The sequence below is a fragment of the Polypterus senegalus genome, chromosome 16 (genome assembly GCF_016835505.1).
Source record: "Polypterus senegalus isolate Bchr_013 chromosome 16, ASM1683550v1, whole genome shotgun sequence".
NCBI lineage: Eukaryota > Metazoa > Chordata > Cladistia > Polypteriformes > Polypteridae > Polypterus > Polypterus senegalus.
In genome coordinates this window covers 17,925,236-18,213,593 of record NC_053169.1, presented here as the reverse complement: position 1 = coordinate 18,213,593, position 288,358 = coordinate 17,925,236, and the positions used below count along the sequence as shown (strand labels likewise).

Sequence of the window (288,358 nt, the reverse complement as noted above, 5' to 3'; positions counted from 1 at the left end):
ACATTAAAACGATATATATATATATATATATATATATATATATATATATATATATATATATATATATATATATATATATATATATATTGAATATGCTTTATACATAAAATATATGTTGTTGTACCTTGCATAACTGAATAACCTTTATGGCACAATAAAAATTCAATACATTTTTGAATGTATTTGGATTTAATAATCTTCATGTGAGAAAAGGCTAACTCACATAAATAAGTAGAGCCGAATAATGCAGTCAAGGAGCTTTTGAATTCAGACGAGTGAAAAATGACGGCTGTCCGATTAACTGCGATTTTAGCTCCCTCTCCTTTCTCTTTCTCAGATCGCTTTTCGGAAGGAAGTCAGTTTTGCAGTTTTTATGAACAGTTCGAAAGTGCCTTTCTACATTTTCCTTCTTTGGAATAGCAATGATTGATTGACAGATCAGATAAACGCACTTCGATTGTGACATTATGAGAAAAAAAATCCTCTTCCAATTCCACATGCAGCCCATACCCTCCATAAACATTTTTTTTTTAAATCCCTTCTTTAGTCGAAATATAAATTGGAAGGCTAACTAGATCACTTAGATAGACAGAGTTTTGCAGTAGCTTGTGTGTTTGATCGTGCTTGTGGGATGACCAGTGTGTTAGAAGAAAAGAGATCTCAGACTGGCCGCCCTGTATGCCAATCAAGTGACAAATGGCATATGGAGGATATATGATAGACTAATGTTTAAAAAAAATTTTTTTTGAATGCAACGCGATCTACCTGCACTAACTTTGCAATCTACCGGTCAATCGCGATCGATGCATTGGGCACCCCTGTAGTATATGATGACAGACTCTATGGTGCACCTGTCGACGTTAACCAGCAGCTGTTGTGGAACTTGTATTTTCTTCTGACTCCTCAGAAAGTGAAGCCTCTTAAGACCTTTTTTGTCTATTGCTGTTGTGTTTGAAGTCTATAACAGATCCTGGCTGATGTGGACTACCAAGAATCTGAAACTCTGGACTGTCTCCAACCTCTTGACGTTAATGCTTATGGGATGGTGACCATTGGAGTTCAGTCTCCTGAAGCCCAGAATCAGTTCCTTTTTTTTTCTTCGAATTGAGTGCAAAGTTGTTGTTCTGAGTCCAACTCTCCAGATTCTTGACCTCTTCTCTATCGGCCGCTCCATCATTATTGGAGATCAGGCCTATCACTGTGGTGTCATCTGCAAACTTTATTATGATGTTAGTACCATGAGTAGGTTTGCAGTCATTTGTGAAGAGGGATTAAAGGAGAGGGCTCAGTGCACAGCCCTGCGGTACCCCAGTGCTCTCTGTTACTGATGAAGAGAAGTGCTTACCCATGCACACAGCTTTGTAGTCTGTTAGTGAGAATATCTAAAATCCAGTTACACAGGTGTGAATTGAGACCTAAGTTGTTTAGTTTGATAGCCAGTTTGTTGGGGGTGGTAGTGTTGAAGGCACAGCTGTAGTCAATGAACAACATCTGCACATAGCTGTCCCTCTTCTCCAGGTATGATAGGGCAATGTGAAGGGCAAGTGAGACAGCGTCCTCAGTTGATCTGTTTTCCCTGTAAGCAAACTGGTATTGGTCCAGGAAGCTGGGGATGTGGTTAATGTGTCTGAGGACAAGTCATTCAAAACACTTCATAACAATAGGGGTCAGGGCCACAGGGTGATAATTTCTTTGGGACCTCACCTTTGGGCCTGTTCTAAAGAGATATTAAACTGGTTGGTGAACACTGCTGTCAGTTGGAGCTGTGAGTTTATATTTCTAACCACCTTGTCACTGTGCCACCCTAACAGGTTACACATTATCAATTCACTGAATTTACTGGATTATACATTTCCAGTTCAGGTCATGTGACTGTCAGTCTAGGACATCAAGCCACACCTGTTTTCTAAAAGTCCTTTGCAAGTAAAACAAAAACAAATCATAAGGGGTTGGGGCACCAGAAAATGATGCTCGTACACTTTTTGGTAAAAAATCACAAAAGCGATTTAAGAAGGAGAAGCAAAAACAACTTTCTAGACACGAGTCCAAAGTCTGACTGTTCAAAGATGATGGTAGAGCCAGGTATGAGGTAGGCAAGGAAGAAAAACTGGGCTCAGGCGAATGGAAACCAGAAGCAATGTTAGTCATAATCTGGCTGTAGATTCTTGTATCTGCAGACAGAATATGAGGAGAGGCATTAGGTGACAGCACCAACTCTTGATTCAGGGTGGAATTACCATTTGACAAGCCCTGAAGTTGCTGTTTGTCTGTTGGAGGTCATTGTAGTATACATGATATTTTTTGTGTTTTTCCATGACATCATTTTGTTTTTTATAGGCAATGTAATTTTGAGGACAGTTTTGCTTACAGCTGCTAAGCATGGACAGCCAGAAGTGGGCATCATATGATGACACCTTGGCCAGTATCATGTACTTTCTGGTTGACCAAGTTTACGGATGAATTCAAACTTCATGCACAATCTCCAGCAATTTAGTGTTTCTGGTTTCTGTACTTTGCTTCTGATATTCCGACTATGATTTAGTTTTGTTCTTTTGGTTCTGATGTCTACAATTATGAATTTCCTGGTATGAACATTTATTTGACCACATTTGTTAAATTAAATAAATTAGCTATACTTTATTAACCCTCAAAGGGAAATTGAAATGTTTACCACAGCAAAAACATAGAATACACAGATAATGATTCAAAGTACAACATAAGACAGTGGAATAAAAACATAATAAAATAAATATGCTAAAATAATTGTAGTGGGTACAGTCTGTACTGTCTTCCTACAGCATCTGGCTGGAGTGAAGGATGGGATATTGGGAGGAAGCTTTGAACTGCCTAATAGCAGCAAGCAGATAAGATCCCCAGAGATGTTTCTTATCACACCATACAGGTATGAGCCTGTGCTTAGAATGAGCCACCTGGAGGCTGTTCAGGATGGTATCTAATTTTGTCACCATCCTCTTTTCTGCACCTGCTAAATGTCCAGGGATAGTCCTGTGATGGAGATGGCTTTACTGATAGGTTTATTCAAACATTTTGCTTTACCTGAAGTGAAGTTGCTTCCACAGGAGACAATTCCTTAACAATTCGGAAGTCCAGTCCATACCCCCACAGCTCTTTTGCCTGGTTGATGTTGAGCTGTAGGTTTTTCTTCCTACACCACAAGACAAAGGGCCCCACTGGACTCCTACACTCCAACTCATCTCCATTATCAATGAAACCTATGACAGAGGAGTCATCTGAGAACTTCTGTAGAAGGTAAGAGCTGGTATTATACTGGAAGTCCACTGTGTAGAGAGTAAACAAGAAAGGAGACAGGAGGTGGTGTGTAAGACAGGTACCCCAGTATTGCACATCATCATCTCTGACACAGAGCCCTTGAGCCTTACAGGATAGTTTAACTCTTTGAGGGCTGAATATGTTTTTCCAAAAAACAATGGTTTCACTCAGAAAGCAACATAAAATGTCTGTTGCTGCATGCTGTGGCTGTCAGTTTGACAAGAATGTGCGGCTTGCTTGCTGCCAGGCTGTCTTCGCTTGGCTGGGACAGCAGCAGTGGTCACGGTCGCAGTGCATTACAATCTGGTTTCTAACTCATTGTTAAGTGGCAGTCCTCCCTTGCGGACATTGTCAGTACCACGACTAGCTGGGGACCGATCAGCTGAAGCTGGAACCTCACATTCGTTTTCGATCAATTGTATCAAAAAATGAGGCCGACAAGTCATAGTCCAGTTCAGAGATAATAGGCAAAACGTAGTCCACGGAGTATTTTGCTTTACGCATTCGCTTTGATCTCTCGCCAAATGTCAGTGCCATTTTTGCCATAGTGTGCGCCTTGCTACTCAGGAGAGGGCAGGGATTCTTGGTCAAACCAATGAATCTAGCTTTCCTTCTAGCAATGAGAGTCCAACTAAAACATAATTGGTTTTGTCACAGTTTACAGTTGATTACCATCGTCAACTCCTCCTTTTGACAAAAGTCGACATCAGCCCTAAAAGAGTTAAGGGAAATCCAACTAAGTCATGATAGACATGATGAAGAAGTGCATCCAGTACTGAAAACAGGAACTAATATTTTATCAGGCAAACTGTTACAAAATTACAAGAGAATCTATGTCAAGTCAAATAACTCAAGAAGATATCCTGAGTTACTTTAAGAATCATCCGGATGAGATACTAGGAGAAGTTAGCCATCTGTATTTGCCCATGGGATTAATAAAGTTAGCTAATCTAATCTAATTAGCCGGCTAAATGAGCTTCAATTAATGAACAACCATTTCTTGATTACAAAATTGTTTAATATACTGCAGTAGAATGACATTAATTCCAAGAGTCTGCTCAGGCTTTTCCTCCACATAAGGAAAATACTCCTGAGACAGAGTGGCTTCAACTACTCTTCACATCCAAACAAAAGTGAAAAAGCAGGTTAGAAGACAACCTTATAGTGCAGCTATTACAACATATAATGAAAGACTGAATTTTTTTCTCATTGTGACACATGGGAAAACATAGACAAAAAGTACCAGACTCAGTCTGAAGGGTATGAATTATTAGAAGAGATTAAAGACAATGAAACCTTTGAGAGTAAGCGATCAGAGAATAAAAGAAGCCCTGATAGCCATATTCATTACAAGGGGATTAAATAAACTTGATGACAGCTACTTCTTTTAGATGGGGCCTTCAATGACAAGATTGTGGGCATAGCGAAAAGCTGGTTTAGACTGGATTTTACACAGGTGTTTAAATAAAAAAAAAAAAAATCAGCACAATAGAGAGTGCATAAGGGGAACCAGTCACCTAGTGTTTTCATATAAAGTAAAATTTAGGCAAGGGATGTGGGTGCAGTACAGTTACATTAGTTTATTTAGCAATCCCTTTTATCTAAAGTGACATAAAAATACTAAGAAATTCACATTTTATATATACTTAATAAATGCTAACTAAACCATAATATTACATATGGGTAAGAGCAGGTTAGGTGCACATACTTCTAACACAGGTTTACAAAGACCTGGTGCATATCTGGGCAGTACTGTGGAAACCAACCATTACTGAGGCACTGGCCAATTTCAGGACATATTCAAACATGGGCCATATGGCCGACTCACCTCAGCTAGGTCCAAAAGATCTATTTAGTACTAATATTTTATAAACTCATTGACAGAATGATAGTTCATAAACAAATCCATTTTGGCACTTGTCCAAAGATATTTTTTGGAATGAATTCCACAGTTGGGATTAGCCCAAGGGTTTCCAAACACAACAGTTACAATGCAAATATTTCTACGTTTTCCCAGATCCATAGCACCAGGAGTGCTCTCCTTTAGTGTAGTAAATCATGTTAAAACTCTTATCAATATACAATGGCAGAAAAGCACTTCAATGGCATAGTCACACCCAAAATTAATTGTGACAAAGCACAGAAGCCTAATTAATAGCTTTGCAAGGACAAAATCACAAAAAGGCCTTTTTAAAAAACAGTTTTAATAAATTCTCTGGTGTTACTTGTATATAAAATTATGTAATCGTTAGTTTTTGTCTGTATTACAGATATATATATATATGTCACAAATGGTGTTGTGTAATGCTTTAGCTCCTTAGGTTGAACTGTCCTGTCTCCCTCCAGCAGCACTTACCTTCTACAGAGATTGTCAGATGACTCATCCATCATAGGCTGCATTAATATCAGAGATGAGTCAGAGTGCAAGAAAGCTATGGAGGACTTTGCCTTGTGGTTCAGGGACAACAACCCGCAACTCAACATAAGCAAGACAAAAGAGCTGGTGGTGGACTTCTAGCATGACAAGAGATTCAGGTCTTTGGATGTGCTCAGCAAGCTTCTGGAAATGTTCTACCATTCCATAGTAGCCAGTGTGTTGTTCAACACTGCAGTCTCCTGGGGAAGCAAACTTGAGCTTAAAAGAAGCACAATGTCTGAACAAACTTATCAGAAAGGCCTATTCCATCACAGGGCTAACCCTGGATACACTGGAAGCTGATGATAGTAAAATTGGATGACATCATGAAAAATCCTCTCCATCCCGTCCAGGAGACGCTTTATGGAGCACTTTTAGCCACAGGTTCAGTACACCACGGTGGGCTCAAGAAGTGCCTCTGGGGGTCTTTCTGCCCACTCCATTCAGGAAATTCAATGCTTCCACCTGATGTACTTCTCAAGTTTATTTTTGCTTTGTGCCCTCCCCCCACCATAACCTATCATCTATGGTGGTGGAGTAAAAGCTTTAGATTTGTCAAAAATTTCGATCTCTGGTTTTCAACAGATCTCAGCGTTTTAGGATCCACTGATACCGAAAACACTGATATCTCGATGAAGGGTGTGTGTCAGTGTGTGTGTGTCTGTGTGTCACAGTTTCTTGAGGACGATCTAGAGCTAAAATGGCTGGACGGAAAAACACTAGACTCGAAACTTAAGCCTGTTATGAGATGACAATGTGCTGATTAGTTTTTGAGCCAAGTCGTGCAAGAGAAAGAGGTACTCTAGAAGAACCCTCAAATACTGTAATTCTGCTATTAATTATGTATTCCTATTATGAGACCTATTTTATGATCAGAAACATCAGCATCAGAGCTTTAAATAATTATTGAAATGTTAGAGAATAGTTTGGATAACTTGGTTCCTAGAGCACAAAGCCTACTGACGCTCACGTTCAAATTTTTATTGATTGACTAGCGACTGGAAGCCCGATCGAATTGGGCTACAAATTCTACGTTTGTGAAATCCATACTTTCTCTGCAAAGAATTATTTGTTTTTTTAAGTCTTTGAAATGATTTTGTTATCATGGCACTGATTTGTGCTTAAAATAGACCTTTTCGGCCAATGTAATGAAGAGCTTCCTGTTTAAACGGGGCTGCAACGTATATGCGACGTGAACTCGGCTCTTCTGTGCACCTCATTTGATTTTTTCCAGCAAACAAATTTTCAAAACAAACCGTACTTTACAACTCTAATCAGAGTCGGAGTAATAATTATGTTGGCGTGGTCATTTTAGATCTGAGATCGGCTAAAATTTAAACAATGACCGTTGTTAATACCCAGCCGTCATTACTCAGTTTGCCAATAGATGTCAGAAGGACGGATGACAAAATTGAACTGCCCAAAGATAGATTTCCACGTACCAAGCAAATGGAGATACGTTCTAAATTACTTACGGTTCCGGAGCTGTCAAAGGGTTTAAGTCAGTCGATGATGTTAGTTTTGGAAAGTACGCCCCACCAAACTAACATTCCAAAAACCAACCGAACTTACTGTTATCTGCTCGAACCAACACCGACTTACTATACTCGGCCTTCCAGCAGCGTCACTGAAGCATTCGAACATTCTTAGCCAATCTTGCAATACTGCATCCGCGTTTGCCACATTATGTTCTAACTACAGAGGCAGAGTTCCATTGCATGGTTCTAACTTGTTTTGAGTCGCAGTATTGGCGCAAACACCATACATACGGGGTACTGACGTGAACACCATACATACGGATAGTTTCAAATTATATATAAGGATTGGCAGTATTATTTGTCCTGTGAGTCGGTACCCTTGCTTTTTATGTTTCTGCTGCTGAATGCATCTGAATTTCCCCAAGGGATTAGTTAAGTTTATCTAATCAAATCTAATTTCAATATAGAAGTTTGTGACTTTTAAAGTTATAGGTTATTTATTAATCTCTATATATAATCTTCATTTGGATCTTGATCTTTGTTTGTCCGTGAATGAAGAAGAAGAAGCACTAGATGGCAGAAGAGAGACAGCTACGACATAGGTATTGCATTAAGAATCTCCTCCAGGCTTATACTACTGAAGACTGTAGTACTCCAGTCACACCTCAAAACACAGACATTCAAACTAAACAAATTGTTGTGCTTTAAATTAACTAAAGAGATCTTCATTTAGATCTTGATCTTTGTTTGTCCGCGAATTTCACATATGTGTAGACCACCTTCCAGTTTAGTACGTTGTTGTTACTCAATGTCAACAATGTGCCGGAATAACGAAAGGGGTGATGGACAGTGTTACACTGGTTAGCTCCTGAGGCCTGGTTAGAGAACGAGATTGCCGAAGATAAAAGGAACGTGCCTACGTAACATATGAATAAAAGAAAGACAGTGGGTAAAATGAATGACAATGTAACAGCACATTCCGGAAATTATTATTGTTACTTTGTAGCCGGCAAGTGCTGCGCGTCTCACAGTTGTACCTTGGCTTGCTCACATGTCACTGAAGTGATCCCTATTGATGCTTTAAAGAGCCTGGATACCTATGGGTCCCCTTTTTATAACCATTGCTCCGTGTATATTGCCTTACTCTTTGGATTGCCACAAAGCAACCTGCGAGATTGGAGAAAGGTTGAGAAGACATCATGAGAGGAAACAATAGCGTCGTGAAAATGAGACGGACTGTGAACGGACAGGAGCAGAAATGACCCTACACCACCACATAATTACGATTCGGACAGTTATTCCGAGTAGGCTGTTCCTATCGAATTAATATCCAAGGGTTTTCTTTTGTAATTTTGTTTCCCTTATAAAAAATCATATTGCTGTGCATCGAAGGGCCCAGTTCACGACTGGCAGCTACGTTTAAACAAGGAGCCCTTCACAGACAACTTTAACACACGCAACGTAGTTGAGCGCACATGGCTAGTAATATATATATATATATATATATATATATATATATATATATATATATATATGTAAAGCTAAGTGTGATTGTTTTTGTGTTTTTGTTTTTTGTATAATTCCAAACCCTTGGTCCAAAAGATGTTGTTAGCAGATGGAACATTTTTGCTTTTTACATAAGCGTTTTTGTCTGGAAGAAACCATAGACTCCTTTGGGACCCAAAATTTTGACTCTGGGGGAGTACTTGGGGAGGGGGTGTACCTTTTTACTACAGTGACTTTTAAGGACATTGCCTTTTGACCACTGAAAGGAACTGTCCTGTATTTGAGCAAAGTGATTACCACACACCAGCCACAGCACCTGTCGAAGACAGGTAATAGAATAATTCAAACAAATTTGCTCTCTCTTGCTCTATGTGTACCTTCAGTGCTTTTCATCCGTATTCACATGTGTCTGAACATCTCTTCTCATTGTGTTTCTGTAGAGCCTGCTTCTGTGATGTTTAGCTATGTATGGAGGCTGCCTGTGTTATGTTCCATGTGTTCCACAACTCTCTTGGCATGCCCCCTACACCTTTACTCTCCCTCGTGCATCTCCCTCACTTGTCGCACTTCCTTTTTCAATCGCGTCAAAAACGTCAAAATGACCAATCACACCAAAGCCAAACTGACCAATCACATTGCTGTGAGAGACTGGACACACAGGCCGTAGAGTTATTATATAGTAGATAATTACAGTCTGAGAAAGAAATATTTCCTTTTGAATTTTATCAGTACTTATTTGTGTGTTTTTTTTTCTTTCTCAAAACTTTACCTCCTAAGAAAAGGAATGCAATTTGCAAAGTATCTTCTGCTGCCAAATAGAAGTGAGATAGTTCTAACTTAAAATGACTTACCTGGGCATTACAATGTGCTGCTGCTAGTATACAAATAAGTCAAACTAGATTGCCTAAAGGAAAACAAAAAAAAATTGCATTCCACAAACCTTTTGCATAAATATCGGGAGCGCCACATACCCCTTTCCAGCAATCTCATGACTGAAGACTGGACTCCTTTGGTACTGTGTCTCTCTGGAAAATCCTTGGGTGCCGTTGGTTTGACTTTGTGTCGAATGAGTGGTTGCTCATGGAGTCCCGAATGAGGCACATACCTGCATTGTGAGGGAGCGTCAGTTACAGCACTATGGCCATGTGGCGCATTTCCCCAAGGGTGATCCAGCTCGTAAGATCCTCATTGTTGGGGACCTGAATGGCTGGACCAGGCTAAGGGGTTGCCCACGTAACACCTGGCTGCAGCAGATAGAGGGTAATTTCCGGAGGGTGGGACTGGACTGCGTGTCTGCCAACCGGGATTCCAGGTTGTTTCGTTGTGTAGTGGGTGTGGCAACACACTGTACCAGTGCATGCTCCCCAACTTGACTTAACTCCACAAACAAAACATATTTCTACATGAAATTCATAATATTATTTTTTATATTCCTCTTCCTAAAAGAACTCTTCCCTAACTACATATACTGTAAGTGCTTATGGTGTGTCTCTTGGAATTGAGGATTTTTACACAAAGTGTTGACTTAATGGAGTTCAGTTATTTATTGACATCTGTAATCTGGAGCTTCTCTATAATATATAAGGATATATAATAAATAGTCTGCAACAGTTTAGTAATGCCCATAGAAAGTATGTGTCTAGTTGTGTACTGCTCCTTTGCTGCCAAACAATGACTTTGTTCCTACTTCTTGAGGAGTTTGTGAAACTGATCCTAGATCTTTTAGTACTGGATGTCACTACTCAACCACTATATGAGAAAAGTCCAGACAGTAATTCAGATTATAACTTGAGATAAGCCAACAACAAGGCCTTCCTGTCTGGAATTTATAGTGTGAAACTGTTCAATAGTAGCACAGGGTCATTCACTCCCTCTGGGCTAGAAGGCTAGTACTTGGGTTTTAAAAAAGATGTGCTCTGTAACTAGGAGCCAGAGGAAGGAGATCAGGAGGAGTGTAACATGTGACTGTAATGGAATGTTGTACAACAGACAGGCTTCTGCAGCCTGGATATGCTGAGGGAAACTAACACACAAACAAAATGGCATTAAAATATTGAAGTAGAGATTCCTGAGTATTAAAACTTGTGCTAAAACTGCATCTATCTGAGCTTTAATCCATACCAGCAGCATCAGGCACAAGGCAGGCAATAGCCTTGGTCTTGGTGCTTCATAACCCTCTCCCTAGCATTCTACCTGTTTATTTGCCCATCACTTTTACAGAATAAAAACATTTCATTTTTTTTTTTCTGTGTAGATCCTGCCCTTAGCACTGTCTATGTAAAGTCTGAATGCTCTACCTATACCCACAGGGGTTTTCTTTCACATTTCATGGAGGAGACTGCATTCACTGGCAACCCTAGTTTGGCCTGGAGTTAAAGAGTGATGATATAAATCCCTCTGGTTTTTCCCATAATGGGTGGGCATCCTATCCCAGGTTGGTTCCTGCTTTGCCCCTGATAGTGCTTGAATGGACTGGAAATGGATTAGATGGATTTTTGCAGCAAATTTTAATACTGCCATGCCAGGCTCCAGCTGAACCATCAATGACCATGAATTGGAGTATTATTATTATTACTATAATTATTTATTTAGCACAGATCTTATCAAAGGAAACATACAAAGCAAGTTATAAAATCTACAAGAAAGTATAACGGGGCAAATATCAGAAACAACAGAGAGCAAGGTAAAAAACTGAGCAAGAGGGAGTGCTACTACCACTATATAATTATACCTGCAAATAGACTAGGATTCAAATCAGTACCCTAAACGTTTTGTCAGTACAACAGCAGGTATCCTCCCGAAGAGACACTCAGCAGGTCCAAAACAGCCCCAGATCAGTAGCCCTCCTTCATCATATGTTACAGCAGGCAATATGCAGTTCAGAAGGCAGAGTTCACATGGCTTTGGCTAAACCTAGATTAATCCATCTGATTATGAAGTGCGATTCATCACTCCACAGAACATGTTTTTCACTGTTTCAGATTCCAATGGTGGTGTGCTTTACACAACTCAGGCAGATGCTTGGCATTATGCATAGTGATGTTAGGCTTGTGTTCAGCTTCTCAACCCATGGAAGCCCATTTCATGAAGCTCCTGACTCACAGTGCTTGTGCTGATGCTGTTTCCAGAGGCAATTTGGAACTCTGTTGTGACTTATCTAACACAGGTTGGACAACTTTTACATGCTATGTGCTTCAGTGCTTGGCAGCACCGTTCAGCGAATTTGCATGATCTACCAGTTTGTGTCAGAGCTGTTGTTACTCCTTCTACATCATAATAATAGGACTTACTTGACTGGGGCAGATCTAGCAGAGCAGAAATACTGACATGTGGCCATATTTAAAGTCATCAATCTCTTCAGTATGACCCATCCTTCTGCCAATTTGTGTCAAATGGCTCCAGATGGCTATCTGCTTGACTTTATACACCTGTCACTAATGGGTGTGGCTGAAACACCAGAACTCAATAATTCACAGGGGTGTCCACATATCTTTGCCCATATAGTGCAACTTCCTAATGCCAGAAAATAGCCCTGTCTCGGTTTGAATGCCATGCTTGCACTGCCTTTATGGAATTTGGACATTCTCCCTGAGCCTGCATTAGCTTTTCTCTGGGTATATTGATTATTCACCTGCATTCCATCGATATGCATTTTAGGTTAATTGTTGACCCTAAATAGACCTTGTATGATTGTATAAGTCTGTGCATGAATATATCCTGCTATGTACTTGAAGCCCAACCCAGGTTTAAGTACTGTTGTGACCCTGAATTGTTTTAAACACATCTGAGAATATTATACGTTAGGGTATGGCAACAAGTAACAATGCCTGATGCAAAGTTAATTTTTTGTTTCTTTTCACACCCAAGTCTCAATACGACTTGTCTGAGTTTCATTAATAGAGTTAGTCTCTTGATAATCACTGGTTAACCACTGATACCAGCATCCATATTTGTATTCTGTGAACTAAGTCATGAAATCTGGATATAGCGCAGGAGTACTAACTCAGTCCTATGCTACACTGTGCCTTTCCATTTTCAATTAATCTTGCAGCTTCTTTCTAATGATAGACTCACACACTTTGACATCAACATCGGCAAGAGCAACCTGGAGGTCTCATGATGAAATTCTGGGGTTCTTATGAACGTTTTGAAATCACTTATGTTTTTATTGCCTTGTGCCGCCTGACTCACTCCTAATAGGATAGAAGGGTTTTGGAAGTTTTCACAAAACTTCGAAAATATGGGATTGATAATATATAGGCATGAGTGTTGGTTGATGCTATTTTGAGGTTGCTGATCACAAACTCGATAATATTTTTGATATTTGGAATCATCAGATGGAAACATTTTCTCATTAGATTGGAGAGCCCTGCATAGATTTCACTTCGGAATAGCCAGGAGGAGGGCAGCTAGTTGGCCAAGGTATCCTAGGCTGTGACTGAGTCTGACTTTCTGTCTTAATAATAATTCTTTGCATGTATATAGCACTTTTCTCACTACTCAAAGCACTCAGCAATTGCAGGTTAAGGGCCTTGCTCAAGGGCCCAACAGAGCTGAGTCCCTATTGGCATTTATGGGATTCAAACCGGCAATCTTCCGATTGCCAGTGCAGATTCCTAGCCTCAGAGCCACCTGTCTTACAATGTTCATCACCCCTGTAGTCAACAGGCCATAATTCAGCAATTCGTTAGCGGACAGATATTGTTGGTTTCCATTTATGTTAATCGTATTCTACTTGTTTTCATTATATGTGCTACTTTTGTATTTAGTAATTAGTAAGCATTTCATCTGACAATTTGTCACAGCGCTCACTGCACCTGCACTCTGCGAAGAAGACCGCTATAAAAAAAACAGACTGTATTATATTGTACTAGTGGTCCTAGCCCTCTAACAGCCATTCCCTAATGGTAAATTAGCATAGTTATTGATTATTTCAAGGTCAGTGATTACTAATATGATGTTATTTTGATCCTTTACTTGAGATCTAGCCTGTCGAGGATCAAAAATTACAAACTTCCGTTACAATCGAGAATATTTAGATACTAAACATTTAAACCGAAGCACTGACGTTAACATTTCAAATATTTGACGCACCTATTCTTGTTTATTATGTACTTCTACCTTACGAAGTAAATCACCACATTGCTTACAAACAGCGTAAATTGGCGGCTTACGTTAATTGATTTCTTTTGTTTCTAAATTTTGATTTTGCGTCTGCAAGGTTTTCGAGGATAACCGCAGTGCATGTGTCTATTCCAAAAACCATGTCGTGTAGTTACTTGACACATACCTTGGGCGCAGTTTTAAAGTTAGGATGCAGTTGAGCGAAGTCTAAAACTGTTAAATCTGTACTTAGAGAACAACGGCACAAACTTGGGTAAACTTTTCGACTCTTTTCTTCATCTGCCGTCTCTTTTTGTTAGCTTTAGCTTTAAATAGTAATATTAACTGGCTAATGACGATCACAACGCACGTCATAGACAGGTTTAAACTCGGAGATATTAATAACAAAAAAAAATAATAAGTTCGATGACGTCTGGGCCAACAACGGCAATCACTGCCTGCCAGTCGACGTTTCGCCTCGAGTCGCCGCGCGCAGCTCGTACTGCGTGGGGATTCCTAAGGATTACCCGGCATACCCCGCGGGGAGAGATGGCGGCGGCAGCGGACAAGGAATGAGATAAACTTTATCCCGGAGAGCAGCCACCGGAACGGGGAAAGCCGCGCGACCTGCTGACGGCTGGGAGACTTGTTTGCTCCGTCGCTTGCCGGCGTGAGAGTGTGCGCACTGCGCTCGTGCGTTGTCAGGCATTTCGGCGTTGCAGCGCGGCTTTTTGGAGCTGTGGGCTCGGGAGAGGCTTTGCAACAGGGTCCGAGGAAAGAAGAAAAAGAAGAAGAAGCGGCGAAAGTTTGTGACCCGGAGACGCAGGCGGAGTGCCAGGAGCGATAGCGACCGGTGAGTAGACTTTGAAAACAAAGCAGTTCGGCTGGGTGAAAGACAAGAGGAAAAGGAGGTATTGAAGCGGGGGTTGATTGGGTGGAGGGGTTACCTCGAGAGATTGACTGTGGTGGGGAGACAGCAGGATTGTGGGGGCCATGTCCAGGCATGGTGGCGTACGCAAGTGCTGCTCTCATCTCGGTATTCAACAGCCGTGAAGTCGGCTTTTTCTGATTCATTTTACGTGGCGGTTACTTTCGTTCTTTTGACGTAGAAATCACTGCAGTACATTGTACAGTTCAACGTTTATTATGACGGCTTATTCTCTATTGCCGAGATCATTTATTGTTCCTTTAGAAAATAGCGTTTTGAATTTTACCGCACCCATTTTGAATACAATTTGGTCTGTATTTGTGTATCCGTGTATGTATTTGGGTGGTTAAAATTTTTCAACACGTTTAGTTGTACACTACGTGCAACTTTGATTAAAATTTCAGTGAACGATAAAAAGTTTTGTTAGATTCAAATCGTATCACATATTTGTGTGTGTGTATGTATATACGATGTATAATACAGTATATATAATGTGCAGAATTTTCTCAGTGATTCTTTTTTCTCGTACGTTTATGTATCGGCATTGTGTGTGTGTGTGGTGGTGGTATGTACACTCACATTGTACTGTTTTTTGTTATGCGTCAGGGTGGCGCAGCAGTTAGTGCTACAGCTTGATAATTCGACTGTTCTAAATACAGACCGCATGTGCTTTGCACGTTCTTACCGTATGCATGTGCACTTTTCTTTCCCATACCAGGGAACTGCATATTAGGACACAGAAGAGAGAGGCTCTCCAACACTTCAGGCTATTGTTTCAAGGTGGTTACTGTGGTTATTCGGACTGGTACAGGCCATTTGGAAACAACCTTTAAAAACGTGGTGTTCTTTACCAAAAAAAAAAAACAACTGCTGGCATATGGTGCTGTGGCTCTGCAGATCGATACATCTCCAACACTCTGCAAGGGATAAAGAGCTGAATGCCCTGTCTACCTCATTTCCCTGTGTAGAATTCACATGGTCATTCTGTAGTGGATTCCTTTCCACTGCAACCTATTAGGCAAATGAGGTTGCTAAGAAATTGCCAAAGGAGGGCCCTAAAAAAGAAAAGGAAGATGGGTCTACCACTTACCATTAAGCTAGTACCATCAGCAGGGCCAATCAGCACACAAAGTTGTTGCATCACCACCCCATGCTATAATAGGCATGACCCCATCTCACCTACTTACAAGACCCTGAGAAGGCGGCTGTCTTCGGACTCTGAACAAGTCACTCAAAGCTTCACAGAAAACCTTCAGTCCATGATAGATTCTCTAACTAAAAACAGTCCTTGTCAAAAAGGCTGAAAACCACTGTAACTCAACCACTCTTCCTAACTGTAAAATTATAAAAAACAAATTATCTAGATATGAGTGAAGTGCCATGTGTAAAGGTTATTTCATTGACACTATAATTTATTAGGGTCACAACTTGTCCTGGTGTCAGGGTCGGTCACAGTTTCATGCTATGCATCTCAACAAATAAATGAAGAATATTAAAATGTTTTGGTTTTAACAGGCCTCCCATTTAAGTTTTTCAGTGGCACAAACATTGCTTTGCTGAAACACTTTGAAAATCTGGTCACCTTATAATTTTTCATTAGAGTGCCACATTCACTTGATATCTATAATGGTTACTTGCTGCAATAAAGTTTGCCTTTCAATTCTGTTATTCCCTAACATTTGTCAAAACTAAATAGCTTTGTAAGCCCTAGTTCCTGAAAATTACTCTGGCAAGACATGCTCAAGTATAGAATGGATTAATTACAGAAGTTTTTATTTTAATTAATTTATTTAGGTTATGTTATTTGGCACTTGCAAATTGTCACTGTATATGAATGTGTGTTTATGTTTATGTCTGTATTTGAGTAAGAGTGGTCCCTGTGATAGACTAGAGTCCTGCTCAATCCAGTTTTCAGACTTTTGTCCAGTCCTAGAGGAATGGTCATTGGCCCCCACAACCCTGAAATGGATTAAGAAGGTTCTAGAAACCTACCTGCCCAACTCCATCCATTGAGGGCTACAGTGCCTGTGCAGCCCTTAAATGCACTTGAATGTTACACTATGCATACATTTCCTGATTTATCCTTTGTGTCTTACTCATTTCTGTAAAATTGTTTATGTATTTGCAAATTCATTTCCTAGTCTTTTACATGTCATTACACCACAGTATCATTCAGCAAAAAAGATCTAGTACTGTTTTCCTGATCTGTCAGTATCCTGCTAGGTAGACTTGTAGATTGTTTGTTCTGTCCAACTGTTAGGAAGCTTTTTCAAAGTCTACAGAATCCAGTTTCATACTCGAGCTACCCTTCCAAGAGTGAAATTGTTCTTTGCCAAGCAATGGTTCTATGAGGAGCCACAAAACCCAGTAAAATGCCATTTCAGAACCATTATTTTTAAGAGTCCTTGGATGGAGCGGTGCCTTGTCCAGGAAATTGTTTCTGCATTGCACCCTTTGCTTGCTAGGATAGGCTGTATATGTTTGTTTACATGAGCAATGTTTAATTCCTTTGTATTTGTACTGCACGTTTTATGAAGATGTTTCCTGTATTTGTCTGTCCATTTAGGTAACTGTGTAGTACAAATTATATTTTAAACTTAATAAGATACTTTCATTGAAATCTTGAAGTCAATGCTGATTTCATACAGACTCAGAAGGTCAGAAAAATATCCATATATTTATCCCTAAATGGAAGCGAAGATCTGTGATACGGTTTGCATATTTGTAGCTAGAGATCCACAATCAGAGAAAATGAGCCACGTTTCTTAAAACAGTTTTTATTCCTAAGCTTTCAACAACCTACCAGGTGTCATCAGAGGAGAATGATTAGAAATACAGGAATCAAAGGCTATATATAGCAAGTGAACGGTGGGAGGTTTGTAAGGGGTGGGGTGGATTAAAATGGTGGTGTTCATAAGGTGTTGGACATAAAGTCAATTTTATTATTTGGGTGTTCCTCTTTTTAAGCGTGCATACGCTGTGTTCAAGTCCAAGTATAGCTATTCATTTATTTTTAATGTGGCAGGGTTTTTTTTTTTTTCTTGTTACAGTCTTCAACATTTACTTGTAAGAATATAGGGTGCATGTTTGGTTAGTAAAGCTGGACATTGCTATTCTTCCTCTGAATACAACCCCAGAGGGATGGGTGTCACTATTTCAGTTTTGCACATATTAACCCAGTTCTAGTCACCCTTATTGTTCATTAACATTTGTAGTCGAGTAAATTGGTTACATTGCATTGACTTCATAGTCTCAAATGCACTGCAGTAGTGTTGGCTTTTGGTAGATAAGTATCAGTACAACATTCCAAATGATGAATTGGTTTTGACAGTTGGGATACCTGTACAGTATTAAAATGTTCTCTTTTGCTTATTTTTTTTTATAAATGTATACAGAATAGTTTCACAGTTTTTACAAAATTCTAAACTAAATTAAATTTTTAGGGTTATGTAAGCAGTTTAGTTTTAGCAAATCACTCTACTAAACAGGTTCCCTATTTTTGTCCAAATCACACCCACCACTTAGGATAATACAGGTTTATATTTTCTCACAGCTGTTGTGATGAAGAGTTTTTTTTTTTTTTTTTCCCAGTTATCCTTTGATCTTTTTAAACATCTAAATTGTGCAGTTAAAATCGAATCTGCAAAAATTCTTTGCTAAAGTCTTGAGTGCATGCCAGCAAGTGAGGCCTTGGAAGATATTTCACTTTTACCCCGAAGTGCTAATTTTGGTGATCTCATATCCTCAAGTGTATGCCCCATTCTAAATAAATTCCTACATGGGAACTGTACTACCATGCTTGTGTGGCACTTTGCAAAGGAGTGTGATGATAGTGAAGCCACAATTTACATAAGGCACTTGATAATGGATGTATTTCAGGAGCAAAACCAGCAAGTTATCTAATCTGGATGTAAGAAAAAGCAGCCATTGTTGCTGCCTCACAGCTTCTTTTCATAAATGTTTTAGGGTCTGCCTAATGCTTTTTGCTGTGTGCTGTTAAAGGTTACATCTTAAAACTGTTTCAATTCCCCTAGTGTTTAAAATGTACATTTTTAGCTATGAAGTATTTGCCTGATAAAAGTGTTGAAAATTGTACAGTGGCTTGCTTTAGATGTATAATCTTGCAAGTTCCTGACAAGTGTTGCTTTCTTAAGTACACACCTGGACTGTGAAATAGCATACTGTTTTTTTAAATTATTTTTTATAATAATTCATGGTTATCCTTGAAACTTTGGTTAAGTGAATATTATTTAGACATCCTAAGTTGGACAAGTACAACATTTTGTACTTGTAGAAGTGATTCTTTATGGTGTTCTTTCTTTGTTATTGGTGTAATTTGCTTTTGCCACGTCTTCTACACCCACATTGGACTTTAAACATGCTGAGAAATGGCTGTTAATAAATCGCAATATAAAAACCTCTTGTTCTTTAACGTCACAGGGTCTTTGGTTTTACAATGTATTCACAATTTATATTCTGAGTTATTTTGGGTGAGAAACTGTTAATTTACATTCATTTCCCATGTGATGGTATAAAGTTAATGTTGGATAAGCCTGCTTAATTTATTTGCTGTAAGATTTACCACTTATGATAAATATTCCTTTCTAATATTGGCTTGGTTTTCTATAGTCTGTTGCTTTTTGAATATCTAAGATTGACTTGCCCCACTTTTGTTTGTTTTAGTAGCTTTTATTAGTTGATTTTCTCATGTTTCTTGCTTGATGTAATATAAAGACCTCTGGCTAAGTTTGTTATTCAAGTTTTGTGCTCTGTTTAAAGTATTGAATCACTAATTAGTGACATAACTTGTGAAATATTAACTAAATAGGAATGCTGAAAGGAATTATCTTTACATTAAGTTATTTTCTAAAATGTTATGTAGATTGCTTTTGCTATTCAGTAGTGGTTTCTTGATGTTTATTGATATACAGGTAAAATTCCGTTACGATGAACTGCCAGGGACCTACAAAATATTTCGTTGTAATGAAAATTGTGTAGTAATGAGATTCTGTATTTGTCGCAATAGTGCTTTCTTTAACTTGCGTCCAGGCTTTTGCAATCATTTCAGTAGCCTCTTTCGTGTTCATTTTAATCTCCTCCTCTCTACAAGTTATGCTGATGAGAATTTTTCTCAGCATTTCCTTGCGATAATACACTTTTTCAGGGTGTGAATGATGCCCAAATATAATGGCTGAAGCACTGCTGTGCAATTGGGTGGAAGGAATTCAATGTGAACATTATCTAAATGTGAACATTATCTAAATGGGAAGCACAGTTATCAATCAGAAGCTGAATCATCCTTTTCTTCTTCATATTATGAGGTTTCTGAACTCTTTTGGGCTCCCCCTCCCCAACAGAGCGACACGCTGAAGTGCATCCCAAAGTGTGATTGCTGCGTCTGTGGAAGATTGTTTGTCTGTTGGCGGGGCAGGGTGACATCAGGCTCACAGTGATGAGCCACAGAAGCAAATCCTAAAAGATCGTGATCACACTATAAGTCCCTGTCTTGCACCCCAAAACACCAGGCTGAGTCTCAGTACTTAAGCAAAACCAGCTTCATTCAGCTTGAAACAGGAACAGAACGGTTATTGTAGTGTGATCTGTCATTCTTCTATACACAGACACAGCAGTCAGGCAGAGTTGTGGCCAGGTTAGTGGCCAAGTAGTACTGTTCCCTACATTTACAATGTTCCTTGCATCACCCATTGAGATCTTTTCTGTTTGCTTCGGTGAAGAGCCGCAGCAGAGCTGTGAGCCTGCTGTTACTCTGGTAATGGAAAAATAGTCTTCCACAGATGCGGTGATTGCACTTCGGGACACTCTTCGGTGTGTTGTCCAGTTGGGGGAGGTCCCAAGAGAGTTTAGAAACCTCACATTTTCTTGAATGAGTGCCGGATTAATAGGAATGTTTCTTGAACGAGCATCACTGGACCACATAAAAACAGCTTTTTCCACGTCTTCAAATGCAGCAGTTCGCATACGTTTGCAACCCAAAATTTTTCTTCTTTTTTTGCTCTCTTTCAAGAAAGTTGACAGTGTCGATGGCGAAATTTCGAAATCACTGGCAATGTCTTTTTTCTTTCTGCCGCAATCGAGAGCTGCAAAAATGTTACTTTTTTTCCACTCTAATATGAACTGTTATAGAAAGAAAGAAAAAAAAAGTACAATATTTCTGTTTGGGGATCGTTGTGCACAACTGAGCTGCGACCACAGAACTAACTGCTCTGTGGATGATTCATTCAGGCATTTCAAGGTCTTTTGTGCAATTCGTTATAATGAAAGTATCTGCTGAATGTACATCATAATAATGAGATTTCTATAGACTCGTGTATCATATGTGGAAACTGCCAGAACCATAAAAATACTTTGTTGTAATGAAAAATTCGTTGTAAAAATATTTGTTGTAACGGATTTTTACCTGTAATTTATTTTCTGTGATAAATATTGGAAAAAATGAAAAATTAGCATGCTTCCATTCTTAGTTGTATCCTAAAATGCATAGTGCAGTTGTTTTGAAATTACATTCTGTTTTATAGTAATTTTTCTCCCCATTGTTTAATAAACAGATTTTTTGTTCCCTCTTTGTTGATGACCACATTTGTTTGATCCAATTTTATCTTTTTCATGCCATCTGAATTTTAAGCTAGCACAAGTTGAGCAATGGAGATAAAATTAAAAATTGCCTATTTAATTTAGAAAGTGGTATTTTGATCACTTGTAAAAATGTTTGCCTTAAGCCATTTATTTTACTTGTGAATGCGAGCACTTGTAAATTGTAGCACAGGCACATGGAGTAAGTTGCCAAGTAGTGTGGTAGACATTAGGACCTTGGGGACCTTCAAAACTTGACACAGTGTTGTTGTGAAGAAACTAATTGACTAGGGTTGGCAAGCTTGCTGGGCCGAGTTGCCTTTTGTCAACAAAATTATTCTAATGTAACAAATGGACTTTGCGCATTTTTTTGACTTTTTTTTGTCAAAACAGTATTTAAATGAGCCTCCACTTATAATACTTATTATCTTAGAATTAACAGGTGAATATTTTCGACCCACGTATTTTTGTCATTCATAACTTTTGAGAATTGTAAGAATTAACTATTTCAAAGGTATTGATTCTTAAATATAGTATTTTATCACACATCTGGATCAGCACATGAAAGAAATTAAACAAGCTTGTGCATATTGCCCTCTAAATGTGAAAGTTGATATCGTTCTTTTCTAAAGTTATTGAAGGGCTGCAGCAGCCATCTGCTGGTGTCAAGAGGACAAGTAGGAAGGAAAAAGGATTTTAAACAAGCAGGAAGATTTATGACTTGCATACCTGATAAAGGTCTGCTGCCGCCACTCATTTTAAATGAAAGCTACAACCCTTTAAGACTTGCCTTTTGAGATTCATCTCTACAGAATCTTGTTAAAAGAAATGTTCTGTTGTACATTATTCAGCATGGATAATCACTACAATTTGGCACTGTCAATGTTCTCCTTATGCCTCTGGAAAATGCAGTTGTAGCTGGCAGTATCAGGGTGACGTGGTGTGAAGCTGAAAAATGCCACCATTTAAACTAAGGGCAATCTTATTTGCATAGAAAATGACAATTGTAAAGCTTCAGAATAAAGGTGGGAATCAACAGGAGATCTTTTGATTTTTTGGGGGATGAATTTTTTTTTTTTTTAAAGTGAATTTTGTTGAAGACATTTTTATTAAAGACACAATGTGGCTCCACACATTTAAATTAAAGATTATATTCTTCAATGTTAAAGTGCCTCCTTAAGATTAATTATCAGAAAATGAGCAGTATGCTTATTTAATTAGCAGCAAACCAACAAATAACACATCCATTTTCTCTGCCGATAAAAGAAATTGTACCTTTACTAGAAATACTGGTTATTTGCAATAAAGGTAACTTCAATCATGCAGAATTTATGATACTAAATACTAGCTCTGTTTTTAAAAAATTGAATTCACTTTACCAGATTTTAAAGAAAACCGTTTTTTAGTGCAAATACATTACTGATGTGAAAGTGTGCTGCATAGCTTCTGGTGTAAGCAAACTGAATTTGATCCTAGATTTTGATAATAAGGTTCTTTTGCAAGAAGAAAAGCTGGTCAAGATGCTCTGAATTGAAGCTGCTACTTTGATCAATGGAAATGTTTCCAACAATGGAGCATGTGCCCTGGAGAGACGACTTGTTCCTTGAATTCAGACTGATTTTCTTTCCACCACAGACACGTATTAGTTTCCAGAGATCAGTAATGTTGTAGCTTCTTGTATCTTTCTTTCCTTTGTTGCATTTTTGAAACAAAGCACAACAGGCATCTCGCTGACTTGCAGAAGACCTTTATTATTCTGGAGCAAATTTTGCATATTGAGTGTGTTCATGTCGAATTCTCTATTGATATTGTAAAATCCAAAGTGAGTCCATGCTTTCTATTTGAAATAAAAAGGCTCTATGTGAACTTGGGTTCAAACCTGTTCTGACCTATTTTTCTCCCACTGTGACTCGGGCAGAAACTGTAGCCAACATAGTCATACATGCCTCCTGTCAACCACATCTAACTATGTGTAGCAGAATATAATTTATACATTACAGGAGCACTATAAGTAATAAGTTTTATAGCCATGAACTTGCTGGCTTGATGATAATTAGAGGTGCTCCGATTGATTGGCTGCTGGTCAGCCAATATTCACTCAAAATGACTTGATCAGTGATCAGTAAGTTGGCTAATCTCAAAAAAAAAGAAAAAAAAAATCTTCTTTTCTAAGCTTTATAGTAATTTAGCTGTAGTGCTCCGTTACATGATGCATTATGGTACTAGAGGTAGCTCACATGCCATTTTGCTGCCTTAATTTTCTGTAAACGGAGAGCCCACAGTCAGACTTTAGGAGAGAGTGAGCACAGAATTGGCTTTCACAGTAATGAAGGTGGAGTAAAAAAAAAAAAAAAAAATGAGAATAGGGAATCTTAGGAGAGAAACAGCAGACTTATATGTTGTCTCTTCTCTTCCTCTCCGAGTACAGCTGGATATCTTCTGCAAGATATGAAAGAGAAACTTAATACGTTCAGACCTCTTTTGTTTTGCCCTTTAATTAAAATGGACACTCCTTGTCTGAGTATTTAGTACTTGTGTTTAATACAGTGGCTAATGTTTTTAATTAGAAATAGAATAAATAAGAATTTGCCTATGGTACTTAGTAAAAAAAAAAAAAAATAGGCTTATTAACTTAAAAACCCAAATGTGTATATTTTATGTGTAAACTTGTTAAGCATGTTCGCCTTCCAGGTTCTTGAAAGCTAACATGCTTTTAACGGATGAGATCAATATTTTACAGGTCAAAGTTATTTCTTCACAAACTTAGTATATATGCATGTGGCATTCAAAATTGTGTTCTAAAGTTAAGCATCTATACTAATAAAAGGCAAAGCCCTCACTGACTGAATGACTCACTCACTCACTCATCACTAATTCTTCAACTTCCCGTGTAGGTAGAAGGCTGAAGTTTGGCAGGCTCATTCCTTACAGCTTACTTACAAAAGTTGGGCAGGTTTCATTTAGAAATTCTACGCGTAATGGTCATAACTGGAACTTATTTTTGTCCATATACTGTAATAGACTGCAGCGCGATGGCTGTGGCAGAGTTGCGTCTCGCATCATCACGCCTCCCACGTAATTGAGTGCCTGCCCATATAAGGTAAATATTCGCGGGTCAAGGACTGTGCTTAGCATTTTCATAAGTAAAAATATCTGAATCACAAACTGATGTTAATTATATTTTGTCCATGAATACTTATTAAATAATTCCAAATAGTCTGTCTTCTTCCTTTCATAGCTTTTTCGATGGTTGTGCTGCTTCCAGGCATGTATTTTCGTATTAAAGCATTTAACCAATCATATTTCAGCCATCATTTGTTGCCAGGCAGAGAGGCCTTCACAATCCGTTGTGCAGGCACTCTTAACACAGAACAAATGTTGATTAACCTGTTGCTTCAACCAGTCAGATTTTGAGTTTGTGTCAGTAGGGCCCTCTAGCAGGCGTACGGCAACGTCACCGTATTCAGACCCATTGGTTGGATAGAAGCCAATGAGGAACTCTACGAGGCCACTGAACGCAGCGCAAGCGCTCCGAGTGCAAGATCCTCGCACGCACTACGGCCAACTCCATGGCAGGATTCTGGACAATATTATTTGCCAGACACAGACCAGATTTCAAGACCACGAAAACCTGATGTTTGTCACACTCCTCGAGCCCCAGAAGTTTCGGGAATACAAGTTTAACACAAGAGCCACGGAGCGGTTTTTGATCTGTCTCGGCTAAAAACAGAACTGACTGTAATGTATGCCATGGATGATTTTGCAGGAAAATCTCCCACTGATCTCCTTGACTTACTTCATCAGAAAAATCTGAATGAGAGCATGGGGCAGCTGTTCACATTGGTATATTTGGCGGTGACCATTCCCATGTACACCGCTTCTGTTGAGCGGACATTTTCAGCCCTAAAGCGAATTAAAACTTATGCCAGAAATACGACAGGGCAGGTTCGACTTTCAGCATTAGCTTCGATGGAAATTGAAAGGGACTTTTTGATGGAACTGAAGGGCACGAATAATCCGTACAACAGAGTAATTGAACTGTTTTTGAGGAAAGAGAGGAGGATTGATTTTGTTTACAAATAATCCAAATTTTTGGTGAGTAAAATGTTGCGATATTCCTAAATAATATTGCGAGTTGGTATAAATAAATATATATATTATGTATAAATAAATATATATTTTATATATATATATATATATATATATATATATATATATATATATATATATATATATATATATCAGCAAGACTCATAACAGTGACAAAACAATTACATTGACATTCATATTACGTTATTTTCAAAATGTTTCCTTTTCTTTTTCATTACTACTTTAACACACTACTTCTCCGCTGCAAAGTGCGGGTATTTTGCTAGTTTTCTGTAAATTTCAAAAACAAAATCTCACCCTCACTGGCACTTTACAATGGAGGATAATGAGGTATGGGATATCGCTGAAAAATAAGCTTAAAAAGTTACTGAATACATCCAAGGCAATTGTTGATTATTGATCCGTTTCATGTGATTGTACCCACATTGTATAATCGATGTGTGTCATTTTCAAACAAGCAACAAAAACAAGCAATATTATGAGATTCAGCCATTTTAAAAGACCACCAGTTGTGCACGCCATCTCAGCTTTTGTCTTCTTCGGCAATAATCTTTTAAACCCTATGGGGTGTAATTTCCTTTTGAAAGACCAAATCGCAGTAAAACTATTCGTGCCACATAGATGGGTTGATTTCGTTTTTTTTCAGTATTTATGTGGCAACTTATGGATGCAAATACAAAACATATTGTTTCCACAAGAAAGCTAGTACCAGAAATATGAGGTAAAATGATTATTTCCAGATCCTTTTTGTTGTCACAAACATACATTAGAAACACATTTTCCTATATCAGAACATTTTTTACTTCATTGGCAAGTTTTTAGGTTTTTATTTTCTGATGATGCCCCATTATAGCAATATTGGAAACCTGGCCAAATAACAAATGTGGGGATGAGTGTAATACAGTATAGAGGGATACACATTTCTTACGAAGGACAGCAGAAAAGGAGGTGGGGTTGCTCTTTATGTCAAACAGAATTTAAATGTAAGTCCTCTTCAGTTAGATGATGAGCCCCATCTTAGTGAGGACATGTGGCTTCGCCTGGAAAATATTATGGAATGAGGTCTTATTTTAGGAGTGTGTTGTACACCACCCAATTCAGACAGTAATTTCAACACATCTTTTTAGTAATATCAAAAAGGCAAGTTTACAGGGAGATATTATAGTCATGGGGGACTTTAATTATCCAGTTATTAACTGGGATAACCTTGCAGATGGAGGAGCACAAGAGCAGGAGTTTTTAGAAGCACCAACACGGGGTGAAGCTTGTCTGGATTTAGTATTTTGTAATAATCAAGATAGAATTGAGGGTGTAAAGGTGATTGAACCACTAGGGTCAAGTGACCGTAATATAATACAGTTCTCAGTATTTTGTAAGAGTGCAGATGCAAAGACTAAAATGGTTAAGTTGAACTTTGGTAGGGTACATTTTGAGCAGATTCAATATAGTCTAAGGAGGATATGCTGGGATAAGCTTTTAAGTATGGAGACATTCGAGGAGCAGTGGAACAGGTTTAAAAATGTTTTACATCTAATTCAGGACAGATACATACCCAAATTTGGAATTAATAGGAAATTAATAAAACTCCACTGTGGATTAGTAAAGATTTAAAAAACAAGCTGCAAAGAAAAACTGCTTTGTAAGGCATACAAGACTGTTGACTGCAAAGTGGATCATAGAGTATATGAGAACATGAGAGCAACCATTAAAAAGAGTATCAGGGAGGCTAAAAGACAGTTGGAGAGAAATATAGCAGATAATGGTGAAAGAAGACCCCAAGAGAGTCTTTCAGTATTTTAGTAGTAAAAGAAGAGTTGAGGAGGAGGTGAAGTGCATCAGAAATAGTAAAGGAGAATTAAAGGATACAGACAATGAAATGACGGATGCCCTAAACTTACATTTTTCTATGTCTTCACAAGTGGGCAAGTGGATAACCTCCCAGAGGTAAACTGAACTACTAAGGAATTACTGTGGGATTTGGAAATTGTAGAGGGAGAAGTACTGCTCAGATTAAGTTGGCTGAAATCAAACAAATCACTAGGACCATATAATATTTACCCTCGAGTTCTTAAGGAGGCTAGCGATTACAAATATAAACTCTTGACTCACATTTTTAGGCAGTCACTGTTCACTGGAGAGATTCAGAAGGACTGCAAAATGGCAAATATCCCGGTTATATAAAAAGGGTGACAGGGCAGATCCAAGCAATTATAGGCCAGTAAGCTTAACATGTATCACAGGAAACTTAATGGAAGGAATTATTAAGGATAAGATTGAGCACTACCTGGCAAGGACAGGAGTTATTAGGAACAGTCAGCATAGATTCAGAAGAGGGAGGTTGCGTTTTACTAACATGCTGGAATTCTATAAGGGGACAACAAAAGGATATGATCAAAGTGGAGCTTATGATATTATTTATCTTTCAGAAAGCATTTGATAAGGTCCCACATGAGAGGTTGGGCATCAAACTAAAAGTGGGAGTTCAGGGTGATGGTTTTTAGATGGGTGCAGAATTGGTTCAGACACAGGAAGTAGTGGGTCATGGTGCAAGGAACCTCATCAGAATTGGCCGATGTTAAGAGTGGTGTTCCACAGGTGTCAGTGGTAGGGCAACTGCTATTTTTTTTATATATATGAATGATTTAGATAGCAATATAAGTAACAAGCTGGTTAAGTTTGATGATGATACCAAGATAGGTGGATTAGCAGCTAACTTGGAATTCGTTATATCATTACAGAAGAACTTGGATAGCATACAGGCTTATGCAGATTTGTGGCAGATGAAATTCAATGTCAGTAAATGTAAAGTATTACACATAGGAAGTAAAAATGTTGTGTTTGAATACACAATGGGCCGTCGGAAAATCGAGAGTAGACCTTATGAGAAGTTTTTAGGAGTCATAGTGAACTCTTAAGTTATTGACTTCACAACAGTGTTCAGAAGCCATTAAGAAGGTAAACAGTATGTTGGGTTGTATAGCACGATGTGTGGAGTACAAGTCACAGGAGGTTATGCGCAGCCTTCACTGGTGAGGCCTCATCTGGAGTACTGTGTGCAGTTTTGGTCTCCAGGCTACAAAATGACATAGCAGCACTAGAAAAGGTCCAGATAAAAGCAACTAGGCTGATTCCAGGGTTATAGGGATTGACTTATGATGAAAGATTAAAAGAGCTGAGCCTTTATAGTTTAAGCAAACAAAGATTATGAGGTGACATGATTGATAGTGTTTAGAATTATGAAGGGAGTTGGTATAGTGAATCGAGACTATTTTAAAATGACTTCATCAAGAACAAGGGGACACGGTTTGAAAATTGTTAAGGGTTAATTTTGCACAAACATTACGAATTTTTTCTTTACACAAAGAACCTAGCCACTTGGAATACGCTACCAAGTAGTGTGGTAGACAGTAAGACTTTAGGGACTTTCAGAATTCGACTTGATGCTTTTTAGAAGAAATAAGTGGATAGGACTGGCGAGCTTTGTTGGGTTGAATGGCCCGTTCTTGTCTAGATTGTACTAATGTTCGTTAGCCACCATGGTAAAGCACCAGTGAGGACAGGATATGTAGATTTTAGTTTATAGAAAAAACGTAACTTTAGAGCACAGTTTAGTGTGGCAGATGCATATATATATCCTGTTTGTGAAAAAACTTGGATATGAACAATACCAATATCCTTTAACATGCTGAATATTTTATTTGAATTGTGGCATGTAATTACAGTTTTAATTTTATAAAAAAATGAAGAGGTAAGACCTGTGCTCTGCAGTTTTAATTGTAAAAAAATACCACTTTAATGTAGAGTTATGCAGGAAGTTAGTGTAAAAGTAAAATAAAATGTAAAAAGATAAGGGAAAAAAAAACCCAAAATCGAGCAATTCTTGTAACGTGAAATCTATGATCATTCTCTCCTTAAAAGAACCTGATTGGAGCATCTTTAATAATAAAAATTTTAATAATGTAATTTGGTAGGATAAGTTATATCCACTGCTCTAGTAATTTAACCTGTGTGGATTTTTCAGCTTTTATTGTATTAGATTTTTAATTAATGTGATGATTAAAAAAATTGCTGTCCTCAAGACTCCTGATTTGCAACTGAAACTAAACTTTTAAATCTAAAGTCCATATAGTTAGCACATGGTATCAAAGAAGGATTTTCCTATTATACTGAAGCATTGTAAGTATTATTTTAAACTACATTTGCCTAGAAGTGACAAGCAATATTCAGATACAGTAATCAGTACGCATTGCCTGTCTTCTGTACCTTCAGCTTGATAGAAGACAGGCAGTGCGTGACAGAAAATCGGAGCTAATCGGGGACAGTAAACTTTTTCTGTATGTACAAACACCTCACAGTGAGTATCCTGTTCTAGTACAGTATATATATTTTCCAGCCACAGAGAACCTGTATTCCGAACTATGTAGATACGATGAGAAGAAATCCAATGGATCCTTTAAGGTTTAAGAAATGGCAATGCCACTGCATGCTACAGCCAGTTACTTAAATAACTGATGAATCAGTTTTTAACTAAAACTTGTTTTAGTACTCCTGTTCAACTTTCATTTTCAATTAATCAATCAAGATCATAGTTAGAGTTTGTGGTGTGGTTGATCATAAAGAATTCATTTCACAACTTTTGTAACTAAAATGAATCTCTGAAAGCTGGTATTACTTATCATAGCACCTACTAATGCTGGCAATCATTTATTTCTGACCCGAGAAAAAGCTGATCTGAAATCAGAACTGCTTTTTTTGTTTATCATATTTCAAAAAATATTAGAATTATTTTACTGATAGTGCTTACGGTAATAGTTTCAAATCCAGTACACTAAACATTGTTTAGTAGCAGTGTGTCTGAATGAGAATTTCAAATTTTCAGTGGTCACTGCAAAAAATGTGAAAGTAGCTTCACTTCAGGGACCATGGGTTCAATCAAATAAAATGCTTTGGTTCGTTTTGTTTGTTTTACACTTTACAGTGTTTGTTCCGGTGTTGTGACTCTATAAAGAAATAAGGTTTTTCTATTATCTCATTGCTCTGATATTGCATACTGTATATGTTTCCTGGGTAACAGAGTGCAGCAGGACAAAGTTTGGCTTACTTGTACTGTGTGTTTCTGAATAAAGAAAATCACGTAGGTTGCATTGGTTGCAAATCAGTGTCACAGATAAACCTGTTCTTTATGCAAAAGTTCCTAATCATACATTCGGTGAAATTTGGGTTCCATACTGTAAAATAGATGTGGATGTGACCAGCCATTTTAATTTGGTGATTAATATTTTTTTATTAATGTTACAACCAGGGAAATATTAAAAACATACTTTTAGTCTGGACGTAAAATGCTACCAGGTTTCTGAGTCCATTTTGTAGCAGCTCTCTGTAACCCTGCCACTCCTATCTTTGCCCAACATCTTTTCTTAATCTCTAGATATTTAATTTCAGTTTACAAAAAATGGTGGAGAAATCAAGTTGAAATGCTAGACAGCAAGCTATTATTCAAGTTAAACTTATTGAGTACAAAATTTCTCACTAAAATAAGTGAGAAGGATTAAAAAAGAGATTCTATCTCATCATTGTTGGCATCATCACAAAATTTAATGATGTAGAAGCTGTGTCTAGGCGTACAGTGATAGATTAAAAAGGAGCCCTGCCATGTGGAGTGCTTTTGTTTAGGATCAGTAGGGAGGAAGTGATGCTGCCCAAGTGCATACATGCTGTAATTTGCCATTTTTTTGATGTCCAAAATGCAGTTGCATAGGTTAGTGCGGAGTCCCTAGACCAGGAGCTTTGTGATCAACTTTGATGGTAAAAAAGTTCTGAATGTTGTGTTATACAGTCTATAAGCTTTTCTGGAGCAGCAGAATTGTTATTTAGGTGTGCCATGATGTTTTAACGATGTGTCATCATCTATGGAACTCTTGTGATGATATATAAACTAAAGGTGGTCCAGACTCTCTGGAGTACTACATTAAAAGATAAGTTTGGCATTTTACAAGACAAAGATCAATACCAAATACTAGGTAACATTTTTTTTGGCTTGAAAATGAATGTATTTGGTAATTTTAAAAGGCTTTCTACCATGTTTGAATGTGTTGATCCATAGAGCCCCATTGTAAGGTGCAAGAACATACAAAGTACTTTTGAAATTTGTAAAAAATACTTCAAATTTATAACATAATTTTACGTGGCAAATGCACATAGTGTTTTTATTAAAAGCTAAATGTTTTGCCTTTGAAATAAACTCATTCAAACTCTCTCTCATGTCTTTGATTTTCTTGTAAATATCTCACAGACAATAAAATGTAAGGGTAGTCATTCATGTGATGATGATATTTATTTGGCAAACATTTAAATATCATTGACTTATATTTAAACTCCCACTGTCAGTGCTTCATTTTTCTTAAATGGAGCATTGACAGTAGGAGTGGTATCACTGCCAAAAATCTATGTCATATAATTAAAAATTCTGTGGTTTCTATAGGCAGCTGTATAAAATATTATATACATATCAGAATGAAACATACTTTATAACAAGTCACACATATTAATGATTAATTGTGCACATAGGCACACCTTTTTGCATTGAAGTGCTTGTTAACAAAGTCCATATTATGCAGTGCCATTAATGACGACTGTGTAATTATCTGTGTCAAAAATAGTTTGGTTCATTCATGAGATAAAAAGGAAGACTCCAGATGAAAGTTAATTGAAATTCAGATGAAAAGGAAGATTCTTGTTTTATATGCTTATTTGTGGAATCTCTGTAACCCGAGTCCAACCTGTGTTCTTAACTTGGCTTCTTTAACACTCTCCCACCACTGAACAAATAAGGATAGGACACAACTTTGTATACAATAAGCATGAGATAAAAATATTTCATGTGGGAAGCTGTTGCATCTGTGGTGTTGGTTATGTACACTACACCTGGTTCTCTGATCGGCACACTGCACATGTTAAAAGTAAACAACCTGTTGCAAGAGAACAACCTTTCTGCACCCTCAGACTATACTTAGGCATTCGAAGATATTGATGGACTAGTAGTAAATGTGAAAAATACATTGTCGCAGGTTCTGTGTGTGCTGCTGTTCGGTTACGATAATAGTGTAAGATTCGATGCAAGGTTGAAAGAATTTGGCAGCTGTGTTTGTAAATGGAAAAAATGCGCATTTGACATAAATGTGTCACAGCCTGTCAAAAGTAGGTGAAAAGGGCTGCCATTAAGAGAGTTGATAAAGAGCCACAGGGAATGAAGATTTCAGTACTTAACTCACCGTAATCAACAAATCTGCATAACAACACCAGTAGAAGCATGACGAGGCTGCACAGCATCTCCATTTTGACCGCATGTCTAAACTAATAACTAAAGAAAGTTAACATTACTGTCTAATGGGAAAGCAAACAGCTTTTAACATGTTAATGATACAAAATGACAAACGTATTGTAGCAAACAGAAGCACTTGACAAACACATGGGCCCAGTAGCTGTCTCTTTTGTCACAGTGCTCATTACAATGAACAGATGAATTATAAAGCTTCGGTTAGCTTGTGGTACTGAGCTCTTAAATTGATAAGAGTAATTTTAACTTTTTATTTTCTGTCCTCACCAAGTCTTTTTTTCAGTATCTTTTGCTGTCTTCCTGAGTCCTGGGGTTTTAATGTGCATGGACTAGTGGAATTGGGGTGGGTGATTCAGGAAGAAACCCTGTGTGTAGCCTTTGTAGCGGTCTGCCGCAATTCACCACAGACTTTTTAAATTGTCCCTAAACATGTACAGTATTCTTATTTGAGAATCCCGTCTGGCCCCACGAGACTAGTGTAAGAGAGGAAAATAAAAAGGAAGTCCAGTTAACAGCTGGAGAAAATTATTTCTTCTCATTCTTTTTTTCTACGGGCAGTCCTTGTTTTTGATGACCTTGGCCATCCTGGGCATTCTGCAGTATCATAACTATGGCACACATTATAAAATAAGATCTAATGTAGTGTCAATAGCTATTGAATCCTAAGGATCACACTTACTTTCATTTCAGTAAATTGGTAAAGCTATAATGTCTTAAGCCAGAGAAGTCTCTCTGTCTGTTATTTCTGAAAAGATTTTTTTGGCTTTTGCATAAAATTCTACCACACTGTAGTTGGACTGTTCCTGCAAAATTTACTGTTTCCATATGTATGTCTGGTAGGTACTTTACCCCATATGATACTTATACTGACAATTTATTAAGTGTCTGTCATTTCAATTGTTCTACAAGGTAGCCCAATGTTAAATTTTCTTGCTTAAAAGCCAGAAATATGAGGGATTTTTGTTGCAGCGGAGAACTTTTTTTTCCTGTCAGAGTCTAATTGATCCTGTGAAATATTCAGACTTCTGAAAAATGTACATTTTATTAGCATAGTATATTTAATTTTATACCTGTTTTTACAGGACTTGGGTAAAATGAAAGGCAAATTCAGTGTCCTGATGTGTACTAGTTAATGGCAAGTAATAAATCCTATTAAACCAAAAAAAATCTACAGAATCTGCATTCATTGTTTTTCTTAAGAACTGAAAATTAGACCGTGAATTGGACACAATAAGATGGAATGACATGGAGATATCAATAAATCTATCAATGACACCTTTCTGAATATGTCAAGTCAAAGTATTGGTGCATATTGTGTCTTTTTGAAAGAAGTTAACATTTTACTTGGGACCAAGATAGTAAGGCTGGGCTTTCAAGCAATGATTTATACCTGTAACTCGCCGTGCCCCTTTTTGGACGTTCGAATGTTGATAAGAGACTACTACGAATCTCATCAGCTACACAGCATGTTTATTGGTGAAATGAATGTTTGACATATTGATTACATGTCTTTGCATATTGTAAAGTAGTGTTCATCTCATCTTTAAACTGAGACTCAGTAGCCACAGAATGCTGCATTTAAATTTTATATTTTTGCTTGAGTTGGTAGCAACAATAATTTTTGTGGCTTAGGCTCCATATGTTACTTCAAAAACTGTAAAATATTTTGGTTAATGCATAAATAGTTAGAAAATTGAATGATAGTAATAGTTGCATTTTTGGGATTACCATAATTCACTTCTGTTGTAATCCTTTTCTGTTTTTAAAACGTAATCAACAATGGGAGTTCAACTAATAGCAAAAATTGGCGATAATAAAATTGGTTGAAATGGGTCATTAATGGAAAGCTTCAAAACTACGAGTATAATAGAATTTTTAAAAGAGTGTCAGGTTCTGGATTCCAAATAAGGTGTACACATGCTTCTGTTTAATTTAAGATGATTATACTTTTATATTCAATTATTTAAATCACTTTTCAACAAGCTGTAAAGGCAGCAGCCTTTAAATCTCAGTACTTTCAGAATGACATGCAAATAAAAAAACGGCTTCTGAATTAACCAGCAGGTTGCAAACACAGGAGGAAAATGACTAAACGCCATACATTATTTTTGTCTCACTTTTAGACAAGTACCTTTGTGTATGTTGTATGCCGTTTCTCACATTTGCTTACAGCAAAGCTCATTAAATGCATAAGTACTTTGGACAAATAAAAATGGGCTTGGTGTGCAAAGGTTTTCAGAGTTACAAATAAGTTAGACATGAACATTAAACCTTGCTTTAGCTCATGTGTTTGTAGATTCCATTCGGCCTTAAGTATTACTGCAGGGTTATTAAACACTAAGTTGATGGCTTTACATTAATTGTAGGAACGCGATTTGTTCAACACAATCTGCATCAAGATTAAAAATATGGTATATGATGAAATAAAGCAATATAATTGTATCTGCTGAAAGATGCTATATGAAATAGAGATTAACTGATTGCTGCTGAATAGTTGAAACTAACTGTACTTTCTATGTTTTTATTGTGCATTTAGAAGACACTGCTGTACGAGTTACTTGTGGGAAATTAAAGATTTGTTTTTGACTTTTTAATTTTCAGACTTTTAACTTGACCTTTTTAATTCAATTTTCTCTTTTGAAGTGTATTCCCTGAATTGTATCCATATCGTAATAGTTAACAATAAGCGAGATAGATGAATTGTAAATAACAATATATGTGAGAGAATAACTTTTCTCTTTAGGAAGCTACTCCGCAAACAATTTCAAAATAAAAATATCACATTAATCTTAGGATGACAAATGATTCATCTAAAACTCAGATAACACATGAACAGATCATGTTGGGGATGTCTTGATTGACAAATAAAGAATGAAACAAGTAAATTGCAGCATGTTCGATTAAGATATAGGTGAAAAGCTGGAAGTAGTTAAGAAAATCTGCAGACACAGTGTCCAAGGTCGAAGAATTGTTTTATATATATATATATATATATATATATATAATATGCAATAGAAATACACTATCCTGCAGAAATATGATTATAAGAGTATCACAGCTAAGACTAGTCAGTTTGCTCATTTTCTTTCACTCTGATTGGCCTCACTGTTTGTTTCTGTTGCTTGTTGAGTATTGGAGCTTTTATGTTGCTGGCAGTCTGCTTGCCTTCAGGGTACTAATTTCTATCTGTTGTTACAAGTTTGTGGGTAAATTCAGGCCACTGTTAATCAGTGATTAGAGATTTTGTGTCCTCTGGCAAGGATTTTTTTCTTGTTTAGTGGACAGGCAGTATTTATGTTTTAATCCCTTCTGTTTTAAATCTCCATTTTGTTAGTTGGCAAGTGTTCATCAGAACTTTTTCATGTTTGTATGCAATGTGTTGTAGTTTAACAGGGTTTGAATGTATAAACCATTTGATTATTTTAAAACACGTTTGGTAAATGTATGATACTAAATTTAATCAATAAAAGTTTGGCATTTTTAGTGTTCACCTTGTGATGTATGGGCTGATGGCTTACCCAGAACAAGTTCCTCCTTTTGAACCTTTCATCATTTGAGAACCCACTAATCCAGGGTTATTTAAAAAGTCATTCCTGGAGTACCACCTCTGTTCTATCTTTTGTTTCATCCATACTTTTAATCTCTGAACTCTACTTTCTGAATACCCATTTTAATAGATCATGGCATTTTGTTGTTATAAGATTTAGCATTTAAGGTTTCAGAAAGTTTTCTTGTATTTTTCTTTTTCTTTTCTATGGAATCTACCTACAGTTTTTGTACTTAACGCTTACTGATTACTATTCCTAAACTTGTTTGTGAAAACTTTGGTCTAAATTTCTTTTTTCTAGAGCATCCCAATATACAAGGAGCTAGTTAAAGTCTGCATATACTTGTTGAGGTTTTTTGCTTTTATTGTAACAAACAAATGAATTGTTTAAATCAGGGTCTCTTAATATGGTTCACAGGTTGTTGCCATTGTGTCACAAGTTACTGTTGTATTTAAAGGTAATGGGCCATGGATGGTTTGCAGGATGGGTTGTGGTCAGTTGCTGTGGATTGATTAAACTATCAACATTACACTGACTATCGTCCTCCATAATCCAAAGGGAGAGTCAGTTCACTGACAATCGTTTGGTCATTCAACAAGGAATTGTTCTCAAAAATACAAAAAGGGCAAAGTTGGGCCTACACAAGACATGCAACACATTGGCAGAAAATTCTTAAAGGGTTGATCACGCCACATGATTTATTGCAGAAGAGTAGCAACCAGTAAATTTTCCTTTTTGTGTATCCCTGCAGCATTTAAACTGTACAAAACACAATTTAAGTGCGTACAGGGAAGCAACACAACAAACACCAGGGATGGAAACTTTTCTAGGTCTGCTATGTTGGAATATAGTTTTCTTCCGTGAAGGCTGACCAGTCAGTGAATAAGACTTAATGACACAATCCAATCAGCGAAGGGATACATAAGCACAAAGCAAATGAAGTGTGATTAGAGTCTGCATTTTTAAGTCTACGTTCTGACCTGTCCACATCGCAATACTGAGTCAGCATTTTCAAAAGTTTCTGGTTTTGGAGAGTGTATTCAGAAGTCTCCAATTTTGGATGGTTAAAAGCACCAAGGTACTGTGTACAAAAGGCGAAAACTTTTTAAAAGAAAATGTATGGAAACACAATAAATACTACTTTATGGAAGTACCTGTTGCTTTGATTCTGTTTGCCACATTTAAAAAAAAAAATCCTGTTTACTTTGATATTTACCTCAAATTAATAAATGAATGATTTGACAGATGCTTCGTAATTTACAATCCATAGTCTGAAATGTATTTTTCTTCCTGCTTACTTTGGTTAAACATTGGGTTTAATGTCATTAAGATACTAAAATCAGTTGTGTTGGTTTACATACAGACAAAACCTAGAAATGTAGTTATTTATTACACAATAATAATTTTTATTAGTTAAGTTTAAACATAATGGTGATCAGTCACCTTTAATGATAAAAACAGATTCTTCTTGGGAATGAGTTACACGTAAATGTCTGACAGAAACCTGGCGAGTTTCTAAGCCTACAACACACATGGTCCACACCAGGCATTATGGTATGGGGTTCTATGGATTACAGTGCTTATTCCAATCTAGTGCTGCAAAATTGTTAGTATAGATATGCTTCCTTCTTTCTGACACTGGCTCCCTGGTAACACTGGGGGTGGAGTGGTATCTCTGAGGCTGAGGCTTTTATCCGGAAGATTGCCGGTTTGAATCCCCGTCACTGCCAAAAGAGATCCTACTCTGCTGGGCCCTTGAGCAAGGCCCTTAACCTTCAATTGCCCCAGGGGTGCTGTACAATGGCTGACCCTGCGCTCTGACCCCAAGGGGTATACGAAAACTAACAAATTCCTAATACAAGACATTGTATAAGGTGAAATAAAGAACAAAAAAAAAAACCCACTTGTGTTATCAGATCTATTGGTCTTCTTTGGAACCACATGGACAAGGAACAATTCTCTTAGTAATACAAGAGAAATAACACATTTGACAAGCAGAAAATCAGTTCAGCAGGACAATTCCAAGCAGCAATTACACACCTAACGGTTTTATGCTGTCAGTTTCCGTAATCGCCAAAGTAATTCAAATTGAACAAGAATCTGGTGTTTTTTCTTTACCCACATTTTTATATAAGTGCAGTTGTGTGTGTGTGCGTGTGTTTTTTTTTTTTTCTTTAACTAATTAATACTCCAGGCCAATGCTGTACTATCAAAGGACAAGACAGAGCTCAGACAATGGAGGAGAGAGAGAGAGAGACAGACATCTGATTCTGGAACTGGCAACACTTTGTGTTCTCCAATATTCCTTTACCACTAGTACTCAACAATTTGTGTTGTCTTTTGACTTACTTTGGTGTTTATCATCTAAAAGTGTCCAATCACTCTTTCAACAGGACTAGAGCCTTCTCTGAAAGGAACAACCAAATATCCCTCTCTGACTCCTTTTACATATTGTTGAAAGAGGAGTATGATCAAAACCCCTTCAAGTAGGTAATAGTGGCCTGTTGCAAGTAGGTAATATTGGCCTGTTGTTATGCCATATTCAGTATCTTTGACTTAGATAATACTACAAACATTTCTAAAAAATCTCCCTTAAACTAATGAACAAATCCAAAACTCTATATTACCTCTGCTTGTAGTATTTGATTTCTGGTATGGTCCATATCAAGGATATGGCACTAGGTTAAAGGTTGGGAAGGAGTGCAGAATTCATTGCAGGATGTATACACATCCTTAAGCTCAGCCATATCACATCAGAATAGTTTAACATCACCAACATAATTTTAAATATGTAAGGGAAAGGGCAGCCATCAAGTACATGTTAAGAACTGCAATTTAGGTCCCATTACATTTGAACAGTTTTGCGAGAGATTGAAAGAGGCAATACAATTCAAAGATGGATGCAAATGAGCAGACAAACCAGAAACTAACACAAAAAGCACAGAAGGAAACAAATATTCTAGCACTAACTTTTTTTGGAAAAAAGCAAAAGGGTCAAGTTTGTTTGTTTAAGAGAAACACTATGAGAGGATTGTCCGCAATCCAATGCTGCATAAATTGTTAATCTGCACTTTGCAAAAGACATCTACAGTATACGTGTTAGAATTGGACTGTTGTAAGCAATCATTTTAGTTTTAAAGAAGATGCTTAAGCCTTGGAATAAAGTTTAAAAAATGTATTAGAACTTGAGCCCTCTTTTGGGGTGTGGCATTCTGTTTTTCTTTTTAAGAAAGATACTGCGAGTAAACCAAGCAATTTCTGCAATTATGAAGCAGGATTTAAATCATGTTCTATATTCTTTTTTTGGTGATTGTGACTTTTCTGCCCTTTTTATACTTTTAAGATAAAATTAAAATCATATATTGACGCATTTTCTGTGGCCTAAAGTCAGAAAGTCTGCATTTGAAAGATGTGGCATGGAAAGAAAACCTCTACACAAGTACTGGTGTATAGAATATAGTAGCACAAATCGTCTGATTAATCTTTGATACATTCATGCTTCCTACTGTCTTTTTTTTTTTTTTTTTTTTTAAAGGTACTCCTACTGTTACAGTTTTTATGCTTGAGTTTTTAAAGCTTTTGCACATTGACATCCCAGTAAAGCCACCGCCGGATATAGCCTTTATTAAATATGCAGTATGAACGTAGTAACATGCTATTACAATATTAAAAGAAGCTCTTAAATAAAGACCTATATTAGTAATACATTTATTTGTCTTTCAGGGTTGGCTTATTACTTTAGTAGCAATAATCTAGTCTTTGTTCAGTTGTATTTTGTCTGAAACCTCTTTATTTCACTTACTATATTTTATATTGGTCATTATAATTTTATTGTCTATTAAAGGAAATGTACATGATATTGCTGCAGAGAACAAAAATGTTGACAGTATTCAATTGATAGTGAGAGTGCCAAAAAAAAGTACTATACCAGCATTTAATTAAACGCCATTGATGATTATTTACTGTTGTGCTAGTTTGATAGCTTATGAAACAAATGTGTGTCTCTTAAATGAAGTAAGTTTGGAGATGAAGAGCTTGGTTCTCCGACCAATCCCTAAACATCATTTTAGATAAAAATTTTATGTTAAGCACTGGTTACTGCAGGTTATTACTACTTTTGTGCTGAAAGTATCTTGCAACTATTTGTGTTCACAGTATTGTAAAAACCCAACTTTAAATTGGTAATACATGGTGCAGAATTACTTTTTCTTGAATAAATAGATAAACCCTACCACTAAAATATTCAGCAATCAATATTTCACTATTTATAACCTTTTATTTGGCTTATTCCATTACTTAATGCACCTTACAAGGTCAGAATAAAATTAGGTCATACTTTCATTTGTGTTCTGTTATTTGTAAAAAGAAATTTCAGGGTGCTGTGGTTAATTTATTTTCAGTAGCATTCATTCTTCAGCATGCCTTAACATGTTAAATGCTGGTCTAGCTTGTTTTAAGATGTGTATTCTAGGCTGCGTATTTGGACTTTAAATGAAGACATTTATTTCTTAGTATGGTCACATTAGTACATAGTAACATAAATGTTTTTTATAAATAAAAATGACTGTTTTTTCCTGATGTTGTTTAATGAACTGCTTCCCACATACAGTAAGCTGTATTTTGATCTCTGCCAAATCAGTAGTGTGTTTGATTCACAGAGCAACTTCTGAATAATTTATTTTTCTAAGACACAGGTGGGACAGTGCTTCTCATCTTTCACTTACATATGTTTTCTTACTAGGCATGCAGCTAATGTAGTGAATTTAATTCACCTTTAAACTTTTTCTCTAAACTGGTATCAGTGAAATGTCTTTTTAAGGTTGATCAATTGTTGTTGTCTTGTTGCCATATTTATTGCCAGATTTTTATTAGTTATTAAATAATATTCCCGGTTACCTAGATTAAAAACAGTCTGGCCTGTTCATTTCAATAGGTAGCCACTAATTCACATATTTTTTTAAAAGAACGTCAATGTCTCTTTTTCAAATTCAGATTTGTTCCAGATTCCTATTTTGTGTAAACTAAGGAGCTGAATTGACTTCAATTCACAATCCATTAATTTTCATTAGAATTTGAGTGATTTATGATTGAATGGAATATAAATGATTTTGGATGATGTTTTTGTTAAGTGCAATTGAGATTTAAATGTTGCCTATTGCTGTTCAGATACTATATCACAGCATGAAATCCAAGTTCATCCAGGTATTTTGTTTGTTTTTTTTTTTTTTACCCATCTTTGAGGGCTACTGCTTTCTTTGTTTTCTGCATGAGACTAGAACATCACACTGTGCTCCAGATGTGGTCTCACCAGCACATTATAGAGTCTGTATTGTAATTTAACTTGATTTATGTTTAACACTTTTTACATTATAATTAAATTTTATTATTTGTTTTTTTAATTGTTTTTGTTGTCTTAATAAATATGAACCCTTCTCAATCTTTCCCAAGTAAATAATAAATGTTAAAGAATAGTGGCTGTCTACTTTGATGTGATTAGCCTTTCTGAACATTTTGCACGTATTTACATGTTAAATGTCACACCCTATTAAGCCCAAGCACATTATTTTTTAGATTTCAACATGCATAATGTATGTATAAGAGAGGTGTGGAAAAATAGAATACTTAATGTCCCCTTCCTTTCTGTTTTGTATATTATACAACTGTGCATTAAATATTGTCAGCCTCTAATAATAATTTGTAACCTCTAATATTAAAAAATAACAACAAAACACACAAGCTGTTTACTTATGTTAACAGTTTAGCATCTGGCATGAAAGCTGTGGATGTAGTGCATGCACTCATCCTTAGCCTGATTAAAACTATGAAGGAAATGGAAAAAAGTCATTGCTGGTTAAAAGTTTCAATTTCAACACTACATAATAAGTGTCCAAATGATGTGCTATTTCTTTTTCTTTTTTGTTTTTTTATTTTGCTAATCCTTGCATGAAATAGATGCATTTTAGCTCTTCAGTTTTCACCATTAATTTGTATATGTTGTTTATGTATTTTGGTACTAAAAGCATTTCATTTAAATGCTACATACAATAGGAATGTTGTAAATGTAGAATAACCTTTATGGTGACTGCAGAGGTGTATGTAATTTCTTTTGTGCTGAATATGGATATTCTTGCAAAAGCTTTGCAATGGCCTCTTTTGTGAAGCAACCCAGTCCTCTTTAAAAATACATTCTAGAGACAGACATAATAAAATACTCATCAAATGGTTAGCTTATTTTTCTGCTAGATCATTTTAGCATTTACTGTGAAAGCTGTAGATGTAGTATATGTGCTCAATCTTAGCATGATTAAAAATCATTAATGAATGGTGGAGAAAAATCATATGTCGTTGAATAGTGTCAATTTTAATACTGCGTTACAAAATGAGTACTTGGTGGAGGTTTGAGTAATACATTTTTCTTTTCAAATCCTTTCATAGAAAACATGAAATTGTGATTATCTGCTTACATGATCAATATAGAATTTTGCTTCTATATATTGAATCAGTACTCTGTGATTACAAGAAGCAGTAACACGTAATGGGACAAATGAAAATATGTGAAGGTGCAAGTCTTATAAGCAATCGGTAACATGTTCATTCTCATTTGTCAATTAAGCATATTAATATACTCCTGTGTTCCCAAAACAGTAGCACAAAAACACCATGAGGAAGGAAGTGACTTTTTTCTACTTTCACTGTTATGAAAATGAAACTGTGTGCTGCCACCACCCTGCATTTGAACATCAATTTAAAAAAATACCCATTTTATTTACATTCTGCCATTATCAGTAACAATCTCCTTTTAGCTATGTTGTTTTTGCACTGTGATTTGCACTATCAGTTTTCTTTCCTCTATTTAAAAACACAGATTTGATACATACGTTGCTGATTTATTTCGTTAACCTTGCACATTATATTTTATATTTCATTAACCTTGACAAATATTTTCCAGGAAATTTGCCTTATGGTCAGTTCAGGTGCATATTTTTTCCTCAGAGCCACATGATGCCTTGCAAGGCCAGCATTACATCACACAGCTGTATCAGCATTGTATCATGCATGCGTACTGTAAGATCACTGCTTGATCTGCTTTCCTTATTCGTAATGTCACAATCCGATTCAGCTACATGCATAAATAAAAGAGAAAACGTTTTTTTTTGACGGTAGTGCTCATAATATATAAGACTAATACCTGCACTTCATCTCATATCTGCATTACATGGCTAATTATGCATGCATTTCCTCCTTCTCTGTTAAGTTTAACACATCTTGTGGAGCTTGGGGAAAATCTGAAAATTTCTGCAGTTTCACTGAACCCATGGTGAAATGAACTCTATGGGGTTCACTTATCACTGGCATTTACATATGCAATTCTAGGTAATTGTATATAAATCCTGAAAGGTGTAACAAAGCTGTGTGGAATCTGACATCAGAACTAGTGATTTCTTTTAATGTATTTATTCATTTACATAAAATATGTTTGGTAAGCAGCAATGTTAGTTCTTTGTATCAGCTATATAATTATTTTGTGTACAAAGATGTACTTGAAATATGAAAGACTATATAAATAGGAAGCAATTCACCACAGGTTGCTGTTTTCACAAGTTGAAATGAGGCTGTATGGTTAAAAAGGGAATAAGAAACCAAATCTGCCACATTTCAAAAGCCATTTTCAAGCCCATTTTGTGTTTGCCATACTGTTGCTTCCATTGAAACAGAGAGTGAGTTAGTGTGTGTGTCTGTGTGTGTGTATATGCACAGCAAGAGCGTAAACATGGGGAAGGAAAATGTAGCAACACATGCTGCACATATGAAACTCCACTTCCCAGCCTTTAAGCAACCTCCCAGCCATCTATATAAGCATGAAGTATAGAATTTGCAAAACCTCCTTATCATGCTAGACCTTCTAGGGGTATAGTCTGATCACTGTGACCTTCTAGAGCTTGCCAGAATGCAATAAAAAGTTGCTAACATTTTCAATATGCCAATTTTTAGATGCTATTTACACATTTCTGATTCATTATACAAAATGTTTACCAAAAGTTCTTAGATTTTAACATCTCTAGTAGAAACCAAAATTGGATAGGTCATCAGTCTTTCACAGGCACATTAATGTAAACTCGCATTTGCAAGTTAGAATTGGTAGTCAACCTAAAGCAGAGGTAGTGCTACTGACTTGCAGTAAGGAGTTCATGGGTTCGCATCCTGGGTACCGCCCGATATGGAGAGCACTAGTGAGAAAAGCACTGTATAAATGTAAAGAATTAATTATTATTAACTTGCAAATCCTTACAGTATGTTGGACAAATACCTGGAGAAACATTATGTTGACACAGATGATATGTTTAAACTCTAGGACTGACAAGGCTTAAATTTGATTTTGCCAATGAAGGATTAGTGCTAACCACTGTGCCACAATAATTCCTGCAAGAACTGCAACATCAGTAAATTGAGGTAAAAGCAATTACACACACTATTCCAATGTTTCAAATGTCAAGTTGCCTTGTAGTTCAAGTAGCAAATCCTAAAGGTGGTCAGATTTCAAATGCTTAATGCAGATAGGAACCATGCAGGTACAAGTGAAGTAAGGGATAAAGCTAGAGACCCAGTATTATCCTCTGCAATTAGATTCTCATTCTTATTTTTTTCTAGGACAGGGTAATTAATAAGTGAAGCTTCAAATTGGTTTTATGTTGGCTCAGTAGTTAATGTTATATTCAGTGCTTAATTTTATTGTGTTTTTGAGGTTAATTCAATAAGGAAATTATAACCATTGTAGATTTAATGCATTTCTGTTGGTCTTTGCATTAGGTGTACATGTGCCGACTAAATCTGTATCTGTACTTCTTAGTTTGTACGTCCAGTATAACTAAATGCTTTGAGCATCTTTTCTTTTTCTGAAGCAAATAAGCAAGAAAAGCGCTCTATGAAGTCATTAGTATTTAAAAACAGGTTGATGAAGATTTGTTGTTAACAGCAAAATTGTCAGACTGGTGAAAAATGTTAAAATTAAAGAAAGGTTTCCTTTTCTTTAGCTTTGTTTTGTACTTGATTAATAATGTATTAACCTCAGTAAGTAACATTTTATTAAGAGTGGACTTTTCACATAAATGAATGAATTTCTTTCTATGTATAATTGGCGGTCCAATAAATGATTAGTCCGTAGAGTAAACGAGCCATCAAGTAGCGTAGTCCCAGAATATTTATATGGTGTCACAGACGACTGGGGTTCTGATCCAGCAGGGACGCCTAAAAGGACCGGAAAGTTGCAAGAATAGCTTCCGGGCCATGAGGGGGCAACTGCCCTGGAGCAGGAGAGGAACACGGGAGAAGAACAAAGAGCTTCTGCCCTGTTGGGACCCGTGGCCACCGCCGGGGGCGCCTTAAGCCTCGTAGGACTCGGAAATAGTTACTTCCGCCACACTCGGCAAGATGGCGGAGAAACCTGCCAGGGACGCCCGGAGTGCTTCCAGGGCAAAGGGTGGCACTTCCGCCACACCAGGAAGTGTTGCCGGAAGGACGTCATCAGACACCTGGAGCACATCCGGGCAGGAATAAAAAGCGCCGCCTTCCAGCAATCTGAGAGCCAGAATCAGGAGTGGAGTAGGACAAAGCTCCCAGGAGGAGACAGGCGGCCAAGGATTGAGAGAGAAAGGACTTTATTGGGGTGATTATTGCTTTGTGCATTGTGTGTTGGTGTTCGGGATTTTACTCCTGTGATTATTGATGAATAATAAACGTGTGACTTTTTTAAAGATGTGGTCTCCGACTGGTGGTGTCCGGGCAAGTCTCACAATGAGCTTTAAAATTTAAAAACATAATACAGCATATTTAAATTAAATACAGTACATTTCTTTAAAGTGCCAAATCAGGATTCTTAATTTGTGTTGAATGCTTCCTTTATGAGATCACTGTCAAAAATAAACTTAGATAAAAGTAAAGGTTTGCTGATGTGGATTTACTAAAGCTGATCTTGTATACTATGAGAAAGCATTTAACATCGGCTACTTTGGCACAATCTGAGTGAAAAGGGAATTTTGATGCCATTTAACATACTCCATTGTAGATTTGATTTTTCAGCGTTTCATCATTAATCATCATTTATTTTGAAGTAAAAGTGCTCTGAAATTGTCAATGAACTGTATTTCAGAATGTGTAGCAGTTATAGTGTCTGCTTCAATAGTATAGCCTTAAACCTCTAAGTCAGGAGGTGTGAGCATTATAGACAATTTACTCAGAGCCTAAAATGCACTTCATGTAATCCCTAACATCCAATGATATAAGATGCTACAGTTTGTGTTTCATTTTAAACCTACAATTCCAGTAATGGCAGATGGATCTTTAAGTGCTCAAGTTGTACAACCTATGCTTTATTAGGCAAGAAGCAACAGAGGGGCCTAGGTAGTTATGCGGTGTGTTGTGTACCTGCTTGGAGTTCAGCCAGATTTTTTTATTACTTGCCTGAGGAATAGTACAATTACTGCTTAATAGGTTCTGGTTTCCAGTTTAATGCTGTACTGTAAAACGCTGAGCCCCATGTTCTTTTACATTTGTGCAGTGCATTATCCATTTCTATAATTATAGGCAAGGTGAACTGTGTCAGTGCTTTACAAAGGGCTACATGAATATTACTTTAGAAAGCTTAGTGCTCAGAGCTTCAGAATATGTGGCTTATTACATGGTCTTGTGTAATGTCAAAACTGAGTGCTCTATAGAGAAAAAAAATTCTTACATTGGCTAAATCCCTTGTGGTCTCAGTGATAGCTTTTGTGAGATTATATTTTTATTAATTGAATTGTGGTGACAGGCTCATTTTAGATTGGAGTATCTGGTGTTTAAACTGTTAAACATTATGAAATATGCCATGGGCCTTCTTAAATACATAGCTCTCTTCCCTGCTGTAAACACAGTTGTTGGGCTCATTCCTCACCTGGTTGTTAGGATTGTGTACGTCTTTTGTATTTAACACTCTTGAGCGTTGTATAGTTCAGCGTTGATTCTCAGTTGCAGAATTTTATGTGAAAACTTTGATCCAGCAGAGTTTAGAATTTATATATGAAATGGAATGAATATCTGGATTCTTAAGAATTATAGTTTTAGAATATTAATGTTTTATGCCTAGAAAGGGGAAGGTTAAACAGAGATTTAAGTAGGCTTTACAAAATATTAGGCCATGTGAATGCCAAAGATATTGTGAACAGGAAAATTGGTATTTTTAAAAGTATGTTGGAATGTTAATTTAGGCTTGGATATAAACCTGGCACCCACTACTCCCAGCATAGTTTCATTATTTTAAGCGCTTAAGCAAGCTCTTTGTCTGTGCCTCAAATATCTTATTTGTCTCCCATTATATAGTAATACACTCTTTATTGGGTTTTGAATAGATTCTTGTTTTGTGTTTTCTTAATTTTAAAAGCACACTATGTTCAGTGGTTGTTTATCTATTTTATATTTTTGTGCTCAAACTGATTCCTAGAAACTCCTGCACTTGAACACCAAACTTTAGTGCTAACTTCATTTTTTAAGTCATATAGCCTTTATTTCTTTACGTTTTTATCTAGCTTTGCATTTGAGAGCTTAATGTTGACGTCAGAGCATGTATTTTTAATTTGTTGGCACTGGCTGTTTTCTCTCAGTTAATGTTCAGAAGTTAAATGTATAAGCAGTGTCTACTTGCCTCGTTTATCTGCCTTTTGTTAAGAGGAATTGCATTTATTATATTTTTGATTTTTCTCAAATTTTCTCTACCTTCTTTTAGTTTCTAACAGGGAAACTGACTTTGTTCTCACTGTTTTGTTATCTCCTTGTATTTCAGGTTATCAGTAACTTGAGGTCACATGCCAGAAGCAGAAGACTGTATAACATGTATTGGGTTGCATACAGTCATTAACAAGGAGGAATGTACCCAGCAACATGCTTGGTTAAACAGGTGAGGTGATATTTTTTTTCTTTATCCTGTTTTCATTTTCAGATCTAGAAGATGGTAATTACACATTGCAAATTGTTTATCTCAGTGCACACAAATATTTTTGATAGATTTGTAATTGGAAGAAGGGTATCTTCTATTTATATTATGTACTTTAGCACTCTTACTTGCCAAACTTGTGCTACTGAAATAGAAGGAAATAGTTTTACTATAGGAGGAGTGTTGGATACCAAATTTAGTAAGGCGTCATCTTTGCACATTAGTGACGTTAATAATGTTTATTTTTTGTTGTTTTGTCATCTTTTCAATTTAAAATATTGGTAACAAGAACTAGACCGTTGTCTGTTTAGTGAAGCTAATTTGACTATTTTTTTTAACATAACTTTTGCAATAATAATTACTTAGAATAAAATGTTACTGTCTCTGATGGGCAGCAAGTTTAGAAAATAAATGTAGAAATGGAAGGATGTTTAAAATAAGAAATATTAAAGCTTGATGAGGTTTTTTTTGTATTTTTTTTTAAATACATTATCAGTATTTTTATAGCACCGATTATGTAGAGCATCATCACAAGGGGCCATACAAAGAATATAAAATACTACAAAAATATTAAATTGAAATATTTATTAAAAAGTGATTAAAATTAAAGGTAAAGTAATTGAATATAAATCTTAATTTTAGTAGTAGTAATTAGAATAGAGTGTCATTTATGCTGAGATGAGCTGGAGCCAGATACTGCACTGTTCTTTCATTGCATCCACTTTTGTAGTGGTCAAGAAAATGTGAATCTAGGTGGATTTTAAATAGTGTTAACAGTGATTCAAAATACTCTTAATCCAATTATAATATGTCTACATAAATAGTGCATTATAAATTAAAACCTTTCTTAACTGAATATTATCTTTTTATTTAACACAAATATTTTTATGGAACATGTTCTGGGACACAATATCATCTCAGTTATTTAAAAGTGTGTTTTTTTTTACCTTTTTTTTCTTGTTTCTCTTGTCTGTATTCAGAAAAAAAAAGTATTTTCAACACAAGCACATTAGCTCATACATTTTGAATGTTGAAGATTTACTAGCCTTTAAAATATTTTGTATACATTCAAACTCCAGTAATACAGCATGTTAAGCAGTACCATAATCAGTATTCGCATTTATTATTCAAGATTTTATTGAGTGAGACACAAACTAATTTCATCATGAGGATTTATTTTTTCTATTGCTTACGGTGCCTATGTTGTCCTCAGTAAATACTGTTGTTGAAAGCTGAGAAAAGATAAACCTTGACGGTTCTCTACACACCCATTAGAGTCCAGCTCTACTAAGAGTCTGGCCTTTTAGGTTATATGCTAAGTACCATTTTTTGTGAATATATGCACAGCATTTTGTCAGTGCATATATTTTTACATTTTTCCATTTGCTTGTTTACATTTACACCTGTATATATTCTGTAGCCATCTAATAAGTATACCTGTTCTTGCCACTTAATTGATTGTTCAGCTAGTGACAGCATCAGGCAGGCATGTTGAAAGATTCAAGTGGCTTTGGATGAACTGTTCAGTTAGAGAACGGTTGCTAACCATTTTAAACCATAGTACTGTTATAGATGTGTGGAAAACTGCCCAAAACAACCAACTAATAGGCATTCTTTGCTCATGTAAATAGATCACTTATTTAATGTTACCAAAGCCTTCAACTGCATACATGGTGTAGTAAACAAGCTACAATTAGTCTGCCAAAAGCTGAATGCAACAGCATTGTTTATAGAATGCAAGATGTCTTGAGCTAGATGACACTTAGAATTCTGTCACAGATGAGGTAATGTAACAGAAGACCCAGGTTCCATGACTGTCTGCAAAAAAAAAAAAAAGAATATGCAGTTATAGTGTGATAAGAAATATACAATCACATCCCCATAGGACTAAAAAAAGAGAGAAAATGCAATATTGTCAGGTCTGCTGAAACTGCTAATTAACACTGATTAGGGGAACAAATATGGGGAAAAAACAAGAGTGCCAAGTGTAAATAATGTAGGCTGGTAATGACAGTGTTATGATGTGAAGCTTATGGCTTTTTAAAGCAAATATTAGAAATATTGATAGATACTTTATTATTCCCAAGGGGAAATTCACATAATCCAGCAGCACTATACTGATACAAAAAACAATATTAAATTAAAGAGTAAAATGCATGTAAAAGCAGACAATAACTTTGAATAATGTTAACATTTACTCCCCCGGGTGAAATTGAAGAGTTGCATAGTGTGGGGGAGGAACGATCTCCTCAGTCTGTCAGTGGAGCAAGACAGTGACAAAAGTCTGTCACTGAAGCTACTCCTCTGCCTGGAGATGACACTGTTCAGTGGATGCAGTGGATTCTCCATGATCGACAGGAGTTTGCTTAGCACCTGTCGCTCTGCTACAGATGTTAAACTGTCCAGCTTTATTCCTACAATATAGCCTGCCTTCCTAACAAGTTTGTCCAGGCATGGGACGTCCTTCTGAACATATGAGCAGAATGACTTTGAATGGTATGGATTATCTGAAAGTTGCTGCTCATCATTTTCATTCCTTCATTGCAACAATAAATGTGTGAACTGGCTTTAAAATAAGGTAATAATTCATGGAAAGAGGGTATTCTAGTTCTTCCTCCTCTATTACACAAACAAGTCTTAATTAAAACAAGTCATTTTTCAGATGACCTAGTTTTGAGTTTTTATCCAAGACCAGCTAATGTGGTACTTGTCTGGCATATATTGGAGTTGACATAGGCCTATAATATGTATGTGCCACACTTTAACAACGTTAAGGAATTAAGGCTGCTTTGAAGGAAAATGCAGCAAACGTGTGATTACTGAGGTGTACCTACTAAAGTAGTGAATCAGTGTATTTTTCCTTATTTAGAAGAACTACTTAGACTTGAGTGAGTATTTTTCTTTAGTTTTAGGAATCTACATTTTCCATTTCATTGTGTTGTTGCTGCTTCTGTGTGAAGCTCTCTGTTGAACAGTATGATAAATGTTAGCCATAAGATACAATTTTTTTTTTCTCCAGTCTGCTTAATGTTGTTGGAAACCAAGAAGTGCCACTTAATACAAAAGGCTGCAGATGTCTGGGAAAAACTACTGAGTTATGTTATTAAGGCAAAGTGTGACAGCTTTTAAGGAATATAAACTAACTTGATAAGTAGCAAATGCCAAAAATGGACTGATGTTTTCTGTGTATGATTTGCATTATATTGTGTCATACAATAGGCACTAAATACATGAACTTCTGTAGCACTAATAACAATGATATTATTGTTTACCTATGCAATGTATGAAAACTGTCTATTGCATTGTTTTGGTTTTCAGTGTATTTTTTTGGAAGCCATACAATTGTTTTTTTTTTTTGTTTTTTTTTGTTAAAAGTACTTTTTTGTTCTGATTTTATGCAATTAATATAAATGCAGAATTTTCCGGCACTATTGAAAGTGTTTTGCTTAGTAAACAGACATGTATAGTATCCATCCATCCATCCATCCATTCATTTTCCAACCCGCTGAATCCGAACACTGGGTCATGGGGATCTGCTGGAGCCAATCCCAGCCAACACAGGGCACAAGGCAGGAACCAATCCTGGGCAGTGTGCCAACCCACCGCAGGACTCACACAAACACACCCACACACCAAGCACACACTAGGGTCAATTTAGAATCGCCAATCCACCTAACCTGCATGTTTTTGGACTGTGGGAGGAAACCGGAGCGCCCGGAGGAAACCCACGCAGACACGGGGAGAACATGCAAACTCCACGCAGGAAGCGAACCCAGGTCTCCTAACTGCGAGGCAGCAGCGCTACCACTGCGCCACCGTGCCCCCCGGCATATATAGTATATGAATGTTAATTCATTTAATATATTTAATAAAAAACATCTTTTGAAACTCAACATGGTTTAGCAACCAGTGCTTATTCAGATACACACATATTGTTGAATAACAAGCATAAAGAAGATTAGTTTTAAATTATACTTTTTCTTTTTGGCACAGTTTTGTAATGGAATTATGGAAGAAATACTAAGGATTGCTGGAATCAATTTGAAACTGTAATATTTCTATTAACCCGTAAGAAATTGTAAGCATAGCAAATTTTGTTATAAGGCACATTTTTATTTCTGAATAAACATTGTCAAAATTTCTGTCTGTACAGAGTCACCATAAAGAATATTCATATTACTTTGCGGGTCTTTAGATATGCTCATTTGGCTTAAACATTGCACTGCAATGCTCACAATGTTCCTAAATATAATAAAAATGGGAGGTAAATATTATATTTAGTAGATGATGTATTAATCCACTACCCAATCACAGTTTTATTTTTATTATTATTTACAAGATGAATGACTCTCTTAAATATACAGTACAGCCCAAACCTCTGTCATGTGAATGACTGCTGATTAAACCCTTCAATCATAGTAGCAGTGGTTACATTTTAAACCTTTTGTCTTTTATACAAGGCACATATATCAATTAAATTCTTGTAAAGGTTAATTGGAAAAGATTCTTAAATGCATAGGGAGTGCTTGGTGGTGTTTTTATAAAATAAAAACAAAAAAAACAAACTGAAAGTACATTATTGAGTGACAGTGTCCCTAAGATGTCATCTATTTTGCTTACCCGTTTTACATTTTTTCTGTGTCTGTTTTTCTCCTTTTTTCTATTCCAGCATTCTGTGTATGGTGAATCGTCATATAGACATAATACTGCATCATACTCCTGCAATTAGGTAATTATTTTTCAGTATTCCATCTTAATCTTTAAGCTTTTTGTGTACTTTTTGCATTTGTCAGTCAAAGAAAACTGTAGATTAAGCTAAAATTTTGAAGTTGTTGAAATGGTTTTACATTTTGAGTTATTCAATTTTTCATATGTTATGTGTATATTGCATTTGTTTTCTTTTTAATAATTTGGTTTGTTGGTCAGTTTTTTCCCTCTTTTCATAGGCTTCATACTGGATAACTATTATTTGATAGTTTATAATTCCATTACATATTGATATTGCTGCTGTTGAAATAAATATACAAAGGAGACCAGATTGTCCAGGACCCAATACATGAATCAGGAAAGTGGAATCTTGAGTATAGGCAGCTTGGGATGGTACTTGGTAAAGTTAAATGGTTAATCTACAGATCCCTTTGCAAATGTCAGTATTACTCTTGTGACGACAGATTGTTTGAAGTAGTACTAACCCACCTGACACTGGTCTAATCCCAGAGTTAGCTATTAGTATGTGAAAATTGCAGCACATGATGAATCACGATGGTAGAATGAGCTGACACTGAAGGATCAAAAAACAACATTGCTATGAATGATATAGATTTGGTATTTATGAACACCTTCTGGATCTTGAGGCCCAGTGGTGTGTACTTTTATTGGGAATAGGGATCAAACAGGTCCTCTAGGATCTGTTTTTGACCCTCTTTTTACTCTAAGGAAGATTTTTGGCTTCTCTGAGCTTGATTTAGGATATTTGCCTTGTGACAGACATATCACCACAGTCAAACTTCCCACTTGTTGCTTTCTCTAAAGTGCGTAACTTCATGCTAGAAGTAAGTTAATGTTTATACTTCTAAAACTGAACATATACAGAGAGCTGTCAACGCAATCACAGAGAAAGAGTTTCTACCCTTTTAATTGTACAACTGTGTTTGAGTGGCACTGCAGTAATGCAGAATCATTCCAGCACATGTGTACTGCCACTGGCATCCTCTTCGAATCCGTCCATATCTTGTTGTGTAGGGCATGTACAGTCAACACGTACAGGACCATGCAGACACAAAAATCTGAAGGCACATGGTTGCATTTGTGCACTTCAACAAAAGATGACTGCTAACAAAACTTGCATCAATCAGAGCCTCTTAGCTACGTGATGCACAAAGTTTAAATGGCCCTTAAGAGCCCTGTGGGACATTCCCTCCCCGAAAATGAGTCCAAGGAAAAACAAATGGAGAGACATACATACTTACCTATAATTATATTTTTTTTCAGCATTTCTGAATTTTGTGTTATTATGTCAGTATTCCATTGATACTTCTATATTTCAACCACATTAACACTACCCCAACATATAGCAACTCCACAGAGTTTAGGTCCACTCAGACCACTTTATTGCACTGAAGATAATGCATTGCGCATGTCTAAACAACAATTGTTAAAATAATAATAAATGCAAAAGTATGCAAACCACTAACCACAAATATGACACTTTCAAATAAGGGTTTCGTTGTACTGTGTGACAGTAAATTTGCACTTGAACATGAAAGCAAATCAGTAATCTTCTTAACAGCATCACTTGCTGTAATTTCTGAAATTAAACGCTATAAGTGTTTATTTTAGCTGAAAATGCAGGACATCTTTATCTAATAAAGTCCAGGTTTTATTTAAAGCAAACTTCCTGGATACTAGTTTACTCACGTGGAGGAGGCACATTAGGAAATTTCTCAGGACATCTGATTGGTCAGATTTTATTTGCTCTAGTAGAACTGGCATGGCTGGTGCAAAGAAGCATAACTAGCAATGCACTGTATTCAGTACCTACATAATTAAAAAAAAAAAAACTGTCTGGAATAAAAACCTACAGCCATAGTTGTCCTCCATGATCTGTATTTGAACCTTATGCTTTAAAATCACTTAGAAATTGTTACTTAAAAAACAAATATGACAACTTCTAACAGAACTTCAGATGCAGCTATTGAAAGAAAGTAAAACTTGGAATAATGTTAAAGAAATGCTACTTCACAAATTAATACAGACGATAATTTTGACAGAAGCCTCATTTTGACAGCTCCGATTTAAGTAGTGCCTGTTAAAAGCCTATATAAAATAATGTTTATTCTGCAGTTTCTTAATAGATTTGAGTCGTTGATTTATTGAGTGTCATTTGTACAGAGTGCAGTGAAATTATTTTATTCAGTGAATATCTTCTTAAAAGTCTACTTTGATCAGTCTTATTTACTGATAAAACATCTACAAAATATTGTAAAGAAGAAGAGCAATGGTTTGAATGATGCAAAGAGAAAATTTTACATTACACAGCCTGGCCATTAATACTGCTTGAGAAAGATGTGAAAGCATACAAGAAAGTATCACTATTTCATGATTAAGTGCTAGACTAAAAGTGACAAATATATAATGAGCAAAAGTATGCATGTTGCAGATGTATCTTTACTATGTAATTTGTATGTATGCTGTTAGTGTCTAATATCGATGCTTGCAGGGGTTCACTCTGAGGTAGAAATAGGACTAATAAAGAGAAACATATTGTAGCAAGTGCTCCACCTAGTGGTTTATTACTGTTCCATGCGTGGCTGTTTTTTCCAATGTTCATCAAGTTTGTGAATGCTATATTATAAACAATTTTTAAAATCTCTTTTTGAAACCAACCTTTCATTAATATTTATCAAAACATAGCTCTCTGAACACACTCAATGCTGCTAAATGGTTTCAATCTAAGAAAAGACCACATTGAACCCTCAGGTAAAAACGGAGGAAATAGTATGCAGTTTATGTTAAACAGTACCTTGCACACAGATGTTAAAATTGCCTCAAAACATTGTTCCCCTTAACTGGAGTATTCAAAGATCAAGTGCCACCTGTTTTACCTTACCAGAGACCTCTCCAGTATTTCTTATTACTGTCTACATCCTGCTTAAAACCAACTCTAGTACTTCCCTGAGCAAGCTATTCATCATCTTCATGAGTGATTATTTATTGCTTCTGGGAACTTCAAGAAGGCAAATTTAAACACTATTCACTGTAAATATGAGTATGTCTCTTTGGATCACTGTTACACCCTGATAAGACACTTGACACCCACAGTCCCACCCACATATTTACTGTACACTGATGTGGAATCTTGTGATACAATTGAAAAGGAAGGAAATGTAAAGGAGAAAAAATAATCACCTCAGGGTTTCTGTATTTTGGAAAGGGCTAGAGGATGTGACTCTCTTATATGCATACTGTATTATACAGTATGTAATATTTACAGTTTGTTACAATTTAGTTTTAGACGTACAATGTGAGGAAATTGTGCCATTCACTTTGCCATGTAAATTCCTTTTATTATTTGCTGTTATCAAGGAGCTTGTAAGCGGAGATCATATTCAAAGACAACTTGAAACAATATTACACACTTTCCATACTCTTATTTATGTATTGGAAGCTTATAAAAATATTTAATATTTTGCCTCCTAAATAAATATTGATATTCAATTGTGATCTCTTTTTTGTTACATTTTTGGATGTGCAATATTCTCATCATGTAAAATGTTTATATTATTACAGGGTCTAAATTTTGACTTTGGGTTTTGAAGGAATTTAAAATTTTAGACATCCCTGATTATGATTTAGCCACTAAAGGATATATGTGTCAATGTGTACTAGTAAACGATAATGTAGACATAATAACTCAAAACATCACTCAGTCCAAATAAAACTTAAAATGGTTCTTAGCTTTGTGAAAGTCTGAAGGCCTCTTAATTTTTTTTAAATTATTTTTTTTTGTGTAGATAAACTGCTACAGCAGGTTGTTTCTTTGCCAAGATGATTTTGGATTTATGCTCCAGTTGCAGCTCAATTCAGAAAGTTTACATTTCCCAGACAATGTATCTGATTCTTCCATTAAATTCCATATAATAAAATACTTTCCTATAGTATACTATTGAAATGATTGCTTTGTCATGAAGTCATATGCTAGACACATTGAATTTTATTGTAAATATAATTTCTTAAGTAACAATCTACTGCATGCACTTCTCATTTTGAAGTGCTAATGTTTACTTGTCTGTAAAATAACTCATTATTTTAATTATTCAGAGGTGTGTACACAATATGTGCTTTTGCAAATATTGTAATCTTGTGCCTTTCTTGAACATTAAACAATCAAATTAAATTTTAATTTTAACACTAATAAACATATTAACTGTTTATTTTGCATGCTTATATTGGGTTAATTTTATCATGCACAATGATAGGCAGTATACGTTATTTGGAATGAGTGGCTCCTCAGTGACTTTGCCACTTGTTAAAGAGAACAGTTATGGAGTAAGGTTTTGATGCAGAAGTAAATTTAAAATCAACATCTATAGGGAGAGCAGTTAATAGACTTCACAGCCTAGGTACAGAAACATCAGGTAATTTAATACAGAATCTTGAAAGCACAATGACCATCAGAACCACTAATGTGCAAAATACAGGCAACATTGTTCTGCTAAAACGTAAGGTACGCCCAGTAATGATTCTAGGCCAACTTGCACTCTGTTAAAAATATTGAATTTAATATACATTAAGCTATTAAATATATTCCTGATGATCTGAAGTAATAATTAAGGGTACAAGAGTTAGTCATTGAAAAATAAATTCAATTCAAATTTTCCTTCAGACCCATTTTATACCTGGGAGCAGACCGCTGCAGATGCAGTCAAACATAAAGGCGATGTAACCTTATCTATTTATGGTACAGCTGATCTGTGCGTGACACTGCACTGTTGCAGAATCCCCTGACTTTTCCCACAAAGTTCTTTCTTTACATTTCTGCTTGCACAAACTTTCATCTTTGCTCAAGGTCTGGGAAATTGCCACATATTTGGTTCTTTGTGCTTTTAATGTTGGATTTTATAGGTACAAGTAGTGACAAATCGCTTAACACAACTGTTCCACGAATGAGCTCATATTGTCTTCTCTAGCAGATTGTGTAGTCAATGCACACAAGACCGCATGGTCACAAAATTCGAGCATGTGAAGTTTAAACAGAACTTTACAGAGTACCAACCTGGATTGCCTACGTTTTTAGTAAATATAGGAAACATTTTTTTACACTCAAATAAAAACAGATAACCTATGTAATTTGCAATATTTGTCTTATTTTCATACTACTTGGTCTGTTTCTTCTAAGAAAGTTATTACCTTTAGGCAACATAATAGTTTACAAAAAATAAACTGTCTGCATTTACAAAGAAAATGAATGTGATGTAAATAATTAATAATTGCAAAGTATTTCTTTCTGACTGTGCAGAAGGAATTTAATTTTTAATGTGGGCTTTTGTTTTATTTTTTTATTTTTTTTTTGAAAACTTGCATTTTGTATTAACCTGCTTCTATAAAGTTTAATTGGTATATCATAATAGAACCTGCAGTTTTCTAGTATATTTCTACACTTGAATAGACTAGTTGGCTAATCAAAAGACCTTTCAGTTTCTGATAATGTCAGTTGCAATTATACTATTATCTCTTGTTGGGATAATTTACAATATATAGTCATAGTGATTTTAATTTTACAGATTTACAAGACTACGCATTAAATTTGCAATATGATTACAGAAGTACGTCTCTAAAAGTTTCATTAAAGAGAATAAATTTTCATTGGAATAGTAAATGGAAAATGTATTTATTGCATCTACTGTAGAAGTAAAAACAGGATACAGTATTGTCATTAGGCAACGTTTGCAGCATTTAATATCACAGGACTATAACATCCATTAGCCTATCTTTGCATGTTTCACGTTTTCAATTTTTCTGTCTTCAAGAAATTTTGACTCTGTTTTTATGAAGACATAAAATATAAGAACATCACTTAGGTGATTTAGTGTAACCACTTGAACCATGGCCTGGAAATATATCAGCAAATTTCACACACAAAATGTACATTGTTGAAATCAGTGTCAAGGTTAAGGCATTCAGGTTTTTTCTTTCTTTTATTATAAATAAATTAATAAACCTTAATTTTTAAAGCAGTTTTGTAATATTGTTTTATCATTTGGAAGCATTGCCAAAAAAGAAAGTAAAACGCACCTGATTAGACCTTATCCAAATAATGCATTTGAGTTGCTAAAAAGTGTAAACGTTTTAGAAAACTGCAGATCATATAAATTGTTCATAGGAACATGTTGAACCTGTTCTTTTTTTCCCACATGCACTCGGCCTCAAATAAAAATAGTGCAAAGCATTTCATTTTATGCATTATTAATAATCTTCCACTTTGTGCACTTTGAAAATAACATTTTCTAATCTTGGACAGTATTTTCCATTAAAACCATACAACCTAACATCATGTCTTTCAGAAGAAAAGTTAACCCAAACTGAATTAGATGGGATTGGATTATTTTCTGTGCCTTATGAACATAACAGTTTCAGCATTCATATGTGATGTGAAAAGTGTCAGAGTGGAATACTGTATATCAGTATGAAATATCAATGTTACAATTAAAATTATCCTTTAGAATTGGCAAAATATAACAAATTAATTTACACTCACCTGCAGAAATCCTTGCAAATTAAATGGTGTTTATGGTGGTGTTGTAAACTTGTCCAGTGCAATAGTGATTCATATGGTTATCTGTTGTTCATTTTGTGCAACTACCAGTACGTCTAAAATACATTTTACTTGCGTGAATTTCGTGGTATACTTAATGGTTGTATATGTATCACAAATAAAAACAAAGCAAGGTGCATGTTATTGTAAACACAGAACATTTTTTGGGTGTCTAAAGCTTAAGCTTATTTAAATAAAATAAAACCAAAAAAGTGTGCCTGCTTTAAAAAAAATATTAATGTACAATTCTTTGTTTCCTTCTGGATGTGTATTGTTTCTGACCGGTCTTTTTGATGCTGGGATTTAAACTTGACCAAATAAATAAGGAACACTGAACAGCTGCAAGTTTATAGAACTCCATTTAGACCTTTGAGTATTTTGCTGTTTTTGAAAATGTGAAATATAGCTATTCATAGGCGCACTTACATGCAGTATAAGACTGCAGTGTCAGTCAAGAATATTTTAGGATGGACAGTTGACCATATTTGATTTTTTTCTGGCAAAAACATTCTATATGAATTAATATTGTTCCTGATAGTGCATTGCCACAGATGATACCATTAATTCTTTTATTCACATATGGAGTTTTTGGTGAAATGAGTCCTCCATTAAACCTTTAATGTTCACTTTATAACACTGTTACTGGATAATCAAAGCATTGTATTCGACAGGGTCTGTGAAACCATTAATTCCTTGTGTACGATGGCATTACACAAAGTGGAAAAATAAAAGCTGTTAATTTACATAATGATTTAGGAGTCTGAAATGGCTGAGTTACAGTAAGCTTTTAAACACTTATGATGGCTTGATTACAGCTTGAAAAAAGGTGTCCAAGTACCTAAAGGCAGGCAGAGGCAGTGTTTTTGACCCACATTTTTTCCAACCTCTGATCTGACAAATAGATTTTCATTTTAAAGGAATCAATGCGTTACCTGCAGTACCCAAAAAATTGCAGATTTTGAAAGATTTAGATGGCTTGTCAATAATGCCTTCTGTATTCTTGTACTTGTTGTCCAATGTATTGATTTCATTTTGATATTTTCTGACATTTGCATGTGAGAAGTGGTATAGTGAAATACTCGGAAGGCCTCTACTAACAATCAATAGAATGTTTGAAGGGCCTGTTTCATGCTACTGATGGTGTAATTATTGTCAAATATTTACATTTATAAAAACAATACATATGCATGTCACTGTATTTAACTACATGTGTGCTTTGTGTATGTTTTATCTCAGTGATCCCAGTAGCCATAGGCCAGTTAGCTTAACGTGTGCCACAAGAAATTAATAGAATTGATTTAACAAGACACTTTGGATTACAATTTATCCAGTGCTGGAGAATTAGTGCCCAGTTAACATGGAATTCAATAGGGTGGAGTTTGTATGACCTATTTTATTGGTGCTTTTGTAGGATGTAAGAGAGCAGTTTTTTTTATCAATAATTGTTCCTTATTATACAACCTGACTTTCGTTTGTTTGTTTCATTGGAAAGATTGGTTATCAGATAGCATATGCAGCTACAACCGCCTTACAAAATGTTGTGACACCCATATTTTTTTTTTTATATATAAATGCTTAAGGTTAAAAGTGGGATTGTACAGGGATCAAGTCTGGAGTCTGTGCTTTTAATTTTTAGTATATTTTGTATAAATTAAACAGCCAAAATTAAATGTGTTGCGGTTGCTAAATTTGGTGGATCAACAGATACAAGTCACAATAGATACAGAATGATTTGGGCAAAATTTTAGAAATGTATGTATGACAAATGAAGGTTAATGTAAAAAATATGTAAAGCATAATACATAGGAAGTTAAAAATATAATTTATTATACTAAAGTGGCACTGAATCTAAATAGCTATTTAAGAGAAATCCAAATAGATTTATTTTTGTGAATAAATATTGCACATAAATGATTAATAAGGTAAACTGCATAATTGTTTACATAGTATAGCAGGTGTTGTGTATAAACTCTTTAATAGTCTTGTGAAGACACATCTGCAATACGTTGCAGTTTTGGTCTCTGTATTACAACAAAGATATGATTTTTGTGGAAATTGTGCATTTAGGAGCATTCTGTTAAACTGAGAACATGCCATTTAACTGTTAAAAATTAAACAAATAAAAACTTCACAAAAGAAACAGTGCAAAGATTTTATTTTTTCTACTGCAGTAACTTATTACAGGTTTATGGAGGAAGTAGGTGGGTGGGTGGTTGGAGTCCGACATTAGGGAGTTAACCATTGGCCATCAGTTGGAATCCATTGATGTATTTAATTAAATGTTTTTTCTTTTATCTTTGAGATACAGATATAAAAATGGTCGGTAATACACATTTGTGTGTATTATTGACATAGTTATTCACATTTATATTTTACCACTGATTATTGATTTCATCTTAAGTAAATTTATTTCTATTTTTTATTACCATGTCGCAAAAAGCTGGTGGAATTTTTCTTAGCCCAGCATCCCACACTCAATTATATAACCACACAGCAGAAAAGTACCAACCCAGACATTGTGCAGTAGTTACAGTATACACCCAAATTATAGTATAATACTACACAGTAAGCAGGACAGGATGCAAACAGTGCAAAACATTATATGGACTGCTTTTTAAAATGGAAAAGGATGATCATTTGCAGAATGAAGCTATTACAGCAGAGCTTTTAAATAATATTCTTTAAAACTTGTGTATTTTTATTAATCACTTTTGAAAAAATTCTCCAGCTATCACTTCTAGCCAGAAGTCTTAATATAGTAACAGGTTTAATACCATTGTTTAAACAGAGTGGCTCAGAAAACAATGTCTTTCTGTAAAAGTGTGTTAGCACCTAAACAGCCTTTTAGTGCAGTTTAGCTTTGGCAGTGCAATAGTCTGAGTCAATAAACGCTATGCTGTCTCTCAGAGTTGACTGTATGACAAACACTTGCTGTTATGTAAAATCAATCAGTAGCTCAGAGGCTGGTTTGATCCTGTTAGTGTACAGTACACATTTGGAACATAGCATCACATCCAGTGAATTAACATTTTTTTTTTGTCCACACCATTGTTTTGCTTCAGTTCATATAGTATAGAACTGATTGTCTGCAGATGTAATTTTCTTCTCTTGGAAATGTTACATTGCTGTTTTGCAGCACAGAAATTTTTTTTTATAAAGCATCAAGGCTGGCAGACAGGTTTTGATTTATTTATTTTTTTTAACCCCCACCATTGGTCTTGTTAGGTTGACATTCAACGAGAGAAGAGAAGAGAATTAATAGAATGACGAGTGCTGCTCCCATAAGAAAGCCTTATCGCAAGGCACCTCCTCAGCATCGGGAAGTACGACATGACACATCTACATTTCGTCTTGAATTAGATGGAAAGAATATCTCTTATCCTGATGAGCACTGTCAGGTAAATAAATTCAGAAGCTTTATTCCTGTGTGCCAGCGATTTCAGTTTAGCTATCCAGATACTTTAAGAAAAGGCAGCTCAGATATTCATTACCTTGTATCCTCCTCTTGGTCCTTAGTATCAGAAAGTGATAAGGGAGTCTCAACTCCCTCGAGTCTGGATTTAACACTCCTTTCTCCCGTTAGACCTGTTAGAAAAGCAAGCCCATTAAATCACTTTATAAAGAGAAAAAAAGACACATTTGTAGAAAAAGTTAAAGAATGTTCATCAACATTGGAACCACGCATTTGTTCTTCACAGACAAGTAGTCTTTCTCAGTTTTTGCCATTCAAGGAGAAAAGTGAAGTTTTGTTTGCCAAGCAAGGACAGCAGCTTGGTACTCTTTCAAGACCACAAAAGGATATCCTTAAGTGGTCATCTGCAGCAAATTTACGGACAAAGAAACCAAACAAAATTAGATCTGCAGAAATACTTAAGCATTTCACTGTTCAGAAATCGTCATCACAAAGCTGCTCAGTATTGGGGAACTTGGAGGCATCAGAAGACCGGATGATGCTCTCCCCAAATATCTCTAATAACTCAAACTGGACAACCCAAGTAGTAGAAGAAAAAATTAAATTCTCCCAATTCCTTGATGAAATTATCCATCAGATTTTGAGCCCTGCCAGCTTACATTTTCTAGGGGCACAGCGGAAGCAGCTGCCTAAGGAATTTAACAAGAAGGGTCTGCTTCAAGCTTCAGTGTCTCATACACCCTCCCAGGAACATTTGAAAATGAAGAAAAAATTTAATACAATTGTAACCCAAGAAAAGAAGGCCCGAAAACCTAAAGGAAAAGGTAAAAATGTACTTGTGACCTGTGACAAAAGAAGAAAAACCCAGCATGTTCAAGACGTTATTCACAGGTCTTTGAGAGAACCTGCTGCTGCAAAGAGAAGTCACTTGAACACGTCCAGGTCCCCTGAGCAAAATCATAAGGTAAGAGAACCTCTAAAGGACAAAAAAGCAGCAATAGTAAAATAGCAAAATCGAGGTTTGTAAAGAAAAGCTCAGTGACATACCTAAAATCCTTCAGTATGTTGTTTTAAGGAGAAAGATGACTGGTTATATGAACTCACACTTCTATTCAGCCTCTGGTGTATTTGGATATAGACCAAACAGATGCTTTTCTAAGGTAAGGTATGAAACTTGAATTTTGGTTATTCTATTTAAAAGCCAGGATAAGCAGTACATAAACATTCAGCTTTCAGATTCAAAGTTATATTTTTCTGTTTAGAATCTAATTAAGTAAATGTTTGAGCTAATACAATTTAATAGATTCTTTGATTTACGTTTTTAGTAATCATTTCATTAATTTGCAGGATAGGATTACAGTTGTTGAAAGTTTAAATTATACTGTTACATTGTACAGTTCAATAACTTTAACAATGATAAGGTGTCCTTGTTAAAACATTATCAAATGGCTACTTTGTCATTAAGGTGGAATAAAAGGTAAGTGTAATCACATATTACTCCACTAAAGTTTACCAGTAGCATATTGGTCTCCCATTTCTTGTAGAGAGGTTTCTGCTTGCAGGCATTGCTGCCAGTACTGACACTGGTTTACAGTGTCTTATTACTGCTTAAGGTGAGTTGAGAAAACCTGTTGATAAATACAGAGTATTGAATGTTATTGAAGTTATCTCATTGATTTTTTTTTCTTTTGCTATTAAAAATGGTAAACAGCAGTATGTAAATTTTGATTTTTCTTGTGCATTTTATGGACGTAATCCCACTGGAACAAAAGTGTAAAATTAAGAAAAGAGAAAAAAGTTTAAGTCTAATATGTAACTTGGACTGCAATTACAGACAGTCTGAATTATACCAGATTATGTACCAATAATACATTATCTGTTTTGCATCACTTGTAGACTTACTTGCTTTATCTTTAAAATAACAAAATTTATCAAATATTTTGCACTTTCCAATTTTTTATTTCTTTTTATTTTATATATTAAATGTACACACAGACACAGTCCACTTAAAGGCTTGGGTATTTTTTTTTCAGAATTATGCTGAATTTTAAATTATGCACTGTACTTATCTGTAATATCCATTTAATCATGAATGAAATAATATTGTTTTCACTGCTTTTTGAATGGTTAGGGTAAGCCCTAGAGAAAAACTTCATGATGCACACAAAATTTCCTATGTGAAAGGTTTGTTAACATTAATTTCTGTAGCAAATTTTCTTACAAATCATGTAGCTCAAGGTGCTTTACAAGATGTTAAAAATACAATTATAAGGAATAAAGTAATACAAAAAATAATTAAAATATTACAGACAATCAATTTAAGCAGTAGAAATGATAGATGTTCACTTAGATTTGCTAATTTTGTCAAATTTGTGGCTTTACTTTTCTAACCGTTTTCCTTCTAAATTAAGATAATATCCTATCTTAGGTATACATGTATTTCTTTGTAGTGTAATTTCAGTACTAAACAAAGGGTTTTTTTAATGATGAGAAAATTATAAGAGAAAATCGGTGAAGATTTGTTTTGTAACCAATATTTTAAATTTTTTTTTGGCAGGATTCTTTATCAGATACTGATAGAATCAAGTAAGTGATTAATTTGTCATTTTGTTTCTGAATCTGGCCAGGAAAAAACATTATCCTGGATTTCGTTAGCAGGATTAATTGGATATTATAGTTGTATGTGTAATTGTATATGATGTTACTGCTAAAAATTAAGTAGAGTAGTAATTACGTGACAGCAAGACCTTCAAAACGCACCAGTATTCAAGCTGGACCGTTCTCAGTCACAGTGATTGTTGGTTTTCATTGCAGTAAGCATCATAATTGAAGATTACTTTCTGTTTAGAATTATCACCTTGTTTTAAATGTCTTGGTTTTTTTTTTTTCATTTTATGAAGTCTGGGCATTCTTTGTTTGTACACAAATATATTGTCTCACCCGAGCTACTTGGACAGATATATAAAATAAAATAATAAGCAGATAAGATAGAGACAAAGATCATGCATGTTTACACAATGTATTAAGAAGCAAAAGCACAGAATGGGGGGTGTTTTTTTTTTATTCCCCATAGAAATTGTATAGCCGGTACACAAATTAATGGTAGTAGTAAACATTTCACATTTGATGACATGCTGCCCTAAGGTCTTTTTATTAAGTAGGCTTCAATAATTGTGGAATTTAAAATATTTCCTTATTTTATTTAGTTGTTAATTTATGACACATGCAAATTCCATTTTTCCACTTTATGTAAAATGCTTCCACTCTGCATATACAGGTTTTTGTGCTTTTTTAATTGTTTATCTTGTTCTAAAATTTAGTCCGACACTTGTCAAGACATTTAAATTTGAAAATGACTATGACATTAGTAATTCTGTGTCAATGTTTATTTCTTTTTTTTATTTTATTGATTGTATTATAATCATTCCATACAAATAGATCAAATGTTTATAAAAAATAGGACTGAAAACAAATCAACCCCCACCCCTAAGAAAGACCGCATGGCCAACGGAGTAAAACTTAAAGCAAGTAAAAATAAATAAATTGATGAGTTTAGTAGGGGATAAAAATAAATGGAGAAGAAAAACAAATGGGAAGAGAATCTGCTTCCTCAGTGCTTTAAGAGCTTATTCTAAAATATTATTGATTAGATCCTGCCAGGTTTTGAAAAAGTTCTGCACAGATCCTCTAAGTGAGAAATTGATTTTTTCCAATTTCAAATAATATAAAACATCCGATGTTTATTTCTAAGGTTCTATATTAAATATGGTCATAGTTTAGTAGTATGAAAATGTGTATGTGCTGCAATTACTAGAGTGTCTTTGAGAATTAAAAAGGAATTTACCTGAGAAGTAAAACTTGCTGCTTGTACATCTAGTCACCATGTTTGATCCCCAGTGCCACCATCTTAGAATGGATGTGTGGCAAGGAGAGGAGTTGCAATACCCTGTACAATTTCCTCAGCAAGTAAAAATGGAGCTGTGATTCTCTTGGGGAATGGGTGCATGTTAACTGAAGGGGTTCACACCCCAAAATTAAGCAAAAGTCACAGTAGCACCAGAGGCCTCTTCACAGCTTATCTTTCTCTAAATTTTGCTTTTAAGATTGAACACTATAGCCAAATATTTTAAGCAATTTCACATGAGGTTTCTTCTGCACACTATTGCTAGACGCACCAGCTGCAAGAGCTGAGGGAAATAAAAGTTCAACATGACAAAAAGGAAGTCTTACTGATTGTGTTAACATGGTTGGCATTTTTTACTTCACAAACACATTTTTACACTAAGTGCTTAATAAAAATTTCCATAAGGAAATACTGATACCTAGGAAAAAACACAATCATAAAAGATAGCCATATATGCATTTTATGTTTTTGTCAAGTTTCAGGCTTCAGTTGCCTTGCATTTTGATAGACCAGAAATCTAATGTTGGTGATTAAAAAGCGTCTGGCTATGTAATAGAATGTCGATGGTAAGCACCTCCCATTCATGGTACTTGTTAAATGAAAGTAGTTTTCTTTTCACCAAAGGTAATAAGCAAATATTGAACCTTTATAGGCAAGTTTGCAGTTTCTTAGTCATATTGTAGTTTTGAGTTTTCACATAAATACTCTATTGTAATTTCATTTAGCCACTAGGATCCCAGGCCATTCATTTTTGTCTATTAATATTAATCAATCTCTTACAGAATTCAAGCATATTTTAGAATCCTTCTTGTTTAAGATAAAAGTACAGCTTTCGTACTGAATGCACTTTTTGTTCTACCATCTTCTGTAATGTATTTTAGATGTGCTCTATGTGAAAGGATGGTTAATGTATTTTGCATTATATATTTCAAGAAATTATTTATGTATTATTTATTATGTTGTTTTGTGTATTTAACTGCATGTACTTTGAATTGCTTTTTATGTACAGTAGTACTACATGTCTTAAACAAATTTCACCACTAGGAACAATGTAGCGTGTCATACCTTAAACAGATAAAATTACAATTACTGACTTTTGTAGTGATCTTGATCTGTTATCTTTTGAAAAATGAATTTCATGTAATTTTCATTTTAGAACATTTCATTAAAAACATTGTTTCAATTAATTTTGATCTTTAGCAAGCGGAAATGTGAGGAAACCTCTGTGAGTTTGCATTCTCACAGTGCTTGTATCTCACAATTTAAGAGAATTAAAAGAAATGATCTTCCTGTCTTTTCTCTATGACACTGTACACTAATTTCTTGATCTTGCCAATCAAGATGTCCCACAGTTGCAGCTGTCTACTTCTTAGACAAAGATTGTCTTTAAGCAACATTAATTGAATGCGAATCAATACATTCATCCTGTTATCTATGTTGTCTACTATGAAATTTTCTTTAGGCAATGTTAGAAGTATACTTTGTGTGTTTTGTAAAATTTCATAACTAGACAGTTTTCAGTTTATAAGAAAACAAAGATTATTTTCTTCCCTTCCAGATACAGTATATAAATACTAAACTAACTTTGTTCTCTTGGCAGCATTTAGAATTCTGTGCAATTTAGAAAAAATAGAAACGAAGATAACTATATAATTTTACACTTACAAAGCAGGATCTGCCCCACAGACTGAACATATTCTTCCATGTACATGAACTGAAACAAAAATGTTTCTGGTATTTATTCAGTTATTGTAAATTTAATTCAGGTTATTTCACGGTATGAAAATATGTAGCTGTAGGTAAATTTAACATTTACTGTAAATTGATTTTATAATAAAATACAAGAGCTTTAAATCAAAATACTTGCATGCTTTCATTATCCTGAAACTGACATACATGTAATTAAAAATTATAAGCCTCTTAAAATCCTTTTTTTTTTATTTTAATTAAACAAATGATTTCTGCTTATTTTGTGAAAGTATAACAACTTCTGTAGTATAGGTGGTTGAATGCTAAACTGTGGACTTTCTGCACTGATTTTTGTCAGAAAATAAGCTTGAAGTCAATTTTTTTTTTTAAATTAACAGCATGTGATTGTTTAACTTTTCTTTGTAGCGTCCTGCAGCAGCAAAATGAAGATCTACGTTGCCGGCTCTCCTTTACCACTCATAAGATGGAAGCAATGGAGTCTGAGTTTAACTCTAGTCAGCACTACATGGAAACAGAGCTGACAAGAACAAAAGATGAGTTGGAGAAGATGAAGGATAAATTCCGAAGGTAAAAGTGGAAATATTGTCCTTTAGAAAATCTTTTTTTTTTTTTTCTTCTTCTACTTCAGGATGCCATTTTTAAGAAGCCTATAAAGTACACTGAAAATGTGCATCCTGGCACTCAGTATATTTGTTTATTGAAATGAGATGGGATATGAAATATGATAAAATATACACTATGTATAGGACTGTTAAAAATGACCATTTAATGCAACCATAACAGCTATAGTGACTGCTAGTTAATTCCACATTTGTTACATTTTCAAGTTTTGCATTGTCAACTTGCATGTTCTGGGACAGCAAAGTGATGCATTGGTTAGCACTGCTTCCTCACAGTTCAGTATCCTGGGTTCAAATACTGCACCGGACATATAGCAGTGTATGGAGTTTGCACACACGTTTGTGGGTTTTCTTCCCAATGCTCTGGTTTTCTTGCTATATCTCCATATATGTACGAGTTAGGTGATTTCAAGTTGGCCCCGGTTTGCGTGTGGGAGTCTTCCAAGTCTTTTTCGTTTGTTGCCCCCAGTGCCCTCAATTGGATTTAAAGAATGTTATATTGTTATTTGTTTGTTTACAAAAGCAAATCTATTTCAATCTTGATTAAAAAGTATCTACTTCTGTTTTTCTTGTTTACTTTGAGGTGTCATTTTAGTCTGTATCATGTATCAAGTCCAAAACTCTTATAACACCTTTGCTCATACCTCCCATGAGCTATTTATCTCTAACTACCCGTTCCACTTTAGTTTGTTTATACTCTCTGCTTTAATAGTTGGTTCCTGGACATTCTTTGCTGCCTTTTCTCAGCATGTCCTTTTCCATGTCACATCATCAAAATTCACAGCATGATGTGGTCATATTTACCTTTTGCACTAACCATGTCACATATTAGCTGTTAAAAGACTGGAACACAGTAGTATGAATAATATGAGAGCCTAATACATGATTATAACTGACTGAAACCCTTTTTCTGTCATTTAAAGTTGCCAGAGTTTAGAAGAGCACATTGCATGAAATATTTGTTACTGATCAATTTAATTTGTGCTTTGATGCATGGTTCTTGTATAAATGAGCACAATATATAAGTGAAAACCAGCTTTTTCAGGCTTTGCACATTTTTTGCACAACCCAAAATTTCTAATGTCATCATTTTTAGCAGTTAATCTGAAATCATGGCTCTACAGTGCCCCTGCTGACCTGACACAAGAGTTTATTTACATTTATATTTATTTGGTCAAAGCTTTTGTCCAAAGTGACTTGCAATGTTTGATATTCAAGTGGTTACATTTCTTTTTGTTTTTTTCCAATTGAAGCACAGGCAGGTGAAGTAACTTCCTCAGGTTCACACAGTGTTAGTGGTGGGATTCAAGTCGACAACCTCAGGGTTTGAAGTCCAACGCCTTAACTGTTGCGCCACACTGCCTGCCACAATATTTCACACAGCAAGGACCCAGAATGTGAACCCTTGATCTCCTTATTGCAAGACATCAAAGCTACCATTGCATCACCATCATTACCTACTTACAACATTAATGAACTTGGAGTAAAGCTGGCTACTATTGCTGAAATCATTGTGTGACAGATGTCCAGCCATATATTGTTAATTGTAAAAATGTTTTTTAATTGTTGTCAGTATTTTAACTTGAAACTTTGTTTCCATTTTACTGTGTTTTTGTAGTACTTGCACTTTAGCCAAAGGAAGATGAAAAAAGAAAAGTGCAAGCAGTTGTTGGGTGAGGCTAAGAATACAGCAGCTGCAAGGCAAAGGTTTAACCTTGGAGCTAATTGTTTGCAGTTTACAGTATGTGTTGAACAGTAATGATCAATATCACAGATTCCTATGTATGCAAAATAATGAAAATCAACTTTCTCCTGAAGTGATGTACTATTTTAATTATGGTCATGTTTTTATTTTATGTTAAGCCAAATTAACCTTTTAAATAAGGCTAGGAGGAAAAAGAAAAATGTAATTACCTCTACTAGACCTTTGGGTTCGTCTTGCTTAAGTTAATGCAAACCCAGCCACAGGGAATGCACAAACCAGTGTGTTTCTTCATGCCAGTCCCAAGCCTGGATAAATGTGGAGGGTTACGTCAGGAATTGCATCTGGTGTAAAATTTTGGCAAATCAATATGCAGACAATACAAATTTCCATACCACATTGGTCGAGCCCCAGGTTAACAACAACCGTCACCAGTACTGTTAGCCAATGGGGTGCTGGTGGAAATTGGGCTGCTGTTGGCCGAAGAAGAGGAGAGAGTTGTGTCCAGAGGCAGGAGGAGAGGAGGAAAGTAAAGAGAGTGGAACTGAGGGTTGGAACTTTCAATGTTGGCAGTATGACTAGTAAGGGGTGAGAGTTAGCAGATATGATGGAGGTAAAGAAGGTTGATATATTGTGCGTGCAAGAGACTAAATGGAAGGGGAGTAAGGCTAGGTGGATTGGAGATGGATTCTAATTGTTCTATCATGGTGCGGATGGGAGAAATGGGTAAGAGTTATTCTGAAGGAACAGTATGTCAAGAATGTTTTGGAGGTGAAAAAAGAGTGTCAGGCAGAGTAATGATTATGAAGCTGGAAATTGGAGGTGTGATGCTGAATGTTGCTAGTGCATATGCACTGTAAATTGGTTGTGCAATAGGTGAGAGAGAAGATTTTTGGAGTGAGCTGGATGAAGTGATGAACAGTGTACCCAAGGGACAGAAAATAGTGATTGGAGTGGATTTCAATGGGCATGTTGTTGAAGGGAACAGTGTAGACGAGGAGGTCATGGGTAGGTATGGTGTTAAGGCGAGGAATGAAGGTGGTCAGAGTATAGTGGATTTTGCCAAAAGGATTTTACATGGCTGTGGTGAATACGTATTTTAAGAAGACGGAGGAACACAGGGTGACGTACAAAAGTGGAAGAAGATGCACACAGGTAGATTACATCCTATGCAGAAGAGTTGATCTGAAGGAGATTGAAGACTGCAAAGTGGTGGCAGGGGAAAATGTAATTAAGCAGCATAGGATGGTAGTCTGTAGGATGACGTTGGAGATCAAGAAGAGGAAGAGAGTGAGGGCAGAGCCAAGGATCAAATGGTGGAAGTTGAAAAAGGAAGAGTGCAAGGTTGAGTTTAGGGAGTAGGTAAGACAGGCACTGGGTGGCAGTGAAGAATTGCCAGACAGCTGGGAAACTACAATAGATATAGTAAGGGTGACAGCAAGAAGGATGCTTGGCATGACATCTGGAAAGAGGAAGGAGGAAAAGAAAACCTGGTGGTGGAATGTGGTAATACAGGACAGTATACAGAGGAAAAGGATGGCAGAGAAGAAGTGGGATAGTCTGAAAGATGCAGAAAGTAGACAAGAGTACGAGGAGATAAGGTGCAAGGTGAAGAGAGAGGTGGCGAAGGCTAAAGCAAAGGCTTATGATGAATTGTATGAGAGGCTGGACACTAAGGAGGGAGAAAAATGATCTGTACCGATTGGCTAGACAGAGGGACCAAGCTGGGAAAGATGTGCAACAAGTTAGGATGATAAAGGATAAAGATAGAAATGTACTCACAAGTGAGGAGAGTGTGTTGAGCAGATGGAAAGAGTACTTTGAGAGGCTGATGAATGAAGAGAACAAGAGAGAGTAGAGGTTGAATGATGTGGAGATAGTGAATCAGGAAGTGCAACAGATTAGCAAGGACGAAGTAAGGACAGCTATGAAGAGGATGAAAAATGTAAAGGCCATTGGTCCAGATGACATACCTATGGAAACATGGAGGTGTTTAGGGGAGATAGCAGTGGAGTTTTTAACCAGATTGTTTAATGGAATCTTGGAAAGTGAGAGAATACCTGAGGAGTGGAGAAGTGTACTGGTGCCAATATTTAAGAATAAGGGAGATGTGCAGGACTGCAGTAACTACAGGGGGATAAAATTGATGAGCCATAGCATGGCGTTATGGGAAGGAGTAGTGGAAGCTAGGTTAAGAAGTGAGGTGATGATTAGTGAGCAGTAGTATGGTTTCATGCCAAGAAAGAGACCCACAGATGCGATGTTTGCTCTGAGGATGTTGGAGAAATTTAGAGAAGGCCAGAAGGAGTTGCATTGTGTCTTTGTGGACCTGGAAAAAGCATATGACAGGGTGCCTTGAGAGGAGCTGTAGTATTATATGAGAAAGTCGGGATTGACAGAGAAGTACATAAGAGTTGTACAGGATATGTACGAGGGAAGTGTAACAGTGGTGAGGTCTGCGGTAGAAGTGACGGATGCATTCAACGTGGAGGTGGGGATTACATCAGAGATCAGCTCTGAGCCCTTTCTTATTTGCAGTGGTGATGGACAGGTTGACAGATGAGATTAGACAGGAGTCCCCGTGTACAATGATGTTTGCTGATGACATTGTAATCTTTAGCGATAGTACGGAGCAGGTTGAGGCGACCCTGGATAGGTGCAGATATGCTTTAGAGAGGAGAGGAATGAAGGTCAGTAGGAACAAGACAGAATACATGTGTGCAAATGAGAGGGAGGTCAGTGGAATGGTGAGGATGCAGGAAGTAGAGTTGGCGAAGGTGGATGAGTTTAAATACTTGGGATCAGCAGTACAGAGTAATGGGGATTGTGGAAGAGGGATGAAAAAGAGAGTGCAAGCGGGGTGGAATGGGTGGAGAAGAGTGTCAGGAGTGATGTGTGACAAACGGGTATCAGCAACAGTGAAAGGGAAGGTCTGTGGGATGGGTGAGACCAGCTATGTTATGTGCCACCGTCTCTATGTTGGAGACGGTGGCACTGACCAGAAAGCAGGTGACAGAGCTGGAGGTAGCAGAGTTAAAGATGCTAAGATTTGCACTGGGTGTTACAAGGATGGATAGGTTTAGAAATGAGTACATTAGAGGGTCAGCTCAAGTTGGACGGTTGGGAGACAAAGTCAGAGAGGCAAGATTGCATTGGTTTGGACATGTGCAGAGGAGAGATGCTGGGTATATTGGGAGAAGGATGCTAGGGAAGAGGAAAAGAGGACCTAAGTGAAGGTTTTATGTATGTGGTGAGAGAGGAAATGCAGGTGATGGGTGTAAAATAGCAAGATGCAAAGGACAGAAACATATGGAAGAAGATGATCATCTGTGGCGACCCCTAATGGGAGCAGCCAAAAGATAAAGAAGAGATCATACCAGGTGTTTTGGGTGGGTTAGTTTCTTTGATGCAGTCAATGCTGTGTTTTCCAGCTGTATTGAAGAATATACCTTTACAGTAATTGTGCAACATTTCTCATGAAAAGCTTTCAGGATGAGTATGGATATAGCATAGGTAATAGTGTAAACAAAGATTTTCTGATTCAGAAGAATTTCATCCACATTAACAGAGTGTAAATGTTTCGGTTGCCCTGGAGAGGTGTTGTCTGAAACCAGGCAGGAGCATTATGTTATTAAATTTTCCTCTAGAATTTTTTGTACAGCCATATAAGTGTGTATATATCTGGCTTTACAGAAGCTTGCAGTGAATGTCCCATAGGTAATGGTGCTTTTTTTTTTTTAGGATGGGTTAATGCTCATTTCTGGTTTGTCTTTTTAGATTATTGTTTAAGAATATGGATTATTTACTTTTGCAAAGCAAACAAAAGCAGGTAGTTTAGTTTTATTTAAGCATGCTCCTAGTCAATAAATGTTTAACTTGTACAGTTGCATGCTTTTGTTAATAGTATAAAATTAAAAAAAAGTTTAATCGTCAATTATGGAGATCTTGCAAATTATTAATCAGAATTCATGAGTATATACGAACAGCTGCAGAGAAGATAAAGTGTTTTTAGAATAGTAAAAAAGAAATAAAGTGTAAATAAAACAAATTCAAAATTGCTTTAAGGTTTCTCCAAAGTTGGAACATTGAAAGTAGTACTATTAAGAAGAAAAAACTGAAATACCAAATACATTACCTGAACTAGATGGTTTTTAATTGTTTACTGAGTGGACGTAGTATTTCAGATGTGATATTTAAAATGCATCATACAGGTTGAGCATATCCGGATTTGTAAGCCATGCAACATTCTGTATATCCCATCATGATACTAGCAAGTTTCTTTTCTGGTTGGAGGGTGGTTAAAGAAAAACATGGCAAACATCTTGAAAGTGTTGCACTCAAAGTGAACTGTAGATATTTTATCAAGTAGTGTACTTTGCAGTATTAATTTGAGGACCTTAAAATCTTGACAGTATTTTATAAAAGTTATTTCTTTAGTTGTTGACAAGCTGTGTTATTTCTTAGGAAATATTATTGTACATCTGTGTGATTCAGTATTAGAATGACTTAGAATTACTACTGGATAAATAGTGACCTCTAAGCACTATGTAAAGTAGGACATATTGTAAACAAGTATTAATTCTATATTTATTGGGCTTCATGACTAAAATCCTTCAAGTCATCACCAAAGATGTATTCCAAAGTAGGTTGCCAAGAACAACATTTCTCGATGCACTTTCTGAGCCTGAAGGTTTGCTTACAGGAAAGACTACAGCCCAGTGTCAATAAGGGTTATATCCTACATTTTCCCAGATGTTCTCTAATTCTTCCCTAGTTCTCTGGATTGTTTTCCCCGAAGATTTTATTGACTTTACATGTGGTCTCTTCCATCAGATAGACTAGCACCAGTGGAAAGTGATGCATTTTGTTAATATACCTTGTATTTTTATTGTTTCAGGCTGCAGAACAGTTATACGGCATCACAGAGAGCTAATCAAGACCTTGAAGAAAAACTTCATGCTCTAGTAAGAAAAGGCATAACTTTAATATCAAAAAGAAAACAATACTATCCTTGCCAAAGCACTTCAGTATGTGTAGTTTAATTTTGCCTCATATGGACTCATTCAGGGCAAAACTTCTTTTCTTGTGATTTACAGCGCTTGAGTGAACTCTCACTTAATGTAAAATTAATATGCTGTGCATCATATTTACCTTTTGTGAGACTAAATAGACTATATTTTTGATGGTAAATATGCAATGTATAATTCCCAGTTTACAGTATTTTTACTACCATTTGTATGGTTGTATTGAAATATTATGCGATCTTTCACCAGATTTTTCTTTATTTTTTTTATCCTAGAAAGTCATTTACAAATGAGCATTAACTAACTGGTCAATCTTGCTATACGTATTGGTGCCACAGCAAATCTAATATTTTAATAGCTAAGTATTTAGAGTTGTAGTAATGTTCTATCATCTGTGAATCCTAAAACTATAGCAAGAGATTTACCACCAACACGTACAACTAACAAAAAAAGCAGCTTGTTAATGTTTGTATTGTGGAATAATTCCCTGAATTTAAATATCAGTAATCTTCACTATTTTTTGTAGCTAATCTATTACTAAAATAACTGTGTCTCAGAGTCCTTGAGGGATATTAATTACTTTTCTATTGCATGCTGATGTTCATGTTTTGTTCAGTATCTTATACATTTTGCAGATGCTTATATATGAAGCATATTCATAACTGATCATCTAAATTATTATTCCTCATTTTGTTTTGGTCACTGCCAAATTCCTTTGTCACACTTATTTGGCTTTCTGCTCAACACAAGTGAGAGGTGTGGCACTCCCAGGGTCTTTTGGATTGCCTACCAATTAGTTTCTTGTGGTAATCTTGCTTCTGATACCCTCCTAGGATTTCATTTTTAGCTCCCAACGTTATAGGACATTTGGCTCGTTTCCTTGGAGATGTCCTCCTTCCAACACTAGGATGTAGATTTCTATCCCCCTTATCGGTACAGACTTTCATCTGTCCCTTGTAGTACTTGGGTGTTGGACCGTGTTCGCGATTATGAATGTAGAGAAAAGCCAAGCAAAATGACACCTTTTATTGAATTTGTTAGGCCCTTACATCTCATGTGTCCTGTGACACTTTTGACCCTTGCAACGCCTTGTGCCTGAAACTGTCAGAATATCTGTCCATTTTCTTATCTCGTTTTCCCAGCAAATTATTGGGTTCAAGACAGGAACAACACCTGGACGAGGCCCTTTTCTTATAAAATATTTTACCACGCTTTTTTAATGATAATTTGAATCTAAAAATAGACATGTTGTTTTTGATATTTGTATAATTTTGCTATCTTAGAAAGGACCACTGTAATGATTCTAGAGTCTTGTGAGCAAGTCTTAAAAACAATATATTAACAAGTATACTCTTTTAGTAGACACTTGAAGCATTTGTAGGGAATGGAGAGAGAATTTTAGATAGCAGGCCAAATGCAACTGGGGCAAAATATTTTAGAACAGCAGGACTGTTGTGTATTACATACCTGCTTTATCACACTGGTTTGATTCAGTGAAGTGTAAAGTACTGATAAAATAAGTGTAACTTTTGGCTAAAAGTCAAGGTGGTTTATCATAAAATCTAAATGTAAAATGTGTAATTTCTATAATTCCTGTATGTCATTGTGCTCCATCTTAATGTTCTTACCATGATTTTCTTTTCTTTTTCTCTTGTCTTTTCATCCTCAACCCATCCACTGTCCCTCACCCTTGTTCTGGTCTGTAAATCTGCTGCCATATTATACTGGGCATCTTCAGGCCTCTGTAAGCCAAAGCTGGGTGTATGCAGTTGCGTTTCATTTTTTTATTTTATTACACTGCATTTACATTTCCTTTTTATCCTATTACTCAAAATGAACTGCAAATCACAAGATAGTTTTTCATATTTGAACATTTCAAACATAGACAAGTAAGGAGACTTTCTCAGGGTCAGACAATGAGACAAAATAAAAAGGCTTAAATCAGTAATTTTTTGTGCAAATCCTTTATCAAACAAACCACACTGCATGTGGTTTATTTAGATATTTGCCTTTTTAAGTATGATGCCACATTTGATGCCACATAAATTAGTAATAAACAATAAAAAGGAAAAAATTTAAATTTACATTGATTCTTATTATTTGTGTGGTACCTTTTGTTGTTCATTCTCATGTACTAACTTTTCCAACCTGATTTTTCTTAGAGGTTGAACATTTGTTAGCTATATATAATATACTTTGTTTTAAAAAAATCTGAAAGAAGGCAGATTTTTCACTTTTTATTTCTACATATATACACATTTGTATTTTACACAATAGTAATTACTTACTTCACTGTATTTTTTTCATTTAACCCATAGCACCAGTTATACCTTATTTAGCCATTGTGTTGATAATATAATGTGTATTGGCTAAAAACAAAAATTTGTTATTTTTTTGTAGCTCAGAAAAGTTGAAAGTGATAAGAAGAGCATGGACCAAGAGATTGTGGAGCTCACCAACAAGCTATTAGATGCTAAAAACACAATAAACAAGCTTGAGGAGCTTAATGTAAGAATTTTTTTTCAATATTAAAGTGGGCACAGTGGCAGTCAACTATTAGCCTGTTAGCCTAGTATAAAGATAGTGAAGATCCAATAAAACACAAACCCAGGCATCATTAACTCTTAATATTGAGTAATGTTTAGAGTGTTTCTTCGAAATTACCCTTAATAACAAGCTGTATTATTTTTTAAACAGGTAAAAATCTAATCGCAGTGATTTTCTTTCTTTATTACTGAAAATGTGAAACAGAATATGAAATACCAAGAAACTGCAAGCTCATTAAAAGTGTATACATTTCTATAAAAAGTTTATAAAGGTAGCAGCTGATACTATTACAATGTGGTTTATAATGTTTAATTACAAATAATGCATTCTGACTTTATGAATTCACTGGTAATTGCTAAGAAGGAGAAACACTTAACTTATGTCTTATTGTGTGCAATTGATTGCTGAAAACGTAACTCCTCATATTACATATTCATTGTAATTCACTGTGGTAAAGCATATGGGGGTATGCAGATTTTTTTTCTGTCTTTCATTGACTATAGCAATGTATTATATAAGGGATAAATCACTTCCAGAATAAATGTCAAATATATATTTTTCTTTTCAAAAGGTATAAAACACATCAGTGTCTTCATTTATTAAATACCTATTTAACATATTTCTGCTTGAGCTGATGTGATTATGTGCAGGGGCGATCTGCATCAGTTTTGTCTGCCAGGCATATATAGGCACACCCAGGCAAAGGTCTACCTAGCCCAAGATGTTGATTGTCATAGCAATTTGAGTTTCTTTCCAGGTCAGTGTGTACTCTTGAAGCAGTGGTCTTCTACAGGATACAGTTTCTGAATGTACAAGTAAAATTACAGAGGTTAGTGACTCTTCACATTCACATATGCACACAGGGTCTGGTCAACACAGCATTTTCAGTCTTGCTTTGCTGTATTTTAACAACAGCACCATCATATAATTCATATGATGTGAAGTAGTAGTTATTCATTTGTTTTCTAGAAAATTAAACAATGTATCAATAAAACCTCATATAAAGGTTTAATGTTAGGGAGGTGTATTTGCTAAATAGAAAAATAGGTAAACTTTTTTCCCACACTGAGTAATAATAAGAAAACTTAGAAACCCGGTGTGCTGGCATTTGAACCTTCTTTTTAAAATTGTTTACAGTGCAGTTTTCCCTTTCCCTGTATCATATTGAAAACCTAATAGACGTTCACACTTTCTCAGAGAAGCCAAATGTGTGTATTATTTCTGATACTTGGAAAAGCAAAAAAGGACAGACTTGCTGTTAAAACTTAAATATTTGGTATTTATAGTTTGCATCTTGTCAGTCTGCTTTATTGAATCACATTTCACATAGTCTTATTCATCACTCTATCAAGTGCTGTAAATTTAAAATAGTTTTTAATGTTGCACAATGAAAACACATGGGTGAGCAGCAATGTTCGAATGCTGTGTTGGTTTTATATTATTATTATAATGTGTTGGAATCAAAAAGATTTATTAAGGCATAAACGCTATTATGAAAGAAACTAAAAAAAAAGTATTTTACTGTTCCAAAAAATGCATAAAGCTTTGCTTCAGGTGAGTGCTTTGGTTCTTCCCACTTGAATTGATGGTGCTATGAGGTTGGTAGCATAGAACTACATCTAGAGCAAACAAGTTTCATTGTTTTCTGTTTAGATTAGATTGAAAGAAGCTTCCTTGTTTCTGAATCCAGTCACTTTTCAAATCCTTTAACTGTAAAAAAAAAAAAAAACCCCAAACAAGCTAGTTGTAGAGTCTTGCATACTTCAATATTTTTTGACTTTGGTGATACACAAGATAACATTAGTGTCATGATATGGAGTCTTCCACAGATAAAAATGCTCTGTGGCCTCCAAAAGCTGCTACTCTAGCAGGCCAAGATCTTCACTTTCTGCACAGCATAACGTCACCTTAAGCCAGCTAGACTTCAAACAGTATCTGCTGGCTTTAACTGGAGCAGGCCCAAAATGAGAAGGTGGCAAAATAACTATTAATATCATCAAAGTATAACAGAAGTCCCACAAGAGAAGGAGTGACCATAACCCCTTGTAGTTAAAAGCAAAAAATCCTTATAAATGAAAGCTTTATTAAAAATAGAAAAGTACAAAAAAATCTCAAAACAGCAAAAATAGACACTAAAAGGAAATCATATACAAATGATTCCAAACCAGTATCCAAAATTCAGACTAATTTTGACAAAGTGAGAAATTATCAAAAATCCAAAGACAGAAAATGCAACACTCCCAGGACTGCATAGCAAATGAATGATTCCCAACACTTGAGCCTTCTCAGCCAGTTTGAATGACCTGGAGGAGTGTTCAGGAGTGGCAATGTTTGTGTAAGCCTGCCTCCTGGAGCTCCACTCACAAAGAACAAGGAAGATAACTACATTTATGGATAGTTTACTGTCACAAAATTACTTACGAAAACAACAAAAACAATACACATACATGAAAAATAACTAAAACCAAAAGAACAGTACACACTTCAAACAAATACATAACACACATCATTCCCAGGAACATCTTAATGGTCCTGGACTAGCATTCTAAACCTTCTTCACAAAGGCACTAAACTCAAGAAATTACAGCCAAGTTCTTATTGTAGTCTGCATGTGATTGTGAGAGATCATGGTCAAATTATTTTCCCCTGCAGTGTTCTGGTGTTTCCAACAGGGCTGGCATTGGCCTCAACTCCCCAAGACCTTATAATAGGTGCGGTAGTTGTACTCACTAATCACAGGCAAAGAGAGAGATGCAACATGTTCCGTGTTGATTAGTGTGTGGAAGTAAGAATTTCACTATGTTCTTCACACTTGACAATAGCAATCCTGTAAGCCTACAGTTCAGGTATGCGTGAATAGGATTTAATTCTGCCCTTTAGTTACATAAGATTGTTTTTATTGACCTGCATACAAGTTAACAGTGTCATCTTGAAATCAATTGACAGCATAGAAAGTATAAATTTGCTTTGTAGATGTTTCTCACTGGTTATATTAAGTAAATAAGAAGTTACTTGATGTTTATATGTGGAAACATATAAAGTGTCAATCAGATGTTTTCTTTTTTAATGATTCTGCACTGTTTTGATGGGTTGATTTAAAAAAAAATAGCAAGAACTGATATATTTCAGCTGGTCTTAATTCATGGCAGAAGAGTTAATATATACGAGTACTAGTAAATTTAAACATGAACAATATAATCCTTGCTCAACAATCATTTTAAGCTCAACTTTAACATAGAGAGATTCAGAAATCCCAGATGGCAGGTTGCTATGACAATATGCTATTACAGGAAATGTATTTTTATGCTGATTCCATTAACTTTGTTTATATTGCACATTTATATGATATATCTTGGAAAATACCGGATTTTAATTTCTCAACATTTGTTTTAATCTCTTTTTTTCTGTTATAACCATCAGTTTATGGTGAAGTAATCAACCTTGCCCTTGGCTGCATTGAAATTGGAGTATTGTTCTATTTTCTGATGTTGTTGAGTGATGTGTATTGTGTGTTACTTTTCACATGCTAGCTGACTCAATAAATTTCCCTCAAAAATTGCATTTTTGAAATTTAATCACAGTTTCTTAAGATTTTATCCTGAGAGCTTTCCTTAATAAAATAAACATAAGTATGTATGTATGTATATATATATATATATATATATATATATATATATATATATATATATATATATATATATATATATATATATATATATATATATATATATATATATATATATATATATATATCTTATCTCTTAAGCTGAAAACTGTGGAGTGTGTAAAGATGCACTGTTGGTGCTGACAGTATTTTTTAAGGTTTCACTAGTGAATATATTTTTAACATTAAAAATAGAAAAGAAATTTAGTTTGTATAGCAGGAGAACATTGAAATCAAATTATTAAACAGTAAAAATTATATATATTTAAGTTAAAATGAAATTATAATAAATTACTCTTTGAAAAGCTGAGACATATTAAGTTTCTATCAACTTTCCTAAATACTTTGTGTATTTTCTATAATAGATTGTAATAGCTTTTTAATGTGATTTCCAAAATGTATTTTTAGGAACGCTATCGGCAGGATTGCAATTTGGCAGTGCAACTCTTGAAGTGTAATAAGTCACATTTCAGAAACCACAAGTTTGCTGATGTAAGTATAATTTTAGTCATCCAGAACACTAAAGTCAAGTCAGCATTTCTTTTTAATAATTTGTAAGCGTAAACCTTCAAAAGACCCATTAAAAACGAACTAGGCCCTGGTCCATTTTATCACTTGAGAAAAATTATATTTGGAATACATTTAAAGCAAGATATAGGTAACAGAGATACTGATAAAACTTTTTGTCAGTAAAGCATTTTCTAAAAAGAAATAAAAAAGAAACACAAATTAATGGCTGTGAAAATGACAGCTTAAATATTATAATATTAATTAAAGAAAAAAGTGCTTTGTAATTTTCCCAAACAGTTGCTTGCAATAATAAAATTATTGTGGAACAAGGAGGTACTTAAAGTTTGTGCCCATTATATGTAATAGCTGACTCTGAAGGCTGTACAGTCTTTTTGAATGGCATCATCTGCAAAACCTTGCTAATGTTCACAGTGATCAATAAAAGTTTCAAGTGTGAAAGAGAACCTACCAGCTGAAGTTTGTGTATGTCTGGAATCTATACTATATAACATATTTATTACACAGTATATTTCTGCATTTAAAAGATTGCCATTTATATCTGGTTTTCTAGTATTGCAATGTTTTCAGTCCAGTTGCTTGTCCTTCTGGATCACCGCTTCCTTTTTAGTTGTGTTGTCATTTTACCTTTAAATATAGGATTATTACAATCTGCTTTGATATGTAATGTTGTATATGAATAAAGCTAAACAGGAAGATTTGCAGATCAGTTTATTTCAGTTAAGTTCAAATTACTTTCATTCAAGTCTGTGATACAATGAAACTATTTAAACCTTAGCTGCCAAAGCTTTCCATTGGAATACAGTACATCCAGCAATGATAAAGCAGATGGACATTACCAAAAATGGCAGAGACAAAGAAACATGTTGGTGTATTTAATTATAGATAAATAAAAAATATAGTAATAGAATTAGAGGAATTTTCAATAAAATTAAATAACATTTGGTAGTACTTAAATGATAAAAAAAAAATATTCTAATGTTTTGAAGAGGTATGGCATAACATACAGTAATAGTTAATAATGCAAATTGGAGTATTTGTATCATTTAAGGTTGCACTTGCAATGATTTCTTTATTTTAGCATACAAATTTTGAATTAAAGTAGTGCCTAATTTGTTTCCATAATTCCCTATTTTAAAGATTTTTTTTTTTTTAACATTTGGCATTGAAATCGATAATTTTGAGTTTATCTAATCACCATCATGATACCATGGATGTAGTATGAAACTTTAGGTTATTTGTATTTGAACATCCTATTTGTATTTTTTGGCTGAGTAGCTTCAGTTTATAATTACAACAAACATCCTTTATCCATTGAAAAAGAATAGCCTTTTCATTTTCAATTGAAAAATGAAATTCCCATTACAGATGGGCACCATCCTTAACAGTCCGCTAAAGTTAGCCATACCTTTGTCCCCTCAAGGTGACAGAAGTGCTTGAAGGCTGATTTATATTTCAGGTGGATATGCATTTTGTATTCTTCATAAACAGAATACTGAAGTAATCAAAATGAAAACAAATAGCACACACTTCATGCTGTGATTGGCTCTTTTTTATGTTTCACACACAGGTCTAATTTTTTGTAGGAGAAAGCCAGGTGAAATTGCTGATCACCTTTGGCTGCGATGTTCATGCTTGTTTTTAAGTCGTTGGGCACTTTATTTTTCCACCTCTCCTGACATGAGATTCTCCATTGTCGAGATCAGTGCCTGGAGGAATACCCTGGTTATCCATCTCTCATTCCCAAGCTAAGGGTTTAGAGATATGGAGATATACTGTATATGATATATGTTACCATAATTGAATATTTCCAGTTTTACTGTAGAGAGTTTTGCGGTACTTAAAATATGTTTCTACTGTTTAAAAATGAATTGATTCAAGGTTTTTCCTTTGTATAATAAGTGGTGCGTTTTTGCTTATAGAGATCATTTCAACTTTAAATTCAGTCAAATAAAAAAGCAATAACAAGTTGTAGTGTAATGCAAAATCAAATTAAAATACTAAATATATTACAAAGCATTAAAAAGTGGACAAAACTGTGTGGAAATCACTTAAAATTGTTGAATTCTTATGTATAAGCCACACCCATTGTTAACACTAGAATTACCAGAGCCTACGAAAAAACTCGTAATTCCGTCCCACCTTAAATTGCTTCTTAAATCCCTTCACATCTCTCCGTCAGTGTCCTTTGTCTTCTAAATGTGCTGATAAAGAGAAGCTAGAAGCAGCCGACTATTCCATCCCCCCACCAATTTAGAACGTGCATGAACTTCTCCCAGCTCATGCCTTGATTGAGTATCTGGGAGTGAAGTGGAGTTTTAGAGTGGAAATAATAAATTGTTATTTGGAGCACACGCATTTCATGTCTGTTCCGTTTCTACAGTAATCTGTGTAAACACATTGTTAAAACAAAAATGTTTTTTATATTCTAGTAGTAGATGACAAAATGTAGACAAACTGTCTGCGTGCACTTTTCGTGGCATTACACGTGTATTTTTTGAGCATGCTCAAACACAGGAACATATGTTGGTGTAAAAGTATAACAAAACAACACCGTATTTATCGCAGATTTTAAATGTAAGCATATCTAAATATATATCACAGATTTTTCGCTGGTTCGCAGATTTCTGCGGACAATGGGTAATTTAATTAATGGTACATGCTTCCTCAGTTTGTTTGCCCAGTTGATTTCATACAAGGGACACTATTGGCGGATGGCTTAGAAGCTACCCAATCAGAGCATGTATTACATATTAACTAAAACCCTTCAATGATATAAGATATGTTTTGCTTTTCTCTCTCTCTGACATTCTCTGCGCCTGACAGAGGGAGTGTGAGCAGAGGGGCTGTTTGCACAGAGGCTGTTTGCCTAGAGGATACGGATGCTCCTCTACAAAATGCCACTTTATCGTGGTGCTTCGGCATACTTGAAAGCACGTATTGATTTTTTGATTGTTTGCTTTTATCTCGCTCTCTCTCTCTGACATTCTCTGCTCCTGATGGTGCTCCTTTGAAGAGAAGATATGTTTGCATTCTTTTTAATTGTGAGGAAGAACTGTCATCTCTGTCTTGTCATGGAGCACAGTTTAAACTTTTGACTAAAGGGTGTTATTTCATGTCTAGAGGGCTCTAATAATAACAGTGTAGGAGAGTTTATAAGGGCTTAAAATATATAAAAATAACCATACAAACATATGGTTTCTACTTCGCGGATTTTCACCTATCGCGGGAGGTTCTGGAATGCAACCCCTGCGATCGAGGAGGGATTACTGTAATCTATTGACCACAGGTGTTTCTTCTTCATTCAGCCGCTCCTGTTAGGGGTTGCCACAGCAGATCATCTTCTTCCGTATCATCCTGTCTTCTGCATCTTCCTCTGTTACACCCATCACCTGCATGTCCTCTCTCACCACCTCCATAAACCTTCTCTTAGGCCTTCCTCTTTTCCTCTTGCCTGGCAGCTCTATCTTTAACATCCTTTCCCAATATACCCAGCATCTCTCCTCTGCACATGTCCAAACCAATGTAATCTCGTTTCTCAACTGTCCAACTTCAGCTGACCCTCTAATATCCTCATTTCTAATCCTGTCCATCCTCGTCACACCCAATGCAAATCTTAACATCTTTAACTCTGCCACCTCTGGCTCTGTCTCCTGCTTTCTGGTCAGTGCCACCGTCTCCAACCCATGTAACATAGCTGGTCTCACTACCGTCATGTAGACCTTCCCTTTCAGTCTTGCTGGTACCCGTCTGTCACAAATCACTCCTGACACTCTTCTCCACCCATTCCACCCTGCCTGCACTCTCTTTTTCACCTTTTTCCACAATCCCCGTTACTCTGTACTGTTGATCCCAAGTATTTAAACTCATCCTCCTTCACCAACTCTCCTCCCTGCATCCTCACCATTCCTCTGACCTCCCTCTCATTTACACACATGTATTATGTCTTGTTCTTACTGACCTTCATTCCTCTCCTCTCTAGAGCATATCTCCAACTCTTCAGGGTCTCCTCGACCTGCTCTTGCTACAGATCATAATGTCATCAGCAAACATAATAGTCCACGGGGACTCCTGTCTAATCTTGTCTGTCAACCTGTCTATCACCATTGCAAATAAGAAAGGGCTCAGAGCTGATCCCTGATGTAATCCCACCTCCACATTGAATGCATCCGTCACTCTTACTGCAGTTCTCACCACTGTCACACTTCCCTCGTACATAACTTGTACAACTTTTACATACTTCTCTGGCACTCCCGACTTCCTCATACAATACCACATCTCCTCTCGAGGCACCCTGTCATATACTTTCTCCAGGTCCACAAAGACACAATGCAACTCCTTCTGGGTTTCTCTATACTTCTCCATCAACACCCTCGGAGCAAATATTGCATCTGTGGTGCTGTTTCCTGGCATGAAACCATACGGATGCTCACTAATCATCACCTCCCTTCTTAACCTAGCTTCCACTACTCTTTCCCATAACTTCATGCTATGGCTCATCAATTTTATCCCCCTGTAGTTACTACAGTTCTGCACATCCCCCTTATTCTTAAAAATTGGTACCAGTTCGCTGCTTCTCCACTCCTCAGGCATCCTCTCATTTTCCAAGGTTCCAATAAAAAATCTGGTTAAAAACTCTACTGCCATCTCTCCTACACACCTCCATGCTTCTACAGGTATGTCATCTGGACCGATGGCTTTTTATAGCTGTCCTTATTTCCTCCTTGCTAATCTGTTGCACTTCCTGATTTACTATCTCCACATCATCCAACCTTCTCTCTCTGTCTCATTCTCCTCATTCATCAGCCTCTTAAAGTACTTTTTCCATTTGCTCAACTCACTCTCCTCGCTTGTGAGTATGTTTCCATCTTTATCCTTTATCACCCTAACCTGCTACACATCTTTCCCAGCTCGGTCCCTCTGTCTAGCCAATCGGTAGAGGTCCTTTTCTCCCTCTTTAGTGTCCGCCCTCTCATACAATTCATCATACACCGTTTCTTTTGCCTTCGCCACCTCTCTCTTTACCTTGCGCCTTATCTCCTTGTACTCTTGTCTACTTTCTGCAGCTCTCTGACTATCCCACTTGTTCTTCACCATCCTCTTCCTCTGTATACTCTCCTGTAATTCCCCATTCGATTACCAGGTTTTCTTCCTTCCTCTGTCCAGCCAAGCACCCTTCTTGCTGTCACTTTTACTACTTCTGCTGTACTTGCCCAGCTGTCTGGCAACTCTTCACTGCCTCCCAGTGCCTATCTTACCTCCTCCCTGAACTCAACCTTGCAGTCTTCCTTTTTCAACTTCCACCATTTGATCCTTTCTCTGCCCTCCTTCTCCTCCTCCTCCTCCTCTTCTTTTTGATCTCCAACGTCATCCTACAGACCACCATCCCATGCTGCCTATCTTCACTTTTCCCTGCCACCACGTTGCAGTCTTTAATCTCCTTTAGATTGACTCTTCTGCATAGGATATAATCTACCTGTGTGCATCTTCCTCCACTATTGTACGTCATCCTATGTTCCTCCCTCTTCTTAAAATACGTATTCACCACAGCCTTACCCATCCTTTTTGCAAAAGTCACTATCCACTGACCACCTTCATTCCTCTCCTTGACACCATACTTACCCATCACTTCCTCATCTCATCTGTTCCCTTCGCCAACATGGCCAATGAAATCCACTCCAATCACCACTATCTGTCCCTTTGGGTACACTGTCTATCACCTCATCCAACTCACTCCAGAAATCTTTTTTCTCATCCATCAAACACCCAATTTGACGTGCATATGGACTAACAACATTCGTCATCACACCTTCAATTTCCAGCTTCATAGTCATTACTCTGTCTGACACTCTTTTCATCTCCAAAACACTTCTGACATACTGCTCCTTTAGAATAATCTCTACCCCATTTCTCCTCCCATCCACACCATGATAGAATATTTTTGAACCCACCTCTGATCCACTTGGCCTTACTCCCCTTCCATTTAGTCTCTTGTACGCACAATATATCAACCCTTCTCTCCATCATATCGGCTAACACTCTTCCTTTACCAGTCATATTTCCAACATTCAAAGTTCCTATCCTCCATTCCACTCTCTTTACCTTCCTCCTGTCCTTCTGCCTCCAGACACGTCTTCCCCCCCGTCTTCTTTTTCAGCCAACAGTAGCCCAATTTCTGCCAGCACCCTGTTGGCTAACAGTACTGGTGGTGGCCGTTGTTAACCCGGGCCTCGACCAGTCCGTTATGGAAATTTGTATCGTTGTCTGCATATTGATCTAATGAAATTATGTACATAGTCTTATTGTTCAGAGACCCTAAAATACTAAAATAAAATTTCTTTAAAATACATACTTAAGTAATAAAATATGTATAAAACTATTTATCCATAGTACATATGACATAAAAGAAAATGAAATGCTTCTCATAATTACAAGCTGTCATATTGTTTAGTTTTTTCCTGTAATGTCCCTATCTGAAACAAGGCTTAATTAAAAAAGTAGTTTTCACCATTTCTCTAACAACAAAAAGTATATATATACAATTAATTAATATTGGCAATTAAATGATGATTAAGTCCTCACTCATTCATTGTTCCACCTCCAGGTCTTGTTGTCCTCAGGTGGTTTCTTCCTCGTCTCGTCTTAAATCTATCATTAATCACAATTATTTTACCATTTCTTTATTTATCTGAGATCATTAGCATAACCTTCTAGGGCCATAAATGAATAAGTAATCTTCAGTCTTTTGCTGTCTCTTAAACTGTGAGTTCCATGCCTGTCTGCTGGCACAATAACATTCCATTAGTAGTATAAGACATCTATCTTCATGGGAGGGGGAAAAAAACTGAATAGAAAGGTAGGGGAATGGAGTCAGTCATATTTTGTTCTGTTGAACAAAATGTAAGCTGTTACTGAAATACTTGTTCGAAAGTCTGTATGCATCACACTAAAAAATAGATAAAATATTCAAAGTGAAAATAACATTCTACAGTTCTTACTGAGGTATTAGTACTACTGTATAAAATTTGTCTGCACTGTAATTCATGGAATAATAAGTGGATTTAGACACTGAAATATGGCTTTAACTTATCAAACTAATTAGTAGTGTCAAGTATAAGCTTAACATTTAAAAGAATAAGGTGGGGGGCAAGTTGGTAAATTAGCAAATGTCTATGAATTATTAGTGTGTTATCTCTAGTAATGTTTCATCTTAGTCTTTCTCAGCTGTAGTTATGGCAGTCTTGTTATCGATCAGGTAAGACTGATAGTCATACCCTCAGCTGAATGAAGGCTAGCATTTGTAGAAGTTCTGGATTGATTTTGGCCCCTGAAAGAAAGTGGCAGGTGTCTTAATTACTGTTTTACCAAGGTCATTATTAATTTGTGCATCAGGTCTATGAAACCTCTTTTTCAGTCAACTTCTTTTCCACAAATCAATGTTACCAACTCTAGCTTGTCTCACTAAATCTAATGCCAGGTAAAGAATTAAAATTTCCAACTGGTCATTATTTTACAGTTGCATTGTGGTATATTTTTAAAATGTTTTAAAGTAATCGCTCATCATTATTAGGTAAATTGCAAAAACAATAATCAGAAAGAGCATAGTACTTTTTTGTGTGCATCATGATGTAGTCAAAGAAAGCAAAAGCTTTTTGTGTAAGGTGTTAGGTGCATCACTGATTGCTTGCTTATTTCTAGTAATTAAATAGTTGGTGGAAAACACCTAGTTCTTGCTTTACCCAGACATGTAATGCTTCTTTTATCCTTTGAGTTTTCCTTTATTTTCCCTTTGCTCAGGCTATAATTGTGTTTTACTTTTGGATAGCTAGCCTCCTTACCATATATTTTCGTAGATGAATCTGCAAGAATTGTACAGTCTTGTTGGTCTCCTCTCCTCCAATCCACTGCAATAGACAAAGTATATTTCACAGGCCTCTCACTATGCACATTTGCTTACTACTTTGTCATGTAAATATAACTGATATTTTAATAGAGTTAGTGAAGAGCTGTGCCAATATGCATTTGCAAAGATAAAAAAGGGTTAAAGTTATTTCCATGCTGAAAAGAAAGTAAGAAATGTTTTGTTTTGTACTGTGGAAATAACTCTTAACGTTTTATACTGGGGCCAAGAAATCCAAAAGAGTAACACTATATACATAGTGCTCCTGCAAATCCTGTCTCTTCTATTTGCTATCTGTACATTAACAAAATAGCCTACAGTGGACTCAGAAAATATTGAGACCACTTCACATTCTGTACACTTTATTACATTTTAGATTTCATTTTAAATTAGTTCATTTTCCATTTAAATTAGTTCATTTTCCATTTTTGCCCATGAGTCTACACTCAATAACCCTTGATGACAAAGTGAAATGTTTTCAGAAAGGTATGCAAATCCACTGTAGTTCACTACATGCTTAGATGTCTTTTGTGACTTCTAAGAATACAACTAAAATGGATCTCCCTGCCCCACCAAGCACTATAGATGTTATAGTATTTCCAATAATCTATAAACAAAAAAAGCTAATTTTCTCTGTTATTTCCTTTTCACATATGCTTTGCTTTTCTAAATATTTATTGTCCCAGATTAAATAACAATACAGGTTTTGAAGCTGCAATGGAAATACCTTTTAGTGCGCGTTATGCAAATAACCTCTTGCCCAACTACGCCTGTCATTTAAATGATACAATACAAGTACATCCCTACTTGCTGTCACTTGTCTTGTATCCCTCAAAAATGTTCACACAGTATTATTTGCAGTGTAATGCTTAATGGCTGAGGTTCAGTGCTCCAGATATAATTATTTGACATGACACCTGTTGGCAGCCCACTGTTGCTCTCAGTAGATTCTAAACCAATCTGTAACACTTTAGGTACTGTAAAAGTGCATCTATTATTTATTTACTTTTATGTAACAAGACCTTAACAAACCCTTCTTTGGGTCTTCATAACACTTATAACACTTCACTTTGGAGTGGTCTGAGGTGACCTCATTGAGACACATTTCTCTTGATATTACATATTTAGTATAAGACCTGTGAATCCTTCTTATTAACAAGTAATTTTACCATAATGTTAATATGCCACACTGCACAGAGATGATTAACCTGTCTATAGATGTTTTAAAAGTGTTATGAAGACCAGAAGAATCCTTTGTTAATATCTTGTTGCATAAGAGTAAATGAGTAATAGATCCATTTTTGCAGTACCTAAATTAAAGTGTTACCCACCAATCTCTCTTTTTTTTTTTAAATGTGGCTGTTCCTTAAACTTGCTGTTTTTTATGTGCTTCGTCTGTCTTTTATAGACTTTAGCTACCAGGCATTATAAGGAATCAGTGTTTTTTAACTTTTCAAGTGACCTATTACCTTCCTGTTAGTTTTTACTTCAGTTTTATTTACATGTTGCTTGCACGCACATCATTTTAATATTTGTCAGTTGTTGCTTGCTTCTTTAAAGAAAGAATAAACAGGTACTGTGTTTCTTGTGAAATTTACCTCTTAGGGTAAATTAAAATCTGTGTTTTCCCCTATACTGTAGGTTAACATTTTTACATATTTTTGTTATTTTATTGCATATGCTTACACTATGACATTATGCTTTCTTTTATAGCTTCCCTATGAGTTGCAAGATATGGTCAACAAACACATGAAAATTAGTCCCCCAGATTCTGGTGCAACCAAACCCGATCCAACTCAGAGCTTGGCCCCTGCTGATGTTGTTCCTACATCTGTGATTGCTCGAGTACTTGAAAAGCCAGAGCCTATGATCCTGAATTCTGCACAGTCAAGCAGTAGCTCTGGACGTCCGGTAGCTGAAGATGTGTTTGTTCATGTGGATATGACAGGTCCTCAGGGCGATGAAGCTAAACCGAGTAAGGAAAATGGTGGACGATTGCAAGAAAAAGGAATTGGTCAACAGCAGCAAAATGGGATGTGCATTCGACAGAATAGTTTGGAGGGCCTGGTGGTTGAAGAAGAAAGTAATGGAGCATCAGGTCCATCTTTTGAGAAGTTAAACCCTTACCCTACTCCTCCTCCACCTCACCCTCTTTATCCTGGTCGAAAGGTAATTGAATTTTCTACTGATGACAAAGTGAAGATTCCAAAGAATAGCCCTCTCCCAAATTGTACTTATGCTACCCGTCAAGCTATCTCACTTAGTCTAGTGCAAGGTGGAGGAGAGGATGATGGTGAAAGGCAAAGAATGGTACCTAACAGCCCTCCAATATCAGAACGAGGCTGGCGATCTGGAGCTTCATCTTCTTCGGGTGGTGGCAGTGATATTAGTGGTGGCAGACGTCCTCATCCACAAGATATCACTGACCTGTGCTCAACTCATTCTAGCCCTTTTAGCAGCCCTCCACAAGCCCCAAGCACCTTTGCTAGCTCTGCCAGCTCTGAGGAGGATATCTTGGCTAATTGGCAGCGTATGTTTGTAGAAAAGATTGCACCTGCCTCTGAGAGTATCTTAGTCAATCGCACTTCATTCAGCAGTGAGACAGCCCAGGAGCTGCAGAGGAGCCTCCTGATTAAAAGAGTGTCCAGGAATGAAAAAAGAAGAGGGGATGAAAGAGGTGCCTATTCAGATGGAGAAGAGTCTTCTCTCCATAGCTGGAGTATTAGTCGTGAATCCAGCCAAGACACAGACAACAGTGGCACACAGGCACGTGCCAGGAAGGATCAGTATAGTACAGACTTCTCTCACGAGGAGGGGCAGAGGCTTCTGTTGGCTGTAGATCCTTTGGAGGATGAAGATGGAAGTAGTGAGGCCACTGAAACAACCACTGCTACAGTGATTAAAACCAGCCCCATAATAGTTAAAGACGATAGCGATGTACAGTTGGCAGAGAGCTCCACAGAAGAGCAGGATGTCCTGACACAAGAGTTCACTTTGACTATGCCCAGGTCCTTGAGGACCCCAGATGAATATGAAGAGAAACCTAGCATGCCCTCTAGACCACTGAAAAGCCCTAAACGAATGGGGGTACATCATCTTCATCGCAAGGATAGTCTAACTCGAGCTCTAGAACATGGTACTTTGTTAGACTAGACTGAGAATGTTCTCTAATTAATCCTGGCCTCTAAAACAGCTGGAGTGTTTTGGATATCTGTTTTTTTTTTTTGTAACTGAAGGGGAACATGTAATTATTTCCTTCACAGATTTCTATAGATGAGGCTTTCAAGCAGAGTCACTTTAAGCCTGATAGCTTTCAGTATTTTATACACCAAAATTGCTCAGAATAGCTTCTTCAGAAAGGTGGGTGTATTGAATCAATGTTCAGCTGTCCATTGATCTCTTCAACAGTTTTTCATAATGTTAGCCTTCAGTCTAAACATGGGTGTTGCATGTTTCCAGATGTAATAACTTAAAAGTAGAACTTTTAAGACTACAAATGACAGGCACTTGGAATGTGCCTCATTAAGGACTGCTGCCCTGAGTGTCATTATACATGTGTTCCTTGGTATGGAGTGATAACTGTGTTTTACCCATAGGATCAGCATTACACCTTTTAAGTTTTGATGGCTTTTAAAGGGTTGAATCAATGTTGGATGTACTGTACAGTAGCATTCAATTTTCATAACTACAAAGTATGTTGCTGGTCAACATGAGGTACCTATAGGCTTTTTCAGATGGTAGACATCACAGGCTGGCTACCTGGCGAGTTTAACTTCTAACAGACCTAACAGACTTAAAAGGGTGTGGAATGATTTATGATCAGAGCTTTTCTTTCACTTGCAGTGCCTACATTTCAGAAAGTATTAAACTATGATTTTCATTGAAGGATGCATACATTTTAGCTATGTGTAAGATTTGGAAAAAGGTTATTGAATATGTGCCTATTAAAGAATAACGATGCAATTGAGGTGCTGTTAATACCTTAGAGTGCTGGTATTAATTAATGCACTTTCCTTCAGTCAGTTTAAGGTGTTTGTGTGTTGTGTTTTTGTTTTGGGTGTTAACTGTCTTTTTCTGTATATTATTCTTATCCTCCTTTCTTAAGGTACTGCAGGTATAAATAATATATAGATTTAAAAATGCACCTTTCATGTACCGAGCAGTTTTGCCAGTTGAGATGAATAGAATCAGAAACACAAATTTCATACTGTAGAAACCCAGTAGAGAGTGAGAAGGTGTCACAGTGTGAGCATATTGTTCAGCATCGACATAAAATGTATTGCTTGCGCATCGTTCCCAGTTGAGGTGATTTAGACAAACAGTGCTGTCAGTTATCAAGCTTGGTCTACACTCAGGTGGAAGTTTTTATGCTGAATGTTTATTTGCCTGCATTTTGTCAGACTGAAGTCAGTGCTGAGACAGTACTGAACTTAAAAGTGGTGTTTTGGAGTTTTTGATCCATCTTTTTTCAAAAAATCTGTTTCAGTAGTTTATTTGAATTGTTTAATCCTGCTTAATGACTACTCAAGACTCAATGTCTTTTAAGTATGTTTGTGATTGGAACAAATGCATTCTTGTAACACGTCTGAAGTAGCACTGTCTAATAGCAGAGCTAAAGTGCATGCTTTTAGGGTCGCCATCTGTTCAGGACTGAACTTCTTTAATAGTTTCAAATAATCACATTTGGCATGAAATGTTTTAATGTCAATGGTGACATGCTGTCAGGCACGTACGATAGTATACTCTAGCAAAATCTGTTAACTTGTTAATCAAGTGAAAACATTTCTTATGTTGGGTGCTTTAATCTGACCTTCAGGATTAACCTGCAGCTAACAAAACATATGCAGTAATCCATGTGATATTATGACATGATACATTAATAATGCAGTTCTTATTATGTATGTACACTGTAGTTTATGGTTGAGTGTGTGTTGAGTATAACCATTCTTGTAGCTACTAGCAGAAATACTTCAGTTTCTACGGTTTTTCTTGTGTCTATTAGCTATATAATGAGAGCAAAGCCATGATGTAAAAAAAAAAAAAAATTCTTCATTAAGCAGGTAAATGTGCATATGGTAGAGGGCCCAATTATGTGGGCAGCTTGTTTTTCTTTTTCCCTTTTTTTTTCTCTATATAATGGATGCCTTGCTGACGGGACTTAATTTGACCTTGAGGTTGTCTTTGCAGGGTGTCAGTTGAATTTACCTACAAGCTGTGATGTGGTTCAGTGGAAGGGTCAAATGATTCACATAATTTGTGATTGAACCATTTGGCATTTTTTCCCCATTCGGAATGAAAACCACCTTTTGACCTTGGTTATGCTTAATGTAAATTATCCCTGAATCCTAACTTAAACTAGTTTGTCATGCTTAGTTGGGTGTCTCATTTTATTTATACTGTCTCTTACAGGAATTTCTCTTTTTTTATAAACAGTAATTTGTATTGAAAAAGTATTACTGCTGGGAAGAGAGATAAAACTGTGTCCATTGTATTTTTTATCTAAAGCAAATACAAATTAAACCTGAACAAAAGTAATTAATCTCCCATTTATATTATTATTAACAAGGCACTTTATTTAACATGATATTGGTTGCTACTGGGAAGATGTTTTGTTTAGCCCACAGATGCTGCATTGATGGGTGATCATGATACAGCCATTACAGCTTGTATTGTCTGTTCAGCTCAGTGTTTACACAGGTATACGTTAAATTTAAAGAAAATCTTAAAACCGTTTTCAGGTTTGCTATTTTCACTTAATAGCAAAAAAGCTTGAGTATATTATGTTTTTTCTTTATGTAGGTATAAAGCCTCAAAATTATTATTGATTAATATGTTCCTGTTGCCATTTTGTCTCTAATTTCCCAGAGTTCCCAAATTACAGTGTTGATTAGTCCTATTTTTTTTTTTTTGTATTCAAGAAAAATCTATTTACTTTTTACAATTGTTTCCCAATAGTGAATGTATTATGAAGGGTTTTAATAGCATGATGTCATTCAAGACTATTTTGTCACAAAATACCTTACAAAAACACCAGTTTATGTACTTATTAAATTACATAATATGCGTGTATGTATACACTCGCTGACACACAGGAGATGTATGCGTATAATATGTCTTCATCAGCATCTGTCTCTTGTGTGGCATATCTTGTTAAGTAGTGCACAGCCTGAATTTCTACATTAGCAAGTTTTAATACTAGTATTGTGTTCTATACATCATCACCTTTCATGAGGTTTACAAAGGAAGCAATCTGTAAAATTATTCTTTTTTTAAATTTAACAACTGAGGTTAAGAATTAAACCTTAAAGTATATACTTTCTGAAGGTTTAATTCTGTAACATTTGTTTTAAGCTTCAATGTGGTGATATTCCCACAGTCCATCAGCAGTTTTAAGTATCTGCAATTCTAGTTTAAAGCAGCACTGCCATTCTGAAATGTTAGAATTATTTAGACTTTATTTTTTGTGTTTGCTTTTACAGTTTCTGAAAAGGTGCTAACTTAAACTTTTCCTTGTGCAGAAGGTTTTGAAGCGAATTTCTTATTTGTCAATGCAGTGTATTGTATGATGAGTACGTAAAGTAAGTAGCTTCTGTTGGTGTTGATCACGGCACACAAAGTAAAGTTTTATTTACATTTTGACTTCTGTTTGGACTCGCCTCACATAAAATTCTTGTTCACTTTCAAGGCACCTTCTTATATATTCTGGTTTTTTTTCACACAACTAGAGCCATTTCCAGATTTACACTTGAAATACAGCAGTACAGGAATAAGGTAGAATTGAACTGTCCCAGTGGAGCTATGAGTCATCATGTTTTCTTTGATGGACACCCTACTCTGAATAGCAGTAGCATTTAATAGCATTCCTTGTCTTCAAATTATTTAATGGTGTTAGCTCCAGTGTAACAGGGTGACAGTTACAAGTTGAGTATGCTTGGCTCTATTATGATATGAAACATGCTTTTTATTCCCATTTTCATCAGCTACTAGATGGCCAGCTGCAAAGCCTTCCAAAATAATCCAGCATACCACTTCGCCTATGGCTTTCTGTACCCAGACACATTAAGTCATAGTATTATGTTGCAAATGCCATATAAATATTGCAAAGTCCTGAAGTCACTATTCGTATAAAACTTAAAAAGTAGGCTATTTAAAGTGTTGTTCACTCCAATTTTTTTTTTTTTTGTTTCATTGTAACAAATAATGCAGAATCAATAATTATTTTAATAATACCTTATAGATACATGCAGCCATATCGAGACATAGTCTTTTCAGGCTTGTAACGTACATAAAAAAGAAATCCTGGTGTTCTTCAATTAGTTGTACTGCCAAAGCAGTTATCTGGGTGCAGATTTAGACTACCTCAGAAGCCTTCACCATTGCACTTTACACTGTTCATTCATTATGCATTTCATTGATGGTTGCAAAAGTATTAACATTATTTTCACAGCAAGTTATCTGTTCACCTCAAAAACATCCTATTTGGATCCGTGTTGATTTTGCACATCTTTGTTTTCAGTGTACCTTATAGCATGCTACAAAATAGAGAAAGCTCTAATGACAAATGCTTGCTTTTTCCCCTGAGTGCTGGCATTCTGAATTTGTTTATGTTTTAGGTTTTGCAAGAATGTAAATGAAAAGCACTTTTCTGCTTCCCAACTTCTCCAAATTGAAAATAGCCATCTTTCTTTAATGGCTGACACCATTTCAAGTGATATTAGACAGCAAGATTTTTTTTAAACAAAAGGATGTTGCAGCTACATTCATTCAAAGTGCCCTAACATGACATTGAGGTGTTTGCACTGCAGTGAAAACTGAATCTGCGTCTTTTACTGGACAATTAGGTTTTCAAGAATGTATTCACACACGGTAAAAAATTCACACATGCACTGTAGGTCATCATCCATTCAGTTTAACTTGTACAGAATTTGTCAATTTTGAGTTGTTGCATTGAATGAGTATTACTGAATCTGCTTACCCAATGCGTTGTTTTAAGTTGTCTTATAAAAAATATTTGGTTTCTTTCTTATTGACACCCATCCAATCAAAATACAAATGTTTGTGATTGATTTTTTGGCTACCTTGTTTTATTTATAATCTTTTATCTTGATAATTGATCATGTAATTTCTTTTCAAACATTTTGTTGTATTAAGTGTTACATTCTATACACTTTGTTTATGGGGAAAAAAATGACTTTGAAAAAGTTGTTTGAGGTATGTGCATTCTTCTTATTTTTACAATGTAATGTACTGACACTTCCATGATTTTGTAGTTTCACCACTTTAATATCATCCTTGTATAAATAAGAGACTGTTAAACCTGTACTAATCTTATTTTCTGAATTTTTAATCCAGGGATGTATATTTTAAAACAAATAAAGTATTTTAAATTTATTTTTTTAATGTTTCTTGCATTTTCTCTTAATTGAATAATTGATATTTTTTCTTTGCTGATCCTGATTAGAGTCAACATCTCCACACCTGCCCATTTCCTAAATTAACTAAATTTAATTTTCCTTTGGTTTGATTAGTTATCTGACCCAGTAGGAGTAGCATTTTGTGTAATTGGTTATTCATGGATGATTTTTGCTCTGTGCCTATGGCTGCCAGGATAAACTCCATCAACTCAAATCGATCAAGTAGATATATTCATAACAGTTAAAGTAGTGTTCACTATTAAGAGCTGCCAAGAGTAGCATATTACTTAGGAGACAGGACTCATGACCAATGAATGAAGGGGAGAGTTGGGACTTCAGTTCAAAAGTATGGCCCCATGACAGTTGGGAGTTACTATTTTATTACTTATGTGCTTTATTTCAGGCACAACGTATCTTCTGTTTGTATTATTGACAAGTTAGAAAAGTCATCCTTCTAATTGCATAAATAGGGGCTGTTAACTGGAAGTGAATGTGACAGACTGGAGTCTTATAGTAATGAGTGTGGCTCCTTTTCACTGTATAACTACAGAAAGACACCATTGACTGTCACATGGCCATAGGTTTGGATGACCATTGCCCTGGTTATGGGCCCTTCTACATAAGAACAGCATGAGGCAGGCAGCTTTAAAGTCATTGTGTTGGCTGAAAATTATGAACGGGAGATATAGAGACAGAGAAAATTCATGTTCACTGGCCTAGAAATTCAATGCTGATGTTGCTTTGCTTCCTGGTGCCATAATGTTTTCACTCTTTAGAATTTCTGTGCTTGATTTGACAGATATGAGCTGATGTGTAGTCTTGAAAATTAAAGCTGCATGACTGAAGCAACACTCCTGAGTAATCTCCATCGTTGTATCAAAGGCCACTGTTAACAAGATTTCAAAATAAAATAGCAAAATATAAGTTTCTGAGGTGATTTGTTAAGCAGGCAATAGGGAAGTTCTTAAATATTCACATTGGCACATCTTCTGCCACATTCACATCCCAGGATATTTTAAGTGCCCATTTTCAAAGGGGGGTCAGGCTGAGGTGGGTTGAGTTATTCTGAATGGGTGTAAATGGCAGCCCTGTATATCACATCACCTGGGCAGCTCATCTAATGTGACAGTATCTGTCATTGACTCCATTTTGTTTGTAGTGATGGCCAAACAAAAAAAAACAAGTTTAAGTTTAAAAAACAGTGGTGACAAAATTTGTAATTCAATCTGCTTCAAAGGAGGCCAACTCTGGACATTAGCAAACAGCATCAGAGCAACCATGAAAAATCTGTTTGCTCGTATTGTGTAATCCAAATGTCTGGTACCTAGTTGTATGCTGACATCATCCCAAATGTTTATCTTTGCTGAAATATTATTAAATAAAGCACTTCTACAAATCATCTTGTGCATAACAATGAAGCACACTTGAAATGTTTGAATTAAAGACCTGCTTCCCCCTTATTCAGTTTTACTCGTTCTTTGCCTTGACACTTCATACTCCAAATGTAGCACTCCCAGGTTCATGGCAGATTGTGAAACTGCAGCAGTCAATCTATATTCTGCTTGTTGAAACACCTGAGATATGCACAGGTATGATGCAGAGCGTTCACTCAATCCTTTCTTCACCTGCTTTTCTTTAACTTTTGATCACTAATTGTTCATTTCTCTCTCAATTATGTCCTCACATGTTGAGCCATCGTAGCCAGTCATTGAGCTGTTATTGGGTAGACCTCCTGATCAACAAATGGGGTGTTTATTCAGATTACAGGCTTGATCAGTTTGACTGTATTTAAATATTATGTACAAGAGGGTTTCCTCAAAGTTGTTTGTTTAACAATATTTTAGCCCAAATTCCTGTGTTGGACCTTGTGAACATACAACTGGATCTGTATCCGGGGTGGATGCTGTTGAGAACTTAAGCAGCTTTAAATTTCATGGAGTGATCAACAATGTTTAGCTGAAGTGAACACATATTCACTGTGCATCCGGAAAGTATTCACAGCGCATCACTTTTTCCACATTGTATGTTACAGCCTTATTCCAAAATGGATTAAATTCATTTTTTTCTCAGAATTCTGCACACAGCACCCCATAATGACAACGTGAAAAAAGGTTACTTGAGATTATTGCAAATTTATTAAAAATAAAAAAACTGAGAAACCACATGTACATAAGTATTCACAGCCTTTGCCATGAAGCTCCACATTGAGCTCGGGTGCATTCTGTTTCTCCTGATCATCCTTGAGATGTTTCTGCAGCTTCATTGGAGTCCACCTGTGGTAAATTCAGTTGATGTGACATGATTTGGAAAGGCACACACCTGTCTATATAAGGTCCCACAGTTGACAGTTCATGTCAGAGCACAAACCAAGCATGAAGTCAAAGGAATTGTCTGTAGACCTCCGAGACAGGATTGTCTCGAGGCACAAATCTGGGGAAGGTTACAGAAAAATTTCTGCTGCTTTGAAGGTCCCAAAGAGCACAGTGGCCTCCATCATCCGTAAGTGGAAGAAGTTCGAAACCACCAGGACTCTTCCAAGAGCTGGCCGGCCATCTAAACTGAGCAATCTGGGGAGAAGGGTCTTAGTCAGGGAGGTGACCAAGATCCCGATGGTCACTCTGTCAGAGCTCGAGAGGTCCTCTGTGGAGGGAGGAGAACCTTCCAGAAGGACAACCATCTCTGGTATGGTAGAGTGGCCAGACGGAAGCCACTCCTTAGTAAAAGGCACATGGCAGCCTGCCTGGAGTTTGCCAAAAGGCACCTGAAGGAGTCTCAGACCATGAGAAACAAAATTCTCTGGTCAGATGAGACAAAGATTGAACTCTTTGGTGTGAATGCCAGGCGTCACGTTTGGAGGAAACCAGGCACTGCTCATCACCAGGCCAATACAATCCCTACAGTGAAGCATGGTGGTGGCAGCATCATGCTGTGGGGATGTTTTTCAGCGGCAGGAACTGGGAGACTAGTCAGGATAAAGGGAAAGATAACTGCAGCAATGTACAGAAGAGACATCCTGGATGAAAACCTGCTCCAGAGCGCTCTTGACCTCACACTGGGGCGACAGTTCATCTTTCAGCAGGACGACGACCCTAAGCACACAGCCAAGATATCAAAGGAGTGGCTTCAGGACAACTCTGTGAATGTCCTTGAGTGGCCCAGCTAGAGCCCAGACTTGAATCTGATTGAAAATCTCTGGAGAGATCTTAAAATGGCTGTGCACCGACGCTTACCATCCAACCTGATGGAGCTTGAGAGGTGCTGCAAAGCGGAATGGGCGAAACTGGCCAAGGATAGGTGTGCCAAGCTTGTGCCATCATATTCAAAAAGACTTGAGGCTATAACTGCTGCTAAAGGTGCATCAACAGCGTATTGAGCAAAGGCTGTGAATACTTATATACATGTGATTTCTCAGTTTTTTTTATTTTTAATTTGCAAAAACCTCAAACTTTTTTTCACGTTGTCATTATGGAGTGTTGTGTGTAGAATTCTGAGGAAAAAAATTTATTTAATCCATTTTGGAATAAGGCTGTAACATAAAATGTGGAAAAAGTGATGTGCTGTGAATACTGTACGGATGCACTGTAGTCTCTAGTCAAAAAGGCTCACCAGCACACCTCCTTCCTCAGACGTCTGATTAAAAGTCATACTTCTCCATTTGTTGTCATGAACTTCTACAGGTGCCCAGTATAGTCTATCCTCACTCACAGCCTCACTTCCTGGTATGGCAAATGCTGAACTTGAGCATAAAGCACTGTAGATGGCGGTGAATGCAACACAGAATTTTACCAGCACTTCGCTGCCTTCTTCTCAGGACACACACAAAACTCACTGACTTAGACAGGCAAACATGATTAATCCAACACAGCTGCTTTTTTCACTTCTCCCTTCTGGCAAAGGAACATTAGCATACACACCAGTAAAGTCAGGGGTTACTGAACAGTCAATCATAAGCACAAATATTGTACAAATTAATATAACTTAAAGAAACTGTGTGTAAACATAGTGGATTCAGAAAGTATTAACACAAAAAATGTCTGTAGTATTATTAGGAATGTCTCAGCTCTGTCAAAAGAGACCAAATGGAATCTGCTTAGGAAGTGACCGTCTCTTCAAAGCCTAAATGATAGGAATAAAATATTTATTGTGCTAAATATTTAATTTTTAAATTACCATAAAGATAGATGAACCACGCAGGCCTACTACATCTGGTCATGTTCAGTTCAGTTTTCTCACTATTTGGTGGGCACATTATTGACTTCACCGATATGTTTGTCACACACTCACAGCAACTCCTGCTGGAGCCCGGAGGTGTACCAACGCACTCCAATCCACTGTCTGAGGCTTGATAAAGTAGACCAAGAAGAATTCGTTCAACTAAATAGTGAATCGTGTTCTTGAGGACATCAGTGGAAATTAAGGGGATGTGCATTTAAGACAGGAAGCACTTCTTTACTCAAAGAAGTTTGGGAACCTGGAACAAATTACGGAAACATGTAGTTGAAGTAGAAACCTTGCTTTAAAAAGTATCTAGATGAGATATTGGGGCAACCTGCCTAAGGAGTTCTGTTACACCCTATCAGAGGAAAATCTCATTTGAGGAGGGAAAGGTTGAATATCTTGAGTGAGAATAAAAGTGGGAAGGATTCAGACCTGGCCTGACCCCATATAATGAAAAATATTCTGTTGCTCCTACATAAATTCTATGAACAGTTAACATCTCATGGTGAGTCGCAACAAGTTCAGGTATTGAGGAAAATTGGGTTAAACATCATATTTTAATGCTGGACTGGTTTCATCATATAGAATGGAAAAAGCAGAAGGGTGATTGTAGGTTTAGGTAAATGAGCAATGGTGAAAAGCTAGTACATTAAAATTGAATATGTGACCCAGACATTCAAATTTGGATTGAGTTTGTTTACTATCCTGGGAAATGATAGATTATCCTGAATGCTGGCGACTTCAACGGAGGAATCCAACTTCTATCAATATGCTCTGTCCATAGACAGGACAAGCAGGAGCTGCTCCATTCAAATGTTAGTAACTTTAGATGTAAAGCTGTGGTACAAGCTGAGCTGGTCTGAAACCTGTTACTGGCGGTGGCAGCAGCAGCAGCTCCTCTCTTTATATCCAAGCCAGAAGTTATGTGTGTATGTGTTTGTTTTTATTTTATTTCAACTGTAACATTTTAATTTCCCCTTGGAGACAGTGAAGATAGATAACTTTATTACCTAAACAAACAAACCTGATGGATTGAATGGTCAGATCTCATCTTTTTGTTGCTGCCAAACTGTTGTCCTCGATGGCTCGGGTGTCGTTCTGCATGGTGGGGTTACAAAATGTGGCCATCTGAGTTATTATAAGAGACGTATTGAAAGAGGGCGATGCAGAACCACATGTCACCTTGAAGTACTGTCCGCTCTTTTCCTTTTTCAATCAGCACCCGGCTCATTCCTGGGTGACTTTCTGCATCTGAAAGTCTCATGACGATTTCCATTTTTATTTCTTTGTTTTATTACAACTTTTTTTAAGTTGTTGCAGAGAGAACATACTCGGATATGAGTTCTGATGCACCCTTCGTGTTCCCAGACGTCCTGTATTTCCCGAGCCAGTTTTGGTGTGATTTCTCTTTTTAACTTTTCATTTGCAAAGTATTTTAAATACGAATCATTTCATCAACAGAGCAGTATGCAGGTTGTAGAAAGAGCATTTGTCTTCAATGCATTCCAGATCAACAATCATGTTCAGAATAAGCCATATCACAACTATCAGATAGTCTGTTATAAAGCGAAGCTCACAAACTGGAAACTGCACCAGTGCAACATAATGGCTCCCAGTTGAGATTGCTGTCTTTAAGCACGTGCTTAACTGTCAATCTGACAATGTGATTGTGTTTGTTTAATTGAAGGATTTCAAAGAATTGAATTTTCTGAAAAAAGGATTAATTTGGTTGTGAGAACAACAAACCAATATGCCAAACATATGGACGTAAAATGTTCTCTATTCCCAGGGGGATGCTGCCTCACCTATCATTATGAAAAGTAAAAAAATTAATAATGTTAATATAAAATAAGTTTGTCAACTGGTCTGTGCTACAAATTTGTTTTATGCATGAGTCCAATAGTTTTGATAATTTTTATAGTCAAGATCGCTGCATTTACACATTTCCTGTCGAAAGACAAGAAACAGAAGTTGTGGCAACGACGTGCCTCACATCGGACTGCGCTCTCCCTCACTCACGGGGCTGATGCCTGCATTTGTCGCGTGCCTTTCGCTGTCTCTCTGTACGTCACCAATATAATGTTAGCAGACACGTTTATCATACACCCTGACTTTCCACAGTCTGGCTAAAATGAATGAGTGTGACATAATTAGTCCTGCTGATCGGACATAAAACCGCAGTAAAAAGACGCACGGTGAGGCAGACAATACCGTGCCGCCCTGAAGGGGGTGCATGTGAGCCCAACAGGTGCTCGTTGCTGCTGCTTTTCTATTCGGAGGCTCTGGGCCGCCAATAAGATCGCGATATCGGACTAGCAAATGCACTGAAGCAGGCCGTTTATTTTTTTTGTTCCAACTGATTCCCAAAACGGAAGATTACGAATTTTAAAACTAAAAGGGAAGTAAGGACTTTTACCAGAAAGTGACTGAGATTTTCATGGAGAAGGACAGCCGCATGGACTTCATTTACAAATAAAGGCAAGACCATAAACGGTTTTCAATTTTATAAAAAAAAATTAGATCAGACTAAGAAAAAAACAATCCAATATCTTAAAACTAAATTTTGACCTTAAATATTCCTTATTTTTTCTTGTTATCCTTTTGTTGAACAGTCTATATTAAAATTGATTAAAGCATCAGAATAAAAAGCTTTTTAAAACAACTAAATATTTCAATCGAGGTCAAAATTGAAATCCGTTTTTTTGTACACCTCTCTATTCTTTCATTTCTATTGAATGAGTTTGAATTGTGGAATTGCAATGGCAAATTTAGAGCACGTGGAGGGTGAGCAGCAAATGCATTCTCTTGCCGCTATAAATGTAACGTTCTTTCTTAGCCAGATATGCGCCTTACCTGTCTGTGTGTGTAAAGAAATGCTGATGAGATATGAAACTTAACCAGTAGTCAATGTGCAGGCTTTCTGCCAGTTGAATAGTCAATAAGCTGCACTTTTGGGTTCATACAGTATATTTGTAAATCTGAGGTCACCAGCCATGAACTCGCCGCACGTCACTGATACTGAGGTATTACTCGGTATTCTCAATACAAAGACACCGAAGAGAGTAAGTGTGTCCGGTAGGCCAGGACTTCATGGAGACACAATGTATGCAAGCATTGGGCTGTTCACCTATCATAAATAAATAAGTGAGACGACTGGCTGTGTAGGGGCTTTACTATGTGCCAGCTGTGTTAAAGTGGTAGGAGGTTGCATCGTAGAATAGCAATATGACAACAGCAAGACATTGTAAAAAGAAATAAAGTACCTGATTATACAGAGTGGGCTTGGAGGCTGAATGTGTTTAGTTTTATTCTTCAGAGCTGGCGAGTGGTTGAGCAGTAAGATGGGCCGCTTTTTCCCCCGAACATGTTTTCTGTTTGGGACCTAAACATTTCTCTGGCCTCAGTTGCCAAGTAGCCTAAAATGTTTGTGGTTAGGAGGTGATTTCATGTTGACTGGTTGGTTGTTTTTTCATGTGGTGTTCAGTGCGTGTTTTGTGTTTCTTAGTCTCTTCTCACAAGACGCACTGGCACCATGGGGGCCTCCAGTGTCCATTTATCGATCCCACTTCATCAGACTGTGCAGCTCCTAGCAGGGCGACCACTAGATATTCGTGCATAGTATTGTGCAGACACTCTTAAAATCACGACTTCTGGGTTGGCACTTTTGCTGGGTTGTGTGGCTCACCATAGAACCATTGCTTGACCAAGGGCCATTTCTTTCTGGGAAAGGGTCTTTGCATATGAACTTGGCTCTGTTTGCTTTGACAAAGTGCCTAATATGAGGACAAAGCAGAAATCTTTAATGTATAGCAGGATACCAAAGATCAAAAAAACCTGCAATTAGCTTTGGCATTTCACACATTTCTAATCATCTCTTCATGGATATTTATGCACCATTGTTTCAAATCCAAATAAGAGCGGGAGTGGACTGGGTCCCAAAACCAGCCCAGACATCCTTCACGAGGTCAACCCCTTTGGCCCGTTATTCATTGTCATTTTCTTAAAATTTGTGATGAGTATGCGGCTCGCTACTTGCTATGAGCCTATGATATGAACTATGAATGTTTAGTAGTTTAGATTCATTTTAATGTCAAACAGTAACCAGTACATAAAATTTATTTCATGAAGCGGCCGGCCCATGACCAGACCAGAGTCCGTGGCCCATTGGGCATTGCCCAAATGCCCTAATGGCCAGTCCACCCCTGAATAAGAGTTCTTTCCGGAACTTGATGCGGATGGTTCTTTTGAAAATGAAAAATGTTTCCACTGTGCGGCATCGCTGTTAAAGAAACCCCTCTGACATCTTTATTTTTTAAGAGTCTCCTGCGTAGTGGACTTGGATAGGAAAAGCATCATGAATGGCAGGTTGGTTCAGTAGACACTTAGAGCTGCGCTCCGATTAAACACCAAATACAATACAACATTTATTTCTATAGCACATTCTCGCAGAAATGATGGAGCTCAAAGTGATTGAACAGGATGAAGAAAGATAAAAAAGACAAAATATAAAAAATAAAATTAGGCAATACTAATTAACATAGAAGGTAAGGTCTGATGGCCAGGGAGGATGTAAAGAACAAAATGCTCCAGAGGGCTGGAGGAAAAAAAAAAAAAATCTGCAGGGGTCCCGAGGCTACGAGACCACCCAGCCCCCTCTAGGCATTCTACCCGAGTCAGTCCTCATGATATTCAGGGATTATTCATGTGGAAGAACCTGATGATGACCGTCATGTGGACCTCTGGCCTTTAATCCATCAATGTTGGGAGATCACGCGGCTTTGATGGGGTGGTGGTGGTGCAGATCGTAGGGGTCAGTACAGATTACGGAGCCACCATGAATCCATCCATCCATCCATCATCCAACCTGCTATATCCTAACTACAGGGTCACGGGGGGTTTGCTGGAGCCAATCCCAGCCAACACAGGGTGCAAGGCGGTAAACAAACCCTGGGCAGGGCACACACACATGGGGCAATTTAGGATCGCCAATGCACTTAACCGGCATGTCTTTAGACTGTGGGAGGAAAGCCATGCAGACACTGGGAGAACATGCAAACTCTACACAGGGAGGACCCAGGAAGCAAACCTGGGTCTCCCAACTGTGAGGCAGCAGTGCTACCCACTGTGCCACCATGCTGCCCGCCATGAATGATAATGATAATTAAATGCATATACATATAAATCTCAAGTACAAAAGGTGCCCAAACCAATGTGTAAGTATATCAAGAAGTTAAAAAATAAATAACCCTGTGCTTTCGATCTTGGTGTACTGCTGTTCCCTCTCGTGACATAACGCGCTCTACAAAACACAAAACTGCGGTTAGTGGAGAGAGCTCGCCAGTCAATGAAGGAGAGGACGCTGTAATTGTAGCCGATGGTGTTTTTGTACTTCATAACGGATATCCAGGAGGCTTTTCTCTCCTTTATGTATAAAAAGGGCTTTATTCGTTTGATGTTTCTTTCATTAAGTTTCAAAGTGCTTTGTTAAGCGGCATCATTTTTACAATTAATGAGGACTCCTAATTTACAACGAATGTATCTCGCTTCATTTTATCCTCAGATAACTTTGCTGTGTTTAAAAAAAAATTAATAAATAAAAATGAGTGCTTTATTTTTGTTTTTTTTTTTTGTCATGAAAGAGAAACGGCAAGCATTTTTTTTTTTTGAAATTGTATTTATTTTATTGTAATCATTCCATACAAAACAATCAATTTTTACAAAAAGTAGGCTTGAGAACAAGTCGAGCCCCACCCTGAGAGAGAGAGAGAGAGAGAGAGAGAGAGGAGCGTGGCCAATGGAGTAAACCTTAAGGCTTGTAAACATACCTAAATTGATGTGTTTGATAAGCCAGTAGAGATGAATGGAGAAGAATACGAAATTCGGAGATAATTGCTTCCTCTGTGCTTTAAGAGCTTATTCTAAAATATTACTGATTAGATCCTGCCATGTTCTGAAAAAAATCTGTATGGATCCTCTAACTGAGTATTTGATTTTTTCCAGTTTCAAATAGTATAACACATCAGTTTCCCACTGACTTAAAAGAGGAGAGTTTGTGTTCTTCCAGTTTATCAGAATAAGTCTGCGTGCCAACAGTGCAGTGAATGCAATCACAATTTGTTTGTCCTTCTCCACTTTAAGACCCTCTGGAAGAACCCCAAACACAGCTGTTAATGGGTTAGGAGGGATTGTGAGACCAATGCTGTCTGAGAGGTAATTAAAATTTTGGTCCAGAATAATGTTAATTTGGTGCAGGCCCAGAACATGTGACCCAGTGAGGCTGGAGCTCGATTGCAGTGTTCGCAGGTTGGATCTCGCCCTGGAAACATTTTGGAGAGTTTTAGGCGAGACGGATGTGCTCGATAAATAATTTTGAGTTGTATAATTGTATGCTTTGCGCATATGGAGCTCGAGTGAATTCTCTGCATTGCTACTTTCCACTCCTCTTCTGATATATTAATTGAGAGATTTTTTTTCCCAGTGTCCTCTTGGATCTTTGAAAGGGAAGGACTGTAAAATAATTTTATATATTGCAGAGATGGAGTCTAAGTCCTTGAAATTGAGCAAGATTTTTTCCAGCATGGACGAGGGTGTAAGATGAGGAAATTCGGGCAGGTTCTGTTTAACAAAGTTCCTGATTTGAAGATAGTGAAAGAAATGTGTAGCTGGAATGTTACATTTGGAATGTAATTGTTCATAGGATGCAAAGACGTTGTCTATATAAAGATCTCTAAGCAAGTTAATTCCAATTTTTTTCCAGATATTAAAAACTGCATATGTTTGAAGGTTGAAAGAGGTGGTTCTCTTGCAGAGGTGCCACAGATAGAAGCTTCTCTTTGGTTCCATATTCTAAGTGAGTGGAGCACAATTGGGTTATTAGTGTTTTGCTGATAACGTGTGTTTATTGGAGAGCAGAGCAGGGAATACAAAAGTACTGCAGTATTTTACTTCTATTGCGGTCTAAGCCTGTGTATGTTCTTCTATTTGTGTCCAGGTTCTTATCGCCTGTATATTTGCTGCCCAGTAATAAAACTGGAAGTTAGGTAGAGCCATGCCGCCTTCTGCCTTTTGTCTTTGTAGGGTCGCTCTTTTGATGCGTGGATGTTTAGAATTCCAAATAAATGAGGTTATTGTTGAATCTAATTGCTTAAAGAATGATTTATTAATGTATATTGGGATGTTTTGAAATAAAAAGGAGCTTAGGAAGAATATTCATCTTAACAGTGTTAATTCTTCCAGCTAGTGTGAGATGAAGGGTTGACCATCTATGCAAGTCTTGCTTAATTTTTTCCATGCAGATGACAAAATTTTGTTGATAAAGAGCTTTATGTTTAAGAGTGGATTTAAAACACAAATAAAATCCCCAGCCATTATAATTTTATGAGTGTTCACATTGGGAATGGATGCAAATAAATTTTGTATAAATTCCTTATCATCAACATTAGGTGCATAAACATTTATCAAAATCACTTTACAGTTAGATAAGTCTCCCATGACCATCACATATCTCCCTTCAGGATCCAATACAACATCTGATGCTACAAATGAGACTGTTCTACGTATGAGAATTCCCATACCTCTAGTTTTCTTTGCAAAGTTAGAATTGAACATTTGGCCAGTCCAGTCCTTTTTGATCCTTGCTTACTAAGTGGGTCTCCTGTAAAAATACTATTTTAGCGTTTAAACCTGTTAGGTGAGAGAGTACTTTCTTTCTCTTTAATTCATGATTCACGCCTTTAACATTCCAGCTCACAAAGTTAACTGTCCCATCATGGAGACACTGATTCTGAATTTTTGATGTCATTTTATAGTCTTAACTGGGAGTGAGACAGCTTTAACCTTAATTTTCTATTTCCCCAAGAGTTATTGCCATGCAGCCTATTGTTACGTTGGTAGTTATAATTATTAAGATTAAAAGGATAGATTAGATATAGATCAAGCCTGCTCTCTTCCCCCCCCTTAACCCCCCACCCTCTCATTTTGCCTCCCCACGTGAGGCTGGACCCCACTTCACACAGTCCCGGTCCTCTGACATACCCAGAGATGGAGCTCGTCCAAAGTAAAACAAGCCCCCACACAACAGCGTTTTAGGATTAAAAAATAGAGATAGCTATTACCAATATAGTCTAAATACTATATGCCTAAAATATAATCATTAACAAACTATGAACTTAAAATGTATATAATCTTCAGCAATCTTAATATATACTGCTCAAAAGAATTAAAGGAACACTTTTTAATCAGAGTATAGCATAAAGTCAATGAAACTTATGGGATATTAATCTGGTCAGTTAAGTAGCAGAGGGGGTTGTTAATCAGTTTCAGCTGCTGTGGTGTTAATGAAATTAACAACAGATGCACTAGAGGGGCAACAATGAGATGACCCCCAAAACAGGAATGAAGGGTTTAACAGGTGGAGGCCACTGACATTTTTCCCTCCTCATCTTTTCTGACTGTTTCTTCACTAGTTTTGCATTTGGCTACAGTCAGTGTCACTACTGGTAGCATGAGGCGATACCTGGACCCTACAGAGGTTGCACAGGTAGTCCAACTTCTCCAGGATGGCACATCAATACGTGTCATTGCCAGAAGGTTTGCTGTGTCTCCCTGCACAGTCTCAAGGGCATGGAGGAGATTCTAGGAGACAAGCAGTTACTCTAGGAGAGCTGGAGAGGGCCATAGAAGGTCCATAACCCATCAGCAGGACCAGTATCTGCTCCTTTGGGCAAGGAGGAACAGGATGAGCACTGCCAGAACCCTACAAAATGACCTCCAGCAGGCCACTGGTGTGAATGTCTCTGACCAAACAACCAGAAAGACTTCATGAGGGTGACCCAAGGGCCCCATGTCCTCTAATGGGCCCTGAGCTCACTGCCCAGCAGCATGCAGCTCGATTGGCATTCGCCATAGAATACCAGAATTGGCAGATGCACCACTGGTGCCCTGTGCTTTTACAGATGAGAGCAGGTTCACCCTGAGCACGTGACAGAAGTGAAAGGGTCTGGAGAAGCCATGGAGAACATTATGCTGCCTGTAACATCATTCAGCATGAGCAGTTTGGTGGTGGGTTAATGATTGTCTGGGGAGGCATATCCATGGAGGGTCACACAGACCGCTACAGGCTTGACAAAGGCACCTTGGCTGCCATTAGGTATCAGGATGAAATCCTTGGACCCATTGTCAGACCCTATGCTGGTACAGTGGCTCCTGGTGCACGACAATTCCTGGCCTCATGTGGTGAGAGTATGCAGGCAGTTCCTGGAGGATGAAGGAATTGATACCATTGACTGGCCACCACACTTTCCTGACCTAAATCCAATAGAACACCTCTGGGACATTATGTTTTGGTCCATCCAATGCCACCAGGTTGCCCCTCAGACTGTCCAGGAGCTCAGTGATGCCCTGGTCCAGATCTGGGAGGAGATCCCCCACAACACCATCTGTCATCTCATTAGAAGCATGCACCGATGTTGTCAGGCATGTATACAAGAACACAGGGGCCATACAAAGTGCTGCGTACAATTTGGAGTTGCTGCATTTAAATTTTGGCAAAATGGATTAGCCTGCCACATCATTTTTTCACTCTGATTTTTGGGGCGTCTTTGAATTCAGGGCTTTGTAGGTTGAACATTTTCATTTCCATCAAACGATGTGGCATCCTTTCGTTCCTAACACATTACCCAGTCTATATCAGTATAGATATCCAGGAGGATTTCTTTTTCCCATTGAGATCTGATGTGTTTTCAAAGTGTTCCTTTAATTTTTTTGAGCAGTTTATTAAGATTTTAAACCCGGGGAATGGTGTTAGAAAGTGGTCCAGAATAAGCATAGTAAGTCTTAATGCAATAATAACAGTAACAATAAACCAAGGGTATGATGTTAAACAGTCTCCTTTAGGGTAGAGAAAAAATAAATAAGATTAAAAAAAAAAATTAAGCACAAACGTCTAACTGTAATTAAAACACAAACAAATAGTGCCCGAGTAATAAAGAAGATATATACAGTAATCCCTCCTTGATCGCGGGGGGTTGCATTCCAGATCCCCCCGCGATAGATGAAAATCTGCGAAGTAGAAACATATGTTTGTGTAGTTATTTTTATATATTTTAAGCCCTTATAAACTCTCCCACACTGTTAACATTACTAGAGCCCACTAGACATGAAATAACACATTTTAGTCAAAAGTTTAAACTGTGCTCCATGACAAGACAGAGATGACAGTTCTTTCTCACAATTAAAAGCAAAATGCAAAACATATCTTCTCTTCAAAGGAGTGCGCGTGTCAGGAGCAGAGAATTTCAGAGAGAGAGAGAGAGAACGCTCGCTAAGAAAAGCAAACAATCAAAAAATCAATACGTGCTTTTAAGTATGCCGAAGCACCGCGATAAAGCGGCCTTTTTTAGAGGAGCGTCCGTATCCTCTGGGCAAACAGCACCTCTGCTCACAGCCCCTCCATCAGGTGCAGAGAATGTCAGAGAGAGTGAGTGAGAGAGAGAGACAAGCAAACAATCAAGCACCGCGCGGGAAGCATATCGTCTATCATTGAGGAGTTTTAGTTAATACGTAATACATGCTCTGATTGGGTAGTTTCTCAGCCATCCGTCAATAGCGTCCCTTATATGAAATCAACTGGGCAAACAAACTGAGGAAGCATGTACCATAAATTAAATGACCCATTGTCCGCAGAAATCCGCGAACCAGAGAAAAATTTGTGATATATATTTAGATATGCTTACATTTAAAATCCGCGATGGAGTGAAGCCACGAAAGTCGAAGCGCGATATAGCGAGGGATCACTGTAACGATAAAAACCCATTTCTTAACAAATAGATCAGACAGTAGATTATTTATCCTGGCCATGTCATGACAGGCTACGACTCACTATTGTGTTTCAGAAGAGTCCCGGGATCAGCTTTCTTAATTCCTTTTCTGCTTCTTCCTTCCTGGCGAAGACATAGAATTGACCGTGCAATTCCACTTTCAGTTTGGCAGGTCTTTGATATTGGCTTGCCGTAACCGCTGTTTGATGTTGTAGAAGGCTGCGCGTTTAGCAGCTGTTGCTGGAGAGAAGTCAGGGAAGATACAAATGTGGCTATTTTCATATATAATCTCTTGCGTGTGTCTGAGGAGTGCCATCACCTCTAGCTTAAATAATAATCTCTCAAAGCGAATAATATAAGATCTAGGTCTAACGGTAATTGATCTGCGTACGGTGTATGCGATAAGCCGCTGCTATCTGAGAATCTGCTTTAAAGTCCTCTCCAATTATTTTAGAGAATAGCTCAGCTGTGAATTTCACTGGGTTTGGACTTTCTCGATTCTCAGGTAGACCTTCGATTCTAATATTATTCCTCCAAAGCAGCAAGTCTGTCTCCGAGTTTTTTTGCATTCGGAGTTGGCAGTTGTTGCTTTTTCTTCAGCACTGGCAGCTAGATTTTCAGCTGATTTAATCCGAGTCGTGAATGTCTCCTTGACATCCTCCAGTTGATCAGCAAGTGTGCTCAGTTTAGATGAGGTTTCCTGAATTGAATGTGCTCTTCGATTTTACCCACCGTATCTTTAAAGACTGCTTCAAAGCGAATACATATGCGTTCCTCCAAGTCTTTATTATCCTGCTGCCGCATCTGTCGCAGCTCCTGTCGCAACTTCTCATTTGCCTTCTCGCTTTTCTTTATATCTCTCTTTATCTCTTGCTTGAACTCGGCGATCATCGCCTTCAGTTCAGACAGATCATTTCTGCTTTCGTGCACCGTAGGTGAGGCTGCAGGCTCTATTACAGCCGGTGTTCCAGGCTCGCGTGAAGTAGTTGAGAGCGCGGACTGCAAGGCCTTTTCCAGTTTCAGATGATCTTCTCCAGTCGGCGAGCTATCGTGACCTGCGTCACTCGCACTCGTACATTCGCTCCCCATGTCGCTCTCAGCCGGAGACGATGTAGCGGACCGTGGTCCCGAGGAGTCTGGGCTTTCGCCCATCTAATCCAGGTCAGTCTCTGAAAGGCCGTATCTTGGGCTTGCCGATCTGAGCTTGGATGTAGCTTTAGTTTTCATTTCTTTCTGAACCCCGTTCTTGTCGGCCATGTTTATATAGGCTTGTATTACTGTAGTAGTGCGCCTCAGGTTGGATAAATACAGGATATCTCAGGATAATAAGAAGATAATATAAAAAATAACACCGCTGCTAACGGAGCTCCACTTCAGATGTCCATCTCTCGCAACGGACAAGATCAAATCTCAGCATGCATGTATTTTAAATATGTAGTAAGAAATCGGAATCAAATAGAAATTTTATTTAGAAAAAGTAATAAAGATGCATTACTTTGGAGGCATCGATTGTCCTCCGTTATCGATATCCTCTTTCTTGAACGACAAAATGTTTACCCTTTAAACGTTTTGGTAAAACGGCGATACCCCCAGTGTCCAAGACCCCCAGGTGGCGCGCCGTATTCTTTCATAGAGATTCGGGTCACTCTAAGCCCCATTCAGACGGGGATGTGGTTTCTACAGACACCCCTGTGACACTTGGCAAATGGTACCCTGGTGTCTCTTCTGGGTTTATTTCCTTGGATTCCCAAATTTGGGATCCTGAGGTGGCACCTGATGAGAGTTTTCACAAACAGCATTGGGGTCGGCCCCCTCTTTTATTTTTTCTGTATGAAGTCCGCACGTCCTCTTCCTTGTATGCGAATTGGCTGCTCACAAAGTCTTTGTGCTTCCATAAGTGGCTCTGGTAAGCTGGCACAGTGTGGGTGTTTGCGCTCCCCTACAGATTGGCAGTAATGGATACAACGAGGTTATTAGAAATAAACTTGATGCATTAGGATTAAAAGTCAAGACGGAGGTAAAGAATTTAGGGGTAACTATTGACTCAGACCTGAATTTTAAATCACATATTAATCAGATCACTAGAACAGCATTTTTCCACTTAAGAAATATACCAAGAGTTAGACCTCTTATAGCATTGAAAGACGCTGAGAGATTAGTTCACGCTTTTGTTTTCAGTCGGCTAGATTACTGTAACGCACTCCTCTCCGGACCACCCAAAAAAAGACATCAATCGACGGCAACGAGTGCAGAATGGAGCTGCCAGAATCTTAACTCGGAAACGAAAATCCGAGCACATCACGCCAGTCTTAGCGTCACTACACTGGTTACCCGTGTCATTTAGAATTGACTTTAAAATACTGCTTATGGCTTACAAGGCCGTAAATAATCTGCCCCATCGTATATATCGGAATGCCTGACACCTTATATTCCAAATCGTAACTGTAACAAAGGACCACTTTATCTTTAGTATGTTCAGGACTTATTGTGTTCACTCCGGAGTGTCGATCAGGACACTGGCAAATGATGCAGAGAATTCCACACAGCAGCTTAGATTGAAATTGAACTCATTTATTTGGAGATATACACCTGTACTCGAATAGGTATAGGTGGATTTGTATGTGTGGTCTACAATAAAAAAGAATACATAAAACTTATTGATAAAGTACCCAAAGTCCACTAAATGGCAGTATTACTGAAATTAAGCACTAGCTTACCGGCAGTATAGAATCCAAATCAATAACGTAATCAGTACATGTAAACGACTTTACGTCTTAACATATAAAAAACAACATAAAATACAAGTTAAATGCAAACGAACCCACCTCTGGTCATCAACGCGCACTTATCTTAACTTGGTACACTGCTGACTCTTACTTATATCAAACAAATGCGGAATTGACTATTGCGGCACTCGTGCACCTTCTTCGCTTTTTTAACATCCCATAATAGACACTCTCGTGCCTGCTGGGAGGTGCACCTTTTAATGTGATCCGTGTCTCTTTATAATTAATATCTCTCTAACAGTAACCTCAGATCTTCAAATGAGGGTCTGCTTTGAATTCCAAGAGCGAAACTTAAAAGAAGTGGTGAGGCGGGCGGCCTTCTGCTGTTATGCACCTAAAATCTGGAATAGCCAGCCAATAGGAATTCGCCAGGCTGATATGGTGGAGCACTTTAAAAAAACTACTGAAAACACATGACTTTAACATGGTCTTCTCATCACTTTGTTTAATCCTGATGCTCTGTATAATCCATACTAACCCCTACTCTCTCTTCTGATCTTTCTCCGGTTTTCTGTGATTGTGATCTGCGCCAACACCACCTAATCAAAGCACCGTGATGTCCCTACATTATTGGATTAAAAGCCAGAAGTCCACATGACCGTCATCATCAAGTCCTTCCATGAGAACCCTGAATACCATGAGGACTGATTGAGGTCACTGATGGTAGGTAGAATACCTAGAGGGGGCTGGCTGGGTGGTCTTGGAACTCTGCAGATTTTATTTTTTTCCTCCAGTCGACTGGATTGTTTTTTTTTTTTGTTTTGTTTTTTTTGTCCTCCTTGGCCATCGGACCTTACTTTTATTCTATGTTCCCTAATTTTAATGATTTATTTTGTCTTTTATTTCTCTTTTCTTCATCATGTAAAGCACTTTGAGCTCCATTGTTTGTATGAAAATGTGCCGGGATGGGGTCCTGTCTTTTAATTGAATTGCCGTTGCTCAGGTGGCCCTTTTATTGTTTTGCTTTTGTTCTCCGTGTTTTGTTTTTTTTTTAAATTTGATTAATTTTATTGCAATCATTCCATACAAAACAATCAATTTTTACAAAAAGTAAAAATGAGAATAGGTTCTCCGTTTTTCTGCCTCGTGCCCAGTCCTTCCTGAGTTAGCCCGGCTCCAGTTGCCCCGTGACCCTGGCTCAGGATAAGCGGGTTTGGAAAATGAATGGAGATGACTGCACATGTACCACACTGATAAGTAGTGCCGTTTCAGACCTGGGTTCAATGCCAGGTGCCCGATCGAAGCCTGATGCTTTCCTGTGCCTTTTCTCCCAGTCCTAGGACTTTTTTTTTTTTTTTGTTCCTTGCCATTTCTGAATGCGAGGGTGCTTTGTGCCGAGTGTAATGCTATTTCAGGATTTATATGCATAATGACCACTGGATGGTAGTAATAGCCTTGGGGGTGGGTTGCATTTTGGTAGCGAAAGTACCGTTGGCATCTGTAAATTGTTCAAGAAGTGAACAAAACAGCGGATCGTAACCCAGTCCAGAGCCCCGCGCCGGTAACATTTACTAGTTGTGTGCCAGGCTAAGAGATGGCATGGTGTGGCACATAAACTGGGGACGCTGCTTGCCCGTTTCTGCCCCAGGGCTCGATTGTCACTTTATTTGCATGTAGGTCCCACGTTATCCCTGTGCCTGTGCCCAGTTTCACCCACTTGTCAAAAAAGTGACTTGGTATATGCAGGTTGGCCCAGCTGCGGGTGGATGGACGCGTTTGACCACATCCAGCCAAGAGTCCGATAATTCAGATGGAGACGAGGCAGATCTGAAAAACTGGGTTACGGGTATCTGGAGCCGCGGCGCTGTGGAGATTCGGGTTATGCGATTCTCTGCCATTTGTGAAAGTCGACTTTCTACTCCGCAGCTCCTGAGCCTTCGAGGGGTTCCTTCTTGATCTCGATGGCCTAAAGGGCTGCACTATCCATCCATTATGTATCGCGTCTGTTTAGATTGGCATATTAAAAAAAAAAAGATCAAAACGCAGCTTGCGGAGCCCTCTTTCGTGCACGGCTAGGATGCCATTAGTTGCCATGGTAATGGCGAACAGCGTGAATGTCTGTTTGCGTCTTACATCGCGGGAGGCGGGGCTGTTGACGTCAGCGATCAATCCCTGCATGCCACGAAGCGGCTTGTCGGTCATAAACCTTCCTTTAGAGTGGAATGTCGGAGGCGTATTGTACCTTAAAACGAACGAGAAGAAATCCGCAGCAATTAGCGATAAAGTCCGTCGTCCTGGCGCTTTAGCGCCCCCATGCGGATGCCGAGTTCGGTTTTGAAGGTTAACGCTCACTGTATGAAATCGACTCAAACCGAGAAAGGCGAAGGTGAAAAACGAGGCAGCGCATCGAGTGACCGTTAAAAACGGCGATACAGCAATCCGATCGCGAAAGGCGTTGATGACTTAGGCTGTAAATTTCGTGTCGACCGACACTGTCTAGTGCGGACTCCCGGATAAATCCGACGCCTGTTGCCGTCCATTCGTCAGGCCATTGCTCATTCATGCGCGGCCGAATGACTTTGGGTTATAACAGCACAAACCGTGGGTCCAGTCCAGTGTTGTGGGAGGCTGGATCACCGCCGATTCCAAAGACAAACGCCACAAGTCCATGACTGGGCACGCTCCCCTCCCCTCTGGCCAGCAGACAAATATGCCTGTCTTGAGGATGAAGGATAAAACGCCCGCAGTAACTCGCACATCTGAATCTGTTCCTCGGACAGTCGCAGTCAGGGCAGCTGATGTCACGGTCCTTACGGATGACACTGCAGTTGTGACCCGCTGGGCTGGCTACTTTGAGCAGTTGTTCAAAGCTGACCCTACGGCTGGGACGTTGGATATTTCTGGTTCCTCCAATTAGCTGCGAACCCCCCAGTCTCACGGAGATTGCACAGGTGGTGAACCAGCTGGGGTGATAAGGCTGCAGAGATCTGTGGTATCCGAGGTGAACTCCAGGTTGGTGGTAAGGATTTCCTCCTGGCATTGCAAGCAATCTTTGCTTCCATTTGGGAGACTGGTGTCATCCCAACTGACTGGAAAACAGGACTTGTCGTCTCTATCTGGAAAGGGAAGGTGCTCGCCTGGATTACGGCAACTACAGGGGGGTAACTCTGCTCTCGGTGCCGGGTAAGGTCCTTGCTAGGGTCGTCCTCAATAGGATCTGTGATCACTCGTTCACCTACAAGCGACCGAGACAGTCTGGTTTTACGCCTAAGATGTCTACCATCGACCGCATCTTGGCACTTAGGGTTCTCATGAAGCGCAAACGCGAATATCGGCAGAGTTTCTTTGTAGCCTTTGTTGATTTTCGCAAAGCGTTCGACTCGGTTGATCGAGCTGCCCTGTGGGACACACTGAGGATTCCTGGGGTCCCCTCGAGGTTGCTGGATATCATGGCCGGCCTGTACACTGGTACTGTGAGTGCTGTGCAGAGTGGAGGATGGACCTTTGCGTTTTTCCCAGTTGATTCTGGGGTCTGTCAGGGGTCTGTTCTGCTCCTACTCTGTTCAATGGCTGTATGGACTGGATGTTGGACAAGGTTGTGGGGTCCAGCGGCTGTGGGTTGTCTGTTGGTGAAGAAAGATTCGCGGATCTTGACTTTGCTGACGATGCTGTGATCTTCACGGAGTCAATGGAGGCTCTGATCGGGGCTCTTGAGAGACTGAGTGAGGAGTCTGAGTGTCTGGGCTGGCGAGTGTCCTGATAAAAACCAACATCCAGGCCTTTAATGACCTCTTGGGCACGGCCATCAGCAGTGTGTCTGTTCTGCGGAGAGAGTGTTGAAGTCATCAAGAGGTTTGCTTACCTCGGCAGTGACATTCATGTGTCTGGTGACTCTTCCTATGAAGTCAGTAGATGGGTTGGGAGAGCATTGGGGGTAATGAGGTCGCTGAAAAGGGGTGAGTGGCGCTCCTGATATCTATGACAAAGGACGAAGGGCCAAGTCTTTAGAGTCCTGGTGCTTCCTGTCTTGCTATATGGTTGTGAGACGTGGACGCTATCCAGTGACCAGAGACGAAGACTGGACTCCTGTGTCTCTTTTGAGAATCTTTGGGTCCCGCTGGTTTGACTTTGTGTTGCTCATGGAGTCCCGAATGAGGCGCATGACCTGCGTTGTGAGGGAGCGCCAGTTACAGCACTACAGCCATGTGGCGTCATTACCCGAGGGTGATCCGGCTCGTAAGATCCTCATTGTTGGGGACCTGTGTGGCTGGACCAGGCCAAGGGGTCACCCATGTAACACCTGGGTACAGCAGGTAGAGGGTCATTTCCAGAGGGTAGGACTGGGCCGCGATTCTGCCTTGGGGGGGGTTGCCAACTGGGATCCCGAGTTGTTTCGCCATGTGGTGGGTGCGACAACTCGCTGTACCAGTGCCTGCCCCCCAACTTGACTTGAGTAACTGGGAGCAGCCCGTGTGATGAGCCACCAGTGCTCTGAGAGAGCAGGGTCAGTAAAATAAACTTCAAATACCACCGCTTCATTTTCAGACCCATCTGTTATGGGAGCCAATGCTGGCCACACCAGGCTTAATGGCAGGGTGCCAGTCTATCACAGGGCACATCTGAGATGGACTGGGACTGAAATAAGCGCCAGGCTGGCGTGAGGTGTTCAGAATTTAAGGGGGGCCAATGCAAGATGTGCCTCCGACTGTATTAACTAGAAAAACTGGACGTGCTGTAATGGGATACTCCCTATGAAAGGCGCTATATAAGACCACCAGCATACTGATTTGTGGACCGTCATTAACTCTCACTGTTGTCCCTCAACATGTAAAGGGATGATGTGCACAATGAAAGGCGCTATATAAAGCCGCAGGGTCACGCATCGGGCTGGCAGTGTGCTGATTGGCCACTCTGTAGGTGTACCGACTGCCTCACTCGCATACATAATCTGCGTATGAAATATTTGTCTTTCGAATACAATTGCGGCCTTTAGGGAGCATCTCAGCTTCACCACAATACTGTAGTCCAGGGTTCAAATGAACAATTTGTATTAAACAGGCTCTTCCATTAAAACGTCCACAACTGAGTTGTCACCCTTCACCACTTCCAACTTTCTGGGTGGGGGCCTGAAGATCTCCTTTTTAAGATGGACCCAGGGGGGTACAGTTGGCACATCAGTCCAGTGACCAGGACAAGCACTTCCTCCTGGCAGAGGAGCTCCACCCTAGCAGCAGCCAAGGGACCCTTACAGGGCTGCCCACCAGAATGTGGGTTTCCAAATGGGACCCTTACCAGAGGGGTGCTGCCACCTAGTGTACCAGAGGAACAAATGGCTTTGGGCAGTACCCTCTTTCTGTCCTCTCTCCAGGAAAGAAAGCTGCCACCCTTTATGGCCTGCCAGCCGGGTCACCCCCTCAACCCAAGCTGGGGTGCCTGTGCTAAATTACAACAATGCAGATCTTATTTCTACTTATTTATCGTTCGGTTCTGTCGCTTGTTGTCCTTTTCTTTGTCTCTTTTTGCTTTGACTGTCAGGCTTTATCAGTCTGGGAGAGGAACTTCTTGGGCTCCGCCAGGAGACACGCTGAGAAGGTTCTTTGTTTGCAGGGAGATGAACGCCGATATAAAAAGTGTCCGCACGCCCGAACTGTTGAAAAGCCCACCAGAACTGTTGAAAAGCCCACCAGTGTACTGTAGACCCTCTGGAGCACAAGCGCCACTGATCTGCTCGGCCTGTGACTTCAGTTGGGACTTCAACTTCTACAGCAGGAGTCTGCCAGGTCAGTCCATGAATTTATTATTCCAACCTGACTTTTGAACTGGCATCTTGCTTTGGCACGCGGCAGCGGCCAGACCCTCTCTTTGGAATGAAGCTTCCGGGTCTCGTCTGAAAAGGCCGACCAGTCACAGGCAACATGGCAACCAGAGATGTCCCCTTGATGTGAACCGTTTAAACACTTGGGGTCCGTGAACAAAGAGCCATAATTCAACGATGATAAATCTTTTGCACGCTTTGTCAACTAAAAGATCGGGCTTACAGCACGTCCACAGAAGAACCCAATGGCAGCACGTCCACTCCTTCCTTTTATAATCCCTGGCGAGCACCAAGGCCACCTGCAGCTAAGCCTGTTGAGGCCCGGCCAGTACACGGATGGGAGACCACCTAGGAAAAGCTTGAGTTGCTGTTGGAAGAGGCGTTGGTGAGGCCAGCAGGGGGTCCGAATGCGGATCCCAGTGCAGTGATGGAGGACGCTGTGCTGTCCTTTGGATGAGACGTAAAACCTCTGTGCTCATAAAAGGCAGTAGGGTGTATCCCGATCCACAGCCTGGTCATCCTGGCCCCCTAATCAGCCCCTGTCTCTAATGGGTTGTATTAAGCGGACGTCATTACCAAAGTACGCATAAGAGAAAACCGTGACTATCGACTGTTGTGTGTTTGGCTGTAGTAACAGCAGCAAGAAGAACCCTAAGCTACGTTTCTTTTGTATACCTTTGGTTCGTAAAAATCAAGGAAAAGAAACTGAAGAAGGGTGGCGCGGTGGCACAGTAGGTAGCGCTGCTGCCTCGCAGTTAGGAGATCCGAGTTCACTTCCCGGGTCCTCCCTGCGTGGAGTTTGCATGTCCTCCCCGTGTCTGCGTTGGTTTCCTCCCACAGTCCAAAGACAGGCAGGTTAGGTGCATTGGCGGTCCTAAATTGTCCCGTGTGTGTGCCCTGTGGTGGGCTGGCACCCTGCCTGGGATTTGTTCCTGCCTTGCGCCCTGTGCTGGGTGTGAAAGTGACCCTGTGTTAGGATATAGCATGTTGGATAATGACTGACTGACCGACCGACCGACCGACTGACTGACCGACCGACCTTGTATCTCTGATTTATGTAAGTACTCCGACACTTTGCTATGTCACATTTTGGGTTTGGTGCATTAATTATTTTTCAGATTTTTTTAGAACTTGGCAGCACGGTGGCGCAGTGGTAGCGCTGCTGCCTCACAGTTAGGAGACCTGGGTTCACTTGCCAGGTTGTCTGCGTGGGTTTCCTCCCACAGTCCAAAGACAGGCAGGTTAGGTGCATTGGCGATCCTGAATTGTCCCTAGCGTGTGCTTGGTGTGTGCGCCCTGCCCGGGATTTGTTTCCTGCCTTGCGCCCTGTGTTGGCTGGGATTGGCTCTCGCAGACCCCCGTGACCCGGTAGTTAGGATATAGCGGGTTGGATAACAGATGGATGGACGGATGGAAACCGAAGAACTAACGGAAAGTTTGGCTAAAAGCCATCGATCAGAAAAACTTGAACGACCATACTGTCAGGAAGCGGCACGTTGTGTGCGCCGAGTATTTCCTTACCGGTAGGTTAGATCCACACAGATGTACTTTTATAAACGCAGTAAATATATTTCAAACTGCAGTTTATCTTTCGGGAATGCTATGCTAAGTAAAAAAATGTGGCGGTGATTACTGACCGCCTCAAAAGCTGCTATCTGGTGTGCAGTTATAACACACACACACACACATACGTACTCACGAGTGCCTTCCAAAATAGGGATATAAACGTGACATACGTAATGATGACGTGTTACAAACGTCCTGTACTCCATAGTGAGTTTTTATCTGTAACGTTTTGGCGTGTCTTTAAGTAAATCCATTTTGAAAAGATTATTTGTATTATCGAAAGGGTTTCTTTGAATTAAATACGAAGTATTTGTATTTCAATTCCAAATCAGCAAATTCTCTTGTAACTCAGCAAAGCACCTTTTTGACTGGAGCACCAGCAGCCCTGACCGGGTTCCTAACTTCAAACTGGCTATGCTGATGGTTCACAAACCGCGATACTTGGTACAGTCAACGTACGGCATCTTCGACATGTCCTGGTAAAATGGCCGCTGTGACGTAATACGCAAGTAACTTAATACAACCAATTGGCTCTCCCTCACTCACCACTTCACCACCTAACAGCTAATGTGTGCTGAGCAGAATGATGTAGTGATGGGAAGTTCGGATCATTTTACTGACTCGGATCATTGAATCTCGTTCAGCAAAATGAACGAATCATTTTTCGAGTCATTTCGTTCAATTCTGTTTCCGGCTCAGACTGAGTTGGTTGCTTATGGGGCTGTCACGTGATGAACGAACGACTCGAAAACCCCGAAGACTCGAAACAGGTGAATCAATTCCAATACAGAAACTATAGGAAGTTGCGCAAATGCGCATGCGCGACTGAACGAATCACTCCCACGAGACGACTCGTTCTTCCCGAGTCACATTAAAAATTCGTTCAAAATGAACGAATCGTTCAAGAACGACCCATCAGTAGAATGATGCAAAAATGGCCGCCATCCCATCTTCTCAGTGGACGCTACACATTAGTGGTGGATGAAGTGGCTCCCCACTCACTGAAGTACTTCGAGTAGCGAGAAAAGTGCTATAGAAATGTAAAGAATTGTCTCTTTATTATATATATATATATAAAAAAAATCCTGGGACGAGATGAGACTTTTTCAGAGAGATACTTTCACGTCCTGCGAGATGAGACGTTGTGCCAAGAGATTTAACCACACCTGGGGCCGGAAATAAGAAAAAGAGTTGATGACAAAGTAGAACGTCGTAAAGAATTCAAAAACGCTGAGGCGATACACATGTGGGGCAGGTTAGAGATTATGAAAGTACTAACATTCAAAAGTCTCAAAAAACTGACTGTAAACATCGCATTAGCGCAAACAAACGGAAATTATTACTCGGTGAAATAACAGAACAGCTAAAAGAGATCGAATATATTGTTCGGATTTAAACTTTAACTTTAACATGTCCCCGGTTTCAGCTGGTTCACTTTTTTTGAATGTATCTCATTACTACGATAATTTGAAGTGAACTCGGCGGGCATGCGCGGTGTTTTGACGGCGGTTATGCTTTACCGCATCCTGCAACTTTGGCGAGAAATCACGTGATAAGCTTTCGCTTTGTACTCTGTAGTGTTTTGAGTCCCAAAAATTTTGGGCCAAAAAATATTCTGGTCACCTTACTTTAAGTCGGAGACATTCGTGTTGCCATCAGGGAAGAGTAGCGTTCCTTCCCAATGAAGAGGTGTATCCACGAGAATTAAAAGATTTGGTGTTTGGTGAAAGTGAAATCCACATACGCGAGCGGCAGAGACATGAAGTGGCTGGCATGTAGTGCAGGCCGGGGGGGTTGGCAAGTGAAGCGAGCAGGGGGCAAAGCCAACCTAATTAATATTAAAATAAAACTGTGCTCTTGACCGGGCTGCAAGTTCTGCTCCAAACAGCAGGACCTGCACTGTCTGATGAACACTAATTAAAGACAGTTTGACATCCGTGGCAGAGCGACGAGCGCCGAGCAGACTACTGTCAGTCATGGAGAATCCACTGAACAGGATCATCTCCAGACAGAGGAGCAGCTTCAGCGACAGACTGCTGTCACCGTCCTGCTCCACTGACAGACTGAGGAGACCCCACACTATGCGACTCTTCATTTCTACCCGAGGGGGTAAACGTTAACATCATACAAAGTTATTGTCTGTTTTACCTGCATTTTTATCACTCTTTAATTTAATATATATATTTTTTTTTAATCAATATGCTGAATTAATAAAATATCTACCTCTATCTAAAGAAAATCAAAGTCTCGGACGCAGTGATCTTTCATAAGATGTTTATTAGAACAGAAAAGCTCGACACGGCCCCACGCTTGCGCCGTACCCGTGTGTAGATATAAACGGTCACATTATAAATAAGCTATACATCTGTAAAATAAATAATTCACTTTTGAAGTCACTTGGTGTTCAAAAAGCTTGTGCCTCTTCACGACTTGTTTCATCAAATCCATGTGCTAAGGATCATGCAAAATGATTGGTCTCTCGCTATCGACGTCACCTGACAGTGCGCGGCAGTATCCGTGGTCACATCTCGGTCTCGGCGAGCAGACTGTCACCCAGGCCGGAGGTCATCAGAACCATCTGTGAGCTGGAATCTGCGGGAATAAAAAAAAAAATATATGTATATATTTACGTTAGTGAGGGAAAGGCCGTTCAAGCTGGGGATGGCGTCAGCAGGTGCAGCTCCTTTAGTACGACACCGCCTGGCACTGCCCAAGGAGTCCTCCACTGGTGCAGACAGCCCTGAACTGAATGGCAGGGCCCTTTAGTGTGCCGTTTGGCCCGAGGAGCCACCTGACCTCATGAATGATCCTTTGTGTAGAACTGGCATCAGGCCACTGCTGTGCCAACTTGATCTCCCTGCTTATGAGGAGCAACAACTGAGGGTGTCCTGTCTGAGTCAGAGGCTGGCGATCGCCACGTTATAACCACCAGGGAGAGGGAGAAAAAAAAAAAAGTTGGCCCTTTATTTTTCATAAACTCTGCAAGTAAAACTGAACATCCTTGGTTTTGTATTTAAGTAGCCGGCCATTTAATCCAAACTCCGGGTCGCAGAACTGGAGCCCCGAATGGCCATCTTACATTTCTGAACGTCGCTGTCTGTAAAAACCCAAACGCTTACTCCGATCCTCAGGCCCTGCGCTGCTTTCTGTTCCTGTCTGTGCGCAAACTGCAAACGTACAAATGGACCTTCCTTTAAGTCTTGTCGCTTCATATTATCATTTATTTATTCACACCTGACAGTCTTTACTCAATCAGTTCATCCTTTACAGTAATAAAAAAAAAAAAAGGATTTTGCTACTGTATATACAGTAGGCTATCGTGTTTTAATACTCGGTGCTATGTTAACATTTTTATGCACATAGAGTATACTTTGAATATCTTTGTTAAGTGAGCTTTAATTTATGATAAGGTGCTTTATAAATAAAACTTAATAATATTATCCAAGCAGCACGAGACACAAGACAAGTAACCAACCCTGTATGGAGTCCCATTCTGTGATAGGACATACCAGTATCACCATTCTGTGATAGGACATACCAGTGTCACCATTCTATGACTGGACATACCAGTGTCACCATTGTGTGACAGGACATACCAGTATCACCACAGTATGACAGGACATACCAGTATCCCCATTCTGTGACAGGACATACCAGTGTCACCATTGTCTGACAGGACATACCAGTATCACCACTGTGTGACTGGACAGACTTGTGAATGCAGCCACCAATTCACAGCACGTGGACATCTTTAAGATGTTGGTGAAAAACTTGAGTACCCCCAGAAAAAAGTCGCTGACGTGGCAAAAGAAACTGGTACTGTAACTGTGCTGCTGTCTGTGAAACTGGTGTGAGACTGGAGGAGGTGAGAAGATGTAAAGAAAACAATATTTAAGTGTTGCATTTTTGAAAGGGCGTAAAAGTCGGGGTCTGATTTTATGATCGATTTTTCGTGTTTCGAGGCCCGACGTATACGCGTGTATTTACGGTGATTGCCTGTTTAAAGGTTTAGCGTCTGCCTGTTTTCTTAACCTGCCATAAAATGGCAATGAGGTGCAAATGGCAAAGGACCCACCAGCTCTCCCGCTAACGTGCTACCATTTAAAACTACTGAATGCATCATGAAGTACGTGTGCGATAATAAATGAGACAAGAAGGACCAAGAGGTACAAATTAGTCCCAGACCACAAGACATACGAATGATGCTCTGTGAAAACAAAAACTCCGCAATGTGAATAAAGCTTTGACTTGGAAGAGTTACAACGCTAAAAAGCTACAAAGCGAAACGCAAGTTTCATTAGCAGCAAGGCCTAGATTCCAATTAAAAACCTGTACCCACTGTGGACCTCCAGGACCCCGAAGACCCCTGCTGTAAAGTATTCATGTGGCACCAGCTCAGTTTGGCAGCACATTATGGGCTGTCAGAAACAGGGATGAGCTTGAAATATTTTGGAAACATGAACATGTGTTGGAAAGTCATCATGATGCGATTTATGGTCATGTAATCCAACGTACTCGGGCGACAAGATAAGCGACTACAGTTACGTCCGACAGCCCCTCTGACCACAAGTCTTGTAATATGCCACATGCTTAACCAGTTTCTTGTGCTTTTTTTTGTATTAGTCGAGCTCCCTTGTGTTATCAGAAAAAAAAGTAAAAAGTAGGCAACAAAAAGCAATAGTTGATGAAAGGTGGAAGTCAAATTGGCCACATTTTCATGTAACTAACTGTATAGTATGTGGACATTTTTAAACTGAGTGGCTTAAACATCTTTTAAGGGGTTCATACGTAGAGCCATTCAAGTTGCTTCATCGTCAGGGGATTTAAAAGACAGCTATGGTTTTCTGTCAACGGGCCTTTTTATATTTTCAGTCATGCATTCAAATGAAACCATTCACATACGTAAAGGCGGTCGTCTCGCGCAAGAGCAGTTGGTGGGGGACGGGGTTTGTGCACAGACTGCTGGCATCTTAGCTTACTGCTCTGGGATCGCCATGTTGTCTTCTCTCTGCCTGCGCTGTTGCCCTGCGCCTCTCCATCCTTGTCCTCTTCCTCCTCCCCTTCTGAGAGCAGGTCTGAAATCTGCTGTTGCAGGTCAGTGCTGATGTTGTTCTCTGCCAGGATCAGCATACGCAGGCACGTCGGGTAGTTCTCTACCATGTCGAGGAAGATCTATAGGAGGTTAGAGAGGGTTCAGATAAAACATCTCATTCACACGTGTATATATATATATATATATAGATTTTTTTTTTAATCTAAGACCCAGAGATGTCGAGTAGAACTCTAGTGTCTAGCTGGTCATATAATGACACTCCCTCGAACAAATATCGGCACAATACTGTAAAAAAGCTGGCAGCTGCAGTCATCTGTGCGGAAGGCCTTTTAATAATTGACAGAAACACCATTTCTGAAAAGAAAAAGCCCTCTGTGGATCAAACATAAGGTAGGCCTACGCACCTCTCCTAAACATGAGCCACTGGAGCCTGACCACAAAGAAAACGAGAGCCACGTTCACCTAACATATGGCCAGCGCACCTTTGTTGTTTAGGAGTGTCAGTAATGAACTAGAAGTGGTGCTAAGCAGAACGGTGGGAGACTCTCAAGCACATCACGGCTCCCAGAGTGCTTTGGGTCACCTTCTTACAGACTACTGACCTGAGCAGACTGGTTGGTCAGGCCCGTTCCTTCTAAATCTAAAACTTCCAGCGTTCGGCTTGAAGCCACAGCGACTGCCAGCATTCCTGCAATTTGATCACCTGAAAAAGCAAGGAGAAGGTTAGTGGGCAAAGGGCTGGTGAGGGCTAACAGAGGAGTGATTCAAGTAATCTCCGTGAACTACGGACCCCTTAAGACACTACCAGCATACGTCTCACTCTGGTGTTCTTTATGAGTGCAGTTTTTGAAAATGAACTCTCAGTGGATATTGCAGCTGCTGCCCTCTACTAACTCGGCAATCCTCACGCTGCTTTACCGTCATTATGATCACTTGTGATGGCTCTCCTGCTATGCATGGCGCACCAATAAAAAAAAAAAAAACGGACGTTTTCACATTTTAAATTTGTACAACAAGGAATCAAAGTGGATTGAACTTGCCTTTTTTGACACAGACTGATCAACAGAAAAAGACTCCTTAATGTCAAAGTGAAAACAGATCTCTGAAACATGGTCTAAATTGTAAATTAATTACAAATACAGAACACAAAATAATTGATCACGCAAGTATTCACCCCTTCAAGTCATTATTTAGTAAATGTACGCCGTGACAGCCTTCAGTCAGTGTGCACAGGTCTCTCTGTTTCAGTCAGTCATTGTCCAACCTGTTATATCCTAACACAGGGTCATGGGGGGTCTGCTGGAGCCAATCCCAGCCAGCAAAGGGCGCAAGGCAGGAGCAAATCCCGGGCAGGGCGCCAGCCCACTGCAGGGCACACACCAAGCACCCACTAGGGACAATTTAGGATCGCCAATGCACCTAACCTGCCTGTCTTTGGACTGTGGGAGGAAACCCACGCAGACACGGGGAGAACCTGGGAAGTGATCCCGGGTCTCCTAACTGCGAGGCAGCAGCGCTACCTACCGCGCCACCCTTCTTCAGTTTCTTTTCCTTGATTTTTACGAACCAAAGGTATACAAAAGAAACGTACCTTAGGGTTCTTCTTGCTGCTGTTACTACAGCCAAACACACAACAGTCGATAGTCACGGTTTTCTTTTATGCGTACTTCGGTAATGACGTCCGCTTAATACAACCCATTAGAGACAGGGGCTGATTAGGGAGCCAGGATGACCAGGCTGTGGATCGGGATACACCCTACTGCCTCTTATGACACGGGGAGAACATGCAAACTCCACGTGAAGCGAATCCAGGTCTCATTACTGCGAGGCAGCAGCGCCACCATGTTTCAGTCCGCTCTGAAAGGTTTCTCCACTCTCTTCTTTGCAAACCTGCTGAGGTGTCATGGTGATTGTGAACAGCCTTTATCAAGTCCAGCCACAAACTCTCAGTTGGATTGAGATCTGAACTCTGTTAGCCACCGACTTAACATGTGGGCCCCAGCATGTCACTTAACCTGGTGAAACTCATACCGTGAAAAGGTGGAAACAACTGCGCCATAACTTGAAGGTATTCATTGTACAACAATCAAAATGGTGTCAAAGGGTTACTGCTTTAATCATGGTATTGCTTTCACAGCGATCTAAGCCATTGGCTTAACTTGCCAACTTAACTTATTCAAATAATGAAGAAGCACAACACCTGTGGTGATGACCGCATTGAAATCACACAGATAGATAGATAGATAGATAGATACTTTATTAATCCCAAGGGGAAATTCACATACTCCAGCAGCAGTATACTGATACAAAGAAACAATATTAAATTAAATAGTAATAAAAAATAAAATAATGTTAGCATTTACTCCCCAGGTGGAATTGAAGAGTCGCATAGTGTGGGGTCTCCTCAGTCTGTCAGTGGAGCAGGACGGTGACAGCAGTCTGTCAGTAAAGCTACTCCTCTGCCTGGAGATGACCCTGTTCAGTGGATGTAGTGGATTCTTCATGATTGACAGGAGTTTGCTTAGTGCCCGTCGCTCTGCCACAGATGTTAAACTGTCCAACTTTACTCCTACAATAGAGCCTGCCTTCTTAACAAGTTTGTCCAGGCGTGAGGCGTCTTTCATGTTTCACAAATGCTGGTTCAGTTCTCATCCCTGACTCACTCACTGTCTGACCTTGGCACTCCATCTGCCACTACTGAAATTGTACACTCTCACTATGAATTTCCCCTTGGGATTAATAAAGTATCTATCTATCTATCTATCTATCTATCTATCATATAGTGCCTTTCATATCTATCTATCTATCTATCATTCTATCTATCTATCTATCTATGCACTCGGCTAGAGACACTTGTGCTGTTAAGTTATGAAGCATGGAGTTTCAGCTGGACATGTGCTTTTATCCCACCCTCCGTACCCACGCCAATCCCACACAAGTTGACATGACACTCTGCGCCTGCTCCACAGTGTGCAGATTCTGTGCAGGGATGTCGATTTGTGTAATTTATTCAAGACATTTTTTTTTTAAAAAGCTTTCTTTTAAATAATTTAGTAGACTTTATAAGAGTTTCCGTAAACCAGAGCTTGGCACGATTTGTCATTAATGGCGTGTGTCAGGAATTAAAGGCGTGCTTTGTGTCCTGTCCTGATGAGTTACAGATACTGAATTTCAGCGCCTGGATCATATGAATAACCCAGAAGTAGTCAGGTAACTAAAAGCCTTTACAGGAAGGGTGCTGTGTGGTTACAGCAGTTTGCTAAAGCAAACAAGATTTCGATTTACACAAAATACAAAGGGGAGCGAAAGCAGACATGATTTACATTTACACAAAATGCAAAGGTGAGTCCAGCTATTTCTAAAAGGAGGACATATACGCCACCAACAGGGGTTGTCACATTTCAATGAACTTTTTCATAAATCTTAGAGTAGTTCCACTCTACATCTATCAAAAACAAAAAAAAAAAATGGGTTTCTCAGATGTCGTCGTCCTAAAACTGAATTAAGCAAGGTGGATGGATAGACATGCACTACGAGTCCAAAGTCTAGACACACCAGGAAATCTTCATTTTGTGGATAGAAATTGATACCTGTTTAATCAAGATTCCAATAAATAGATTTTAAAATACAGCCAAGGCCTCATTTTCAGCAGGCATTCATTCAATGGCCTAATGGTCAACTCCCTTAGCTTATCCTAATTAGTCATGTAGAAAATGTACAGTCGTCCCTCAGATTCGCAGGTTTATGATTTGTGGATCAGCCAATCGGCAGGTTTGTCAGTAATTATTAAACTGAAATTATTTTAAAAGTAGTAAACAGGAAGGATCTCACTCCCACAATGCTGTGCATTTGACTTAAAAAACAGGACTCTCAGCTACTGAACTTGGTGGAGACTGACCTTCAAGCCAAACACACAGCATTGTGGGAGTGACATCTTTCCTGTTTACTATGAATGCCACCTTTCCAGGAAGTATCTTAATATTTTTAGCAAAAAATGCACAAATTTTGCATGTTTTCACCATAAGAATGGGTATCACATAAATGGATTGTGCGACATGACTTATATGAGAATATTTTTCTTTTTCCTATGGACGTTTTTCACATTGTCTGCCATTATCCACAATTAGTAACCGCTGGGTGCTGCCGAGTTTAAATATTTAAGATGTACATTCTCTGCAAAAACATGACATTAAAATTTTTTCTTGCCCACCTCTACAAACTATATGGAGTAAGTAATGTTAAAAAATGTATTGCTTTTGGATGGAAAATTCAATAAATGAGTCGACAGTAAGGTATATCAATAAAAAATAAAGAGCAGGAAATCCGTGAGCCATTGCTGCTGCTGCACCAGCAGGCCCGAAGACACCGCATGTTCATATTGAAGTACAGTACAGGGCATAGCACAGTAATTACATATCGTTTTACTTTTTTTGTGTCATATATATAACTGTAGTGTATTGTGCAGAACAGGGGTTCTCAACGTCGGTCCTGGGGACCCCCTATGGCTGTGAGTTTTTGTTCCAACTAACTACTGTTTTTAATTGGAATCCTGGGCTAATTAAGTGAACTGTTATTTCCCAGATTTTGTGTTTTGGGAACACTATAGAAATTAGAAAACTAGGTTTGGTTATACATGTATATATATATATATATATATATATGTATAAAAAAAGTAATGAGACTGATTTTTTATTTACCAAAGTTTTTATTTTTTTCAAACATCACTGTTATCCCCTTCAAAGTAAGTAGTTCCCTTGGGCAGCTACACACCGATGGAGACGCTTGTTCCCACTGTTGGTAGCAGCGCTGGAATTCTTCAACCGGTATGGTCTTCAGCATGCCCGTTACACTCTTTTGGATGTTTTCTAAAGTCCCAAAATGACGTCCTTTGAGGACATTTTTCAGTTTAGGAAAAGGAAAAGTCACACGGACTGAGGTCAGGTGAATAAGGGGCTGGGGAACAACAGGAATGCCTTTTGAGGTCAAAATTCGGTTATGGAGAGGGCAGTTTTTCGGCACCATTTTGGCACAGACCTTTCGCATGTGCAAATGTTCAGTCAAAATTTGATGAACGGTAAATCTGTTCAAATTTAATTGTTCACTCAACATTCTTAACGTTAAACGACAGTCTGATCTCACAAGAGTGTTCACACGTTCGATGTTTTCATTGGTTTTCGGTTGAAGTCCTCCTGAACGGTGTTCATCTTCAACGTGTTTTCTGCCTTCCAAAATGATTTGTGCCAGCGAAAACTTGAGCTCGGGATAAAGAATGTTCCCCATAGGCCTGTTTTAACTTTTCAAACGTCACACTTGCCGCTTAATGGCACAACGCTGTTCCAAATTCCTCTGTTCCATTTTACGGATGCACAACCAAAACACAACTTCGCTAATAGCAGTCACAAAAATCAATGAGTTAACGGAAGGAGTTGAAACTCGCACTGAGCTATGGGAGGGTACTGATACACGTGCTCTATCAAGGACAACAGCGCAGCGTTGCCAGATCGCTTGCATTGTTGCCAGTCTCATTACTTTTCTGCCACACCTCATATATATATATATATATATATATATATATATATATATATATATATATATATCTCCATCCATCCATTTTCTAACCCACTGAATCCGAATACAGGGTCACGGGGGTCTGCTGGAGCCAATCCCAGCTAACACAGGGCACAAGGCAGGAACCAATCCAGGGCAGGGTGCCAACCCACCGCAGATATATATATATAGTATATACAGTATATATTAAAATGTACTAAGCATTCATATGGGAATAATGTATTTTTTTTTCTTTTTAACGATATTTTCATCTTGATGTTCATTCTGTTTTTCTGGGTGTTCTAATTGTTTAACTAATCCATTTTTTTCTACTTAGTGGGCTGTAATAAGAGGCGCTATATTGCGCCCGACCTGGCACAGACTCGCACAGAGGCACGTATAAAAACACAACAAAGACTTTATTTTCTTCACCTGTGGGGCACGTCTTCCCCGTGAACCCCACAGGCACAACACAGTCCAAAATGCACAAGCACAAAACCACAACACTCCCTTCTGGCACCACCACTCCTCCTGTCAAGCTTCATCCTCCTCCTCCCGACTCTGGCTACTGAGTGATGGTTGCTGGCCCCTTTTATAGCCCACCCGGAAGTGCTCCAGGTGCTTGATCACCTGTTTTCTGTAGAACGTAGAAAAAAAAACCCTGTTAATTAACTGAGATCAGTGTTATCAGTTGTCACTGATTATGAATCTGGTTGAAGCAAAAACCTGAAGCCACAGTGGGCTTCCAGGACCGACTTTGAGAACCCCTCGTATAGAATAATCGAATGCACGTTATTGGTAAGGCTAGTGGTAAACAGTATACTATTAGGAAGTGAGATGGGGGCGCAAAATGTATTCACAGATTTTCAGATTTGTGGGGGTCCTGTGCCCCTAACGCCCAGGACCTGTAAGGGATATCAGTAATTGCATTAGCACCACTAAAACCTGTTATTCTGTTCACTTGGGTTGCAAAGCACCGGCATTGCTAAAGTTCAGTTCTGGGTTCAAAAATGGTCAAAATGAAGCAGCTTTCTCAAGAGACGTGTCAGTCTATTTTTTTTTTTCTTTTTTCCACAGTGAAGTTCTATTTTCATGTGTCAGATTGCCGAGAAACTGAAGATTTCATACAAAGGGGTTTATTACTGTCTTGAGAGAAGAGGGAAAACTGGAAACAAACAGGACAGAAAAAGAAGAGGAAGACAGAGATGGACAACTGCATCGGAGGATAAGTATGTCAGAGTGTGTAGGTGAGAAGCAGAAGTCTTACAGGTCCTCACTCGGCTTCTTCCTGAAATACACACCAGTGTCATTTCTAGCAGTATTAGCCATTAGCTTTGGCTATATTTTAAAATAAATTTAATGGTATTGTGATAAAAAGACAACATTAATTGCTATCAGAAAACTGTGGTTGAGTCCAAACTTTTGATTGGTGGTGTGTTATCTTGAGAGATGAAATGTAGTAATAATTAATGTAATTTGTTTTCATAAGCTGTATGGTGCTTTCACCTTTCTATATTTTTAATTTCCTATGCCAATGAGTTTCTGAAATCTCATGTAAAAAAAAAAGAAAAAAGAAAAGAAGTTTACAGTTGTACTCGGTTTCTTCACAATCTGCATGTAACTGCTTTCATTTTCACTGCATATTATTTACTTATACTTAATTTCAACACTGTGCCTACACTGTGTGGTCTGCTCATATTTATGAGTAAGCGTGCAGAATTTTTAGCCATTTTATATAAAGTTCATTTATTATTTTTCTGAACTCGCTTATTTCAGTAAATTTGGGTACCCTTTGGATTATAGCATCTATGTAAAGGGGTGCACTGCCAATGAGCCTAATTTTCACCTATTGAAAAAATGCTCATCCACAATATACAGCCAACTGGGGCAAGAGAAATATTTGGAAACCTCCTGGTATTCAATTTTTTTGACAAGTCTAAAAATTAGATTAAGAAACATTTGATACATAGTGAACGTGTTGATTTACAAAAAAAAACTACACCCCCGTGTCTTGGGCTAAGTGCCAGTCCATCATATATCCATGCTATGCAAAATTAGAGTTGCCAGTCGACCTTAGCCAACTTTGGGATGCAGGAGAAAACCACCCAGCCTGGGGAAAAATGAACACTGACATGGGTAGAATCAGCCCAAGCTCTGTACCAAACACAAGTTCTCAGAATTATAAGGCAAAGGTGCTAACCACTGCGCCACTGTGTGTCTCACATTTCTACCATAATGCAAAATGAATTTTTCTCTGCTCAGATTCATAATGAGCTGAAAATTAAAATCTAACAATGTATGAATCAAGCTTGCATGAAGGACAATTTTCTTTTTTTTTTTTTTATTTAAAGTAGGACACACAAGAATAAAAACTGGGACGTCCAAGAATGTGCTTTTGATTGACAGAAGGTCCATCGGTTGGTCTTCCTGTATAGTAACAATTAATGCAAAGGAATTTTACCTGGAATGAGGAATTTAGTTTTAGGAAAGCTATGGTGGGGCACTCAGCTTGCATCAATCATATTGCAAGTTATTCCCAACCTCAGTAAAATGCAGTGGATTCACAATTTCTCTAAAGATAATTGATTTATTTCAATTAATTGGCCTGCTGACTGCAACTGTGAGGTGAATTTGCCTTGGGTGTTGTGATCTTAAAGATTACTTTGATCCTCTTGATCAGCCTTTCCATCCCACTGGAAAGACTGATGTGTCAGTCATGAGCCTCTGCAGAGCGCACTCACAGTATGCCTGGAACTAAGTTTGTGGTGCTGATCCTGGAGGAGCTCATATTGCCTCACATTAGTTCAGGTTGTTTGGTGTGAATGTGGCAGGCACTATAGATGATTTCGGGGTTTTCAGGCTGCTTGTGATGAAAACTGCAGGTTATGAGGCTTGATACAGCGGAGAATGTCGCCCTGTGCACTCCAAGATGAAACAGTTGTGTACTGTCCTGCTAGCAAAACAGACATTAGCGCATTAATCATGAATGGTATTGCTATTCAGATGACGAATTTCAATAGAAAAGTTAGCATTTCTGCCACACTGTTCCAGGATCCTGGGTTCATCTCCCAGCCTGGCCACTATCAGTGTACACCTGACTCATTCTCCCTGTGCTTGTGTGGATTCTTTTTCACGGATGTGTTGGCTAGACTGACTAGCAAAATGAAATTGGCCTGGTTTGAGCATGTGGGTTTTGTGATAGACTGGCATCCAATCTAGGGTTGGTTCCTGATGTTGACAGGACAAGCTTCAGCTCGCCATAATCCTCTCTAAAATCATTATGTCCCCCACTGTAACATACAGTGGTGTGAAAAACTATTTGCCCCCTTCCTGATTTCTTATTCTTTTGCATGTTTGTCACACAAAATGTTTCTGATCATCAAACACATTCAACCATTAGTCAAATATAACACAAGTAAACACAAAATGCAGTTTTTAAATGATGGTTTTTATGATTTAGGGAGAAAAAAAAATCCAAACCCTGTGTGAAAAAGTAATTGCCCCCTGAACCTAATAACTGGTTGGGCCACCCTTAGCAGCAATAACTGCAATCAATTTTGGCCCACTCATCTTTGCAGAATTGTTGTAATTCAGCTTTATTTGTGGGTTTTCTAGCATGAACCGCCTTTTTAAGGTCATGCCATAGCATCTCAATTGGATTCAGGTCAGGACTTTGACTAGGCCACTCCAAAGTCTTCATTTTGTTTTTCTTTAGTCATTCAGAGGTGGATTTGCTGGTGTGTTTTGGGTCATTGTCCTGTTGCAGCACCCAAGATCGCTTCAGCTTGAGTTGACGAACAGATGGCTGGACATTCTCCTTCAGGATTTTTTGGTAGACAGTAGAATTCATGGTTCCGTCTATCACAGCAAGCCTTCCAGGTCCTGAAGCAGCAAAACAACCCCAGACCATCACACTACCACCACCATATTTTACTGTTGGTATGATGTTCTTTTTCTGAAATGCTGTGTTCCTTTTACGCCAGATGTAACGGGACATTTGCCTTCCAAAATGTTCAACTTTTGTCTCATCGGTCCACAAGGTATTTTCCCAAAAGTCTTGGCAATCATTGAGATGTTTCTTAGCAAAATTGAGACGAGCCCTAATGTTCTTTTGCTTAACAGTGGTTTGCATCTTGGAAATCTGCCATGCAGGCCGTTTTTGCCCAGTCTCTTTCTTATGGTGGAGTCGTGAACACTGACCTTAATTGAGGCAAGTGAGGCCTGCAGTTCTTCAGACGTTGTCCTGGGGTCTTTTGTGACCTCTCGCATGAGTCGCCTCTGCGCTCTTGGGGTAATTTTGGTCGGCCGGCCACTCCTGGGAAGGTTCACCACTGTTCCATGTTTTTGCCATTTGTGGATAATGGCTCTCACTGTGGTTCGCTGGAGTCCCAAAGCTTTAGAAATGGCTTTATAACCTTTACCAGACTGATAGATCTCAATTACTTCTGTTCTCATTTGTTCCTGAATTTCTTTGGATCTTGGCATGATGTCTAGCTTTTGAGGTGCTTTTGGTCTACTTCTCTGTGTCAGGCAGCTCCTATTGAAGTGATCTCTTGATTGAAACAGGTGTGGCAGTAATCAGGCCTGTGGGTGGCTACGGAAATTGAACTCAGGTGTGATACACCACAGTTAGGTGATTTTTGAACAAGGGGGCAATTACTTTTTCACACAGGGCCATGTAGGTTTGGATTTTTTTCTCGCTAAATAATAAAAACCATCATTTAAAAACTGCATTTTGTGTTTACTTGTTTTATATTTGACTAATTGTTAAATGTGTTTGATGATCAGAAACATTTTGTGTGACAAACATGCAAAAGAATAAGAAATCAGGAAGGGGGCAAATAGTTTTTCACACCACTGTATGCCTTATTCTTATTATTACCTATTCAAAAAGTGAACTCCTACTCACGTGGAGGAAGCCCATAATGTCATTAATTTGGTCTAAACAAGCATCCAAAGAACATGGAAACAAAAGAGGGAAAGGATAGTTGAAGTACTGACAAAGAAATCACTAAGAAATTGTTAAAAAAAATATAATATGAAGTAATATGAAAATACAGTTTTGAAAACAAAATAAGAGATGTGATATTCATAAATATAAAATAACTTTAATGACAGCTTTTTCTGTAATATTTTGATCATTTTATATTTTTGTTATATTGTAAAATTTTATAATCATTGTTACAATTCATATTATTTTAATGGAAAGCAGAAAAACCCAAGCTGGTTGTAAAATGATAAATTAAAGGGTTCCTCACCATCTCCTCTATTTTTATATAAATATATAAATGTCTCTGTAAAAAATAAAAATTATTTGTTTATTTTTTTTCTATCATTTTAACAGTGAATTTCTGTTTTTTCATTTTATAAATTGTTTAACGTACCTAAATTCTCGCATTGCCCCCCTAAAAAATCAAATTGCGCCCCATGTTGAGAATCCCTGCTCTAAAGGAATAAGCAAGGACTTGTCCTCATATTAAATGTTGTTTGGTTTGTTTTTAAAATGGCACTGCATTTGTTGTATTATTCATGTTTATAGCTGCAAGGCCCCTGGTCAAAGTTGCTTTGCATTCTGTTTGATCGTTCATAAGTAGGTTGGCAACTAAAATGTGAAATGTTAGCCCTTCCTGGTTACTCCAATTAAAGCAACACATTTTAACGATCAAGAGAAAGAGGCCACATTTTTAAGAGCTTCCACTTACACGCAGATGAATGTTCTTAATGGATGATTACATTTGGTTTTGTCTTGTCATTGGGCAACACTGTGCTATTAAAAATGTTGTCCTTTATTACAGTTTTAGGTCATTTTTAATCTTGCTGGTTCAGTTGTCACCTGCAACTGACTGTGTGACCTTGATCAAGTCACTTAACCTGCCTGTAAACAGTTGTTCTGCATGTCTGTACTTATAAAGTGTTTTGGGATGGTGCTCGCTATAGAAAGGTGCTATATAAAGCAACAGATTGTTTGTTTGAAGATATAGTTGTCTAATAAAAGGTGTTATATAAAGTGTGTCTGACTCTTGTCTTTCACCCATTAGAGCATTTGAAAAATTATGATGGGTGCAGGCCCTCCAGCCCAACAAGCATGCCTGTTCTATTCACCTCAATTGTCCAAAATAACTCTTTTTTGGACTTCCTCTAGAGCTGTTATGTCTTTGCTTGAAGTATGGAAATCAAAACTTCACAGTTCTGCAGATGAGTCTTCACTAGTGTTTTATATTACTTAAGCATAACCCTCCTAGCCTTATACGCGATACATCGTGCTACTGTATGTAAACTAACATTCTATTAGCTTTCTCGATTGTTTCTGCACACTGATTGTTTGTTAGTACCAGGAGGTCTCCAATTCTGTTGCTCATTGTTTTACAAAAAAGCAATTACTATCAAAACCAAAGATAGACAAGAAGGAGGCCAGAAATGAAAGTGAAATCTGGAAAGGTCTATTTTATATAGTGTCTTTCACATAGCACGCTACAATTCACATTACAGGACAAAGGACAAAGACCTGTCAAAAAAAGGAAAATTAAATCCGACACACATAGAGGTGGAATTCACTTACCTAGGGGATTGTAGTCCAGGTTTAAAACTCTGAGTTGGGAACTGTGGGCAACTGCAATGGCTAAGCGAGCCCAACCTTTACAAGTGACAGCAGGATTTGCACTTAGGGTCAGTTCCTTCAATCCTGTTTGGGGAAAAAAAAATGCTGGTACTTACCCTTTTCATTGTATACATAAGCAAAAATAAACACAACAAAAATGAAGAGAATGGGAACTGCATATTAAAAGTGAAATGATCTCAATCAGTGTTTGCCAGTATAATTGCTCTTCGGCAGAATTTGCTGGGTTGGCCAGTCCTGGACAAATTAGCAGTAGTTTGAAATCTGCACCACTTGTAGATGACTTTCCTTACAGTGGAATGATTCATTTCAAATAATTTGGCACTCTGTTTAAATGCCTTTCCAGATTCATAGGTGTCTACAGTCTTCTTTCTGAGGGCCTTAGTGAGCTCTTTATATCTTGGCATGATGATACCACACACATCATTAGCAAAGAAGACACTAGACCCTCAATATCTGCAATTTAACTAAGACAGGATCCTCCTGCAGACTCCCTACGGAGGTTCTAATCATTGGAACCTCATCTGGAACAACTGACTCTAATTTGATGAATCTGAACTGGTGACAAATGTACATTTTTGTTAATTTAGATTATGAGAAAGAATACACTGTGTCAATTTTGTGTGTCATTTGTTTAAGTATTACACCTTTATTTGTTGGCACTGCGGGCATGAACGTCTAATGTTTCCTTGTTGAAATTGTCAGCAATTTCCATGGGGTGTACTTACTTTTTCACATGACTGTACTTTACCCTTTGTTTACCAATCTCTGACTGTAGTTGCTATGATGGACACTATATAAAAATAACATTAATTACTTAACCAAAATGTTACAGACTTCTTTTTAGGGTGCTTTGCAGTAGTATACAATATGAAGGGCAAAATATCAAAACTGACTGGTTAAAGCTTTGCTCACAGTTAAAGGCAAAGATCAGACAGTTTTACATACAAGTTCTGTCGAAATTAAATAGCCACAGCATGCAAGATTAACATGAACAGAAGTATCATGAATGCATTTTTACCCCAATTTTTTTTTTTTCCTCCAAGAATTCCTTAAGTAAGTTCACGGAGTGTCACACTGTGAGTCTTTGGTGTTGATTGGACTGCCAACCTCATGTTACAGTCCACAAGACTACACTGCCTGCTACTGCCCCTTACTAGCTTTCCAGTTGGCTAAGAAATTGAGGCCTGCTAGTGTTGCCTCATCTCCAAATCTACCAACCAAGGTATCACACTTTTTCCCTCCTAAGGTATCACACGTTTTCCCTCCTAGTGTAACTTCCACAAGAATCCACGTGATCCTGGCCTGAGACATGGAACCACAGTCAGTGCCCCAATGGCATTCTGCCTCCCAGTCTAACTATCGAGCAGTTATACATTTCCCCTCACCTAAAAAGGCATCACACAGAGTGATCTTGGATTGCACTCCAGTACTCGGTCAAACTACCACAAGTGTACACAGCTCCATGATCTTAGACACCGAACCACTGTGTGTGCCCTGAGGTGGCACCCTAGTTTAGGCTGACTACCAGGAAAATGCCATGCTTCCCTGGCAAATGAGACCAGTTCAAGTCTGCTGTCTGTTCTGTTTGTGACAGAAACCCCACTCAGTGCATTTCATGGTGGGTTAATCCTCTCCAGCCATGTATACTGTTTATTTACGTCTACCTATGGATGAGAGAGTGACATATACTGTAGTTACATCTATTGATGCATTCTTTCTAGTGGTCATTGTTATCACCCACAGTTCATGCATGAGATAAGTGATTACACACGCAGTTCAGGTACAAGCAAAAATGGCCTCTCTGTAAATAGTTTATCCCATTGACCAAATCGACAGAGAGGGGACCATTTCTGCCTCTAAGTGCTCTGATTGGGGATAATTTGCAGGGTCTCTCGTCTGTGTGGATTCTGATAGTCTCCTTTTGTTCTTGAGTGTTTTTCCCTGCTGGTTCAATGACATACAGTCAGGATGAATGAATTCATTTATTTCTAAATGAATTAGTGCTGTAAATCCAGTGAAGCACAGTAAATAAAGAATATTGTGACTAGCTTCCACTGTGTGCTATTCTTCTACTGTTCCATATCAAATGGTGGGCACATAATTTCAAGACTGCCACTTCACTGGAGGCATCACTCATACCTTTCACTGAGAACAGACAGCAATTAAACTGTAGACTTAGTGTTTATACATGCAATCCCTTCACACGTAGCCAGTAGCATTTCGAGTCACCCCTGAATGCTTTCATTCATAACGAAAAAATATAAGAAGGTGACACCTCTGTGTAAATTTAAAAACACATTTGTGTTTCCTCATCTGTGTGGCTTTAATGATATTGTGGGTCTGGCCAAGAATAACCTGATTTGTCCACTTATTATGTGCCACATCATGCTAAAATTATGTCACAGCTGATTTGAAACTGGGTGGCAATGAAAACAAAAATGTCTCTCTGGTCAAACATGATTCAGTTAATGACATCACACAAACCTTGGATGACATGTGACATACTGCATCAGTAGCTGCATATGTCCAACACTGGACTGAGGCCTACTTGGCACAGATATAATTACTGCTCTGAGGCATAATGTTGTTTTTGACCATAAATAGTTTGTAACTCCACTGTATGCTGGTGCATGTTGCTCTGGAAATCGTTACACTGAATTCATGTTAAAACATTTCTTCAAAGTCAAAATATGATATGCTGTCCATACCAATTAATGTGACAGAGGAGAACTGGATGTAACATATTTGGTTGATGTACTCTATCATACACCTGTCTTAAAACATTATAATTATTTTGGTGAGCCCTTTTTTCATATTTTCACCAATTATATTCAGTAGTTTTTTCTCAGATTTTCCACAAGGTTTTGTGTGTTGGGAGCATGGCTGAACATCAGGTAAGCAAAACTGTGTCTTCTATTCCATTAACTGAAGTTGATCAAGGAGCTGGAGAGTGGCAATGTTGGTTGAACATGTAAGAATTTCACTGTACTCTGTACATGTGACAATACCATGGCTACTACCAATACTACTACTATTTCAGCCTGCACAAGATACATCAAAGTGAATGTGTCTGTTTTTGAAAAGATAATAGACCCATTATTCCATTTGTATGGACCTGGAATTTTCATTTTGCAGGTGCACGGAGCCATTGGGCATAATTTTCTCACAACCTAATTTTACTGTTTTTGTGTCTTTAAGGCCCAGAACCACCACTGACCGTCATCACATGGAGTGGGGAGTCCCCCTTGGAGAATCACTGTCGATCATCATCCCTAACTGCACTAAGACAATCAGTTGTAGGTGCTGAGTGTTACCTCTTGGAGATTCACTGATGGTGACCGTACCTGACCAATATACATCATCTTCTTTTGGCTGCTCCCATTAGGGGTTGCCACAGCAGATCATCTTTTTCCATCTCTTCCTGTCCTCTGCATCTTGCTCTGTTACACCAATCATCTGCATGTCTTCTCTCGCCACATCCATAAACCTTCTCTTAGGCTTTCCGCTTTTCCTCTTGTGTGGTTTTCTAGCTTTTTGGTCAGTGCCACCGTCTCCAACCCATATAACATAGCTGGTCTCACTACCGTCCTGTAGAACTTCCCTTTCACTCTTGCTGATACCCGTCTGTCACAAATTACTCCTAACACTCTTCTCCACCCGGCCTGCACTCTTTTTTTTCACTTCTCTTCCACAGTCCCCGTTTCTCTGAATTGTTGATCCCAAGAATTTAAACTCACCCACCTTCACCAACTCTACTCCCTGCATCCTCACCATTCCTGTGATCTCCCTCTCATTCACACACATGTATTCTGTCTGTTCTTACTGACCTTCATTCCTCTCCTCTCTAGAGCATATCTCCACCTCTCCAGGGTCTCCTCAACCTGCTCCCTACTCTCGCTACAGATCACAATGTCCTCAGCAATGATCCTAGTCCACAGGGACTCTTGTCTAATCTTGTCTGTTACCCTCTCCATCACCTTTGCAAATAAGAGTGGGCTTGGAGCCAATCCCTGCAGACCTCACCACTGTCACACTTCCCTCGTACATATCCTGTACAACTCTTACATACTTCTCTGCCACTCCCGACTTCCTCATACGATACCACAGCTCCTCTCAGTCACCCTGTCATATGCTTTCTCCAGGTCCACAAAGACACAATGTAATTCCTTCTGGCCTTCCCTATACTTCTCCATCAACACCCTCAGAGCAAACATCACATCTATGGTGCTCTTTCCTGGCATGAAACCATACTGCTGCTCACTAATCTTCACCTCCCTTCTTAACCTAGCTTCAACTAATCTGTCCCAGAAATTAAAGCTGTGGCTCATCAATTTTATTCGTCTGTAGTTATTACAGCTCTACACATCCCCCTTATTCTTAAATATCCGCACCAGTACACTTCTCCACTCCTCAGGCACCCTCTCACTTTCCAAGATTCCATTAAACAATCTGGTTAAAAACTCCACTGCCATCTCTCCTAAACACCTCCATACTTCTACAAGTATATCATCTGGATCAACGGCCTTTCCATTCTTCATTCTCTTCATAGCTGTCCTTACTTCCTCCTTGCTAATCCGTTACACTTCCTCATTCACTATCGCCACATCATCCAACTTATTCTCTCTCATTCTCTTTATTCATCAGCCTCTGAAAGTACTCTTTCCATCTGCTCAACACACTCTTCTCACTTGTGAGTATGCTTCCATCTTTATCCTTTATCACCCTAACCTGCTGCACATCTTTCCAGCTCGGTCCCTCTGTCTAGCCAATCAGTACAGGTCCTTTTCTCCCTTCTTAGTGTTCAGTCTCTCACACAGCTCAACATGCGTCTTTGCTTTAGCATTCGCCACCTCTCTCTTCACCTTGTGCCTTATCTCCTTGTATTCTTGTCTACTTTCTGCATCTCTCTGACTATCCAGCTTCTTAGCCAACCTCTTCCTCTGTATACTCTCCTGTACTTCCCCATTTCACTATCCGTTTTCCTTTTCCTCCTTCCTCTGTCCAGATGTCACGCCAGCCACCCTTCTTGCTGTCACTCTTACTCCTTCTGCTGTAGTTGCCCAGCTGTCTGGTAACTCTTCACTGCCACCCAGTGCCTGTCTTACCTCCTCCCTGAATTCAACCTTGTAGTCTTCCTATTTCAACTACCACCATTTTATCATTGGCTTTGCCCTCACTCTCCTCCTCTTCTTTATCTTCAACGTCATCCTACAGACCACAATCCTATGCTGCCTAACTACAATTTCCTCTGCAACCACTTTGCAGTCTTCAGTCTCCTTCAGATTGACTCTTCTGCATAGGATATAATCTATCTGTGTGCATCTTCCTCCACTCTTGTACGTCACCCTATGTTCCTCCCTCTTCTTAAGATACGTATTCACCACAGCCATGTCCATCCTTTTCGCAAAATCCAATATCATCTGACCTTCTTCATTCCTCTCCTTGAAACCCATCACCTCCTCATCCCCTCTGTTCCCTTCACCAACATGTCCATTGAAATCCGCTGCAATCACCACTCACTGTCCCCTGGGTACACTGTCCATCACTTCATCCAACTCATTCCTGAAATCTTCTTTCTCATCCATTGTACACGCAACCTGCAGGCCATATGCACTAACAGCATTCACCATCACACCTTCAATTTCCAGCTTCATAATCATCACTCTGACACTCTCTTTTCACCTTCAAAACACTCTTGACATACTTTTCCTTCAGAATAACCCCTACCCCATTTCTCCTTCCATCCATACCATGATAGAACTATTTCAATCCACCTCCGATCCACGTGGCCTTACTCCCCTTCCATTTAGTCTCTTGCATACACAATATATCAGCCTTCCGTATCTCCATCACATCAGCTAACTCACTCCCCTTACCAGTCATACTGCCAACTTTCAAAGTCCCTGTCCTCAGTTCCACTTTCTTTGCTTTCCTCCTCTCCTCCTGCCTCCAGAGACGTACCTGATGTGAGACGTACTCCCTGATCAATAGTGTTTGCTTAAACTGCCCACTATGACAAATCACAAGAAACTCTGCAACCCAAGTGTGACCCTTTACCATTGTGTACTATTGTGAATCACAAATCTCTGCAACCAAAATCCAGAGACCACACTACCTGCTTTAGAGAGTTCCTTTTTAATTATCATTACATTCTATATTTTTAAGATATTGAATTCCAGATTGTGGAAATGCAAATTCAGCTAGTGAACAGGCAATCTTATGCTTCACAGTCCAGTTCCTTAGCTACAATGCCACAATGCATGTCTACTCTATATTTAAATTTATTTAAATCAGCAATAATGTGCATCCAACTACAGAGGAGGCAAAATTGTTTCTGTATTTCTACAATTGGAGCATTAACAGGTAGCTCTGAGACGCACAGGGATTAAATCACTTCCCTTCTGTGTACAGTAGAGTCCAGCACATTAGCCAAAAGGCAGCACTGACACCTCATGGCCACCATTAAATCACCAATATCATTCTGTAACATTTTTCTGTTCCTTGTGTGACTACAATAAATGTGCACAAACTTGTAGCAAAGAGCTGTTTTTTTCTCATTTTTTGATTGTGGAAACTGCATCGATTTTTTTTTTAATGAACACTGCCATTTTTAAACAGTGCATTTACCAACATTCTTGCATGACACCTGACTGGCACGCTGCCTGAGCCTTTCCTTTCACCTGAAAAGCACAATCTTGAATGTGCCCAGCGACAGCTCCAAAAGACACGTCAGTTCATGTCAGAATTCTCGTCAAATGCCCTTGCAGTGTTAAATTCTGCTACGTACTTCTAAAATTTTTATTTTTATACTGTATTGAGGACTTGTTCTGTTCTGTGTATTGTATTGTATTGACCCCCTTCTTTTTGACACCCACTGCATGCCCAACCTACCTGAAAAGGGGTCTCTCTTTGAACTGCCTTTTTCCAAGGTTTCTTTCATTTTTTCCCTACAAGGGTTTTTTTGGGAGTTTTTTTGTCTTTTAAGAGAGTTGAGGCTGGGGGGCTGTCAAGAGGCAGGGTCTGTTAAAGCCCATTGCAGCACTTCTTATGTGATTTTGGACTATACGAAAATAAATTGTACTGTGTATTGTATTGCAATCTTACTTTCTGAATGACCCAATATGTCAAAACTGCCAATATTCAGTTGCAAGTGTTTGTTTTAATGTTGCCAAGGGAAGCGCTTGTAGTAGAACCAGTTTTCTATTATTCACTAAATACTGGTAGGCCAACTGAAGACCTGGTCCAATTTCCAAGTCTGGCAACGTTTAATCTTTGAAAAGGGGAAAGCTTTTATAGTCGCTCCATCTATTTTCTAATCCAGTTGCTTGTTTTGATAGATAGACCAGCAGACTGATAGACAGAACTTTATTTGTCCCCAGGGGGAGATTTGGCTTCTTTCTGAAGCTCAATAAATAAATATTATTCTATTAGGACAAACTACAATCGCCCTCTCAAATATACATTGGAATAACATAAAAGAAGGAAAACTAGAAAGAAGGAAAGAAAAACAAACTTCTAACTTGGCTAAAGTACAAAACAGCACTGTCAGTCCCACAGAGGCATTATGCGTTTATTGCCATAGGTATGAAGGAGCCCCCATAGTGTTTCTTGATGCACTTCTGCTAAATAATTGGCTGTCTGAAAGTACTCAGTTCTGATCTGTGTCAGAGAAAGGATGTGCAGCATTGTTCATAATGGTTTTGTTTTAATTCCCTCCCCCACTACCATCTCGAGGGGTGCGCCCCCTAACTGAGCCTGCCTTCTTAATTAGCTTGTTGATTCGGTGGGCCTCTCTTGAAGTGATGAGACCAGCCCAGCGCACCGCAGAGCGGAAACTCACACTAGTCATCCCAGAGTTATAGAGCAATTCAAGGAAGTTGCTACACGCATTAAAGTGCAGTGCTATTGCAGCCTATGAAATGTACAACTAAATAGCCTTCCATTTCATTCAAAACCTAACCTTTTGCTGAAAGTACAAGCTAATACTTCCATAAGCCATCAAGATTAACTTATTGATATTTGACTGATTCACAGATGTAAATATTTCCCTGCCTGGCTGAAAAATCCATTGATCATGCCTTACCCTGGCCTATTATTATTTTCTTTCTCAACTCTATAATGTGATTCATGTATCCATCTGTTTATTTTCTGAACCTGCTTATTCCACTAAACTATCATGATGAGACCAAAGCCTACATCAGCTACAAGGCAGGAGCCAGCTCTGGACTGGGCGGCAGTTTAGTACGTGGAACCTTCACTCACACACCCTGACTCACTCATACTCATACAGTTTACAACGGCAGCTTGATAATTTCATTCTGCTGGAGAAAACAGCTTATGGACATGGAGTGGATACACCAGATCCACTCGAATTGAATTGAATTGAATCCTGTAATTCAAGCCTTTAGCCATCATATCATAAATTAAAGGATGGAGTTTGGAGTTTCTCTACCTGATTTTGCTCCGTCCGGCGGTAGCATCCCACAGATAAGCTGGACACCTTCATCTCCCAACATGCAGTCTCCAAGATCAAGAGAAACAAGAGACGGGTGAATGGACAGTACCGGGTTCAAAACTGCCAAGCCTGTGTCTGTGAGAGGACTTCCATGGAGGCTGAAAAAGAAACATTAGATGCGTTTCTGTGAGATTTATTTTCCACAGATGCATGCCTCTGACTAGAAGAGGAAAGCTTAAATATAACAAGGTATTTGCTGCCATTACCTGCAAACATAATTAAAAACAGAATACTTCTGTTTAGTTAAAGCAGGACCTCCTTCAACATTGTTGCAGGGTTCAGAAAAATGAAAGGAATTAACTCATTTTATACTGTAAATCTACTAAAACTAATAATGACCAAATAAAAAAAATACTTCAGGAGTGTTTAACGAAATCCATTACCTTATATTCAGTCGAAATCACAGAATTTGTTAAATTATAGCATTTGATTTCAAAAATTATTTTTTACGCCCATATCTTTAAATAGTTCAAAACATTTTAGCATTTCTTGCTTGTCCATCCAATTTTAAAAGTAATTTTATTTAGAACAATATTGCTTTTTGTAGTATGTGAAATTATCTTCATGCTGGGTGCTGCAAGCCTGTTTTAGCTCATGAGGCTAGCTCTATTGGCCCTGCAGTGTCCTTAACTGTGTATAAACATGTGCACACTCACTTTCCAGTGTGAGTTGGACTCCGCCAGGGCTGCCCTTTGTCACCGATTCTGTTCATAACTTTTATGGACAGAATTTCTAGGCGCAGCCAGGGTGTTGAGGGGGTCCGGTTTGGTGGACTCAGGATTAGGTCACTGCTTTTTGCAGATGATGTTGTCCTGTTTGCTTCATCAGGCCATGATCTTCAGCTCTCTCTGGAGTGGTTCGCAGCTGAGTGTGAAGCGGCTGGGATGAGAATCAGCACTTCCAAATCAGAGACCATGGTCCTCAGCCGGAAAAGGGTGGAGTGCCCTCTCAGGGTTGGGGGCGAGATCCTGTCCCAAGTGGAGGAGTTTAAGTATCTCGGGGTCTTGTTCACAAGTGAGGGAAGAATGGATCGTGAGATTGACAGGCGGATCGGGGCGGCGTACGCAGTGATGCGGGCTCTGCATCGGTCTATCGTGGTGAAAAAAGAGCTGAGCCGTAAGGCAAAGCTCTCAATTTACCAGTCGATCTACGCTCCTACCCTCACCTATGGTCATGAGCTATGGGTAGTGACCGAAGAACGAGATCACGAATACAAGCGGCTGAAATGAGTTTCCTCCGCAGGGTGTCTGGGCTTTCCCTTAAAGATATGGTGAGGAGCTCAGTCATCCAGGAGGGTCTCAGAGTAGAGCCGCTGCTCCACCGCATCAAGAGGAGTCAGATGAGGTGGCTCGGGCATCTGATCAGGATGCTTCCTGGACGCTTCCCTGGTGAGGTGTTCCAGGCACGTCCAACCGGGAGGAGGCCCGGGAAAGACCCAGGACACGCTGGTGGGACTATGTCTCCCGGCTGGCCTGGGAACACCTTGGGATTCTCCCGGAAGAGCTGGAAGAAGTGGCCGGGGAGAGGGAAGTCTGGGCATCTCTGCTTAAGCTGCTACCCCCGCGACCCGACCTCGGATAAGAGGAAGAGGATGGATGGATGGATGGATGGATGGACACTCACTTTAGCAATGGGGTTTGAGGACTAGAAACCCTTATTCTCACCAAGAGGACTGCATTTTGTAACTTTAAATTTAGAGTTTTTAATTAGTCGGTGCTATGCAGTACAAGGTAGTGAAGGCATATGAAATGTTTGGTATCATTTACTCCTTTAAATTTCATAATAAAATAAAAAAAAAAAAGCAGGTCAATATCAGGGATGCACTGAGCCTTCATTGTAAAGGACTAGTGCGGGCAAGAGATATTTTCTCTCTATTATAAAAAACAAAATCTTGGAAGGAGATGAGACGTGATTTTCTCGGAGAGATGCTTATACATCCTGCGAGAAAGAGATTTAACCACACCCGGGGCCAGAAATAAAAGACAAAGAGTAGATGACAAAGTAGAACGTCGTAAACAGTGGTGTAGTGGTGTCTGGAGGAGATAGATAGATAGATAGATAGATACTTTATTAATCCCAAGGGGAAATTCACATAACCCAGCAGCAGTATACTGATACAAAGAAACAATATTAAATTAAATAGTAATAAAAATGAAAAAAATAAAATTAATGTTAGCATTTACTCCCCCGGGTGGAATTGAAGAGAAGTTTAGTTAGCGGATGTGATGGAGATACGGAAGGCTGATATATTGTGTGTGCAAGAGACTAAATGGAAGGGGAGTAAGGCCACGTGGATCGGAGGTGGATTGATTGGATTAAATTTAACTGGGTATACTGTAAATTTAGCCCCTAAATCTTTTAGCGGCCTACACAGCAAAAGAAAAAAGTGCCCCGTTATTAATAGTGACAGTCTTACATATTTAGTTCCCACTAGAAAGGGACAGTACTATTTACATCTGCTCCCTGACTTCATTCACTTCAAGGATCATTATGAGATCAACAAACCAGAGATGCAGATTTTGCAGATCTGTCTGGTTCATAGAGTGATTCAACTGCATAATGCATACATTTTCTTAGTCCATGGGGAAAGTAGATTCTTTTGTAAAATGTCTTAGAATATCTAATCTGCAACAGATAGTGAAGGCCAGAGAGTGACACAATTATAAATGGCCATTCATTATTGGCGTCTACAAAAAAAAAAACATTAGTCATAAAATTATTGGAGTGAAAATGGTACCAACACACTAACACAGTTTCAAGTTTAAAATCAGCATTTCTCAGGAAGAATAGAGTACCTAGCTAGAAATGCTTTAATGTCCGGGCCGTTTGGACACCAGCTAATTGCTCAGGGAAAACGGTGTAAGTGTAACGTTATAAACTCTCCCCAACACGTGTTAATCTGTCTATACTCCAAAATAAGCACTGATGTGAAAGTCAGGTTGAAATATCTGCGTTTTAAAATGCAACCAACCGGAATTTGTTGATAGCTAGCAGCTTTGATGCGAATGAAAGTCAGGGAAGCTAACTTAACACTAGCCACAGCCTGCATAAGCAAATTGGAACAACAAAAAATAAACGAAACTAAATAAAAAAGCTGCTAGTTAATGCTGTAGAAACGCTGTATTGACACAATTTACAAATCTTGCTATTATAAAGTACTCACCATGGTTGACTAGTTCTTCCATTGAATTTGCAACGTCGATCAGAGATTTAGCACCTCCACTGTCAGCACCCCCTCCGACTGGGGTTGTGGACTGAGAGGCTGTGGACGTTGGGCTGTGGCTACCTGTCCAGCTGGATAGTAGCAATAATGTAGCTTCACAAGGTCATTTGTTCTGAAAGCTAATTTTTGTTTGTATGGTTCACTTCATTTTCACTATTAACTTGGTTATATTAACTTTTCACGTGAGGACATATTTTGGTGTGCAACAATGGACCGACAGGAAGGTGGCAGAAGGATATTGTTCCCGGTTTAGCAAAGGAACGGCATGTCCTGCCCTACTCTGCCTCTGATTGGCATAATCTGTTTGCCCTAACCAATCGTTAGTTCTCCCAAAACGTAACCAAAACAGATAACAATGGCAGAAAAAAATTAACATGCCTGCAGAACATAAATGCGTATCAGCGTGAATGTAGACTGTCACAGTGTATGGACTGAAAAACGCTGTATACCCGCGTATACCCGTAACAGGGGGATTTAGAAGTGGGTATACGCTGTGATGACCTAATACGAAGTGGGTATACACCGTATACCTGCGTATACACTGGACTACACTACTGGATAAAGAATTCAAAAATGTTGACGCGGTACACATGCAGAGCAGGTTAGAGGTAATGGAACTACGAAAATTTGAAAGTCTCAAAAAAGGATAGTAAAGATCATATTAGCACAAAGAAATTATTACTCAGTGAAATAATGGAACAGCGAAAAGAGATCGAAAATACCGTTCGGATTTAAACTTTAAGTCAGATTTGTAGATTGTCTAATTCATGTTGCCAGCGAGAATGATTCGTTGGCGTGTTGTGAAGTCCCGTGAGACGGAGATTTTTAACATGAGATTTTTTGAAGTGATGGCCAACTTACAACAATTTTCAAACAAGACCACGGTCATCTAACCTCAGTCGTGTGAATGCTTTTGGCAGACACACTTCCTGCGCTCTCAGCTCTTATAAATTTTATCAGGACAAAAACATTAATAAGTTCTAGATGACATGTCAACGACTAAGTGAAGAAGAAAGAGCATGGACAAACATTCAAAAGAGTCATTTATTTATTAGAGAGAAAGAAACGATATTCACTCACAGGCAGTTATACGTTGCATTGTCATGATGTAAGTCCAAACACGGAATCAAAATTCAATGCGATATGGAAGAAAAGTTAATTCCAAATATTGTTTTTACTAAAGTTTTAAAGTCAAAGTGAAAATAATGCAAAAGTAACAATTCCCATGAAAATAATAATCTCTTTAAATTGTATATCTGATAAACCAAACCTGGGGGTGGGCGAACAAGGGGTGGACTCCCCTAGTTTTTTTAAATTATAGAAAACACTTCAGAACACAATTTTGCGTGGCAAGTGTATAAACAACATGTTTGTGAAGAAATCACTTTGACTTCAAAATGCTGAACTTATCCTTTAACTTAAAGTATCCTAACAGATCAGCCTAATCAAAGCCTTTGAGAATTGTGAAAGCCTGGATTAGCCCCCTAGACAGCCTTCTCTACTCAGGAATTAGCAGATTTATTTTTCTAAGCAGGATATATCCTTCTGTCCCAGAATGGACTCAGTTGTTCTTCCCTACACAGCAAGCACAGCTGCTGTGCCTTTTCTGTAGCATGGCGACTAGAATTGTACAAATGACTCCAGATGTGATCTTACTGGAGAGACATTGTAGGGTTTGATCATGATGTCCACTGAGTTAACACTTTTTTTCAATATAACCTAACATCTTTTTGCCTTATATTTGCATTAACATATTGCCTAAACAAAGAAAATGCTATATCAATTGTGACAGATTGGGGGCGCTATCGCTCCCTTGAACCCCTGTCCAAGACTCCAAACACCAGATAAAAGTCCAAATGTTGACTTTATTAATTCACCACAGTGCACAAAGCACCCTCTCCTCCACTATACTCATATAAATCACAATACTAAACAATAAATTAATCCTCCGACTCCCAGACGCATTGCCACCCTTCTACCCAGCTCAGCTCGCCGTCTGGGAGCTCCCACGGTCCTTTTATATACCCTGACCCGGAAGTGTTCCTAATCCCCAGTCCACGTGGGTTTTTTTTTTATCACTTCCGGGTCAGGTGCAAGTCCTTCTTCTCACCCCAGAAGCATGTCGCTCTTCCTTTGACGCACTTCCGGGTTATAGGGCACAAATGAGTCTTTGGTCCTCCCTACAGGTGGTATCCAGCAGGGTCGTGTATAACAATTACATAGTCCATGAGTCCCTGCTGGTCTTCTGGGCACCTCCATACTGCAGGGTGGGCTCCATCTGGCGGCCTGGGGGTATTGGTTGAGATGACAAGCCGGCCAAAGACCACACAATGTAAACCCCTAAATCCTTTTCATATATTGCTTTCTGTAGGTCACTCTCACCCATTTTACATTTATAATGCATGTTCCTTTTTCCTTAATGTAGAACTTTGTATTTGACTGCATTTCTCTACATTTTCCAAGAGTTTGCCCAGTTTTGAAATTTTTTTTGGAATATAGGAAGAAACCCTGGAATAGATGCCTGTCAATCCCAGGACACAATAAATCACAAATGAGACTAACACACACAATGGACTAGCAATAGGATGCTCAGAGTTACCAGGCCAGGAATTGAAGTTAGGTGCATGCGAGGGAGCAGCGCCGAACACTGTATTACCAATACTGACAATGGATGCCACCAGCTTCACACTCATCAACCAAAGTGACCACATACAATTTTACACCAAGAACTGATCTTCAAATTCATAATTTACTGAACATGGATAAAGTCCACAAATCGATTAACCAAAAAAAAAAAAAAGCATTGAAATCCTAAAGATATTCGAACATCTAGGCTGGAAATCCATCCATCCATTATCCAACACGCTATATCCTAACTACACGGTCACAGGGGTCTGCTGGAGCCAATCCCAGCCAACACAGGGCGCAAGGCAGGAATCAAACCCTGGGCAGGGCACCAGCCCACTGCAGGGCTGGTAATCATGAATACTAACCACTTCATCACCATGTGTGAAAAATAATAAAAGTACTGCACACATTTACTGATTCTAGTGCAGTGAATTGCCATTTCTCAAAATGTTCTAATCTTGTAAAAATAAAGAATAAAATAGCATTCAGTAAAACAAAATAAGACAATGTATACATAAATATATGAAAATCTCAATATTTTTAATTGGCTCCTAAATATAAATTGTTCACTTGCCTATAACCTTCATTCACTCATCGACTCCAACACAGGGTTCATATCAAGTAGAACATCTCCACCTCATGATGATAAGTGACTATTTTAACCATTTGAAGGTATGTGAAGGTCCAGGTTGGCTGCAGCTGCCAACTCCCTTCAACCCAGGACCATTGATAGTCATTACTGAAATGAGCTGAGCAATGAGGACCAAAGGCTGGTGGCAGCATAGTGAAGACTGACTCTGAGTGTACCAACATTGACCAACTCAGGTGGCTGGAACAACAGCCAGAGGGGGGGCCTGGTCTTGTCCGCACCTCTGAGGAGACCCACTTCTGGGGGAAGGCAGAAGTGAGAAAGAAAGACACACACGCTGGGCTCAGAACAGAAAAGAAGAAAAGAAACCGATTTTATCTCTGGGATTTTAAAGTTGATTTTAACCATTGTTTGGATTGTTTATTAATTTAAGGATTGATTTGAATTCCCATAATGAGTACTTATTTTAAAGATTATTCATCAGTGATGAATTTGAAGGACTGGCACTACACCAGTTTACTATGGACACTGATTTGTTTGAATAAACACACAAAGCTCTTTTGAAGCACTAACCTTGCTTGTTTATGTGTCCTCACTGCTCTAGCTATCCTCTCTTTCATGACTATTGATGACCAAGGTTCAAGGAAATGCCAACGCTGCAGGCAACCTAGGCATGACATGCTGTTATTGTAAAAGCAAAAATGTATTATTTAAATATAATTATTGAGAGGTAAAAATTATTTGATATCATTTGTCTTGTTTTTTGAATGAAAGACTGCACTTGCATGGAGAGCAAGCTCTGGTGTCCTCATTTCAGTAACACAGCAAGACAAGACATGACATCACTAAAAACACGTTGATCTCAAATCACATCGAAGGCCAAGAGTCATTTCTACTCCATTCATTTCCAAGGCCTCTGCAAGCAGTTTCCTTATCCAATAAATGCCTACTGTCTTTATGACATATTACATACAAACATGCTGTTTGTTTGTAATATAAATCTACGGTGTCCACCCAGGGGACCTAGGCAGTCTGTAGAAACCCAAGAGAGGGTCAGACAGCCGATAAACAAGCTGCAATAAAACAGCTTTCCTTCCATAAACAAGCTGTAACCTTGCATTCTCAGACTGATAAAGCAATAAACTTAAAAGTTGTCAGTTAATCCTTCACATTTATTTCTATAACTAGAGCACCTGCAGTTTAAATATCTTGATCAGGGTCACACTGTGAGTATGAGGTGGGGACTAAGCCAGAAACGGTCTGGTTTACAGTGCACCAATTGCACATGGCCACACTGCTTAGCATGATAAACTGGCATCACTCGAAGGCTTGCTGCCACCCTGCCACAAAGATAAGTGCATGCAGAAAACAGTAAGAAGGACACATTTAAATGAATTTTAAAGAGTAGAGGTGAGTTGCACATGGATTAAAATAAAAAAATCAAAGTATTTAAGCCTATAAATGCCCACATGGAAACAGTAACATGATGTTGTATAAATATGATATTATCAAGCTACTCAGCTTAAGGCTGTCTGTTGCAGGTTTCATAATAATTTAAAAAAAACACCATTTTGGATATCACTTTCCATCACATAAATGAAACCAAAATTAAGAAAAGGAATAATTAAAAAACGTAATAGAACACACACAGGCGAGTTAGGTCTTTCACCACTTTTCTCTTTATTAAATCGCAACTTGATGCCACCAAGCAAGTGCACAAGAGAGGTGTATCACTTGCCTTCGATACTCTAGCTGCCTCCTGTTCAAAACCATTTAGGCTAACAGCTGCTGTCAGTTTCAGCTTGTAGCTTATTTTCCATCCACTCTGTGATCCTACACAAGTCAATGGCGTGCTGCCCCCTGCTCTTTTTACAACACTTTGTGCCGTATCCCTTGGTTGAATACCAATATCACCATAAGTAACCTCTTCCTGACACTGGCTAATGATCAAGCTAATCAAAGATAGATATGATGGAAATGCGTAGGAAAAGGAAAAGTCCACCATAATGTTCTGTACTTCAGCATGAGGCCTAGTTTTACTCTACTAGCCCTGAATGAAGCTGCCCAGTGCTGAACTGAACTAGTCTATTAAACCCCAGACTGTGAGGCAAGGGGGATTGGTACCACATGTGTAAAATAAATAAGGGTTGTCCATAGACGTAAAGAAACTGAAATTGTTTCCTTATTCTCCATGATAAACATTCAAACTAAATGACTTTATTTTCTGTATCAGCTCACACAAAGGTATTCCACAAACTGATACTGTGTAGTCTTTCAACTGTTCAACTGTCTGCACTGTAGGCGTTCAGCAGACAGTGCAGAGTCACTTCTATGCTCTTACATAAATGCTGTAGAACTAATTGTAGTGGTGTTGCCGTAAGAGAACAATCGTCCCGTTTATTTTTGGACTGTCTTTTAACTTCTCTATAATTCCCTTAAGAAAAAACATCAACCTTTATAGAATACTAGGCTCACCCGCCTTTTAAGGTGACCGACTTTTAAGTTGACCACTTCTTAAGGCAATTCAATATGTAGATCAATTTGATATTTTATACAAACTCATTAATTTGGTTATATTGCATTTGAGCGGTATTACTTTAATACTCATAGTTTCTGTTATTTTTGTGATGAAATTTTAACTTTTTTTCTATATTGAGGTCACCCTTTTGAACCCCCCTGATATTTACTACGCGGTGAGGCATTTGTACTCCATCAACATTAATTATTTCCAGAGACATAATTTTGTCTATTTTTCCAAAAGCAAGGGAACGATGGGAGCACCAGAACTCTGTTCACATCATGTCGCTTCGTACCGCAAGCTGCAAGTAGTAAGTCTGTGATAAGCGGAATACCGCTACGCTTTCCACTCACAGGATGGAAGGACAATCCCGACCGCTTTTATATAATAAGAAAGAAGAAGAAGATATCGCACAGTCTGGAGTAGAAAATCATCCTTTACCTGAAAAAACAAAACTACAAATCCCATTGTGCATTGCAAAATGGACGGGGCATGTATGTAACTCCATGTCTGCGTAGCACTCATGGGACGGAAGGACAATCCCGACCGCTTTTATATAGAAGGATCATTTTATAGTGAACAATCTCCTAAGATACTTTTATAAGAGCAAAAATTTCTGTGTGGAAAACGGAAACTGGTGACCTTGCTTTTTGTGTTTATGAGGTCGTCACTGTCGCATGTACGGAGTACAGTGAAATTCTTATTTGCATGTGAGGTTTAGTGAGTACAGCACCTTGCTATTTAACGTATAGTGTCTTAGCAAGAACACTATGCTGCCTACTCTCTGAATGACCTCAACTTAATTGTTACCATGAAACTAGTCTATCAATCCATCCATCCCCTAACATCTTTGTTCTGTTCAATGTCTTGGGAGCGAGAGACCATCCCTGCAGCGTAAAGGTGCAAAACAGGAATCAAACCTAAACGAAGCAGCAAACAGTCATACAGCACACTCAAGCAAACACTCGTACTCACTATTTCAAGTCAAATTTGAGTAATCAGTTAATCTAACACCCATGAGTTTAGGACGCGAAAGAAAAATCCACAAAAAGATAAGGTGAGGCCTTGCAAACTCCACACCGACAAGTCAAACTGAAATATATATATATTTATAGTCTCTTAATATATATATACTGTATATATATAATCATTGCATTTACAGAGTTCTAGTCCTTAGGCACACTTTGGCTGTGCCACAAAGTGGAGACGTGGGACTGGCTCATTCCATTGTTTGAAACTGGAGCACTGGCAGTAGCGAGAAAGTCTTCTTTGTTACCAGTCTCTCTGTGCAGATGCTTTCCACTTTTTTCTTGCATGAAGAAGTTAAAAACGCCTTGTCAACAGTAATAAATCTTTTGTTATTATTTCACAGGTTCGGATGAGTTTTCTTTCTGTGGGAGGGACAGAAGGTGGGCTCATATAAGTCTTGTTTAGAATCTTAGCTTTAGCAAATTAGCCATGCAGTGCTGCCAGCATCTGGCGGCATTACACTAATATTCTTATTTTGCTCAGTTAATGTACTTTTTAAATGAAAATACTGCTTTTTTTTGTTTCATTAGATGTATGCAGGGTGAAAAGTTGGAGTACTCATCGGGTCATGACAACACACATGCCTGAAGCAGATCTGCAATAATCTTACAGTACATATGCATGAACGTTTTGCACATGGCTGCAACAGCTCTGTGATGTCACACTGGAAAACACACTTCAGAAAACAACATGGGGCGCTGGGAAAAAATGTTCATCTAAGCTGGCCACAAAGGAGAATTTTTAGGAAATTATTCAATGCATAAGGTCACCAGCAAACACAGCATATTCACTTTGAAAAAATATTTTAGCAAATTTTGCTGATCAACACTATAGGTTACATTAAAACCACTTTACCCAACCAGGGCAGCCTGCTGGAGACTTCACTTGCATTATCACCTCAAGGATCCAGTGGCCTGGGATTGAATTCTTGATCAGGTTGTCATCCGTATAAAAAGTCTGCATGTTCTTCCAGTTCGTGCATTGAGTGAGTTTTTTTCTAGGTACTGTGGTTTTACTCAAACATCAAAAAATGAAGACATGCAGGAATTGAATTTACTGGCAATACTAAACTAGCCTATCTAAATGCACATGGATGGACCCTGCAATGGACTGCTGCCCTTCTCCAGGGCAACCATGAATTAACGTGTTTTTTTTTTAATTTTTAGGTTATGCTTCACTCCAAACCAAGAATGTCAAACTCTTTTCCTACAGGGCCACAGTGGTGACTAGTTTCTGGCACCTGCCATGTTGAGTTTTAAAAAATGTAAGTATTCTAAAGGTACATCTTCTCTTAATGCAAGCTTTTTAATTCTATTTGTAGAATGAAAGAACAGACATATGACAGAACATGTTACTCTTTGCGTTATGAGGTCTGTTGGATTTCATTCCAACCACACTCTAAAAGACAAGCTCTTTCTCACCTTTAATTGAACCGCTTAGTTAGGCTCGTATTTTCCTTATTTTCACATGTTAATTTGTGCTATGTTTTCACACTTGGTTTCATAATAATGTGTCTTGATATCATAAATGCTCCCATATGAGATGTTATAGTCAGCATGAAAGACTCCTTAGATGCAAATGTCTTCTTTAAAAATATTGAATTATTTAGGAAGTCTGTCAAAGAAGCACTGAGGCTGATGCAAATAAGGCCGCAAAGCTACCAGTCCATAAACAAGTCTTTTATCCTGATATTGTTCCACCAGTAGAATATTTAACAATACTTGTGAATTAGCTGAAATCAAAGTTTTAATCACTACCACTGGTTCACCTCATAACCTACAGCAAGTATCTTAATCTGCCTGTGGTTCAAATCCACCTTATTAAAAGGACAAGTGTCTGTGTGTCAGTCCAGTTGCTATGTCTCTGTCATTCCAACACATCACAAACATTTGCAGTTATAAAATACATTGCATTTGTCATTCCAACAGATGGTGCATCGCAAACATTAACCCTGCTTGTACCAATCCCACATCAAATGGCATGTAACAGACATATGCACTGCATTTGTCATTCCCATAGATGATGCATCAAAAGGATTTGTAACATTGCATTTTGTTACTACAAATGCTTGTGATGCAGCATCTGTTGGAATGACCAGTGCAATGTATTTTATTACTACATGCATTTCTAAATACATTCCAATATATGGTGCACTGCAAATGTCAACAATGAGGTCTACGTTGGTTACTTAGATTTCAACCCATCTTAGAGGGCCACAGCTAGTCTAGAAATATGAAAACAACAGTACAGTACAAAGGATGATACAGTTAGATCCATAAATATTTGGACAGAGAGAACTTTTTCTCATTTTGGTTCTGTACATTACCACAATGAATTTTAAATGAAACAACTCAGATGCAGTTGAAGTTCAGACTTTCAGCTTTAATTCAGTGGGTTGAACAAAAGATTACATAAAAATGTGAGGCAACTAAAGCATTTTTAACACAATCCCTTCATTTCAGGGGCTCAAAAGTAATTGGACAATTGACTCAAAGGCTATTTCATCGGCAGGTGTGTTCAAGTCCATCGTTATGTCATTATCAATTAAGCAGATAAAAGGCCTGGAGTTGATTTGAGGTGTGGTGCTTGCATGTGGAAGATTTTGCTGTGAACAGACAACATGCGGTCAAAGGAGCTCTCCATGCAGGTGAAAGAAGCCATCCTTAAGCTGCGAAAACAGAAAAAACCCATCCGAGAAATTGCTACAATATTACGAGTGGCAAAATCTACAGTTTGGTACATCCTGAGAAAGAAAGCAAGCACTGGTGAACTTCAGCAATGCAAAAGTCCTGGACGTCCACGGAAGACAACAGTGGTGGATGATCGCAGAATCATTTCCAAGGTTAGGAGAAACCCCTTCACAACAGCCAACCAAGTGAACAACACTCTCCAGGGCTTGGTCGTATCGATATCCAAGTCTACCATAAAGAGAAGACTGCATGAAAGTAAATACAGAGGGTGCACTGCAAGGTGCAAGCCACTCATAAGCCTCAAGAATAGAAAGGCTAGATTGACTTTGCTAAAGAACATCTAAAAAAGCCAGCACAGTTCTGGAAAAACATTCTTTAGACAGATGAAACCAAGATCAATCTCTACCAGAATGATGGTAAGAAAAAAGTATGGAGAAGGCGTGGAACAGCTCATTATCCAAAGTATACCACATCATCTGTAAAACACGGTGGAGTCAGGCAGTGTGATGGCTTGGGCGTGCATGGCTGCCAGTAGCACTGGGACACTAGTGTTTATTGATGACGTGACACAGGACAGAAGCAGCTAAATGAATTCTGAGGTGTTCAGAGACATACTGTCTGCTCAAATCCAGCTAAATGCAGTCAAATTGATTGGGCGGCGTTTCATGATACAGATGGACAATGACCCAAAACATACAGCCAAAGCAACCCAGGAGTTTATTAAAGCAAAGAAGTGGAAAATTCTTGAATGGCCAAGTCAGTCACCTGATCTTAACCCAATTGAGCATGCATTTCACTTGTTGAAGACTAAACTTTGGACAGAAAGGCCCACAAACAAACAGCAACTGAAAGCCGCTGCAGTAAAGGCCTGGCAGAGCATTAAGAAGGAGGAAACCCAGCATCTGGTGATGTCCATGAGTTCAAGACTTCAGGCTGTCATTGCCAGCAAAGGGTTTTCAACCAAGTATTAGAAATGAACATTTTATTTCCAGTTATTTAATTTGTCCAATTACTTTTGAGCCCCTGAAATAAAGAGATTGTGTTAAAAAAATGCTTTAGTTGCCTCACATTTTTATTTTTTTGTTCAACCCACTGAATTAAAGCTGAAAGTCTGCATCTGAGTTGTTTCATTTAAAATTCATTGTGGTAATGTACAGAACCAGAATTAGAATTAGTTGTCTGTCCAAATATTTATGGATCTAACTGTACATTCTGAAAGGAAAGGTATGTAACATTACAGGGTTAACCATTCAACTCAAAACACAAGGTCAGTTCATGAAGCCTAACAAGTCTTGTAATTTGCCACTGTTTTTAATCTTGAGACTACAGAGTCATAACAGGGGATCCTCATGGTAGGCTGCTCCCCCACACACAGAACAGCACTTAGCAAAAGGTACAAAATGAGCACCTTTATTAACAGTAATAGCCACAATGGGGGATACACAAAAGACAGAGGTCAAAGTACAAACAGAGACAAAGCAACAAACCCAGCTCTATCTGAGTGCCTAACTAAAAGCTTATGGGCCCATTTATACATGTTAGGATGGCTTGCCTACCACATCACCACATGTACCAAGTCATCTTCTTAATATATGTTGTGGAAGGTATATATACTATATGCAAGTTTGCCTGCTTTACTGAGAGAAGGGGCAAAAAATTGTAACACAAAGTAAGAAAGCAACTAACTATTGAGGTGATTTTAAAGCTATCTCGAGAATACATTCCAGCCCATGCACAGATTTTTAATGCAATTGAGTTCATTTTTGTAAAGCACTCTTCACTGATTCCAGGCTCAGAGCACTGCAACAAGTTCTCAGGTAAAATTCAATTACAAACTGTACCAGTTACTAATTACATATTGTATGCATATACAGATACTGTACAGATCTTTTTAAACGCACTGTAAAACTGATTAACATAAACGAAACCTAACAATACCTGACCATCAATGTTATCACTTCCTAGGTTTGGGGTAGTTTTCCATTTACCTCAGGGATCCCTTCTTGTTTCTTTTGGTGCCCATGCACTACTGCGTCTTCATTTCTTCCTAAAGGGTCAGGTCTCCCTGGCAGCTGCTCCATTGTCCATACTACCTTAGAGCACAGTTCTGTATATTTCCTCCTTAAACTGTGTGCCCCCTGGCAATCAGGAACATTGCTATCACTGACATTCCCTCCTTGATCTTTAGCAAGTGTAGGACTGTCTGCCCTCTAGTGTCCTTGGGATCATTCCATCCTTACCACCAAGCTGCTTCTGTTTCCCATATACTGTGTACTGGCACACCTTTGGGGTACTCACACACAGGGCTTTATGACCACCAATGGTTCCAGAACTTCCACATTGACATATGCAGAACCTGTCCTTCTGCATTTGTGATTTGGTCTCTCCAACTTGAGGATTTCCTGAATTAAACTGCCCAGTGCCATCCTAGTAGTAGGTGGGTGAGGTTTATTATAAAGGCGATATACTGTATATAAATAGATGCAGATATCCATATACTGTACCTCTACCTATATATTTGTAAAATTACAAGGTTGTCTTTTCAAACCGTGCTGTTAACACACTGTGGGTCCCTAAGTAACTTGCTTAAGCCAACAGAGTGGTGCAAATGTAGACCACACTTAAAAAATAGCAGGAGATGGTGCTCACTACATGGGGCAAAATATAAAAACCGCAAGTCAGTCCCTTCACCTCACAACATTTCAGAGATTGTGTAAACCATGGAGGGGTGCAGTGGCCACATGTTTTTTTGTTCCAACCCAATTTCCCAAGCAGGAGTCAATTACTGCCACTGAAGCAATTATTGTTCGTGAAACAATTTTGACTTTTGTATTTGCTAACCTGCTTGACACGAATCCTAACCCTTACATGTCTCTTTCAGATTTAAACAGCTGCATTCACTCATTTTAACTGCAAATGTCTATAGATTCTGCACCCCTCCAGCACTGAGCTTGAGCTTCCTGGGCATTAACTTGCTTCCTAATTTGACCTACCAATAGTGCAAATGTAGAAATATGGATGTAACAGTAATATGCTTGGGATGGGTTTCGCTATACAAGACAGTTTACTGTGTACGCTGATGTCAATCCCCACTGCTCACCCTCTGTGAGACTCTGAGCAAGTTACTTAACCTGCCTCTCCTCAGAATAAAATAATATTCAATCACATTTGGTCATTTATTCTATACTTTTTATAAGTGGCTTTAAATCCTAAGTGTTTAATACCATAGTTTCCATAGGTAGTTAATGAACCAGCAGCTTTATCCTGTCAAGCAGTTGTCCTCACGTTCAGTCATGGGGGCTCACTGTAAATGCAAGTGTTCATTCTAACCAGTTTCACAAATCAACGAAACACTCTTACATCTATTATTTAATATAGCTTGCATGTTGTCAACACTTTTATTAAGAAAAGTGTTCCAGTATGACATTCACATTTTGTATTTTTGCTATAGCCTTAAACATGCAACTTTCTTTTACCATTGTCTCTTTAGTTCATCTTCTGTGGTGTTTATTCCTTTAAATGTATCTAAGAACCTGCAGACACAGGTACAAATGACACGTAATTCTAAAGGGCAGTAGCTATTTCAGAGTCATGTTCATCTGTGTGCTAATTAGTAAAAAAAAAAGAGTTGTAACCTTTTTTGGCTGCAGCTTTTTGTTTCAACTCAATTGCTTAATTAGAAGCCAGTCTGTGCTTACTGTATATTAGTGTTTGTCATTTAATCCCATGGCTAGTTGGTGTCATCATGATGGTACATCAGGTCATTCCTATTTTGCAGATTTTCCTTTTATGAGAATATGCTCCAAATTATTGTTGGACAGGAGTCATAATTCTCAGTTTATTTGTTTTTCTTCCATTTCTTTCCAAACTTTATTTAAATAGATACTTCATGTTGAACACACATAGGTGTCAATGGGACAAAATTAAATGGTGAAGATTTGGTTCCTTTGTCATTTGGATCCAAATATTATTTGGCAGCTGATCTAGAAAACAAGATGCAACTTAAATGCAGCAGTTTAGGACACAAAAACAATTAAAGATTGGCAGTCATTACATGGGAGCTAAATAAAATGAATAATAAGCAATAACTTCTTAAATAGCAATAACTAGATTCTATTTAAGAAAATGGGTTTGAACAAAAACCTGTACCCACAATGACATTCTAATTCCACACTTGAGGACCCACAATACTAAAGTTCATCACTTAAAATTTATAAGTGCTTCTTTACATAAAAGACTGTGGGCCACTGCTGCTAACTATGCACAACTATAGTTGAAGTAAATATACAGACAGTTACTTGAAAGGTGGATAATTGAAATATTTCTAAAAGCTGACGATTGGCCTACCAAAATGTTCAATGGCCTGAATTGTCTCCTCTCATTTGTAAACATTCCTATATTCTTCTACCATTCTTGTTAAATTCCACGATGCAATGTCATTTTACATGGGTTTGAATAGAATAAATGTGATTTATGGAATAAGAACGTTAAATTGTTTATTCTTTAACTGGCAAAATCCAACTTAGGGTTGCCAGGTGACAGACACTGCACTGGCAGCACGGGGCACAAGGCAAGAAGCAACCCTGAGGAGGCACATAGTTTATTGCAGGGCTCACTCATACATACTGAATCAACTATTAATATAATCCATGCATCTTTAAAGATGTGGGAGGAAAGCCCACGTAGAAAATCTAGGATACTGGATTCATGCAGCAGCATCAATACCCATATGCACCACAAGTAACAAGAAGGTCAGCTGAATTCAGGAAGTATAACAAAACTGTTTCTTGCTAGACCTTTCAAACAATGTTTTCCAAGAACACACAACAGGGAAGCAGGGGTTCATGTCCTGGGCCCTCTTCATATGGCAGCTGCATGTTTTCCCTATGTCCACGTGGGTTTCCTCTCACAATCCAAAGGCATGCAGGTTAGGTGAACTGGCAGTGCTAAACTGTCCTGTGTTGCATTTGTGTCTGTGTGGTCACCCATTTTTGATCTGGTGCCCTCTGTCTAGGGATTGTGCCTGCCTTGCGTCCTATGCTCACTGTGATGGGCTCCAGATTTACCAGCGTGCCAGCTGAGGATAAAACGGATTTCGAAGATGGGTGGATGGACAGGCGATTTTTATAACGATTCACACGCGTACAAATCACGCGGAAAAGATGAAAGGCAACAACAGGCTAGGCACTCACAATAATGTCTGAATGGATCGGTTGGTCTTCAGAGCCTCCGCGATTTGCTTCACCCGGCCGATGTTGGAGACGACCCCCAGATTGAGATTGAGCTGAGCCAGCGAGTGCGAGTCGGCGACACCCCGACACACGCGGCCGAAGTCCCGATCGGAGAGCTGGCAGCCCCGCACGGACAGTAGCCGGACGCTGTTCTCACGGAGGCTGTCGCAAATGTCTTTAATTTCGGCTCCGGCCAGGGACTCTCCGGTGATCTGAATGGAGCCCGGCAGCATCTTCAGTGCATCTGCAGCGGCAACGGAGAGGACTGTTCCAAAATGAATAAATAAATTTTAAAATGCTACTCAGTTCAGCTCCTTTCGCGGGGAATGTGCGGCAGTTCCACTATATGTTTTTCAGATAAGATGTTATTAGATTTCGTGCCGACTACCCACCTAATGGAAATCCAGTGAAATCATCTACTGGATCTAAAAATGCTGACGGGAAAGCAAAACAAGATTGGAGGTTAATGCTGCCGGTGACAATTTGGCTGATCACTCTTGCCCACTAACTTAATTGCGGAGCTCCGTTTACTGCTTTATTGATCGCTCATTTGGTGACGCCGGAGACCACACTTCCTGATAGCTGCAGAAGTGTCCCGACTTTTATTTTTCTTCGGTGCCGTATAGCTGTAGCGATGAACAGCTGCAGAAACACTCCAGGGCTGGCCGGCGACACTCTGCACACACATCCACACCCAAAATGAAAAGCGAGATGTCTTCGTGTTACCTTCTAAAATATACGCACTATTGCCACTTCTGTTTTTTTCCCCCTTGAATTTGAATGTAGGAGTAGCGAGCGAATGGCGGTGATCCAGGGAAAGGAATTCTGCTGCGCTTCCATCAAGTGTCCATTTTATATTTTGCACATTTGTTCGCCTTTAATCACATCCTACAAATACGCCAGTTGAGCGCGCGCAGTGTGCGGTGCCCATGCATCTCGAGCGCGCGAAGATAACGATTGCCCGCGCACGTGCGCTTAACACGCCGTTGGCGCCTTCACTCCGTCGGTCAGCCGCTCCTAGTCGAGGTGATCCAGCAGCGGTCTGTCTGCAGTCGGCTCAGCTTTTAATCGCCTGCCTCATCTTGCCCGGCTCTGCTTTCTTCCGCTGCAGGCATCGGTTACTATGGTTACGGCGGCTTCAGATTCGCACTGCTGCGTAAAAGTGAGTCGTCAAAGATTGAAATGACTTGGAAAAGGGACCTGAAATGGCCACTTGTGCAGGGCGGTAGCGCGCGTACTGTTTGACCTGCGTACCGAATCGCTTGTCTGTAGTTTGTTTGTTTGGCTGTCGTTAGAACACCGGCAGGTGGGCACTAAAGACTGGGAGGGGGTGTAAGGAGCCACAGATAATCGAGCTCGGCGCATTCGTACAGACATTAGCGACTCATTCTGTCTGCAACGTTACGAGCCTTAAAACCTCGAACTGGTTTATCCCCGTTCAGGCGTTTTTTTAAACCTTGTTGTCGTAAGAAAGAAATCTCGGTGGATTTCTCAAGGATAACTTGCGTTTGTCCATACGGTATCGTTGAGATACACTGTGTGGCCAAAAGTTTTATGGAAACCTGACCCAACATACCTACAGTATATACACTGCTCGAAGAATAATCAAATTACCGGTGGTACTCGGTTTTAAGGTGACCCAATTACATTCGATTCACAGAGCGGAGAGGGGTCTACCCCGTAATCATGCAATGAAGGACTAAGATCTAGGATTCAAACCTATATAAGGACAATCTTAGCAATTGCGGTTTGTGTAAAGTCTGCTCGTCATGTCTGCATGGGTTTTCCCACTCCATATTGGAAAAAATGAGCAGGTTGCTTTAATTCGTAGTTCTAAATTGGGCCCCCTATTGAGGGTATGTGTCTTAACCCAGCCACAGGGGATGCACAAACCAGTGTCTCATCGCGCCGGTCCCAAGCCCGGATAAATGGGGAGAGTTACGTCAGGAAGTAGCATCTGGTGTAAAATTTTACCAAATCAATATGCGGACAACAATACGAATTTCCATACCTAATCGGTCGAGTCCCGGGTTAACAGCGACCGCCACCAGTACTAATAGCCAACAGGGTGCTGGCGGAAATCGGGCTACTGTTGGTCGAAGAAGAAGAGGAGGGGGAGATGTGTCTGGAGGCAGGAGGGGAGGAGGAAAGTAAAGGGAGTGAAACTGAGGGTAGGAACTTTGAATGTTGGCAGTATGACTGGTAAGGGGAGAGAGTTAGTAGATATGATGGATTGAAGGAAGGTTGATATATTGTGCGTGCAAGAGACTAAATGGAAGGGGGCAAGGCCAGGTGGATTGGAGATGGATTCAAATTGTTCTATCATGGTGTAGATGGGAGGAGAAATGAGTTAGGATTTATTTTAAAGGAACAGCATGTCAAGAGTGTTTTGGAGGTGAAATGAGTGCCAGGCTGTAAAAATGATGACATCCATTGGATGAGATGCAAAATTAAGGTCCTAAAAGATCCTAGGGCATCTTTTGAAAAGAATAGGGTGTTGCCTGGTGTCCTAGCTAAATTGCCCACCACAACCTTGTCCATTCTGCCCCTCTAATTTGTCTGTATTGACCTGTCACCAAGTATCTTATGTCTGGTGAGCATACTGGCATTAGATTGGCCTGCCGTTGAATCATCATGGAGAATGTTGCACATTTGTGGTGGTTTAAGTGGCTCCCCATTATCTTTGTAAATATCTCTGAGTAGCTAGAAAAGTGCTATATACTGTAAATGTCCATCCATCCATTTTCTAACCCGCTGAATCCGAATAGGGTCACGGGGGTCTGCTGGAGCCAATCCCAGCCAACACAGGGCACAAGGCAGGAACCAATCCTGGGCAGGGTGCCAACCCACCGCAGGACACACACAAACACACCAAGCACACACTAGGGCCAATTTAGAATCGCCAATCCACCTAACCTGCATGTCTTTGGATTGTGGGAGGAAACCGGAGTGCCCGGAGGAAACCGACGCAGACACGGGGAGAACATGCAAACTCCACGCAGGGAGGACCCGGGAAGCGAACCCGGGTCTCCTAACTGCGAGGCAGCAGCGCTACCACTGCGCCACCGTGCCGCCTACTGTAAATGTAATTATTATATTAAATATGCATTGTTAAATTGTTGTAGCAGGTAACATTTTGGCCTCAATGCATTTGGAACCCAGACTGACTCCTGCCCAGGAACTTCTGTTGAGTTTACTACCACAGTCCAATGATACCCAGTTGGATAAAACTAAATTGGACCCAGATAAACGTGTCCTTTGATGAACTCATGTCCCACCCAATGTTATTTTCTTATTACACTGGTTGCTGCTGGCATACATTCTAGACTCTAAGGGCAGAAATGCTACACAGTGTAAAATAATTTTTTGAAATGGATATAAAAATACAAACGTTGTTTTGAACTGAGCTTACACTGCAATTGTGGCACAGGTTTTGTGAGGAGTCTCATAAGCTGATTTTTCTGATGTCACCATCAAATTTCATTGTGCAGCGACAACACAATGATAAATGAGTACAGTATGAAGAAACATTTACTGGAAAAACACAAATCAAACATGCATAATGGTAAATTACCGGTACATAACTATGTACGTCCAGTTCTCTCTGTAACATAGTCATACTGCATTATCTGCCTCTCAACCACCAACATGTCCTGTTACATACTGTATTTTTTGCTTTCAGAGCACACAGCTTCCATTGCCGAATTAATTGTGGTGAATCCTTTTGGTCTATTTTCAGAAGAAAAGGTTTCTGTTATCATCTCTCTGAAAAAAAATTCTATAGTTATACCTATTCAAGAAGCAGATTCTAGGTACTCTTTTCTCTGGGAAAAGCTGTGGACTTTACGATGTGCCAAGTGTTGCTTTGCTTCTCACCCATTTGTATTTTACTGCAGCAAATGGAATTGGTGTTAACTCATTTGAAGATTTTATAGCCACCCTTGGCTTCAATTGGATAAGCCTTGATGTCTGACTCTGAATAATAATATTTATAAGGATAAGTATCACATTTACAAAGGGAAAATAAGAATCTTCCAGAATGCATGTATTTGTATATTTCTAGTGTTCCTTATTTTGCCATTTTTTAAATTTTATTCTATTTTGTTACCGTATATACTTTTGAAATTGCTATTATTAAATTGTAAACTATTGTACTGGTTATCTGCCTGCCAACAATGTAATTAATGCTTAAAATGTATAGCCCTTTTACTGTGGACACACGTTGGAACTTGGTCTCTGAGATTTACAGTATGAATATTCCAATTTGGTGAGTATTCTTCTAACAGGCTTTGAATTAAATGTAATACAAATTAAGGTAAGCTGCCTAGCATCTGAGGCTTAATTATGAAATACTGTACACACTAAGGAGTGGTGCTTAGTCTCTGAGGCTGCATATGAAATATTATTTATATAATACATGCTCAGATAGCTACTTAGCCCAAGGCTTTATCATAAGCACACGCTAGTCAAAAACGCTTAACCTCTGATGTTACATATAAAAGGCATCTATGAGCCATAGTCGTATTGCCTTCTAGGGGTATACGTTTTGCAAATGATAGCAAGTCACCTCATATATATTACAGTAATGTATGACAAATTTATATCATAGAAAAATTGTCTTTTAGACTAAATGTAATAAGTTGGAGTCAGATTAATGGCCCACATACCTATTCTGCCATTGCTTAGGAGAAGTGAGGCTGTAGAAAAACTGGATGAGTTGAAACTTAACATCTGCTTATATGCACTACCATGCAAAAATGCCTATGCTTGGTTTCATGCCCATTAAGGGAGAAGACGTTGTTCTGACACTCACGTGTCAGATGGGAAATCGCATATCTAAAGGCTATCTAGTCATTATTGGTGATTGGGCCTATGATGGTAGTGTCACATGAAAAAGAGTTTAAGCTGTGCATGACCAGAGAGTTCTGGATGAACAAGGAGTTCAGTATGGAGCTCAGTTCTCTAGGCTCTGAAGTGGCTGTGTTGAAGATCAGCTTGGAATAACTGATGCGACAAATCTACACTTGCTGTGGCATACAAGTTAGAAAAGCCAAAAGGGCTAATGATACTTTTATATCTCCAAGACCAATGTTATTTCCATCATTCCCACTTTAGCATCACATCTGGTCAATGAATGCAGACGTGCCTAAAACTCAGCAGCATACCACATTCCTTCTTTTGCTACCCCATCTAAACTTTTCAATAAAAAAATAGATTTTACAAAAACTATGAATAGAAAAGTAAGAGAGACGTTTTTTGTATAATTTGACACCACAAAGGTGCATTCTGTCAAACAATATGATATTTTCAAGAACCTACAAACTGCACTGGGGTGCCATACAGAAGTTAAACTGCACCTTGATATGCTGGGTCATTTCATTAGGCTTTAGGAATAAAATCACTGCAAATGTAAGGTACATCCATCAAACTGTCCACTTTTTGACCCACTCCTTCTAGTGTTATGGGGAGATGAAGCTTGTCCTTGCTGTATCAGGAACAAGGCAACAGCCAGCACCAAAAAGGAAAACAAAACACTGAAGATGCATTTGTTTACACTATGCAATTTAGAGTCATAAATGAACATAACAGAGTGTCATCCTGTATAAACACATGGGGAACACAAGGTCTCCACAGAGAGAGCACCCCAGATGGAAAGGAAACTGGGGGGTCACCCGGCAAAGTGATCTCATTGGTGCAGTGTTCCAGACCCACACAAACATATTAATGCCATTTTTTAATTTTACATTAGAAAACTTTCATCCATTAAAGTTTTTTTTATAGTCTTATTCCAAAAAGTACATTTCATAAAAAATAAAACAAAAGGTACCAAATAAAACAAACACTACCAAAGTGCACTATTTACAGCAAATCTATATACATATTTTCTGATTTTAATTTATATTTATGGCAAAGTTTACTATAATCAGGACTCCCATCAGTAATAAAGTTATAAATCTAAAAGTACTATAAAGAAGTTCAAAGACACAGAAAGTGTGGCTTTTTCTGTTTTTTATGGTCAATTAATAGTACCCCTCTTCCTGCCATTAAAAATGTTACACCAAGGGCCACAAATAATGGGCTATTTACATGCATTTTACAGAATATCTGATCAGACCTTCAGCAAGTGACAGTCTTGTTTTGTTTGTTTTTTCCCCACTCACCCCTTCCCTGGGCAGCCCAACACATTTTAGGCTGCACTAAGAAAGTTAATGTTTCTAAAAATATTTAAAATAATCCTTACAAATGCATTCATTACACCATGTTCAGTTTTTGAATATATGTAACGGAAAATTCATTGGATGAATAGCGAATCTGATTCAAGACAGCTAAAAAACAACCCTAGTCATGCACTCAGCCTGACTGTAAGAGGAGATCTGTATACTCCGTTTCTTAAAGTTTAATGTGAAGGTTGGGTACAATTTAAATACAACATTTTTACAGCAAACAAACAGAAATACATATTATATGTATAGTAAAAATATCCATAAAGTGTCCAGAACTGCAGATTGCACAGAAAACTGAACCTTTCTTAAACTAGTACTGGGGATTTGACTATTCAGAAATGGAAATCCTTTAACGCTGAATGACATTGAAAAGTAAAATGACTACTGCTGTTGTCATTCTGTCATATGGATTGTAATTGAAAACCATTTTGTGAGCCTTTCTGCCAGGATTATGGAGACTACGAAGCAAGGCCCACAGCCTTCAGTGTAACATTCACAAGATTAGCTGACACCACAGGGACGTCTCGTGCAACTCGCTGAATAGGTGGAATGTTGGGTCCTTCGAGGGTGTCCAGAATACCTGAATAGGAAAACAACAAGAAAATGCTTATGTATCATATTTGGCAGTAACAGTCCCCTTATTAAAGAATATAAGATTAAAAAAAAAAAATCACTTTCTTTTACAGTGGCAAGGGGGCATTTCTTGAGAATTACTAAGCAGTTTTAATTAAACAGTCTTATTCAAAATGCAGACTTCTCATATTACCATCATCTTTATTGTACAGCTAACTATAACCTGCAGTGTAAATTTTAGGAAATAAAAAGTGTTGAGAAACTTTTTATTAATTGATTTTCCACTTTTGGGCCAATGGTCTATATGGTGGTGTCTGCTGGGTGTTAATGCTTTTCATATGCAGGGTTTCCAGTCTGAGATTAGAGCCCCACAAAGCTATATGAGTTCTAGGCTAAAAGTAGAAATTATCACTGCATTGAAAACCTAAAAGTGTTTAGAGTAAACTCATAAGACGTGGAGGGGCCAAGACATACAAACCTTTACCTATTTAGTAAATCGTAGTAGTAGACATGTGCAGAGTACAGTGTCCAACCAACATGCCACCAATCATCATTCTTTGGCACCATTAGAAGCAAGAATGTAACAAAGGATACAACTTCAAAATTATATTGTACATTAAGTAAGCAGAAATTACATACTTTAATACATGGACAGTACATTTAACTAAAAGTAGAGCTCATCAAAAATAAATTGCATTTTTGAAACATATAGGAATACTCCACCCAGAAATTATATATATATTTTTTTTAATATGTCACCTGCCACATGTAGTCCGTAGTGAAGGCTGACAAAAAAATAATCTGATATTTTTATAAGCAATGTAATTAGGTAAAAGTACACACTAAACAAGAATAGCTGCGTCAAATATATGAAATACTGCATTTAAATATGTGCTTCAGTTTTAATGTTTAATGTCTAAATATTCTCAATTATAATCGGAAGTATTCAAAAATAACATTTATTATCACTGACCTCAAAATAATCTAAAATGACCCTCCACATTCTTATGTTTGAAATTTGTTATTTTTGACCTTCAAATATCAAAAATAATTTATTCTGTATCAACAACCTTGAAATAGCATGGCGAGACATTCCACATGCCTGTGTTACCAATTCCCATTTTATCAAAGTTTTGTGAAAAGGAGTGACTTTGACCCCTCGTATATCATTAGGGGATGAACCCCTAGGGTTGGCTGATGTGGCCTGCACAACGTCAAGTCTTTCTGATCATTCTTGTTGAAGATTCTTATTGGTTTACTCCAGTGTTTCCCAACCTCGGTCCTGGGCACACTGTGGCTGCAGGTTTTTGTTCCAACCAGATTCCTAATCAGTGACAACACCTGATAACACTGATCTCATTTAATTAGCTGGTATTATTTTTTTTATTCTACATTCAGAAAAACAAAGCAGCATGATTTTTACATTTATAAGACATTTAGAAATATTTCTGCTTTTGCTATAGATTTAAATGCTTAACTCTTTTTTGTTGATTTCATTATATTTTGCCCTTTCTCTGTGCAGTTTTTCCCCTTTGTTGTATCTTATTAATGGCAATTAAAAAAAGAGCAGAGAAGATACGCTGGCAAACAACACTGAATAATCAAAGGTTGCAAGTACTTTAGCATCAGACCCACTAATTAGTAAATAATGGATTAACAATTAGAACACCTAGAAAAGTAGAATGAAACGAGATGAAAATATTGTTAAAAAGAAAAAAAAAAAAAAGATTATTCCCATATAACTGCTTGGTACACACACACACTAGGGGGCTTTGCCCCCTGCTCGCTTCACTCGCCAACCCCTGTGTTTTGTTTTCCGGATACACACTTTTAAGATTTTTTTTTTTTTTTTAGTTTCACTTTTATTTCAGAACTTCGTTAGAAACAATATTTGGAATCTTTGGAGTCCCAACATGCTGAATCTTTTAAATGAGGTCCGTGAGACATGTTTAATGACTGTGTACCATAATTCAGTATAGGTTTCTCTGTTCGGAAATTTCAGCACAGACAAAGCAATCTACATCATCAGCAGTTAATAATTTTTTTTGCAAAGTAACCAATAAAAGCATGTGAGGTAAACTCCGTTTTTAAAATTCTCTGACTTAAACTTCAAAGCCTTACAATATTTACATACTTCTGACATATCACCTGTGTCCATATATTCAATCTCTATTCGCCTTTTCGTTATTTCTCCGAGTAGTAATTTCTCTTTGTTTGAGATAATGAGATCTTTACTTTCTTTTTTTTTTTGACACTGTCATTTTTTTCTGCTTTCATATTCTGTATCTTGCTCTGTATGTGTTTCGCACCTATGTTTTTTTTTTTTTGAGTCTTTTGAATTCCAGTTTTCATTATCTCTAACCTGCTCTGCATGTGTTTGGCCCCCTTCTTTTTTAACCTCTTTATGACGTTTTACTTTGTTTTGTACTCTGCCTTTTATTTGTGACTTTGCTTTGTCCTGCTTTTTTTCAATGACACCTGGTCCGTGGTGATTATTTTCACTTTTTTTGAGTATTAATTTCTGTTTGTTTGCGCTACTACGATTTTTACTTTTTTTTTTTTTGATACTTTCTAAATTTTCCTGCTTTTATATTTTTTAACTTTCTCTGCATTTGTATCGCAGCAACTTTTTTTTTGAGCCTTTCGAATTCCACTGCTTTCATAATCTCTAACTTGCTCTGCATGTGTATAGCGCCAACGTTTTTATGAAGTTCAAATTAGACTTTTAAATTCTGAGCCCGATTGGACCTGCTTTTTTTTCAGTTCCACTTGTTCTGGGCTGATTATTACTTCCCTTATTTTCTGAATTTGCACCTAGATTATTCTTTTTCTTTTTGGCATTTTTTTTTTCTCTCCAACGCCTTTGAGTCTCTTTTCTTCGTGCTGCTCTTTCTTCTTCGCTTAGTCGTCGACGTTTCATCTATAACGTATTGTCCTTATACACTTTATATGCCCTGAGAGCCCTGGATCTGTGTGTGCTCAAAGCCTTGACACGGCTGAGTGTTTTGCTGCCCGTGGTCTTATTTGATATTGGTTGTAAGTAGGGCGTGTCTTGCACGAATCTCATGTTCTGTGTCTCACGAGAAGGTCCTGGAAACTCTTGGCACAAAGTCTCACGTTTAAGGTCCCCACGAGACGCTCCATGCCCAATCTCTTTCATCTCGAGGGTCTTTTAAATGTCTTCCGTGATCTTCATGTGAAGATCACGTCTTGTCTCCCTAGACTTTCTCTCCCAGGATTTTTTTTTTATAATTAGAGAGATGTATATACCAAACTTAGTTTTCTAATTTCTATATTGTTCCCAAAACACAGAATAGTTCACTTAATTAGCCCAGGAGTCCAATTAAAAACAGACGCTGGCTGGAACAAAAACCTGCAGCCACAGGGGGGCCACAGGACCGAGGTTGGGAAACACTGGTTTACTCTTAATCATAAAGGTGTAGTTTCCTGCACAAAATACGTTCCATAAATGAGGGTTTTTGAGGTCTAGGGAGCCAAACAATACGGAGGAACCCAAACAGCTTGACATCTTGCATATCTGGACATTAAGATAAGCCGAGCAGCAGATCATTTGTGGGGATTTTTCTAGAACCAGTGAGTCATCAAACTCCAGACAAAAAGAACTGAAATGATTTTAAAGCAATCAGCAATAGAAGAAACACTTGTCACTTTTTCGGCATTGCCTTCTCAACCATAAACAACACAAGAATTTTCAGGATTATTTCATCTCACAAGATACTCTGCTTTAAACTGTTCGTCCTAATGTCTGCACAAAATATGCCACATTTTACAGGATCCGGAAGTTTACATACAGTACAAATCTAAACACTACTGTTATAACACCCATTTATCTTCACAATAAATCAATATCTATGGAAACTGCAGACATCTAATTTGCAAGCCTAAATGTTTGTTTCTTACCTTCAACAATTTTGTGGTAGGTGAAATGCAAGTAAAGTAGGAAGAGCATGTGCAGGGCTGCCAAAGTGCCACAGAGGATGAGTCGTGGAGTTTGGCCCACAGTGCGGGACAAAAGAACAGCAACCTGCATGATCCAAAAGAAAGATGTTGAAAAGGCAATAAAATCATAAGCAGAATATCTTAAAACAATTTTACAATGAGACCATCAAACTGTACATTATTAGCATGGGTTAGAATTTATACTTGATCAAGCAACAAAAATAAAAAAGGAATTTAATTTTTTATATGTACTCAGTATAGCATTAAAGTATATTAATATTTAAATAGGATTCTTGGAGGAACAAAAAACATTTATTTAGTTGGGGGAAAAAAAGTCAGCATAAATGAATATTCAACAGAGTTCTCCAAGCGTGTCTTTTTTTTATTTTATTTCTGTGGTGCAACTGCAAAAACACATCTTCAGTAGAATAAAAACATAATAGTGCATGTTTTAAGATGTGTAACTTTTACGTATGGTTTGCTTAATGATAGATAGATGGGAATAAATTAAGTCTTTAGGGATGAAGTATAATCAATTCATAAATTAGAAACTAATCAACTCATAGACACTTGCAGCATTATAGCATTCTTTATCTGCACTCCTTGGGATGGATTTTTTGAAGCCATCAGCCCTCGATTAAAAATGCAGGAAAACACTGTTTTACTTGAAAAATGAATTACTAGAAAAAGAAAAAGAAGTTTTCTCAACAGTTAACAATTTAGAAATTCTCAGGCAGTCCTTTGTTAAAACTGACCTTAAAGACTGACACTTTTACGTGACTTTTCCAGCCATTTTCAGACGTAGTGTACGTTTACATAAACTTAAGAGAATAGGAGGCAGTCGGCGTTGCACTCTCATGAAGGGCAGTCACCAAATGTGACTCACTCTAACTAGGCTGCAACTCACTCCGACAAAATCAAGCAGGTTTGACTTTGTCTTTAGTCGTAGTATGGCTGCGTGTGGAAATACAACATACAGTATTTAACGTAGCAATGAGGAATAAGGAATAGGAGTGTTTTGGACCTCACAAATAGAAGAGAAGCTCTCTGTCTGATGTGTAATATTTTATGCACCACTATGGAATGAAGAAAAGGGAAAAAAAAAAAAAGGGGGCAGCGATTATGGCTGAACTCGCCATTCCCATTATTCCCATTAGGGTCCGTCAGGCAGCACACTGTTAGCTGTTACACAAGGGGGCAAGCACAACTGTGCTGGCAGGTCTTCACACAGTCGGTAAATTAGACATGCCCAGCGATTTTCAGTTGTTTCAACTGCCCTGGCCTTGTGACGAGATCAGAAAAAGCAGTCGCCAATTCTGACACACCCCATGACCAGACATCGGCTTGAAACACATCCTGAACTAATGGTTGACCTCATTTCATAGTTAGAGATCTTCAAGTCAATTTATTAGTCTTTGATTGACTCCATTCACTTTTTCCTCTTTTAATTTTTTGGTGAGAAGTATGATATGATTATAGCTAATGCGATTAGTGATAAAATGTACTTATAACATATATTTAATATATTTAGATATTTAATTGGTGTGTAATTAATTTTAACACATTGTGCTGCCACTCTCAATTATAGTAAACAGATTTTAAAAAGTATAAGCGACTAAAGGCTGTATGGCATAAAATAATAAAATTATTATGATTGGAAACACAAGCAATCATGGTATGCAAATACTTTATTAAGGAAAATAATCTAACATTGACAGATAAAAGTGATCAATGGAATGAAACAATCATGCTTATAATAAAACAGTTTTAGCAAACCTTACCATACGGATTGTTGAAAGACCACCAATGATCAACCAAAGAATGTAGAACAGTGAATGGAAATGGACATTGTAGGTCACAAGGAGAACAACACAGTGTCCAAAAAGACCATAACCCTGTAGATTAAAAGAATGCAAATGTTGTTTAAAACTATCTTGTTACCGAGTAACAGAATCAGCCATCCCCTATTTTACATTAACTGCACAGCATTAAATCTTCCAGTCCCTTGTTAATGTTTTATTTATGAAATGCATATTTTACAACTAATAACACTTAAGACTGCTGCCATGAGGATACATACAAGAGGTGAAAACTGCCCATCTGTTTCCAACCTGCTTATCTAGCTCACAGTTGTGGTAAGTGAGCCAAAACACTGGACACTGAGTGGAAACCATCCCAGTATAAAGTGGAAGTACATTACAGATCACACACACACTTAAAGAGGAGTTTAAATAAAAAATGTAAAAAATAAACCCTAAGGACATTCTGATATAAAAAAAAAGCTTATATATCCAAATTGCAGAATTCTTTGTACATCTCCTTACCAGTAATGACAACATCTGCAGCATAGTAATCTGAGCATTACACAAATACGCTAAGAAATAAATAAAAGAGGAAACTCCAAGCCAGTATCCAAAGCAGGTACCAATGGCCGTCCCCATTAACGTGCCTTCTCTCTAGAAGTAAAACAAAACACAAATCCTAGTCAACAAATACAAAACCTTGGCTTTCATAAGGGTGCAGTAACTTGTAAGCCACATACTAAATATTTTAAAAGAAGAAATACATTTGTTGCATTCACTCCCATTTATAATACTAAAATTATAAAGAAAATTACAATATACACCAGCATAGTTAAAAACAAATGAATATATTAAAATTAATCCTGCTTCTTCAATCCCCACAGCCGACTCACAGCATGAACTGGAGTGACAGGCTGTCTGCACTCCTGTTGCACAAACACACACAAATAACTGGACTACCGTTCTGTACTTTCAAGGTGGCTTGGGACAGGATTAAGTATTGGAAAACAGTACAATTACACATACCCATTACCGGAAGCCATTAAGTACTTTCATGTTAAAAAGTCACTTGCTTCACATTCTAAAGCAATTCATTTCACGGGGTAAACTGTCAGTCACAGAGTGCCAAAGGGGACATTTGACATGTGTGCAGTCCCAGGACATATTTAGACCCTGCCTTGCCTTAAGGACATAGTTTAGGTTTTTTTTGGGGTTTTTTTTTTTTTTTTTGAGTTCTCAAGTACTATTTGAAGTGTGTGTCCCTTACAAAGGGAAGATCATGCTGGGTTTTTTTTTTTTTTTTTGACTGTGCTCTCACAAAGACAAAACAGGGCGATTGGGATGGCATGCTGAAAGCCATTGCAACAAAGCACTCATCTTTAAGTGGTGAAATCTGGGAGATGGAAAGGTGAAACAGAGACACACAACAAAGGGCTAACAGTCAACGGACAGACAGGATAAAGCTGATATCCCATGTGTCAGCAGTCCTGTAGTGGGCATAATACAGCTGGGTTCAAATCTCCATGAATAAGTAAGGACCGAGAGCTTAATTGTGACACACGCATACATACAGTACTGTCATTTATGCCTGCCTCTCATTATCTAGACCACCTAAGAGGTTAGGTAGCAAATGTGCAATCCATTCTTTCTTTAATTTGTACATATTTACACAGTATAAGAAATAATTCAGTTTGGAAATGTAAATATTTTAAAATCTATGCTGAATCCTAAAAAAAAAAAAAAAACAAACAAACAGCTGCTTGCTTACAGCTCCAATTTTTTTAATATATCTACTATATAATAAAACACCAAGGTCTGTGTGTAATGACTCTCTAAGCAATCCGATTAGTCAGCTTGGCTTTGGTGACGCGATCTAAAGAGATAGTGTGAGTGTTAGATGCACGAGGAGGAGTAAAAATCTATAAGACACACTGAGAGGGTCACCTTCAAAGAGAGAAAGTATAAAATCAGACAGGAGGTGAGAAAGGTGTCTCCAAAATAAAGATAGAGTTTGTGAAGCAGGCAATGTGGGAACGAGCTCAAGACAGGAGGTGCAGGTTAAGAAATGTTCATACATGCAAATACAGCAGAAAGGCAAAAGGAGGAAAATATTTCATAAATATTTGACAACCTGTCTTCGAGAGTTACCATGACTAATAGTGCTAATAAATTCATAAATTCAAACCATCCACCACCAATTACAAATTCTAAATTAAATAAAAATTAAATAATACTGAGCCTTACAATTACAGTTCCGGAGGTCTTCATTCCATGTAGGAGGATTGCTACCAAAGTAAAAACCAGCATCATTGGTCCATACAGTTCACCTGCTACTTTCTAGAGTTAATAAAAGAAAAAGCATTAAGATAATATGCTAGGTTTCTAAGTAGCATTTAGTTTTCTATAAGCATCAAATATACTCTTTTTTGCTATTTTTTTTTTTTTATTTTCAGTGGGGGGCAAAAGGTTGAACGCTACACTGTGGAAGCACCACGACCTAAAAGTGAAATGCGTCAGAAGGCCTCAGCATACTGACGATGTTGAAATAAGATTGAGATTGAGAGGTTGATAGACTTTATTTGTCCCAAGGGGGAAGTTTGCCTAAGACTTCTGTTGTGTGTAATGATAACTGAGCAATCACAGTGGGGCATTATAAAGGAGTGTTGCCATTGTAATGAAGGAGCACACAGCTGCATTTCTTGTCACATTTCTGCTAAATAACTAATTTTCAGAAAGTCCTCAGTGCTGGTGTGTCAAACAGAGGATGAGCTGCATTGTTCATAATGACCGTCAGTTTTGGCTTCATTCTCTCCTCCACTACTACCTCCAGCAAGACCACAGAAAGTCCTATAACTGAGCTAGCTGAGCCTGCCTTCTTATTCGGTTTGTTGATCTGGAGCACAGCACACCACAGTGTTGATAATCGCACTGGCAATCACACAGATGTAGAACATGTAAAAGATGTCACTACCCTCTGCCTTTCTTTATATAGTTCCTGTGTTACTAGAACAGTGGACCCCCAAGTACCTGTAGCAGTGCACCACCTCCACATCCACTCCCTGAACAGTGGCCGGGCATGGAGACTCTTTGGTGAAGTGATAGTCAATGCACTTAAACCTACAAAGGTCCATGCCCATTTATGTAGGCAATAAATACATGTATTTAATAATTCAGCAATAAATATTTAGCCATCAGCCTAGATAGTACTGATTATTTTGATGATTTTTAAACTGAATTTTATTTTTTGCCATGTGTGCAAGTCAACTGCATTTATAATTCAAGTGAGAAAGTCAGCGTAAGTCATGCAAGTGTGAAATTTATAGTATAAAGCACAGCTGGCCAACTTCAACAACTTGCATTTGCTTAGTTTTGCTAGTCACTTGTTCATCGTATACACTTGCATATTGCAGGCCCTGTTTGTTAGGGGTCTACCAGACCGCACCCTGCAGCATGGGACATTAAGCAGAACTAATCCTGATCAGTACACCAGTGTATTATGGTGTACACTCACTCGGGGCACCCAGAGAAAGGCCATACGAACAAGGGGAGGACATACAAACTCCACCCAGGTAAGTGTCTAATCTAGGAGTTGAATACAGGACTGTAAAACTACAAGTCAGTAACTTTAGTCACTATTGCCAATACACTAAAACTTTATTTTTTAATTCCATGACATTCCATCCACTCCTTATCCAAACTCAAAAGATACCAAAACCGTTCGCAGTAGCATTGGGCACTAATGCAATCTTTTACTCCCTACTAATGTCGAGTCATTAATGGCTAACATGTACATCTATTGAGTATGTAAGAAAAAGATATTTTCAAGCCTCAGAAAAAAAAAACACTTGGACACTGGAAGAAAATGCACACTCCCCACAGATAGCCAATGCCAGGACCGGAAACCTAGAGATGTGCAACAGCAATGTCAGCCATTGTGCCATGTCACACATAAAAATGACATAAATGTTTTCTCAGTATGAAGAAAAATGATGATAAATTGCTCAGAGTTGACACACATTCAAATCACAACACACTGCAGAATGAAAGAATGTAGTTCAGTTTAATGCCTCACTCTCAATTAACTCCAGACCAAGAAAACTTTATAAAGTTGCATTTAGCTTTTTAATCTCTGCTTCCAATATATTTCAATACCTAATATTTAGGAAGTATTAAATAGGTTGTGTATATTGATATATGTACAGTGGAACGTCGGGTCACGAACGTCTTGGACCACCGTACAAATCGGGTTACGACCAAAAAGTTTGCCAAACTTTTGCATTTGTTCACGACCACACACTTGGGTGACAAACAAGCCAGTTTCCCTTCCGGTTCGTACGCACTGATGATTTCTGCACGTGTTCAGTCTCTCCCTGTGCATTCGCTGTGAACTCTTTGTGCTCTATTTCATTTCCCTTCCGGTTCGTACGTGCCGGTGAGTTACGCACTTGTTCAGTCTCTCCCTGTACAGTACATTGTTCTCAGTCAGACGTGCATCGCGCAGAGGGACTTTACCTCAAAACTGTAATCTCCTCTCCACCCAGCTTCCTGCTCACTTCCTTCATGCCAGAACTCGACTCATGCAAGGTTAGTTTTCTTGGTTGTTTATGGTTAGTTTTTGTATAAAATTAAGGATTTTTCAAATGTTAATTTTTTTCCCTGTGCTTAAAACTCATTAAAAAAAAAAAAAAAGTGTGTACAACGAGCGGTTCATAAGGCTGTAGCGTGAACTCTTGCAATGTTAGTTTTCTCTGTTCAAGGTTTTCTCAGTGTTATTCAATGTTTTTACATCTAGTTTACTATTACACTGTGCAATCTATGGTATGGTACTATTTTTGTGCTTAAAAATCTTTAAAAAAATATATTTACATAGTTCGTACGGTCTGGAACGGATTAATTGTATTTACATACAATCCTATGGGGGAAATTACTTTGGGTCACGACCAATTCGGGTTGCGACCAGAGTTTTGGAACGAATTACGGTCGTGACCCGAGGTTTCACTGTATTTCCAAATCACATTACATTGTGCTCTTTGTTTGCAGTGTTATTTTCTAACTGAAGAATGGCAGCTGGAGCGCTCAATAGCTTTTAATGATGAGCTATTCTGGGAGCCTGTGCTTTTGCTTTCAACATACTGGTGAAGGACATTGTTATAGCTCTAAGACAGACATACATAAGTGCCATCTGCAGCATCCACAGTGTCAGTGGACTTTGATGGACAGATATAAGAGGATGATGGTAGTCACATTTGACCTACTAGAGTACACAACAAGTTGATAGCTACACGAGGTGTGACAATTTAATTCAAGGAATGGCTGTCTAGTGTCGCTTATGTGTCTCAAATATGGACAGATAAACAGAAGCAGTGGGGCTTGAAGATAAGACTGATCTTTCTGCAAATGAACCTCATTAACAAAGTTACAGTATTAAGGGTGACAAACATGGTGTTTCCAGTATGACCCAGAAACAAAACAGCAAAGCACACAATGGAAAATACAGAGTTCACCAGGAGGACATGATAAGGGAGCCGTGAAGAAAGGCTCCTAAATTTGTATATTTTCATCCCCTATCCACTAGATGGCAGCATCCCAGGGCCACGATCACCACGTGCAACCCTGTAAGGCATGATGTGAGTTGTAGTGCCAGTAGTGTAGTTGTGGTGTAGTGTAGCGAGTTGTTTTATTACCTGCATTTTTATCACTCTTTATTTTAATATCGTTTTTATCAGTATACTGCTGCTGGAGTATGTGAATTTCCCCTTGAGATTAATAAAGTATCTATGCATCTATCTAAAAGTCAGCCCTGCCGGGTCCAATGGTAGCTTCCAGGGGGTGCTGCAAGGATTTCCAATCCCTACTTTTCAGGACTTCCGCCTAACCTGGAAGTGCTCCCTTCAGGCTATGCCCTGGCATGGGAAGTATTCCAAGATCCAACATAAAAGGAAGTCGTCCAGCCTCCTCCAGCGAGCCAGAGCTGGGAGGTAGGAAGACAATACTTGCTGCAGGGAGGTGGATGGTCAGAGAAGATTCAGAAGGAGGAAACAAAGGAGACTATTGTATTTGAGCTTGTGTGAACTGGAAGAAACTAGTTGTGAGGTATTTTATAATAAACACCTCTGTTTTGAACCTGCGACTGTGTGTGGATCAGTTGATTCAGTAGCACCTGTAACTATATAAAATATACATAACTACATAAAACATATATATATATATATATATATATATATATATATATATATATATATATATACATACACACACAGATATTTGAAATAGCAGTTTTACTCATTATTTTTTCAAAACAAAAACAGGGTAGGTGTTGGAGTGGATGTCCTACCTAAACTGTAATGGAAGAATGCAGATGGACATGTGTCTCGGCCGGGTTGGTTGCTGGTACCGTTCCCTGTTGGGAGGCCAAAATAGAAGGACAGAGGGGCCATGTATTCCCCCTGTACACAGGGTGGCAGCATCTCTCTGGTGGAACTCCCAGGGCATATTGGGAGCTGAAGTCCTGAGAAGCAACCCTGTTGGTATACTTGGGTGCTGCCAAGGGCAGCTGCAGGGAAATGCTGTCCCTACTTTGGGAGACTTCCACCTGGCTCCCGGGTCCGGCATAAAAGATGCCACCACATCTAAATCAAGAAGTCAGAATCAGGAGGAGGTGGACGACACTCTTGGAGGAAGTGATGGAGGTAGACAGAAAGTGACAAACTGTGTGTGTTATTATCATGCTGGACTGATTTAACCCTGTAATGGAATTAGATAGATAGATAGATAGATAGATAGATAGATAGATAGATAATATGAAAGAAAGGCACTATAAGATAGATAGATAGATAAGATAGATAGATAAGATAGATAGATAAGATAGATAGATTGGATAGATTAGATAGATAAGATAGATAGATTAGATAGATTAGATAGATTAGATAGATTACTACTGTATATTAAGGCTTTTTATTTTACTTGAAATTATGTGTGGCTTAGTTATGTCTGATGTCTGGTGGCCACAACAGTTAATTATAATCCTTGGAGTTTTGGATGTTTACACCTCTTTGCAGGCCATGTTGTTTTATTTTTTTTTATGTTTTGTCTAGCAATAAGCACAATAGCTTACTGTGTAGCTAATGGATGTGACTTAATCACTCTCTCTGTTGTTGTTTTTTTTTTAAAATTGTGATGCTGTCTTGCAAACACTTCACTAATACCTCCCACATTAAGGATAACTCTTCCAGGTGAGCGGGTTTATTCTCTTACCTGTGGGAAGTTGATCATTCGAACAGGAATCAAAGACTCTAGTAATCTGAAAGAAACAAAGAAGTAACTTCATTATTTTCCCTATGTATTTATAAATGGAGGCTATAAGAATTGAGGTGGCATTTTTAATGGTATAAAACAAATGTGTCTGAAGCTCCGACTGAGAAAAGCAGAACATTCTAGCTACATAATATTTATGAAGTAATAAACACAATTACTAAAGCAATAGTTTGTGTATTTCTAAAAACAGTCATTAGTAATGACACAAATTCATTCAATTCAGGTCAGTTTGTTTTGTATTGTGCTATTCATGCAGTGGAGGCTCACAGACTGGCCTAAGTTTCCACATATAACGCGAAGGCAGAAATCATTAAACCATACACCATATACACACTGTACAGTCAAGACCTATTGAATTTAGAGATTTTTGTTTATATTGTCTTGTTTGTGTATTATTTTAATTGATTTTTAATCAGGTATTCTCCTATGTTCCTTGTACCTTTTGGGTGGGACACCCTAATGTATCTTATATATAAAGGTCTACGCATGGAGGTGTGTGTGTCTGTCTGGCCTGGGAGTGAGAGGTGGAGTCGGGATAAGGGCTCCAACTCAGAGGGAACAGAAAACTTGCTTAGCTGCTAATAACACAACGAGGACAGCATGTCAGCAAAATGAAACCTCAGAAGAAAGACAAAGTCACTTAGCCGTTAACATCGGCAAAACTGTGTCCCTTTTATTTTTCCTCCCGCCACTAACACACAAACAATGCAAGCACATCGGCAAAATTAATCCTCCTAGGACAGAGATGCCCAGAGTAGTTCCTTTCATTTACCTGACATCTCTACATTTCAGGTTTTTTTTTTCTGACGACCCCGGGCTTTTTACATCACGGGCTTAAACAGCTAGTTGTATTATAATTATAACAAATGAATGCCTCAACATACTAAATATTATGTTGAAATCAAAATATAGCAGTATTGCTGTGATTCATAATCAAAAAAGCATGTCTCCCAAAACATTTCATTATTAGAAAGTATTATATTGTATCACAATAACATGTAAACAACCAAGGAAACTATTTCCTTTAGAACATGGTAAACAAAGCCAAGATGATCTTAACGTTTCTCTGATAAACAGTCTGTAATGGCATAAGGACACTTTTTAAACAGCAACCTTCATAATCAGCATAATGCTTTACAAAGCAACTGTCAGCATCATGTGAAAAAAAAAAATAGTGAAACAAATACACCAAGTATCAGTGGTGGAGGACAGGAGACATAAAGTGACAGTCTTAATAGTAATTAAAACTTTACTGCAACGATTTAATCAATTTTACCTGTTTCTGACTTGCACTGGCTCAACATCAAAGTAAGGTCTGAGGATGTCAATGTTGGCATACAAGTTGAAGGCCTTTGATGCTTGCCTTTTACCGGCCTGCCACACCTAGAAAACACACAAATGTTCTTCAGCCCACCATAGAAATGAATTTACCAAAAACAAAAGGACTTCATTCTACAAACTAAAAAAAAAAATCAAGTAATTCCTACTAAAGAATGGCACAGGATGTTAGAGGTTTGACATACTTTATGCCAGTAAGTATCCTAGAATTCAGATTTTGTCCAGCGAGCTCCCATTTCCTACCAAGACCTAAAACACTGGCTTCAGTTAAGCAGAGTAGACTGCTAATTCTTGATGCAGTGGAACCTCTGGTCACAAACGTCTCGGACCACGTACAAATCGAGTTACGACCAAAAAGTCTGCCAAACATTTGCATCTGTTCACGACCACACACTCGGGTGACGAACAAGCCAGTTTTTCTTCCGGTTCGTATGCGACCGATGATTTCCGCATGATGTTCAGTCTCTCCCTGCGCATTACCTGTGCAGCGAGAGAGAGTGAGAGTGAGTGAGCGAGAAGGCAGTTAAAGAATGCACCAGGCTTGTTTTTAAAGAGACTGCAAGGTTAGTTTTCTCTGTTCAAGGTTTTCTCAGTGTTATTCAATGTTTTTACATTTAGTTTACTATTACACTGTGCATTCTATGGTATAATTAACTATTTTTGTGCTTAAAAATCTTAAAATAATATATATTTACATACAGCTTGTACGGTCCGGAACGGATTAATTGTATTTACATACAATTCTATGGGGGAAATTATTTCGGGTCACGACCAAATGGGTTGCGACCAGAGTTTTGGAACGAATTACAGTCGTGACCAGAGGTTCCACAGTACTTAACTTTTCAGTTATGCTTTGCATAAAAAAGGGGGAGATGGGTTCAGTTTATGTGCGAAAGTGAGATGTGTGGTTTCTGATGAAGATAAATGATGAATTTGGCACCTACTTCATATTGTTGAGGTGCGATTCTGATATCTGTATATGGGACTATAAAGATATAGATAATTACAGTATATTGCTGATTTATCTTTTCTTTAAAATTTACCACTTGAAACTAGCTATATTAATAATACTTATTGTTGTATTAGTGATACACTATAGGTTTGAGAATAGTGTTACATGTCTCTTTTACATTTAAGCAGAGTAGTACAACATGATTAGATTGCAGTCAGCTCTAACTCGCTGTTTAACCATGACCATATCACTTAAACCTCCTACAGTCCAGTGGTTTAAAAAAATGCCATGAATTGTAACATGTCCTGATCTTTTTAGTTCTTTTGGATAGTACTTTACTTTTCTTTTTCTTCTACACTTGGCCCACATGAAGATTAAATGAAATAATAATGATTCTAGTGCTTCTGAAAGCCGTTTCCATACCTGGGAAAAGCTGGACTGTAGCAGCCGAGAAAGAAGCCATCACATCTTCCACTGTTTTTTGATCAAGTCTGGTTACAGTCAGGCCAAAGCTAGAGAGTTGCATATTTTGTCTGCAAGTGTACTGTATCTAAGGAAAGAACTGTTTGTCTTTCTAATGTCAAAAAGGATGCAAAAAATTCTATTATCCCATAATATGATACAGGTTTGCCAAGACAAATGCCCCTTTTTGCTATTGGTGTCTATTTAATGCATGCTATGCTACTGCACTCATTTTTGTAGCTTGGTCATACTGCCCCATAGTGGCAAGTGATGCAATAGTTGAAAGATGTAGTAACCTAAGTATAAAAACGTGGATAGATACACATCTTTATGCTCATCTCATTTCAGAAGGGCAGTTAGGGAGACAACACTCCATCCTCCAATCACCTTGCTTACCGAACTCAAATTCAGTGTCAAAGGGAGAAGGAACATAAATGTAAATGATCACTGAAGATTACATTTAGATACACTTGACATGCATTTAATACAGTGAACTGAAGCTACTAATTTACATTTAGAAGGATGAATACATAGAATTAAAACACCACTGCTCAATGATACCGTTCAAAGTCAATACTATGTTGTCATGTGAAAAACAATTAAATGACTTACAGAAACAACTAGCAGCAAGTTAAACAAAGTAGAGAGTATTTGTAAATCTTAACAGGCTAGGAAAATAAATGTTCTTAATCAGACATGGTAGTCTGCCGGGGGTCACTCTAGTGCCAATATGTCTCATGCACTTCCCACAGGCCAACTCTTACCCATCTCTTAACAACAACAACATAGCAGGGTCCAGTTAAATTAGGTCAATTGAGAAGGGGAAACATGTTTTGATTCAATTCCTTCCTTTAAACAGCATGAAGAAAATACATTACAAAATGTTTCAACAGGCATACCTCATCAGCAACTTGTCGACCAAGCTGACCCTTTATACCCTTCATGCCTAAAAACTCTCCATCCTCTCCCTCCTCTGCTGCAGCTGCTTCTTCTGTCACTTCTTCTTCCTCCTTCATGCGCTGATGCATCTCACCCATGTCTTCAAAACTAGACCCCGAGGTGTCATCCATATTTTCCATGTCGATCACTGCGGAGCCACCACCCTGAAAAGGTTATAGGATTATAAGAAATGATAACCACGAGTTACAGGAAAAGCAATTTCCAGGGCCATGAGACAGCAGAACATGAGGTATCTTGAAGAAACTTAAATGAATAGAATCAAAAGCAGCAGAATCAAATGAAGTGTTTGCCACTAAGCTTTCATTCAAAAGGCAAATTTAAAATAAACCTGTCAAGGGTGATCTGTGAAAATGTTCACAAGTAAACCCGTCACCTTTCCAAATTTGGAAATGCAGGACCCATTTCTTCAAATTCATTACATTTTTTTTCCCTAAATATTCTGAATAAACAGCCAATAAATATGAAAATACAATTTTAAACCACTGTAGGCAAATGTATATTGAAATAGCTACAGATCTGAGACAGAATGCTGAACTTTGTCCAAGTTGCTTAATACAGTTTGCTAATAATATGTGATTCTGAATAAAGAAGCTGCCCATCTGATATACTTTGGGCTGGGGTTTATCATGACATGCACTATAAAAATATTTAAAGTCTAAGAAGGATTTCATAAAATGGGGTAAATGGGAGCCACAATGCCATACTTGAAGATGCTGACTATTGAGCTGCCAGCCAAGAACTGATTTAAAGAAATAAAATAATTGTTTGGCACAGTATAGCGTTGGTGACCTATCAACCAGGATGAGTTGGAATATTCAGCATTTAATTTCCCAGAGAAACCATGAGACTAAAAATGTTCTTGGCCACCACTACGAACAAATGGGGTAACATTTAGGAAAAAAAATATTTTTGGGGTGGAGTGTTCCTTTGACTGACCTCTCAGTTTTTAAGTGTACTAAATTACTGTTCTCTTCATCTTCAGCCTATCATTAAAGGAGCACTATATTTTATCATTTTAAATACAACAAGTATATGAAAGTACAGCTCGTTCTTTTTTTATAGACTGTAATGTCTTGGTTTTCCTCCTAATTAGCCCTGAAAGTCTACATGGGTTGAAATGTCCTATTTCTAACTGAGCCCCTAAGTCTAATAGCTTGTCTAATTATTTTACTTTTCTTTGTAACTGAGCCCATCACTTAATGACGACACCTAATCTTTTCTTCTTGTACCGGTCAATACTGATTTCTATGGCCACCTGAGACCTCCAGCAGACTAGGATTCATAGCCTAGCCACTTTCTGTATGTAATCGTCATGCCCACCTCCATGTTCAGCTGGGTTTTTCCTTCAGATGCTGTGGTTTCCTCTTGTACAACAAAGCCGTTTGTGTGTTTGGGTAACTATGAACTCTAAATTGTCCCAGTATGAGTGAGTTTTCAGTAGGTGTGTGTGCCCTGCAATGCACTGCAACCCTGAAATGAAACAAGTAGGTCTGATAATAGATGGAGGGTTTGAGAATGGTTAGACACCAACTACCTGGCATCCTTCACAATTTAAAAACCTCTCCAAAGTCAAATTACTTACTTGCAAAACACTTCATAAAAAAATGCAGGATACCCAACGTCACTGCTGACATATTTGCTGAAATGCAAATAAACACGACGACAAATGACATGTCATGATGACAACTTCTGGGTGTCACAGTGCCTGCCCTCAATTTCTACTTTTTGGAAATGTTTCTGATGCCATTGATGTCATGCTGCTTCTGTTTACATTTAAATTCAAAGTGAACACCACCCATACAGCCAGCTAGTCACCCTTTGATTTGAGTAGTGGTTTTCAAAATGTGGTCTGCAAGCTGACAACCATCAGGAAAATGTGACTTTTAGATCACTCAGATAAGTTAGTCTGTTATGGACCTCCTTAAACATTTATTTGTAACGATCAAGATTGCAAGTCGATATCTAAACTAATTCAATATGTGTAGATACATGAGAAATGGATCTAAAGGTGCCACGGTCTAACTTTCTTGTGGATGGGGACAACTTTTGCTTCAATTGCATACCTGCCCGTTCTGTTTCTGTTTGCCTGTTGGGGTCGCCTCTCTTTCTTTGTGTCTATCTCCCTCTCTTTTACATGCATCACTTTTTCAACCTCAGTCTCTCTCTCAAGTCCAGTTGATACTGTTAATCAGTCTTCATGGCTAAAGGAATCTTATGGATCAGAGGCTAAAATTTAAACACCTTGAAATGCAAACCTAGCAACACCCAATTTCAATGTTAGTATTTTTCACATAAATAAATGCCTTTTGGAAAATACATTTTGGGAAGTAGGCAAACTGGTGACCATCAGGCTCAAGTGATCCATCTGTTATGTTTGACCTCAGCAAAGTGGTCCTCAGTTCAAAACACTTTTAGTGCCACTGGATTAGAGGATTCAGAAACTGTCATAAGTACATCCAGGTAGTGACATTTTTTTACTTAATTAAAAAACTGTCTGTCATTCTCAGATCTGGTATTTTGTGGATATCATTCTCATAGTTACTTACAAAATTAAATCTTTTAACTCATGTCATATTATAAGTTATAATAAGTTGTAAAAGTGAAAAGGATTTTTTTTATTGCTGGCGTATTTCGAAAGGCACTATAAAAATATACAAACGGATATACACATATATAAACACATATTATAAGCATACTGTATATAAACACATATTATAAGTATATACTGTATATATAAGCATAATTCCAAGTCTATATTCATTTATTTTATAACCCGCTTAACCGCTTCAGGGATGCGAGTCACCACTGGCCTGAACTGACTCTGGACGGGCCGCCTGTGCATCACAGCTCAGTACACCCAATACAGTATTCCGATTACATTTCTGCCTAATCTGGACGACAAAGTTTCCCTGATAAACAAAGACGCAAGAACAGCCCGCGGTCTTGTGTTGTTTACTACTCTTGCATTCCTTCTCAGCGGACAACCTCGCGACTTACTTAACCGCAAACCACAGCGTTGTTGAAACGATTTAGGGCGACTGTTCTTTGGTGTCTACGTTGTTTACCTGGATCAGGTGCTCGTCAAAGCTACCCCAAGACTCCGTGCTCCCGGCTTTACTTCCTGCTCCTGGAAGTGCTGACATTTTAGAAAATAATCAAGGTGATCTCCAGCTCTCTGAAATTATGACTCCAAAACACCGAAATAGCCACTTCTGTAAAGAACACCTCCTTGAACCCTCAACAGCGACTACATCCAACAGCTCATCTGGAGCGTACCCACATATTTCAGGAGGGGCTGACTGGAGACGTGGAGACGTCTAAGGTATCGCGAGATGCAGAGTCTCGTGAGATGGGTGTTCTTGTCACGAAAGAAACGCCATCTTGGTAAGGACGTCAAGCGCTTGGATGTACCGGCCCCATGACTGGGATTATTTCTAAACTATTTTGTTAGAAGCTTTAGGTTGAAAGAAGTGCGCTTTTCCTTTGATTGATAAAGCAATTAAAAAAAAGCCCGACCCAACTTCTTTGCATACAAATCGATCGTTTTAGCATATATTGACGGGTAAATGTACACTTTAACGGAGTTTTTAGGACCTATTGGCTGACCCCAATATTGCTGTGAAATCGTCAGTTGTCTGGAATTTAATTACAAGGGCCTGCAAAATTAAACTCATAGAAATTATATTAATGGTGGATAGTTATGTTAATGTGCATTCATGAACACAATAAAATATATAATTTGAATGTCTGCATCTCGTTACACTTAAGTACAAAATTGAAACGAAATGTAATTAAAATTTAGCAAATTATACAATTTATTCAGGTTGAAATATTGTTTCAAATCAATTTAACACGAAAATATGTAGTCAATCTAATAAGTAAAGGAAACAATACACATTAATTGACTTACATATATCTTCTGTAGCTTTTGTCACTTCTTAGTCCATTTTTCTGGTATGTCCCTATCAATTGTTCAGCCATAGTCTGCCATCATACTGTCATCCTAACGTCCCTTGTACTTTCTTTCCATGTCCTTGATATTCTGATGGAATCTTTCACCCTGCTTTTCATTCACGGCTCACAGATTTTCAGGGAGAATTTACAAATACGAATCCTAATATGGATCTTTATTGTTACCTAAAATCTTACACGTGACTGCTTTGTGTGATTCTTACAATTTTCAATTGAATCATGCCATTCTGATGATGGAGACACAGGAGGGTTCATCATCAGTTCACAGGAGGAATTACATGGACCTTGTTTTGTGGTCTGAAATGTTGCATTGACATTCCTGGAATTGCTCGACTTGGTTAAGTTTTAACAGTTTATCTTTGTTTAGCATTCTTATTTGATTAGGTTAAGGATCATGAATTTATTGATATTATGTCTGACAAAAGGTTCAATTCAGTTTATTCATTATTTCCAATTATGGGCATGCTAAATACATAGAGGACATAGAACCAGACAAATACCCTAGTCAAAAAGCCTTTCTTCTTTACATATGAGAATGACATAAGCTGCTGTGCGCATCTGGAGAGGCTTAGTAATGAAGATTTGCACCACCTGGAGTGAAATACCGTCTTAAAACTACTGCAGCTACATGAATCTAGGTTGTATACTTTATGTAGTACTTCAGCCTATATGCTTATAGATAGATAGATAGATAGATACTATTGTCTGAACACACTGCAGAATGACTGAAAATGAAGAAAATAAAAAAGAAAACTTCTGACTTGGCAGTGACTGGCCCAGTGGGGCATTATGAAGTTGGATTGTTTAGAGGTGTGAAGGAGCCCACATAGTGACCCAATTCAGAATAATTTGTTGTATGAAAGTCCTCAATATCTGTGTGTCAGAAAGAGTATGTGCAGCATTGTTCATAATGGCAATCGATGTTGTTTTAGTTCTCTCCGTTCGTACGACTAATTCAGCCTGCCCTTTTAATTAGCTTGTTGATGTGCCCAGCAGGAGGCGCATGCTCCCTAGGGATGTGTTCTTTTTAGAATTCCAACTCATAACTTGAACCTGTATATACGTAAAAACACACCCCTTCAGTATCCACGACGGAAATATCAACGGAAGAGAAATATATTTAACTCGCTTTAAAATACAGCTGAATACAAGTACAACGCACTTGGTTCTTCCGTGGTGATCGTTTACGACTGAGGTTCCATTCGGTAGGGCGCAGGAGGGATTTTTTCTTGCTCCAGAGTCAACGTCACATCAGTGCTTCTGGTTTCTACCTTGTAGTTTTGTGAGAGGCTTTAAATGCCCACACATTCTCTCTCTCTCTGTGCGCACAGTGCACCTGTCCTGTCCCAATCACTAACCTCCATTTGCAGCCCATGTTATATTTGTTCCAGCTGCCTGGGAAGATTTTTTCTGCTTTTCTTAGTTTAAAAATTGCATATATGCTAAGATTGTTAGGCTCACAAATAAATAAATGAATTAATAATGTAAGGATTATCAAATTATATATGTGTGATGTAGTACTAGGGTGTTGTACCGTGTTAGCCATTATGAATGTAGTGAGAAGTCAAGCAAAATGACACATTTTATTGGCTAACTAAAAAGATTACAGTTAGCCAATAAAAGGTGTCATTTTGCTTGACTTCTCACTATATTTGTGATAGAATCAGAGGGGTGCTCCGTCCCCCACGACTTCCCATTTACGTCAGATTCAGACTCTAAATTAATCAAACGAATCAAAAGAATCGATTCCCTTAAACTGACAGTTTTAAAGAATCGAATCAGTTTTATGAATCGAAACGCCTATCTCTACCGTTTAATATAACGTACTCGCTCTTTGACATGCGCACTGCACGCCCGTAGCTCTGTAATTGCGAAAGTTGCCTCTCCTGTGACGTCAGACGTAAGCGACAGACTTCTGAAGGCAACATGGCGGTGCCCAGGTCGCGCGTGGACGACATTAGAAATCGTATAACTCTGACCGAGTACGGGGTTCAAAACGTGAGTGTTTCCTACTCAGTAGTGTTACATACATTAGTTTTGTTTCGGTTTGTAAATATACATGAATTTTGTTGTTTAAAGAAAACTTACATGTATAAATGGCATGAAATCAATCTATTGATGATTTCATTAAAACATAAAAGTAACTACAAGTAACCACGGCGTCCTGCTAAAAGCTTTGTTCAGAACATCCAGTTTTTGTAGTTAATTTGGATGACACTGTTTTGTTCTGCTGTTCTCGTCTCTTCTAGTCTATCCTGCAGTATTCCTCATTGCGTATAATTTGTTTGGAATCTTCACGTCTCCTTTGCAAAGAGGCACCAAATAGCCTCTCCGCTGTGGTGGTGCATTGCTACAAGTACATGGGGGTCCACAGCAACAACAGACAGGGCTTGTCTCGGTAAAATACAGCGACTGACGAAGAAAGCAGATTAGACTTTTTTTTCCTTAGGAAGACTGCGATCCTTTAATGTGGGTAGTGACATCCTTCACATCTTCCACAAGTCTCTGATGGCCAGTGTTGTAACCTCTCTTCAGACTCACCCCCCATATATTATTAAGAGGTTTATTGATTTTGGTAAAGGAAAAAGGACCGTTTCAAGTGCCAGTTTGCTCTGACTCAATAACTGCTTTACTGTCATTTCAAGATGAGGAAAGTAAATCATCACCTGAAATTCTACAGGTGCTACTGGTTCTGTATAGCCAGGGTATTATCTGGTGTCGCTGTTAATTGTCTCCCCCCTGGTCAGACATCACTTGTTGTAGGTGGTAATGCTTCCTGTCAGGGTACTTACAATAGTAGATGTAGTGAAGTTCTTTAGCAACCTGGAGGGCAGCCTAAATTCCCTGAGGTGTCCGAGGTGGTAAAGACATCGTCGTGCCTTCTTCACTAAGGTGTCTTTGTTCACGAACCTGATCAGGACCTCTGTGATGTGGACACTGAGTTATCTGAAGCTTCCTCCACCAGAATGCTGTCAATACTGAGTGGGGTGTTTGTGCCTCTGCTCTTTTCTCCTAAAGTTCGCCGTCGGCTCCTTTATTGTGCTGACATTCAGGAGTAGAGTGTTGGTCTGACACCAGTGTGACTAACTCTCCACCTCATCCAGGTGAGCCTGTTCATTGTTGTTTGAGATCAGGCGGATCACCACCGTATCATCCACAAACTTGAGATGCAGATGTTGTTAGAGTCACATGCAGCTATGCAGTCATACGTGTAGTGCAAGTACAGAAGAACACTTGGAGCACAGCCCTGTGGAGCCCCCATGTTGAGGGTAAGGGATGACGAAGTGTAGCCACCCACTCAAACCACCTGGGAGTTGTCTGTCAAGACATTAAAAACCCATGCGTATGGTAAAGCGTTGAGACACAAATGAACTTAGATGGGTTTATTGTTCCTACATTTCCATGTTTTTAAGATACTTTTGCCTTCCTTTTTAAACATACATGCCTCTGGATTCTGCCATACTAGTGTCATGGTGGTTTTCTTAATCTCTAAATTTGCTTATATCCTGGTGAAACAACTAAAGGCTAATCTGAACAAGCTTTCCTTCCGTCTGTTCATTTTAATATATGGTTTATCCACTTACTTTGTCTTTGGAATATACAAGAAAATTAAAGTACCAAAAGTCAACTCGAGGTGAAATATGGTGTACAGAGTGAGTGACCTGCCCAGAGATTAAACCTGTGCTACTTGTGATCAAATGGAGGAGCCACAGCGGTGTGCAACGACAAACAATCCCAGCTTTAATATTTAGAAAACAAATAGCCCACTTGTGCACTAAGAAGGGGTTGGCACAGTTTTTGATATTCAGGTTGGCTGATTTGTCCTTTAGAACAGGGGTTCTCAAACCCGGTCCTGGGGGACCCCTGTGGCTGCAGATTTTTGTAACAACCAGCCTCTGTTTTTAATTGAACTCCTGGGCTAATTAACTGAACTGTTGTTTCCCAGATTCCCTATTTTGGGAACAATGTACAAATTAGAAAACTAAGTTTGGTAAAAAAAAAAAAAAAGTATTAAAATATACTAAGCAGTTATATGTATTTTTTTCTTTTTAACAGTATTTTCATCTTGATTGTCATTCTACTTTTCTAGGTGTGCTAATTGTTTAATTAATCCATTATTTACTACTTTGTGGGGCTGATGCTAAAGTAGTTGCAGCCTTTCACGATTGAGTGTAGTTTGCTTTGGTTTCTGCTCTGCTTGTTTTTAATTGTCATTATTAAGATTCAATGAAGGGAGCAAACTACATAGAGAAAGGGCGAAATATAATAAAAAGAGAGTTAAGCATTTAAATCCATAGCAAAAACAGAAATATTTCTCATCCATCCATCCATCCTCTTCCGCTTATCCGAGGTCGGGTCGCGGGGGTAGCAGCTTAAGCAGAGAGGCCCAGACTTCCCTCTCCTCAGCCACTTCTTCCAGCTCTTCCGGGAGAATCCCAAGGCGTTCCCAGGCCAGCCGGGAGACATAGTCCCTCCAGCGTGTCCTGGGTCTTCCCAGGGGCCTCCTCCCGGTTGGACGTACCCGGAACACCTCACCAGTGAGGTGTCCAGGAGGCATCTAGATCAGTTGCCCGAGCCACCTCATCTGACTCCTCTCGATGCGGAGGAGCAGTGGCTCTACTCTGAGCCCCTCCCGGATGACTGAGCTCCTCACCCTATCTTTAAGGGAAAGACCAGACACCCTGCGAAAGAAACTCATTTCAACCGCTTGTATTCGCGATCTCGTTCTTTCGGTCACTACCCATAGCTTATGACCATAGGTGAGGGTAGGAACGAAGATCGAGAGGTAAATTGAGAGCTTTGCCTTACGTCTCAGCTCCTTTTTCACCACGACAGACCGATGCAGAGCCCGCGTCACTGCAGATGCCGCACCGATCCGCCTGTCGATCTCACGCTCCATTCTTCCCTCACTCGTGAACAAGACCCTGAGATACTTGAACTCCTCCACTTGGGGCAGGATCTCGCCCCCAACCCTGAGAGGGTACTCCAAATATTTCTAAGTTTCTTATAAATGTAAAAATCATGCTGCTGTGCTTTTCTGAATGTAGAATAAAAGATAAATAATACCAGCTAATTAAATGAGATCAGTGCTATCAGGTGTTGTCACTGATTAGGAATCTGGTTGGAACAAAAACCTGCAGCCACAGGTGTCCCCCAGGACCGAGTTTGAAAACCTCTGCATTAGAACAAATAATCAGTGTTGATATCTTCCATAAAAGTTCATATCAGTACAATACAGAACATACTGTACTCAAACAAACATCATCCAGTTTAGGCTCATGTAGGGTCACAGCCACTTCCAGCACATCCCAGGGCAAGGCAGGAGTAAACCTGGGATGGCACACTCTGCCCAGCTTCAAGTATACCCACAATCACTCATAAGAGGCATATTAGCACGACATTAGCATGCATGTCTTTGGGGAGGAATGTGGGAGTAAAGTCCAAATGGGCACAGGGAGAGCTGAGAAACTCCACACAGTCAATGACCAGGCATGGGATCTGAACCAATAGGAGATCAGTATGTTAAGTTATTAATTAATACAACATAAAGCAGTTTTTTTTTACTATTGCGCTTTGCCCAAGGCATTTATTTCCAATTTCTTATTGTAGGTTCACACAACTGATTTTCCAGGAAATTATCCGGGCTATGATGACACATGGAGTCAGAAAAGATTTGAAAAGGTATGATGGGTATAGGCCTTTTTGGCGATGCTCTTAAAAGTCATTTTCTAAATGTTTTACATAGATGAATGATAAAACGCGTATCTGCTTGATTTGGACTTGATGTAATAACTGGTTATGTTCCTTTTGTTAAGAATTTCAGAATCAATATTATTAATATGGAAGACAGCACAGTGGAGTTTGACATGATAGGGATTGACTGTGCAATTGCGAATGCTTTTAGACGTATTCTTCTTGCAGAGGTAAGTCATTATTTTAAACTAGATTTCTTTTGTTAGTCCAGATTACTCAACTATGTGCCCAATGTGTGTTAGCAGCAAAGAGTTCTGATTTGCCTTGATTTGATATGATATACTTTATTAATCCATGTGGGCCAATTATCTATTTGCATGACCTTTGTTGGTCAGAGCACAGGGTCATCTATTGTACAACACCCCTGAAACAATTGTCAGGTTAAGGGCCTTGCTGAAGGGCCCAACCTAGTAGGATTTGTGTACCAAAACAAATTTGTTATTTCACAGTGAACACTGTCCCAGATTACTTTACAAATATGGTGCTGCAGAATACTCAAGTGCTTTTTTATGTACCTGTATTTATTGCAAGTGTAGTACTTTGCAAGTTAAGCAACTTCTTCACGGCCAGGCAATAATTCTGCCGTGTGGATTGGACTTAGCACCCTTGTCCAATGGATTCTTTTATCATTAACACAGAAATACAGAGGAATATAAGTATTGAACGCATCAATATTTTTCTCAGTAAATACATTTCTAATGGGGCTATTGACATGAAATTTTCACCAGATGTTGGTAACAACCCAAGTAATCCACACAAAGAAATCAAAACAAATAAGTCCAAACATTATGTATAATAAAGTGGAATGGCACAGGGATAAAGTGTTGAACACATGAAGACAAGGAAGTGCAAAAAACCAAGAAAGCAGCTTCAGTGTTTAGAAAGCAATCCTGTGCCCTATCAGTGGAAATTAATATCAGCTGGTTTAGACATAATCGATGGCCTTTTTCCAGCAGCTCCGTGTATGATTTTATCTTTCTACCTTTTTCTCTATTTCACTGATCACACCCACCACTTTCTTTTATGTGGACTTGTTCCCTGGACACGCTTTACTACTTGGATCAGTATGCTACTGCTGGATTATGTGAATTTCCCCTTGGGATTAATAAAGTATCTATCGATCTATCTATTGGTTTTTCATTACCAAGGTGTTGTAAAAATACTGATGGCTTTGGTTACAGACTTATTTCTAAATTTACGAATGTTCCAGTGAACACCGTTGGGGCCTTAATCTGAAAGTGGAAAGAACATCATTTCACTATAAACCAGCCCCAACCAGGTATTCCTTGCAAGATTTCTGACAGAGGAGTTACAAGAATAATTAGAAGAGTTGTTCAAGAGCCAAAGGACCACTCGCTGAGAGCGTTCAGAAAGACCTGGAATTAGCAGGTCCAGTTGTTTCAAAGAAAACAATAAAGTAATGCACTCAACCGCCATGGTCTCTATGCACGCTGACCACGTAAGACTCCACTGCTGAAGGAAAAGCGTATTGATGCTCATTTAAAGTTTGCTGCACAACATTTGGACAAACCAATGAAATACTAGGAGAACAGAGTCTAGTCAGAGGAGACCAAAATTGAACTCTTTGGATTTCATTGCACACACCATGTTTGGAGGACAAACGGCACTGCACATCATCACGGTGTGACACTGTTTTTCTGTATATGGTGCTGGCAGACCTCATATATTTGAAGAAAGGATGAATGGAGAAATGTACCGGGACATTCATGATAAGAATCTGCTGCTGTCTACCAGGATGCTGAAGATGAAATGAGGGTGGACCTTTCAGCAAGACAAGGATCCCAAACACACAGCCAAGGAAACTCTCAATTGGTTTCAGATAGAGAAAATAAAGCTGTTAGAATGGCCCAGTCAATCATCCGACTTGAAGCCAAGTGGGAAAAAAACTGAAGATTAGAGTTCATAGAAGAGGCCACTGGAACCTTCATGATTTGAAGGCAGTTTGTGTGGAAGAATGAGCTAATTTCACACCTGAACAGTGTATGCAACTCATTTCTCCATACGGGAGGCATCTTGAAGCTGTCATTACCAACAAAGGCATTTCTACTAAGTATTTAATAAATTACAGTAAGCGTGTTCAATACTTATTCTCCATGTCATTCCACTTTATTTCACATAACTTAATTTATGGACTTACTTGTTTTGATTTCTTTCTATGTGTGGATTACTTGGGTTGTTAACAACATCTCGTGAAAATTTCATGTCAGTAGCTCCATCAGAAATATATTTACTGAGAAGATTGTTGACGCATTCAATTCTTATTTTTCCCGTTGTATATGGCAGGACCACTGAGATTCATTTGGTCAATGGTTATTCCTTGTAATTACCAAATGTTACTCGCTGTAATTTCACCTTGGGATCAGTAGAGCACCTGTCCACTCTGGTACAGTCAATTTCTATACACAAATGTATCTGTAAATTATATTTTTTTAAACACCTCTATATTATGGAAATATTCTCCCATTTTATTCCATAAGGTTCCAACAATGGCAGTGGAGAAAGTATTCATATATAACAACACCTCCATCGTCCAGGATGAGATTCTAGCACATAGGTTGGGTCTTATTCCAATCAAAGCTGATCCCCGACTCTTTGAATACAGGAATACAGGTTAATACATTTGCCTTTGATTTTTATAAAGTGTTTTACATTTGTTGTCAGTAAAATTAAGCACTATTGCAACTTGTTTAGTTCTTAAAATGTATTTTTTTGTTTTGAAAGGTGAAGAAGAGGGGACAGAGATAGACACCATTCAGCTTCAACTGAAAGTCAAGTGTACAAGGAACCCCAAAGCCACAAAAGAATCCTCAGACCCTCGCGAGCTTTATGTCAATCACATGGGTAACTTTCATTTATTTCCCAAAATGTTTGTTTGTTTGCATTGCCAGTGTTGCATCACACAGTTATCAGTTTTTTTTTTTTTTTTTAAAGAAATGTATTTTTATTTTTTACATGAAGTGACTTCAGAGTGCACTTCAGGTATTAAATTTCCAAACAGCATGATCTCAAATCTTGGCAATTTCTAACACAAAAAAAATCCTCTTTGAAAAGATCTACATTCAAATTTGACTTATGTGGCTGGCACCTTTATCCAAGGCGACTTACAAAATTTATGATACAGTTGGTTGCATTTTTTTTACAATTGGAGCCCAGGCACTTCAAGTGACCTGCTCATGGTCACTCAGTGTCAGTGGCACGATTTAAACCCACAGCCTCAAGGTTTGAAGTCCAAAGCCTTAACCACTGTTCTACTCTGCCTGCTGGTGCTTTGTGAATTGTTGATGATTCTGCACCATCAGATGAGGATTTTGAGCTGTCAGTAGAAAGTGACAATGAGAAATGACGTCAGCAGTGTAGCAAAGCAGCTAAGTAAACAGTATGGCTTAGCGATGCTTCTCATTGGTTGCTTTGAACATCATATACTCCAGAATTTATCATGTATAGAGTGTTTATATGTTTTGTTTTCACAAGTTGAGGAAAAAAAATAATTTAAAATTTTTTCTTAATGAGGAGGTAAAAAAAAAATCAGTCTCATATGCATTAAGAAATGTAGTACTTTTTGAATGTAGAATAAATCGAGGAAAATGTAAATAAGTTGATTTAGATTCATCACAGTCACTTAATGTGCAGGGGACATATGATCTCCCTGTATTTGTTTGTGATTTTCCTCCCTCATCCCAAAGGCATCTTTGTTAATTAGAAATTCTGAATTGGTCCAACATGAGTGGGTCTGTGTGTGTAAGTGAGCCCTGTGATGGACAAGTGCCAGAGCTTAGTTCTTACCTTGTGCCAGCCCTCTTGTGACAGTGAGTGTTAGTTAAAAGCAAATAGATATTGTTAAATAAGAGTATTATTGCTCTACCAGTAACAGGTACTGCATGATAACGTGCAGTGAATACACTTGACCTGAGCATTCCTAGTTTTCCTCCTCTTTCTCTGTCTCTGTTTAGCATTTGTTTGCTCAGAGGTTGATGCACTTGCTGCTTCCTGAGCAGCTCTTCTTTTCTCCACCATAGCAACCCGCTGCTTCTCTTCTTGCGTCGGCATCATTTCGCGTTAAAACTGATTAAGTTAGTTTTTGTGTTGGAATTACTTAGTACGCTTTCTTTAATTTTTCACTTAAGCTGGCACTTAAGTCTCAAGAATGATTAGTGAAGGTGGTAGGGAATGAGAACGGCGCCCATATGCATGCGCTGCATGGCCGCCCTGTTGCGCGCTACAGAGAGTTGATTCTACAATAAAATAAAATAAAAATAAAAAGAGTAATAAAAATCATCACCCCGAAAGTGGATAGTAGACGTCACGTAATATATGTGTACCAAATTTCAAGTCAATCGGTGAAACGGTTTGCGAGCTACAGGTGATTTAAAATCCTGGACAGACAAACGAACAGCCATGGTAGCATATTATATAGGAAGATTACTGTACTTTGTGTATTGCACTGGTTGACAAATAATAATTCTTTACATTTCTATAGTGCCTTTCTCACTATTCAAAGTGCTTCAGTGAGTGGGGAGCCACTTTACGCACCACCAACATGTAGCATCAACCTGGATGATGTGACATTAGCCATTTTTGAGTCAGTACACTCACCACACCTTAGCTGTTAGGTGGTGATGTAGTCAAGTCACGTTGGGGAGCATGCACTGGTACAGTGTGTTGCCACACCCACTACACAACGAAACAGCTCGGGATCCCGGTTTGCAACCTTCCAGGCAGACATGTGGTCCAGTCCCACCCTCCGGAAATGACCCTCTGTCTGCCGCAGCCAGGTGTTACGTGGGCGACCCCTTGGCCTGGTCCAGCTATTCGGGTTCCTAACAATGAGGATCTTACGAGCTGGATCACCCTCGGGGATAAATACCGGTAATGTGCCTCAAGCAGGACTCCATGAGCAACCGCTCATTCAACACAAAGTCAAACCAACGGTACCTAAGGATTTTCTGGAGAGACACAGCACCGCAGGAGTCCAGTCTTTGCCTCAGGTAACTGAATAGCGTCCCTGTCTCGCAACCATATAGCAAGACAGGAAGCACTAGGACTCTAAAGACTTGGACCTTTTGTCCTTTTGGACAGATATTGGGAGTGCCATACACCCCTTTCCGGCGACCTCATGACCACCAATGCTCTCCCAGTCCGTCTACTGACTTCATAGGAAGAGTCACCAGAGACATGAATGTCACTGCCGATTTAAGTAAACCTCTCAAGTTCAACAATCTCTCCGCAAACAGACACACTGCGGACGGCTGTACCCAAGAGGTCATTAAAGGCCTGGATCTTGTTTTTTATCCAGGACACTCGCAAGCCCAGACACTCAGACTCCTCACTCAGTCTCTCGAGAGCCCTGATCAAAGCCTCCATTAACTCCACGAACATCACAGCATTGTGAGTAAAGTCAAGATAAGTGAATCTTTCTTCATCAACAGATGCGCCATATCTGCTGGACCCCACGACCTTGCCCAACACCCAATCCATACAAGCATTGAACAGAGTAGGAGCAGAACACCCCCTGACGAACCCCAGAATCAACTGGGAAAAATGCAGAGGTCCTTCCTCCACTCTACACAGCACTCGCAGTACCAGTGTACAGGCCGGCCATGATATCCAGCAACCTTGAGGGGATTCCACGAACCCTCAGGATGTCCCACAGGGCTGCTCGATTAACTGAGTTGAACACTTTGTGAAAATCAACAAAGGCTGCAAAGAAACTCTGCCGATATTTGCATTTGCACTCCATGAGAACCCTCAGCGCCAGGATACGGTCGATGGTAGACTTGATGTAGTGAGAGAGACCATTAGAAACAAGGGATAATTAGGGGACCAGAATGACTAGGGGACAATTTAGCCAAGACATTGGGATACACGGTGCTCTTTATGAAGAATGCCCAGGAATCTTTTATTACCAGAGAGAGTCAGAATCTCAGTTTTACATCTCATGCAAAGGACGGCACCATTTTAACAGCACAGTACCCATCACTGCACTGGATTATTGGGATCCACGTTCAGATCACACAGTAAGCACCCCCTGCTGGCCTCATCAATATCTCTTCCAGCAGCAACCCAAGCTTTTCCTTGATGGTCTCCCATCCAGGTTCTGGGTGGGCCTGAACAAGTGCAGGTGATATGGCTGCTGTCATTTTCGTTGTCTTCTTCTTCCGTAGCTATTCCCATTTTTATATGAGGTCTCTTTTTTTTTTTTTTAACTGATTTCTCCAATCGAACTTTCAACATGATTTTCACAGCCGGCTGCCTTTTCTGACCCCAAGCCTTCATGCATATATGAATGTTGTTCGCTTATGATCAGTTTGGTATACCTTAACATGTGACTACATTTAAAAATGACAAACAAAAAGCTGAATTTGCCTGAGATATTAAAAAAGGGTGGGAATATCTGTGTAGTGTGAAAACCCTTTTAACAGGTGGCATTATGAAGGGAGACTTGTAATAATCTACTTTGCTATGACGTCACTTTTTGTCAATATGAGTCTTTACTTTTCACAGTTTACTCAAAGCACATAAAGTGGATTCCGATTGGAAATCAAGCCGATAATTTTGGTGAAGCAGTAATCGGCCCAGTCCATGATGACATTCTGATTGCTCAGCTTCGTCCAGGACAAGAACTGGATATTGTCATGCATTGTGTGAAGGGAGTAGGTAAGGTTTTCCTGAGAAAACAAGTCTACTGTGATTTAATTAGACTTGGTCTAAATGTTAAGTGTAAATCTTAGAATGTTCACTGTTAAAATGCACATAAGTGGTTGCTTAATTTGTTTAGAATGCGAGTTTCTCATAACTACTGTACATAGGTAATAGACAGTTCTGTTTAACCTCTAAAGGTAACTTGTAATGGAACCTCCTCAGTGCTGCGCTTTATCTGAACTCCAGTAATAGAATTTTAGTCAGGCTTCACAGTAAGCTGGAAACAAAATTGTTTGATTTGCCTTGTTGTCAGTGGAGTAACGGCAGCATTCAGTTTTCTGACCATTCATGTGTCACATTCACAAGTTTGACATATGAATGCAAGATTGCATAAGAGAAACTCAAAGAGACATGACAGGGTGTACACAAGCCTTGATCAGAAACATCTTACATAAGAGTTTTTTTTTTGTATTATACATTTTTTCTCTTTATTGTTTGTGTAAACTGTTTTGCTTTGAATTTTTCTAAAACTTTTAAAGCAAAGACACTTGAACTGTGAAATTATTTGCATACAAGTCAATGGGTCACACTCACTGCCTGAACCCCCATAAGAAAGCAGAATCTGCAGAGATTTTGGAAACCAGATGAAGCTACAAAATGATTGAATGAAGTGATTTATGGATAACAAAGTAAAAAATTACAGTAAAAGGATTCTGTGTGGACTTTGCAAGAAACCAATCAGATTGTAGTAAATTCATTGATTGCCATATTTGCCTTTTTTTTTTTTTTTTTTGCATTTCTCATTTAGGAAAAGACCATGCAAAGTTTTCACCAGTGGCAACAGCAAGTTACCGCCTCCTACCAGAAATCACTTTTCTTGAGCCTATCGAAGGAGAGCTGGCAGAGAAGCTAAAAAAGTGTTTCTCACCGGGTGTTATAGCAATTGATGATTTGGAAGGTGAGCATGTGTCGTTTTTGACCTTCATTGAAATGCTTGTGTTAAGAGGGGCTTCTGTTGTGTAGTCATCAGAGCATTTGGAGCACAGCAAACAAATAAAAATGCACACTTTGTAATTTTTAGACTACCTGTTATATATTTTAGTTTTGGAATGCTGATATCTCACTTTCACTATATGATTGCTCAGTTTGCTGTACCATTCACTGTGTAAAATCATATTTAAAATAACAAAGCACCAACAGATTTGTAGTGAAAACCTACAAGATCCAGACTTGAAAATGGCTCTGTTCAACTTGTTAGCTTTGCACGTAGGAGTTATGCAGTCAGCGCTATTAGTAAAGGTCTTAGTTGTGCAATTTTGATTTGAAAATAAAATTGTTTCTGTGGAGGGAATGCAAATTTTTGAATTCAGTTTAAGTTGCGTCTTCAAATTGATTTTATGCTTTAGATATTTGAAGCATTAATAGCTATAATTAATACATGTAACAAGATAACATTGATTTTTCTTTAGGCCTGGAATGTGGATTGTGCAATGCTTTATTCAACTTCAAGCACTATTTCGAAATTATATTGTAAAATGTTGGATACTGGGAATAGTGAAATGGAGTAAGCACTGTTTTATACATTTCCTATTCAAAGTTGCTAGATCAGGCTCCAAAATAAGAAGTGATAATCTACAGGGCGCGCACAAAGTCCGTATACCCCTATCTTTAGGAGCATTTACAGGAATAACCATGACAATTTGGTTCCTGTGGACATCAGCCAAGTCTTCCCGGTATTTCAAGGTGTGTTTCCGACATCCTGTCTGCTGCCACCTGCTGCAGCTCAAGAAATCGCAACAACTTGGTCGATCCAAGACGAAGCGATGAGTGACACAAGTGTTTTCATGATCGAGGAGCGTTTGGTGGCCACTGTGTGGGTTCATGAGCGGCCTGTTACTAGGAAATCGATCAAAAATGTCATGGATGACTTTGTTGTGTGTTTTGTGAAGGCATCACCGACAAAGAGGACGTTGTTGCAGTGGAAGAAGAAGGCTTTTGCAACGTGCAGCGTCCGAGATGTGCCTCGAAGTGGAAGACCATCCACAAGGCATGAAACGTGTGCAGATGTGGCAGAGTCTGTCCAGCGATCCCCAATGAAATCCACTTGTAAACGTGCTGCTGAGTTGGGAATAGCGGAATCAACAATGCGAGAACACATCAAACAGGACTTGCAAAGGAAATGTTGGCGTCCATTGCACGTTAACGAGTTATCAGATGCCGACTTGGGCAGATGTCAGGAAGCTTGTGATCTGATGCTGCACCAATTTCCAACAAATGCGGAGAAGGAAAAGGTCATGTTCTCTGATGAATGCGCGATTTATCGCAGCTCCTGCAATCGAAACGTGTTTTCAAAATCCTCCAAAAGATAGGGGTATACGGACTTTGTGCGCACCCTGTAGTTGGTTAACCCTCATCCATGAATGCCATTTTTATAACGTTTCCATGAATGGGGGGGTCTTGCAGACCATTTTAAACTGGTTAAACCGGCCTAAAAAGCAATACAATAACTTCAGAAATTTTTATTACCTCTGAAATGAAGTAAATGTGATGTAAATTTTCAATGGTATACATGTTACCTTTGTAATAGTAATGCGTGTTCAGTGTTCACCAAATCATATAAAATACAGTCATTGTCATAGCACTAAAACAAGACGTCAGTTAGATGTCTGATTCGCATACAGAACAGTCACTCAGAATCTGCCTCAACTTCAACTTGTTTGCATGCCAGACACACAAGGGAACGCTCTGAATGTTCCTGGCAAACTGGAAGTTTGCACTTGGAGCAAGCGGCCTTTATCTTTCTCTCCTTTGCCTTAGGGCACATGTGACAGTGGCGCTTCTTAGCTACATTTGCTGCATCTCCACAGGGCTGTTTCATCATCAATTTTTGTTTCCTCATCATTTGACGCACAGTGTCACTTCCATCATCATTGTCCTCTTCATTTGAGTTGTCTGATGTGTTGAAATCCGACAACTCCTTCAATATTTCAGCCAGGGCTTCACTTGTTATTGAATTTCTTTGTCGGTCGTTGACTCATTGTTCATAAACACATCAACTGGCCTTGCTCCTCAACAAACTGTACACCAGCAATGTCTCTGGCGGTACTAAAAAAGTCTAAACTAAAGAAAATACAAATTTACATAGAAAATTCAAATATAAAATATAAAACGAAGCAAAAACACTCAGACAAAAATGGTAACGTTTCCATGAATTGGGGGTGGGGGTGGGAGTCTCGGAGACCCCCAACTACTTTGTGTTACTGTAGCACTTATTTGCACTAAGCTATTGAGAAGTGGATTTCGGCACATTTTTCAAGACAACACAAAATGAAAAGTCAGAAAATTTCATGGCCGTCGTATTACCTTGAAAGGGAAAGAATTTGAAAATCTGTGACTGGAGGTCTGGAGACCCCCCCCATTCATGGATGAGGGTTAACTAAGAAAGGAAATAACTTAAGAAAAGCACCAACCACATTGCTGCTTGAAGGAAACATCAATATTTGTTATCACTTGAGATCGCTCCTTAAAGGATACATTTATTTCTTCATAGTCATGTCTAAGAAAATAAGCAACAAAGGTAAAGAGTTGAAGCACCAGGTGGCCAGGTCAGGGAGCATGCACTGCACGTTGCCACACCCACCACATGGCAAAACAGTTCAGGATCCTGGTTGGCAACCCCATAGGCAGACACGCAGTCCAGTTCCATCCTCTGGAAATCCCCATGGCCTGCTCCAGCCACTCGGGTCCTCAACAATGAGCCAGATCACTCTCGGGGAATCACACCACATGGCCATAGTGTCTCACAACCATATAGTAAGACAGGAAGCACCAGGACTCCAAAGACTTGGACATTCGTCCTTTCACATATTGTATGACACAGAGCGCTTCAATGATATATTTATATCTCTGCCAAAAGAACAACTGTGAAACGTCCAGAATCCTAGAGGTGAAAAAACAAAAAACATGACACAGGCAGAAATATTTGGAGGGGATGCTGGGTGTGGCAGATACATTAATGATGGACAAGTACAGAGTTGAGCACAGGAAGATTGTTACATAGCAGCATCCATTACCAGGTATATATGCAGCACTGTACCTACATGCCTGGTCATTCTGCCACTGCTGGAGCATTCATTTAATCTCACTAAACAGCTTCTGAGTACACACAAGCGACAAATCCTTGACTCTACAGATAGAATTGTTGTACCATTAAACGACACACAAGCACCAGTGGCTTGTAATCAGAGCTGTGCCACACGGTTGCCTGTCCTAGAACTTGTTGACTAAACTTTGCACTTGAAAACTTTACTCTTGTAAATGGTTTGTTCAGTTTGAACTGCCACCTTCATCCAAATCAAATGAGCATTTCAAGTATGTACATTAATATATGGCACACAAGACAATAAGTGATTGGCCTGTAATATGATGATGATCAGCCATTCCTAGGAGTGTTATCTGCATTTTGAGGATGTATTATTTCTTAAGACAAAGTGGTGTCTTGTGTTTGTTCATTCAGTTGCTCTTCATTTTAAATACCTTTCACAGCCAGCACCATGTCAAAGTGCTTGAAACAAAAAAAACTATCCATCCTAAACAATTTGTCTGTTAAACAATATCAGAAATGTTAAATACACTGTGTTCTGCAAAAATTGTCAAATAAAGACACCCTTCTCTTTGTTCAGGAAAGAAGTTAGCTAGAGTGGCAAACGCTCGACTTGATACCTGCAGCAGGGAAATTCTCCGACATGAAGAACTGAAACACAAGGTCAAAATTGGCAGAGTCAGAGATCACTTCATATGTGAGTTGTTACCTCTGATCTTGTGTTTCATCTTTTCCACTGAAATGGACATTTCTGATTTTTTTTTTTGTGGTCTTTTTGAGTTAAAAGTTTGTATGTGTTTATTAACCATGTATAGTTCAAGAACACCTCAGTTTTTCTTCAAATGTGATCAATGGTAATGCAATGAATTCCCAAAACAGTGAAAAGGGAAGCAGTAAACTGCCATAGGTTTAAATTTAAAGTTTAGCTGAGCAAAAACTGAAAAAAGTAAAGTTCAGTATATTACAAAGGGGCCTTCTTCAGGGAACAACTAATAGGTTAACAACCTACAAAAGTTGCAAGTTGAAGAAAACAATTTGCACAGGTGTCCCAACTTGTGTTGATTACTTAAAAACTATCTGTGTGTCTTAAAGCAGAGTTGGAACAGACTGTGTTACTACACCCTACTTCAGCAATATTACACTGTAGAAAGTTGTAGATTCCAGTGATAATGGCAAGAAAACGACATTTAGCAAATGAAATGAGACAGAGCATGATTACCTTTAGAAGTGTAGGCTTTTCATTTAGAGAAATTGCAAAAATAAAATCCAGTGTCAGTGAGTCCAGTGGTGTCCTACACAATCCAAAGGCAATTGGAAACTGGAAGAAACTCTGATAGGACGAGATCTGGCAGAGCAAAAGTCACAAGTCAATCAGAAGACCAGTTTCTAAGGGTCACCCAGCTTGCCTGATCACAGGTGCCTCACAGCCCAACAGAGTCAAGCACAGCTTAACAGTGCAAGTCGAGTGAAACAAGTATCAGTTTCTACTGTGAAGAGGAGACTTTGTGCTGAAGGTTTGACAGGGCGAGTGGCAGGAAGTAAGCCATTCCTTTAAGGACAAAATAGGGCCTTGAGATACCGGCTGTGGCCTACTGCAGACTGAAAGAAAGTCTTAATGGAACGAAGAATTCAAATTTGAAATCTTCATTTCCTCACTCAGGGTGTCTGTGAGCTGTCAAGTTGGTGTAAGGATGGCTCCTCAGTGTGTGACAAACTGTCAAACATGGAGGATGACGTGTGATGTTCTGGTGTTGGTGACTTGTACAGAGTAACTGGCATTCTGAATCACAAGGGGTTAGCACAGTTTGGCTGTTATATCAGCAAAAGGTGCAGGCTACTATGAAAAATCAAAAATCTGAATAAAATTTTGTACACTGAATGATTCCTTGATTTTTTTTTTTTTTGCCAATGTTTATATCTATGTGTTGATTTCATGAAACATTAAGACTGCATGCATTTCTATAAAAAGCTGAAAAAACTGAGGTGTTCTAAAACGTAGTGTATATCCATCCATTTTCTAACCCCACTAACCAGTCCAAAAAGCACTGGGCATAAAATAGGAACCAACTCTGGGTATGACACTAGTACATAGCATGGAAAGTGTATGAACACTGATCCAGTTTAGTGTTTTTCAGTTAATATAATATGAATGTATTTGAGGTGTGGGGGGGAAACTGAACTGCCTGGAGGGCAACTTAAAAATGTGTGGCAAGAATTTATAATCTTTGCGTAGACAGTAATCTGGAGTGAGATTTGAACCCATGTCTCAGCAGCTTTTGTTATTGCACCCCCAATGCCACCTCATAATTTCATTCTGCTTCATTCTGTTTTTGTTTCAGTTTCAGTGGAATCAACTGGAATTCTGCCAGCGGCTGTTTTAGTAAGTGAAGCCATGAAAGTCATGATGTCAAAATGCCAGAGGTTTCTAAATGAATTAGACCTGGCACAGATGGAGTGAACTTACTCATGAGCAGAGACTTTTCTTCAAAAGGACTGAAAAGTGAAACTATTACAAATGGGGTTGCAGTTATTTTTTATATTAAATAAAATAATGCTAAGATCAATTGTTTCTGGTTTAGATTCGTGGACTATAACAGAATGCTCAGGTCTTCTGTTAGCTCACTGACCTTCTTGTTGTTGTCTTCATTCATCGTAGCTTTTCTGAAAAACGTGTTTACAGTATTTCAGCATCTGTCATGGAACTTTTCGTCTGTTGATATTTTAGTTCTTTCTGACTGTAACTGGACTCTTATTCTTATTAAGCATTCAAACAGCAGGTAAGTACGCAGTTGTGAAAAAGTATTTTCCTTCTTCACCAGGTGACTTTCGCACTTTTTTTTTTTTTTTGCAGGTAATGTTAACTATATCTTTAGCCATGACCTAAAACTACAGGAAACTGTGATACACATTTATTTGTGAAAAAAAAACTAATCATCTCTTAGACTACATAATGAGTTAGGCCTCCTTTATGACTAATATCTGCAACCGGAAATTATTGGTCAGTCTCTCACAGCACTGTGAACGCATTCTGGCCTGCTCATCCATATTAGAATCGTTCCATTTTGGCTAAAGGACTATTTGGAATTCCCACAGTGACGTTTCATCTTCTCACTTCTTTGCTTTCACCGAGTCTCTTGTCAGATTTTTGGGATGCTGTTGATGTGCTACTTGGTCTGCCCAAAAAGCAAATAAGGACAACCTCAAATTGTTTTTGTAAAACAAAGACCAAACTGAACACAGTGGAGTAATGCAGGATACTTTTAAATACATTTCAAGCACAAAAATGCCATTTCATGCTGTCCAGATTATTTTGTTTTGACTGAGGTGAAAGGTCAGCCATAAGTCACAGCTTACGAGTTTGAGTTGCACTGCGTTTTCTCTGAAATATACAGCTGCAAGCTTTCATTTTAAAGGGCATGTATGTGAAATTTCACGAAGTCTGAGTGGGTCGGAGTTTAGGACTTTCTGTAGGTCATTAAAATATTTATTTTCCTTTTCTTTTATGGCATTCTGATACAGATTGACTTGTTTGTTTTGGATCATTGTCATATTGCATGACCCAGCAAGAATGATCCGCAGCTCAGCAAAGGTTCCCTAATACTCTCATGAACAATTCCAAGCTTAAGAATAATATCATATTATCACTAATATACATTTTCCCTTGGCTTCTGTATAGCAAAATACCCAGAAATGCTGCCACTGCTGCCACTTTACTTGACTATTGTCTTCTGACACTTACTGGGTAGTGCAGTCTTATCTTTTCTTCAGACATATTGGGCTAAAATCTCACCAAAAAGTCCAATTTTTGACTTAAGGCACTTTACTTTGACGGAGTGATTTTACAATTCTGTAGGACCACCCAAAAGCATCTGAAAGGAATTGAGCAAGCACTTCAGTTCATATAAGTGTGGCCATCTTGTCCTGGCACCTTGTGCTTTGTACTCCGTTCTGAACTGTTACATATGAAAACTTTTTATTGCGGATTTCAGGAAAGTCTTATACTCCAGCTCAATATGGCTTAGTATCTGGGCATAGTCCATTTTGTATCATTCTAATAAAACTGTCCTGTTTAGTCAGATTTATATTTGGCAGTGCCAGCCTGAATCAGGCCTGGTTGTTTAAGAGGCTGTACAATTGTAATGTAGTTGAGCTCAATTTGGCAGCAATACCGTTTGTAAATTTTAGTTACCTTGTACACAAATCAAACATAATAAAATACCAGACATTGCTGGTTTTCTGTTAAACTCTTCTCTCGATGTGCTTGTAGCAAATATCACTGTGAAAAACATACGCAAATCTCCAAACAAAGTAGCAATGCCAAACACAACCACTTTATTAATTTTTGACCAAATTCCACCACTGAAAGAGTGAATGGCTGCTGCCCTTATTTAAATGACTTGCTTTTTAATTCTCTGACCCCATAATTATTTCTTTTCTTAAGCAGCTGTCAAATAACACTGAGGTGTAAAGCGAGCCAACCAATAACCACCCAGATCTGGAGTCTCAAAACTCATGTCCTGGAAGGTCAGCGTTTTTAATTTCCTAATTAGAAGTCATTTCTTATTAGTGAAGCTCATTCATTTGACTTTGTGTCCTCATTCTGTCACACATTTCCAAAACTGTTGATTTCCTTTTCTCGGAGAGCACACTCAACAATCTTTAGAGGACTAGAGAAGATCAATATTTCTCATCCCTACCTTTTCTTTTATAAAAGAAACGCTGGTTTTTAGTCTTAAAAAAGCAAGCAAATTAAAATTACAGCACACTAAGCATGCTCCATTAGCAGCAGTAATTTTTACTAATAAAGAAAGTGGCCGAAAAAGGAAAACCGACAGCCACTGCGGCCCTCCAGGATCAGCGTTTGACAGCCCTGCTTTAGCATTTAATAGAAATATTTAACATAGTGTCTTTAAATGATACCTAACCTGTACAATCCTCTCATGTTTGCCTTCATTCTTGTTTGTTTTTAGATATTCAGTGGTGTGAAAAACTATTTGCCCCCTTCCTGATTTCTTATTCTTTTGCATGTTTGTCACACAAAATGTTTCTGATCATCAAACACATTTAACCATTAGTCAAATATAACACAAGTAAACACAAAATGCAGTTTTTAAATGATGGTTTTATTATTTAGGAGAAAAAATCCAAACCTACATGGCCCTGTGTGAAAAAGTAATTGCCCCTTGTTAAAAATAACCTAACTGTAGTGTATCACACCTGAGTTCAATTTCCGTAGCCACCCCCAGGCCTGATTACTGCCACACCTGTTTCAATCAAGAAATCACTTAAATAGGAGCTGCCTGACACAGAGAAGTAGACCAAAAGCACCTCAAAAGCTAGACATCATGCCAAGATCCAAAGAAATTCAGGAACAAATGAGAACAGAAGTAATTGAGATCTATCAGTCTGGTAAAGGTTATAAAGCCATTTCTAAAGCTTTGGGACTCCAGCGAACCACAGTGAGAGCCATTATCTACAAATGGCAAAAACATGGAACAGTGGTGAACCTTCCCAGGAGTGGCCGGCCGACCAAAATTACCCCAAGAGCACAGAGACAACTCATCCGAGAGGTCACAAAAGACCCCAGGACAACGTCTAAAGAACTGCAGGCCTCACTTGCCTCAATTAAGGTCAGTGTTCACGACTCCACCATAAGAAAGAGACTGGGCAAAACGGCCTGCATGGCAGATTTCCAAGACACAAACCACTGTTAAGCAAAAGAACATTAGGGCTCGTCTCAATTTTGCTAAGAAACATCTCAATGATTGCCAAGACTTTTGGGAAAATACCTTGTGGACTGATGAACAAAAGTTGAACTTTTGGAAGGCAAATGTCCCGTTACATCTGGCGTAAAATGAACACAGCATTTCAGAAAAAGAACATCATACCAACAGTAAAATATGGTGGTGGTAGTGTGATGGTATGGGGTTGTTTTGCTGCTTCAGGACCTGGAAGGCTTGCTGTGATAGATGGAACCATGAATTCTACTGTCTACCAAAAATCCTGAAGGAGAATGTCCGGCCATCTGTTCGTCAACTCAAGCTGAAGCGATCTTGGGTGCTGCAACAGGACAATGACCCAAAACACACCAGCAAATCCACCTCTGAATGGCTGAAGAAAAACAAAATGAAGACTTTGGAGTGGCCTAGTCAAAGTCCTGACCTGAATCCAATTGAGATGCTATGGCATGACCTTAAAAAGGCGGTTCATGCTAGAAAACCCTCAAATAAAGCTGAATTACAACAATTCTGCAAAGATGAGTGGGCCAAAATTCCTCCAGAGTGCTGTAAAAGACTCATTGCAAGTTATCGCAAACGCTTGATTGCAGTTATTGCTGCTAAGGGTGGCCCAACCAGTTATTAGGTTCAGGGGGCAATTACTTTTTCACACAGGGCCATGTAGGTTTGGATTTTTTCTCCCTAAATAATAAAAACCATCATTTAAAAACTGCATTTTGTGTTTACTTGTGTTATATTTGACTAATGGTTAAATGTGTTTGATGATCAGAAACATTTTGTGTGACAAACATGCAAAAGAATAAGAAATCAGGAAGGGGGCAAAAAGTTTTTCACACCACTGTAGCTGTCTGCTAAATTAAATACAGAAATACCAAAGAAATAAACGGAGCATGAGACTTGGATATACATGTGTGTATGTCAATCTCTCCTCTATTTACTACTACAACCCACAAAAATCGGACCAGATTTACTGAGAAGAATACTCAGTAATGCAGAAGCTTTTTTCAGGCTTATTTTTGGAAATGATTTAACCCTAACTACAGAGCATAATAATTCCAAACTTGTGCTGTAAAGAACATACTTAAACAATTTGACTAACGTGAAGAGACCATTCAGTCCATCAAGCTCAATCCTTTAGCTAAGTTCTCCACACATCTCCTCCAGGTTCTTCTTAAAGGTTGTCAAGGTTTCACTTCACCTCCATGTCTTGGTAGTTTGTTCCCGATTCCTACAACTCTTTGAGTAAGGAAAGGCTTCCTGGCTTCTGTCCTAAATGCACGTCCCCTTAATTTCCACTGGTGTCTTCAAGCATGTGATTCACTGTTAAGCTGAAAGAATTTGGATGGCTCTATGTACTTTATATCACTGCTTTTCAGAGTTTTGAAGACGTGGATTACGGATTCACCTCTGCTTGAGACTAAACAGGTTGAATTCTCCGAGTCTGTCACAGTAGGGCGTGTTCTCCAGTCCCATGATGCACTTGGTTGCTCTCCTCTGCACAGCTTCAAGTGCTGCTATGTCTTTCTTGTAGTTTGTTGACCAGAACTGCACACAATATTCCAGATATGCTCTCACTAGTGCATTACACAGTCTGAGCACGACATCCCTTGACTTAAATTCAACAGTTTTTATAACATTTTATTTGACTTTTTAACTGCTTCTACACCATTTCTTAGATGATGAAACTTTTGTGCCAACATAAACCCCTAAATCCTTTTCAGAGTTCACTTCCTGTAGGGGAGTGTCATCCATTTTGTATTTATAATTGACGTTTCTTCTGCCCACATGTAGCACTTTGCACTTTTCTACATGAGACTGCATGTTCCAAGTGTTCAACCAGTCCTGTGACTTGTCCAGGTTTTTTTGAGTTGTTTCTGCTGCCTCTTCAGTGTCTGCCATTCCTCCGATTTTAATGTCATCTGCAAAGTTGTAATGGTGAAATTTATGTCATTAATGTAAATCAGAAAAAGGAATGGACCCAGGACAGACCCCTGAGGGACACCACTGATAATGACTCCATTCTGCTCTTTGTCAACATGAGGTCCAGTTTTGTAGGTTACCACCAATGCAGGTGGGTTCATATCAAAGGCTCTGTGAAAATCTTAATCAATGATGTTGTAGGCGTTGTTTTTCTCAGCAACTCCAGTTGCCTGTTCAAAGAAATCTTAAAAAAGATTTGTTTGTCAGGGTCGTCCTCCTCATAACCCCTTGCTAGCTGCTATTTAGTATCTTATTTTCGTATTAGGTACTTTTCTAATTTATTCCTTATTATAGTTTCAATAATTTTGCACGGTACAGAATTAGGACTTACTGGTCTGTAAATATAAGGATCCATTCTTGGAAGACTGGAGTCACATTTGCTGCTTTCCAGTCCTCCGTTATTTCTCCTTCCTGAAGTGACTGCTCCAATATGTCTACTTTCATTTCTTCCAATACAATTCCAGTCCAGGGGTGTCTTATCTTAGTCATTCCACATATTGAGAGCCTGAAGCACATTTGATTCTTCTATTTAAAGTCTATAAACTCGGAGTTTGCTTTTACTTTCGCATGGGGTATTCCATTTGTTTCTTCCTTGACAAACACTTGGGTGAAGCATTTATTCGGTTAATTTATCATTTTCTTCTTGTTTTCAATTTGTACCCCTTGGGGTTCTTACATTTTTCATCATGGGTCACTAACAATATTTGTTATAATTCTATACTTTCACTGATGCCTTCATCCAAGTCAAAGTATCAGATCATGATACAATTTTTTATGCAATTGACAAACTGATAAGTTCCATGACTTACTCAAGGGCATGCAGCGAGCTGGAAGTAGAGAGTGAAATTATAAACTTGTGCTTTCAAGTGTCAGACATGATGCCACACATATGGCGAATTTTCTCTTACCGCTGGCACCTGTTTTAACAAGTATAACCTGACTATGAACATTTTCCAAAACTGATTCAATTGATTCTAGTATTATGGTTTAAAGTAAAAGATTTGAAAGAAAAGCGTTTGACTGGCAAGGAGGTGCAGCACTGAGCTGTATAGAGAAGGTTGATCAGGCACAGCTACCCCACACAGAAGTGAGAAAAGATGAAGAAGCCACCTGACTATGACCAGACTATTCCCATTTCAATCTATACATTCTGGCAAGCAGAAGCCAGTAACAAAGATGGCGGACTTACGGCCTGGTTTCTCTACTACGCATGCGTATAGTTAGGAAGCATATCCTCTATAGGTATTTACGTCACTTCCTGGATTCCTGGGGAGGTTGAAGATGGCTGCCGTGGAAGATAGGGTGGATGGAGGAGTCGGAGTGCTGGAGTGCGCTTCTGTTTCCCCGAGATTGTCTCCTCCGTTGCCGGACCAGCCACATCAGAACAATCCGCTCTTGGGACTACCCATCGTGGCCATAGAGACGATTCTAAATTTCCTGTCTTACGATGAAATCAGCCTGCTCCGTCTGGTAAGAAAGACAATAACAAACCCGGGAGTCCGCGGCGTTGCTCGGTTTGTTTTTCTTAGGGGTTTTGTTTTTGCAGACATCTGATTCTTTCTTTATTTTTTTGAGTATCGTATGCGGCATTGCTGAGCTGTTGCGTGTTTGACTTGAACGGGCATTTATTTGCATTAACAGTTTGTGTTGTCCGGTTCGTTAAGTGTGGTTTCTTTTAAAACAAGGTAAATTAGTGTTAATTAATACACGCTACAAGTTCACTGCCTTGAGAACAAAATTGACGAAAAGATAAGATGTCTCCGGCGGTGTGATTGTAATTAACTGTAAGCAGCCCTGCGACGGAAATTCAGCAAGAAACCTTTCTGGAAAGAACAGGACAGTTGGCAGGTCTGATCACAGCTGTGGCATTTCTTCACATCTGAGGTCGGCTGCTGCCTGCCGCTCCGTGGAGTCGTGGCACCGCTGGCCTTCAGCTTACTGGTTGGCGTTTATTCACAGGGGGTCGAAGGAGTGCCAGTTGCTCGCGTTTGGTTCATAAAGCGCCTTTCGTGGCGATTACAATGGCGAAGCTGTTTTATAGAGCAAGTCACATAACCGAAGATTAACGTGATGTCGGGACTTAAACGACTTTATGAAATATCTGAATGAGAGATCGAGACAGCTCCGCTATGGACGGACTGAATGGCCTCCACTCATTTGCCACATTTCTGATTAGCTAAACTTTATTAATCCCAAGGGGAAATTTAGATGCATAATGCATCAATAACAAAAATAAGCCAAAGATGCAGACTTGCAAAACAAATAATATCATCAATATAAAATATAGATTGTTGAATAACGAATGGATATGTAAATGTATATTGTGCAGAAATAGCAAAATAAACTTAATAAGCATTAAGTCTGGGATGTCGGTTGAAAACATTGAACTGCCAGATAGCAGCGGCCAGAAAAGGCCATAAGGATCATTTCTTAGCACACCATAGAGGAGGAATAAGTCTGTGACTAAAAGTGCTTCAAGACAGTGCCCTCCAGTAGAGTACTTTAATACACAATAATTATACATTGTATTAATATAGCACCTTGTCCATGCTCAAGGCGCTTAATACAAATTGATACAAATAGTTTCTACACAGAACAATAAACAGTTAAACACAGGATATATCCATCCATCCATTTTCTAACCCGCTGAATCCGAATACAGGGTCACGGGGGGTCTGCTGGAGCCAATCCCAGCCAACATAGGGCACAAGGCAGGAACCAATCCTGGGCAGGGTGCCAACCCACCGCAGGACACACACAAACACACCCACACACCAAGCACACACTAGGGCCAATGTAGAATCGCCAATCCACCTAACCTGCATGTCTTTGGATTGTGGGAGGAAACCGGAGCGCCCGGAGGAAACCCACGCAGACACGGGGAGAACATGCAAACTCCACGCAGGGAGGACCCGGGAAGCGAACCCGGGTCTCCTAACTGCGACTATGATATGACACAGACACAAATTATCCTGAGCATCTGGACAAAGTAGAGTGAAAGCTTTCTGTAAACCCACCACAGTTGAGACTCTCACCTATATACGTATAAGACACCATTTTGTTGCAGATTTTCACAATCATTTGGGTTTGATTCTCAAAATCGAGATTGTTCATTTTCTGAATTCCATTAGCTTTCTCTCAGTTTGAGTCAGATCATTCTTAATAATTGGTGATTGACGCATCTTTTAGAATAAAGAATTCTGCCTGATCAGCATCATCAGTAACTACTGCCTGCTTCGTTCTCTGTGTCTATTTCCATTCAACAACCAAAGTCAATAGAGCAGTTTGTTAGGCTGTCTTGTTACACGATGGTAATGGGTGGTGTCACTTCTCAGAGCCGTGTTTAGGGTACTGGATGTATTATTTTATTTATAGTATGAGAAAATAGCTTTTTGATTGAGTAATCATTAACTTTATTGGTTGCACAGCAGTGAAACAGGACAGTGAGAAGGGCCCTACCCAGCTCCCCACTCCTGATATCACCCCTCTCCCTCCCCTCATCCCACGGCCTCTGTCTCCTACAAACACGCTATGATTCTTGGCACAATGAGAGAATTTTCAAGCAAATTCTAGGAAAAAAAACAACAATCTAAATCCATTAAGTAGTTCTCTTGCTCGCTGCCTAAGTGGACTCGCTGCCTAAGTGGAGGCTGGCATGTGAGTGAGGAGGGCAACACTCTCCTTGGCCCGCTGCGACTCTCTTGGATTTGCTCAAATAAATCGATTCCCCAAGCAAATTGTGATACTTACCACAATGAGAGGAGTTGCAAAATCAACCGGAATGTCGTGAGACCAACTATGTTATATGGGTTAGAGATGGTGGCACTGACCAGAAAGCAGGAGACAGAGCTGGAGGTGGAAGAGTTAAAGATGCTAAGGTTTGCATTGGGTGTGACGAGGATGGATAGGATTAGAAATGAGGACTTTAGAGGGTCCGCTGAAGTTGGACGATTGGGAGACAAAGTCAGAGAGGCGAGATTGCTTTGGTTTGGACATGTGCAGTGGAGAGATGCTGGGTATATTGGGAGAAGGTTGTTAAGGATAGAACTGCCAGGCAAGAAGAAAAAGAGGAAGGCTTAAGAGAAGGTTTATGGATGTGGTGAGAGAGGACATGCAGGTGATGGGTGTGACAGAACAAGATGACGAGGACAGGAAGATATGGAAGAAGATGATCCGCTGTGGCGACCCCAAATGGGAGCAGCCGTAAGAAGTTGTTTAAGCAAATTATAGAAAAAAACCCGATCTAAAACCGTTAAGTAGTTCTCTTGTGAGAAGCGGACATACAGACTGACATATTTTTTATACAAGTAATTCCTCCTCGATCGCGGGGTTGCGTTCCAGAACCCCCCGCGATAGATGAAAATCTGCGAAGTAGAAACCATATGTTTGTATGGTTATTTTTATATATTTTAAGCCCTTATAAACTCTCCCACACTGTTAACATTATTAGAGCCCTCTAGACATGAAATAACACCCTTTAGTCAAACGTTTAAACTGTGCTCCATGACGACAGAGATGTGAGTTCTTTCTCACAATTAAAAGAATGCAAATAGATCTTCTCTTCAGGAGCAGAGAATTTCAGAGAGGAAGAGAAAAGCAAACAATCAAAAATCAATACGTGCTTTTGGGCTTTTAAGTATGCCGAAGCAACACAATAAAGCGGCATTTTTTAGAGGAGCGTCCGTATCCTCTAGGCAAACAGCCCCTCTGCTCACACCCCATCCGTCAGGCACAGAGAATGTCAGAGAGAGAGAGAGAGAAAAGCAAACAATCAAGCACCGCGTGGGAAGCATATCGTATATCTTTGGAAGAGTTTTATTTAATACTTAATACATGCTCTGATTGGGTAGCTTCTAAGCCATCCGTCAATAGCGGCCCTTGTATGAAATCAACTGGGCAAACAAACTGAGGAAGCATGTACCATAAATTAAAAGACCCATTGTCCGCAGAAATCCGCGAACCAGCGAAAAATCTGTGATATACAGTGGGTATGGAAAGTATTCAGATCGCCTTTAATTTTTCACTCTTTGTTATATTGCAGCCATTTGCTAAAATCATTTAAATTAATTTTTCCCTCATTAATGTACACACAGTAGCCCATATTGACAGACAAAAAAGAATTTTTGAAATTGTTGCAGATTTATTAAAAAAGAAAAACTGAAATATCACATGGTCCTAAGTATTCAGACCCTTTGCTCAGTATTTAGTAGAAGCACCCTTTGAGCTCATACAGCCATGAGTCTTCTTGGGAAAGATGCAACAAGTTTTTCACACCTGGATTTGGGGATCCTCTGCCATTCCTCCTTGCAGATCCTCTCCAGTTCTGTCAGGTTGGATGGTAAACGTTGGTGGACAGCCATTTTAGGTCTCTCCAGAGATGCTCAATTGGGTTTAAGTCAGGGCTCTGGCTGGGCCATTCAAGAACAGTCACAGAGTTGTTGTGAAGCCACTCCTTCGTTATTTTAGCTCTGTGCTTAGGGTCATTGTCTTGTTGGAAGGTAAACCTTCGGACCAGTCTGAGGTCCTTAGCACTCTGGAGAAGGTTTTTGTCCAGGATATCCCTGTACTTGGCCGCATTCATCTTTCCCTTGATTGCAACCAGTCATCCTGTCCCTGCAGCTGAAAAACACCCCCACAGCATGATGCTGCCACCACCATGCTTCACTTTGGGGACTGTATTGGACAAGTGATGAGCAGTGCCTGGTTGTCTCCACACATACTGCTTAGAATTAAGGCCAAAAAGTTCTATCTTGGAGTTTGCTAAAAGACACCTGAAGGACTCTGAGATGGTGAGAAATAAGATTCTCTGGTCTGATGAGACCAAGATAGAACTTTATTTTTTATATATATATATATATATATATAAAAATATGCATATGCACACAAAGCAGTGGCTTCACACATAAACATACATCGTCTGTCACTGTGTGCCGTGGCTGCTGTTGCCGCCTATTTGTGGTTTCTGGTGGCTGCGGAGGGGCAGATCAGTGGCCAGCAGGAATTTTGCAGCCGGTCAGCAAACTGGTTGTATTCTTGTGGCGGTGGGAGGTGGTGGCAGTTGCACTGCGACGCAATCTGGTCTACACCTCTTGTCAATGTAAGTGGCAGTCCTCCCAGGCGAACGTTGCCATAATCGCATCAGCTACACAAACAAGTTCAGCACCACAATCAACTGGGGACTGTTCAGCTGATGCCAGTACCTCATTTTCAATCTTCATCTCAAGATCACTTGCATCAAAATCGGAGTCTAACAAGTCCAACTCATCAATAATACACAAAACTTTGTCCACGTGGTATTTTGTTTTTTTGCATTCTCCTTTATCTCTCGCTGGATGTCGATGTCATTTTAGAGGTTGTTTGCTCTTCGCTGCTTATGCACGTGCAGGGAATTGAGGTCAAATCAGCAAAGCTAACTTTACTCCTAGCAAGGATGGAAAGGTGAGTTTTGTCGCTGTTTACAGCTGATTACCGTCCTCCATCCCTGAATTTTGACAGAAGTTCACATCCGCCCTGAAAGAGTTAATTCAAAGCTACACATTTCTGTGAGATCACTGCATTACACCACAGAAGACAGTGATGTATTGACGTTTTTATCAGCGTTTTTGTTTGCTGGCTCCTGTCTCTTGCAACCTGTGTGTATTCATTTAAGGGCTTATGCTTCGTTTGTGGATTGATCTCCACAAATCTGATCAATATGACAAACAGAAATGAAAAGTGAGCCTTCCATTTGATCGAAGTTACTGAGTATGAAATCTAGGGCTTTTACATCTGGTGATGAATTGCTGGCTTATCCAGGATTGTTGCCCACTTTGCAGTTTTTTTTTATTATGTTGGGATTCTGGCGCTTGGATAAATGTGGTGATTGAGCAGGTACCAAGCAGCTATCTCATTGATGACTTTGGAAGCTGCAATCACTTGTGAATAAGCAGCAGGCTGCAGGGACTCTCCAAGTACTTGGCAACAGTTTTTACATGCAAAGAATTTGGAAATTGCTGATGGTGCAGGCTTCTTATGAACCAAAACTTCATGTCACGAGCAACACATTAAAAAGCAGTGCCGTGTAGTTTAGAGTATTTTCGTGTGCGTTGATTTCATGAAGTGTGCTGATGGTACCACCGTGTAAGGTGAGCTTTTCAGCGTTTCCAGCTGATCCTCCTCTTTTATTATACTTTCTGTTTCATTTTTCATGATTAGGGTTAGGAATTTACTTGCAGCAGGAGAATACAAAACCTAAGGCACTGTTACACAGATACCATTAAATAAAGACAAGTTAGATAGACCGCATTGCCATGGCCTGACATTCAGGTGAGCTTGGCAACTAAGTTAACTGACCTGAATGTCTGAGCATTTCATGTTTTTTATTTATGTCACCTAAGAGTCAATTACATTTTTGTTTATAAAACTAAAGCCCCCTGCTCACTTCGCTCGCTTAACCCCGTGCAGTAGTATTTTTACAGGAGAACCACTTACTAAGCAAGGATCAGTTCCAGCTACAAAAAGACTGGACTGGCCAAATGTTCCATTCTAGCTTTATAAAGAAAACTAGAGGTGTGGGAATTCTAATACATAGAACAGTCTCATTTGTAGTATTGGATCCTGAAGGGAGATATGTAATGGTCATGGGAGACTTATCTAACTGTAAAATGATTTTGATAAATGCTTATGCACCTATTGTTGATGATAAGGAATTTATACAGTTTTGGTGGTCCTGTAACCTTCTCTTACAATTCTTAGCTAACAGAAATTGGAACTGCCTTGTTGTAGACCATTTGCTTCAAGGTCTGAGGTGTTGTGCATTTCGAGCTGCCCTTCTGTACACCACCGCTGTAAAGTGTTTAGTATTTCTGTTGAATTGAATAAATCCAGCCATTCGCCTGTCATTGCCATTTTTTTTATTCTTTATTTTTTGCCTTGTAAAAGTGACGCTCGCTAGATGTTTACACCATTCTCTGTAAGCTGTAGAGACCACAGTGTGAGAAGATGGCAGGTTCGGAGCTGTTTCTGAGTGGCATGAAACTCCGTGCCTGGCAGCCAACAGTCCGCTGCACATGTGTTGCCCATTCTAATACTTGGATGAAAGACGTATAAACCTCATGACTGTGTCTACATGCAGCTACCTGACTGGCTCGTGAAGAGCAGGCTATTTAAGATAATAAGCAGGTGTACCTTATAAACTAATCACTTGTCAAAATAGGTTTCGTTTGATTCAGTATGACATTCGTTTGGTTAGTTACAGTTGCAGATTTGCAGATGATAACAAATCATACACTACACGTGGACGAAATACAAAATCTTAAATGGCCATAAACTATAATAATTCATTTGGACCTTCTGATTCTTGCTCTGTGCAGAAGGAGGATAACATTCTATTGTTGTAGACTGGCCTTACTTGTTAAATGCGACAGGGGATTTGTACATTTGTACTTGTAATTACTGAGGCCAATTTAAGAGATTAATGGTTTGCCACTCGTAGTTTACGGCGATAATCCTGGGTACGTTCAATTCTTAATGCTAAGTCCTTTCCATAGAAACGAATGCTACTTTGGGTGAGATGTGCAATGTTGTGCGCTGACGGTATAGCCCAGTGATGTGCATTCATGGTCCCGCAGGACTGCATATGCATGGAAGACGAGCTTTCTTGGAGATTTGTGGAATAGGCATAAATATAAATCCAAGGTAGAAATGACCCATTCATTATTCGTCATATCTGTGCTCGTCCTTTACAGAATGTGGCTCAGAAATGCGAGGGTACATACAGGACAGAGAAATGAATAGACATCATTGGACAGAAACAAGTCAAAACCAAGAGTCAGTCCTATCGAGGTACCAAAACTAGAAAGGAAGTTTAAGGGAAGAGCAGGACTTCAAGAACAAGAATAATAGAAAGACGCACACACTTTTTTTTTTTTTTTTTTTTTTTTTTTAAATATAGATTTGTTGCCCGTGCCTTGAATGAATAGAGAGGCACGTGACCATGGTCCTGGCAACACTGAATGGCATCCCGGCGCAATTGCGTGAAATGGCGGCACTCATGAAAAAGCAAGAGAGTATCTTAGAACGTAGTGTTTCCAAAAAAAAAAAAGAGCGAGACTTGTCTGGGATTGTTGTTGAAGACACAAACCCATTGTTTCCTTGGTCAATCCCTGGGAAGGACTTACTATTATCTTACAAAATACATTTTGTCAGGTGGAAACTCATTAGAGTGAGGCGTAGTGGAAGTATGATTTGATCAAGGTGTTTTTAGTACTGTGCAGCATGTTGTATGGAAATTAGCACTGGTGCCACAAGACTGGTTACTGTCTCTGTAAAGTCTGGACGTTCTCTCTACGCTTGTTTTCTGAACGTTTCAGAACTTTCCATATTAGGACAATTGGTGACTCTTTAAACGGGGCTTACGCAGTTCCATGTGTGAGAGGCCTTTGACAGACTGCCACTTCTGTCCAAGGTTTAGTCCTGCCTTGTGCTCATTGCGGACCATCAAGGCACCTGAAGGCAACTCTACTTTTGGATTTAAAAGATTGAGACAATTGATGTATTCATTAGACTTTCATGTATCAGAATATACAACAGTAATCACCAGTTTATTACATTTAGCATTTTTCTGATCCCACAGGATGCTGGTTAAATGGTTGAAAACAAGGAGTCAGATTTTAGAAAAAGGCAGATGCTGGTTTCTAATTGAGGATAGTTGTGGTGACCCCTGCATCTCCCCGGCTGTGGGATTGGACTCCTGATAGCAGACATTATACTCTGAGGGCTGCAGTGATGTGCAGATGTTTTAATCAACCAAATGTCTTAATTTGAAGTCCTCTGGTAATGAACAACCCCTGGAATATGCAGCCTGTTCCTGGGCCCATGCTGCCATGTCAGTCGTTCCTTCAATTTGACATTTTAGCCATCTAGAAAAATGTGTTTTATATTAAGTCACCTTGGTTCCTGGATGTCTTTATAATGCATACTTTCTAAATATTCTAATATTTATGATTAAGATTTTTGAGCTGTCAGTGGTATTAAATCAGTGTTTTCTGTTCTAATATCTTGTTAAAATAAGAATACAGAGGAGATCGCCACTAAAAAAAGGTTCTAATGAAATAAGGTCTGCAATGTTAGGCTCTTATAATAGATTTTTTTTTTTACTTTTCAAGAGTGTCATCCAAATGATTTGAAGCCTAAAATGTTTAATTTTCAATCTGTCACATTTTTTCTCTTAAGTGTTTTATTAAACCAAATAGTGCATCCACACAGGCATAAATGAAAACAAGTTTGATGGAAAGTTGCTGGCTCCTTTGTCATTTACATCTTGTTGCTAATAAGGAGCCATTAAAAACGGTGAATGCAGCTGTTTAAAACTGAAATAAGCAATTAAGTGTGGGGAACCTTAACAAGAGAGACCCCTAAAATGAAGCATCAAAATGTCACTTGAGCAATAAGTGTTTCATCAGCAATGAATGATTTCTCATTGAGCAACTTTTGAGGCTTTCTTTCTATTTGTGCCGAAAAAGATTCGAAGCTTTGAAGCCTCAGCCCCAGTATGAACAACGACATCTGGTGGTTAACTGAGGTCAAAGCAACCTCTCAAGAGCGCAAGTGAAGCAGCACTCACTATTTCGGTCCAACGTCACCAGTAAAAGGTCAGAACAGTCTGTGTTAATTTTAGTCTGCAAAGGTCCTTGTCCATTTATACTATTTAATTTTTGAACACCGTTTTCCACCATCTTTCACCAAAGCTCTCCAAATCGCTCTCTCCTCACAACCCAACTTTGTTGAATGAGAATGATTAATTTTACATAGAGGCTACCTGGTAATTTAGCACCAAAGCTGTCAAACTGACGAAACGCTGTCAAACCAATAAAGTGTGCTGTGAAGCACTAATGACGTTCGAAGCTTCAAACATCACGGGTCACGTGACAGCAGTGTTTCAATACAAGCTCCGACACAGTGATTCGACTTACTACACTTCAGATTGATTGATACAAGCTTCGACACTTCGGTATCATTTTCCCATCTCTATTTGGAACAATAACCTCTGAAGCCACTGTGGCCCTCCAGGACTGACATTGCCCACCCTGGTCTACATTCACAATGTGGTGCTTTTTAAGAACGTTAGGAAGAACAGTTTCCAGTACCTTTTTAAAACTTTTTGACGGAAACAATCCAATCAGCCCAATTCCTATTCTCCAAAGTAACATCAAGCTGAGTTTAAGGTCCCTAGAGCTTTACTCTCTACCACACCACTCTTACTTTCTTTCATGTGTCTGAGATGCACAGATTCTGGCCATGACTTGGCAATGTGGGTGAAGGTTTCTTGTGCACCCAAAGGTCTTCACGTCCCAAGTAGCACATTCAAAAGCAGTGTCGTGCAGTTTAGAATATTTTCATATTCATTGATTTCATGAAGTCTGGCTGGAGTCGCACCCTGTAAAGTGAGCTTTTCAGCATTTCCAGCTCATCCTCCCCCTTTGTTACACTTTCTGTTTCACTTTTCGTGATTTGGATTAGGAATTCATTTGCAGCAGGAGAGTACAAATTATAAGGCACTGTTACACAGATACAGTGGGATGCAAAAGTTTGGGCAACCTTGTTAATAGTCATTATTTTCCTGTATAAATCGTTGGTTGTTACGATAAAAAATGTCAGTTAAATATATCATATAGGAGACACACACAGTGATATTTGAGAAGTGAAATGAAGTTTATTGGATTTACAGAAAGTGTGCAATAATTGTTCAAACGAAATCAGGCAGGTGCATAAATTTGGGCACCGTTGTCATTTTATTGATTCCAAAACTTTTAGAACTAATTATTGGAACTCCAATTGGCTTGGTAAGCTCAGTGACCCCTGACCTACATACACAGGTGAATCCTATAATGAGAAATCCGAGTATTTAAGGGGGTCAATTGTAAGTTTCCCTCCTCCTTTAATTTTCTCTGAAGAGTAGCAACATGGGGGTCACAAAACAACTCTCAAATGACCTGAAGACAAAGATTGTTCACCATCACGGTTTAGGGGAAGGATACAGAAAGCTGTCCCAGAGATTGAAGCTGTCTGTTTCCACAGTTAGGAACATATTGAGGAAATGGAAGACCACAGGCTCAGTTCAAGTTAAGGCTCAAGTGGCAGACCAAGAAAGATTTTGGATAGACAGAAGCGACGAATGGTGAGAACAGTCAGAGTCAACCCACAGACCAGCACCAAAGACCTACAACATCATCTTGCAGCAGATGCAGTCACTGTGCATCGTTCAACCATTCTGCGCACTTTACACAAGGAGATGCTGTATGCGAGAATGATGCAGAGGAAGCACAAACAGAGCCGCTTGAGGTCTGCTCAAGCACATTTGGACAAGCCAGCTTCATTCTGGAATAAGGTGCTTTGGACTGATGAAACAAAAATTGAGTTATTTGGGCATAACAAGGGGCGTTATGCATGGAGGAAAATGAACACAGTATTCCAAGAAATATTTGGGCATAACAAGGGGCGTTATGCATGGAGGAAAATGAACACAGTATTCCAAGAAACTTCATTTCACTTCTCAAATATCACTGTGTGTGTCTCCTATATGATATATTTAACTGACATTTTTTATCGTAACAACCAACGATTTATACAGGAAAATGACTATTAACAAGGTTGCCCAAACTTTTGCATCCCACTGTACCATTTAAATAAGCCAAGGCACGACAAATAAAAACAAGTTAGTGTCGGCATGGCCCAACATTCAGGTGAACTCAGCTGATCTCAATGGTGACTTTGGAAGCTGCAATCACTTGTGAATAAGCAGCAGTCTGCAGAGACTCTCAGAGTACTTGGTGACAGTTTTTACATGCAAGGAATTTGGAAATTACTGATGGTGAAGACTTCTTGTACACCAAAAGTTCTTCATGTCACGAGCAACACATTCAAAAGCAGTGCCGTGCAGTTGTGTGCATTGATTTCATGAAGTGTGCTGGTGTTAACACCTCGTAAGGTGAGCTTTTCAGCTGATCCTCCTCTTTATTATACTTTGTTTCATTTTTCGTGATTAGGGTTAGGAATTTACTTGCAGCAGGAGAGTACAAAACCTAAAACACTGTTACACAGATACCATTATATAAAAACAAGACAGACCACATTGCCATGGACCAGCATTCAGGTGAGCTTGGCAACTAAGTTAACTGATATGAAAGTCGGAGCTTTTCACATTTTTATTTATTTCTTCCGAGAGTTAGTTATTACATTTTTGTTTATGTAATAGTTTTGTAACAATAAGTCTTATTCAGAAGCAGTAGTGATAACACTGGTCTACAAAAAATATTTTTTGTTTGCTCCTGGGAACTTCAGAGCAGCTCTCTATCAAGTTTTTTTACACTGATTTCCTATATGAAATCAGAATTAAGCTAGCACATCAGATTTTTGAGATCCACATCATTGCCATTTTGAGACTTTTGAATATCAATATAAATGTATCAACACGATATCTAGAGTTTGAACTCTGTCCAACCAAACTTGTTTGAATGTGTTTATTCTGAAAACAAACCAGAAGACGATACCAGAGACACTTTAAAACATGTTTGTCAGTTTACCTCAATATAAAAGCGAGGTCAGTGTGTTCAATATTGTCTAAAGCAATTACTTTTGCGATTGTACTGCACATCTATCTCTCTTTGCATGAACCAACAGTAGTCACCCATCATGCTCGGAGTAAATGTTCCCTGATATCTGTTTTCCATCACCTTTGTATCTTGATGAAATCTTTCCCCATGCTCATCGCTGAAATTGCCCAGATTTGGTGGAAAAATGTCGAGATGAGAATGTAAAAAAATGCGTCTTCAGTGGCATTCTGGCTCCTGTAAGCTAACATACTTTCAGCAGGTTCTCCTCAAGCTCAGCATAATTCTCTGCTCTGCTCTGTGACTGTCTAGAAAATTCTGGACATCCTGCACGAATGAGGGTGCTCATTCAGTTGGCTTCAGTTTCCTTTTGAAATCCTCGTCAAGCATCAGTTCACGGATTTCAGGGCCAACAAAAACGCCTTCCTTGATTTTGTTTTCACTTTTCTCGAGACCAAACTTATTTCTTAAATGCTGAAAATCATCGCCTTTACTGTCCAGTCACCCTAGTTGTCCAAGGACCTGGAACATCATAACTAAAAAAAAAAAATGAGATGTGCTGGATGAAAACATTTTTCAGATTTGGAGTTAGCAAGTGAAATTTGTTAAAGTACAGGTGAAAGAATCCCAGTAGCAAAATGCTTGTTGACCAGTGTAATGGAATGTAATAGACTCCATTAAATATGTGCTTTTAATAACCCTTTTCATTGGAGTTTAAAATGAAGCACAAAGAGGCTTGCGGTGGCTCGATGGCTTTCATAGACTGCAAATCAAGTGATGTGAAAATGACATCGACCGATGTGTGTTAGTGGTGAAGTGCCTGTGACAAATTGAAGAAAAGCTGAAATGGACTGAGCATAAATGATCTTGTGTGTGTGCGCCCAGTTTCACTGAGCGATAGGAAGATGAGTGCAGAGTAGAGAGCGAGGCTTGACGTGGTGAGGAGAAACTCGTTGAGCTAGTTTTGAGCGTGTGCGATAAAAGGCAGAGACAGTAACTGAGGAAGTATTGTGGTGTTATGGAGTCGGATAAGACTGTTGTAAAAAGGTTGTCTTAGCTCCTCAGGGTGCTACAGAGGAATGGAGTTTTCAGTTGCAAAAGGCCAACCCTATGTAACCTTTCATAACAGGCAGCCTTTTTATTGCACATTAACTCTTTCAGGGCGGATGTCGACTTTTGCCGAAATTCAGGGGTAGAGGACGGTAATCGGCTGTAAACGGTGACAAAACTCGCCATATTGTTTTAATTCGACTCTTTGTTGATTTGACAGAGGTTTCCTGCCCGTGCATGAGTAGGAAAGAGCAAACACCGACATCTGGCGAAAGAGCAAAGCAAATGCGAAAAGCAAAATATTCTGCAGATGATGTTTTGTGTATCATATCGCCGAGTCAGACTCCCGAGTTGTGGGATTTTGACGCAAGTGATCTGGAGATCTAAAACAAAAGTAAGGGGCCAGCGTCGCCTGATCGTGGTGCTGAACATGTCCGTGTAGTTAATGCACCTACGCCAACATTCACCCAGGAGCCCTGCCACTTATGATGACAAGAAGTACAAACCAGCTTGTGTCACACTGCTACTGCTTCGCAAAGACAGCTAGGCAAGCCAGCCCATCGCAGATTCCTGCAGGTCATTGAGCTGTCCCCCTGTAGCTGCTGCTGTCAGAGATGCAAAACGGGTGCCAACAGCAGGCACGGCATGCAGCAAAAAATGTTTTATATTGATTTGTGTGTGAAACCATTGGTTTTTGAGCAAACTAGAAAAAATATTCAGCCCTCAAAGAGTTAAGCAGACCACTACAATAAGATTACCCTTTTGTAACAGAGTTGGGTACGTTTCAGGACCATCCTTCTGGCTGGTGCCAGTCCAAATCCTAGTGACACATGTTTTGATGTCACACACACAGACGCGCTCGTCCCAAATCCCAACGGACCAATTTAGAGTCGCTTAACAGCCTAACCTGCATGTCTTTGAAATGTCCAAAGATATTAGGGTACCCAAAGTAGTCTTACGCTGCAAATATGAGCTTTGAGTCAGCAGTGCAAATTAACTTTTCTTAATTTATGAGATTTAACAGAATTGTTCATTCCTGCATAGATTTAATGTAACTTAATTAACATGCAATGACATTCAGTCACCTGTTTAATACAATACACGGTCACGGGTGGCCAGAGTCCACCCAGGCAGCTTTGGGCACCAGGCAAGAACTAGCCTTGTTTAAGGATACCAGTCCACCACAGGACCCACTCACATGCACACCCACACTCACACATCTCCAGCTAACCTCCTCCCAGCCAAAACCTTCTCCGAAACTGAATGTGTGCTCAGGGCTGAATTTGATCATAACTGGTTTAGCACTGCAGATGTTGGCACCTGAAGGAAAATACTAGAAAGACATTGGCTGGGCCTTTCCTTCTCTACATTGGCAATGCTGCGGACTAAGCTAGCAATAAAAATTAATGAACCGCAGCTGAGATATGATCATTCTGCTGCGTATCTGGGAGGTACTTTTCATTGAACCTTGTCGGACAGGAAATATCTGTCAAAACTGCTTCAGAACCAAAGAGCAGGGACATTTCCCCTGTCAAATTTGCCAAGAGATTGAAGATTTTCAGTCCACACTCTTTGCAACTCTGTTCAGAATGTTCTTCTCCAGTTTGGTCCAAGTCTCCTCACTCTATCCTGGTGGGATCAGATTAATCATCTTCTCGCCGAAAGGCACATAAAACGTTGATGATTTGTCTCCATCTGGTCCAGTCTTGAGCTGTGTGTTCTGCTTTACCTCATGTGAGGTCCATCTCCTTCAGCTCATTTATCACAGTTTATGCCTGGTTGTTTTAGGCCGGCCTTGTTTGCACTTCCCAGGTGGTGTCCCTCTCAGAACAGCCTTGGATATACCTCTGGTCCATTTTGAGGACCTGGCCAAGCCGTCTCTAACACCACACTTTGGCTCTTGGTTTTCTTATAAAGGCCAGAAGATATGACAGATCTTCCTGAGACCTCCATTGCTGAAGGTTTTGATCTTACTCATGTATCCCTTTATAACACATCAGCATTCAGAGCCATACAAAAGGACAGGTTTAGCATTGCTGTTGTAAAGTCGGACCTTTGTTCTCTGCCTGGACTGTTTGGGCTGAAATCTTGCAAATGCATTGCATGTTCTCCCAAGTCTTGCTTTGATGTCTTTTTGTGCTCCATTGACTTAACTAACAAGACTGCCAAAATATGTAAACTCCTCAACGTATTCGAGTGGAGTATCACTTACTGTGATGGGTACTCTGGGATTGGCATTTATGCACATCATTTGTGTTTTAGAGGCCATGATGTTGAGTCATGTTTCCTTGGCAAAGGCGTTCTGTCTGTCAGTCGTCTTCTGCAAATGGTGTAATTTTGAGGAGAGGGCAGCTAGGTCATCGGCAAAGTCAGGATCTTCAAGCTGGGATAATGGGGTCCACTGGATGCCTCTAGATATATCAGCTGTTATCCTTTGCATGATCCAATCAATGGCACGCAGAAAGAGTATTGGAGAGAAGGCTCATCCCTGTCACACTCCAGACTCTACTGGAAATCAGTCTGACAGGAAGCCATCTTCCTATATCCTGTGTTCGTTCCTTCCTCTCCTTTTTCTAATGCTGAGAAACTTGTCCATGCTTTTATCACATCCCACATCGATTATTGTAATTCCCTACTGGCAGGCGCCCCTTCTAATCTTATATCATAGCTTCAGCTTATTCAAAACTCGGCTGCAAGAGTCCTTATTCGAACCTGCAGCAGTGAGCACATCACACCCATCCTGCTCCGCCTTCACTAGCTCCCCGTGTCTTACAGAATCGAATATAAAATTCTACTAAAAACCTTCAAAGCCTTAAATAACCTTGCACCAAACTACATCAGTGACCTTCTCCATCACTATGTTCCTGTCTGCCCACTAAGGTCCTCTGATTCTGACAATCCTGTTGTGCCCCACACTAATCTACACTCCATGGGTGACAGCAGGGCCTTCAGCTGTATGGTGCCCAGACTCTGGAATGACCTACCGAAATTAATTAGATCAGCTGACTCCATGAATTCTTTTAAAAAACAACCAAAACTCATCTGTTCAGGAAGGCTTTTAGCTCTGCTTGACTTTATTACCCTTCTCTCAGTTTACGTCTCTGTCAGGATGCTCATATAACCTGTGTGTGTGTGTGCAGATCATCAATTATGTTATCTATTAGGCTTTCTCTGAATTTATTATCTTACTCTTCTTTATTTATCTGGTTTAGTACAATGCAATATACTGTTTACCCTGCCGTTCGTTCTTAAACTCTGTGAAGTGCCTTGAGGATGGGAAAGGTGCTATATAAATGTATTATTTATTATTATACCTTGTTAACACTTAACTATATAGCGCCATGCCTTCAGTATCTGGTAACCTCCAACCCACTGTCATAGAAGGTTAAAGTCAGGCTGCCATTCTGGCTGTGATAGGTGGTGGTTCCTTACCCAGCCAGGAGGTCTTTAAAATGGAACAACAGTGGGAGACGTCCCCCGTACATCGAGTGTCAGCGTCCCTCTTGTGGAGATCCCATTTGCGCATCTGCAGTGCAGCAAGAGACCTGTAGTCCCAATGTATGGCCCTGTTTGGAGTACTTGGGCACTGCCAGAAGGAGAAATCCACTCTTTTTAAGGACGCTCCGTCTGTTCTAGAAGTCCATCTCGGTGGCCATGTTATTGCACCGGAAATACTCTCGGGGTCCAAGTTGTGAAAGGAGCTGCTCTGCCTAATCTGGGTGAGTCAGAGCTAGAAGTGGAGTTGGGTAACCCTCGCCAAGGAGGACTGGAGGAGAAAAAGAGAGAGAATTAATAAAGAAGGAGGAGAATTGTTATGTGAAGAGCCTCTGAAAAGGTGTTTTGTAAAGTGAAAATAGTTTTATTTATGTGTATGTAGTTGTTTCAAGGGTTTGGAGACTTTGAGACACCCACTACTGGTCACGCTACTACAGTTCCTTGGTTCCTGGTTCTTGCCAACATTGCACCACCCAACTTATGCTGCAAAGCTTACATGTTCAGGTACTGGCAAGGATAGGAGCCAGCACATTCAGAAATGTCTGCCTGTCATCCTTTGTGACTTTCCTTGCTGAAAACGAACAAGGTCAGTCTGACGCTACTCAGGTTGATGTAATAAAACCAGCCTGACTGCAATCTGACCCTACAACCAGGCCTCCACCACCCTCCTCACATGTCATGTCATTTTTCTATCTTGTTCAGTTGGGGGAGGTAATGATTTTGTTGCTGTTCATCTCAGCCAGTATAGAGCACCAGTCCATGACAGGGCAAACACACACTAGGGCCAGTTTAGTGCTGCCAGTCCACCTAACCTGCATATAAACTCATGCATACTCCAAGCAGGGAGGACCCTGGAAGTAACCCTGGTCTCCTTACTGTGTAGTGGCAGCTGTCACTACACAGCTATGCTGCCCTCATCACATGTAGTCCATGCTAAATTGCTTTTGCTTTAGACAAGGCCGGCGTGCCACAATTCTAAACAGATGGTGCTGAGGTTCCCTGGACAAGTAAGTGCTGCCAGCCACAGGTGACAAATCACACAGCAGAGTCCTGTCCGATAATCAAACTCGGAGGGTTGCACTCGGCTGATGACTGTGCAGTTACCTTGTTGAAAAAGCTGTGCTGAAAGTACTCGTGAAATAAACTCAGGAGTGATTGCCCACACATTGCTTATTATGGTTCCCTTCCACACTTTATGGAAGACCATAAAAAATGAAAAGCACAATAATAAAGAGAAGCTCAAAGGAAAATTGGCAAAAAAATTGCTTCTGTTTTTCTGCAGAATACTAAAGTAGTAATTCATCATTCTAGTTTGAAAAGCATTGTGAGCTGAATAGAAATGCCATGTTCGTTTGAAAGAAGAAACAATCGGCACCCGTGTCTCTCTTTGCAGCATGTGTTTTATAAGGCCATGTTGTTGTGCAATTTTTAAACTTTTACGTAAGGTGTAATTTAACATTTAATGAAGGCTTTCATTATTGTTCTGTGCTGCCTCCTGTGTTAAACACCCTTGAGTTCCATTCCTTTTGCTGTCTGCCTGCCTGTTTTAATCCACAGGAGTTATGAAATGGCAGGGCTTTTCTGTTACTAATTTAAAAAAAAAAAAAAATTTGTTTGGCATCCGTGCCAGAGAATCGAGTTTCCTTTTTTTCATGAGTGGCTTCTGTATTTTGTTTCGGTTGTGTTATTTAAAGCAGAACTATTTGAATGGCTAATCTAGAGCCCTCCACTAATACTGACACCCTTGGTAAATAAAATCAAAATGAGCTGAGAAAAATGTATTTATTATTCATCCTCTTGGTCTGTCATTCAAAATGCAAACAGAAATCTAACCTTTAATGAAATAGAAAAACAAATTGTCATCGTAAGACAAATATTCAGCATGCATGTGACAACCCCTTCATTTAATACTTCATGCAGCCTCCTCACCTCCTCTATAATGAAGATGCAGTACAAGTTGGCCAGGGGTCTGTGGCCATTCATCTATGCGGAAAAATTGACATGATCCGGCAGTGAGATTCGTAACTGTTGTGTGCACATAATTTGAGCACATTTCAGAAGTTTTAGCGCTGTTACATTGGTTACCTGTGTCATTTGGAATTGACATTAAAATACTGCTAATGGTTTACAAAGCATTAAATAATCTCAACCCTTCCTGTATTTTGGAATGTTTGTCCCCTTACACTCCAAATGAAGTTCTGCTTATAATTTCACGAGCCAACCTGAAAAGAAGTGGTGAGGTGGCCTTTTGCTCTTATTTACATAAAATTTTGAATACTTTACCAATCAAAATTTGTCAGGCTAATGCTGTAGAACAATTTAAAACGCTGCTAAAAACCCATCTATATATATGTAATTCACTAAGGCAAGACACCCATTGAAAGCACACCGGAAGGGGTGTGGATTCACTAAGCCGCTGACAAGTAAGACGCCTTTGGCGCACGCAGGAAGGAGCCATGCCGGAGGTGAATAGCCATATGCAGCTTGTAAAACGTTTTGCGAGGGATATCCCATGGGATCCTTAAAACAATCCTTTGCAACTGAGGTTAAAACACAATGAAGTAAGCAGTCTTTAAAAACCGACTTTTCGGTTACGACGCACGACCTCGTGCACCATAGCAAACTGTTTTACACGCCACATACAGCAATTCGCATCCGCGACAAACATGCGTCGTCTTAGATGCTCCTGCAGGAACATGGAAACTCTACGTGAGCCATAGGTGCATCTGGACTGTGCAAAGATGACAACGACTCGAGTGACGAGTTGGAGGTGGGCACATGAGCGATGGCGGTCCGCCAGTTTTCAGTCACGGACGATTGTGTGTTGGTTTGTTCTGTTCATTGTTACAATGTTGCTTTTCTTGCTGATTTATTACAGTACCGATTTTTCAAATGTTAATTTTCTCCCTGTGCTTAAAAATCATTAAAAAACCGGCCTGATTATGCGGCGTATGGTACGCCGCGGGTTGGCTAGTTATTTTAAAATGGCTTTTTCATAGCCTGATTTTAGTTGTATCCCTATCAGTCTATATAGTCATTGAATTATCGTTTTCCTCTGGGTTCTGCAATTCCCTACTAATCTGTGCCATTCTCTGCTGTCCTTTCCGATTCTTTTGTGGTGGTGATCTGCGCCACCACCACCACCACCTGATCAAGGTACCGCACTGCTACCAGTGTTTTTGGATTGAATGGTGCCCAAGATGTTCACATGACCATCATCATCAAATTCTTTCATCTGAAGCCTGTAAACCATGAGGACTGATTTAGATCATCTGCTGGATGATAGGTAGAATACCCAGTGGGGGGAGCTGGGTGGTCTATTGGCCTTGGAACCCCTGCAGATTGTGTTTTTTTTTTTTTTCTTTTTCTCCAGCTTAACTGGAGTTTGTTTTTTATATTCTCCTGACCATTCGACCATACCTTTTTCTTTGTTACATACTGTATAATGTTGTTTCTTTTACATATTAACTTGTAAAGCGCTTTGTGTTGCATTGTTTGTATAAAAATGTGCTATATGAATATATGTTGTTGCTGTTGTAAGTGTGACATACCCCATGACTAGAAATCATAGTAATTGGCTCTCTGTACTTGGTGAAGGTGGAGCTTTTATTGTTTCTGCAGTATATAGAATTGATTGTGTTTCTGAATTAACACACTTTTTAAATCTTTTAATTTTGCCTTGCTGAGGCTTGATTGTGATATTATAAAACATCTGTAATGGAAAGCTTTGTAACAAATAACACTTTAATGAAAAAAGTGTTTAATGAAGGTAGTGGTTTGGACTGCAGAGATTCATTAAGCATTTAGTTCTTTTTTTTCTGTAAGAAGGCAGTGTGCTGCAGCAGTTAATTCTGTGCACCTCAAACTCTGAGGTTATGGATTCAGATCCCATTACTGACACCATGTGACGATGCAAAAGTGCCTTCCTTTACCTACTGATTCTACAATTGGAAAAACAAAGGAAATGCAACTAATCCTATCTCAGATATTGTAAGTTGCCATGGATGAAGGTATCCTCCAAATAAGTCATGATCAGGAACATGTGTTATGCTAAACAACACGAGAAAGCTGCCATACAACGAGGTGGTCTGTTTTTCAGACAGTATGGCATAGTAGTTAAGGGTTCAAAGCCTGCTGGTGCTATGTGACCCTAGGCAAGTCACTTCATCACTTCACCTGCCTGTGCTCCAATTGGAAGAACACAAAAATGTAACCAGTTGCATCTTAGATATGTAAGTTACCTTGAATTTAAGGTATCGGACAAATAATAAGTAATAATGACTGACTGACCTGTACAAATTATTGTCAGCCTGCTTAGTCCTGAACAGGGTCGCGGTAGTCTGCTGGACCCTATCCCAGATAGCATAGGGCACAAGGCAGGAACAAACCCAGGACAGGGTGCTAGTCCATTGCTGGGTGAACACACACATACACATACGGCTGGGGGTTGGCAGTTTAGGATGACTAATGTACCCAACCTGCATGTCTTTGGACTATGGGAGGAAACTGGTGCACCCCAAGGAACCTATGCAGACACTGGGAGAACATGCAAACTGCGCACAGGGAGGCCCCAGGACACAAACTGTGCACATCTTACGAGGCAGCAGTGCTACCACCGTGCTGTCAATTTGTAAAGGTAGTTACTATAATAACACTTTATGAATATTGAACTCTTTTTAGTGTCTAATCTCTTAAGAATTATTTTGCCCATTTATTTATTACATAAGAAGAACAAATTTCAGTCTGCACGAAAATAATTAAAGCACCCCTTAGAGTTCTGACTCACTTAACATGAAGCCATTGAGTTTCATGCGACCTTTTGTAGCACAGGAGTGATTATGCTCATTAAAACAGCTAATGATTCGTTTGCCCTGCTTCCTCCCAACACTTCATTTTGCAAGTTGTTTTTCATTTGTCGGTTCACCCGATCTGCGCCTTTTTTTTTGTTTAATGAAGTATATTTTATCTTTACAGGGCATAGTTTAATCTTTTACAAGAAACCACAATCTTCACCTGAAATATACAAGAGCACAAATCCTGGTTGTTGTTCTGTCATTGTGAATGGGTTTGCAGTACGTGTCATTCATGTCAGACAGCAGCACTCAGATCGACATTCCAGCCCGTTCTGACATTCTGTGCCTTTTCATGCTTGACTGCAGGGTGTGATTAAAATTTCAATTCCCCATTTAGATAATCATCCTGTCACTCACTGGCTTGAGCTTATTATTGCTGCTCTTTGTGCTGTTACCTTACAACTGGTATAAATCTCCAGGTGCATGCAATACAAGCACAAAGCACCCATTGCTGCAGTGAAGATTTACATTTTGTCCTTTTCAGTACATAAAAATTCAAATGACTGGATGTGTTTGATTTTTTTTTTTCTTTTTTTCTTATATATTTTCTTATGGCACATCTTAAAATGTACAAATGTTGTGCCTACCGTGGCACCCTTAGGCCGGGATTATACTTCATGCAACGTGTGCTCATGCAGATGCTGCTGCTTGCAAGCAGTGTACTGTTTATACTTTCATTTGTACTTAATGTAAATCTGGAGTATTCCACCAGGTGGTAGTGCAAGATATCATCCTGATGAGAAAATAACTTTTGGCTTTGCCGTGTTGTGAATTGCAAAAAACATCAATTGAATTCCCAGGACACCTTGCCACAAAATCTCTGAAAAGGACAAATGTTTAATGATTACATACCTCAGTCAAGTCAAAGTGAACTTTACTGTCATCTCAACCATATACAAGTATACAGATAGACGAAATTACGAAGCTCGGGGTCCACAGTGTAACAACATGACGTGCAAATAATAAATTTAAAAATAGAATTAAAATTTAATAATTAAAACACAAACGACAAGACATTGTGCAAAGATAGGACAAAGAAGTAGCAACAATATTGATGTGTAAGATATGTAATATAATGAGTAATAGATATAGATAATACAGAAATTATCAGTGTATAATAATAGTTGTTTAAGACGTGTAAACAATGACTGGTCAGAATGTTCCACAGCAGAAGGATAAAGAGTAACAAAAAAAAATCTTTTAAAGGTCAGTATGAGATTTTCAGTTCTTATCCACAGATGTGCCCTTTCCAGAAAGACGGAAACAGTCCCTGGACCAGGGCATTAGTTCATCGCAAGGTGAATACAAACACACGCATACACTGGTGGCATTCCATCATTACCAAATCCCCAAACCTGCATGTCCTTGGAAGGAAACCGGAGCGCACTGTGGAAACCCATCAGGAAAACATGCCAACTCAAGACGGGGAACACCAGGAATGTGACTCCCTACTGCTACCACTCCGCCACCATGGTGCCCCCACATGTGTAATTATTTAACTGTGTTAATTATTTAAATGAAGTTAATGATTTATTTGTAAGATGTAACACGCTTTTAACACATTTCATTTTTTCAATGTGGCAATCGCTGCCTGTCGTTGCTGTCAGTTCAGGAAGAAGCCTTAGAAGCGCACAGCTATTAACAATTGGATCAGTTTTAAGATGTTTTTCGTTCTACTTTAACGACAAACTGTGAAATTAAAGTGGGAATTTCAAGATTAAAGTCGAAATATCCACTTTGATCACAAAACAGAAATTCACTGTGTCCCTTTTTTTTTTTTTTTACTTTGGCTAAAATATAATTCTGTACATTCTGATGCTGCTACGAAGGTGCAAAAAAAAAATAAAAGAAGGCACAGAAGATGGCATGTGAGACTTTTATTGCCTATGCAGAAAAAGATGAAGAGCAGCACCACAAATACTTTTGTATATCATCATTTAAGTTTGATGATTTGCTTCACCACATTGAATCATTCATCAAACACCGAAGCACACACATTCATCCTGTAGGATCTGCAAAGCAGCTTGCTGTCAAGTGTTAATAAACGAAAACTCTGACGTTGTGTTCCAACTTGAACACACTGCGTACCCCAAATTATTTTGATGGTATTAACAACTCCAACACAAGTAATGTTAATTTGAGGATGTGCTCATGGCAGCCATGATCCATCCATGTTCTGGGCATGAAGTATAAACCAGTCCTTAAGTAGTGCAACTATCACATCTTAAATTGCCACCATTTTCCCTGCTTCATCATGATATTGTTGTCTAATTGTCATTAGGCTCTTGAATCCCAGTTCTTTAGGACCCCATGTGTTTGTATTCCAATTAGGGTTTTCACCCACCCATCTTCTACATTCGCTTTACCTACTAATATAAAAAGGTTCAGGTTATTGTGCCAGTGATGCAGTGACTGGAGACAACTGAACACCGAATATTCCAGGTCTCTGAAGAAAAATATATACATTAAAGTTGTATTCATGCCAAAAAAAATCAAGATTTAAATACATTTTTAACTGTAGATCTTCAAGCTAAACAACCAAAGTAGAAACATCTATGTTCTGTGATGTAACTTTGATTTGTTTCAGTCCATCTCTGATGCCAGTTAGCCTTGAAGCCCAAGAGCTCTTGAGAAAAAGCAATAATAGTAATGTTACTGTGTTGCCATCATTAGTTACACCTAATGGATGTCTGCACACTAGGTTACGTGAAAAACTTAACACTCTGCCCACCATTGATGTTACAGGAGACGCTATTGCCTCAAGCTTGGGTAATATTTATTAGAGTTACCATTCCCATCTTGAAATTTACAGCTAGATAAAATCTTCTTTGGAATTAAGTTCTATGCTATTTTGAGATTTTTGAAGCTATAATGTGATTTCCATTGGCCTTCTCTCACTCTTATTAATTTTGCAACAGGTGTGCAAAAGGATGGACATGATCTGCCAGCGGATGCTTAATCAGGGCTTTTTGAAGGTGGAGCGTTACCATAGTCAATGTCAGAAACAAGTCAAAGCCCAGCTGCCAAGGTTTGTAATCTTTAATTTCTGCACCACACTTTTACCATAACACTTATTTAAATATTTAGCTTTATTAATCAAGATACATGTTATAATCCTATTCAAAGTGTCAAATGTACTTGTAATATTTTTATTTTTATACTATACAGTGAACCCTCGTTTATCACGGTTAATCCGTTCCAGACTCTACCGTGATAAATGAATTTTCGAGAGGTAGGATTCTTTATTTATAAATCGGAATATTTTCGCAGTTAAGAGTATAAAAAAACCTGTTTATGACCTTCTAAATATGTTTTTTAACATTATTAGAGCCCTCTAGACATGAAATAACACACTTTAGTCACCATTACACTCGTATTACTCAATATTTTAGACAAAATAAGAGAAAATAAGACATATTAGATGTTACAAATATCATATTACTAGGCGCACTCGCCTTTTAAGGCGACCGGCTTTTATCCTCAATTTTTGTGCGCTCCATGTGTACATCAGGCATGTAAGTGTAGGGAATGAGAACATCAAAGTGCCCATTCATGACATCTCCCGAAAACCTAAGTTTTTTTTTATCCCCTCAAGTGCCTGTCCAAAGTCGTACAATGTCAGCCCGAATCTGTACCGCTAAAGACGGAGTTTCACACACAAAATAAGCTATAGATGAGAATAAGGAAGCACCATCTCCCCTGATATTTACTACGCAGTGAGGCATTTGTACTCCGTCAACATTAGTTATTTCCAGAGATATAATTTTGTCTATTTTTAAAAGCAAGGGAACAATGGGAGCACCAGAACACTGCTCACATCGCGTCGCTTCGTACCTCAAGCCGCAAGTAGTAAGTCTGTAATAAACGTAATACCGCTACGTTTTGCACTCACGGGACAGTAGGACAATCCCGAACGCTTTTATATAGTAGATTATTGTATTGTACATTTAATTGCACACAAACACACACAGTTCTTACACACAACCACTAACCTATGAAGGCACGACCTCTTCAGAAGATGGTGCAGTGTCTTCAGCAGGTGCGTTGTTGTCTTCTTCCGCTGAAGGAGTACTAGGAGTAGGCAGTGGGTGTCTGGGTGCGCGGCTGAAGAACATCTTGATAGGCAGTTGCTGGCGCTGTCTTTTCATATGTGTGAGGAGGCTTTTGTAGGGTATTGCCATCTTTAATTATATCCAAGAGTTTCACCTTCTCCTGGATAGTAAGCTTCCTCCGGCGCTTAGTTTTATTGTCAGAAGGCTTAGAAAAAGCAGCACGTTTAGGAGCCATCGTAGGGCTTAGATAAAAGTTCTCAGAAAGCGCATGCGTAGTGACGTAAGCGTGTATGAGAAAAAAATCGTGATAGAGTGAAGCCGCGAAAGTCGAAGCGTGATATAGCGAGGGATCACTGTATTGTGGATTACTTCTGTGTATTGTAATGACACCGTTCTTTTTGATACCTTCTGCACACCCAACCTACCTGGAAAGGGGTCTGTTTGAACTGCCTTTCCCAAGGTTTCTTCCATTTTTTCCCCTACAAGGGTTTTTTTTTTTTTTTTTGGGGAGTTTTTCCTTGTCTTCATAGAGAGTCAAGGCTGGTGGGCTGTCAATAGGCAGAGCCTGTTAAAGCCCATTGCGGCACTTATGTGCTTCTTGTGTTTTAGGCTACTCAAAAATAAATTGCATTGTAATCATTGGTCTTGTAATAATGCAGTCTTAAAAACATCAAAATTGCATGCAATCCGCACCTGTAGCACTAGAAATTGAGAACACGTTTGAGCTATAGGGCAATGTTTCTGTGATAGGCTGAATTCAACACTGAATTGGATTGTGTACACACACAAACGCACAAGTCACGTAAACAGTCAAGGTTACCAGACATTGTGGCATTTGGTCATATATTGCTTTCAGATATTTAAACAGATTTAGTGATTTGCATTTTTTATTGATAATTAAAATGCTCTAAAGTTTGTTGGCTATTTTGTAAGTCACATACAGGGCCATGTAACAGCCAAACTTGGGTGTTATTAAATCTGAAGTGAAACCCGTTTCTAGGAAGATGCATCATGGATGCTTCTAGATGGTTGTGTGGCATTTTACACGTTTACATTCAATTTTATTAAGTTACCTTTTGTAATTAGAAGTTCATTTTACTTAATGTTTTTAAAAGCTACTGAATATTGTATTTTGGTTGTTAACGGTTAATTACAGTGGTCAATTCTCACATATTAGTACAATACAACAACACATTCTATATAATTATACCAAGACTCCATTAAATGATCAATCAGCTGTGGGCCGCATCACTTAAGTACTTCGACATCATTTACACTTATGTTTATTACAAGTTCTCAATGGGGGGGAAAAGAACATTTCAACAACAGAATGATTGGCCAGCAAGTATATCGAATTCAAAAACTCTTAATATGCACACTTGGGATACTAACAAAAAAAATGGAACTAACAGGGAGAAGTGTGTGTGTGAGGTATATAAACAGAAAATATATATGTAAATAAAGCAAGTGGAGGGGAAATACATTGCCTAAAAATTGTGAGTGGTCTCCCCTAGACTGACTTGTATCCTCAGATATGGGGATGGATGTTTGAGGAGTAAACTGTAAGACGAGGATTATATTTTTATATTCTGTACATTAAAGAACCATCAACAACAAATCAAATCCAATTAAATTTATATATAACAGTTATTATAAAAGTAAGGTTTAATTATTCTGACTCTGCAGCTGAATGAATGAAAGGTAAAGTACCACTTCCGGTTAACGGAAATAGCCCAAAAGTTGATAGAAATCTACTTTTTATACCTAATACTTGTATGCAAAATTTGGTTGACCTAAGTGAGAGCGTACTGAAGTTATTGTGTTTTTATATATATATATATATATATATATATATATATATATATATATATATATATATATATATATATATATATATATATATATAGTGTATCCGGAAAGTATTCACAGCGCATCACTTTTTCCACATTTTGTTATGTTGCAGCCTTATTCCAAAATGGATTAAATTCATTTTTTTCCTCAGAATTCTACACACAACACCCCATAATGAACACATGAAAATAGTTTACTTGAAGTTTTTGCAAATTTATTAAAAATAAAAAAAACTGAGAAATCACAGGTACATCCAAGAGTTCACAGCCTTTGCTCAATACTTTGTCGATGCACCTTTGGCAGCAATTACAGCCTCAAGTCTTTTTGAATATGATGGCACAAGCTTGGCACACCTATCCTTGGCCAGTTTCGCCCATTCCTCATTGCAGCACCTCTCAAGCTCCATCAGGTTGGATGGGAAGCGTCGGTGCACAGCCATTTTAAGATCTCTCCAGAGATGTTCAATCGGATTCAAGTCTGGCTCTGCTCTGGCTGGGCCACTCAAGGACATTCACAGAGTTGTCCTGAAGCCACTCCTTTGATATCTTGGCTGTGTGCTTAGGGTCGTTGTCCTGCTGAAAGATGAACCGTCGCCCCAGTCTTGAGGTCAAGAGCACTCTGGAGCAGGTTTTCATCCAGGATGTCTCCCAGATGTCTGCAGTCATCTTTCCCTTTATCCTGACTTGTCTCCCAGTTCCTGCTGCTGAAAAACATCACCCCACATTGATGCTGCCACTACCAAGCTTCACTGTAGGGATGGTATTGGCCTGGTGATGAACGGTGCCTGGTTTCCTCCAAACGTGACGCCTGGCATTCACACCAGAGACTTCAATCTTTGTCTCATCACACCAGAGAATTTTGTTTCTCATGTTCTGAGTGTCCTTCAGGTGCCTTCTGGCAAACTGCAGGCGGGCTGCCATGTGCCTTTTACTAAGGAGTGGCTTCCATCTGGCCACTCTACCATACAGGCCTGTTTGGTGGATTGCTGCAGAGATGTTTGTACTTCTGGAAGGTTCTCCTCTCTCCACAGAGGACCTCTGGAGCTCTGACAGAGTGACCATCGGGTTCTTGGTCACCTCCCTGACTAAGGCCCTTCTCCCCCGATTGCTCAGTTTAGATGGCCGGCCAGCTCTAGAAAGAGTCCTGGTGGTTTCGAACTTCTTCCACTTACGGATGATGGAGGCCACTGTGCTCATTGGGACCTTCAAAGCAGCAGACATTTTTCTGTAACCTTCCCCAGATTTGTGCCTCGCCTTCCTTTGACTTCATGCTTGGTTTGTGCTCTGACATGAACTGTCAACTGTGGGACCTTATATAGACAGGTGTGTGCCTTTCCAAATCATGTCCAATCAACTGAATTTACCACAGGTGGACTCCAATTAAGCTGCAGAAACATCTCAAAGATGATCAGGGGAAACAGGATGCACCTGAGCTCAATTTGGAGCTTCATGGCAAAGGCTGTGAATACTTATGTACATGTGCTTTCTCAATTATTTTATTTTTAATAAATTTGCAAAAATCAAGTAAACCTTTTTCACATTGTCATTATGGGGTGTTTTGTGTAGAATTATGAGGAAAAAAAATGAATTTAATCCATTTTGGAATAAGGCTTTAACATAAAATGTGGAAAAAGTGATGCGCTGTGAATACTTTCTGGATGCACTGTATATACACACACCCCCCGAAATTACCATCTTTGGAATTATGTCTGACTCAGGGAGGTCTAAAACCTAGAGTTTCATCAATATCTTGACATCAAATCTTGGGACGATTACAATACTTTCCCTATACTTCGTATACAACTGAATTTGGTTATTTTAAGAAGGATTTTTACTAATGATGTGACAACTTGTGTAGAGCGCATATAGGAGGTAACACAAAAGGTCAGAGAACTGGACATTCCAAATGAATTTTTTAGCCCACCAAGAAAAAATTATTCCTCTTTTTTTTCGTCTGTATCATTAGTGATGAAGAGGTGTTGATGAGGCCAGCAAGGGCCTGACACCCTGTGGTCATAAAGATCCTTAGGCATCCTTCATAATGTTCAAGGTGTATCCTGATGTCCAGGCAAAATTGCCCAACGCACCTAGTCATTCTGGCAGCAGCAAAATTGCCCAAGTCATTCTGGCCTTCTAATCATGCCCTTCTCTAGCTAACTATCTCTCTCTCTCTCGCCACTTCATCACCTAAAAGCTAATGTGGGATGAATGTAGTGGCGGGTGCTACACATTAATGATTGTTGAAGTGCACCCCAACCTGCACCCGCTCACTGAGGCGCTTGATGTAATGAGAAAACATAGATAGATATAGAGATAGATAGATATATATAAAAATAAAAAGGATTATCATCATTAGTGGTTGTAGATGCAGTTCTTGAGACTGACATTCTGTTCTGCTCTCAAGTTACACATGAAGCGAAATTACCATAATGGATCTGTAAAAGCCTTATTGTTGGCCATTAAAGCTACTCATATTTTGCAGAAGATGGTTTATAGCTATTTAGGAATCATTGGTCACACAATGAGGCTGAAGGAAGGGCATAACAATGAGAGCTGAAGATTCTTGTAAGCAAGTCAGTGATGAAATGATGATAATGTACAATATAGAAAAAGATCACAAAGTGTTTGGATCTCTCTCTTAGCATTGTTGACTTAATAATCACGAAATGAAAGCTGCATCGCTTCACTTAGAAAATGATATCCATAAAAACTCGAAACTTTGAGGAAAGTAGTGAATGCAAAATGGATGCCTTGATACTAATTGGCCTGCTCATATCACTAACTGAGAGTACAGTTAAGTGTGTATCAACCAACTAAATGCCCCGCTGCATTACACAATTGTTCATCTTCAGATTTCATTCACATAGTCTTGGAAAGTCTGAGCAGTCCCGATGCACACCCAAGTATTTTGACATCCCAAGAAAGTTGACTGGTTTGATATGTGCCTTAAGTCATAGTGGTAGCCTCTGTGTGTGCGAGAGCACAATCAGTGACCATTCACTTGGAAGTACAAAGCATAGAATGCAGCCATAGAGATAAAGGAACACAGGTATTTTGGAGTACATGAACAGTAGCGAGGCTTGGGTGTGTGATGTGTCATGTTTGTTGTACCACAAAAGAATGGAAAATGGGACAAGATAACAGCTGAACCAAACCAGACCCAGTACCTGGAAAGCATTCATACAGGTGCTGTCAGTGTCGAGCAGCAGCATGTTAATGTCTGTCAGCATGTGGCGAGCTTGCGATACTTTGCAAATTTTTAAATTGTCCTAAAAACTCATCATGGAGTCGCATGATCCCCGCAGTCTCTAATTGTATAGTCTTAACACTCTTTATGCAGCGAGATCCATCAACTGCAGTTGCCAATTGTGATATCCCCACAGACTAGAAGTCATGGAATACAGTGCCAGCTTAACAGTCTCCACACATCACTGCCCTTTATGGGATGTTGGCAGGAAATAAACTGTTATTTCTCAAGAATTTAGATTAAGGTCTTTCTGGAGTTTGTGGGAAAGGCACCAAGTGAACTAAATTATGGGGTAGGGTTTTAATTTCAAGTGAGAACAATATACCAATTTTTTGTCAAAATTCAAATCTTTGTGTGTAGTACAACCCTTAACAAGCAAAAGTCCTCTCTCACCTGACAGAAAACTAACTCGGGGGACCTAAAGCTGTCATTAATGTCAGCAGTCCTAATGCTTGCTCAGACAGCACAGATGTCTTCTGTAAAATAACAAATTTTATCCTTAAACTCTTTCCTTTTGGACCTGTGAATTTGCAGTAAAAATACACATTACAACATGATATTCAAATATTATCGTGTTATCTTGCAATATTTGGAAACATTTATAGGACGAGTATACTTTTGTAAAGAAAGCACTGCAAAAATGCACAAACTATTTCTGAAAGTAAAATGTAAAGTATTGGTAATACACATTAAATTAAGGTTTCTATGTATGACGTGTAGTTTTTAAACTTTACTCAGTTAATTTTAACCATAACTCTAATTTCATTTCTTAGTCATTGGGACATCCTTAACATTCCAGAATGTCAACTGGTGACTTTTAATTTGTGTCACACTGATTGGTTAACTTATTTTAATTTTATTTTTTAACTTTCTCTGCTATTGGAGCTTTTCAGTAAGTCATCCTCTGTTATATTTCAAATCTTTCCTCTTAGGAGAGAATCAGAAAGAAGAAATCATTCCCTGGCACGCCATGCAGATATCCTAGCAGCAGTGGAAACCCGCCTTTCATTGCTTAATATGACTTTCATGAAATATGTAGACTCTAATCTATGCTGCTTCATCCCTGGAAAGGTAAGGTCCTGTCCCTGTTAAAAAAATAAATAAATAAATAAATAAAACTCAAAAACTGCATGTGAGTTTATTTTTAAAGTGGAACTGATGAGGCAAATAGGCCTTACATATTTAAATGTTCTGCAAAATGAGAAATACTAATGCGAATGTCAGTTTCACACAGACATTTGCTTTAATTTCAATGAAACGTATTGCTGTGAATGCAAAGATTTAAGCATTTGGACATAGAAATATAAGCCTTCAGTTATGTTAAAGGAACTACATTCTAATGTACGTGTTTGAAAGTTTTTTTTTTAATAGTATTCATACAAATTCATTTGTACTGTAAACTTGTATTGTTAATTGAGGCAAGAACATGTATATATCTTCTTCCCAGAGGCTTACAGTTATGGCCAGTGAAACACCTACCTGAAGGGGGGCTGTGTGATTCCCCAATATGTCCAGAGCAATTGACATGGATTGAGATTTAACATAACCGTCATTGTCAGGTGTTTAGAAATGCTGTGGGGTTGAATATGGGAAGCTGTGTATTCTGACACCGAATGTTAAGATTCAGCAGAGTTTGAAAGTACCAGAAAAAATAAAAGCCCACAAGTATCGATTAGTAACGAGCCTATAAAACAGAATCACATTTTATGAAAAGATTTTCATTTCCTCCTCCCTTAGTATGAAGTAGTGCTAGTGTTTCTAGTAATGTTTTGAAGGGATCAAGAAAGCTGGAGTAAAGAGATTTTTTCTTATGGGTTCAAGTGCACTGCCCTGGCCAGTCTCTAAATGGTGAAGTATTCCAGGTTTTTGGTGCGGAGACAAAAGGCTGCCTCACTAGTTTTTATGCTTGACTCTCAGAATACGAAGCAAGCCACTGTTAGAGGATTTAAGATTACAGTCGGGAGTGAAGGGGGATAAGCACTCCAAAGAGTAAAAAGAGCCTTCTATAAAAAGAAAAAGATTTTCAAATCAATCCTAAACTGTATACTTGCAGTGAAGTATGCCAGCAACCACATCGTGCCATGGGACTGCACCTTATCAGCAGATAATGGGGTGCCCTTTAGAGCCAAGGGAAAGTTAATTGAGTGCAGTAATGGAAATATTACAAAGGAGCCTGTTTTAGTCTGCATAAAGGAAGCAAAACTGAGAGATTTGTCTTTCAGTAGGCCAGTCATTACAAGGACAGGGCCACAGATCTTAAAAGGGCCCAGTAAAAGTCGTAATCAGTGGCATAATTTGAAGATTGCATCTACTGTATAAGTATTGTCCTAAATAGGCTGGAACAAATCTGTAAAGATGAATAGATAGAAAATCATCCCATGTGTAACCAGCGCAAAAAACTAGGAGAGTGTTGTTCTTAAGGATTGAAAATGTAGTAAGACGTTAACTCGGCCAAATATCATATAGCTGACTGCAATGGCTTCTGCTCTTAAACTTCCTTCTTCCTGAGTGTGTCAGCTGGAAATTAAAAATCAGATTGAAATAAAATATAATTTGTAATCCTGCAGCACTGGAAAACACTGAATGTATTTGCATGGCAACAATATTTGGAGTTTCTGTTTAGAAGTTTTGGGAAGCATTGATTCTTTCATGGAATGTCTGGAAAGTTTGAACCACAACAGTATTTGTGTTGGCCTGCTCTGTCTGATCTTAGAACATGAAAGCTCTGTGCACATTATTAAGCTTTACATTTTTTGCACATTAGCTGACTTTTTTCATCTGCCATGTCGTGCACATTAAAGCCCACAAGGTGGCACTTTGTTGCCAGCTGATTTTGTCGACACACACTATGCTTAAAGGAAGTCTGCAGATGGAACTGCTTAACTGCGGAAATTGAGAAAGTCATGGCTTCATCCAGCTATGAAGAATCATGAGTGTCTTGTGCATCTGATATTTGTAAACCTTTGTAAACTGGCATTATTTCCTCCATTTCATGACCAGCTTACTTCAGTTCAGTTTTGCAGGTGACCAGACATCTTGACCAGTATTCTTCATTATTTTGTTAGGGTTCTCAGATGTATTGAGAGCCAAGTATTGTTCCACTGTTGCTTATCTTCTTCGTCTTTCAGCTGCTTCCGTTAAGGGGCATCACAATGGATCCTCTGTTTCCATATTCTTCCTGTTCTCTGCATCTTGCTCTGTCGCTTACTTCACCTGCATGTCCTCTCTCACCACATCCATAAACCTTCTCTTAGGCCACCTTTTCCACTTGCCTGGAAGCTCCATCCCTAGAATTCTTCTCCACTGGTTTGTAAAAAAATCTTTGAGGACATTGGCAAAGGAATTCCCAGGCATTTCAGTGACGTGACATATTTTATGCTTCCATCTGCACGTATCTCGCATCCTATATTTTGCTCATAAACTTACTTAAGGAAAGAGAAAATGGCAGCAAGTGCTTGATTTTGATTACTCTGTTAAATCGCACTGACTGTGAAAACCATCGCTTAAGGCCGAGGGCATTCCAGATCTCCAGAGTGCAGGTCGTAGTGCTATTGGTCTCAATGGGAAGAAGAGTTTAGATGATTGGACATTGAGTTTGCATAGATAGACTGCATAATTGTAGATTAAATCTTTGCATTTACGTTTAAATTTGTTCCAAGCTTTTTATATATTTTTTTTCCATATGTTTAGGTAATTGATGAAATTTATGGGGTTTTACGTTATGTAAATTCAACTCGATCACCTCAGAGAGCTCATGAAGTTCTACAGGAGCTGCGGGACATCTCCTCCATGGCTATGGAATACTTTGATGAAAAAATTGTCCCAATTCTCAAGAAGAAACTGCCTGGGGCTGACATGTCTGGTAGGCTCATCGGGTCTCCTCCAGGTACTTTAATTTTGTAGTGATTTTCAAAGCAATGTATTTTAATTTCTTGTGAACTCCACTTTTAGATTCTAGAGACATTAAATGGCATGTTATTTGTTGCTTGCTGGGATGGTGCAACCTCTTACAAAAGGTCTCCCAAAAACTTGTTTTTCTGACTGGCAGCTTATAGTTGTTTATCTTTGTGAGGTAAATGTTGTCTGTTTCATTGTTCTGGCTTATCATTTGACAACCATTTTACATTTCATTTTAGAAGTTGGAAGTCCATCCATCCTTACATTGATTCATTTTCTTGACCTGTTTATTTTGGTCCCTGTTAGGCTGGGTTTACTTCACGCAACACGAAGCATGCTCTAGTGGACGCTACTGCTACACAAGCATTGTACTATTTATACTTGCGCGCATACTTTACATAAATCTGGAAGATTCCACCAGGTGGCAGTGCGAGATATCATCACAGTGGGAAAACGTTCGACTTGCTGTGTTGTGAATTGCCCGAATCATCCATTAAATTCCGAGGACACCTTGTTGCAATATCTCTGAAAAGGATGTTTAATGATTACATCAGTCAATCCAGGGATACGCCCATTCCAGCAAGCATCGAGCGCGAGACTCCACTCATCGCAAGGTGAATAGAAGACAAGCATACACTAGTGTCATTTTAGCATCACCAAATCCCCAAACCTTCATGACTTTGGAAGGGAACTGAAGCACACTGTGAAAACCCCCCAGGAAATATGCAAACTCCAGGCAGGGAACACCAGGGACGTGACTTCCTACAAGGCAGCAGCGCTACCGCTTGGCCGCTGTGCCACCCCACAGGTGTAATTATTAGCAGTATTTATTATTTAATTTAACAATTTATCTGTAAAATATAACATGCATACTTTAATGCTTTTCATCATGAATGTGATGTCGGGTATAAATCCAAGGATTCGAAATGTGTAGAGAGCTGGAATATCATAAATTTAATGTGTTCTCTGTGGCATTTGGTGCCTGCCGCTGCTGTCCGTTCAGGAAGAAGCCCCAGAAGCATGTAGCGATTAACAACTGGGTCGACTAAGATGACATTTACGGTGGTCTATTTTAATGATAAGCTACGAGGTTAAAGTGGACATTTTGAGATTAAAGATGAAATTTCCACTTTAAATCACAAAATAGACCCTTTTCACCGTGTCCTTAATTTTAATTCAGTGGCTCAAATATGCTACTGTGCATTCTGATACTGTTTTGAAGGTTCAAATGTGAGACTTTTAAAATGTATCGTGTCATTAAGTTCGGGGAATATGCAAAGCTTGAATATAAAAGCACCACAAATGCATTTGTATGTCGCCATTTTGCTTCACCACGTCGAACCATTCATCAAACATCAAAGTGCATACGTAGGATCCGCATAGCGGCTTTCTGTAACATGTAGATAGTAAACAGAGACTCTGACGTCATGTTCCATCTTTTATCACACTGCAGCCCCCGACTTTTTGCTGGTACTGCAACTCACACACGCATTGCGTTAATTTCTGAGGACGTGTCAAATGAACGTTGGGAATGCATGGTAGCCATAATACTTGTGCGTTCTGAGCACGAAGTATAAACTGGCCCTTAAAGGGATCGGGCTGTGATGATGATGATGTATGTGTAAGGAAGCCGAGCTAAGCAAAACAAGTTGAGGTTTGTCACATGTACAGAGTACAGTGAAATTCTTAAGTCCACTTCACTGATTGATTTGAATCCCATGGCTGGGCGTTGTCAGTGTGCTGCTTACATATTTAATCATGGTTTTCTTCACACATTCCCAAAGACATGTAAGTTAGATTAATTGGAGATCCTCTGTGTGAGTAATTGTGGGTGTGTGAATGAGTTGGAACTTGTCCAAAGTTGTTTTCCACCTTCTGTAACCCTGAATGAGATTAAGCAGATTTGAAAATATGTACAGTGTGTACTGGAGATGAGAGCCTGGCTTAGCTGGAGGAGATGTTTGGAAGCGGCCCAGCACATCTCCACACTGTCATTAGGTTATATGTATGTATTAGCAGTTAAAGTAAATGAAATACGTTTTGACATGACAGCATCACTTCCATTGAATTTCATTTGGCGACATTCAAACAAATACAATATAACATCAGTGGAAAAATGCAGCATAAAGGCAGTGGTAATCATCAGCTTCCAGGCAGACAGTTTAACACACAAACTTTCATAAAATTACTAAAGACCGCTGCTTACGATCAAGAAGTTCAGTTCATATATCTGGAAGTTTGCAGGTGAAATTTCCATGTCTTGAGTGACCTAAGCAAAAGACAGTGAAGATTGTGAAAAGGGTATGCTGCGTTGGGTAAGATTTTAATGGCTTTACCTTTCAGCCTGCAAAACAGTTAATTCCTAGTAGGGATGAAGCCCCCAATAATTCTAGCTCTGACATTGGCATATATCTGACCCAGTGTGTGTCACAAAAACTCTTCACCATTACATTGCCCCCACAACTCTCCTTTGCTGTCATCCATTTTGCTGAATTTTTTTTTTCCCCTTATATTCTGGCCCTTTCATCAGTACATGTCGGCAGACTCTACCATTCATCACGGGAGAGCATTTTCTTTCGATGCTGGAGTTTCCAGTATTTATGGTCTTTAGCATTCTGATATGCCCCTTTAAGCAGCACTGTTGTGTTCTTTGTTACTCTGCACAAATTGTCAGTCTTTGTTAAATACTTTTATGAAACATCTTTTTTATGACCATAAGACTTGTTGCCAGAATATGTATTTTTTTGCATGGTCCCATGATACTCCATTATACTCATAATGTCTTATCTCACGCTTAATGCTTATGATCTATGACATATTCAAAGCCACGTAAATCCTGACCCCTCTACCTTGGAATTGTATTCATGTTGGCACACAGCATAGGGATTCCTACCTACTAACTTTTGAGGGTGATGTTTGCATATATGATGAAGTCACTGACTGAGAAGTTAGTCTCTCATCAAATGCAGGTGTACATTTTTAAAATGGTCTTCCAGAGAGAAGGGTGTGACTTGTATTAAAATGTAGTAAAACGTCCTGGTTTAATATCCGTATATCTTAACATACCAAATATAGCTTTAATATTTACCGTATTAGGTACTTTTTGATTTCTTACTCATACTAGCGTAAAATTACAGTTAGATTTATGACCAAGTTTTCAACCATAGACACCAGACTACATTTATTGTGACCTGCAGTTATGTTCTTGTACAGCAAGTACTGTGATTTGGCCATATTGTCATACAGTGGATTCAGAAAGTATTCAGACCCCTTCACTTTTTTCATATTTTAAGTTATAATCTTGTGCTTATATGGTTTAAATTCATCGAACAACACTCAAGAATGTTAACAAGTTTATTAAAAATAATACCTGAAATATCCCATTGACACAAGTATTCCAACTATTTAATCAGCGCTTAGTTGAAGCACCTATGGCAGTGATTCTGGGCTGTGAAGTTCTGCAGCAGCATCACTTAATCTTTATTTGAAAGCAAGTGTTCATTCATACGTTAATTACCCGTTATTTCCCATGTGTATTTGCTAGATGACTAGTATACTGTGTGGGTCGTTGGGTAAACTATATATATATATATATATATATATATATATAAAATATGCTGTCACAGGACTGTGATGAGATCTTATTGTCAGATGACTGATGTTGAATGTTTATTGTTATATACCATCATACAATGTTTGTTCTACTCAATGACAATTCTGTTCTGTAGGCCCATGGCAAGATTTAAGTGTCCCGTATATGATGTTACATATTTTAATACATTCTTGTCTATTATAGAGTACTTAGAGGTACTGGCAATGTGTTAATATAGGTTGGACAAGCAAGTAAGGCTTTTACTGCACCCTGTACACATGACAATACTACTTCATTAACAGATTTAATTAAGTTCAGGATCTCCCCCTCCAGATAGTCGGTAATTGGGTAGTTTGCTATGGTTAGTATACCAACCAGGATCCTGTTTCCTTGTTGCATTCAACAATGCATTTTGCTGTTAAAGGAAATTGTATAACTTCATTTAATAATAAAAATATTATCCCTTGTTTCGATACCTTGGGGACATCCTGGGGTCATACAGTATAGTGTGAGTGCAATTTTAAGCCATGCCTCATTTGTTTCATTTGCAACAATTTACTACCAAAAATATGCCAAAATATGATGATCATTTTATTTGCATGAAACCTATAAGGTCGCTAGTGATAATAATGAATGAGTTAGTGTCAGTATTTTTATTTGTGCATTTTTAGTGCCGTGTTTAGAGAGGTATGGGATAAGAAAAGAAATGTGAGGACTGATGCCAGCACCGCAAGCTCTTAAAAGATCCCCTGTCAAAAGCAGAATGCACGACAGAGAGAGATGCAATGTAGAGAGATACTTCTAATGCGGTCAGTTCATGAATTCTGTGAGTTGGAAACTGTAGAGGGGCAGAGCTCAGACGAGCAGGAGTATAATGAAAGTGAAGGAAGGCAAGCAGCCATAGAATCTGCACAGAGTGCAACAGCACCTGAAGTGGACACAAAACACAGAAGATGTTTCATAAAACACAGCGTTTCTGTCGTGTTGCTCATTATTTAAGTATTTATGAGTTTATAAAGATGAGAGATAGGAAGCCCTTGAAAGAGTTTGTGTATTTGACGGCAGATGTCGAGTCAGAGAGACTTGAGTCACGCAGCAGGGAGACCAACAATGACCAACAGAGTTATCTGTGTTAGCTTGAAAACATTGTGCACATTATTAAGCTTTTTTTTTTTTTTTTGGCAAATATAAGTTTAGACTTTCCACCTGTCATTCTGTCCATGTTATGCCCCAGAAGGTGGTGCTTAGTTGCCAGTCTATGTCTGATATTCTTGGCACAAACTGTGGCTAAAGATGGAATGTTTATCTGTAGAAATTAGAAAGTCATGACTTCATCCAGCTATGAAGAATCACGAGTGTCTTGTGCATCTGATATTTGTAAACCTTTGTAAATTGGTTTCCTGACCAGCTTGCTTCAGTTTAGTTTTGTGGGTATGACCAGAAACCATCTTGGCCAATATTCTTTATTTTACCTCTTCACCTCCTAATTTTCTCAGAAGTATTCATGGATGAGTATTGTTTCCAGGGTTGTTTATACTGGTTTGTAAAAAAAAAAAAATCTTTGGGGACACAGACAAAGGAATTCATAAGCATTTCAGAGATGCCATGAGATTCTGAATGTTCTGTACAGCAAACTGTAGAGGTGCAGAGCTTAGACGACGAGGAGGCTGAAACTGAAAGGGGCAGGCAGCTGTAGCAGATACACAAAGTGAAACGGCACAAGCCACATGCTTCTTTAAAGAAGGTTCCACTTACAGTATTTTTAATTATTACTGGACTGCCAACCAGTTGATTGCTACAGCATGTGTCGGGAACAATATTGCAAGGATAAAAGAAAAAAATGTAACCATACTCTGGGCTTATTAAGCTTAGTAGAAGACTGATTGTGTAATAAAATATAAAGATTTAAAAATAAGCAGCTAAGCCTTAAAAAAAAAAAAAAAAAAGTGTTTAGGGAAGAGGTTTCAATATAAGTTTGGACAGACATGGTGGTTTGTGGCTTGATTTACATATAAAAATATGGTGGGTCTCTAAAGACCCTAGATACGTAATAGTGTTTGCTGAAAGTTCCATGTATATAAGGGCTAACTGAGGATTATGGAAATGTATGGAAGTAAATAAAAGTACCAAGATGTTGTAAAGATAAAATGTAAACCTTTACTTAGCATGTAGCTTCTGAAGTCTGCTCAATGTTACCATTTTGCATCCTTACCTCCATTTCCATCCGCACTGCCTAATTACCGTTTGTTGAAACTCTTATGTTGTCAAATCCATCTTGTTAACTTGCCTGTATTCCTTTTTTTTTTATTTTAGTTCCAGGTCCTTCCACATCTTTGACAACAATGTCTCTGCTGGCAAAGAACACTCCATCACGGTCTGAAATGACAAAACTGCAACAGCAGGTCAAGGTGAATGGAGCTTCTGTCACAGCACTGCGGAGGGAGATTTCAGAGCTGAGGGTCAAACAGTTGGAACAGCAAAAGCAGCTGCAAGACCAGGAGCAAAAGCTGCTGGAGCAGACCCAGATTATAGGCGAGCAAAATGCTAGGCTTGCAGAGCTGGAGCGCAAACTCCGTGAACTGATGGACAGTGCTGTTGGCAGCACTTCTCCTGGCAACAGTACCAGTAACACTGGAAGGGGGCAAGAGACACCATTCAAACGCACCAGGAAGACATTGGACTCTCCTCGGCAATCTAAACGTCTGAAGAGCAAAAAATAAAAAGGTGCATCTCTTGCTTTTTCTCCAGACGGAATTTCCATGGTATGGCAGCAAGCCACCTGTCTGCGAGTGGTAATCCAACAAACCATTCTCCACTTCCAACACTCTGTAGAATTTCGCTCCTTCACTTGGGGACTGGGAGGCTGAGTAATGTTAGGCTTTTTTTTTTTTTTTTTTTTTAGTTTTATCATTAAATGTGCTTTCAATTCCCACAACTTAGGCAATGGGAAACTATAAACCTCGGCATGACACTGAACATGGGAAGAGTTCTCATAACTGCAGGTGGACGTGTTGATGGTAATTGTTAGTGAAAGTGTGCATTTCTGTGAGGCCCACAATGCAGGCAGTAAAGAGTAGTAAATTTTAAAATGGCAGAATGATTTTTAAAGTCTTAATGTCCTAGAAAGAGGACTACTGGGGCCCCTGCCTGGAAATAATGGAATTCGAGCCTGAGCACTGTAGCTGTGTGTCTTTATAATGCAGAAAGGATTTAGGAAATAATCACTGAGCCATTTAAATAGGTGTCTTCATCAAATAGACAATCTTCATTGCGTTGTGTGTTCCCCATTAAATGTTAAAGCTCTTACTAAAAAGGTAATTTTGCAGTTATGGTTTAAATCCTTGTCTGCTTCTCATTCAAAACTGCTTTCCAGAAAGTAGAATGCGTTTTCAAGAATTTACTGTAATCAGTGAATCTTGTCGTAATTTTATTTTTTATAAATAATTATTTAAAATCAGCCAATTTGGCAAACATCTGCACCGCCAAAAAAAAAAAACCCAACATATTTATATCTTTACAATACCAGCTTATTCTGTTATTAAAGAAAGCATTTGATTTTAAAGGATGAGACCAATTTAAGGACACCTCACTTAACAGAGAGTAAATTCAACAGTCAGAATTGGAATTTCTTACCTTCAAGTCTGGGAATTTGAGTATACAATTAACAAAATATAACGCTTGGGTAAGTTGCTGTATTTATGTGAAAAATCTGCAGAAACAGGGATGCTTGTATTGGCATCAATACCCCCTTTTGTATTAGAAATGTAAAATTCCAAAAATAAAGCCTTGTCAGAATTATTTCTATCTCATAACTTTAGTAATTACATTATTATTTCTTTCCAGTCAAGTTTTAATTTAGTTTCATAGTATAGCCTCATTGAAGCTTTTTTTAGCCAAAAACAAATTGAAGGGCAAATTATATTTTTATCTATCTGACCCAGTAAGAAGATAGAAAATAGTTTTACTTTTGTTACAAACATGAATCAGGTCTAACTAGTTAATAAGCTTATAGTCTACAGACACAAATAAAACAAAAATCACGTTTTGTTAAATCATTATATCCGAACAAGCTAACTGAGGCAAAAATGTCATCATGCAAGGGACCCTCAAACGAGGACACGCTATATGAAATGCAAACAGATTCTCTTCTGAAGAATGAATACAAACTTTCTGAGGAACCCAGGGCGTTTGTCATTTGTCAAAATATTTTTCAACTCTTAAAGCTGTGCTTTCATAATAGTCTGTTATGAAAATTCTTTACATTTTGAGATACTGGTTGTCTCATGTTTTACCATGTGACTTGCCTTTTTTGCTTTAGATCCAGATCTGACATTTGGGAAGAAAGCAATAAAAGGTGTTGCAAAAAAGAAAATAAATGCATTGATTATGTTATTGAAAATGTGCGCTCATTTAACATCATGTAAGAGACGGAAGGCCGAGTGCAGTGCCTATGACTGGAGGTGGTGCCGGTTTTTATTTATGTTGGCACATTCTTTACTATCATGTTGAAACAGGGACAAATTTCACAAGTTCAGTTGCCAGACTTTGCATGAAGGAAATGCAGACAAGTATAGCTAATTATGATTTAAAAAGTTGCATTTATGTTAAACGTATGTTGTTGATATATGAAGTACTTTTTTGTTAATTTGATTAGCAAATTGTGGAGATTCAGAAATTAAGATACAATATGCAAGTCTAGTAGAGTACTTTCTCCTCTCCATTAAGGTTACTTTCTTGACAGGCTAGCATAGCAATTTTGTAACCAATGAAATCTCTTGACATAGCACATTCTGTGATCCAAAGACTGAATGATTTATTATTTCTGGTTGAGAATGGTTGCTAAATTTGCCTTGTAAATTGGTGTAAATTTTAGATTAACGGAAAAACATACCTGATCATGCATCTTTTTGTCATTCCGAGTTGAAGCGGTCTCTGCTCACCAGTTTTCCTTAGTGCTTTTTTGGTCTCACTCAAGAAAAATAAAATAAAATAATATATATATATATATATATATATATATATATATATATATATATATATATATATATATATATATATATATATATATATATATATATATATATATATATATATATATATATATATATATATATATATGTGATGTATGTGTGACAGGGTGTTTGGTTTTTTATTATATATTTTATTATTTTTTTTTTTATATATATATATATATATATATATATATATATATATAAACACCCTGTCACAGAAGTCCGTTAATGTTCCCTGAGCAGTAGTGTCACAGAATGTTCCCAGAGCAAAGCTACAGTCCCCTATCTATAAACAATTGAATTCACATAATAGTGCTGAATTAATGCTTACACAACATCTGACATTTACTCTGATTGGTTCATTTGCTTACACACTTGTTATACACCTAAATAAAAGTCTCATTCTGATCCATTCTTTGTCCTTCTCAATATCTCCTAAATTCATATCTTTCCATGGAATTCCTGTGAACGTGACAACAATCCATTCTTAGTTACCAGCTTCTGTCATTATCACCTAGAACAGTGGTGTCTAGACTCGGTCCTGGGGACCCGCTGTGGCTGCAGGTTTTTGTTCCAACCAGATTCACAATTGGTGACAATAATCGATAACAACTGATCTCATTTAATTAGCTGGTCTTTTTTTTTTTTACTCTTCAGAAAAAATGCAGTATGGTTTTAACATTTATAAGACATTTTGAATTTTTTTTTTTTCTAAAGCTATTAATGCTTAACTCTCTTTTGTTGTTTCCTATATTTTCCCCTTTTCCTATGTAGTTTGCTCCCTTCATTTAACCCTAATAGTGACAATTAACAACCAGCATAGCAGACAACCAGTTTGATGAAAAGAGCAACAACTTCAGTGTCAGACCCACTAATTATGAATAATCAATTAAATAACCAGAACAGGAAAAGCAGAATTACAATTAGGTTGAAAATACTTTTAATGACTTAAACAAAATACATATTCCCCATATAACTGCTTATTACATTTTAATAAAAAAAAAATTTATACCATCCTTAGTTTGTAATTTCTTCATTGACTCCAAAACACAGAAGCTGGGAAGTAATGACTCACTTAATTAGGCCAAGAGTCCAATGGAAGATGGAAGTTGGTTGGAACAAAAACGTGTAGCCACAGTGGGTCCCCAGGACTGAGTTTGGGAACCACTGACCTAGAACATTCTTCTCTCCTTTTTGCTTACACACCCTTCATCTGCTTAACTGTTCAATGTACTTTTAAGACCAATGCTTTATTTTAATGTGGGAAGCATACCAAAATACTTAATACGCAATAACTATATTACCCCTAAATAACTACATTACCCCTTGATCGCCTTTAATTTCTTTCACAAACATCACCACTAACATTGTGAAAGCCACACTTCTGCTTCTGTCATCAATCAGTTTTTTGAAGCAACTGATGGGACGTCAGGAGTTTAAAAAGTAGGAGGAAGCACGACAGTCACTTTTTTTTTTATAATCAAATCGAAACCATTTGAGCAGGAAACGGAGCATTTTTCATAATATTATCACTGTGAAGCCTGGCTCTTCTGTGAATGTGAAGTGATACTAGAAATTTGATTTTTTTTTTTTATATTGGAAATTTGTATTTTGAATTAAGTTGAAAATTCTGTGGAATATTATGTATGTTTTTCTTTGTGAGGTACATGACACTAGCAAAAGCACTGTGGAGATGTGTTGTTCTTTCATGATAAATTATTAAGCTTCATGCATTTGTCTTGTCATGGCACTGAGTTTTAAACAATCAAAATGTTTTGGACACCGTTTTCCTTCTCAATATTGAAAAAAATGCAATGCTTATTAACTTTTTCCCCTTTTTGGACTTTATTTTAGGTTTTTCTTTTGCTCACAGGGCTACCGTTTCATTAAATGAAGAGGGAACTTTGAGCGCCATGGCCACAAATAAGAACGACTTATAGCTTTCACACCCTCTCTTGAAGATTGCACTGCTTAGTGGTAATTAAACAGCTTTCTAACGTAAGCCACTAATTATTACAATGCAGGCACTTTGCATGCTTAGTTGTTCCGTTTGTGAAACACAAATGCACACGGAGCCCCAGTTTAGGTTAAACAGACTGGCGGCCAAACAGAGAGGTGTAGACAAGCAACATAGGAAATCGGACATGTCCAGCACATACCTTTTCCCATACAGATGTGATTTTTTTTTTTTTTTATACCAGTAAAAAAGAAAACAAAAACATTTCTTTAGAGGAATGACTATTGGAATTGTCTTGTTCAAAACTCTGATAACTGTGCCAAGTATTATTCGCGTTAAGTGATTTGTTTTTGTGTTCTCTTTCTGTTTCACACACACACACACACTCCACTCTGAAAGGGTCCAATTCTGATCAAGGATTTCTATAAAGTGTTTGTGATTAGATGTAAACTCATAAATTTCAATTACTCACAACTCCTCTCTATACGTGTGTGTGTGTATAGTATGCATCTCTTTAGAACAAAATGTACCACCCCATTTTGCATTTTAAGTTAACCTTTTTTGAGTTACGGTGTCCACTCGTCTACATTAACACACAGACAATAAAATTTCCTCTAAGTGATGTAAATCGTTACAGTTCATCAGATGTTTGGCACTGTCACAGATTTTCCGTTATATACACCATGTATACCTTCAGTATATGCTGGAATAGTAACCCAAGTATGAGTCTGTGTAACCTGCTTGACCCATCATGAGTGACATTCCATTGCTTTCTTCTACGTTAATCCTCAAAGCTACACTGTGTGCAACAGGAATAAGGGGGCCCATGCTATAAAGGGCTGCAGAATGATTTGACTGTCCGATGGTAGAGAGGGTATATAGCCGAGCCATAGTAACACTTCACAAATGAGAGGTGGCCATTCAGTCCATCAAGCTTGTTTGTTTAGCTCATAGCTAAGCTTTCCCAGTACCTCATCCAGATCCATCATAAAAGTTGTCAAGGTGTCTCCTTCAACTGCGTGACTTGGTAGTTTGTTCCGAATTTCCCACAAGCACTTTAAATAAAGAAGTGCCCCCTGGCTTCTGTCCCCTGAATTTCCACTGCCGTCCTCGTGTGCACGATTCACTGGCTGGAACAACTTTATGTATGTTTTAGAGAGTTTTGAAGACCTGGATTAGAGTGCATTTAAGGGAAAAAGACTGCTCTTCCAGGCTTTGTATAAATGACATTAGAGACTCTAACAAGTGAGTGAATTGTGAAAATGACCAAATTAATTGGCAACCTAATATAATAAAAATAATACCGTGACATGACACATACTGGCCTTCAAAGTCCTGAAAGATGAGTGGAGAGATTAAAAATGTGTCAGTTAAGTTTTGTAATGCATGTTCAGAAGATCGAGTTTGCATGTTCTCCCCGTGTTTGCGTGGGTTTCCTCCGGGCGCTCCGGTTTCCTCCCACAATCCAAAGACATGCAGGTTAGGTGGATTGGCGATTCTAAATTGGCCCTAGTGTGTGCTTGGTGTGTGGGTGTGTGTCCTGCGGTGGGTTGGCACCCTGCCCAGGATTGGTTCCTGCCTTGTGCCCTGTGTTGGCTGGGATTGGCTCCGGCAGACCCCCGTGACCCTGTATTCGGATTCAGCGGGTTAGAAAATGGATGGATGGATGTTCAGAAGATCAAAATATAGATGTCGCAGCCGTAACATACACAGTTGTCATCTGTTTGTAAAAATGTAAATGTACCTTTTTAGTGTTTTTTTTTTTATTTTTATTTTAATGATCATAGTATTCTTAAATTACCCTAAAGTTAGGATTATTAACGGGGTTATAAAAAACATCTAAGTTCTTCACTGCAAAGATTCACATGATGTCATAAATTGTACATTAATGTAAAAAATTCAAACTGTATATTTATTGCAAAATAATGTATGATAAAACTGCAAGTAGGAGTAGGCCAAACATTGTAATGGAGATGTAGCTACGGAAACAGTCACTTGAGGCAATAAAGCACAAAATTTATTACTAAATGATCCTTGAACTGTCACGTCCACGTGTGCTACCGCTGTACTGTAGATCCTATTCTGCAATTCAGAGTGTTTACCTTTTACAGGAAAGGCTGGCATCCCAGGGTTCATTTCAGGTTTTTATGGCTGGGTTCACATGAAATGTGTTAAATCACTTCATTGTTACTGGCCTGCAAACCCTTACAAGCACTAGAGACATCTCCATAGCATTGCAGAACCTGGTGCCCGCTGTGAAGTGCAAAATAAAGAACGTTTGAAAGCTTACGTTCTAACTGATGCTTCCTAGTTTTTAGGACTTAACTTGTAAGACCCACGTGGGTCTTGGTTTCATTGTGCAGGAGTGTAGTACAAGCTGCAGCCTTCAAACCTCTCACAACCCTTTAAGATCCCGAGATGCGCTTTCATGAAGTTCTCCAGCCATTTTAAAGTTACTCTTAGCATGCTGGTGGCGGTTCATTTTCGAACTTAGGCATCCACACTGTCGAAACAAATCTAAATTAAAAAAAAAAAAAGTAGCTTGTGACTTTCTCATGAATTTAATTAGACTCTGTACTAAAGAGTGCTTATACTGGTTTAGCCTGCAGTGAGGGACCCAGAAACAGTTGTCTGATGGGAGAAGTTGGAATTTGACGTGCTACTGCAACTCATTATGGCTGTCCTGTCATGCCCTGGTCACGCTGGTGAGTTGACGCACGTAAGGCTATTTTATGTACCAAATAAATATTAATAGAAAAACTTGGAATTGATGTTCTGTCTGCCAGAACTTTGATTTTATCGAAGCACTAATACTAAGGGTGGTGGCAAGTGAGTGGTGGTCACATTTCGGGGAACAGCTCTTGTAATGTACTCTCTCAACGCTGTTGCTTTGTGCCACATGTCCAAGAATGTGTGAGGATTTATAGGATTGCGATAGTCGCCCAGGCTAAACACACTTAACACGCATGTATACATCAGTTTGACACTTCATGGGTAGCCTGAAAACAGGAGAGCACTGAGAAGGATTGAGTAACCTACAAGCACACGTAAATATGAACTATGAGCCAACAAAGAGTTCTCTGTAGAGCCAGTGTTACATCTTAGGTGCCTTTGTGGGGTTTATAAGTGGGGCGTACACTATAAGGATAGTTTTGCTTTTATCATTACATTTCATAAACATGGTGATTTGAAAAGAACTGAAGAAGTTTAAAAGTACTCGGTAACCAAGTATCTGATGAACATGTGGCAAAGCAGCTGTCAGTTTTTTTCATAAAGTTACAAATGCTCCATTTGCGCCAATCACGTCAAAACGACACACGTTAATCCTGTAGTCCAATCCAAATCAAACTCTCCAAGTGTGTCACCATCGATGGTTGACATAACAGCCTTGATTCTTCAGCTATGAATTGGCATTTTCTGCAAGTTGTTTAACCTCTTTTTTTTTTTCTCCAAAAGAATTTCATTTTTGCATTAATTTTATCATAAAATCTTCCTGATTTCATTATTATGTGAAGAGATTTTATTTTGTTATGGGCGCCGCCATTTTCTGTGGATTAGCTTTGTGTTTTCTTTGTCATCGTTGCCCAGAAAGTATCCCTTAAATAGCTGAGACTGGATAAACGGAATGTGAGTTTGTGAACCTATGGTATGACCTTTCTCTGGTTGTGTGAATTTTTTGATTCATGCTTAACAGTTTGCCATTGGCTAAAGAGTCTTGATTCCTGGTTACCGAAGCTCTGCCCACTTTTTCCGACTACGTCAATCTCCTTGTCCCCTCTTGTGAAATATTTTCGTTCTCCTTGTGAGATCAGAACATCTGTGCAAAATTTTAAAAAATACATAAATAACTTAAAGGGTAATTCTGCAATTTGGTACAAGGCAAATGTTCATACGGTACTGAGTTACTAAGTGTGAAATTTTTGAAATTCCAGTTCAATTGATTTTGAATCGGACTGTACAGTAAATAATGCATTCAGTTCATATGAATTTGCAGTCCACTGTTTTATCCCTTTGAAGATTATTTCTATATCCATATAATATATATATGTAATATAAAATACACAGCATAAAACCAATCTCCGCTCCTAAATTCCTTAATAACCGATGTTCAATAAATGTTTCCCAATGGTCCCAAAGCTTTCTAAGGTTGTCACTTTAATCACCGCAGCTTACAGAGACAATACCAGAGTTTTCTAATAGACTCCAACTGTGGACCTCCAGAGCCCCATTCCATTGAGGAGGTCATTGCCTGGCTACTCTATGGTTAAGATGAGGGTTGGGGGAGGGTTGTCCGACTCATGTCAAGTAAACCATGTGACTGAAATCTGCGATCCAATTGGTTGTCTAGTGGAGCTACGGAGGTCTGCAGCTGGACTCGTCTCGAATTTTCTGCTCCAGGCCCGTATTTGCGTTGGCGCTCACTGCACACAAATACCAGATGTGGCTTGATATGAGACTGTGTCTCTTGTTTAGAAATGACTGTAATGTATTCTGTATGTTTAGATTGTGAAATATTCAATGTATGTAAGAAAATCAATCCTGTAAATGAACTAATGTTTTGTTTAACCAATGTTCCACGCATTGTTAAATTCATGACTGTATATTAAAAGCGGAACTAACCATATGTAAAGATTCTTATATTTATTTTATTTTTATTTTTTGGGTTTTTTTTTTTTTTAGGAAAAGTGACTTTGAAGTTGCAAATGGTCAGATATTTATGACACGAGCAGCTCTTGGCAGGCGAGTGATGCTCACGGTGGCATCCTCATTGTGTACAGCCGAGTACCTTAACCATTGTAAAAATAGACAAAACAACAATGAAAAACAGTTGGGGTGCCGAAAAAATCCCTGTATATTAAAATTGGCAAAAGAAAATTGAAAATATACGTGAGAGAGTCTTCTCTCCGAGCGAGTGAAAAATGTGATTGACTGGTAATGCAAGACATGATGGTTTTCAGGGCTGCAGACAGAAAGAGGTGGGTTCAGCAGACCTGACCAGATGTTACGTCATGAGAGTGCACCTGTCAATCATTTTTTCCGCAATGGACAAACGAGAGGTGTTCACTGACGGTGCCAACCCCTGGTTTGGAGAGTAGACTTACAATCAGCTAAGCCTTGGAGTGGTTTCCCATTAGCACGTGTGTGACACAGTTTAGACCAACCAGACCACTGGTAAGCCATTTTTACAGATACAATCCAGTCTTCACCGCACTCTGATCTTCATATGGCCGATTTTGTAATCGGTGACTCGAATGATTTAACTGCTAGGATCTTGGCCACTTGGCTTCCCAGAGTGGAGTTTGCTCGACCTCGTGCTCTTCCCAGGTGCTCCAATTTTAATCCCACAACCCAAAGACATGTAGCTGAGGTTGATTAAGGAATCTAAATTGGAGTCGCATGTCTACCTTGCATGTGATTCTTCTAAGGTAGGCTCAGGCACGCACCTCTGCCAGGTGGGCTGTGTAGATTCAGAAAGTACTGTGTAGGCCATCTTTTAAATACGCCTTGGCTGCAAACTTTCAAGCTCAGAGTTCCCAACCTTCACACACGTCATTCAACCAAGCAATTCATGCATGAAGTCAATTTGTGTACCTGCTTAATCTCCAGAAATGCATATTGTAGGTGAAAAGTTTAAATGTACCAAGTTGGCCGACTCTTTAAACAGCATGGATGACCCCAGGAATTGATGTTATATACTGTAGAGCCACAAGTGCTTAAATTTACAAGGGCCTACCAGTAGAGCCAGTGCTGCCTTGTGGATAAGGCAATGGGAAAATCAAAAGAACTGAAGTCAAGACCCTAGCAGGAAAAACTGTGGATCTTCATAAGTTGTATCCTTCCTTGGTAGCCACCTTCAAAAGGTTCAAGGTACCAGGAGCAACCATACAATTGATTATGGGATTAAATATTTATTAACTCTTGGGACCATATTGACTACATCATTCACAAAGGAAGCACAGGGTTCAGGAGAACCTCAAGATAACCATGAAGGAACTTCTGGCAGTGTTGGGGGGTTTCAGGATCCTCCACCTCCTCTACAACTTTGTGATGGCTGAAGTGGCCAGTGCTTGTCTAAATTATTGAGATGGTCTTAGACAGATAATATTTTATTTATCCTCAAGGGAAAATGTAGACTTTACAGAAGTTCAAGAAGGTTCTAAATATAACAAATGACAACCCCTCGCAAACACCCATGAGATCTTGTGTCACGGAAAATAGGAGAGCTGTGGGCATCTAATAACGGGCATGGGGGTGGGTACGACGGATCAGATTGTGTTTAAAAAACCAAACAAATCAGGAGTGCTCTCCCCTCGACTTTCTTATATACTCTGATATGGGGATGGATATTTGAGGAGTAAACCGCAAGACAATGGTTATATTTTGATACTATGTACATTAAAAAAACTGAACAACAGATCAAAGGAATATGTTGACTAATTGTTATAAAAGTAAAGTTAAATGATTCAGCTCCATGAATAATAAAGCACCACTTCGAGTTAGCTGAAATAGCCCAAAACTTGATAGATATCTGCATTTTATGCCTAATCGTTGTATATGAAATTTGTTTGACCTCAGTGAAAGTGTACTTAAGTTATCGTCTTTATACACACACACACAGACACACACAATTCCAAAAATGGTATTTTTGTACTCTGGGAGGTCTAAAACATCAAGATTCTTTAAAATTTTAAAATTTAATTTTTGGACGATTAACAATACTTTCCCTATACTTCCTATGTGAAAAAGTAAATATATATCATTAAAACTGACAAGATTAGCATCTGTCTACTATATACAGTAATAAACTACACTGTGGTCTCTGTGTCCAGTCCCTCTAAGCAATCTGATTGGTCAGTTTTGGCTTTAGTGACGTCAAGAAAGAGGAAATGAGAGACGCACGTGGAGGAGTCGCCTTTAAAGATGACCAGTATAAAACCAGACGGGAGGCACCTTGGGTAAAAAGAGGTTCTGAGAAGCAGATGCTCGAGAGGCAAAGAGACGGTCGGGCACACGTGGGTAACGAGGATGGGCACTGAAGGTACACAAAGGGCAAGAAATGGAATCATTTAAAAATATTTGCTATTGCTGGTCTTTGACAGTGTGGCCAGCAGCAAATAAAAATGTGCTATACAAATAGAAGTTTTATACACAGGATGAAGCACGAAGTGCATTACGAGATGTCAAAAGAAGAACAAATGAGATGATGATATGTGAATAGTATGCAAAAAAAAGTAATACATGCTGATGTAAGATAAATATAAAATAAGAAGAAAAAGGAGAAATTAAGCCCTTTAAAAAACAGAATTGTATTTTCGAGTCTTCAAAGTCATCCACACGCCAGAACTCTGCGCTCGCCTTTCTGCCATCGGCTCTCCTTAGGCTCACACATCGAGTCACAAGTGACGACTCAAGCGGCCGATGACTTTGTGGTTCTAGAAAATGCAAAACGGCAGCAAATTGAGACGTGTGCTGCCCTGTTCAATATCTGAAATGACTGCCAAATCAAGAGAGCCGAGTGACACGGGTGGTGCAGTGTGCCTCGAGGAAAACCGAGTCCTCACCTTCAGTCTGCTCTCAGGATTTGAACCTTTGGGCACACCGGCAAAGGGCCGTAAGTCTTTAAAAAATGGTGACATGCACACATGACTGAGGACGGCTGACCTTTTTTTGTTTGGTCTTGGCTAAAATGCATAACCTGTTTTATTTATTTCTTTAGATGGCACCCGTCTTTAAGCTGCTGATCACAGCAGTCCGTTGGTGAAAGAGACGGCGACCAAAAGACCACCGCAAAGCTCCTGGTGCAGCACTCTGCACATTTGCCCCTGTAAAAACACCCCAGCCTTGGATATGTTAACTCGTATCTAACTTTTACAATGGCTTCTTACTATTTATAAATGCATTATGTGGTGCTCTTTATATGTATGTGCTGTATCGGTCTAATGTACAGCCATATGAAAAAGTTTGGGAACCCCTGTCAGCCTGCATAATAATCGACTCTCCTTTCAACAGAAAAGATAACAGTGCTATGTCTTTCATTTCCTAGGAACATCAGAGTTCTGGGGTGTTTTTCGAACAAAGATTTTTAGTGATGCAGTATTTAGTTGTATGAAATTAAATCAAATGTGAAAATCTGGCTGTGCAAAAATGTGGGTCCCCTTGTCCTTGTGCTGATTTGAATGTCTGTCACTGCTCAATGCTGATTACTGGCAACACCAAATTGGTTGGATGAGCTCGTTAAGCCTTGAACTTCATAGACAGGAGTGTCCAATCATGAGTGGTCAAAGGTATTTAAGGTGGTCAATTGCAAGTTGTGCTTTCTTCCCTTTGACTCTCCTCTGAAGAGTGACAGACAGCATGGGATCCTCAAAGCAACTCTCAAAAGATCTGAAAACAAAGATTGTTCAGTCTCCTGGTTTAGGGGAAGGCTACACAAAGTCACCTCAGAGGTTTAAACTGTAAGGAATGGAGTCAGGAAATGGAAGGCCACAGGCACAGTTGCTGTTAAACCAACTCAGGTCTGGCAGGCCAAATAAGGCCAGGATTGTGAGAATGGTTACAGACAACCCACAGATCACCTCCAAAGACCTGCAAGAACATCTCACTTCAGATGGTGTATCTGTACATCGTTCTACAATTCAGCACAATTTGCACAAAGAACATCTGTATGGCAGGGTGATGAGAAAGAAGCCCTTTCTGCACTCACGCCACAAACAGAGTCGCTTGTTGTATCAAATGCTCATTTAGACAAACCAGATTCATTTTGGAACAAAGTGCTTTGGACTGATGAGACAGAAATGGAGTTATCTGGTCCTAACAAAAAGTGCTTTGCATGGCCAGAAGAAGAACACCTGCTACCTACTGTCAAATTTGGTGGAGGTCCCATCATGCTGTGGGGCTGTGTGGCTCGTTCGGGGACTGGGGCCCTTGTTAAAGTCGAGGGTCGGATGAATTCAACCCAATATCAACAAATTCTTCAGGATAATGTTCAAGCATCAGTCACAAAGTTGAAGTTACGCAGGGGTTGGATATTCCAACAAGACAATGACCCAAAACACAGTTGGAAATCTACAAAGGCATTCATGCAGAGGGAGAAGTACAATGTTCTGGAATGGCCGTCACAGTCGCCTGACTTGAATATCATCGGAAATCTATGGGATGATTTGAAGCAGGCTGTCCATCAAATTGAACTGAACTGGAGAGATTTTGTATGAAGAATGGACAGAAATACCTCCACCCAGAATCCAGACACTCATCCCAGGCTGTAGGAGGACAGCGTCTGGAGGGTCAAAGGAGCAAAAGGAGGCTCAACTAAGTATTGATGTCATATCTCTGTTGGGGTGCCCACATTTATGCACCTGTCTAATTTTGTTATGATGCATATTTTCTGTTAATCCAATAAACTTAATGTCACTGCTGAAATCCTACTGTCTCCATAAGGCATGTCAGATATTAAAAGGAAGTTGCTACTTTGAAAGCTCAGCCAATGAGAAACAAAAATCCAAAGAATTAAGAGGGGGTCCCAGACTTTTTCATATGACTGTATATAAGGGTCTGAGAAAAAGTAAGTACACCCCATGAAATGCTTTTTCTTTTTTTAACACATGTAGAAATATTAGCGTTGAATCTTCTTTTAAAGAGTAACTGTAAATGTGCAGTTCTTTCTGGAAAAGTGTTCATTTTGTCATTATGGGTTATTGAGTGCGGATTGATGGGCAAAAATGGCAACTTTTTCACAATAATGTGTGTCCTGGATTCACTCTATCCATCTATCATATAGTGCCTTCAGTATCTATCATTATATCATTTAGTGCCTTATCAATCATACAGTGCCTTTCATTGGGTCTGTCTATTATTATATAGTGCCTTTCATATTTATCTATCATATAGTGTCTTATATATATCTCTACCCATTCAGAGTACGTATGCTGAAAATGGTGAAGCTGCCTGTTTCATCATCCACCGCGCAGTCAGACAGCATGGATGCCCCACACTCCTCCCTCTGCTGGTGCCCCCTTGACAGTGGTGGTCCTTACTTTCCACCCCTCAGAGCGGAGTCCAGCTATGCTGTTGTCATTTTCCGAGTTTTTGGCCTTCTGGACGCTGATGTCGTGCCTTGTTCTGATTTTCTTTCCCCCACCCTTCCCAATTCCATGAGCAGGTTGGGGCCCGTGGTGGTCCGTCAAGCCCAGGCGTGTAATGTAAGCTCGGCTGCGCCTGTTCTTGCCTGATTCTGTGCAGCTGGCAGCAGGAGACTAAACACTGGGGGGCTCATTCCAGTGTGGCTTTGCCTCTCTTTTTTGCACTTTTGGCTTATTACAGAATGAATCATTAAAAATGGCGGCACATTCCTTTTAGTGTTAAGTAGCTGTGCTTGTGCTTGTCGCAGGCAGAACACACTCCGGCCCCCAACAGTCCTGAATGGGATTGGGTGGGTTTAAGATCTCGATGTGACGTTAAGCTCTAAGAAGCACAGTGTTTTATTCGTGGCTGTTATCAGATTGACGCCACTGTTATGATAACAAGCAGAGACCGACCGACCAACTCCTCACTTCCTTCCTCTTTGCGACAACAGAGTTTAAAAATGGTCATTAATGCTCTCACCATGGGTCTCTGTGGGCTGCTGACTAAGCATCTGTGCAGTGAAGCCGGCCATTGAAATGGAGTCATCCTTTTCCTGGATACAAAGCAGGAGCCCACCCTTCACGGGTGGCACATCACCACACTCGGTCATGCAGGGCCAGTGAAGAATCCACCGGAACAAACCTGCACATGGGAGGAATGTCCCAAGGACCCAGAAACAAGAGGCCAACGCTGCAGGCAGAGCCTGGCCTGGGATTTGAACCCGACTCCTAGAGGCAGCTCTCCACTGAATGTCACGCTTGGTCTCTGCTGATGGCAGGAGGTGCTAATGAATGACATGGACACGCTGCTTGACAATACGCGTGGAATCCCAAGACGCAGATCAACTCTCGATGACGGCTTTGGTTCAAAGAAATGGAACGTATCCAGTAAGTTTAAAGGCTGGTGCCCATTAGCTCCATTATGAAACGGAGGTCTACAAAATTTTCCAACATTCCAAATTCACAAACATTTCCACGTATATATCCCTGCAATCCGGACCCTCCATCCTGGAGTTCCAAGTAGGTGGAGTTGACTCCAATGGGTACCAATAGTGTCTAGCTGTAAACCTCTATGGTTAGGATTAGGGTTGGCAGAGGGTTATCTGACTCAAATAATGCCAAGTACTGTCAATTAAGTTAACTCCACCTACTTGGAGCTCCAGGGTGGAAGCTTCAGCTCAACATTCGCACTAATAAAATGCATTGCATTTGTCATTCCAACAGATGGCACCTCACAGACATTCTTACTAATGAAATGCATTTGTATGTCATTCCAGCAGATGATGTATCACAAACATTTGTTGGAATAAAATGCATTGCACTTGTCATTCCAACAGATGGTGCATCCCAAACATTTGCTGATTAAAATAATCCTGAATGGATAACCACAGTTTTAGCTTTTTATTTTCTCTCAGTGTCGTCTTTTGTTCAGTATATTATACTCCTTCCCTAACACCCCAGCAGACTGGAGAAATTTGGAATGGGAGGAAGGGGGTAGTGGTGGTGGGTGTTTTTAGGACGAAGCCGTTTGAGCGCAGGATTTCGCCGCCATTCACTACACACTTTTTAACGGGTTTGTCCCCAGACGTGTCTTGGTATTTGAGAATCACTCCGAACCTCTTAAGATTACCTGCCCAGTGGCTTAATGATTATGTCGTCCAAAGCCTGACGAAGCCCCCAGGAACTTTCCATTCCTTCTTCAGCACTCCACTCCATTATTGTTTCACCATCGGACGCCCTTATGTGAACATCATTTGCGGCCTCCTCAGCTAAATGATTAATGACTCGGCCGACCACGGACGGAGTAGAAAAACTAATACTGATAACATAAAATAAATGCGTCCACTGGTCTGTGCTATAAATTTGTTTTCCGTATGATATTTATAGTCAAAATCACTGAATTGGCGCATTTCCTGTTCAAATACAGCGGAGAAACGCGAGGTGCGGCAGCGATGAGCCTCGCCTCACCTCGGACTGCGCTCTCCTTCACACACGGGGCTGACTGTCGCGTACCTATCGCTGTCTCTCTGTATGTCACCAATATAAGGTTTACTGACACGATTATCATACACCCTGGCTTTCCACAGTCTGGCTAAAATCTTTAATGAATGTGTGTGACATATTTAGTCCTGCTGATCGGACATAAAACCGCAGTGAAAAGACACAAGGTGAGGCAGACAGTACCGTGCCGCCCTGAAGGGGGCGCATGTGAGCCCAATAGGTGCTCGTCGCTGCTGTTCTTCTACGAAGATGCGCCGATAAGTTAGCGATATCAGAAAGTCAAGTGCACTGCAGAGCGGTCCGTTTATATATATTTTTTGTTCCGACTGACTGTCAAAATGAAAGATTAAGATTTTTAAAACTGGAATCAGACTAAAAAAAAAAATCATATATTTAAAAACTTTTGACCTTAAATAAAATATTCTTTTGTTTTTCTTGTTATCCTTTGGTTGAACAGTCTGTATTAAAACTGATTAAAGCATCAGAATTAAAAGCTTTTAAAAATAAGTAAATATTTTAATTAAGGTCAAATTTTAAATCCGTTTTTATTTTGTACACCTCTCTGTACTTTCATTTCTATTGAATGAGTTTGAATTGTGGAATTGCAACGGAAAATTTAGAACACATGGAGGGTGAGGAGCAAATGCGCTCTCTCTCGCCGCTATAAATGTAACGTTCTTTCTTAGCCAGATATGCGCCTTACCTGTCTATGTGTGTAAAGGAGTGCTGATGAGATATGAAACATAACCAGTAGTCAATGTGCAGGCTGCCAGCTGCGCCTTGGGTTCATATATTTGTAAATCTGACTCTGAAGGAGTCCGTGCCTCACCAGCCATGACGCCGCTAACTCCTGATTCTCCATCTCTCTGCCTCGGTGTGGCTCGTCTGTTCTTGGGGTCCTGCTCAACAGACAGACCACCCCTGATTCCAGGCTTTTTCCAGTGCCCTGGCGCTGGTTAAGCCACCACTAGAGGACTTCAACTTTGAATGTACAGAAATCCTTCCTCAATCGTAGGGGTTGCGTTCCAGACCCCCCCGCGATAGGTGAAAAACCACGAAGTAGAAACCATATGTTTGTATGATTATTTTTATATATTTTAAGCCCTTAGAAACTCTCCCACACTGTTTATAAATATTCTCCGCACAGTTATACAGTAAACCCTCGTTTATAGCGGTTGATCCGCTCCAGGCAGATAAATGGATTTCCAAGAAGTAGAATTCTTTATTTATTAATCTAATATTTTTGCAGTTAGATCATTGAAAACCTGTTTACGACCTTCTAAATACATTTTTTTAACATTATTAGAGCCCTTTAGACATGAAATAACACATTTTAGTCAAAAGTTTAAACTGTGCTCCATGACAAGACAGAGATGACAGTTCTTTCTCACAATTAAAAGAATGCAAACATATCTTCCTCTTCAAGGTGCACCGTCAGGAGCAGAGAATGTCAGAGAGAGAGTATAGTAAACAATCAAAAATCAATAGGGCTGGTGCGCTTTTAAGTATGCAAGCACCGCGATAAAGCGGCGCAATGAAGGGATCAACGTGAAGGTAGCCTTTCGGCATTTTTTACAGGCGCGTCCGTATCTTCTAAGCAAACAGCCACTGTGCAAACAGCCCCTCCGCTCACACCCCCTCCGTCAGGAGCAGATAATGGGGCCAATCATACGCCTCCCTGATGGTATTGCATGATGGATAAGTATCTGCCTGTATTTCTCAGAGAGAGTGACAGACAGACAGAGAAAAGCAAACAATGAAAAATCAATACGGGCTGTTAGAGCTTTTAAGTGTGCGAAGCAGCACGCGGGAAGCATATCGTATATCATTGAGAAGTTTTTTTAATATGTAATACGTGCTCTGATTGGGTAGCTTCTCAGCCATCCGCCAATAGCGTCCCTTGTATGAAATCAACTGAGCAAACAAACTGAGGAAGCAAGTACCATAAATTAAAAGATCCACTGTCTGCAGAAATCCGCGAACCAGTGAAAAATCCGTGATATATATTTAGATATGCTTACATTTAAAATCCGCGATGGAGTGAAACCGCGGAAGTCGAAGTGCGATATAGCGAGGGATCACTGTACACCATAAATTCTTCTACAAACGAACGACTCCATGACTTGTCCTGTCACGGACCCGTCAAGTTCAACTCCAACTCCATCACTAACTCGATGCAAAAAATACCAAGGAGAGAAAAGGAAAAGAAGCCAAAAGCAAGAAAAACAGCAACCAAAAAACAAGTGGTGGAAACAAAGAAGGAGACGCACGGGACCTTCACTGCAACATGCCACCCCTCCAGAGCGGGACCACCTGAGTGTACAACCCCCGCTGCGTACGGAGTCTCCACAGCCATGGCGGTGATGATACGCAAATAACAGAGAAATAAAAAACTAATCAATTCAGTAAAAGTCAGCAAACGCGGGGCTGGTAGACGGCCGTCAGCAACTGTGAGCTACACAGACGTTCAAAAATAAATCGACAGGGAAATGTGCTTTAAGGTCGCAGACGGTGCCTGGACAGGTGGATGGAGCGTGAAAGCAATGAGGATCAGCACCCTCGTTACACGGACACCGATCCACAGTACGGGATCCTCAGATGCCGTTTATGATCACTTCAGTTGACCTCAAGAACAGCTTACTCCAAGTGGAGACTCGAAGAGCAGCCAGACGGATTTGAGGGACGCCAGAACTCTGGCAGGTGGGACCCTCTGCGCTCTCCTGAGGTGTTCTTTTTTATTCTAAGGACACGTCATTTTGGGCCCTCTCTCCCCCATCAGTCATGGAGCCAGATTTCTGCCGGCCTGCCTTCCTTCTTGTGACTGTGCAGGCGACACTCCAGGTACATCTGTTTGAAAGAGTTGGGGCTCTCGAGGGACGCTGGTGACAAACAAGGGACTAAGTTGTTAGTCTGATTTCCCTGCGGTTAAGACGCATGGGACCTCAGAGACCTGACACCGAGGCATCCTGATTTCTTCACGCAGGAAATGACCTGCGATGACATTTACTTTAGCGGCTCATAATGTGAACTGAACGTGCGGCAGGCAGTGTGGCCTTCGACTGCGGAGCTCGAAGCTGTGGGCTGCAATCCTGCAACTGGCACTTTGTGCGACCACCCGTCACCTGCCTCTACTCCAATTAGATAGACAGATAGATGTAAAGGCACTATATAGTAAATAAATAGATAGATATAAAGGGACTATATAATAAATAGATAGATATAAAGGCACTATATAATAAATTAATAGATAGATATAAAGGGACTATGTAATAAATAGATAGATGTAAAGGCACTATATAATAAATAAATAGATAAATATAAAGGGACTATATAATAAATAGAAAGATAAAAGGCACTTTATAATAAATAGATGTAAAGGCACTTAGATTGATAGATGTAAAGGCACTATATAATAGAGAGATATAAAGGGACTTTATAATAAATAGACAGATAGATGTAAAGGCACTATATAATAGATAGATAAATATACTGCTGAAAAGAATTAAAGGAACACTTTTTAATCAGAGTATAGCATAACGTCAGTGAAACTTCTGGGATATTAATCTGATCAGTTAAGTAGCAGAGGGGGTTGTTAATCAGTTTCAGCTGCTGTGGTGTTAATGAAATTAACAACAGATGCACTAGAGGGGCAACAATGAGATGACCCCCAAAACAGGAATGAAGGGTTTAACAGGTGGAGGCCACTGACATTTTTCCCTCCTCATCTTTTCTGACTGTTTCTTCACTAGTTTTGCATTTGGCTACAGTCAGTGTCACTACTGGTAGCATGAGGCGATACCTGGACCCTACAGAGGTTGCACAGGTAGTCCAACTTCTCCAGGATGGCACATCAATACGTGTCATTGCCAGAAGGTTTGCTGGGTCTCCCTGCACAGTCTCAAGGGCATGGAGGAGATTCTAGGAGACAAGCAGTTACTCTAGGAGAGCTGGAGAGGGCCATAGAAGGTCCATAACCCATCAGCAGGACCAGTATCTGCTCCTTTGGGCAAGGAGGAACAGGATGAGCACTGCCAGAGCCCTACAAAATGACCTCCAGCAGGCCACTGGTGTGAATGTCTCTGACCAAACAACCAGAAAGACTTCATGAGGGTGACCCAAGGGCCCCATGTCCTCTAATGGGCCCTGAGCTCACTGCCCAGCAGCATGCAGCTCGATTGGCATTCGCCATAGAATACCAGATTTGGCAGATGCACCACTGGTGCCCTGTGCTTTTTACACATGAGAGCAGGTTCACCCTGAGCACGTGACAGAAGTGAAAGGGTCTGGAGAAGCCATGGAGAACATTATGCTGCCTGTAACATCATTCAGCATGAGCAGTTTGGTGGTGGGTTAATGATTGTCTGGGGAGGCATATCCATGGAGGGTCACACAGACCGCTACAGGCTTGACAAAGGCACCTTGGCTGCCATTAGGTATCAGGATGAAATCCTTGGACCCATTGTCAGACCCTATGCTGGTACAGTGGCTCCTGGTGCACGACAATTCCTGGCCTCATGTGGTGAGAGTATGCAGGCAGTTCCTGGAGGATGAAGGAATTGATACCATTGACTGGCCACCACACTTTCCTGACCTAAATCCAATAGAACACCTCTGGGACATTCTGTTTTGGTCCATCCAATGCCACCAGGTTGCACCTCAGACTGTCCAGGAGCTCAGTGATGCCCTGGTCCAGATCTGGGAGGAGATCCCCACAACACCATCTGTCATCTCATTAGAAGCATGCACCGATGTTGTCAGGCATGTATACAAGAACACAGGGGCCATACAAAGTGCTGCGTACAATTTGGAGTTGCTGCAATTCAATTTTGGCAAAATGGACTAGCCTGCCACATCATTTTTCACTCTGATTTTTGGGGCGTCTTTGAATTCAGGGCTCTGTAGGTTGATCATTTTCATTTCCATCAAACGATGTGGCATCCTTTCGTTCCTAACACATTACCCAGTCTATATCAGTATAGATATCCAGGAGGATTTCTTTTTCCCATTGAGATCTGATGTGTTTTCAAAGTGTTCCTTTAATTTATTTGAGCAGTTTACAAAGGTACTATATAAATAGGGTGGTATGATGGCACAGTGGGTAGTGCTGCTGCCTCGCAGTAAGGAGGCCCATCTGGGTTTGCTTCCCAGGTCCTCCCTGTGTGGAGTTTGCATGTTCTCTCCGTGTCTGTCTGGTTTCCTCCCACAATCCAAAGACATGCAGGTTAGGTGCTTTGGTGATCCTAAATTGTCCCTAGTGTGTGCCCTGTGGTGGGCTGGCACCCTGCCTGGGATTTGTTCCTGCCTTGCACCCTGTGTTGGCTGGGATTGGCTCCAGCAGACCCCCGTGACCTTGTAGTTAGGATATAGCGGGTTTGATAATGGATGGATGGATATAATAAATAGATAGATATAAAGGCACTATATAACAGAGCAATTGACAGATATGAAAGGCACTATATAGCAGATAGGTAGAACTAACTTTATTTGGGAAATTTGTTTTTCCCCAGAATCTCAATTAAAATTCATACACCAGAATGACTGAAAAGAAAAAAAAAACTCGGACTTGGTGGTCCCAGTCTCAGTAATGCACTTTTCAGACATATTGCCATTGGTATTAAGGAGCACCTAGTCGTGTTTCTTGACAAACTTCTGCTGAATGATTTGTTGCCTGAAAGTCCTCGCAGTGTTGGTATGTCAGAGAGAGGATGTGCGGTGTTGTTCATAATGGCGCTCAGTTTTGTCTTCATTCCCTTCTTTGCTACGACCTCCTGGGGGTCCAGAGTGTGTCCTGTAACTCAGCCTGCCCCTTTTAATGAGCTTTATGACTTGGTGGGCCTCTCCTGAATTGATGTTGTCAGCCCAGCACATCACACTGGCCATCACAGAGTTATAGAAGAAGTGAAGATAGGAGACTGTGTTACTTTAATGTTGAAAGTGAAATCTTCTAACATGAAGAGTCTGCTCTGCCCTTTCCTGTAGAGCTCCTCTGTATTCTGAAACCAGTCCAATTTGTCATCGATGTGGACCCCCAAGTTCTTGTAGGTGTAGACCACCTGTACATCCAGTCCTTGAATGGTGACTGGACATGGAGGTTTGTTGGTGTGGTGAAAGTCAATAAGCAGTTCTTTGGTTTTGCTGATGTTATGGTGCAGACAATTCCTAAAGTCCTCCCCCAGACTGCTCTCCTCTGTCTCACCCCCTTATCATTACCCCCCAAAAGTGCAGAATCATCTTGAGAATTTCTGCAAGTGACCTGACCTGGTCTTATATTTCTAGTTAGAGGTGCACTGAGTGAAGAGGAGAGGAGAGGAGACGGGTCTGTTCCTCATGGAGCGCTGCTGTTGCTCACACAGTCCTCGAATCTTTTGGAAGACAAAAGGAATGTAACTTAATTATATTTCAGATGTGCCAAGTCTCCTTGAATAAACGCTACAGACAAATAATGAGTAGGAAGCTTTGAAAAGCTCATTTTTTTCCTCACGCAAACTGTAGACGTACACACAGGATTATCTGGCTGAGTGTAAATTCCAATGCGTGTTCACATCTGAATGTGCTCCATTTTTGTTCATGAAGGTGTTTTCTGGGGATGCTTTATATTTTAATCTTCTTCTTCTACTTTCGGCTGCTCCCATTAGGGGTCGCCACAGCAGATCATCTTCTTCCATATCTTTCTGTCCTCGTCATCTTGTTCTGTCACTCCCATCACCTGCCTGTCCTCTCCCACCACATCCATAAACCTTTCATTTAGGCCTTCCTCTGTTCCTCATTCCTGTCAGCTCTATCCTTCATACCCTTCTCTCAGTATACTCATCATCTCTCCTCTGCACATGTCCAAACCAGCGCAATCTCGTCTCTCTGACTTTGTCTCTCGACCGTCCCACCTGAGCTGACCCTCATTTCTAGTCCTGTCCGCCCTCATCACACTCAATGGAAATCTTAGCATCTTTAATTCTGCCACCTCCAGCTCTGTCTCTAATAAGATTAATAATATGTACATTTTTTTTAATGTATAGGTGTCTTTCAAGGTACACCTTACAGAACACCTTAATAACAAGTCACAATATAAAATTAACAGAATATTACAGTACACTAAAAACAAAATAAATACAATAATACAATTGAATTTAAATTTATCAACTAAAATTTCTAATTTATTTTATTTATAAGCGCCTTTTGAGGCACACAAGGACACCTTGCAGAACACATTAATAACAACAGTCCATCCATTTTCAACCCGCTGAATCCGAACACAGGGTCACGGGGGTCTGCTGGAGCCAATCCCAGCCAACACAGGGCGCAAGGCAGGAACCAATCCGGGCAGGGCGCCAACCCGCCGCAGAATAACAACAGTCACAATATAAAATGAATAGAATGTTACAGTACACTAAAACCAGAATAAACACAATATTAAAATTGGATTTAAATGTATTAACTTAAAATTTATATCAAGCCGACCCAAATACGCCAGCTTAAAAAGAGGTGTTTTAAAGCGAGATGCTAAGGTAGGAAGAGAGGGTCTGGTGGGAGTCCCAGAGACGAGGGGCTGCTCGTCTCAAAGCTCTAAACTCCATGGAAGTCGAACGAGCAGGAGGGACAGTAAAGTGATAGAGGAGGAACGTGCTCACTGAAACTGTCAAATAGCGAAGACAAACAACTGTGAAATGTAAAACGGTAAAGCGCTGTTTCAGTAACACCGAAGCGACGCTATTTGCATAATGACACGCCCTCTTTTACCATATTGTTCCTGGTGATTCGCATATCTTTGAATAGTAGCGAAAAAAACTTAAACACAGTTAGCCGACGTATTTTTCCCTGCGTGCTGAAGGTTTTTTTGAGGTTATGGAAGCTGATTTATGGTGGGTTGTATACGATAAGCTGGCACACCTGCAGTACACCATACACCACAAAAGCAAACTGTACGTCCCCACCAGCCAATGCGACGCTACTTCCTTAAACAAGTGATACGTGTTTGTTATTGGCTGCGGTGGACTGGCGCCCTCTCTGGGGTTTGTTTTCTGCCTTGTGCCCTGTGTTGGCTGGGATTGGCTCCAGCTGACCCCCGTGACCCGGTAGTTAGGAAATAGCGGGTCGGGTAATGGATGGATGGATGTTTGCTATTGGTTGTTGTTGCTTTACTGATGGAACTACGTATTGGGGTTTGACCCTTACGGTACTTTCTAATAGTTTATGGATTGCCATGTTTATTACACTGTATGAATATCCGCTTATGGTTAAACGTCCCCTTCTGTTGGAATGTGCTATAAAGAAAAAAGTCATTTACTGTACTACAAAGTTATACCGTAGATCTAAAAATACTGTCAACTTATTGTAAGAGCGGGTGTTAAGAATCCGCTACTCTCCTTACTAGAATTCGGCGTCGGTTCTTCTTGTCTTGCGGGCGACCTCGGTAGCGTAGCCGACTGAGTCTTCGATGTGTGGAAAGGCACAAAGAGATGGTCACCCCAGTTTTGTGGACTATTTGCCAGTTATGTTTATTTCTTTAAGAACACAACTGTGGACATACCGCACTGAGCTACACAAAAACCACTTCTGTGTTTTTTTTTTCTATCTTTATCTCTCTCTACTCCACCCACCAAATTTCTCCTCCCTTAAACAATCTATCAATTAACTTTATTGAAATTTCCTGATATGAACTCCTGCTTACATTATTTATTACGGTAAAATTCTGGCAACCCAGCTGCCAGTACTTTACCGTAAGTTTAACATTACTTATTTTTTACTGTGCAGGTGTGCAAAGCTTGTAGAGACTTACCAAGAAGACTCCCAAGCTGGAGCTGCTGTCAAAGGGGCTTCTGCTAAGTACTGACTTGAGGGTCTTCGTTCACTTTTAAACGCAAGATTTCAGCATTTGTTTTTATAATAAATTTACTGAAGACATGTTTTCACTTTGTCGTTCTGGGTTACTGAGTGTAGGTTGATGAGCAAAAATGGCAAAATGTGTCCATTTAAAAATGAAATCTACAACATGATAGAATGAAGGGGTCTCAGTACTTTTTGAATTCCTTGTATACAGTACAGTACTTGTTTCTAGATAGTCAGCCATAACTGCACTTATTTTTCTCCTAAACAAATTGTTTCCCAAACATGGCCATCCTCAGGACTGACACACTGATGATATACAGCAGCCCCAACCACGGCACGAATATAAAAACGGGGCAATTAAAAGAGAAATTCAAAACTATTGGGTCCACTTTGTGTCACGTAGCCTGTGTGCCCCACGGTGTGCTGCGGACTATTCGTGTGATGCACGCGCAAACCATTGAGGGAAAGCACTGGGGTCCCGGGGGGTCTCATCACCTAAGAACAGTGACATACTGTACAAGCACCACATAAATATCATCAGAGCTGCACCGAAGCTACAGCCATTAATAATATGCAGCACAGAAATTTCAAAGAAAGGCTCTCCTTGGGTCATCGTGCCAGTCTGTATGCAAGGCGTGCCCTTTGTTATTGTACTGAAACTTTTACGTCTCTGGGGTTTCATTTTGTTATTCCAAACTAATTAAATCTTTTTATATCGCAAGTCCCACGTGTGCAATTACAGCAAAGCATTAACACGATGTTAAAAGTCTTGCTGACTTCCATAATGGCAGCTTCTGTAAACACATCCTAATGTTTAACCCCAGTACGTAGAAGATGACTGTCTGGATTAGGTGGAGAGTTCGATACGAGTCGCTACTGAAGTCTTTTGTTATTTTTAACCGGAAGTCAAACAAAGCTGCTGATTTTTTTTTTTTTTGCTTGTCTTCTACATCAGTGAAAATGTAAACCTGATTCATTATGGGTCAGGAGTTGCTGCCTCGCGGTCACTGGATGACATGGCCGCTCTCTGTGGAGTTTGTAGTTCTCCCAATGTCCGCGTTTGTTTCTATGTTATTTTCCAGTTTTCTTCGTCTTCCCCGAGATTTACGTGTTAAATAGATTGGACTCTGAAACTGGCCAATCTTTTGAATGAATAACTGGGTTTTGCCACCTCTAGCCTGGCAAAGACGGGTCTTCTCGTTATGCCAGGTCGTCTGTGTATTCAGCCCTCATTCC

At 39.0% G+C, this 288,358-nt stretch overlaps 5 protein-coding genes across 5 annotated transcripts; 3 read left to right on the top strand and 2 right to left on the bottom strand.

The window, feature by feature from the left end:
* The first annotated feature begins 14,128 nt into the window (after positions 1–14,128).
* tjap1 (tight junction associated protein 1 (peripheral)) lies at positions 14,129–93,814 on the top strand. The gene is made up of 10 exons (XM_039737930.1): positions 14,129–14,647; positions 48,120–48,233; positions 52,939–52,998; positions 62,809–62,981; positions 65,553–65,581; positions 69,015–69,176; positions 75,829–75,895; positions 78,356–78,463; positions 82,575–82,658; positions 92,308–93,814. Exons 4-10 carry the CDS (start codon positions 62,847–62,849, stop codon positions 93,745–93,747), a joined length of 2,025 nt encoding a protein of 674 aa, XP_039593864.1. The 5' UTR covers positions 14,129–14,647; positions 48,120–48,233; positions 52,939–52,998; positions 62,809–62,846; the 3' UTR covers positions 93,748–93,814.
* A 32,593-nt stretch (positions 93,815–126,407) lies between these two features.
* Positions 126,408–169,094, bottom strand: lrrc73 (leucine rich repeat containing 73). Its single transcript, XM_039738441.1, has 6 exons — positions 167,754–169,094; positions 149,822–149,982; positions 141,310–141,432; positions 129,806–129,906; positions 129,130–129,322; positions 126,408–126,742 (listed from the first exon to the last, which is right to left on the bottom strand). Exons 1-6 carry the CDS (start codon positions 168,023–168,025, stop codon positions 126,672–126,674), a joined length of 921 nt encoding a protein of 306 aa, XP_039594375.1. The 5' UTR covers positions 168,026–169,094; the 3' UTR covers positions 126,408–126,671.
* A 4,690-nt stretch (positions 169,095–173,784) lies between these two features.
* Positions 173,785–194,696, bottom strand: yipf3 (Yip1 domain family, member 3). Its single transcript, XM_039738090.1, has 9 exons — positions 194,443–194,696; positions 191,317–191,520; positions 188,942–189,048; positions 187,606–187,651; positions 182,596–182,688; positions 180,874–181,005; positions 180,331–180,444; positions 178,511–178,634; positions 173,785–174,596 (listed from the first exon to the last, which is right to left on the bottom strand). The coding sequence occupies exons 1-9, from the start codon at positions 194,518–194,520 to the stop codon at positions 174,475–174,477; spliced, it is 1,020 nt and encodes a 339-aa protein (XP_039594024.1). The 5' UTR covers positions 194,521–194,696; the 3' UTR covers positions 173,785–174,474.
* Positions 194,697–197,233: 2,537 nt separating this feature from the next.
* Positions 197,234–214,429, top strand: polr1c (RNA polymerase I and III subunit C). Its single transcript, XM_039738632.1, has 9 exons — positions 197,234–197,347; positions 200,960–201,031; positions 201,166–201,273; positions 203,602–203,734; positions 203,846–203,965; positions 207,626–207,778; positions 208,572–208,721; positions 212,446–212,562; positions 214,205–214,429. The coding sequence occupies exons 1-9, from the start codon at positions 197,276–197,278 to the stop codon at positions 214,321–214,323; spliced, it is 1,044 nt and encodes a 347-aa protein (XP_039594566.1). The 5' UTR covers positions 197,234–197,275; the 3' UTR covers positions 214,324–214,429.
* Positions 214,430–220,858: 6,429 nt separating this feature from the next.
* Positions 220,859–262,987, top strand: fbxo28 (F-box protein 28). Its single transcript, XM_039738443.1, has 5 exons — positions 220,859–221,053; positions 245,489–245,598; positions 252,652–252,790; positions 255,410–255,605; positions 261,522–262,987. The coding sequence occupies exons 1-5, from the start codon at positions 220,865–220,867 to the stop codon at positions 261,926–261,928; spliced, it is 1,041 nt and encodes a 346-aa protein (XP_039594377.1). The 5' UTR covers positions 220,859–220,864; the 3' UTR covers positions 261,929–262,987.
* Positions 262,988–288,358: the final 25,371 nt, after the last annotated feature.

Excerpts from the sequence above, each read along its gene's own strand:
- fbxo28 (XM_039738443.1), top strand. The coding sequence starts at position 220,865 with ATGGCTGCCGTGGAAGATAGGGTGGATGGAGGAGTCGGAGTGCTGGAG. Across the intron at positions 252,791-255,409 it reads GCTGCTTCATCCCTGGAAAG|GTAATTGATGAAATTTATGG; the intron begins GTAAGGTCCTGT and ends CCATATGTTTAG. Across the intron at positions 255,606-261,521 it reads GCTCATCGGGTCTCCTCCAG|TTCCAGGTCCTTCCACATCT; the intron begins GTACTTTAATTT and ends TTTTTATTTTAG.
- lrrc73 (XM_039738441.1), bottom strand. The coding sequence starts at position 168,025 with ATGCTGCCGGGCTCCATTCAGATCACCGGAGAGTCCCTGGCCGGAGCC. Across the intron at positions 149,983-167,753 it reads CGATCCATTCAGACATTATT|CCTCCATGGAAGTCCTCTCA; the intron begins GTGAGTGCCTAG and ends TTTCTTTTTCAG. Across the intron at positions 141,433-149,821 it reads GCCGGACGGAGCAAAATCAG|GATTGAAGGAACTGACCCTA; the intron begins GTAGAGAAACTC and ends TTCCCCAAACAG.
- tjap1 (XM_039737930.1), top strand. The coding sequence starts at position 62,847 with ATGACGAGTGCTGCTCCCATAAGAAAGCCTTATCGCAAGGCACCTCCT. Across the intron at positions 69,177-75,828 it reads ATGAAGGATAAATTCCGAAG|GCTGCAGAACAGTTATACGG; the intron begins GTAAAAGTGGAA and ends TTATTGTTTCAG. Across the intron at positions 78,464-82,574 it reads ACAAGCTTGAGGAGCTTAAT|GAACGCTATCGGCAGGATTG; the intron begins GTAAGAATTTTT and ends ATGTATTTTTAG.
- yipf3 (XM_039738090.1), bottom strand. The coding sequence starts at position 194,520 with ATGTCAGCACTTCCAGGAGCAGGAAGTAAAGCCGGGAGCACGGAGTCT. Across the intron at positions 180,445-180,873 it reads TGCAGATGTTGTCATTACTG|GGTTATGGTCTTTTTGGACA; the intron begins GTAAGGAGATGT and ends TTTAATCTACAG. Across the intron at positions 174,597-178,510 it reads CTACCACAAAATTGTTGAAG|GTATTCTGGACACCCTCGAA; the intron begins GTAAGAAACAAA and ends TTTCCTATTCAG.
- polr1c (XM_039738632.1), top strand. The coding sequence starts at position 197,276 with ATGGCGGTGCCCAGGTCGCGCGTGGACGACATTAGAAATCGTATAACT. Across the intron at positions 203,735-203,845 it reads CTTTGAATACAGGAATACAG|GTGAAGAAGAGGGGACAGAG; the intron begins GTTAATACATTT and ends TTGTTTTGAAAG. Across the intron at positions 208,722-212,445 it reads AGCAATTGATGATTTGGAAG|GAAAGAAGTTAGCTAGAGTG; the intron begins GTGAGCATGTGT and ends CTCTTTGTTCAG.